The sequence below is a fragment of the Antechinus flavipes genome, chromosome 2, assembly GCF_016432865.1.
Source record: "Antechinus flavipes isolate AdamAnt ecotype Samford, QLD, Australia chromosome 2, AdamAnt_v2, whole genome shotgun sequence".
In the NCBI taxonomy this organism is placed as follows: domain Eukaryota; kingdom Metazoa; phylum Chordata; class Mammalia; order Dasyuromorphia; family Dasyuridae; genus Antechinus; species Antechinus flavipes.
Window position 1 is genome coordinate 510,574,102 of NC_067399.1, and position 288,358 is coordinate 510,862,459.

At 36.4% G+C, this 288,358-nt stretch overlaps 2 protein-coding genes and 1 long non-coding RNA gene across 7 annotated transcripts; 2 read left to right on the forward strand and 1 right to left on the reverse strand.

Annotated features, from left to right (window-relative positions):
* Positions 1-3,646: 3,646 nt before the first annotated feature.
* CAMSAP1 (calmodulin regulated spectrin associated protein 1) lies at positions 3,647-69,583 on the forward strand. 3 transcript variants are annotated; one of them, XM_051980353.1, is made up of 19 exons: positions 3,647-3,883; positions 4,819-4,981; positions 34,508-34,770; positions 35,794-35,955; positions 36,432-36,512; positions 38,452-38,484; positions 42,134-42,275; positions 43,524-43,663; positions 43,767-43,863; positions 45,726-45,903; positions 58,021-58,112; positions 58,872-58,956; positions 59,196-61,650; positions 62,392-62,528; positions 63,007-63,215; positions 63,372-63,474; positions 63,861-63,976; positions 64,643-64,761; positions 67,465-69,583. In XM_051980353.1, exons 2-19 carry the CDS (start codon positions 4,819-4,821, stop codon positions 67,765-67,767), a joined length of 4,878 nt encoding a protein of 1,625 aa, XP_051836313.1. In that variant the 5' UTR covers positions 3,647-3,883; the 3' UTR covers positions 67,768-69,583. The 3 variants fall into 3 exon arrangements, with proteins under 3 accessions (XP_051836313.1, XP_051836311.1, XP_051836312.1); XM_051980351.1 differs by lacking the exon at positions 3,647-3,883 and adding an exon at positions 4,443-4,553; XM_051980352.1 differs by lacking the exon at positions 3,647-3,883 and adding an exon at positions 4,443-4,553 and having other exon boundaries at positions 45,726-45,870.
* A 3,216-nt stretch (positions 69,584-72,799) lies between these two features.
* Positions 72,800-102,033, forward strand: LOC127550996 (uncharacterized). 2 transcript variants are annotated; one of them, XR_007950993.1, is made up of 4 exons: positions 72,800-75,124; positions 80,240-80,421; positions 82,960-83,161; positions 100,533-102,033. It is a non-coding gene; the product is annotated as an uncharacterized LOC127550996 (long non-coding RNA). The 2 variants fall into 2 exon arrangements; XR_007950992.1 differs by lacking the exon at positions 72,800-75,124 and having other exon boundaries at positions 77,597-80,421.
* A 254-nt stretch (positions 102,034-102,287) lies between these two features.
* KCNT1 (potassium sodium-activated channel subfamily T member 1) lies at positions 102,288-233,590 on the reverse strand. 2 transcript variants are annotated; one of them, XM_051980355.1, is made up of 32 exons: positions 233,442-233,590; positions 216,232-216,273; positions 187,337-187,416; positions 177,458-177,557; positions 174,058-174,117; positions 169,311-169,359; positions 167,996-168,055; positions 165,535-165,609; positions 165,333-165,416; positions 162,716-162,810; positions 160,999-161,179; positions 157,402-157,566; positions 156,784-156,920; positions 153,980-154,043; positions 153,740-153,848; positions 152,539-152,647; positions 151,922-152,071; positions 150,504-150,742; positions 145,349-145,565; positions 139,590-139,695; positions 137,441-137,613; positions 134,317-134,388; positions 133,432-133,566; positions 132,394-132,505; positions 131,950-132,051; positions 130,604-130,687; positions 127,420-127,548; positions 126,550-126,570; positions 125,212-125,536; positions 121,441-121,503; positions 113,765-113,849; positions 102,288-107,846 (listed from the first exon to the last, which is right to left on the reverse strand). In XM_051980355.1, the coding sequence occupies exons 1-32, from the start codon at positions 233,579-233,581 to the stop codon at positions 107,726-107,728; spliced, it is 3,684 nt and encodes a 1,227-aa protein (XP_051836315.1). In that variant the 5' UTR covers positions 233,582-233,590; the 3' UTR covers positions 102,288-107,725. The 2 variants fall into 2 exon arrangements, with proteins under 2 accessions (XP_051836315.1, XP_051836316.1); XM_051980356.1 differs by lacking the exon at positions 121,441-121,503.
* Positions 233,591-288,358: the final 54,768 nt, after the last annotated feature.

Genomic DNA, 288,358 nt, shown 5'->3' on the forward strand with positions numbered 1-288,358 from the left:
TGCTTTCTAGTGTTTTTAACAGCAATGGGTGTTGGATTTTGCCAAATGCTTTTGCTGCACCTATTAAAATAATCATATGATTTATTAGTTTGATTAATGATAAAGTCAATTATGCTAAGTTTCCCTAATATTGATCCATCCTTGCGTAAGGAACTCATAATCTAAAGAGATGACAACAAACCTCTATAAACCAGTTATGTCCAAGAGAAAAAAAAGGAAATAATAAACAGGAAAGTCATTAAAATTGAGAAGTTTGGAAAGGCTTTCTGTGAAAAGTAGTCCTTTAATTGGGACTTACCAGAATGTAGGGAAGTCAGTAGGTATAGATGAAGAAGGAGAGCATTCTGGGAATGGAAGACAGCTGGAGAAAATTCTCTGATCAGAGAGACTGCGTGATTTGATCAAGGAACAGCAAAGAGGCCAGGGTCACTTGATTGAAGAATATGAAGACTGGAAAAGAAGGCTAAGCTATAAAGGTCTTTGAATGCCAGAGGATTTTATATTTTATCTTAGAGACAATGGGGAGCTTCATTCAGTAGAAGAGACACAGTTGGGTGTATGATTTAGGAAAACTTTGGTGATCGAATGAATTGGAATAGGGAGAAACTGGCAGTTTATCCATCAGTAGGCTATAACCTATCTAGGTGGAGGTGATGAGGGCCTGTGCTGGTGTGATGGCACAGTAGAGATCTCAATAAGGGCAGTGTTAAAAGAGTTATAAAGGTGAAATTCACAAGCCTTGGCTATAGACTGGAAATAGGGAGTGAGAGATAGTGAGAGATAGTGAGGTGTGGAGGATGACATCTAGATTTTCAGTCTGAGGGACTAGGAGGATAGTGTTATCCTCAATAGTGATAAGGAAATTTGGAGAAGGGGAATGTTTAGGGTGAAACATGAATTCAGCTTTGCACTTGTTGATTTTAAGATATCTATTGTTCTAGTGACCTAGATTTTTTTTTGGGGGGTGGGAAATACTCAAATATAAATCCTCTTACTTTACTACTCTAGTAAATGCTGGTGCTCTAAGCTAATTACAGCCCCCTGACTATCTACTAAAATGTAAATACTTGGGTGGTTCTTTTGAAGTATAATTTTATGTGTGCAGACCCACAGAGAGCTTTGGATCTGCCTAATTATCCTGGGGGAAACTAAATGCATATGAAAAGGAAAGATAAGGGCAACTGCAGTGAATCTCTAAGGAGGAGATTTTGCTAAGTGATTAAAGCAAGGATATAGGTTTAGGAAGTCGTAATGGGAACTCTAGAAGTCATGAGACTTCTCTTCCAGACTTGGTGAATCTGGGGGCCTGAAAGAAAGAATACTAGCTCCTGCAATGGAGAAACGTTATTCTCAAGAGTAAGCTTTCTGTGAGCCTGGAGAGAACTGGGGGAAAAGAACTAGAGTCTGGGAAATTTAGTTAATATAATGTGTGTTCCAGAAAGAACGGAGGCTAGGGATTGTGGATAAGTAGGGTTAAGATGGATAGGATCAAAGATAATAAAAGACAGAATGGAGGGGAGGATAAGAATTTCTAATGTCATTGCAGGTGACTTTGAAAAACAGAAATAAGGAGATAATAAGGACAGAAATTTGCCAACTTCATTTTCCAGTGTCTTATGAATACGAGGTAGACTTTGGTGGTGGGGGAATAAATAGGTATAAGGAGGTCCTAGTCAGGCTCGGGGTAAATAAATGCTGACTGAACATATTCTTAAGATGTGGCATGGAGAATGTATCTTGAATTGGAGTAAGTCCTTCCATATGATAATATATATATAGTGAGGACAATGTTTTTCTTTTTTTCTAAGTATTTTATTTTCCCCAATTACATGTAAATATAGTTTTCAACATTAATTTTTAAAATAACATTTTGAGTTACAATTTTTTTTCTTCCTTTCCTCTCCCCATCTTCCTTCTCCCAAGGCAGCAATCTGATATATGTTATATATGGGCAATACTGTAAACATATTTCCACATTAGTCATGAAGTGAAAGAAGAAACAGAACAAAATGAAAAAGTAAAAAACAAAAACAAAAACAAAAACACCCCAAAAAAACAAAAAAAAAAACAAGAGTGAAAATAGTATGCTTTGATCTGCATTCAGATTTCATAGTTCTTTCTCTGGATGTGGATAAGAGGATTTTTGAAATTGGCTTGGATCACTGTATTGTTGAGAAGAGCTAAATCAATCATAATTCATCACCACCAATGTTCCTATTACTGTGTATAATATTGTTCTGGTTCTGCTTACTCACTCAGTATCAGTTCAATAAGTCCAGATTTTCTGAACTGAGCCGGCTCAGTTCTTATAGCACAACAGTATTCTATTATTACATCCATATGCTACAATTTGTTCTTTCCTCAATTGGTGGTTATTATCTCAATTTCCAATTCTGGAAAATGCTTTCTAAATTGTGAAAAACTAATATTAGCAGGTATTCCTTTTTAAAAAAAATTTCGTTTATGCTGTATGTATTATGTCCTCTATCCTGTACTCTAAATTCCATGACAGGGAACACCCATTAGTCTTACTATGACTATGTATTCTCTGTAGAACCAAGCCTAGCACATTTTAGATAGGAAACAATTAATAAGCATTTAATTGATTTAAAAAAAAAGTCCATCATGCAAGGAATATTTCACTGGTCAATGAGTAATTTTTAAGCAGGGTCTATTGCTGTCATTTCATTGGGATCTAGGCTCTACTGGGCTGATTTAGAATTGGAAGGGATCGTCAAGAGCTGGATAATCATGTAAGAGTCAGATCATTTAATTTCACTGTCTCAGAGTCTTTATGAAATGAGATTGGACTAAATGTGAGGAAAGGCCCCTTCTAGCTCTAAATCTATGATCCTATGACCTACATAAGAGTAGTAGTAGAGTGTAATGGGAAAATAAGTGGACTTGGAGTTGAGATTCTGAATTTGAATCCTAGCCTTTTTTTTTAAATAGGAAATGACTTCTATAGTCCTCAGTTTTCACATCTGTATAATGAGAGACTAGATAATCTCAATTCTATCCAAGTCTCAGATTTTGTGAGACAAGTTTGAGTGTGATGTAAGGAAAAAAAAAAACTTGCCAACAACTAGAACTATCCTAAAGTGCAATCGTTCGGCCTCTGGAAGTAGCAAGTTCCCATCTGAAGATCCTGGTTTTCAGGCAAATGCTGGATGATCACTTCTCAGGTATGTTGTAGAGGGGATTTCCCGCCCCCCCCCCCAGGTATACGTTGAACCAGATGGCTGCTGAGGACCCTTCCAACCAAGAAATTCTGATTCTGTGAAACCATTGGATGGGCTAGGTCAAAAGCACAGTCCTTCTGGGGGAGTCTGCTAAAAGACAAAGGGATAGAGATGGCAAGCTCTTCTAAAGAGATGCAGAGCACTCCCTCTTCCACCTCTCAAAATTATTTCTTTTCCAAGGCTGGCTCCTACATCTATGCCCTTGAGACATATTAATCTCTGAGACTTCTTTTGCCAAGCCCTCTGAAGGGTAAGGACGCTGGTAAAAGAAGCTTGGCTAGCTTAGGCACCTGCAGAAAGGAGAGGGGAGGGGGATGAGGGCGAGGACGACGACGGTTGGAGAGCTCTTGCGCGGTCCGCACGGCGCCTGCGCAACTGTCTAAACGCTTTCCCATTCTCTGTGAGACCGTTGGGGGCGGCCCCGGAGCGGCCGCTCGCGAGCCGCGTGCGCGAGCGCCTCGGCTGCGCGTTCCCCGACCGAGCACTCAGCGCGCGCCCTCCCGCACCCGGTCCTCCCATTTGCCCCAAACGACCGGGCCCCATCGGGCAGTTTATTCTCCGCCCGCCTCTTTCCGACCTCAGCTCTCGACGGCGGCCTCAGGATGAAGCAGCAAAGGCGGCGAAGGCGGCGACTGTGAAAGGTTTGTGAGGAGGCTGAGGGAGGAAGGGCCCCTTAGAGACCCCCGCCCCCGCCCCGGCCCTTCCTAGCCCTCGGCCCGGCCCGGGCTGGGCTCTCCCAGCGCCCCCTGCGGACCGCGTAGTTTTCTCCTCTTCAGCCGCGCCCGCCCTGAGGCGCTTCGGCTCTGGCTGCACGGGTTGCTAGGTAGGCCTCGGCGGCGGGGCAGGCGTGAGGAGCGGCGGCCAGGGCGGGGAGGCTCCCGGCTGTCCGCCCAGTCTGAGGGGAGCCGGCGGCCCCTTGCCCACGGTAGTCCCCGCCTCTCTAGTAGTGCTGGGGCGGGGGCGAGTCCATCACTCCCTCGGTGCTCCCTGCGCCCAGATCCTGGAGCGCCTCTGGGGGCCGACCCCCATCGTGTGGTCCCCCTCCCCCAAAGATGTGCATTTAATTGGGATGCAGAAGGCAAGGGTTTGTTCATTAAAGGGAAAGTGGCAGGTAGAGTGAGCCACTGGCGAGCCCTTTTTGTGTGTTTGTCTCTCCTCCACAGCTCCTCCTCCCACCTTTATCCATGATAGGTTTCCTTGTGTCTGTGCCTTTTACAATGGAGATGGTCCTCGCAAAAATGCAAGGTTCATACAATGGAAATGCAAGGTGGCTGTTCTGCAGAATTTCAAGATGCCGGTATTCAGTACCGGGTTTGTGTTATTTTAGATTACCCCTTACAGTTTTTTTCCTTTTTAATCTTACTTTAAAGCATTTTTTAAAAAATCGTAAAATAATGGCAGTTTTGGGAAAAATTAGAATTTTAGTGGGGCCTATGGCTTTGAACCTAGTGTATTTGAATGAAACGTTAGAGCTGATAGTTTTTTTTTTTGTTTGTTTGTTTTGTTTTTAGGGTAGAGGTGCCTGCTACCTAATTTGATTTTTCTGTCCTTATATTAAAATTCTTTTTGTTTTTAGATGGTGGATGTTGATGTTTCTGCTGGTGGAGATAGCACCAGGAGAAAAATGGAGGCCCTGACAGACAGTGCAGTTGAAATTGTCCCTTCTGAGCTCTATGATTCAGCGAGGGCGAAAATAGCTGCTAATCTACAGTGGATCTGTGCTAAAGCCTATGGAATAGGTATGATAATTTTCCAAAAATTCCTCGTCTTATTTTTTTTTTAATTATGGTTCCTGATCTCTCTCCTGTCTTTTAAAAAATATGAAAATTACTTGTACCTTACAGTCTCAATATCATATTTTTTTTCACATCCCATGAAAAATAAATTATGGGGAATGAAGAAATTTATCAGGGTTTTGCCTGGATGCTAGTCGGTGATCAGTGAATGTACTTGATATGTACTTAGAAACATATCAAAATCTATTTACTCGAACAAGAATGGTCTGGTAAAGGACCTGTCAGTTAATTATCTGCCAGCTTTGAATACTGCCTCTCTTAGTCTGAAAACACTTATTCCTTGTCTAGTGGTTTTGATAGGTGATTTCTGAGACCCTTATACTTGTTTGGTGAGTCTGATGCCCTGAAATTTAAAAATGTGAAACGGTTTTTTGAATAATTGATTGTTTCAAAAATATCATTGCTGCATCTTTTCACTGATAAATTTGTTTCATCCTGAAATACAGAGGGAAGGGAACATTCAATTTGAAGATGTAAATTTAGTAAATATATAGCATTGACAATTACTCTATAAAGAATTTGTAAATGGTACACAGCTTTTCTAAGGCATGTTAAATTAAAAAAGAAACTTTATAATTAAATCTACAATGCACTAACTAGAGGTTTTATCTTAAAATAGTTCTTCATAAAAAAATCTCACATTAAATTATCTCTTCATAATGTCTAACCTTAATTATCCTGAGAAACAAGGCAACTTTGTAATTTTAAGTTTGCTAAACCCTTAATAGATCAATAACTGACTAAAGGTTCTTAGAACGTGGCTGAGCAAATTATTCTTAAATTCAATTGAGACTTTTAATTCAGTATACTTATTCAGAAAGGCAAATGAATAGAGGATGGGGCTTTAAGATTGGATTCAATACCTGTCTTCAACACACAAACTTGTATGATTGTGAACAGATAATCTAATCTATCAGTGCTTTGGGCAACTCAGGACTAGTTGTAGAATTACTCTCCATATTGATGAAAGAAGTTTATACACTGGGAATTTCTCATATTTAAGAAATCATAGGACACCAGCTCCCTTTCCCAAATATAACATTGTTGAGTTTAAGTTTCTCTCTTGAAAAAAGATTTCTGAACAGGCACAAATTAATAGATCCCATATATATAGAATTTTGTGATTCAGTTTCAATCTTTGTTCAGTATTTTTTGGAAAATAAGTTTGCTTTAGTAAAAGTATTTTCTTTTTAATACTAAGAATATAAATGGAATTTCCTTTAAACAAAGTGTAATCTAGTTTTTAAAACTTCATGAATTGGCATTCTGAATGTGACAATATTTCAGCAGTTGGAATTGAGATCTTGTATAATAGTTACAGTTATGTACAGTCATGAGGACATGTTTTGTAAGTTACAGGGATTAAATACATATATGCCCTATTTTGTTTCAAAATTCCTTTATTAGTGTTTTTAAATATTGTTTGTTTTATATCTACTGAAAGTGACTCAGTTTATTAGATTAGAAATGGGGAAAATGGTTTGTTTCCTTTACATTTGTATGTTTATAGTCATATATTTGAAAAGCTAACAACTCTGAAAAGGTCTTGAAAAAACTTCTACCACTCATTTTTCTCCCACTTCCTTCTAAAGAGTGAATTTTAATTTTGATTTCGAATTTGTATCAGCACTTAACATAGGAACTTGTCAGAATTTCAGTAGTGAATAATATGTACATTAATTTCTTAGCTTAATTTGTTTAATTTTATTTTCATCATAAGATATCACTTGATAAACACTTGTTAACCTTCTTTGTAGTAATAAGATAGTCTTAAAACTGACATATTTTTAACTTGCCAAAAGGTAAATATTTTCAACATGGTTACAAAATGAAGGGATGGGATTCATGTAGTAAACACCAAATAAATATTTATTGAATGAATGAGAACTAGAAATCTAAGCCAGAATTGAAGAAGAATGAAGACTTGTTAAATCTTAAGATTGAATTGACATATTTCTAGTAGTATTAATCTGATGTCATTTGGTAGTAGCCTTATTTCCATGTGCATTGTTTTTTCATTCATTTGTACGTATTCAGAAATCTTTTTCAACTATTATACATAAACTCAACAATACTTATATTTGGGAAAGGGAGTTGGTAAATTGAAATTTTTTTTTTTTTACATTTTTAATAAACTGATGAAAAAACTTAGAATGTTAGGGTTCATATTGTTTTCTTGGTTATCATGGTATGTAAGAATACCTCTTGCTAGTAAGTTTAGAGTTTGGTTGAATGAAATTTTTCATAATATCTTATGGATTTCTTTGAAAAGGGGTAGGGTGTGTGTGTGTGTGTGTAGTCTGAAAATAATGCTTTTTTTTTTTTTTTTTTAAGTTCTCTATACCACTTAGATCTGGACTTTTGAATTGGGATTTTTTTTCTTAACCTTAAGAGTTTTTGTGATAATGTTACATGCATATAACAGAGGTTACTTAAATATATTTTTAGAAAATTATTCAGTAGAGATATGAAATCAAACAATATTCTTTAACCTGTTTTATTTGTTGTTTAATTGAAAATATGTTGAAATTCTACAGGAAGAATTTGAAGTACTTTTTATTTTAACAAACTCCTGTGTTGTCATTATTCTTGTATATCATTCTAATAATCAATGCATCTGTCTTTTGTAGTAAATAGGACTACAATGGAACTCTGCCATTTCTAATGCCTTGTATTATTAACTTCTCTAATATGGTTTTTTCATCTAGTTTTTGTTCACTATTAAAGCAATAGGAAAGAGTAGTAGTTGTTGTTTCTTTTTTTACTTTTGTGTTATGCTTGGATTTTTTTCATTTTTTTTCCCTTTTGTTAAGTCTCCTGAGTCTTTTTGTTGACGTTATGCTATGTACATAACAGTGTCCCTAAAGTCTTGGTGTAATTTTAAATTTTAGTACCTTTAATAGTTTTAAATTATTCCAAGACTTATGGATAACTCTGTATTTAAAGGTAACATTGGAGATGTTGAAAATTGTTCCTTTAGGAATTGTTAAAACTCATAAGTTAAATGAGAAAACATTGACATTTATAGGTGGAGGCAAGGAGATAAAATATAATTTATTCTATTGGATTTTTCTCTTATTTAAATTTTGTACTATACATATTTTAATAGTATTATATTTTATGTGTATCTTATGAAATTTAATAACCAAATACCTATTTTTTTCCAAATATGAAAATCAGTGTATTTTCTTCATTTTTACACATGTGGGAAGAGAACCAAAATTAAATGATTTGCTTAAGTTTACAGAACTTGACATTTCTTTCTGGCATTTCATCTCTGTTGAGGTGATTTGAAAGAAAAAAGTCACCTTTTCAGACAGGGATTTTTACCTTGGATTTCAGAGTATCTCTTGTCACCTGAGATTTTCACTTTGGATTTCAGAGTATCTCTTGTCACCTGACTTGAAGTCAGGAAGGCTTGCGTTAAAATTGAGTTTCAAATATTTGCTAGTTGTGTGACTGAGTATTTTACTTCTTTTTGCTTCAGGTTCCTCATCTGTAAAAAGGGGATAATACCTCCCTCCCAGAGTTGTTTTGAGGATCAAATGAGATATTTGTAAAGTGTGTTATACACACAGTACCTGACATATATACGTAGTAGGTCCAGTATAAATGTTATAATACTTTGATATGTATATATCATTATAATTGGTTCCCTTTGTAATCCTATTTTATTTTATACTTAAAAAGAGTATTCTGAGAAGGTATCCATCGCCTTTACCAGACTCCCAAAGTGGTTCATGACACTAAGGTTAAGTATTGGATACACATACATATACATGCAAATGCTAAGAGATCACTCTGAAAGGCAACAGTAGAGTATGAATAAAAAGTTTGTCATAAACACAGCATAATTAGGTTTAGAGATAAAGCTCAGAATGTGAATTTCACAAAATCATGGAATTTGGGAGTTGGAAAGGATCTTAGCAGCTATCTAACCTAACCAACACTTTATTCTGGTAAATCAGGTCTGAAGAAATTACTAGAACTAGCATCACTGAGAATTTGCTTATGGTACAAAGGGATACTTGTTTATATTACTTAGAACTATTTCAAATAATTTAGAAAAAAAAATTAATGGTAGAAAATTCTTTTCTGCATGGCACATAAATTTGTTTTGTGATAAAGCAAAAGGTTTCTGTAAAGTCTCCTAGATTTGACATTTCATAATTCTAAGTTACTTGTATGACAGTGAATGTTTAAAATCTTCGGGGTTATGACTTTTAACCCTGTATAATCTGTTGTGTTTTGACAAATGACTTTCTCTTGCACATCTTTGTAGACTTAGATCAGGGACAGAAAACATATGCTTAGGAAGGAATTTGTAGTTGGTGATAGGTGCAGAAAACATGTTGGAAGGTCTGCAGGCAAGAGGGTTTTTTAATGACTTGAAGTGACTGATCATAGCTTAGGCAGAACAAGGGTTAAGTGTAACCAGAAGGGAGTTATTGGACTAGATGTTTTCAGGATCATGTGAATGGCAAATCTTCAATGAATTCAGGGGAGTCAGGGGTGACTTAAGAAGGTTGTAGCTGTGGAGAATAAGTTCTTTGTTATGATAGGAACATGATTTACTTAGAACATATTTTCTAAAGATTTGCTTGAGATTTAGAAGACAATCTTTATTTAGGAGCCAGATAAAACTTTTTGTTTCTACATTATACTTATTTTGGAAAAAAGACCCCTTCTGCTTCCTTCAGATTCAGGCATCTTTTTTTAACCCGTGTGCCCCATATATAATATAGGGCAATAATGTCTGATTGCTAGGATTCTGAATGTACATTAGGATGTATGCAAATTCTTTCTCCATTTCTGCCATTAAAAGGATGGCATTTTTCATTATTTGTTCTTTGGAATTTTTTAGTGATTGTTGTAGTCATTGTAACAATGTTCTTTTTTGGTTCTTCCCTCTGTATTAGTTCATACAGAGTTTCATGTTTTTCTGAATTCTTCCTATTCATAATCTTTTACTGTATAATATTCTACCAAATTAGTATACTATATTTTTGCTACTTCTCACTCATACTTTGAAGCTATTTGCTACTTCAAAGAGCATTGCTGTGTATATTTTGGTATATATTGAATCTGTTTTGAAATATATGCCCAATGATGCCATTTGCTGTGTCCATGGGATATAGATAATTCTTTTCTTGCATGATTTCAAACTGCCATTAAGAATGGGTGGACCTGTTTATAGTACTACCAGTATATTAGTATTGTGCCTTCCCTTAGCCATTTGTATATTGACTTTAATGAACGATTTAAACTATTTTTTTCTTTTCTAGTTTACAGGGTATGAGGTGAAACCTCAGAAACATGTTAATTTGCATTTCACTTACAATTGGAGAAGTGAGACGTGTTCAAGTGGTGCTTTATATTTTGCAGGTTATTCTTCTAACATCTGTTCATAGCTTTTGACTACTAAATTTTTTGGGAATCAGAGACAGACACATTTTTTAGCTTCTAGGAGAAGAAAATGTAAAGGAATAAAAGAAGTCTATTACCATTGTACATTGGTTCCCCGTTGCAATTTGAGATCCAAATTATAGTCACTGAATATATATATAAAAGATTCTTTGAAAAGACCCCAAAATGTAGCAGAGCACATCTGGCTAAAGCATTACCTAAGTCATATATAGAATTTTGGGAGAAAGTTGCTTCCCTTTGCTTCCTGCCTTATCCATTTATAATGTCTTCTGTGTGGGGCAAAGGTTAGAGCAGGCATAACTGAGAAAATCCAGGTGCCTTTAGGAAGATCTCCATTGGCTTTTTAAGTTAAATGTTGGTTTCTGTTTGTTTAGACTTCTTTTTAATTTGTCACAATGTTAAAATGTGAATGAATGGGCACAAATAAGAAAAACAACATATTTTTGTACGTATGACTTACCCAATTTTTAATTGCATTAAAAATATCATGATACTGTGAGACATGTGACATTTGGGAATTTTTGAGGTCTTAATTAAGAAATTGGAGAAAGACAACAAATACAAGCAGTTGCCAGTTTACAAATGTCCATATGTGTACATGTGGATGTTATTCTCTATTACCTAATAACTGCTTATTTTGTGAAAACTCATGTGGGAAAAATTAGGTGCTTTAGAAAATCTTTTAAACCTAGAAATAGAAGAAGGGAAGATGCTATGAAAAACAGCACTTTTAGGGGGAATTTATAGCATTTAGAACTGGAAGGGATTTTAGAGATAATATAGTCCAGCCCCCCTCATTTTATTGATGAATTCTAACTGGCTCATATAGAATAAGAGATTTGCTAACTTGTTTCTTTTGTGATCTCTCCCCTACCTAAAGATAGTATGTTATGCATCATCTCAATTTTTTATTTCCCTTTGTTAGGATACCTGAAATAGTAATAACTAGAGATGATCTTTTTAAAAAAGTTCCATTGAATTAAATGCATATCAATAGATTATATTATGGTGAGAATGTAGTATTCTCCCTTCAGAATAAATGTCTATAATTCTGTAAAAAAAAGATTAGAATATAATTAAACAATAACCTAGATCATTGTATGTACAAGTTGTAATATGTGCATATATGTATTTACGTATTTGTAATAAAACATTTTAAATTTGTGGTCATTCTGAAAGAAGTTGTTCTGAAGTATATTTTAAAAGCCTTTCATAAAGCAAATAGTTTAAAATTTGATTGTAGGGGAATATTTAACCTACTTGAAACTATTTTCATATTCTTTAGGAGTATATTTAGCTAGAATTAGTAGATTGAATGATTTTAATTATTTAAGGCAAGTGGTAAATATTTGATAATTGTAAAATGCTTGGAATAATTGTGTTTTGAAAAAAAAATACATTTCTTTGTGATTTCCTTTAATTAGACTGTATTTTTCTCTTTGAGAAACCAATGGATAAGGTTACATATCTGTTTAATGCCATTAACATGTGATTAAAATCATTCAGATTTCAAAAGCAGTATTTTATTGTGTTTCCTGTTCATTATATAATAGTAACATATTAATTTTTGACTATAAGGTATATTAGTAGTACATTGGATAACTAATTAATTGTGAATCTTTGCCAACCATGATATCCCAATTTTCAATGGAAGATATCTGTACAGCCATTACTCAGTCTGTGCTCTAGTCCATGTTAGAGGTGTTAGAGATCTTATTGGTAATACTCATTGAATTTGGCATTACTTTTTCATTGTTTCATGCACCAGCTTTGAGGGCATCCGGTCTTTGAGGGAACTCTTAGAACTTTTGGGTTTTAACCCTTGTTGTTAGAAATACACTTTTGTTCTCCTCTGTCACTGACAAGTGTCTGTTAAAGTAGATTTTGGGATGGAGGGATGTGTGTATGTATAAATAAAAATATAAGGCCAGAGTTCTTAGCTGAGGGTTTGGAATGAGACTTGAACTATAGGAGATTTGAGGATGGATAAAAACCTTTAGAAAAGTCATTGTGTGTAAGGGAATAGGTTACAAAGATGTAAAGTGTTGCCTTGCTGTAACAAGGACCCAGTTGTGAATATGTAAACAAGATTTGTAGTGGATATAGGCATCATGGTTTGGTTATTTTTCTCCAGTTTTGTGTAAGTAGCACATGAATTAGGGGGTTGGAGAGAAAGAGAACAAGCCTTTATTATGTGCTTAATGTGTACTAAATAAAGTGCCAAGCATTGTAAAAATATGCCACTTGATCCTTTTAGATCACCCTGTGAAGTGCTGTTATTATCCCCATTTTATAGATGAGAGTGACAGATGTTTAATGATTTGCTCATGGTCATACAGCTAATGAGTATCTGAGTCTCAATTTGAACTGGGGTCTTTTGTGAGAGAGAGAGAGAGAGAGAGAGAGAGAGAGAGAAGGATCAAAAATTGGGAAGAGATTGTAGTTGGTGTGATGGAAGTGCTTTGGGAAAGAACTGAGATAATGACAAATTAATGATCATATAAAAGAATTCCGATTTGCAAAATTGGAAATGGAACACTTATGGATGATGGCAAAATCAAAGGTATGAGGATATATATCTCTGTTTAGCTGAGGAAGAGTAAATGTACAGTAGTCATGGGAATTGAGTAATTTGAGGTTAGGATGTTTGAAGGAGAATCTACATGTATGGAGAGAGACTGTGAGCCAAACTCTGAACTTATTCAAGAAGAAAGGGGGGTAGGGATGGGAAGAGAGTGTCTTGAAACTCACTTTGAGCTTGATTGGGTGATGTAGGATGAATGAACCTCAAAAAAGGAAAAGTTACTGAGTAATTATGATAGATGGAGAACTTGGAAATGGTAGTGGGGAAAAGCAAAAAATATTGCTAATTGTTTTTTATTAGAACTGGGGAATATGAAAGTACTTTCATTTCCATAGACAGTGGCCAGGGTAGTTTTGTCATTAGGATGGCCCCAGTTCATAATAAGTACAAGAATATAAAAGCAGTGAGAAAGGAAAAGGTTTATTTTTAAAATTTGTTACCTTTGGAGCAGGCATTCTAGAAGGCACAGTGGGGGGGGGTAGTTTTGAAATAGGAGGTTGAAGGTGATAGTAGTTAAGGGTGCTGGCAGTGGGGAGATAGAGAACAAGATTTGAATAGTGATAGGGGTTTGCATTTATTGGGATGGGGGAGAGTATCACTAGGGAGTTTGTATTGGGTGGGAATGGAATTATAGGGTGTGAGGCTAATATGTTGTGTATAGCTGAAGAGGTGGAGAGATAATAGATGCAGGTAAAATATCTGATAATCATAACTGAGCAAAACAAATCCACACATACTGTGTTCAAAACCTTAATATCTCAGCTTCTCTCTCAGGAGGATGTTTCTTCATCAGTCCTCTGGAGTTATTGTTGATCAATTGCATTGAAGAAAAATTCTTGTCTTTCCAAATATTCGTTTTGAGTATTTTTATCTTTGTATACACCTGATCCAGAAAGATCTGAGTTCAAATGCAGTCTTAGATATTTAACAAGCTGTATGATCTTGTACAAGTGACTTAACAAGTGACTAAATTTGCATCAGTTTTCTTAATTGTAAAATGGTAATTAATTATAACACTTAATCTCCCAATGTTGTTGGGCGAATTAAATGAGATAGTATTTGTAAAGTACTAGCACAGTGCTTGGTACAAAGTGGGTTAAATGCTTTTTTCCTTCCTTCCTTTCGATTTAAGTAACAATTTTTTCCCAGCCATTTCCGATTAGTGGGAACCTCTTTGAACCCCCTTTGTTTTCTGTTTATTGCTGTGAATTGCAAGTAGTTTTGTGCACATTGATCCTTTTTTTCTTTTCTTTGAGGCTTATTAGTGGTATTGCTGAATCAAAAACATAGTGGTACCTTGATACTCATCTGCTTCACAATGCATTGAATTTGGTATTTGACTCATTTTGATGAAAAAAGAAATTCTTCAGCACTTGAGGCTTGCTCACATTTTTAGCTCTTGTTTGTTTTCTCATTTGAGCAGTAGACATATGAGGATACCTAGGCTCTATCTCCACTGCTGTTTCAGCCATTGGCAGCTTCTATCCAGGGAAGGCAGTAGAATGCAGGATTGTCAAGTTTGGAGACCATGATGCTGAGGTTGTGTGAATTAGTGAGCAGATTGTGGAGCAGTTTCTGCTGGATGAGATGACTGCACTATATAGTTTACTAGTTCTCAAAACAGTAGTACTGGAAGGCGCATGGAATGGCCAGTGTGCTCAGCAGAAGCAGCAGGTGGGAGCCCAGGCAAAGGTGCCAGGACTGCTAGAAGTCTTCAGCACCCAGCAAGGGCCGTAGTCCAGAACTCAGGGCAGTGGAATGCATGGCACCATAGCTTCCACCTACACATCCAGGCACCTTACCCTCCTCCCAGCCTTCAGGAAGCTTGCAAGGAGCTGGGTTCCTTTTACAAAATGAGTTGTTGGGTCAAGAAGGGAAGAGTTCTGCTGGAATGGCTTATTGCTCTGCTGCCCTGACTTTGTCTCTTTGGGGAATTGGGTAGGGAGAGATAGACTGTGAACTGGAAATGTACTCCTTAATGGAGAAAGTTGTTCTGTACTTGTCATTTTTGCTACTTGTGCCTTCTGGAATCAATTAATGTTAAATACTAAGGTACCACTATATGTAGAGTTTAGTGATATTTTGGGCATAATTCCAAATTCCTTTTTTCAGAATGATAGGTAGGACTAGTTCATTTTTTGAAATATTTTATATATTCACTTTTATTTCCTCTTTTTGATACTTACACTTTTCTTTTTATGCTGCATTTCTCCTATTGTTTTTGCTAACATTCCTAGAATAGTTGGTGATAGATAACATTAGAGAAAACCAGGTACCTTTGCTTTACTTTATTGAAAAAACTTCTAGTGTTTGCTCATTGTAAATAATGCTAGATTTGGGTTTTAGATATGGACTTGTTATTATGTAAAAATGGCTCTTCTAACTTTATATTTTTATAGAGTTTCTATAAGTTAATGATTTTTAAAAAGCCTTTTGTATTTATTAAAAATATAATTTGGGTTATTTTTCTTTTTACTGCAGTTATGTTAGTTATTTTCCTGCTAAATCATCCTTTCATACCTGCTATAAATTCATCTTTACCATATGGAATAATTTTTGCTGATTGCTGATGTCTCTTTTTCAAAATTTTATTTATAATTTTTTTCAATTGATATTAATCAATAGCACTGGCTTAGATAATTCTCTATTCTTCTTTGAGAAGTAAATTTTTCTCAAAGAATTTTGGTAGAGTAGTTTTACAATTTTGGGGAATCAGTAGCATAAGTTTAGTTCTTTCAGCATTTAATAAAATTCTGGAGATCTGCTTGGGACCAGGATTTTTTTTTTCCCCTTTGGCAGTTCCTTCACTGGACAGCTAGATATAGTATTATAGATGACATGCTGGGCCTGGAGATAGGAAGATTTCTCTTAATGAATTAAAATATAAGTTTATTGACTTTAGTCTTTTCAGAGAACTAGTTTTTCATGTTATTTAGCAATTGTTGGTCTTTTTCTTTATTTACTTAACATTTATTTTTATTTAAAAAATGTTGAGTAAAATTTTTTCAATATTTTATTTTTCCAAACATGTATAAAAATAATTTTCAACATTCATTTTTGTGAGAACACTGAGTGTAAATTTTTCTTCTTCCCTTCTTTCCCAAAACAGCAGCTAATCTGATAAAAGTGTGCAATTCTTTAAAACATATTTCCATATTTGTTATGTCATGCAAGAAAAATCAGACCAAAAAGGGAAAAGACATGAGAAATAAAAAAACCAAAAAAGTTGAAAATACTTTGCTTTGATTCATATTCAGTCTCCAAAATTCTTTCTCTGAATGCAGATTGTACTTTGCACTCAATTCTTGGAATTGCTTTGAATTCACCTCACTGTTTTGAGAAGAGCCAAGTCATCACAGTTGCATATCACATAATCTTGTTACTGTGAACAATGATGATCTGATTCTTCTTTCTTCTTTTAGCATCAGTTCATGTAAAATCTTTTGAGGTGTTCTTGAAATTAGCCTGCTCATCATTTCTAAACAGTAGTATTCCATTACATTCACATACCACAACTTATTTATCCATTCCCCAATTGATGGACATCCACTCAATTTCCAATTCCTTGCTGCTACAAAAATAGCTGCTACAAACATTTTTGCACATGGGTGACCTTTTCCCTCTTTTAGTGAGACTGTTAGAACAGAACATAAGCCTTTTGGGTATACTTGGGCAAAGTTACAAATTGTTCTCTAGAATGGTTGGATCATTTTACAACTCCACCAACAATGCATTAGTGTCCCCTCCAATATTTATCATCATCTTGTCATCTTAACCAATCTGAGATGTGTGAAGTGGTACTTTATTTGGATTTCTCTAATCAGTAGTAATTTAGAACTTTTTTTCATATGACTAGAAATGGCTTTAATTTCTTCCTCTGAAAATGTTCACATCCTTTGACCATTATCATTTGGGGAATGATTTGTATTCTTATAAACTTGACTTGGCTCTCTACATATTTTAGAAATCAGAACCTTTGGATGTAAAAATTTTTTCCCAATTTTTGGTAGCATTGATTTTTAATTTAATATAATCAAAATTATCTATTTTGCATTTTATGATATTCTCAAGTTCTTCTTTAGCCATAAATTCCTTTCTTCTCCCCAGACCTGAGAGGTAAACTATCCCTTGTTCTTTTAATTTGCTTATAGTGTCATTTTAATTTTATCAGCTTGGCCTACCTATGAGCAATTGATGTTATTCCAGTTGTATAGATCCAATTTTATTCATGTGAAAAAATGTTTTTAAATTTTGTTTATATATATTTTTGGGGGTTGTCTTGGCAGGTAGATTCTCAAATAAATATATTGTCTATAGTTATTTTAAATGGGATTTTACTTTTTAACTCTTATTGCTGGACTTTGTTGGTAACTTATCGAAATGCCAATGATTTATGTTTTCTACAATTTAAAAATATTTTCTCTTTGTGCTTGTTTTGTGATTTTTACTTTATTTTTTATTGCAGGTTCTTGGTTCCCTTGCCTAACATTTTATTCATTTTCTTGAGAACTTTTTCTAGTTTTTGCTTGTTCGTTTTTACTTTTTTCTTTTATCTCACTATTTTATTGGCTTTGGGGGTAGGCTTCTCTTGTTTTTATTTCTTGCCCCCCCCCTTTTTTTTTTTGTTACAGATAGCTTTTCTATCACTATTTGGGCCTTTCCCTAATCAGTGCTTCTAATTTAATCTTAACCAGATTATTGAGACTGGTATTCTTAAGTGATTTCTTCATATTGGAATTTGGATAGGCTAGATTAGATCCCTGCATATTTACTCTGTTCTGTCCTCCCCTTGTCCTCCTCCTAGCTGACCAATTCTTGACATTTCGTTTTCCTCGGTAGGGTGGTAGGGAATGAATGTCAAACTTGGTCACTGCCGGAGGGGACAGGATAGAAGCCACCAGGATCACAAGGTATCAAAATCAAAATGGCATGGCTAGATTTATCACAAGATTGGGACTATTAGGTCTATTTACCTAGCTTTCTGTTATTTCAGAAAGCTTTACATTTTAGGGGCAGAGATTTGTTTTTTATCTTCTCACTGAAATTTTAGTAATATATTTGACCAATTTCTTTTTCTTTGAGATATTGCAGTTGGATGTTAATGCGGATAAGTGCTAACACTCATCTTATTTGAAGCCTTGGTTTCCCTAATTTTTATGAAGAGCTTGTCTTAGTGTGTGCTGTGTAAATGAAGGCTTTCTCTTTTAAATTTGAGTTGGGGCCAGAGAGCCTAGCCCAAGAAGCAGATATAGAAGTCTCTGAAGAATAAAGTGATTAGATGAATTGAGATGTGTTCATATCATCAGATAATTTAATTTTGTTTTGTATCCTTTGTGATTGTTTGCTTCTGACTGACAAATTAAATCTAATTCATTACATTTTTTTCTTCCCCATTCTGGCCCCTCAGAGTGGAGCAGAAAATTTGAAATAAGTTTTTGTAGTACACAGGACAAAGTTGTCCTCAGGTAGATGATTTTATATTTAAGTCTCCTGCCTAGCACATTTCCAGAGTTGTCACTTAAAAGTTTAGCTCAGCCAAGAAAGTTTTCATAAAGAAAACAAAGAAATTTGGAACTTTAAGCAAATATTTATTTTTATTATTATATTTGTTACATATATTATGTATAATGTTATTATTAAGCAAATAGTTATTAATTTAAATATTCGCTGTGACTTAGAGAAAGTGTATTTTGTTTATATTTCTTCCATTATCATGTATGAACCATGTATATGCAGATTTCTAGTTGAATTCCAAGTATAAAAGCTAGAGGAATGCATTTATAATCTTTTGATTATCACTTAAAAAGGAAATTTTTTTTAAAAAGATGGTATATAGGGGAATTTTCTCTCTCTCTTTTCTTTCTTTCTTTTTTTTTTTTTTTTTTTGCTGAGGTGGTTGAGATTAAGTGACTTGTCCAGGGTCACATAGATTGGAAGCATTAAGTATCTGAGACCAGATTTGAACTCAGGTCCTCCTGACTTCAGGGCTGGTGCTCTATCCACTGCACTACTTAGCTGCCCCTATAAGGGAATTCTCATCAGTTACAGGAGGTTGGATGGTCGAATGTTGCAAGAAGTAGGAAAGAAAAATGACCACTGAGTACATTAAGTTAAATAAATGGTCTAAGTTTCTTCCTGTAGAAGGATGAACTGGGCCATTTCAAGAAAGCAGCTTCTAGTGTACGAAGAAATGGTGAAGTGAATCCATGGGTGATAGGTCATCCAATAATGGTCAGAGATGAAGGTAAAAATAGTGGTAGTTGGTGAATAATTCTTTCTGAGGCAGCTTTGCTGTAAGCAAACCTGCTTTAAACAGAGAGGTCTGCTGTTTTCCTATATCTAAATCTATCTAAATTTCTATCTATCTATCTAAAATGAATGGGACTTTTAGGAATTCTCAAATACTGACAGTCATTACCCATTTGGGGTCAATCATTTAGGAACAGATAGGATATTATGAAATCCTGGGCAAAAAACTGAAATGTTGGTACTGACAGTAGTTTAATGCTTCTGTCTAGAGATTATAAAAGAGGGAGGTAGATTCGGGAGTTGAACAGATATGAGAGTTGAAGTTGGATTTTGAATTTCTAGATCATGGATTTAAAATAAGCAAGAGTGATAAGTAAGGGATAAATTACATCTAACCAAATGCATGTAAGATATTTTCTTAGACTATTGCAAAGCCCTATTTGGTAATAGGGCTTTAAATTAAAAAGGTAGGTGAAGGGAGAGAATTATTTTTTGTAACTCTTGATAGGTTTGATATCACAGAGCGTAGCAAATACAATAAAGGAAGAGAAATAACAACAGAAGAGAAGAACAGGAAGGACTGCCTGTAATACAACCCCATTGTATAAATTATGTTAAGAAGAGTGAATTAGAGCTCCTGACCCAGAGGAGCAAAATTAATTTCATAGGTATCATTGAGACTTAATAACATGGCTGTCATGACTGAAAGCTGAATTTAAAGGAGTATATCTTATTAACAAAAGAGAGATATTTATATAGTATAACTATAATTATTTGAGGAAATCTAGTACTCTGAGGGAATGAAATGTAGAAGAGAGAATTTGGGTGAGGATCAACAGAAGTGATACTGTTGTGTGAGTAAATTATATATTACATACATAGAAAGGATTAGATGAGTTTGGAAAAAAGATCTTGAGGCTTATATATAAACATAGTATTGTAGTGTTAAAGGACTTTAGTTTTCTGAGCATCTCTCTGCTGGCAGTTTTTCTCTGTTAAAATCAGAGCAACTGGTAAATTGGTGACTAAGGGGAATTGCTATTCTGGACTTGATGCTTACAAAAATGAGGAACTGGTTGTTGAGGTAAAAATGACAGAAACCTGTGGATTATACAACTTACAATGCAAAAAGAGGAAAGCTAGACATTGTTTGATGTTTATTCATTTTGAGAGAACGTATTTAGAGAATTCAAAGAAAGGATAGGATATAATAGCCTAATATTTTGAAGAGAAAATTGATTTGTGAAGCTCTCAGAAAAAAACAAATCAAAAAAACCAAATCACCAACAGAAATTATTCCAAAGAGAGGGAAAAGAGGCACTGTCTAAAGAGAGGAATGTTCATATTTTAAAAAGACTTATAGAATAAGTGACACTAAGAGCAAATAACTAAAGATAAATAGCGAAAGAATAATATAATCCTGTAAAAATAGTGTCGGTAACACTAAAGCCTAGAATAAGCTGTCTGAGGAATGCTTAGAATGAAAACAAAAAAATTTTTTGAAATTATATTGGAGGCAAGAGAAGGATCCAAGTATAGATGATGATTGCTTCTTGGAGGTGATAATAGACAATGATGAGAAAACTGACTTGCTAAACTCTTATTTTGCTTGTTTTCTCTTCCAAGGAGAATTGTTTTTGAACTGAGAACAGAAAAACAAAAATAGGGAGTGAAAACTTAAAGATAACTAAGAAGACAGAATTTGACTTCCCTCATTGAGTTGTTACCAGGCTTGAGCAGATTATATTACAGAGTACTAAAGAATAAAAATTGTAATTGTTGATGAGATATCTATGATGTAGAAGATCTTGGAAAAAGTAATAGGTTCCACAGACTTGGTGAATGTCCTAATTTTTTAAAAAACAGAAGAATATGAATTCTGCCAACTATAGGATCAGTGAGCTTGACATATTTTAGTACATCATTTTTAAGTTTTATTGATTGTGGCCTAGTAATAAAGTGATGAAAAAGATAGACTAATTGTTTATTAAGTACTTATATACTAGACATTGTGCTAAGCACAATGCAATTAGGATATAATGCAAGAAAATAAACTATAGTTCTTGCCTTGACAGGCTTTACATTTTAATAAGGAAAGGCAACATAAGAGGACCTGGAAGGAGATGGTATAAGTGTAGCTTACTCCCTCTCCTTTATAGAAGCTGAGTTAGCATTTATGTTTAGAATCCTAAGAGAAAGGCACAAGTCATTTCCATAAATTTTTTGATTTCTCACTTGAGAGACTTTATCTGAAACCAATTTTTTACCCCTCCCAAAATTTCTGGGAAGATTAATATCCATATCATTTGGCTAGTAAACTGAATTAATGGTTACTACTTTAACTTTCACATTCTCCTCCCCATAAATGCCAGTTGAGATCTGTCTTCCTAATTATGGCTTCACAGATAAAATCTTAAGATGAACAAGGTCTCTTCACATCATTATCTTTAGGAAATCGAAAGTAAGAAATATTCCATTTCCATATTCTCTAATCTTTACTATTCTCAAAGATCCCAAGAAGTCGATCTAGAAGTTGAAATATCTAATGACACCTTGACTCTCAACCAGTCACTATCCTAGGGACTATCTCTAATATAAAATTGATGTGAAACTTCCTATTCAAAAAGACAATTTCTTCTTATCTTTGTAGTTTCTACACCTTCTGATATTGAAGAACTGCCACAATATCTCTCCACTAGTAGCTAGGTAAACAATGAAGAGACCTTTATACCTGACTGGAGGCATGGACACTTGAGTCTCAGACACAGTTAAAAGTTGTATAAACCAAGCCAAGTCACTCAACTTCTTCAATTTTCCTTTTCTGTCAAATGGAGATAATAAGGTCATTAAGATAATTTGGGTTAATATTTGTAAATGCTAGTTGTTATATATGGGTGTAAATCTGTAGGCTGACAATGGCCCACTTAATTGTAAAGAATATCCTCTGCTAACTTTTATTTATCTAACTTCATGGACTTCTTTTTCTTATCCTTAGGGTGAAAGCTAGGTTACCACATGAATCTATTCTTTACTATTAAATAAAGAAATTGAAATGGGGAAATTGATCTAAACTGTTGATTTTTAAACCCCCTCAAAATCTGGAAGTCCTCATTCGGATTGTTGCAGTGAATAGCCCAAGGACAAGGTATCTAGATATTGTGGATATATGAAGCATTGTCTTGAAATTGGGTGGTCATAGTGAATTAGGTGAGTTTTTATTCAGTCCTCCATCTGTACAATACACTTATCAGGGTGGAGATCAAAAGTTGAATAGATTAACTTTTCTCCCTAGTATTTATTTTAATATTTAACATTTGTGTTACCTTTCTACACTGCAGTCATTGATGCTTTTTATGGGCCTATCAATAGAGATTGTAGCTGCCACCTCCTTGAATTTGTAGGTATTTATCATGTCCATATTATAAACTGTCATCTAAATTGCTTAAGGTCACATAGATATTTATTGGTAATGCCCATTCTAAAATCCATCTCCTTGCACCTTTCAACTTTAGAAATAGTTACATGTTTATGAGGAGTCTAAGATATACTAGCTATCCAGCAATCAGTCAGGTGTTTATTAAATGCTTACAAATGCATTAAAATGTATTAAATTTTCTGTTTAAAGTTCAGGTTTGGTTGATACAAAGTTCTGAAAATCTGCCAAGTTTGTTGAAAATCCATTTTTTTTCAAAATTATAATTTTGCTGGATATGATATTTTTGGCTGCAAGCCTAGTTCTTTTGATTGTTTGTAGATATGATTCCAGGACCTGTGGTCTTTTATTGTTTGTAGTTGCTGATAATTTCTGTATAATTTTAATTGTAACTCCAACATATTTGAATTTTTTTTTGTTGTTGTTTCTAGCAAAATTTTCTCCTTGATCTGGGGATTTCAAAATTTGACAATAAAATTAAAGATCTCTTTGAGGTGGTGATTGTTGGATTTTTTTCTATTTCTACTTTCCCTTCATGTTTTATCACTCCAGGATAATTTTCTAGGATTATTTTTTGCATTATTCGTATCAAGGTTCTCTTTTTGGTCACAACTTTCAGGCAGTCCAATTATTCTCCTCTTGATTTGTTCTTTAGATCGGTCATATCTCATGTTTCACAATCTATTTTCTCATTTTTTAATAATCTATTTTGTTATTTCTTGGTCTCATAGCTTTACTGGCTTTCTTCTCTTGCCCAATTCTAATTTTCTTTTTCTTTTTTTCCCCCTGAAGCAATTGGGGTTAAGTGACTTGCCCAGGGTCACATAGCTAAGAAGTATTAAGTGTGTGAGGTCAAATTTGAGCTCAGATCCTCCTTCAAGGCTGATATTCTATCTACTGCGCCACCTCGCTGCCCCCCAATTCTGATTTTCAAAGAATTATTTTCATCTTTGAGACTCAACTTCCTTTTCTAGTTAGTTGGTTAACTCTTTTTTCATAGTCTTGTTTTTCTTAGATGGTTTTTATTTTTTATTTCTTAAGTTTTTCTTCATCTCATTTGATTTTTAAATTTTTTTTTTTATTCTAGAAATTCTGGGTTACTCTTTGGAGTAGAAGCTTTTTTTTTTTTTTTTTTTTTTTTTTAATGTGCCCTCTGAAGAAACCCCAGTCTTTCCTGTTCCTATAATATGTTAAAATGGTAGGGTTCTTTCTTTGCCAGTTTATTTTTGTTAATGGAGAATTAGTAGTACAAGTATCTCAAATTGTAGGGTAGGGAAATGGTGCTTCAAGCTTCCCTTCAGCGCTCCCCTCTGACCAAGAATCCCAAACCAAGAGCTCCACCTTTCTACAAGGGCCCACAGGCAGCAGCATCCCTTGCCTCACTACTTCTACACTCACAGGGTTCTGGTTCCTTCTTGCCAAGGGCTCCTGCTCTGCAGCACAGCTGGGCCTGTGTTCCCAATCAGTTGAAGTCTTCCAGGACTCAGACCCCTGACTGCATATACAAGTCTAAGAGGTAAAAGTTTATTTGTTTCCTGCTGAGGCCCCAGCTTGCCCAGGGCTCCCCACTTGGAATTTCTGCGGAACTAACCCAGAGGTATTTGCACTTCAGACAGGTCAACCTGGAGTCTGTCTTCAGATTTTCTTGGGTTGGATTACCAACCTACTCTGCCATCTTCTCAGAATCTTCTCCCCATATAAGGCAGTTCTAATAGACTTGGGATGCAAAATATGGTCCATATCCAGAGAGAGTGCTATGGAGATTGAATGTGGACAGAAACCTTGTTGGCTTTTTCTTTCTCGTGGTTTTTTCTCTTTTGGTCTGATTTTTCTTGTACAACATGACAAATATGAAAATATATTTTAAAAGATTGCATGTGTTTAGGATATATCAGAGTGTTTGCTGTCTTGGGGAAAAGGAAGGTAAAGGTAGAAGGGAGAAAAATTTAGGAACACAAGTCTTAACAAAAATGAATGTTGAAAACTATCTTTACATGTATTTGGAAAAATAAAATACTATTTATTTATTAAAGCTTTTTATTGACAAAACATATGCATGGGTAATTTTTCAACATTGACCCTTGCAAAGCCTTCTGTTTCAAATTATTCTCTCGCCTGCTCCCTCCCCTCGAGGGCAGGTAGTCCAATGCATGTTAAATATGTTACAATATATGTTAAATCCAATATATGTATATATATTTATACAGTTATCTTGCTGCACAAGAAAAATTGGGTCAAGAAGGAAGAAGAAAAAACAGGGAAAAAAAACAAAATGCAAGCAAACAACAACAGAAAGAGTGAGAATGCTATGTTGTGGTCCACACTCAGTTCCCACAGTTCTCTCTCTGGGTGTAGATGGCCTCTTCCTCACTGAACAGGTTGGAATTGGTTTGAATCATCTCATTGTTGAAGAGAGCCACATCCATCAGGGTTGATCATTGTATAGTCTTATTGTTGTGTATAATGCTGTCCTGGTTCTGCTCATTTCACTTAGCATTAGTTCATGTAAGTCTCTCCAAGCCTCTCTGAAACCATCCTGCTGGTCGTTTTCTTACAGAACAATTAAATTCCACAACATTTACATAGCATAATTTATTCAGCCATTCTCCAATTGATGGACATCTATTCAGTTTCCAGTTTCTTGCCACTACAAAAGAACTGCCATAAACATTTTTGCACATATGGGTTCCTTTCCTTCCTTTAAGATCTCTTTAGGATAGAAGCCCAGTAGAAACACTGTTGGGTCAAAGGGTGTGCACAGTTTGATAACTCTCTGGGCATAGTTCCAAAATGCTCTCCAGAATGGCTGTATCTGTTCACAATTGCACCAACAATGTATTAGTGTCCCAGTTTTCCTATATCCCTTTGAACATTCGTCATTATCTTTTCCTGTCATCTTAGCCAATTTGACAGATGTTTAATGATATCTCAGAGTTATTTTAATTTTCATTTCTCTGATCAATAGTGATTTGGAGCACCTTTTCATATGATTACAAATACTTCTAATTTCTTCATCTGAAAATTGTCTGTTCATAGCATTTGACCATTTATCAATTGGGGAATGGCTTGAATTTTTTTTTTTTAAATTTTGAGTCAATTATATAGTTTAGAAATGAGGCCTTTATCAGAACTTTTGAATGTAAAAATGTCTCCCAGTTTATTGATTCCCTTTTAATCTTGTCTGCATTAGTTTTGTTTGTACAAAACTTTTTAACTATTTTCAAAATTTTTAACTCTTATCAAAATTATCTATTTTGTGATCAATAATGATCTGTTGTTCTTCTTTGGTCACAAATTTCTTTCTCCTCCACAGATCTGAGAGGTAAACTGTCCTATGTTCTTCTAATTTGTTTATAATATCATTCTTTGGTCACAAATTTCTTTCTCCTCCACAGATCTGAGAGGTAAACTGTCCTATGTTCTTCTAATTTGTTTATAATATCATTCTTTATGTCTAGATCATGAACCCATTTCGACCTTATCTTGGTATACAATACCAAGTTTCTGCCATTTTAGTTTCCAATTTTCCCAGCAATTTTTGTCAATGAGTTATTATCCCAAAAGCTGGAGTCTTTTGGTTTGTCAAATACTAGATTGCGTTAGTCATTGACTATTTTGTTCTGTGGACCTAATCTATTCACTGATCTATTTCTTAGCCAGTACCAAAAGGTTTTGATGATTGCTGCTTTATAATATAGTTTTAGATCTGGGCTGCCACCTTCATTTGCTTTGAAAAATAATTGTTGCCCACTTCCATGTCCTCCACCCTCCATCCTTACTCCCCTCCAAAAAAGGATAAAACAGAGCATTTTACTTATATAAAATTAAAGGTTTTACAGTGGAAGAATCATGCTTATTCATTAATATGACTCTAAAACAAATATTTCAGAGGTACAATAAATTGGGCTCAGAGTCGAGTAGGAAGAGAACAAACTAGATTGGTTTCAAGAAATTGCAGTTTGTTTTTTTTTAACTTCCCATAAAGTAGGAGGCCCTTTTTATTTAACATTTTTACTTTTTTGCAATAAGGTTGTGAGTCATGGAGTGCCAAGGATTCTGAAAGATTAAAAATTTAAAAAAAGACACAGAGAGTACATGATACATGTGTGAGCAGATTATAAAAAGTAACCAATTAAAAAATTTAATAGAAGAATCAGAATAAAAGATGTCATGAAATATTTATGCTAGAAAGAAAAGATGAGTTGGTTCTATAATGATGGATAAAGATGACAGATGGACATCCAAAGTACTCCACGATTACCCTTGTAATGCCAGATGAAATTAAGGAAGTCCTCCAATATGTAATGTCCTTATGGACAAGAGTCATGCAAGATGAGCTATTAGGGACAATTTGCGATTTGTACTTCACAGCAATTGTTTGTACAATTGCACATATAAAATCAGTGGTGGTGCTAGAATAATAAAAGAAATTATCAGAAGAAAAATATTTGAAGCAGACAGCTGTGATAAATAATAATGGTTAAAATGTACAGCATATGAACAATCTTCCAAGGATGACATGTGAATGATTAATTGCCAATAAAAAAAATCTCAAATCCTTGATGAGAAACACAAATTAAAGAAATCCTGAAGTATCACCCCAGCATCCTTCAATTGGCAGATAATTGATATTGGAGTTTCAGTGGAACTGAATTGATTTGACCATTCTAACAATTTGAAACTATGCTAGAAAAGTTGGGTATACACCTTAAGTGAGGTTAATGACAGAGTGAAAACTCATATCTTTAACAAAATAATAACCAAATCTTTTGTAGTTTCACAAAAGAACCTAAGGAATTAGTCCTGTTAGATTTTGACATTCAAGTTACATTCTGGCATAAGTGACATGTTTATTAGCAGCTGGCAAAGTTGTGAATAGCAACACATTAGATGAATTCAGGTAGGGTCTTGAAGTGTGATTTCATTGATGAGGAACTCCCATATTAAGTTCTCTCTACCAAAGGAAGAAACACACACACACACACACCCTACCTCTGAAAGTTAGGAGTTGCCTAGAACGCAATGAAGTAAGATCAGTATGTTTCAGCGGCAGGACTTGGCACCCAAGTTTTTACTTCTCTAAGACTAGACATTTTTCTTTGATACTATGTTATTATGTTAAATAACAGCCAATAAAAAGATCTCAACAGACTTACAGGGTCAGTTCTAATAAGGTTTAACTTAATAAGGATAAATGCAAAAGTTTACATTTTTGTTAAAAAATCAGTTTCATAAATAGAATATGGGAGATTTTTGGCTAACATTCTGAAAATGATCTGGGCTTTTTAATGGATTATAAACTCTATATGAATCAATAGTGTGATACAATAGTCAAAAAGTCTTTTGTGATTTTTAGGCTGCGTTAAGAAAAAAATTTTTTTTCCCAAGATTAGGCATATAATAATGCTGTTTGTATACTCTGTCATGGTCAGATTATATTTGTAATATTATATTGATTCTACATGCCATATCTTGGTAGGCAGGACATTAATAAGCTAGAGGGTTACTAGGAAGAATAGTAGTAGGTGTCAAGAATGTGACATGCAAGAATTAGTTGAAGGAATTGTTGATTTTTTAAATTTGAAGACCAGTGGTACAGGGACAGAGACATATTAAGTAATCTTCGTGAAGCTTTTGAAAAGTTGTCAGGGTTGCAGCATTAAACTTATTTTGCTTGCCTCCTGGTGGTGGATCTAGGAGCAGAGAGAGGTGGATTTAGTTTTGGTATAAAGAAAAACATTTCCATTAGACCTATTTAAGTGGAATGTGCTGCTATAGGATTTGGTGGGTTTCTCTCACCAAAGATTTTTAAATCAATAATCAATATGCCTTGCTAACTATTTGCTATATATACTGTAGAAGGTTTTTTGTTTGTTTGTTTTGGTATATGCAGATTGAACTAAGTGAATTTTGAAGTTGTATATTTGAAGATTTGTGGAGAACTTGAAGAAACACTAGAGTCAAATGATGGTAATGTTTCAAAGCTTAGAAAATAGGCCTCATAGGCTAAAGAAGTAGTTTTAAATTAAAATAAGAGAGACTGAAGATAGAGTGCTTTTGGAATTAGAAAGATCTTGGTTCACATTCTGCTTTTTACACTATAACTATGGGCAACTCATTTTTGGTTTTTTGACAGTTCTTTTATGATTTCCAAGTTCTTGGGTAAGTCACTTAACCCTGTTTTAACCCTGTTTTTTTAATTCCTCATTTGTAAAATGAACTGGAGAAGAAGATAGCAAACTATTCTAGTATTTTTGCCAAGAAAACACTAGATGTAAATCATAGTCAGATATGCTTGAAAAACTGAAACAATAACAACAGCAACATCAAAATTCATAACAATAAAGCTATAAGTGGATTGTGGTCTGTAATAGTGAAGGGGATTTCCTCACAAATGAAATTAGAAGTCCTTGTATAGAAATTGGCAATACATAAAGAAATCAGGGTCAGGTTTATTTTGTCTATGCAAAAAAATGAAGAATTATTTTAATTCCTAAATTTTCCACATTTACTTGTTTATTTCTCTCTCAAAAGGCAATGGTTATTATTTTTAAAAAAATCAATTTTTCAACTCTGATGAGGTCAAAAAGAAATAAGCTTAATTTGCAACTGCATTAGTTTGATTTAAATGAAGAATAGCCTTGGATATTAAGGTTTTTTCAATAGAAATCTCTTGTAAATCTAAATTTTCATTAGCTTGACATAGTGGATGAAATGCTGGATTCTGAAGTTTGAAGATCTGAGTTTGAAAAACTACTTTAGTTTTTTTTTTTTTTAATTATTTTTAGTTCTGAATTCTCTTCTTTGTTATGCTTCTCCTGTACCCACTGAGAAGGCAATAAAAGCAAAATCCTTTGTAAATATGTACAGTCTTGCAATATAAATTTTTACATTAGTCTTCTCCCTCTACTTCCCTCCAAAAAAGACAATAAAATAATGAGAAGATGTTAAGATTCTTAAAAGATGCTAAGTCACTGAAATTGATAGAGACAATAATTATCTAATTTAGCATAGTTCAGTATGATTGATCTGATCCTACAAGGAGATGTTATGGGCCAGAACTTGAAACAAGATACTAAGTGGAATTGAGGAGAGAGTGGTTAAAGTTTAGAATTGATTTAATCCTACAACAAATAATGGTTTCCTAGGGATATAATGATTGATGTATACTTAGTGTACAGCATATAAGCAGGAAGCTCTCAGGGCCAGATGCTGAAGCCCATAGAAGCTCTTAGAGCCTCAGCCAGGGATTCAGTCGAGGAGATTCACAAGCCAGAGAAGGCAGCTTAAGCTCTCAGAACCAAGGAGAGAGATAGTCCTCTATTAAAGCTAACCAGGCCCCAGGAAAAGATATAAGACTTTGAAGGAAACAATAAAGGATTTGGACTTTAACTCCTGGCTGCATTTGGGGTGATTACACTGAACTGAAATGAAGGTTGCTCCTAGAAGCCTCCCAAAAACCTGCTCCCAGAGAACATTATATTTTAGAGAAGAATATTATAAGAAGAAAATGTGTTCTAATTTGCACTTTAAATCCATCAGTTCTCTATTTAGATATGGATAGAATGTTTCATTATGAGTCCTTTGGGATTGTGGTCAGAGATACTAAGTTTTTCAAAGTTTAATATCTATACAATATTACTATTACTGTAGAAAGTGTTCTCTTAATTCTGTACACTTTGTATCAATTGATATAATTCTTCCCAGGTTTTCTGAAACAATCCCCTTCACTATTTCTTAGAGCTCAAAAGTGTTCCATTATGTTCATATAACTTAGCCCCAGTTTATGAGCATCCTTTTATTTTCCAATTCTTTGTCACTGCAAAAAATGCTGCTTTAAATATTTTTGTACAAATGGGTTCTTTTCCTTTTTTATATCCCACTTTGGACACTTAATATCTATATGATGATAGGAAAAAAATACTCAACTATTAACTCAATTTCCTTATCTATAAAATGGGGGCAATCTTCTGATTGTTGTCATTATTGTAATCCTTAAATGCTATGTTATTCATCATTGTTTCATCATCATCATCATCAATGATTTTAAATTTTGATACTTTATATTTGAATGGTAAAAATACTTTTATTCTTTAAGTAATGTTATTAATGATTTATTAAATCCACTTTTTCCCCCCATAAAAACATTACTTCCTAAGGTAGTCAGAATCTCAGTCTTACAAAAATTGAAACCTATTGTTGGAGATAAATACAGTGAAAAAAGATTTCCTCTCTATTGGCTTTTGGTACTGGCTGCACTTAAAATGTTAACACCACTTTTGAGACCACTTGTCTTGTACTGCTGTCTATATAGTTATTCCCTTACTCCTTTGAGGTAATTTTATCATAAAAGGACGACAAAAGCGATGTCAATTTGAAATATAACCCAAATGCTATAAAACATTAAAGATATGTTTATTTAATGTAATAATGTCATGAGTTATAATGTATTTCAGTGAAAGTAAGGCACATCAAAAATATACAGAAATAATGTTGCTAAGTACAATATAGTGTAGCAAAAATTCAGTCTTGGGAAATAGGCAAAGAAAGTTTCTTAAGATTTTACTTTAGTCGGGCAACTAAATGGTGCAGTCAGTAGAGCACTGGTTCTAAAATTCAGTCTTGGGAAATAGGCAAAGAAAGTTTCTTAAGATTTTACTTTAGTTGGGCAGCTAAATGGTGTAGTCAGTAGAGCACTGGTTCTAGAGTCAGGAGGAGCTGAGTTCAAATGTGGCCTCAGACATTTAACTCTTTCTAATTGTGTGACGCTTGGGCACAGCATCAATTTGCTTAGCCCAATTGCCTAACCTTCCCTCCCTCCCAATTTTTTTTTACTTTCGTGTGTAAGATTTCTATTTTTAGATATAATTCCATATTAAATTTGGGTATTGTAACTTTTAATTTTTTTATTGAAACATATATCAACTAAATAGTTATTAATATAGTATGTTTTATTTGAAAGCACCATGTTAGTAATTTTTCAGTCTTAATTTCCTTGTATATAAAATGAATTTCTGTATATTTTCTGTGTATTTTCTATATGAATTTTATATATTTTATATGTGAATTTTTTCTATATGAATTTCTAGGTTTTTTCAGCAACTTTTCCTTTTATGGATTTAGATTTACATTATTTAATGAACATATTTAACAACAATACTTATTGGTTATATAGTCTTAAAATATAATATGTTGTTTAGTAATTTCAACCATGTCTTACTTTTTGTGACCCTATTTGGAGTTTTTCTTGGTGAAGATGCTGGAAAGGTTTGCCATGTCAAAGATTTGAAGTCAGGAAGAAGAATCTACCTGACTCCAGACCCAATAGGCTATCTACACCACTTAGCTGCTCTAAAAATGTACTATGTAGTTTTGTACTTGTGTTGACATTGTGAATTTTTATTTTTGCCTCATGATATATGACTAACACTTGGGATTGCCTGAAACACTTGAATTTTGGGAAAATTTGTTCTAGCTCTTTTCATTTTGTATTTTTGTTATTTTATAAATGTTTCTTGCATACAGCAGATTTTTTTCTTGCTCATTATTTTTACTTTCTTTATATTGAATAATTTAACATATTCACATTAAAGGTTCTAATAATTAGATTTGTTTCTTCCATCTATTCAGTTGTTTCATATAATGGCAAAAGTAAGGTGTCTCCTGTTTATAAAATCATTGGGTAAAATTCCTTGAAAGATGTGACAATAGAGATAATTTTGATAATCAGAGATCGTGAGTACTCTTGATTATTAATACCAAGTGAGATATACAAGAAGATGTATTCTCTGCAAAGATTTTCACCACTGTTTGTGAAGGGAATCTAGTATAAAGACCTAGTCAGATAAGAATTATTCACATATTATTTGTGAAAGACATTGTAATGATTCTGTCAAGTCCTAGAACATTACAGAGCTATATCAGTGAGATTCATAATCATTCAATAACTTTGTCTAAATAATCACACACAAAAAAATCTTAAGTGAAGAATGCTTGAAAAATATTGTCCATGGTAGTATATGTGGGTGGACAAACAACTTGTAGAACTTGTCTTATGTATTTGGACAAACAATGCAAGTGTACAATGAGTTGGGGCCAAAATTGTGTAGTAGAAAAGTGGGAGGCTGGATTGAAGTTGCTAAGCTCTTTGAATAATTTCAAACTTTGCCGTGTTGGAGCCTCTCCTTTTCTCTCCCCCATTTGATTTTCTTATGAGGGAACATGGATTTAGTTTTTGTAATACCTAGTTTTCCCTCTTTTCTATCTAATTCTTTTTTTTTCCCTATCTAATTTTTTTCACAACTCTGCTTTTAATCTTTAGTTGCTTAGAATCTTTTGTTTCTACATGGAGCTCTTTTTCTTCTTTGGCCTTGGCCTCTGTTATGAAATAAAAAATAATAATTTTGCAGCAGAAATATGGTGGTATTGATTTCAATGCTTGGTTTTGTTAACTATATTCATTTATTTTTCTTGTGGTGTTTGAAGTATTTGCTTGTCAGATCCTCACTTTATTTCTTCTTCTTCTTCTTCTTCTTCTTCTTCTTCTTCTTCTTCTTCTTCTTCTTCTTCTTCTTCTTCTTCTTCTTCTTTTTTTTTTTGGAAATAATTACTCAGGTAGATAGATAAATAATAGAGCACTTATTAAGTACTCACTATGTGCCAGGTACTGTGCTAAGCAGCTACTGATTTTGTTCTATGAGTTCTGAACACTCCATATAAATAGCTATTTTTTTTTCCCCATGGAGGGACTTTTTGAAGTTCAATTTTTTCTACTCAGTACATTGATGGTAAATTATTTAATTTGAAAAGTCTACAAACCAATCCTAAAGTAGAGAAAGAGTTAGTGTATCATTATTTTTTTGTTCACACTTAATTGTATACTCAATGTGGCCTCTGAAACTGAGATACAACAAATTTTGGATTGATTTTCTGCTTGTGCTAATTTTAACCTAACGGTTAATGCCAAAAAGAAAAAAAAAAAAAAAAAAAGTGTTCTCCCAGCCAGCACCATACCATCCATACATGGATAACAATTGAAGAAGTTTTGAATACTGTGTGATTAAGTTCACTTATCTTGACAGTATACTTTCTAGGATATCCATTGATGATGAGATTGACAATGCATTTCCAGAGTTAGCTGGCTAAAAAAACTACAGATAAGATGGTAGGGCTCTCTTGGTTGTGGTGATTTGGCCAGTGGGAATGAATTAAGGGGAAAATGTAAGGATAGGTAAAGAATTCTTTGTGGAGGAAATTATGCTGAGAGCCATTTACTTTTCACTATCTTGCTAGTCCTTTTTCTATATTTTTCAGTAATGATATTTAATATAATTTATTTAAAATTTTTAAATTATAATTTATTTTATATATTATATATTTAGATTAAATATTTAATGATTATATATTAATATATTATGTTGTATGATCATTGTATTACAATATAACATATAAAACATAATATACTATAATATAATAATAATTAATATAGATATGTAATATGTTTAATATAAATTTATTTTTAGAGCATTAGTGAAAATAAGCATTAACTTTGTTAGCACTAGTGTTTTTCTCAAAATCCTCTTTGTAAGAAAATCATTTAAAAACCCAATTATATTTTATGCTGTTAGTCACTTAAAATTATAATTATAATTCCATGATTGATTACAGTAATTTAACTGATACTTTTACTTCATTTATTTAAAATGAGCAGATATATGAGATTTTTCTTATTTGTTTATTGTGTACATTTACTTTTTCATTATTTTCCTTGTTTCAGATAACATTCCAGAAGATCTAAAAGACCCATTTTACATAGATCAGTATGAACAGGAGCATATTAAACCACCTGTTATCAAGCTTTTGCTGTCCAGTGAGTTATATTGTCGGGTCTGTAGCCTTATTTTGAAAGGTGACCAGGTAGCAGCTTTAAAGGGACATCAGTCTGTTGTTCAAGCTTTGTCTCGGAAAGGAATTTATGTAATAGAGAGTGATGACACACCAGTGACTGAATCTGACCTCAGTTGTGCACCTATAAAAATGGTGAGTAGTAGCAGGATTTAAAACATTTTTTGAATTTAGGCTATTTTGTGTTTTTAGGGGATAATATTCCCTTGGGCTATGGTGATCTGAATTGAAATGCACTGAATTTTTCTCTTTAATATTTTGATCTCTTAAAACAGGATTGACTTTTACATCGTATACCTGCATTGTGCAGCTGCCTCTGCATATTTTGGCTAAGTGAATAAAAAGTAATTTAGTTAAGTCAGCAGCTCATCAGCAACTTCCAAAATTCAAGTAAAATGTAATGTAAACATTAAATAAGTATTAAATAAGATAATAGAAATTTGGATTTGCACAAAAAAAGTTTTTTTTAGTAAGTTTAAAATTAAAGTTTGGGTATTCTTTTTACATAATGGAAAAACAGCAGTGATTCATTTTAAGCCTTTTTTAATCTTGGTGGTGAATCCTGTGTAAGAAAGTTCAAGAAAGATGTGATTTACTTTAGGCACATTAAGTCAAGCAGGTTTGAGGCAAACATCTTAGAAATGTGTCTTCGTTGACTACCAGTTTGTCAAATGAATGTATTTTTGAAGTATTTTTATTCTAAAGGAAATCATTATACTAATCCAATGTTACTTTCCCTTTGTGTTCAGCAAAAATAATCCTGATTTCTACGACATTGCTGGGCTCCACTTGAATATATGTGTTATATTTTTTTACTTTTGACTATATTGATGATTTTCTTGTCTACAAATTTTGTGGATGATTGCTTGGTCCCTGGTATTTTGTAAACGTGTGGGATATAATTTTAAAAAAGGGTAGCGTGGTCATATACTCGGTATCTTCCACGTGAGCATACCTCCCTTGTTTTTAATAAGCCTGTAGCCTAAAATTTCAAACAAAACAGGATAGAAGAAATATGAGCATAGCATTTTTAAGCAGAAAGATTCAAATTCTTTTGTCAATTCTGAATTTGAGAAAATGCTAGATTGGAGCACCATAAGAGATTTATAGTTTTGAATGAGATTGTGACTATCTATTCTATACATATTTATTTCCTAGAGTTCACATATGGCTATGATTGATGCTTTAATGACGGCCTACACTATAGAAATGATCAGCATTGAAAAAGTAGTTGCCAGTGTCAAACGCTTTTCTACATTCAGTGCCTCAAAAGAACTTCCTTATGATCTGGAGGATGCCATGGTTTTTTGGATTAATAAGGTGAGGACTTTAAAGCCATTTTAATGTCTCTAGGTAATTAGAATGTTTACAGTGAATCGAGAGCCAGTTGTTCAGGTAAATAATGCTTATTTAAAATTAAGAGAACTAGAACTAAATATGTCCTCCCTTATGGGGGAGAGAAAAAAATTTTTTGTCCTGATAACTATACCTTTTAATTATACATATATCTTAGAACTAGTAGCATTAATTGTTGCTTTATAATGTATGAATAGAAATTATTACACTATATTAAAGGACAAAAAAAAATAACTTTTTATCTTTAAAGGAAAATTGTCACTCACTCTTAATGATCCCCTTGATTGTAAAATTGTTCAATAAATAGTACTAGGGTTTAAGAGCTGTGTATTAAGAATAAATGAAATGTTAAATTCTAAATATCTCTAGGTAGGCAAAGATACTGATTATAGCATCTAAAGGCATTTGTATATTATATATTTTCCTTTTCGCTATTTTAGGTAAATCTGAAAATGAGGGAGATAACAGAGAAAGAGGTAAAATTAAAGCAACAGCTATTAGAGAGCCCTGCTCATCAAAAGGTAATAAAAGGCTATATTTAACTTCTGGAAACTTTTTCGTTTGGAATCATTGTCAAACACAATTTAATGCAACCCCAGATGAAAAACCTTTAATCTTTCTGATAGTGGTTACTTGTCTGCTACTATTTGCTTCAGTTCACTAAATATAAGCTGTTGAAATTGCTGAATTCAGGGAAATTCAATAAAGAATTAAGGGTCCTTTACATGCAGTAAACTAGAGGTAAAAAGATAGAAATGATATAAATTCTGTCTTATAGAGCTTTCAAACTTTTGGGGGAAGAGATACATACATAGGTAACTGATAAAAAGGAAGATTGTCGTAAATGGAAAGGCGAGGTCAAATAAATTATGATAAATTAGAGGATGTAGATACCTATTTTAATTGTTTATATGTATGATGAGTGGATATTAGGCAAGCCTTGTGGAGGTTATAGTACCTGAACTGTGGACTTCTAAGAAAGTAAGGAGGGAATATGGGAATGGATGGTTAGAAGGGATAGAAATTTATTGTGGGAGGAAATACATTCCACACAGTACATAGTGGGAGCAAAGGCATGAAGATGGGAAAGGGTAATAAGAGAGCATGGTTTGAAGTAGTAAAAAATAAGGAAGATAGACGGAAGTCAGAAATTTATTGTTGAGTATTTCAGTCATGTCTGACTTTCTCTGACCCTGTAAACCATACTGACCATGAGGTTTTCTTGGCAAAAATACTGGAGTGGCTTGCTATTTTCTTGTCCAGTTTATTAAGGCAAATAGATATTAAGTGATTTGCCCAGGATCACACAGTTGAGTCTGAGGCCGGGTTTGATTTCAAGTCTTCCTGACTCCAGGTTCAGCTCTAGATATCCATTAAACCACCAACCTGCCTCAGTCTGAAATGAAAGGATCCCTAAGTGTTAGATTTAGGAGCTTAGCTTTTAGTGGGGAATCACTTAAAATTTGTGAGTAAAGAAGTGACATGATTAAAGCAGTTAGGAATAAGTAAGATTATGTGATTAACTGTATGGAGGATAAATTAGAAATAGAGGGTGGAATGACCGTTATAGTGATCTTTATTGTACATACTTAGGTCGGAAGAGATAAAAACTTTGATCAGTGATTATAGTGGGAGTATACAGTGGGGCATGGATGGAAGATAATTATGGAGAAAGAATCAACAGAAGTTAATAGGTTAATTGAGGGAATGATGAGGTTACAAGGTTTTACACACCTTGGTCAGAAAGGTAGAACCATAAGGTAAGAGTACTGTGGAAGGTGGGAGGGTGGGGGGGAGGACAAAGAATGAAAATTCAGAATTTTGAGATGACTGAGAGAGAAATGGACATATTTGATGTATCCCATTTCTTTATTAAACATATATGTTTCTGTATCAGGAATTAGGCATGGGTGTGGAGGGAGGAGGTTCAAAGAGTAAGGGAATTCTATTGAACTGAATAATAGTGTATGTGACCCTACCCTTTGTTCCCTCCTCTTCTTTTCCTTATCTGTATATATTGGTTATAATGCACTTCTACACTTTGGTTATTAGAGAATGTAATGTCCTTACTTAAAATGGAAATGTGCCTCAGTTTTTCTTGTATTTAAAAACAGCTCTTCTAGTCTTAAGTTAAAATACTATGCATATTGAAAGACTCAGATAAAAAAATACATCTAGACTGGGCTTTGCCTTTTAAATTTAAAAATTTGCTACGATAAAATAGCAATTATTGGATTTTCAAAGGCTTAAATTATTTTTAACTTTTAGTTTTTAAACTGAAGTTTTCTAATATTGCTTTTAACTCATAATAGTCTTTCAATCAAAAATTTAACAATTTTGTCTTGGTTGTGGTAATATACAAAGTGTGCCTTGCTCCTCTTAAGTGCATTCAAATATCATTACTTGATCTGCTGATATTCCTTTCCTTTCCTACCTTCCTTTCCTTGCCTTCCTGAGCAGTCTCCTTCCAAATGGTATTGGAAATTAGTACCTGTAAGTGAACTACTTTTACACCAGTCACCATACAGATTTCCATGGCTTTTTAAATATAAATTGCTGCTTTTATTAAAAACTATTTAACAGATAAATCTATGAAAATTTATTTACTTGTTCATAATCTGCTTTAGAGTAAAATTTAGCTTCTATAATACGAATGTCTACTGCATAAAATAATTGTGTGAGTTACAAGTTATATTTTGTTTGAGAATGCTGAATTTTATATTTGTTATTTTTTTAGGCTGTTTGTTTTTATGAACACTTTTTCAGTAACACTACAGTAATAGGCTAAATAATCATCTGAAAATTGGAGGGATGCATACCATTAAGCTGTAAATTGAAGAGGCTAAGACAGCAAATTGAAGAATTTTGAATTCTTCTATATGATTTTTTCTGCTTTATAATTTGTTTTCTTTTTTGTCATCTTCCATATTGTTTTCCAATTTGGATTTCATTCACTGGATGTAAATAATAAATTTATCTAGTTACAAAAATGTCATTCTTTTAAAATATTGAGTAGTAAAATAGTCATTGTTAGTTTATAGAGAAGATTTTTTTTCACTTTAGAATTTTGAAATCTTTGATTACGTCCTTCGTCTGTGTTTTATTTAGCTTTACCATCATTTGTCTTTTAAGATTTGATAACTAGGAATTCACCTTTGCCAAGATGCTAGAAATAGCTAGCAATTACTTATGACACTTCTGTGAGAAAATTTATTTGAACAATTATTGAATATACAACATATGTAGAGCAGAGTAGATCTTAAAAAGATGACTTTTTAAGTTCTAGAATATCAGAGTTGGAGGGGATCTCCTATATTAGAAAAACTTTTCTATCCTTTGATGAAGGATATCCTGTTCTATTTTTGCATAGCTTTGATTAAGGAGTTTTTCCTTATGCCATGCCTAAATCTGCTTCTCTGAAACCTCTGCCTATCATTCCTAGTTCTGCCATTTGAGGTCAGACATTACAAATTTAAGCCATCCACATATAGTATCTTTTAGACACTAAACTTCTCTTAACCAAAAGGTGCTTTTGGCTGCTTTATCACACGTTGACTGAGATTGGAATCCAGTAAAAACTGAATCTTTTTTTCAGACAATATGCTATTTAGCCATGCTTCTCCCATTTTGTACTTTGGAATTTGATTTTTGGAACCCAAGTATAAGATTTTACATTTGTCCCTGTTAATTTTATCTTAGATTTGACCCAATGTTCTAGTCTGCTGAAATCTTTTTGGATCCTGACTTGTGCCATCCAGTTTATTATTTTATTAATGTCATATATATATTTGGCAAGCATGCCATCTAAGCTTCTACCTCAGTCATTGATAAAATTTTAAATAGGTAGGAGGACCTCTGAAGATTTGCTTCTAAGTTCAGATTAAGGAATTGATACCTACTACTTTTGGAGTCTGTTCATTCAACCAATCCTGGATCCACTTTGTGGTTTTCCATTTTATACATGACTTTGTTGATGTATATCAACAATATCAAGTAGATGTTGACTACTGTATTTTATAGTAAAAGAGAGTAATATTTTTATATTGAAGAATAATATTTCTATGTTAGGGTTTATGGCCAGAAATATATGGGCAATCCTTTTTCTCCCATATTGATTTTCAGATAAAATCTTTGGCTTTGAGGAGCTTAAAATCTACTTAGGGAACTAATCTCGTATACAAGTAATTATAGTAAAAATAACATTGTAGATGGGGAACACAGATACATGCTATAGGAATTCAGAGGAAGGAAAGACTTATTTCTGCTAAAGTGATCAGATCTCAGAGTTCCCAATATCTGAATTTAAAATGAACATTATAACACCTTATAGCTTGGGGACTGCTTCCTATTCCTTTTACTCAGGAGGTCTAGTATGGGTAACTAATTGCTTTTAAACAATGTAAAACAATGTTTATATTTGTTCCAAATTATTTTAAAATTTGTAAATAGAAATTAAATGCCAATGTATATTTTATATGTTTTACATCATTTACATTAGCAGTAGTATTTATTCTTGCTTGTTGGGGTAATATCTTTCCTATTTTCTTAAATCCTCAGAGCCAAAGATTTGCAAACAGTGAATATATTAGAATTATAGACCTTAAAGAAATAAGATTTCAAATAAAGATTACCTATGAATTGAAAACATGAAGATATACCTATACCTAAGATTTCATTTCATCAGCTAAATAACAATGATGATAATGATAGTTAGTGGTAATTAGGTATGTTTTAAACATTGATTAATGAATTGCTTGCCTTTTTAAAAAGTGGGAAAAGAGGGAGAGTTTAGAACTCATAATTTAAAGAAAGGATGTTAAAAATTGTTTTTGCATGTAATTAGGGAAAAATTATAAAATCTGTAAAAAGCAGAAAAAATTCCTAGCAAAATTTGGTAGGCGTAAATGTTTTATGTTAATTTACAAAAAACCTAGAGGATTAAAAAAAAACATACATTACTATATTATTTATTTATTTAAACAGATTCCTTAAACTACTAACATCATGGGTGATTTAATATTCACATCTTATCCTTTCTTAGAGGATAGCTTTTCAGCTACTTTTGAGTTGCTGCATGAGTTTGTTTAATCACCATCATATATATGTGTCTCATTTTTTTGTGTAAGCCTGATTTGATGCATGCTATTTCATACTACTGCATGTTGTGGACTATGCTCATATAGTATGGTATGATTCACATTACATTATAGTTTCAAATTAGGAAAAGTAAGTTATAATTTGTATTAAAATGCAGATTTGTGGTCCAAAATACATGAAACTTTAGAATATAAATGTTTCTCATAACATTTGTATTGTACTTTTTTGTGTGATTTAGAGCTAATTATGAAAATTTATTTCTTACCAAGTACTATTCTTTTTTTGGTTTCATCTGTACTTTTCTTGAAAATTCATGATTTTTATTGGATAGCTTGAGTTTGCTTGCAATTTGAAGTACAGAAGAAAATTGATTAGGAGAAGCAATATAATTTTAAAATTAGATATTGTTGAATTGTGGGTCACATGAGATTCTAAGTAAAATACTTCTTAGTTTTTAGATTAAACTTAAATAATCAGTACGCTTTTTTCTCCTCACAAATTTAATTTACCTTATATGTCTGTTGTAGTTGGGTTTCAAACAGTTTCTTAGTTGTTGATGTATTGTAACTAACCAAAATTTTCTTTTTAATGCAACTGCATCAAAACTTAAAAATTGTTTTATATAGTAGTCTTCCATGGATTCAATTGTCTGCTCTTTAGTTGTACTTATACTTAATTAAAAAAAACACATTCCATTATGTTTAAAATTCTTTTCATAATATATAGTAATGCTTATATTTGTTGCTAATTCAGGAAAAGAATAGTTTATATTTTATTAGCATTTTTTAATATAAAAGCTTTTTAAAGGAGATAAGGTTTTAAGTAATTTGGACTGAAATGCTGTTTTTACATTTTTTATTTTGTGCACATTTCAATAGCTTTTTAAAAGTTAGCCTCAAGGTTTGGTAGTAGGTCTAGTATTATGGATAATACTAATTGATTTTAAACAATGTAGAAAATGTAAATTGCATAGAAGATTATAACTTTTATAATGTCTTAAAACATCTTCATATGTTGAATCAGATTTTCTTTCTCTTGATCATAGGTTCGATATCGACGAGAACATCTTTCAAGTAGACAATTACCATACTTTCCAGTGCTGGAAGATCTAATGAAAGATGGCAGTGATGGTGCTGCTCTTTTAGCTGTGATACATTATTATTGTCCAGAACAAATGAAATTGGACGGTAAATAAAGAATAATTTTTCCTTAAGCAAATTAAATGCATTAGATCTAGATTTAGTTATATGAGTATTTTGCTTTACTTTTGATTAGCATTTTTGTTGAGTGAAAAGACTATTTTCTGAAAAGATTTGACTGAAGTGCCGAAACTAGAGGCTAGACATGTTTCCCAAAAGGATTAGACTTTTATAAGTCCTTTTATATAGGCTTCCTTTAGTTATTTGGATTTCTTTTAGTCTCTTAATAGAAAAATCAGTGTAGAAACAAAGTTTTGGATAATTTCTAAAAATTTGTTGTCATTTTTTTTAAAAGTAGTATTTCTATTTGAGAAAAAAAACAAGCCATTCAAAAATTCCCATCTTAGAGAGTCTAATGATAATAGTTTACTTTCTATGTAATAGTCCTTTGATTTCTTAAAAATTAAAAATAAAGCAGTTAGAATTAGTATGCTATAAATTTGGTCTGTGTTAAACTAATTTATAATCTTTAAAATCTTAAGCAGCCTTTGAAATGACCTTGTTTTTAACTAAAATAAAATCTCTTTTGATTTGGCATATTTTCTTTCTCACAATTTGTTCATATTGTTATCAAAGTGAATTTTGTTTTTAATGCACTTGGAAGAAGAAAGAAAAGTTGTTTCTGATTTTTATTTTGACATGTAACAATTTTTTTTAGCCATCCTCTTTGTCAACTCTTCCATTGTCATAGATTTTATTCTCTTATGTTCATCTATCTTTAAGAATAATTTTTTAGTCATCATTGAGTATACTTGAAGAGACTAAAGCATTCTTTGCTTTCTCCATTTAAAAAATGCATAAAAAAGAATTGGCATTTATTTAGGAAATGGATATAAGACACTTTAAATTTTATGGACTAATTTCTTTAAAACATTGAAGATGATTAATGGAAAATAAGTTTTCATCTTCATTTTGGAAAATGTTAGTCTTCTCACCAATAATTTTAAATATTATTAACATTAACATTGATATTCTAAATTATCATGTTCCCTATGTGTGCCTTTTCCCCTATCAAGCTGTTTCTAAAAGATAGAATAAAGTTTGGAAGGTGTACTTTGTTTTAGAGAAGTTTTACTGTTACTGTAAAAATTGTTGATAATGTTATAATCTTACTCACATTGCCTCTGTCACTAATATTTTTCACATCATAACTCACTAATAGTTGCATAATTGAAATATATTGTGAAACAGAACTTTTTCTTTGTAATAAATTTCAGTTGTATTTTTACCCATCAGATATATGTTTGAAGGAAGTAACATCAATAGCTGACAGTTTATACAATATTCAACTTCTGAGAGAATTTTCAAATGAATACCTAAACAAATGCTTTTATCTCACCTTAGAAGACATGCTGTATGCTCCTTTAGTACTAAAGGTAAAAATTTAGTACAAAAATATATTAAATACAGTTAGTTATATTAGGAAAGTACTTACTTTTCAAACAAATCACTTGCTTTATTCTTATTTTATTCTTTAAGCCAAATCTTATGGTTTTCATTGCGGAATTGTTCTGGTGGTTTGAGAATGTAAAGCCAGATTTCGTACAACCAAGGGATGTTCAAGAAGTAAAAGATGGTAAGTGATTTAACTTTTGATAAATATAAGAAAAGACTCTAATAGATTACTAACCTTTTTCATCATAGGTCTTTTGGTAAGACTGCTACTTTTTTTTGTGAACCTGTTCCAGGTGAGGTTATTTAAACTTTATTTATTGTTCAAACAAGGCTGTGCCTTGTGATGATTGCTTAAGTCTGTTGTTTTGGAAGTCTTATTTTTTCCCAAAGCATAATCCAAAGTGAAATTACTTTGCCAAAATTTTCACTTTTCTGTAAAATAAATTGATTTGAGCTTTGGTGGGGTTTCCCTTAACCGCCCTCCCCCCCACCTCTTGCCAGCAGGCATTTTGAGTGGTTTCTTTCAGAGTTGCTTTACTGTGACCAGTCACTTCATTTGCTTGATCTTCTATTGCTCTGTCAAAGTTACAATTGGCGTTTGACCAGATACACTGGATTTTTGCCTATCCCACTTGACTTTTCTATAACAATTTGTGTACTCTTATATACCCATGCCACATAAAATGACTTATATTATTTTTTTAAATTTTTTAAAAATTTATTTTATAATAACTTTTTCCATGCCAGGATAATTTTTTACAACATTATCCCTTGCACTCACCTCTGTTCCGATTTTTCCCCTCCCTCCCTCCACCTCCTCCCCTAGATGGCAAGCAGTCCTATATATGTTAAATATGTTGTAGTATATTCTAGATACAATATATGTATGCAGAACTGAACAGTTCTCTTGTTGTACAGGGAGAATTGGATTCAGAAGGTAAAAATAACCCAGGAAGAAAAACAAAAATGCAAATAGTATACATTCATTTCCCAGTGTTCTATCTTTGGGTGTAGCTGCTTCTGTCCATCATTGATCAATTGAAACTGAGTTAGGTCTCTTTGAATGACTTATATTCTTAAGTTAATTTTTGTTTTTCACTATTATCTTTGCTGTTTTTCCTACTGATTTCTCTCAGTGGTCATCACCCAAGGCCTTTCTTTGCCTTTCTTTCTCCTTCCTTTACTTTAATTTTTTTTAAGGGGACTTTGGCTTTTGAATTACCCACTTTACTCAAATCTACAATTTCTAATTGTACCTGTCTTGTTACTTAATCATATAACTGAAGTAGAGAAACATTAAGTTTTTAAGAATCTCTTGCTCAGAGTATAGAGAGCATAGGGTCTGACTGTGCTCTTTAGATTCCTAGATACTGACATCTGTCTTCCTAATGCATCCTAAAGACCTCTGTATATTTGTCCTATCACTTTAGTATTAATATTTTTAATCCTTCCTTCTATCCTGCAGATAAATTCTTTATGGGCCTTTTCTGTTTGTGTCCTTAGTGCTTAGCACAGTACTTGGCAGGTAGTCAGTGTTTTTCAAAATTCATCTATTATTTCACTCATTAGGTGTTGATTAGAGTTTTTTTAAATCTTGAGATTTCCTATTGGACCAAACTTATTTTACATCTGGCAGTAAAAAGCAAATAGAATACTTGATTCTTTGACTTTGGAAAGAAGATTTGGAATGAACTGTAGAATGATTCCTAAAATGTATATATTTACATGAAGATATGTCATATTTTCTACTTTTGACAGAGTTCTAGAGGAATTTGAGTATATGAAATTTAAAAAAAATCAAGATTAAAGTGTGCTAGTCAAGTTTAATTTGTTGTCAGAATTATTCTCTGTTACTCTTCTGCTGTAGAAAGTATTATCTTTATTTTTTATATTAGGTCTTTGTTGCTAAAATTATGTACATAGGTATTCTCTCTTTCAAAGAGAAGATAGATTTAAATCAGAAACATTTTTATGTAGTCCATTTTATTTTATAGTATTTTCTTAATATATTTATTCATTTAAAATAATGTAATATTTCTGCAGCTAAAACAGTTTTGCATCAAAAAAGCAGCCGCCCTCCCATTCCTATTTCCAATGCAACTAAACGAAGTTTCATGTCAAGCCCGGGTACTTCTGGCCAAGTAGATATGCAGTCTCCAGTTCAGCTACCACCAGAAGCTTGCAACAGGTATTACCTGCACCCTGAAGACTCTGACTATCTGTAAGTCTGTCTTTCTGCCCCCAGAATTCACCACTTTATTTTTTTTCTCTTTGAATTTCTGAAATTGTTTTGATGAGATTTAAAAAAATAATTTATTTTTAATTGTATTTGTGTTCCCTATATGAGGGAAAATTATAATAATGACTTAAGTATGAGAGAAATAATCTTGATAAATCTGAGTGAAGGTTTATTTTGTAATACAGGACTTAAAGCATATAAAATATGAATATCACCAGAGTTCAGATTTCTGTGTATCATTCTCTAAAAGTGAATGACTATGGAAAACATTTCAGTGGGTGTGAATGACTATGGAAAACATTTTAAAACTATGTAAAACATAATAACCTAGAGGGCAGGCAGAAAATTCTGGTATTTTAAGTACTGTAGTAGTAAAATAGGAGTGAAGTTGCATTTTAATCTCAGGGGCAATGAAGAAATATATGGATAGTAAGAGACCAAAAATTCTGCATGAAAAGTAGATTATAGAATATTATCAAAGAAATTGATGATTAGAATAAAACATGGGTTGATTGCATAGACTAAGAGAAAACCATGTAGTATCAAGAGAAAAAGAGGAAAGCCCTTAACACATCTCCCCTAGCAGATTTATAGGAAAACATCTGAGTCATCCAGGATGGAAGGCATGGATGAGTTGTAATCTGCATTGTTGACCTTATTAGTAAGATCACAGATGTATTGGATCATTGAAGTACTCCAGAATGAGTGGTTTTGGATTTCAAGAATGCTTATTGCAAACCACCGTTGTCCTATTGCCTGGTGAAATTTTTTCTTCCAAAAATGTTCCATTCTCAGGCTACATAATTTGCATTGCTATCCTTCCTCTTGATTTTTTTTTTTTAAACATTTCCTGGGTATCACTGTAACATTTATGCTGCCAACTGTTGTTCCTTTCTTTCATTGTATGACTAGGCTATCTCCCTTTCTGTCTATAATTTTTTAAAAATAGCTTTTTATTTCCAAAATATATGTAGAGATAGTTTTCAACATTCATCCTTGCAAAACCTTGTGTTCCAATTTTTTTTTTCCTTCACCTCATGCACTCCCCTAGATGGCAAATAATCCAATATATGTTAAACAAGTCCAATTCTTCTGTATATATTTCCACAATTATGCTGCACAAGAAAAATCATCTCAAAAAAGAAAAAAAGAGAAAACAAAAAGCAAGCAAACAACAACAAAAAAGGTGAAAATACTATGTTGTAATCTACACTCAGTCCTCATAGTCTTCCCTCTAGATGCAGATGGCTCTCTCCATCACAAATCTATTGGAATTGGCCTGAATCAACTCATTGTTGAAAAGAGCCAAATCCATCATAGTTGATCATCACATAATTTTGTTGTTGCTGTGTACCATGATCTCTTGATTCTACTTACTTCATTTAGCATCAGTTCATGTAAGTCTCTCCAGGCTCATCATTTTGTATAGAACAATAAAATTCCATTACCTTTATATACCATAATTTATCCAGCCATTCTCTAACTGATGGGCATCTTCACAGTTTCTAGTTCCTTGCCACTACAAAAAGTCTTGCTTATAATTTTTTCTTGTTATCTTTTCTTGTTATCTATTTATTTTCTAATAAATCCTTATTAGTAGGCCTATTTACCACCAAGTTTTGATTCTTTTGAGCTTATGTTCCATGATTAGTAGCCATATAAAATCCTTAAGAAAAAATACTCAGATATTCAGATTCATGAATTCATCATTTTGGATGTTTCTCCAGAAATGTAGGTTGCAACCCGTTTATATCTGATTATCCTTTGTGACTCAATAGACCCACTATGCTTCACTTTTTCCTGATGTCACAAGAATCTTAGTGAAGCACTTGAGCTGTCAGTTTTAACATATGAACAACAGCATTTCTTTTTTATCTTATTTTTCCCTATTAGACCATTGAATGGACTTTTATTTCTGGAAAAACTTTAGGATTATTAAAGAAACTTTTGGTTTGTTGAAAACATAGCGTGCTTTGTGGTTCATATTAATTCTGGATACACCTATTTACATTGTCCCATATACAAATATATAAACTCTATAGGCTGTCCAGATTATTTCATAATCCACAAATAATCCAGATTATTTCATAAATCTTGGAAGTAAACATGAATCTTTTTGGTTGGTCTCATGAGGATCTTAGATGATTTTTTTTGAATATTTTTGAATCTGTTCTTAGAAAGTCTTGCAAATAGAATATTGATGTTAAAAATAAAATTTTTATGTTAAGAAAAATTTAGAATTACTGATATTGTAGAATTCTGCAAATAAAATCATTTATGGTATCTCCCATGTACTGATGGACTAAATTAGTGGATCAACTATCCAGCTGAATATCATAGTTTAGGCATTAGAATGTATACTCATTGTGAGTACCACAATGGATAGAGCACTAGGCCTGGATTCAGAAAGACAAAAATACAAATCTTGTAAGTATAAGTCCAGTCTTAAACACTACTTGTATGATGTTGATCAGGTCATTTAAAGTCACTTAACCTTTGTTTAATTTGTTTTTTCACTTGTAAAAGGGGGATAATGGATACTTCCCAGGGTTGTTGTAAGAATCAAATGAGATAATAATTAAAAACTAAAGCACAGTACCTTCCACATAACAGATACTACATAAATATTGTTATTTTTTTTTTATTACTGTGTGATTTTTGTATCTTCAGCACTCAAAACAATGCTTGGCATATAGTAGCTCTTAATAAAGACTTGTTGATTGATTGCCCTCAAAGCATTCCACATCCTTGTTTTTTCCTGGGTTGATTTCTAGATTTGAGTAAAATAGTCTACTGTGAAATATTAAGATTCTGTGACTGTAAATGTAAATAAGAACTATCCATGAATTCTGGAGCTTGATGAAATTGGTGCAGTGTTATTTGTAATAAACTATCAGAAAACTTCTTTTTATAGGGATTCTTGTTCCATTTTGACTCTTCATTTGATGTTAATCAGCTTATTGAACCTGTTATCATTGTGGTTATAATTATCAGGAATTCTTCTATGATCTTAATGTGTTTGAGAGTCCTTTTTGGAGAAGACTCTTTAAGGATGTGTATTGTTGTAGCAGTCAAATGCTTTTTTGATTCTCATACTTTGAAGTTTTCAATAATAGTTGTTTTAGAAGCAGTTGGTTACTTAAGTACATTAGTTCAACAGTACTGTTGTTGCTGAATCTGACTATTTGTAATGTTCCACATCCATAGGGCATCTCTTTTCTTTCTCTCACTTTTTAGTGTTTCAATTAAATAAGGTAATTCATAACTTAGATTATTTGGGTATAAGATCAGTAAAATTATATAGCACTCAGTTGTATTTTAAAAAATTCTTTCACTTAAATTTCAAGTTATCTCAATTATATTCTCAGTTATATTCATTATTTCTCTTTCAAATAAATTTTTATTGATATCTATTGTTTTTATGTTACCTACATTTCCCAATAAACCCTTCTCTTCCCCCATTGTCAAAAAAACTATCTTTTATAAGAAAGAATAAGAGAAAAAAAAAATCCCTTCAGCAAAACTAAATCACACACCAGAAATGTCTTAATTCATAACCCATAACTGTCTTCCCTTCATTACTATTTTTTTCTACACACTTTTCTTTTCTCTGTGTTGTTATTTTGTCTAGCCCTATAAAATAATTTCCTTGGTAGATTAGGATAATGCTAAATCTGTAAGTTAATGTAAATATTATTTTTACTATTGGCAACAATGACTATCCCTCAAGACTTTTTAAAAGATATAAAATCAGCCCCATAATTTCGTTGTTATGAGGAAACCATATGTGAGAGAACGTCTACTAAGGAAAGCCATACCTTTGTATCTTATTGTTTCAGAGAGTTGCCCATAATACTGAGAAGTTAAGTGACTTGTCCAGGATCACTTAATATGTGTCAAAGATGGGACTTGAACTTGGGTCTTTGTCTTTGAGGCCAGCTCTCTGTCTACGGGTGTCACGTTTTAAGTTTCTTCTTTCTTTATTTGAAGAAAATTTTGTAATTGGCAATTACACGTTTTGGATGTATCTTAGTACATCAATTCTTAGATATATTTTATGAACTTTGCAATTACTTGAAAATATTTTCCTTTCAGTCAGGTTCTCCTAGGTTTCCTTATTGCTATATAATATGTGTGTGTGCGTGTGTGTGTGTGTGTGTGTGTGTGTGTATATGCACACACATATATATGCACACATATATATGTATATAAAATTGCTATATAATGCTCTTAATATAAAAAATTATTTTGTGTCCAACTACTTTACTGAACTTAATTTGTTGAGACTTTATTGGTTTAGTTACTGATTAATTAGTGTTTTCTAAGTAAACCATGTCTTCAGCAAATAAGACTTTCCTCTTGATGTTCATGCCTTTAACTTTTTTCTCTTGTTTTACTATTATATTATTGCTAGCATTTCTAAAACTTGTCAAATAACATTGGGGAAAAGGGGACATTTTTACTCCTATTTTTTATTGGGGAAACTAAATAAAGCTAATGCTTGGTTTTATAGGCCTTTAAAAAGGGCCCACCTCCCTTCTTTTTAGATTTTTAGCACAAATGTATGTTGGACTTTGTTAAAGCCTTTTCCTGTATTCTGTTAATAAAATCTTGTATTTTGGTATTTTAAAAATATGATTAATTTTGATAATTGTTTTCTTAGTGTTTAGCCAGAAAGACAACTTAGGTCTATAGACAGAGTTAACCTTGAAGATAGGAAGATTTTGGGTTTTCAAGTCTTATCTCTGATTCCTCCTGGCTGTGTGGCTTTGAGCAGATCTCTACCTCTCAGTTTCTCTCATTTTTCTAAGACTATGAAGCCCCAGAGGTGTGGCCTGGAAATAATAGAAAGTTTTTTTTTTTCCTTCATGTTTTTATATACTCCTCTCTTTTTCCTCTTCCCAACCTTTTGTATTTCTTTTACTTGTTCATTTTTATCTTTATATCTCCTGACTTAATATCATAGCTGGTAGTGGAAGTTATTTAATAAATGTTTATTGACTGACTAGCTCTTCCTGAGAGTTCCTCAAACTAATGAAATCATGCCTAATCTTTGTTGTTCATTTGTTTCAACTATGTCTGACTCTTTTTGACCCCATTTAGGGTTTTTTGGTTAGATGCTGGATTCTAGTACATGTCTGAAGAGCCAAATTTGAACTTGGGAAGATAAGTCCTCTGACTCCATGCCCAGCACTGTTCACTTTGCCACCTAGTTTCCTATCACAATGTTTAGCCTTCCTTGCAAAGCTTTCATGGTATAAATCTCGCTTAGCCACTTAAACATTTTTTTCTAAAGTCATCTTCCTTCTATACTATATATACCTTGTTTACACCTATTTATTTACATTTTGTCTGTTCCACAATTAGAATGTAAGTTACTTCTGCTTGTTTCCTTCGTAGTGCCTGGCAGCTAGATGGCTCAGAGTATCAGACCTGGAGTCAAAGACTCATCTGCCTGAGTTCAAATTTGACTTTAGCACATAGGCTGCTTTTGTAAAAAGGTGCCTCATGCTGCTGAGAAATATATATATCCATTATGTTCCCATTGAGATTTCTTAATTATTTTAGCCATAGTCTTTTAACAATCTTTTTAGTTATACATTTTTATCTGGTTATTGGTAGCTTAGATTTATTTCTTTGAAAATTATATGTTCACATTTAATTTGACCATTTATTAGCCATTGGGGAATGGTTCTTAAACTTTGTGCCTGAGAGATCTTTATTTGACTTTAACTGCAAAGATTATTCTTAGTTGTTTCCCTTCTAATTTTAACTGTGTTAGGAACAAAATTTTTCCATTTTATGTAATCAGAATTTTCCATTATTGGACTCTGTCATAAGTGCAAGAGTCTCATCATCAAGAAACTTCAACATTAACTTTGGCACTCACACCTCATCAGTATCCTCAGTATCTCTTTCTCTTTCCTTCTATTTGGGGGGGCAGAATCTCCCGGTCCTTCATTTAAAGAGGGATTTCAGACCAGCTATCTTTTCATTTCCCACCCATCCTCACTTCTTTGAAATACATTCTGTCATGTTCCTAGACTCCTTTGGACAAGATTACATCATGTCCATACTAAGAGTTATCCACCTTCCTTCAGGCTTCTCAGTCCCCTAAGCTGTGCGTGTGTGTGTGTGTGTGTGTTGTCTTTCCACATTACATTGTGAGTTCTGTGAAAACAAGGACTATCATTTGGATTTGTATTCCTAGCACTAGCACAGTGCCTGGAACATAGTAGGCACTTAATAAACATTTATTGACTGACTGACCACAGTCTGTCCTCTTCCCAGTAGGCTTTAGGAATTCTTTCATTATTCAATTATGAACTTGATAGGTATATTTTACCTCTTGGCCTTTGTATCTTCCCTCCCTCATTTCCATTCATATGGTCTCCTACTCTACAAGTCCCTCTCACAAAAAAGCATTGATTTACCTACGTAGTCAAAAAGACTTAAATCTTTGGTATATCATTTCAATTCTTTTTTTTTTTTCTCTCTTAATTTTTTTTTTTGTCTCTTACATTTTTTGTTTTTTTGCAAGGCAGTTGGGATTAAGTGACTTGCCCAGGGTCACAGAGCTAGGAAGCATCGTGTCAGGATTTGAACTCAGGTCCTCCTTTCTTCAAGCCTAGTGCTCTCTCCTTTGCACCATTTAATTGTCCCTCTTACATCCTTTTAATCCTTTAGCAGATTTTGCTGTTTCTTTTGCCAAAATAATTATAACATTATTTAATCATGATCTTTATAATTCAAAATTTATTTACTACTATTTACCATTTTTGTCCTATTTTCAAATTAAACTTTAATGACATGACATTCTTTTTTTGTTGTTTCTATGCCTTTTTTCAAGTTTTCTCTACATCTAGCATGCATTCTTTCTTTTTTTTACCTCTTAGAATTCTTAATTTTCTTCACAGTTTTAGCTCCAGTATCCTCCCAAGTGAGGCTTTTACTGATTGCCCCAACTTCTAGTGTCCTTTACTGCCATTACTTTGCATTTATTTTATTTCAGCTATATTTGTGTTCCATGTCCAGGCTATATTTGTGCACAGTGACTCTAGTGGTAGGGTTCAGATTTAATGAGATTGAGATAAACTAGATAAATGGCCCTAAAACTAAATTTAAAAAAATTATTTACTGGTTAATAATAGTAAGACTACACAGACACACTGAAAAAGGATGTATAACATTACAATAGATGACTCTCAAGTTCCCCAGTTACTGGAAGAGGAAGAGACTTTCATTTTTGTTTTTCTGTTCCCATCACAGTGTGTAGCACTTACTCGCATTTAATAAATACTTGTTGATTGATAACCACAACTTTGTAAATCCCAAAGTGCTATATGAATTTTGTCATTAAGTTGTTTTTTTTTTTTTTTAATTTTTTTTTCAGCTGATGCTACAGTTTTTACACTGGATATATGCTAACTATTTGGTAAATATTGGAAACATCTCTTGTATAGAGGTGTCATAATTGCTTACTATAAACTGCATTCCATACAGAACTTCTGAGAGCTGTCCAAATTAAATTAGAATGTAATTGGGAAATGTTAATTTGTCATTTGTAAAGCCAGCTAAAATATTTTTGTTGTTTGACATTACTGATGCAGAGAACTGAATTAGGACTGAGAAACAAGGGTTGAATCTTAGCTACTTAACCAACATTGCAGTATCAAGTCACCTATTCGGTTCACAGTTTCCTTATAGCAAAAGTGGGATTTTGTGTTTTTATTGAATCAGTTGTATAATTGTGAAGATATAATCTGTTGTAGAAGGTTGTTTTTTTTTTTGTCATTTTGTTTTGTTTGTAAAAGTTTGGTGTACTGTTTTCTTATTTTCATCAAGGATACTTGTATATTAATAATTTTTTTAAATGAATTTTACTTGTATTTTGAATCATTCTGTAATTTTTTTCTGTGGTAAGGTCCTTGAGGACAATGATTATTTCACTTTTCTTTGTGATCTCAGTATTAATATATAAAAAGAATTGGTGCTTAATAAAATGATGCTTGATTGATCATTTTATGATCTTGGGGCAGTTAAAAGGATTCTGTCATTTAAATTCTCACTGTATGCCAAGTAACATGCTAGCTTTCCATAACGGAAGGCAAAACCTGGTCCCTCCCCTCAAAGGATTCATAATGTGTTGGGAAGGGGTTTTGTGTGTGTGTGTGTGTGTGTGTGTGTGTGTGTGTGTGTGTATGTATCTGTATCTTAGAAGGAACTAGTATTGGTATTGGGATAAGCTTTATAAGGTGGGATTTTAGCTGAATCTTGAATTGGGTCATGGAAATCATTCAGGCATTGAAAGGTCTATTTGGAAGATGAAGTGTCATATTCAAGTAACAGCAAATAGGTAGTATGGTTGGCTTGAATTAGATCATGGAAATCATTCAGGCAGTGAAAGGAAACAGCAAGTAGGTAATATGGTTGGGTCAAAGAATAAATGGAAGGGAATAAAATTTCTGTCTCTTAACAAGAACTATTGGTTGGTTCATTTTTCTCTATGCTATACTACTTGTTTAATGAATTTTCATTTTTATTCATTCTTTCCAAAACTTTAGTATCCTTTCTATTACTCATATGCTGGACTTTTTTTTTTCCTTCCTCTCTTCCCTCCGGTTACTTATTCTTTTTTTTTTTTTTTTTTTTTGGCTGCGGCAATTGGGGTTAAAGTGACTTGCCCAAGGTCACACAGCTAGGAAGTGTTAAGTATGAGATCAGATTTGAACTCGGATTCTCCCGACTTCAGGGCTGATGCTTCAGTTACATATCTTTTTGCTCCTACCTATTTACTGGTGTACTGATCCTTGAAGATGGATATTAGAACTTGGGCTATCTCTTTGCATTGGAGGATATAGGGATTGCTGAGGTTAGTCCAGGGTAGAGGTCAACTGACTTTGCCCGACACTTCTCCCTTCCAGCTTGTGGTGGTTGTATCATTGGATATGGCACAGTTTGACCTATCTGATCCCTCCTCCTCTTCATGGGAGTGGGCAGAAAGAAGGGCTGCTGTTTCTTGTTGATTTTACTATAGTTGTGAAATATTTTAGGATTCCTAGTCATAGAACTTGTAATTTGCTTGTGCTTTCTTTGATATGCACTTTTTGCTTGGAGTTGTAGAGGAAAGGGATTCTAGAGTTTGTGTGTGTGTGTGTGTGTGTGTGTGTGTGTGTGTGTGTATGTAGGGAGGGAGATGGTGAGAATTCTATTTTGTGGAATTCAATTTTTAATCACATTTAACACATTTCTTTTATTTGAAGTCTTATAGTCAAAGATGCTTATGGAAGGTAACTGTTTTGCTATCCTGTTGATCACCCCTGTAGATCATTTTTATAAAGATTTTGTAGATTTCTATAAACTCCAAAATACTTATAGAAGCACTTTTTGTGATTGTTAAGAATTGGGAACAAAGTAAAATAAGATCCAAATTGTTTGGGGAATATCTAAATAAATTGTGATATGTAAATATTAAAATATTATAATATGCTGTAAAGGAATATAGGGAAAGATCTTTATGAACTGATGCTCAGTGAAGTAAATGGTGCCAAGAAAAGAATATATATAATAACTTTAATAATGTAAATGGAAAGAACAACTATGCACCAAAAAATCAAAAATAAATCAAATGGGACTCAGATGAAAAGACTTGAGAAAAAAATGCCAACTTGCTAAGAGGTGAAAAGTCCAAAGGTGTTACACATTGTACATGCTGTTGGATTTTCTCAATGTATTGATCAGTTGTGCTGGCTTTTTTTTTCTCTTAAAAATACTCTTAAATCTTAAAAATCCTCTTTTAAAAAAACAGGCTCTTAGCTAGGAGATGGACAGAGGATACTTGGTAGATACTCTGATGATCTAAGAAACAAAAGGCATCAATTAAATATTTTTTTGTAAAGATTCTGATAATATAAAGTAGCCTGTGGGCATTAATTGCTGCCTTCTTTCAGTTGGACCCTCTTTCGTTTTCGAAAACTCCTTGAAATCAGAGACTTTCATTTTTGTTTTGTGTCTGTATTGCTTTGCACATTAGCAGATACTTGTTAAAAATAAAGCTTATTTTGAATCTTGAATATTTTGCATACATTACTGTATCACCTCCAGAGGGCTTTGTCCTTATGTGTACTTGATTGAGCCCCTCTCTTCTTAACTTCCCTTTCTCTTTTAATATGTCAAGTTCTGAAGTAGTTTAAATATGTTAATACTGTCATTGGTGAGAATAGATTGCTGTAGAAACAAAAGCATATCTGTTCCATTTTCTGTCAATTGTTAGTTTCCATTCTCTCATGGATTAGTCATTTTCATTTTTTTGTGATATTGGATCTTGCCATATCTTGCAACTTTCCATTTTCTTCTTGAATAGTGCTTTCATACAGTGCAAGTGTTAGACTTCTGAGTCGTCTTTTTTCTTTTTCTTTTTTTGATCTTGACTTTTTAAACTTTTTTCCTGTCTTACACATTTGATATTGTGCTTCACATTGAAATTACTGTTTCAGTTTATATGTTTTATAAGTTGGCATTATCTACATAAAGGTTTCTTTTGCCTACCTTATCATGAATCTTGTTAAGTGTCTCATTAACTAAAGTGATACTTCTTATCTCCTTTGAATACATAATGAAAACAATCCCACTAACTCCTTTACTTTCCAAAAAAGATCTATACATATATGGCAATTATCTGCAATTTTTTTTTCTGATTTCATGTATAAAAATCATGCTGAATTGATGTGGTTCAGATTCTCTAGTAGTATAACAGGTTATTTAGTGACTGGCTGAATAAAAATATATTATTATTATTAGCACCTACTATGTGACAAGCACTGTTCTAAATGCTGAGGATACAAATAATCTGTTTTCAGAGATCTCATAAATTTGTAGACATACTATATAAAAGAAAGTGTTTAGCAGCAAGGTAAATGAAAATGCCAATATGTCCTGAGGGAGCTATAGCATGGTAAATGATAAGGCTCAATTGATCTTTAAATTATATCATTAAATCAAATGACAGTGTGGGAAGGGTGTTGTAGGCAATCCTCTCTGGTCTTAATCTTAGCACAGTATCTGGTAAGTGAAAAGTTCTTAATAAGTGTTTGTTGAATGTAGACAGCAAATGGTAAAGGAAGGAGAAGACCCGTAGGCAGTAATAGGTCAGATAGGCCTAGTGAATCTCCAACTCATCAAAAGCAATAGAATTAGTGATTCCCATTCATTCAGACAGCACAGATTAATTCTGGAAGGCCAGGAGAAAGAAATGAAGGATTTGGGCAATGTTTTCAGATATTCTTAAAACCAATTCTTAGAACACTTTTCTCCCTTATTTTTCTATATCTTTGTTTTTAAAAAGTGGAAAGAATTATTTGCAACAGATTAATATACCTTATGTGTATAGATACAAAACTGCTATAATTATCATGTAGAACTTTATGCTTTAGTTCATCATGTATTATTAAAATGTTAAAAATTGATATTATTATAAAAAATCACTTTTGGAGGGAATGAAAAATTTGGGCAAATATAATTTAAATTTTAGTCAATTCTACTTAAAGAAATCTCTTTAAATAATTAAGATTGGATATATAAAATATCTCCAATTAATACTTGAAATTTAAAACAAAGTTTGGAAGTTGGTACATAGTAGGAATTACCTCTAGATTAATGGTTAGTCCTCTGCAGGCTATATGTTTGTAGGGAAGAGGATGAATGTATTAAGTTTTAAAATAGTTTTAATTTTTATTGGGAAGTAGAGTGGTAGAGAAAATACCTTAATTTTTAACATACTTAAAGATGCTTAACCATCATTAAATTTTAAGACTACTTTTTAAAATGAATATCATTTATTTTGAAAATTTTTGTCTTTTTATTGTTTGAAGTTCTTTTGAACTATTTTGAGTTATTTGAACTATATTTGAGTTATTTTTTTAAACTTGATTAGACTGAAAACCACTTGAGAATAGGGGTCCATGCCTTACTCATATTTGTTTTCCACTTAGTGACAAACACAAGAATTGATATTTCTTGCCATCATTTTCTTCATCTGCTCTTTTAATTTTAAAATAAAAGCAAACAGTAGTGATTATTCTCTCTTTTTTTCCCATTTAGTGGGAAAGGGAGTCCTGCGTTTAGCCCATCTCATCCTTTATTGCCATTGAGACAGAAACAGCAGAAAACAATACAGGGGGAGGACAACCAGGGTAAACTTTGTTTTTTCATCTTTTTCTTCTCATGTATAGTTTTGCTTTGATGTTCTCCATTATGATTAAATTGGACTCACTTTTTGTTGATATATTTTTAGGAAGTACAAATTGTTTACAATCATTATTGATTTTTATAGATGTTTATTACTTTGGTATAAGATTAGCAACTCTTAAAGATGTAAATAGCAAATATCTGACATGGTAGTATTTGGGCAGTTTTCATAAAGTATGATCTCTTAAAGATTAATATTTATATGCTGTGCTAAATAAAGGATTTCTGGGTGTACATATTGCTTAATAATTTTAAGGACTAATTAAAACTTTCATGGGAGGAAGTATGATATAATGGAAAAACTGGAGTCATTATTTTTGGAATCTCTTGTCTTGGTTCTGCCACTAGATTCCTCCATGGCTTTGGACAAACAAATTAATTGTTTTAATATTTTAACTTTTTTGTCTTGGTTTCTTTACCTATTAAAATAAAGGCTGGACTAGGCAGTCTTTCAGCTTATCTTGAGTTTGAAATTTCTGAGAATGTAAATGTATCACAAATTACTGCAGTATTTGAAGCCCATTCTATATGTCTTTTCTTTCTGTGATTTAAAAAAAGGTAAAGCATATTATGTTGTTACAGGTCATTTTTCTTGCTCTGTTGAATTAGATTTATGTTGCCATGTTATGAAGAATTGATAATTTCATTTCAGACATTTCAAATTATGAAACTGTTTAACATTGTACCTTTTTCCCAAATTGTAGATCAACGTCATCGTTCTAATTCATTAACTCGAGTTGATGGACAGCCACGTAGTGCTGTCATTGCATGGCCAGAAAAAAGGCCCAGGTAAATATTTTATCATATAAACTTAAAAAAAAATGTACATAGTTTCTCTTTTGAGAAGGCTTTAAAAATTCCACTTTGACTTGAATTAACTTGAGTTATATCTGTAGACTACTTTCACTTTATGGAAAGCCTAAAATATCCTGTATTCAAAATGAATATTTTAGTCATTTGATTTTCTAAATTGTTATCTGTACACCAAAGCATATTAAAATTTGATTTTTTTTCCTTTCTTATTTTAGGCCTCTATCTCAGCCAACACCATTTGCTCTTCATCATGCTACAAGTAGTGATGTGGATCCTGGTTCTGGTGATAGTATTAGCTTGGCTCGATCAATTAGCAAAGATAGTTTAGCATCCAATATTGTTAACCTTACCCCCCAAAATCAACCTCATACCACATCTATTAAAACTAATGGAAAAAGCTTGCTAAGTAATGTTGATATTGAAGATGAAGATGAAGAACTTGTTGCAATAATTAGAGCAGATGAAATTCCAAGCTGTGGTGATTTAGAATTACAAAGTACATCTTCCAGGGCCTCAAGTTTAATGGCAAGTTCTCGATCTCCTAAAAGACAAGTGGAATCTCTAGAAAGTAAATCTGATAGTTTTTTCTTAGAGCCCTTAATGCCTGCAGTACTTAAACCAGCAAAAGAAAAACAGATTATTAATAAAGAAGATGAATGTGGAGAAGGGAAGCAAAGGAGTTTTTTGTCTAAAAGACTTAGTGAAGGACATCAGCTGTTGGGACGGAAGAAAGTTAATACCAATCATGTTGATCATGATTTGAATAGGACTTTTACTCCAATTCCTAGTTCAGAATTTCCTACAGCTATAGATACTGCTACTACTGATTCAGTAGGATTGGGGCTTCTATCAACAGAAGTTTCATTAGAAACATGCATGTCACTGGCTAGTGGTGGTTTAGATCAATTATCTCAGGAAAAATCTGCTGAAGGCTTTTTTCTTCATGTTTCTAAGGCTGATGAAGATATAGAAGGTAGAATAAATGATAGTAGTGCAAAAATTGCAGATTCACATGGTCTAGAAACAACATGGACTATAATTAGGCAGGATTCTGATTCAGATATCCTAGATCTAGAGGAAGCTGAGCAAGATTTAATTGGAGAGGGCCCCCCTTTAGTCATTACTAAATATGTTGGTGAAGAAGAATCTGCAAAATTACAAGAAGACATGAAGGTGAAGGAGCATGAAGATAAAGATGATGCAAGTGGACGTTCAAGTCCATGCTTAAGCACCATCTCTCAAGCTAGCAGTGTATCTATGGCTAGTGGAAGTGTTAGGATGACTAGTTTTGCAGAACGAAAACTCCAGAGACTTAATAGCTATGAGGCAAAGTCTAGTACAAGTAGTTCCCAGAAAACCACACCTGATGCATCAGAGAGCTGTCCAGCACCACTAACTACTTGGAAGCAAAAGAGAGAGCAGAGTCCTAACAGGCAAAACAAAGATCATGCTAATTTGTTGGCTTCTGAACTGGTTCAGCTGCATATGCAGTTAGAGGAAAAACGCAGAGCAATAGAAGCACAAAAGAAAAAAATGGAGGCATTGTCTGCAAGGCAGCGACTCAAGTTAGGCAAAGCAGCCTTCCTTCATGTAGTTAAAAAGGGAAAGACTGACATTGTTCCACAACCACTTAAACCAGAACACTTTTCAAAAGAATATTCTCACCACAATGGAGAAGAGTTGGATGATGGAATTTCTAAAACTCAAGATTTTCTTGTAAAAGAAGAAGATAAAGAAGATCTCCTTAGTGATTCTCAAGAAATGTCAAAAGTAAAAATTCAGGAAAATGTAGCTTTTGTTCAGCATAAAACAAAAGACACTGCTGCTCTACATGAATTAGAGAAAAATAAGATGCTTTCTGCTGCTCTTTTAGAAGATAATGTTGGGGAAGTTGTAGATATAAATGAATGTGATGTTTCCATTGAAAAGCTAAATGAAACCATTAGTACACTTCAACAAGCTATTTTAAAGATTTCTCAACAGCAAGAACAACTTCTTATGAAATCTCCTACAGTACCAACACCAAGTACTAGAAATAATTCCCAGGACCAGAAGGTAAAGCCATCAATTCATTTTGTTGAGCCCCTCTCTCCAACTGGAATGAATAGTCATCGTAAGCCCCCTCGTCTTGGTCAAGGACGTAGTCCTCGCTCAGCACGACCAGCTGAGCTGAAAGTTGCTAAAGATAAACAGCAAAATTCTTCACGTATTAAAACTCCAACACCAAGTGTAGAAACTGTGCCTCACTTAAGACCTTTTCCTCCTAATAATCATCCCAGAACACCCACAGAAACATATTTGGAAAGTGCCACAAATCATGGAAATGATTCTCAAGAAAAGTTTTTCTTTGATAGTTACAGGCTTCATGATGAGAGTAACCAGAGGACATTTGTTTTGTCTGCTTCCAAAGATGCGAACATTATTTCCGAACAAATGAACAAAGAAGTTTTGAATAATAGTGTAAAAGAAACAGGGCTAACTTCTTCAGATGTCTCAGGAAAAGAAAATGTTCCTGTAGAAGAACCACTAAGGAGTAAGGGTAGTCTCATTGAAGTAGACCTCTCAGACCTGAAAGCACCAGATGAAGAAGGAGAAATGGAAATCCATGATAGCTCTTTAGATTTAATTAGTGAATGTGATCAAAAGCCTGGTGTAGGCTTTTTCTTTAAGGTAGGCACATGATAATATTTTTGCATATTGGTGATGAATAATCTTTTTATCATTTAATGTTTAACCATGAATTTTCTTTGTTGTTCTTCAGAGAAGTCTGTACTAATAGGGTGCTTGTATTTGAAGAATATAGGTGGCTATGGAAATATTTTTAAATCCAATTATTCTCATATTTTTATATTTTTGAAAATGAAAAAAAAATAGAAGTTGGTGAGAGAGTAGGGAATTTCTCCTTATATTTGTAAAATCTCCATTTACATGATGTTTTGAAAATGATTGAGATAATGTAAACTTAATTCTTAGTTTTGTTAAAAGAAAAACATAAATAAAGCATGTTAGAATAATGTTACATCATTATTGAATAAATACAATTTTGGGCTGTAATTTGCTTCTGGGTTAAATCATCAGGTTACCTTGGAAAGTATAACTCAGAAAATTTTGATGATATCTTATTATTGAAACTTAACCAATTTCAGTGACTCACTTGAATTTAAAAACTCAGCTTCTGAATCATGTATAGTGAATGACAGCCTTTTAAACCCCATCGTTTTCATGTCTACTATCAATGTATTTTTTTCCTTCTCTTTGAAGATGAACAGAGTTTTTGGATTAATCAGTACATTTTTCTAGATGCATGTCCAAGTCATTTTCTTTTTTTTCCCTGATGAGTTTAAATATGACTTTTCTTATTTAAATGTTTTATTTCAAATGTTATATCTAATATTAAGTTAAACTTTGCAGGATGAACAAAAAGCTGAAGATGAATTAGCCAAGAAACGAGCTGCTTTCCTTTTAAAACAGCAGCGGAAAGCTGAAGAAGCTCGTGTACGGAAGCAGCAGTTGGAAGCTGAAGTTGAATTGAAAAGAGATGAAGCTCGGTGAGGCATATTTACTTTTGGTCTTTAGTGACAAGATAGATGTGTGTGAAGCATTGTACCATAATATAAAATAACAGAACTAAAGTTATGGCATGGTAATTTTTGGGAGAGGAAAATCTTTTGTTTTCTTAGCTCTATTATTTCTGATGTTTTGGTGTCAGAAAAACAAGTTAGCTACTAAAAAGAGATTGTTTGCTAGTTTATCCCTTCTGAGGTGGAATGGAAGGAAGTAGGAAGAAACAAAAACAATAACAGTTATTTATTAAGTCACATAGTAGGCCCTCAATAAATTCTTGTTTTTATTAAATTTCACTATGAGAAACTTTTATGTTGTGTGAAATAAAGCTTTGTAGTCAGACTTAAGGAAATTGTGAATTTTTTCTAGAAGTCTTTTAAGGACTTTGGTAAGATTCATGTGGGTTTTCTTACTCATCTCTAGCAAATAATTATTTTTGGAAATTGACTTTTTAAATTCTAGACGGAAAGCTGAAGAGGACCGGATAAGAAAAGAAGAGGAAAAAGCTCGACGAGAACTTATTAAACAGGAATATTTGAGGAGAAAACAACAGCAGATTTTAGAAGAACAAGGACTTGGTAAACCAAAATCAAAACCGAAAAAACCACGGCCAAAATCTGTTCATCGGGAAGAGTCATATAGTGATTCAGGAACCAAATGTTCTTCAACCCGTAAGCAGATTTTGCTGTGTAATTTATAATTGTGGGTAGATATATGCAGATGATTACACCTATACAGTATTTATTCACAGATCTTGTAAAGTTACAGATATTTTCGTATAATTTTAAAACTGTTTTATTCTTTTTTTTTCCTCCCTAATTAAATAGCTGATAATTTAAGTAGTGCCCAGTCTGGCTCCAGCCTGTCTTTGGCATCAGCAGCAACAACAGAACCTGAAAGTGTTCATTCTGGTGGCACGCCTTCCCAACGGTAAGAAGGAATTCAGACTACCTCTATGACAATTTATCACTTACTATATACTAGTTTATATTACTCTTTTTCATTTAAGTTTTATCTCAACAAGATTGAGAATACATTGAACTCAAGGATTCTGTCATATAGTTCTCCTTATCTCCTGATCTGACAGTACAATTAACATAGTAAATACTTACTGAGTGCTATGATACTATGTCTTTGAGTTATGTTCAGTAACTCATATGTGATTAATAAGAAAAATAATTAAAAGAGATTTTTAATTTAAATAATGAAGCCTGTAACATCTTAATGAATGAATTGATGTGAAAAGTAACAAAGACTAAAAGGAATGTGAAATTTTTCTTGAAATTTTTCATCTCTTTTTCTTCTTCATTTTTCAGAGTTGAATCCCTGGAATCTTTGCCAATATTAAGCAGAAATCCTAGCAGGAATACAGAAAGAGATTGGGAAAATGCTTCTACAGCATCTTCAATTGCATCTGTGGCAGAATATACAGGTAAAAGCTCAGAATATTTTTAAAATAAATTTCATTAAAGTTTTAATTTATTTTGGACTGCTGATAGCAATTTCAAGTAAATTAAATTTGTCATTTCAGACTCATTGATTGAAAATGATATGATGGTATATATATAAAATTGTTCTTTAACCAGATAAAGTTTTTAAAATGAGTTTCCTAAACCCTGTTCTCTTTCTAATACCTTTTTCATCCCCTATTCTCTTTCCTTATACAGATAATAAAGATGTGAGCTTGTGCTACAATTTTTGTACTTGACTTTCATCTACTTGATTCAAAAATATTTTTGTGACTTACTATTTAATTGTTAATTGTTATAAATAATTATGTGTTAATAGCATATTTTTTTTATCACATCTGTTTTATGACCATTTTTTTTTTGTTTTATTTCATGAGCGTATTTTGTTTCCGGATCTATTATATAATTGACTGTTGTTACTGCTTTAAAAACATTTATGACTTAATTTTAAAAACTTATTTTTAATAGCTGCTGTTCTTGTTTTATACTTGGTTCCCAAATGAAATAATAACTATCTCAACTCTACCCAAAGTTTAATTCTAAGAACTATAGTTTTAAATTTTTTCTCTTGTTGACTTATCTTGCAGTATTTGTTTTTATGTATTTTTTGTTTTGTTATATTTTTCTAGGTCCCAAGCTCTTTAAGGAGCCTAGTAGCAAGTCAAATAAACCAATTATTCATAATGCTATATCCCATTGCTGTCTGGCTGGAAAAGTAAATGAACCACACAAAAATTCAATACTAGAGGCAAGTATTTGTAGCATCATTATTGAGTTTCATATAGTTAAGGGAATGAATAGAAAGTGCTTATCTTTTTTCAATGAGAGTTCTCCCAAATTTCTAAAAATAACTGATATTTATATAGATCTTTTTACTTTAAGTGCTTTATATACATTACATTTAGAACTCACAACAATACTTTGAAGTGTAATTAATTACTATGAGGCATATCAAGCCTGTTTTACAGCTAAAAAGTAGTGTTGAAGTGTGACTTGCTGACAATCATATGTAGCTAGTGTTAGAGGCAGGTTTTGAATCCATATTTATATGACCCCAAATTTAGCACTCTGTCCATTATTTTATGTTACATACCAACCTTTTAAATAAAGAACATAAAAAAATGGAATTTTTTTTTGCAATTAAGCTCAATTAAGCAAAGCATTCTTTTTTTCATTTAAGTTTTATCTCCTCAACAAAGTTGTGAAAATAACTACACTCAAGGATTCCACCACACAGTTAGTTCTCCATAACCTTTGACAGTACTATTAACATAGTAGTAACTTGTTGAGGAGATAAAACTTAAATGAAAAAGAGTAATATAAAGTAATACATAGTAAGTGATAAATTGTGTCCAAAGTAAAGAGATAAGTGTGGGTCATAAATGATCTGAAAGACTTAATGGAAAAGATAGAATTTGAGTTAGAACTTGAACGATTTAGACCAGTGGTTCTCAAACTTTTGTTTTCAGTATCTTTATCCTATTAAAAATTATTGAGGATCTCTCCAAAGAGTTTTTGTTTATCTGGATTATATTTATAGACATTTACTATATTGGAAATAAAAACTATTTTTGAATTTGTAGACCCTCTAAAAGGGTTTCAGAGATCCCCAGAATTCTCTAGACTATGCTTTGAGAACCACTGATTAGACAAACAAAGGTGTAATTGGGGAAAACGAGCAAAACTATAAAGCTGGGATATTTAAGGGATAGTGAAGAGAATTGGATTGAAGCCAGAGTATACAGGCTGGAGAGTAGTGGGAAGTAAAGGTTATATTGGTAAGCTGGGGATGATAATGGAGGAGTTTGAATGCCAAAAGGAATCTGGACTAGAGATGGAAGAGATCTTAAGGATTTTCTATCCTGCATTTTTTAGATGAGAAAATTTAAAGTGACTAAATTTAGAAAATTTAGAGTGATTACATGAATTTCTTGGTCACAGTGGCAGAATAAGTAAAGGACATGATAAAAATTTTATTTTAGCAAAAGATAAATTTCTCTAGGCAGGGAAGGGAGGAGAGAAGAGCCTTTTTCAATAATATAGCAGGAGCAGTAATTAGGACTTGAATGAAGTCATTAGCATTCAGAATTTGGAAGAAAGACTTGTCAGAGAATTTGTGAAAAATGAGTTCTAAATTTTGAGCTAAGGGAAATGGTATTGCCATTGAAGATGATAAAAATTTGGGGCAAGAAATTGGCTCTTCAGGAAAGACTCATGTCCGTTTTTGGACAAGCGTTCTCAATGAGGAAAGGTACTAATAAGGGGGAAAAGCATGGAAATCGATGGTTGTTTCATATCTTCATGCTTTTAGTATTCAGTTTCTAAATACTTGGCACATGTTTTTCAGGAGACTTAAACTTTATTAAAAGAAATTTCTGGTTGTCTTCTAATTCAATTTAAAAATTCATCATGAAAAGACAAATACTTTTGTTTTTATATAATAATTTGCTGTGATAAAAATTAAAAACAGATTTTTAATTAATTAATAATTAATTTAATTTTTAATTAAAAATTAAAAAATTTAAATAGTCATTCCTTTTGTGATGGAAGTAAGTCTTGGTAAAGTATGATTAACCTATTTGAATGTCTTTATGATTTAAACTTGGTCTGTCTTAGCACTGTGTTTACTTGGAGAAAGTTACATTGCAAATGATGAGATTTCTTTCTCTCCTTTGATTTCTCTCCTTGATAGTAACTATGTTACTGCATAATTCCTAGATTAATTTTTCTTTTAAAATTTTCAATAGTATTTTATTTTTTCAAATACATATAAAGATAGTTTTAAATGTTAGTTTTTGTAAGACTTTTGTGTTATAAATTTTTCTTTGTCCTTTCCTTACCTCTCACCTCCCCAAGACAACAAGCAATCTGATATAGGTTAAATATGCATAGTTCTTTTAAATGTATTGCCATATTTGTCATGTTCTTGAAGTCAAACCGTAAGAAAGAAAAGAAAAACAGACCAAAAAAAATATTAAGCTTTGATCCACATTCAGTCTCCATAGCGCTCTCTCTGGGTAAGGATGGCATTTTCTTTTTCAAGTCTCTTGGAATTGCCTTGAATCACTGCCTTTGTTGAGAAGAGCCAAGTCCATCACAGTTGATCACTAGATTTATTTTTTCTGTGCCTCTCTTCAAGATGGTGGATATTGTTTAACTTAAGCTTTGTAAATTCCCAGATTGTGAAAGTACTGTAAATTATAGGTTTGAAATCTCAGCAACCCTAGTAATTAATTTTTTATCAAATAAGATTCATAAATAATTGGCATGCATTTTTAAACTATTTAATCTTGTTCCATTGTCACTTAAAAATAATGATTTGCTTATACATAACCTTTTTTCATCTCTTGTACTTTAACTCCTTTGTGAACCTAGCTAATTCTGTTTCTTTCTATATTTGCTAATAAATCCTGTTGTAAGTTGTTATTTTTGCTGCTTCCTTCCAATTTAGGAATTGGAGAAGTGTGATGCCAACCACTACATTATACTGTTTCGTGATGCTGGATGCCAGTTTAGGGCACTTTATTGCTACTACCCCGATACTGAAGAAATCTACAAGTTAACAGGCACTGGGCCAAAGAGCATCACTAAGAAAATGATTGACAAGCTTTATAAATATAGCTCAGACAGAAAACAGTTTAATTTGATTCCAGCCAAAACCATGTCTGTCAGTGTGGATGCTCTTACCATTCATAACCATTTGTGGCAACCCAAGCGGCCAACAGTGCCAAAGAAGACTCAGACTCGTAAATGACATTGATTTGGGGGACAAATATCTGAGGGGATTGTGCTGAAAGAAGAATATTTACTACTTTTCTTCAATTTGGGTACGAAATGTGCAAAACCATAAAACTTTTTAAAGAGGCTTCTAAAAACAATCAGTCTTCTTCCCCCTCAAAACACACCACACACACTCACACTCTCTCTCTCTCTCTCTCTCTCTCTCTCGTTAAAAAGAATGAAGGAACAATGCCAGTGTTTTTTTTAATGACTCAAATCTGCTGTTATATTTAATGCTAACTACTGAAGCTTTCAAATGAGGGACTGTGCATGTAGCAAGATCTTTAACCAGTGAATTTCCTTTTACTTGAAGTTCTCTATTGGTACAAATTGGAAGTGATTTAATTTGCTTTTCTTGCCTTCCCCTCTTCTGCTATACAGTGGAAGAACTGAGAATTGATTTTGGGTCATGAACTTCTGAATGTGTACAGAAAAAAAATTCTTATTTGAGGACTTTATTTTTCTTTTGAGGAATTGTATGATGTATGATTGTATCTACTGCCAACATTTTATCCCGGTTTTCAGATTTATGGACAAAAAAACTTCCAATTTATGTGGCTCAAAAAAAAATTACTGACAATATTAGTTAACAAAAAGCCCTTGAAAGATTGCAAAATCTGTCTAAAATAACATTTATAGATTTGGAGATGACTATTTCCAGATCACAATCATGAGAACACAAAAAAACCATAGGTGCTATAAATTAGTACTTGCTTAGTAGACAAGGTGAATGAAAACCATTATTATGGATGAGGGTTTGGGTAGTGTTCAAATGATTTGTTTATTAACATGTTTTGGCAAAAGTAGAATATTTTTACTCTAAGCACGTTCCTCATTTAAGATGGTGCACTTAAGATCTAAAGTCCTTTTACTGTTTTTATTGTAATGACATGTAATGATATTTGCTTTGTTCTGTCTTTATTCTGAAAGAGCAGCATACTCTGAATAGAGTATGCGCAATTTTTTTTACTAATATTAATTTAGAGTGATAAAATAATTTTGTTTTGTCTTATTTAAAAATTTTAAAGCAGAAAGTTGCTGTTGTTTCAAAAGTCTGGTTAAATGAAACGGCTTTGGATTCTTTTCATGTTGAAATATTATTAAATCTTTAGTTATGACCCTAAATATCTTTTAGTGTTTTTCCAGCAGATCAAATCATTTGGGGAGTAAACTTGTATTTTGATTTCCTTCTTTATGCACTTACAGTTCCCTCCAGCACTTGTGTTTTCATATGTACATCTAGAGCTTTGTAGTTGAAGCCTATTTAATCCTTAACTGGTTGCTATGGCATCTTGATTTGACACTATTGCCTGAAGGCATTTGTTAGGTTTGCACATGTTTACTTGGAAGTGTTACTTGGATATATGTATATATCTGTCTTGTACTGAAGAGGGCACTATAGAACAGTAGAAAGAAAAAACTTCTAAAATACACAAGTATAATTATTACATAAACCTAAAGACAAAGGTAAGTTGTATAAAGGAGAAAATACGGTACAAAATAAAACACTAGAACTGCAGATTTTATTGCAGTCTTCTCAGCCCCTTGAAGAAAAAGATTGTAGTTTGTTGCATTGTTGTATATATTGTGTTTAGGGATAGCCAGTTTCTTGTACTGTAAATAAATAACTAAAGACTTTATGATTTCTAAAGTGCTAAGTATTAAAGTTATGAGTGAATTTTTCTGTTACCATGCTTTTTGTTCTTCTGCTTTATTTCTCACTGTATGTTTGATATATTATCATATTTATTTTAAGAAAGCACTAAAATATAATAAAAATGATTAAATAATTTGCTTTATTTTAATTTCATTTGTGTGTGAGATTAAGATTCATTTTGGTGAGAACTCATAAACCTTCATGCTTTAAAGATGTACTGTATTCCATAGTCACATTTAATGAAAGGCTACTATTGGGTACTGGAGTGCATTTGTTGGAGCAGTGCTTATTTCTTTTTTAGCTGCTAGTTATGGTTCAAATATATAACAACTTGGCATAAATGCATCAGACAAATACATAGCAACTGGACATATTGTATCAGAAAGCATAAACTTGTTTTCAGTAAATGAAATTTGATTATTTTAAAAGACTCATTGAAGAAATCCTGTCACAAATACTGGAGGCATTGCTTTCTTTTAGTCTTTTACATTTTTTTTATTAACCTTTCCTCCATTTATCTATAATATAACATTAATTATGACCTTTATAATTTCCGATCTTTTATAATTTATATTTCACTTTCTAACTTTTAATAGTATTTGGCTATAACCTGACTTTCAAATTTCTAAACCTTTTAGCTGGCATTTACTTTTAATATACATGAAAATAGGATTAATTTTATTAGAAAATTGGAATATGTATTTCATTTTTTTATGTGAGATTTGAATCCCTTGTAGTGTCAGCAGCCATAAAGTTAACATTCAGCTTACAAAATGGTAGTAATGCCCCATTTATTCTCCAAAATTGTTTTAGCATATAATTTATAAGTTGTGTTATTTTCCTAAGTATATTCCTTATTACATAGTAGGAAACCTGTTCCTTTTCAGTCACTTTGAAAATAACTATAATAAGTCAGTTATGCTATTTCTTAAGATTGCCTTCATGGGTATATCATGTGGCTTCAATATATTGTGCAGATATTTTGTGAGGGGTCCTCCTGGCTCAAAAATTTTAAATTCTGATTTAGGTGCTATCTATTCTAAGAGGACTAGGTGGGGCTATTATGTGAAAACTCTTAATGCATTACAAATGTTGAATTATTTTTAATTGTTTATCTAGCTTTTCTTGAGTTTATCATAGCACACCTGTTCTTTTATTCTGTATGTGTGTAAGACATTACACTGATAAATACTTTGGAAGCTGACTCTTATAAATATTTTTTTCTTTGTCTCAAGGCAAATACATCTAGCCTACATTGGAAATCTTTAAATAATCTAAAGGTTCTTTTTAGATCAGTTAAGCTTTTTCTGGAAATTGTCATTATTTGGAGCAATATGAAAAAATACTTCCCCTTAGTTTAAGTAAAAGTAAGAATCTAATATAAAATCTCTTGTCCTTTACCTTTATTTTGTACCTTGGGATTTCATAAAATTGCACAACAATTTTCTTCATAAGGACTTCAAGGGAAAATAAATAGAAATGTTGCTTGTAAATTTTGAAAAAATAGGAATGTACATCTTTAAAGCTATTTGATTTCACTTTTTCATTTTGTTTATTTTTTTTTAGATCAACTAAAGACCTTAACAGTGGTGTCTCTATCTCTTCTGTTATTTATGTGGTTAAATATATCAGCTATCTTATCTTTTAAAATGAAATATATCTCATATATTCCACATTTCATAAGATACTTTATAAGATATTATTGTGGTAATTTGTTTAGGATAAGTTTCTCATTCAGAATTCAAGAATCCAAACTTTTTTGAGCTCTTCCCATGTAAAAGCATTGTGTTGGATGGTCAAAGAGAAAAAGAGATAAATTAGACATTGTTTCAAATGTGTAACCTCATGAAAAAAGGTAAGATATATACAGCTCAATCTATATTGCAAGCACATATTTATCTCTGATACACAATTAAACAGAAGTATATAAAATTGCAAAGTGCTTTGAGAGTTGAAAGTTTTTTTTTTTTTTTTGGCATCAGGAACTGTTTTGAGAAGTTCGAGTGACATTTGTTCTGGTCTTGAAAGATGGGAAGAATTTCAACAGAATAGATGGGGGGGGTGAGGTGGTGGAAACGACTTGAGCTTAGGTAAATACATGATCAAAGACATAGAAATGACAAAAATATAGGCAAATATCAGGAAAGAGCAGTCTAGTTAGGCTGCGTGGTATGTGAAAGGAGATAGTGGAAAATTGGGTGGGTGCTAGATTGTAGAGGGGCTTAGAAATTTAGACTTAATTTATTAGGTAATGGTGTGACATAAGATTTTGAATGTTACAATCACACCTAGATATTCCTCAGATTGGTTGTATTACATAGAATAGATTTGAAGTGGAATGACTTAAAATGTTATTGCCCTACTCTAGGGTAGATGTGATTATAATGGTGATGGGAAAGTGAAAGGCAAGTTTCTGAAACTATTTGGGAAAATGACATGGTATCCTGCATCTAAAGACTGTGAAATGGGAGAGTGGGGTGGTGCTTGTGATAGAATTATGATGTATGTACTTTAGTAGGTACTAGTAAGAAGGGGGGGAAAAAAAACCGAACAGTTGTAGTTTCAGGTTTATTTTGTAATCATGAAAAGTAAGTTAGTTTTCAGTTGTAGTTCAATTTAACAGCATATTCTAATTTTTACAAATAGCAATTTTGTAGTAACACCAAATGTTAGATTTGGTAATTAGGTAATAAGGTGTATATTAGATAATAAAGTTGGAAGGAACCATAGAGATTATATATTTCTAACTTTTTCATTGTACACATGAGAAAATAGAACCAGAGAGGTTCAGTGATGGTAAGGTTATATAGATAATTAATTTTCAAATTAGGATTCAAATCCAGATCATCTGACTCTTACCCCAGCATTCTATTGTAATACGCAGGGCTGGAGGTTAGTGTACTAAGAAAACTTAAAATGGCACAAAGTTGAAAGAACATTGAGGTATGAACTAGGAAATAGTGTTTTTAGACCCAGTTTTGCTACTGTCAAACTGGTGACTTAGGCAATTTGCTTCGCTTCATTTGTGCAATAAGAGGGAACTAGAATAGATAATCTTGGGGATAATATTCTATGATTTTTGACCTACAGAACCAAACTCTTTTTATTTTGAGACCAAGAAGACTTATCCATCCCATTCTTTGAGAGGAATGAAAGTTTTGATAGCTTTTATTAGTTGAACAAGCTGACCTATTCAAATATTGTTGTCTCTGACCCTTTACTAGGGAACAATATTAGTTTATGCAAATTATAAGCTATCACATAGTTGATTGCATTTTTAGGCCACTGCACTGTTACTACAACAAGGGCATCCAGGTTGGAAAAAACCCATTTAACAGGTTCTGACTTGTTCTTTGGTTAGAAATGATTCTTTATGTTGTCATCTCATCATAGGCAACATTTTCATACAGATTTCATTTTTGCAGTATTGTCTAAGCTCTGCTTCCTTTTTAACAATGGGAAAGTTAATTCACATTGTCTTGAAGGATGAGTAACATTTTGATAATGTTTAATTTTATTTGAAAGAGCTTTTCATGGGTGAAAAGTATCAGTGACATAGTTATGCTGCCCAGATGACCACAGAATAAACTTTTAGATGATCTGCCCAAGATCTTCCAAACTGAATTGATGAATGTTTTGTTCATAAATGTTTACAAATAGCAGTATGTGGCATGTTAGAATATCTATATTCTAATTAAACCTGGGCATGATATTAGAAGGATTTTTTTCATGAGAATGATTTGTCATCAGACTTGATAGTTTTTGTTTTTGGGGGGGGATTTTTTTATTTTACTAGTAATATATGAACTTCTCTTAATCGGTGGACTAATGAAGCTTTCTTGGTTCCAATGTGTGCAAGAAACAAAGTTTTTTTGTTCTTCGATTCCTAGTGGTAAGCTTGAATATCTTCATTCCCTAACCCAATTTGATTTGATTGTTTGATCATATATGTTACCCAGTTTCTCCAACCTAACCACTCTTAATTTGGTAGTTAACAGAATTCACATGATTTGCAGTGGAAAGTCTAAGGAATTTATCAAAGTTGAAATTTTTTTCATAAAAATTATCTTTTTAAGTTTACCAAGTTATTACCCCTCAATTCCTAGCATATAAAAATCCTTAAATAGTATCATATGATACTTGTAATTATTTATGTGTAATGGATTCTGAGGGATTAGATTTATTTTTTTGGTCCCCAAGGGTAAAGCCAGTAGTGATAGAAGTAACAAAAGAGGTACAATTAGGTTTGGTGTCAGAAAAAAACCTCTTAACACTTCAAGCTGTTCAGAATAGCTACCTTAGGGGTAATGGGTTCAGCCTCCTTGGCTGATGGCTTATGCTAATGGCAAAGAATGCTTCATCTATGAGTTGTACTAATTAAATTGGCTATTGAGGTCTCTTCCAACTCTTAAATTCTTTTTATTCTGTGATTCTTTCCTTGGGAAATAAATAGAATAGCATGTTAACTGTGGGAGAAAATAAAAGATTGTGACCATAGAATCACACAAAATTGTTGGATTTGAAAGTCACCTTAGAAGTCATCTAGTCCAGTTTCATTTTAGAAAGGGGAAATGTGAAATGGTTTGTCTATAATTTATGCTGTAGTTAGTCTACAGTTAGAGCTATAATTTGTGATAGCCAGAAACCATAAACCAGGTACCCCGATTCTCTTAGCATTTTTATCACAATTTTTTTTTAGTATTAATATTTGCATTTTAAGGAAGAGACTTACTCAAATTATTTTCCTTCTTCATGCTTTGATTTTCAAGTAGCATAAGTACAGTAAAACCTAGATCACTCAGAAGCAAAGTAATTAATTAGAAACATTAAGTTTTAGAGATTTTTCCTCCTTCCATTTGACTTTAAAGTCAGAAAGTCAGCAGGCCATCAGTGATTAAAAATCAGCATCCAACAGAAACAACAAACTTCGTTGATGCCAGTTGCTTAATATTTGAAAGAATATACATTGTAATTCAGAATACCACTGAGACAGTAAAGGACTTTCATAGAAATGTTTTTTTAAATATCATGTTTAACTTCACCAGTAAGTTTGTGAAAGTTTTCACTGACGTTTGAATGATTGTTTTAGATCCACATTTAGCCCCAGAAAAATCCATATTAACACTTTGTTGCTTTGTTTTTGCTTTACAGATTTTCCAGAAAGTCTGACTTCATTCTTTTTGTTTTAACGAAAGTCACAGTGATCAATTCAACTGTGTTCAAAAGTCCCAATTTAAGCTCTGTCACTAGTCTAGCCATAGCCAATAGTGGGATTATAAGGATTGAACCTGGAGCCTTTTCTGCTTTTCAGAATCTCAGCAAACTCAGTTTATATTACAATAATCTGACAACTGTATTAGCTTCCTGGTTTTCCAATCCAGGGCAACTTGGAAAATTTAACAGTATCACTCAACAGCATCAAGGAGGTAGGACCATATATGTTATCCTATTTCTCCAACCTAACCACTCTTAATTTGGCAAATAACAGAATCCATATGATGGCAGTGGAAAGTCTAAGGAATTTATCAAAGTTGAAGTTTTTAGATCTATCTGGAAACAATTTTTGTCTTGAAAAGAGATCTCTTCAGTGGCTTCAGGTCCCCATCTATAAAACTGGGTCATAACCCATGGGATTGTTCATGTGAACTTCAAGATTTTGGAGCCTTTCTTCAAGGTAACTTTGAGAAGGATCTATACTATTAGTAGTGACTAGTGACAATTCCATTTAAGGTATATTTACCTTAATATTTTACCTTAATTATTACCTAATAATTTACCTTAATGAAAAAAATTACCTAATAATTTACCTTTATAAAAGTGTTTCTGAATTGATATGCATTAATCAAATCATTTAGAATACACTTGAGGATGAAGCATTTCTTAGGTTCTTCATATGAAGCTAAATTTTCTTACTGGCTTTGATTTAAAAAAAAGTTTATATACATATTTGGGTTTTTTATGTACTTATTAGGATTTGAATTACCTAAATCTTCTAAGATGTGACTACAGCATATCTTCCATATAATAGGACTTGAATGTTGGTTTGAATTTAATATTGAAATCATAAGACACTGATATGTAAAAAAGCTTAATGTGTTACATAATAACTTGAAATTGTGGTTTAAATCATATTTAAGTGTTTTTGTGATGAGGGGAGGAAAGAAAGAAAAATGAATGTGTTCTTTTCTGTGATCTCTTGGTATGCAAAATGTTATTAGCATTGCTACTTTTACACCAGTTTTGATGAAGGTTAAATTGTCTCCCTTGTAAAGAATACATATTTCATTTGATAGCTGATAATATTTGATTCAGCATTATTAGTTGTCAAAAGAATAGAGTTCTAGCCTTGACCATGAAAAATAAGTAGTCTAAATGTCACTTGGATAGGAAAATACAATTAACAAAGTGAATTTATGGGAAGGTCTGGTCCTAGAGAGATTTGTCCTTTGTATTTATTACATTTCAACTTTTTTTTTTTTTTTGGTCCATCCAAGTACCAATTACATTCAGATTAAGAGTTGAAAATTCAGAAGTATCAGTTAAAATGTCTCTACTGTTAAGTAAAATTAATTAGTTGGAAAGAAATCTTAGGCTTTTTGCAACTAGCAACCAGTGACAAACATTTTGCATGTATTTTAAGCTTTCTGGGTCTCAATTTCTTCATCTCTAAAAGGAGGTACTAGATGGTTTCTAACCTCAATTTTAGCTTTGAGATTTATATTTTTAGATCAAAGGAACAGCTTATTTATATTTCAAAATCACAAATTTCAGAATTGGAAGGGATTTTAGTGGCCATATAATACTAGCGAGAGTTAAAAAGGAATTCATACTTGTGAATTCAAAATACAAACTCACTTGAAGAATTCCATCGAGAGATGCTTTCTCAAGATAACTTTTTTTACTTTTATTTTACTTTAAAAATTTTTTTTACTTTTATTTTAGATGGTTATAATTCTTATGAAAATTTTCCTGATATGAAATCTAGATTTGTTTGTTTGCAATTTTGGTCCTCTGAGGCCAGCAGACATGTCCAGTCTTGCATGATAATCCTTCAAACATTCAGATTTCTGACCTCCTCATGTCAGTCTTCTGGATAAAAACCTTCCATTCTTTGAACAAATCTTTGGCAGGAACTTGAGGGTTAATATTCTGGTTGCTCTGTAGATAATATTCAGCTTATTAATGTCCTTTCTAAAATGTGGTACCCAGAATTGAACACAATAGTGCAGTTGTGATTTCATCAAGGTAGAATCCAACAGTCCATCATTCTCTTTTTCCTATAAGCCATGCTTTATATAATGCAATCCAAGGTCACATTAGCATTTTTTGGGGGGGAAGGGGGTAATCACTTTTATTGAATCACATTGTTTTCCACCAGAACTCATATCTCAGGTTACTACCTAATTATGTTTCTTCCTCTTGAACTTAAATTTTTTGAACTCAAATATAAGACTTTGCAACTTTGCTAAGTACATTTCATCTTGACAGCTTCAGCATAATATTCTAGCTTAGCTTTTGGACATCTTTTTAGATCCTGGCTGTCATCTAGTGTGTTAACTGACCCAGATTTGTGTTTTCTGCAGATTTTGTGAGCATCTATACATTTAAGTCACTCATAAAAAAAATGTGTGGCAAAGATCTCTAGAGCACTTCAGTGGACTGCAGTAGAGATATGACATGGAATCCTTCATAGAGTGATTCTTTTGAAATCAGGCTGTTCAATCAGATGCAAATCCATCAAATTGCATTACCATTTTGCTCTTTTTCTAGCTTTTCCACAAGAATAACATCTGATACTTAAACACTTTATTTAAATTTATTTATTTATTTATTTAAAATTTTATAATAATAGTTGATTAAAATTTTTTGTAGCTTGTATGTTCCACGTCTATCAATTTATTAGCCTTATTAAAAAGATTAGTCTGGTAAGACTTTTCATTGTAAATAAAATTTTTATACCTTTTTTACATAATTTTCAGATTTACCACCAAATAAGTGTTTATGTATATATATTTCTGTAGTCACTTTAATAATGACTACTTCCAGCTTTTAAAAAAGTTTAATAATTTGATTAAACATAGTTTATATAGAAATATTCTCTGTACTAGTTTATATCTGTTTTTAAAAATAAATTTCTAATTTTTTTACATAATTTGTGAAAGTATCTTTGTTACCTTACAAACCATTTCTTATGAAAAAAAAGCCTCAACAAAAACTAAAATATTGATTGAATTTGACATTATATTCATGTTCTACAATCTTTTCCACACCTTTCTTCTTCTTTTATTCCCCTTGATCTGCAAAGAAGAGAAGGAATTTTTCACATCTCTTCTTTAGGGGTGAGATTTGCATGACTTCTTATTGTTGAAGCCTTGATCACTACTTTCTTTTCTAGGTGTCCACTACTCTATTTCCTTATTATATTCATTAGAGTTTTTATTTCAGTGTCCATTGTAGTGTATAGATGTAATGTAGTATAGTGTGTAGATGTAGTGCATAGATGGGTTCTTGAAAACCATACTGATAGAACACAAACCAGTAGGTGGACCAATCAAGCCAGAGGGATATTTATTTTGGGCCAGGAAGAGATGGTATCTGCTATTGAAGAACCATTCTGACTAAATTTGGAAAGTCTTTTGGGACACTAGCTACTTTCAAAGATGTTTTTCAGTTAACGTGGTAGTAAAGCAAAGATTTGACATAGTTCCATGATATTTGATATAATTCTAGAAATGCTAGCAATAAGATAAAGAAATTAAAGGCACACAGTCATATGCAAAAAGGAAACATAACTATTCTTATTTGCTGTTGTCATGATAATGTGTTTAGAAAATAAAAATCAGCTTAGAAACTAACTGAGAAAATTAAAAAAGCCTTAGCAAAATACTGTGTTATAAAATGAACTACAAAAATCAATAGCATTCTATTTGGCCATATTTTGGCCAGGAAAGAATAATTCAAAGGCAAATCTCATTCTATATAACTAGAAAATGCATAAAGTTTTTAGAAATCAACCTATCAAAGCACATGGAGTAGTTTATAAGAACCATCACCACACTCCTATTTGGTACTGGTTAAAAAAAAACCAGTAGGTTAATATAAAGAATTTTGAATTTGTTAATCCAGTGTTCTATAAAACCCAAAATATAAATTACCTATGAAAGAATTCTTTATTTGGCAAGAGTTCTTTGGAAAAATTAGAAAGCCTTTATTTGACCAAAACTACAGGGAAAACTGGAAAGCAGTTTGGTAGGAATTATATTTAATTCAAAGCCTTTAAAAATTATCAAAGTAAACTAAAAATGGACTTGAGTATTAAAAGATCAAAGAGGAAAATGAGATTAGGTACTTTTTATAGTTTTGGTAAGAGGGTGTCATTTTTAACCAGACAAGGAATAGAGATATTTGCAAAAGTAAATAAGGTAATTTTATATGACATTAACAAGAATTTTTAAAATTTCTCCAAGATATTTAGACAATAAAGATATTTAAAACATTCTCCAAAGCATAAATGGTCAAATAAGAACAAACATTTCTCAAAATATTGTAGACTATTGACAACTATGTGCAAGAATGCTCCAATTTGCTACTAATAAAATAAATATAAATCATAATATAGTTTTGAGATTTCACCTCACATGCAGCAAATTGGCACAGATGGCAAAACTCATTGCATTTATGCAGAAACATTGACAGTGGTGCTTGGTACTAGTAAAGAACTAGAAACAAAGTAGATGCTTATCACTTGGAAAATGGATAAAACATGAATGCAATGAAATGTTACTGTATATTATAATATGATTTATATTATTAATGCAGAGAAGCATGGGGGACTTAGTTGAAATGATGCAAAATACAGTAAGTAGAACAAGGAAAATGGGATACATAATGACTATAACAACGTAAATGAAAGAAAAATAACAAAAATGAATGCTCTGAAATTATAATGATCAAGCTTGGCCGCAAGAAGATATAAGGTACCCATTCTTGTCTAAAGTCAAGGACTCTCACTGGGAAGCACTACATATCATATTGGTTTTTTATTAAGTTTTGTTTGAACTGTTTTCCCTCCCTTTTTAATTATTTGATGAGAAAGATGACTCTCTGGGAAGGGAAAAGGGAAGGTATGTATTGGTAAAGATAATTGATGTAGGAACAAAATATTTCAAAAAAAAACTAAAAAATCTCTCAGATTATTTACATTGTAGAAGGATTGTAATCTTGGTTAGCATAGGGTGTGTTCAGTGAAATCGTGGTCTTTGAAGTAGTTTGATAATATTCTTAGTACATATTCCCAGGTAGAGAGATTATTGTGTTTAAAGAGTAAAACTATTTTATAATTTATAATGAGAAAAAGTTTTAACGATTAGGAATGGTCTTTGGAATAAAAAACAATAAAGATCTTTTAAAAATAAAAGAACATAGAAAAGAAGTGGGGCCTTGCTTCTTTGAACAAATAGAAGAGTTTCATCCATGTTTCACTATTTGAGTTGATGCTTCATTAATTAAGGTTTAAAAAGAGTCATCTTCTAGGTGAATGTCTGCTTCCTCTCCTTGGTATATTTCAATAGTGATTGGAATTTGGAAAAGGATTGAGTAACATTTAGATTATGTATCCTTATATGTATTCCATAAGAGAATTGTAAGCTTTAGTTTTTCTGTCATTGAGGTTGTAGGTTCAACTTTTAACCAATAGTAGACTAGACATACATGCCTTAATTTTGATTTTGTGTGATTATATTAAATTTGCCTTTGTATGATTATGGTAAATTTGCTATTTTTTCCCCAGAGCTTCTCAATGCTTCCTTGTTAGAGAAGATGCTTCATCTGTAATTTGCCACAATCCAGTAACCTTAAAGGGATTTCCTGTGTGGAACATCTCAGACTTTGGTTGTCAGCCTACCTTCTTGCCAGAATCTCTGGGAAATATACTAGATAAAATAATGATCCCAGTAATTTTAGTCTGTGTAGGTAAGTTATAATTACACTACCTGCATCCTCCTTAGACTTGCTTCAGGGATACAACCAGTTTAGTCTACTATAGATGAATTTGGTTCTAGTGTATTAAATAAAGTTGTAGTATAGATGAATAAGACCTTTCAGAAAATGAGCTTGATCTAAACAATATTACTACTTCATGTAGGATCATAATTAGAATTAATTTCTAATTAATAATATTATTGATTAGTATAGAATCATAGAAGCTCAGAATTGAAAAGGACTTTAGATCATCTAGTTTAATGTTTTATGTGTTCAGAAATTTTCTTTACAAATGATGGAGTCAAGCTTCCACTTGAAGACTTTTTTCTTCCTTAAGGCTAGTTTGTAGTCTATATTCACCTACAATATCAATTGTTTCCCACTTCTCATTGATCCTTATTCAAATGGTTTCCATTAATTTTTTTATCCCTTGTTTGTACATTTTTATGGACTATATATTTTTTTCCTTTTGAATAAAGTGTTTGCATATTCCAGTCATAATTATATCCTATTCTTATTGAGTCCTATGAGACCTAGTTTTCATTTTTGTGTTTAAAATATCTATTTTGTCTTATCTATTATCTGTACTTTTGTATATAGCTAAAGCCACTAATAATAGTGGCTTTCAAACACACTTTTATATAGCACTAATTTGTATATACAAAACAAAAAAGACTTCCGTTAGAATGTACACTACTAAAAATCAGGAAACTTTTTTTTTTTTTTTTGCTTTAAATTTTAACTACATAGCACAGTATCTGGCTTGTAGTAAGCACTTGGTGATTGCAATTACCTTATGACATTTATACCTATAAATTACCTTGATAGATACTAAGATATAAGTTGGGTCAAATAATGCCAGCCAACCTTAAATCTGGAACTTAACAATTTGATGAACTAAATATTTTTATGTATCTGAAGTAAAACAACTATTTGAATGATTTTCTTATCTGTCAGACTTTACTCCCCATCAGAATTTACTGGGTGTATTGAAAGAGAGCTATTATCTATGTACACATACATATATGTATATATATATATATATATAGTCATATGTACAGTCTGTGTATACACACATAAATACAGATTATTTCAATTTCAGTTGTGTCCGACTGTGCATGACTGCATTTGGGGTTTTCTTGGCAAAGCTACTGCAGTAGTTTATCATTTCCTTTTTGTAGCTCATTTTTTTTACAGAGAGGAAACTGGGGCAAAAGTGTTAAGTGACTTGCCCAAAGTCACATAGTTTGTGACTTTGTGGCCAGTTTTGAAGCCAGATCTTCCTGATTTTAAGCCTGGTGCTCAACTCACTGTGCTACCTGGTTGCCTACACATAACAAATACACACAAACGTATATATTATACACACACATCAATCTGTCTGTGGCCGTGCATATAAACATTTATATTATGATATGCAAAGACTTCTCCTTCTCTCTCTCTCTCTTTCTGTGTGTGTGTGTGTGTGTGTGTGTGTGTGTGTGTGTGTATATATGTGTATATATGTATATATACATACATATATATACACATATAAACAAGCTACTGAAATGCACAAGTTTGTGTAAGGGAGTTAATGAACAGGTTATGGAAAATTTAGGCAACATAGGTATATAGAAAATATGCTTTAATAACTTGTTCTTCTATGTGTATAGACTAAAAATTTCTTAGCTGTTTTAATCTTGTAGTATTTAGTAGTGAGTTTTTGCTGAAATAATACTGTGCTGAGAGATTAAAAGGCCTTAGATACTTGTCCCGCACTGCTCCTAAAGCTCTTAAAGTCACCTAAAGATGACATCAGACATAGCCTGATTTAAAGCAGAGGTGTCAAAACATACTACATGGGCTCCAAGGAATCCCAGGATAACTGGAACCTGATTAAAATGAAATTGGGAAATATTTAACAAAATAAATAAAAGATATAGTAGAATATAGAAAATGTTACTATATGGTTTTTTAAGCAGATATGTTTCTGCAGGCATCCTACTCTTAAGATTTAGTGACACTGATTGGACTTAGAGGTAGGGCACACAGGTTCACATTTCTTCTCTAGTACTTAGGTACTACCTAATCTTTCTCGGTCTAAGTGTCCTCATTTGTAAAGAAGAGTTACTCTCTACTAGAGTTATTATTGTAAAATGGATGTGAAAAAATATTTTGCTAAGTTAAAAAGCATTCTGTGTTTGTGTGATCAATATCAGTATTACTAACTTGATTTCAATCATGTCTGACTCTTTGTGACCTCATTTGGGGTTTTCTTGACAGATACTGGAGGGATTTACCATTTCCTTTACTAGCTCATTTTTACAGATGAAGAAACTAAGGCAAATAGGGTTATGTTTCCCAAGGTTACACAACTAGTGAGTGTCTGAGGCCATTTGTACTCGGGTCTTTTTTGACTGTATGCCCAGTGTTCTGTCCATTGTGACACCTGGCTGCCTGAGCCTTACTAATACAGTACGTTAATTATGATTTCTAGAAATAGCCTTAAAAATAATTCAGAACCTTTTCTGGTTAATGTCTTGACAGTGTTATTTGTGCTCCTGTGGCTGCTTCTAATGCTTTGGAAGGTGAAACACAACAGAGTACAAGGGCAGCCAGGTGAAGGATTTGTCACTATCTTAAGAGAATGCATTAAACCCTGGGAGAGCAGAGGACTCCGTAATGGGGGAAGACAAGTCACCATGAACGGAATGACTTCCCAGAGTATAACAGCTGGACAGAATTCAAGGTCAGCCTTGGCAGGTTTGTCAAGCTCAGAACACTTAGCAGGAAATTTGGGGCTCTCTGAACAGACTGGGCCAACCCTACAGTTAGAGCTCACTAGTGTGGAATCAGATTCTCTTAGGAGCTTTTATCAGCACAATGAGAAGCTCAGTGCCCCAGGCTTTTAAGCCAGTGTGGAATTGTCACAGGGTCTGCATACATTAGAAATGATGAACATAGATTGGAAGGGTGCTTGGGGTGAAAACTCGAAGGACCTGGAATATTTCACTGTATCCATAAAGAAGTCATGTTGCCCTACTGAGCCCCATGGAACTGTGCAAAGTAAAACTTCCAAACTTTTCCCTTTGAAGAGGAACCAGACGTGGCCATAGGAAGGTAAAATATGGGTCAAAGAACAAAGCCATAGTACAGACATTCCCTCAAGCTCTGTTATGGACTCTAAGGATGAACCTAAGAATGCTGAAATACATGAGGACCTAGGAGAGAATCCTAAGCCTCTTAAGAGAATTTCCAAACCAAGAATCACTTGGAAGTTGGCCCAACTGGGTGGAAACCAGAGAACAACAGAGTTTACCCACAGGCAGGGGAATGTGGGATGGGAAGGAGCCTCAGAGCCCACTTTGTCTCTAAGAGACATCTGGTGTCTCTTCACTGGAAAAAACTCAGTCCTTTGGTAAGAGTCATGACCTCAGTTGTGACCTCCTGCATGAAGTGGTAGAGAACCATAGTAGATGGAGTCTTGAGCACTGGAGGCAGACTCATCAACCAAGAAGAATTGGTGGGTCATTGAAGGGTCAACACATTCCTACACCTCCTTCCTCTGTTAAGGTAGATTAGGGAAATCTCAGCCACTAAGTTAATGCAGTGTGTGTGTGTGTGTGTGTGTGTGTGTGTGTGTGTGTGTGTGTGTGTGTGTGTGTGTGTTTTTCTCCAGGATTGAATTGGGCTCTTTGATATAGAGGATGAACTTTCCTAGAGCTGACTCTTCTCTCCGTTTTCTAATTTTTGAATTCAACATAGGTCCAAATACCCCAGCATATGAGATTAAGCTCTTTGCTTGGGTTATTGTCTCTGAATTTAAACCCATTTACATTGCACATAATAAATACTGTCGACTTGACTAACTCCGTAAGTCTTTAGCTTTTTGGCCAAGTTATTTTGTTTTATCTATAGTAGCTCTAGTAGTAATTGTAAAGGGTGAAAGTGGTGTTCAAGGATATTTAAAGTGTATTCTTAAATTATTACAGAGATCTAGTCACTAAGAAGTAGGTTCAGATACTAGGTTTTGTTGTGAAAATAGATACTATGTATAAAGTTCTTAAAGTTTCATGTAATATATTTAGAAATTTTCTATATAAGAATATTTGAATCAAGACAGCTTGAAGCTTTAAGTGCTGTTTACAAATTCATTCTAAAAGAAATGTCTATTAGCAATAACTGATAACTTGATGAACTTCTGGAAGCTAGTCAGCTTTCTGAGAGGGATTCTTGCATTGATTTTGGAGATTGGATTAGGTGACTACTTAGGATCCTTTCAGAATTAAGGAATCTCTGTGTAAGTATACAACTAATTTTTTTTTTCTGATTTTGGAAAAATTGTCAGAATCTTGATATTTCTATTATTAGGGTTGTTTTAGGGCAGGAGATATATCTTCTATGCCTATAGGCATGGCTGGGAAAAGGGAAAAAGTTCACTTCCACTGAACTTAAGAACTGCAGAATATATATATATATATATATCAGGATTCCTGGAGGTTTCTGTCAAGCTTTAGTGTTGTTATTTTTTTTAATGGTTTAGTAGATTTTTTTGTTGGACCTTATTAATTAGTAATTAATTAGTAATGCTATCTTTAACATGGATGACTGAATCAAAGGCCATATCTGATGGTCAATATATGAATGTTCTGTGGCACACTCAAGCACTTAAATCAATAAAGGCTGTAATTTTTTTTAACAATAACCATTTTGCATCTTAGGATAAACAGTAAGTTACTATTCTAATGCTGATATGTTTTATATGTGCTTAGTTCTGTTTCTCATATATAATGTTAATTTTAGGTGTATTTATACTGTACTATACATTTATTTATATTATATTCCAGCATTTACTTAAATAAATAAGCACACTTAGGAAGAATATCTTTCTTCCAGTTTCCTTTGGCTTTTACTATTGTTTACTATTACTAAAATACCAGAATTCCCTTCCCCCTTCCCAAAAATGTTAATTTTCTTGGCAGGATTGAAAGAAGAGTTTTATTTCAGGATGAATAATATCAACATGTTGATTCATTGTTTTTATCCATTGACTCATTAGGAATGACAGTTTTTGTGGGTTCTCAGGAATTGAAGTTAAAAGGTTATTTTTATACCAAAGCTATGTTATAGTAGTGAGTTATTTTTATAAGTGAATTCTTCATTCTTACTCTTTACCTTGAGAACACATTTATTTAGTAACATGATCACTCACTGACAGATGCCAGTATTTTATTTTGAAAGTTCTCTTCAGTTCTAATATGAATTTTATTTCAGAGATACAACAGTATTTATTACTAGAAACAATACTAAAATTAAAAATGTAGTTAATGTATATATAAATTATAGGTATACAAATTTAAATACACTGTGCTCTTTTTGTGTATTTGTTAAAACCTTGCCAGCACAAAAAGCAGCAGATTGATTATTTCCTAGTCCTTATAGTTACTTCAGTATCTTATCTAAGACTAGGATTAAAGGTGTGTCTGAATGAGGATAGAGAAAAGGAGACTGAGGAGTAGTTGGAGTAAGATCCTGAAAAGATAGTTTGAAGGAAAAGACAATGATGAACAGTGTCAGAGGGTGTAGAGAGTAAAGAATAAGGACTGAGAAAATGTCATTAGATATGGAAAGAGTAGTTTTGATTGAATAATTAGGGAAGCCAGACTCCGGAGAACAGCAAAAAAAGTGGAGGCACCTATTCTAGACAGCTGTTTTAAGGACTTCACCCACAAAGGAGATGAAAGAGATTATGGGAAGATAATTACATAGAAGTATGAATCAAGCAGGTTTTTTTTTTATAATGCTACCAAAAGTCATGGGCATTTTTATAGGTAGTAGATAGGAAAAGATAGTAAACATTAGTGAGAGAACAGGGATGAGAGAAGGGGACATTTCCTTGGCAATGAGAAGGTTTATCTCTCCTCATGAGACAGGGAGAAAGGAGGAGATTTTATGGGAGAAGGAAGTTAAGTAATTATAGATGAGGAACAGGGGAAAGGAGCTAGTTCTCCCTAAATGGGCTTAATTTTTTTAGTAAAATAAGAGTAAAGTAGAATCATCTGTACAAGATATTTGACAAGTAGTAATTTCCTTGAAAGCTTTCAATGAGGTTGTAAATCTACTACCTCCTCAAGTAGCCCATTCCATTTTGGGGTAGTTTTAGTTGTTTTATTCTGACATTAAGCCTAAATTTACCTCTTTGGAACATCTGTCTATTGCTGCTAGTTCTATCTTTGGGCCAAGAAGAACAACAGTCATATTCAGTCATCTTTCTGAGTTACAGTTCATTCAACCAATCTTCCTCATGGCATCTCTTTTCTGTGCACTGGTCTTCATGTGGAGCCCATGTCTTATCAAAAATTAATATCTTCTCTAGCATTTACCACTATATTGTGCACATAGCAAGTGTTTAGTAAATCTTTGTGGTATTAAAAATTAGCCTTAATAAAATAATTTTACCAAATTCTTTCCTGAAATCTAAGTAACCTATGTATATATCAATGTTATTAACAAGGGCCATAGATTGTGAAGCAGCAATAGGTAAATTAGGACTGTCTGGGGAATTTAATAAGCATTTTTTCTGGCCTGAAAAAACAAAACAAAATAAAAAAACATTGAAGGATGAGTCCTGGGGGCACATAAGCTGTCAAGCTTGAAAATGGAATTTTCATTCCTGCTCCTGGTTTGTGAAGGAACCAGTTGGAGAGAAGCAAGAGGGAAAGTGGGAAGTGAAGTTTGCAACAAAACTGTACAGGAAAATTTCCTAGAAGTGGAGAAGGGAAGACAAATGGAAAGTGATTATAATATAAAGAGTCCAAGGAACAGTACAAAAGGGGGAACTAAGGGATTCCACTCCCTGGAAAGTCAAGATAATCCAGGGTATTTAGATTAAATGAATAGTATAAGAGAGAAAGCAATTGGGAAAAGCAATGTTCTTGGAAAGTAGTATCATATAGAGAGGTCTAAGGAAGTTAAAAGAGGAGAAGTAGGAATATAGAGCTATCAAAAGAAAAGGGAGAAATTTTTGGGAAAATAACATCACAGAGATATCCAAACTGGGAAAGAAGAGAGATGGAGCCGCAGGAGATACGTGGTAAAAAGTATTTTGAGTGGAGCTGGCCCCAGCAGTGACTATACATTAAACCCATTTAGTAGTGGTCCTTCCAATCCAGAGCCTTTTTTCTTACACTATGAATAGGCTATTGGGCCTATATAGGGACCATATAAAGGAAAATTTCGCTTGTGTTGAGGAATCTACTCCCTTCTACAACTCTTTTCACATAGATAACTGAAATACATCTTTCTACTCCACGTGGTGATAGTAATAATTAAGCCCTCTAAAGTTTGTAAAGTACTTTTTCATCTCATTTGAACCTTACAATTCTACGAGATAAGTATATAATTATTATCCCTGCTTTACAAATGAGGTAACTGAAACTGAGAAAAGTTATTTTCGCTGGGTTATAAATGCCTCAGTCAGGGTTCAAACTCAAATACTCCTTTTCCTCAAAGTCAAGCCACCTACTGGGGGCTTGTTTGCATTTCCTTTTCCTTTGCCCTCAATTCTCTCCCTCTTTCCTTCCCTCCCCATTTGCCAAGGCCTCATGACTTCAGCATTTCAAGTCACCATATAGTACCAGATTTTACTTCTAGGTTAAAGAGGGGACTCTTAAGAATATGCTTTGAGACATAAATATATGTTGAATAAGTGATGTTTGATAATGATCATAAATGATAGTTTCAAGTGTGTCTTATCTGTCTATGACATGTCATAGAATTATAGAATTTAAAGCTAGGAAAGAACATCAGAGATCTAGTATAAGAATAATGAGATCAAAGCTGACAAAATTCTAATAAACTGGATTGAGTGGAGTCTAGCATTAATTAGACTCAAATTAAAAAATTGTAAGGAAGAGGTCTTCAGAACTATTTGGTACTGGTTAAAAAACTAGTGGAACAAATTAGATAAACAAGATTTGGAGTATTCCACAAAAACCAAAGATACTGTTATACTAAGGACTTTCTGTTTCACAAACACTATTGGGAAAACTGGAAAACATTTTGCCAAATGAGGTTTAGACTTAACATCTTACAACATTTTTATTCCACAGTATAACCATATATTCCAATTGCTTCAAGGCCTAAACATAGATGTCATAACCATAAATAAAATAGAAGGGGACACCTTTTTGTATTTTTGTACAGTGGAGAGAGGGAAATTTTAACAAGAGTTAGAGGTCATGCTAGATAAAATTATAATTACAACAAAAAATTTTTTTGCAGGCAAAAAGCAAGGCAGAATTAGATGAGAAATAGTTGAGACACAATAGGAAGAGAAGGCTTTTTTTGCAGCATGGGAATTTTGAACTAATATCTCAGGTCTTTGCTACATGCAGCCTACCTTTTTAAGAATACCAGAGGCAAAATAAGCTTTAACAAAAACTCACTAGAGAAGAAATGAGCTGAGTGACTTTCACTATCTCTATTTTAGACTACCAGCACTCAGGTAGAAAAAAATCAGGAGAAAAAAAGCAACCAAGAAGAAATGGGAAGATGGTTATAAACAAGGTAAAGATTCCATATAAGAACAAGGTCAAGATAATACTCAAGTGGAAGTGGAAGTCAACCCCACCTTCTGCCTCCCAAACTAAATATAAAAAATAACTGAAAATATGGGATGGTTCATATGGAGGCAAGAGATCCATGACCAATGAATCTGGTGATGCTGAAGCTTGGAATTTCACCACCTACGAGGCAAAAGATAGCTCGTTCTCTGCTTTAGATGATGCTAATATACCAGGGGAGAGGAACTATAAGAGTTGGTACCCAAAGCCAACAAGCAGATGCCACTCTTGTGAACAAAGTCAAGGAGAGGCTCTGGAAAAATCTTGCTAATTGTTAGCAGGTACTGATGAAACTGAGGATGATGTGGTCCTGGGGAAACATGTCAATCTTTAGATAAAGAAGGCTCTTCCTTTATGAGGGTTTCCTTCAAGTGCTGGTAGTCTAAAATAGAGATAGTGAAAGTCACTCAGCTCATTTCTTCTCTAGTGAGTTTTTGTTAAAGCTTATTTTGCCTCTGGTATTCTTAAAAAGGTAGGCTGCATGTAGCAAAGAACTGAGATATTAGTTCAAAATTCCCATACTGCAAAAAAAGCCTTCTCTTCCTATTGTGTCTCAACTATTTCTCATTGGTTTATTGGTTCACAGTAAACATTTCTAACATTCTTTCAGAGAAAGAAAATACAGAGTAATATATTTTACTGAAAGTGACCACATAGAAGTTAGTCTCCAAACTAAGATACTGATTATACTGGCCCATTATTATCTTCCCATCCCATGCCCAATTAGTAGATGTTTGTAAGCAATTTTAAACATCGATGTTTTAAATGTTATTGGGGATGAGTTGTCTTATTTAGTTATTATTCCAAACTCAGATATGGGAGGTCAGAAAGATGGGTTTGTGATCTGCTTTTAGCTGCATGATGTGATGAGTGTACCAAATATCCTTTGGCCTTTGCTGGAAATAAGCCAGTGGGCAGATGACAGAATCACAAGTTGGAGAGCTTATGCTAATGGAGTGTTTGCTGTAGGGTGTGTGAGATGGTGAGGGTCTGACTCTGAAGACCCTGCTCTAAGCTGCGCTAGTTCTCTCTGTACCTCCTCTTAGGGGCACAAAGCCTAGACAAGATGAGCAGCAGTGTCCCAAGCTCCTCACAGAAGAATTATGGAAGGGGCACAAATCCAGGCTATTCTCCATTCTGAGCTGCCTCAACTCATCTATTTCAGGGAAAAGTGGGTTGTTTAATTATAGACTCTCTACAATAAGCAATCTTTGAGAAAAGAAATTCAGAGCAACCCATTTCTGAAGTCCAGATCTGAGCATTCTTTCCAACCTCCACTACTGTCCTATCTTGGACTGGGGTGGAAACAAGACCTGGACTGAACTGATCAAAGGACTCTAATGCCCTCACATAGAAGTCAGAAACATTTTAGAAAGAAATAACCATCAATGTGAAATTGTGAGCATAACACAAATTCATTTCAGGTTTTCTTTTTTAAAAAATCCAATAATATGAATATTTTTATATACGAAGAACAGAAAAATTGCTTTGTATATGAACCTGTAAATCTCTATTACGCATTTTAAATACATTTCAACATGGTAACAAGTATCCTGCTTTTTCAGTGTTGTCTCCTGAACTTAAAAAAAAAAAAAGTTTAATTGATGTTCTTTCTTTGCTTTTTGCATCATTATTATACAATTGCATTTCTTGTCCTCTTGTCCTTACTCTCTTTCCCTCATCCCCATTAAAAACCCTCTCTTATAATTAATAAATAGAATAAAATCCAAATCTACCCATGATCATGTCTGGAAATGCATGTCTCATTTTTCCTTTAGTCTAATTTACTCTTTGCTCAGAGGTGGAATGAATGCTTTATCAGTCATCTGAAGTAGTCGCTGGTCATTGCATTGATCAGAATAATTAAATCTTTTAAAGTTATTTTCCTTTACAATGTTTTCAATTGTAAATTAAGGACTTTGCTTCCTATTAAGATGGACAGCTTAAAGCCATCAATGCATTATTATTTAAATAAACTTTTCCACTGGGAGCTAAGATGGTGGAATAAGACAGGAAATCACTTGAACTCTCCCAAAATCATTTTCACACTAAACAAAATGAATTCTGGAATGGCAGAATCAACAAAAAGGTGGAATGAAAACATTTTTCTGCCTAACACAGCTTGCAAGGTTGGAAGGAGAGGTCTGTTTCACTTGAATAAAAGGGGAATGCAGGTTAGGGAAGGCAGTGTCTGGGCAAGTTGGCAGCAGGCCACACCAACAAGCTATTGGGAGGCCCTAAGCCCCAGATCAGGTCTATGATGGAAGCCCCTTGACCATGATGCAGCAAGTGAACTACCAGGCCCCCTGAATCCCCAGCATAGCACCAGGCAAGTGGTGAGGGCTCATAGTCCCCCTTTCACCTGAGGAGCAGAGCTCAACTTTAAAAGGCTCAAAATAAATTAGGGAGAAAAATGAATAAACAGAAAAAGAACTAGACTAGAGAAAGTTAATCTTTGGTGACTAGAAAGATTAAAAAACAAATTCATTGTCAAAATGTCTACATGCAAAGCCTCAAAAGAAAAAGATGAATTGGTCTCAGAATTAAGAATTCCTGGAAGAGGAAGGAAACATAAAAAAGTGAAAAAAGACACAAAAAATTTGCTGAAGAAAAACTTTAGAATTGACCAAATGGAAAAGGATATAAAAAAATATTGGACATGTGGAATCTAATGATTCTGTGAGAAATGAATCAAGAAAAAAAAAATCCCTAAAAAAACAACTAACTTGGAAAATAGATCTAGGACTTCAATACATTTTTTTCTTTAAAAAAAATACAAAATAAAGGAGAAAATTAGAAAAGTAAAAAAAAAAAAAAAAAAGCAAAACATTGTCATGTGCTTAGCATATCAGGAAGGATTCAAAATATGTAATTTCCATTTCAAGAACACATAATAGAAGAAATTACATTGACACTGTCCATCTTCGCTTCCTTGTAGGTGGTTATTTTGATTGCTGTGGTATACGTTTTACGTTATTTTCCCCCTTTCGTTCCTTCCATTTTCCCCAAGTAGCTACAGTTAAGCACAGATATATTTCTGTATATATACATATATTTGCATATATGTATATACACATACACACCTATGCACATCTCTCTCTCTCTATATATATATATACCTACATGTATATACAAATTTACATATACATTTACATATGTAGGCATGCATCTAAAACAGTATTAATATGGCTGACACATAATGTAGATTTTTGTCTTTAAATTTTTAATTTTGTCTAATTTCAAAAAAACAAAACAAAACAAAAACAAATTCTACTCCTGATCCTTATTATAGTGCTCATGTATAACTCTTTACTATCCCTGCTAATTATTCTACTGTAATTCTATTTCTTAATTAGTCTTGCTATTACTTAACCTCTTCTCACCAATAGATCCTCCTTTATCTTCTCCTCCCATCTTTTCCCCCTCTCTTTACTTTATTCCCATTAAGATCCACATCTTAGGCCATTCCCCTTAATCTAAACACCCTTCTATATGCTACTTTATCTTATTCCCCCAATTTCTTTGTAGATTTTGGAAGGTTAATTATACCCTTCATGTTATGTATTGTTTGTTCCCTATTTAAATAATTCTTAATGTGAGTAGGTTTTTAGAAGCCATCCTTCCTCTATGATGCATCTGTGTTGGTTTTTCCTCTGCACCTCATATGTATAGCATAATTACTATTTTTATCTCTTCCTAGACAGTTTTACTTTAGAATCATATCATCCTTAGCTTTGCCCCAGTCTTTCTTTTTGAACTACCCAATTATTGATGTCATTATTAAACACACGGTTGACATTTCCATGTGAAAAACAAAAACAACTTGCTCATGTTGAGTCCCTTGAAATTAATCTTTGATGTTGGCTCTTACATATTAAATTTTTTATTAAGTTCAGATTTGGTTGAAATGAGGTCCTGAAAATCTGTGAGCTTGTTAGATGTCCATTTTTTGTTCATTATTTTGGTTAATTTTGCTGGATATATTTTTGGCTGCAATCCTACTTCTTTTGATTGCTGATATATATTATTCCAGGGTTCCCAGCATATTTGAATTGTTTTTGCTGTTGTTTCTTATAGACCTTTCTCTTTGATCTGAGAATTTTGAAATAATATTCCTATGTATTTTCCTTGTAAGATGTCTGAGGTAACGATTGGTGAATTTATTCTATTTCTACCTTTCCCTCTTGTTCTGTCATTCCAAGACAATTTTCCTTTTCTTTCCTTTTATTTTTATTAAAGCTTTTTATTTTCAAAACATATGCACAGATAATTTTTCAACATTGATCCTTGCATAGCCTTGTGTTCCAAAATTTCCCCACCTTGATTATTTCTTGTATTATTGGGTCATGGTTCTTTTTTGGGGCCACAGCTTTAGTTAGTCTTATGTTTTCTTTTCTTGTATAGAATGTTATACATTCTCTTTCGTTTTTTTCATTTCTTTATATTTTGTTTATTTCTTGGTCTCTTATAGCTTCACTGGCTTCCCCTTGGCCAATTCCGATTTTCAAAGAATTATTTTCTTCTTTAAGATTTAGTATCTCCTTTCTAGTTGGTTAATATCCCCCACCTCCCATTAACCTTGTTTTTATTAGTTTTTTTTTAAGTATTTCTTCAATCTCATTTGATTTTTGAAATCTTTTTTGAGTTCTTTTATAAATTCTGAGAGTGGCCTTTGAGGTAGAAGAGGCTTTTTTTTTTTTTTTTTTTTTTTAAATTTCACTGTCCTCCTCTGAAGATGGATCTCAGTTTTCCCTATGCCCATAGTAAGTTTCTGTGGTTGGGTTCTTCTTTTCCTGTTCACTTTTTTTTATGAGAGCTTTTAGTGTAAGCATCTCTAATCTTGGGGTGGTGGGTGGAATGATACCTCTGGCAGTTCTCCACTCTGACCTGGAATCCCAAACCCAAAACTCCACATTCCTCCAAGTATCCACGTCAGCAGCGTCCCTGCCCAATTGCTTCTGCATTCACTGGATGTGCTGGTTCTTTCTTGCCTAGGGCTGGATCCTTATAGCACAACTGGGCCTGGCATTTCTAATCAGCAGAGATTCCTTTCCTCAGTTTTCACAGACTCAGACCTCCAACTCCCTATCCTGTCGTGAGAGGTGAAAGTTCCTGAATTCTGAGGCTTATCTCTGAATCCAGCTAGCCCTAGGGTTCCCAGTTTTCTGTTCTTTCTGTGGAGATAGCCTTGGAGCTGTTTGTACTTCACACTAGTTAAACCTTAATCCTGGGGTTGGTCTTCTCAGGTTGTTCCAGGAGGACCTCTGTTCTGCCCCAAGACTTTGTTTTTATTGGTCTATGTTTACTTAGGGTACAATTCTGTTTTGTTTGTGGGAGAAATCTGGAGAGCTTGATATTTTCTGATTTATTCTGCTATTTTCCCAGAATCCTCATATTTCAAGAAATAATCAAGGAAAACTGCCTTGATAGTCTAGAACCAAAGGGTAAAAATAGACATTGAAAGAATCCGCTGATCACCACCTGAAAGAGATTCCAAAATGAAAACTCCCAGGAACATTATAGCCAAATTCCAGAACATTCAGGTCAAGGAGAAAATACTACAACCAAGCAGAAAGAAACAATTCAAATATCATGGAGCCACAGTTAGGAGTATACAGAATTTAGCAGCTTCTCCATTAAAGGATTGGAAAGCTTAGAATGTGATATTCTGAAAAGCAAAGTTAGCTAGATTAGAACCAAAAAATTGCCTATCAGGCAAAAAAGAGTATTTAAAAAATTTTATTTTTATTTTTTTTATAATAAATTTTTATTGACAGAACCCATGCCAGGGTAATTTTTTACAACATTATCCCTTGCACTCATTTCTGTTCCGATTTTTCCCCTCTCTCCCTTCCCCCCCTCCCCCAGATGGCAAGCAGTCCTATATATGTTAAATATGTCGCAGTATATACTAGATACAATATATGTTTGTAGAATCGAACAGTTCTCTTGTTGCACAGGAAGAATTGGATTCAGAAAGTATAAATAACCCAGGAAGAAAAACAAAGATGCAAACAGTTTGCATTCATTTCCCAGTGTTCTTTCTTTGGGTGTAGCTGCTTCTGTCCATCCTTGATCAATTGAAACTGAATTAGATCTCTTTATCGAAGAGATCCACTTCCATCAGAATACATCTTCATACAGTATCATTGTTGAAGTATATAATGATCTCCTGGTTCTGCTCATTTCACTCAGCACCAGTTCATGTAAGTCTCACCAAGCCTCTCTGTATTCATCCTGCTGGTCATTCCTTACAGAACAATAATATTCCATAACGTTCATATACCACAATTTACCCAGCCATTCTCCAATTGATAAGCATCCATTCAAAAAATGAGTATTTCTTAAGGGGAAAATGGTGATTCAGTGAAGTAGAGAACTTTCAAACAATTCCAACAAAGAGGCCAGAGCTGAGCAAGATATTTGGTTTTTAAATACAAGACTCAGGAGAAACATAAAAAAGGGTAAATAGGAAAGAAAACAATAGGGATTCAAAAAATTGTTTACATTCCTACTTGGGAAGAGGAAATGTAATTCTTAAGAACTATCAATAAGGTGGTCAGAGTATACAGTGTGAGTATGAGATGACTTTGATGGGATGATATAAAGGAGTGAAGAGCATTACACTGGGGACGGAGGGAAGCGGTTGAATGAAGTAAATTATCTCCCATGAAGAGCCACAAAAAACCTATTACAGTGGACGGAAAGATAAGGTGGGAGTGGGGTGGGATATTGGTGATAGGTATTGCTTGAACCTTACTCTCATAGGAATTAATTCAAAAAGGAATAATATAGACAGGATATAGTAATCTATCTTAGCTAGAGGGAAGTAGGAGGAGAGGAGTTTTTAAACAAAAGGGGAAAGACTGACAAAAGGGAGGGCAGATTGGGGGAGGTGGTGATCAGAATTGGTGAAAAGAGAAAACATGAGAGAAAGGAGGAAAAAGGGACAGACCAGGAAAAATAGGATGGAGGGAAATACATAATGTAAATGGGATAAACTGATAAAACGAAAGTGGATAATTGGATTAAAAATTCTACAATATATGTGAAGTACACTTGAAGCAAAGAGACACAAAGAATAAAGGTAAGGGTCTAGAGGAGAATCTCATGCTTTAGTTATAACAAAAAAGCAGGCATAGAAATTATGATCTTGGACTAAGAAAAAGCAAAAATCTAATAAAAGGAAAAACTAAAAGGTACCCTAGACAATATCAATATCAATATTAAACATGAGTTAAGTGAAGTCTAATATTAAAAAAAAAACCATTTGTCCAATACTATATAAACTATTTGAAAAAACAGGCAAAGGAGCCCTATCAAATTTTACAATAGAAACATAGTGTGGATATAGGAAGAGCTAAACAGAGAAAACTCTAGACCAGTATGCATAGTATACTATCTATACTATGTTTAGTATAACATCCAAATTCTTGAAGTTAAATGAGTTACAGAGAGAGACAGTAAAATTATACTAGTGGGGTAAACTTTCCACTCTTAGAACCAGATAAATTTAACCGCAAAAATAAACAAGGTTAAGGAGGTGAAGGTTTTAGAAAAGTTAGATATAAAAGACCTCTGGAGAAAATTATATACACTTTTTTTCTCCGCAGTATATGGCACAAAAATTCATGTATTAGAGAATAAAAATCTCAAGTCTAATGTAGAAAGGCAGACATATCCCCTTTTCAGATCATACTACAATAAAGTTACATTCAATAATGAGCAGTGGAAAAATAGGTTAAAAATTGATTGGAAACTAATATTAGTGAGTCAAAGAACAAATCATAGAAACAATTTCATTGAAGAGAATGACAGTGAGTCAGCATATCAAAATTTATGCGATGCTTCCATTACGGTACTTAGGGGAAATTTTACATTTCTAATTCGCAATAAAATAAGGAAAGAGCAGATCAATGAATTAGGCATGCAACTAAAAAAAAAAAACTAGAAAAAGAATGAATTAAAAACTCTTAAGCACCAAATTAGAAATCCTGAAAGCCAAAGGAGAGTGTAGAAAAATCAAAAGCAAGAAAATTATTGAATAAAAGAGCTGGTTTCATGGAAACCTCTCTCACCTTAAAATAGACAAATTTGGTTAATTTGATTTAAAAAAATTACCAGTATAAAAAATTAAAAGGGTAAATTCACACCAATGAAGAGGAAATTAAAGCAATTAGGAACTATTTTGCCCAATTGCCAATCTCTCAATGTGAAATTGATGGATATTTACAAAAATATAAACTGCCAAGATTAATAGAAAAGGAAATAGAATACTTAACCCCATTTTGGGAAAAAAAATTAAGTCATCAATGAACTCTCAAGAAAAAATCCATAGGGCCAGATGGATTCACAAGTGAATTCTATCAAACATTTAATTCTGATGTCATATAAACTATTTGGGAAAGCAGGAGAAGAATTCTATCAAATTCATTTTATAAGACAAATAAGATGCCAACAGCTGAAATAGAAAAAGAAAATTATAGGCCAATTTCTATAATGAATATTGATGCAAAAATATTGAACAAAATACTGGCAAGGAGATTACAACAATATATCACAAGAATTATACACTGTGACCAGGTGGGATTTATACCAGAAATGCAGGGCTGGTTCAATATTAGGATAACTCAACAAAATTGACCATATCAAAAAAACCTAACAAAAATCATAATTATCTATACAGATTAAAAAACTTTTGATTAAACACAACACATTCCTATTAAATAAGAGAACACAGGAATAAATAGAATTTTTCTCAAAATAACTATCTAAAGCTATCAGCAAACATTAGCTGTAGTGGAAATAAGCTAGAAGGCTTTCTAATAAAATCTGAGGTGAAGCAAGAATGCCTAAAATCACTTATTCAGTATTGTACTAGGAATATCAGCTATAGCAATAAAAACAAATTAGGATAGGGAATGAGAAAAAACTTATCATTCTTTGCAGATGTGGTGTACTTAGAGAATTGTAAAGAATCTGTTATAATTAACTTCAGTAAAGTTGCATATAAAATAAACCTACACCATCATTTCTATGTTACCAATAAACCCTAGTGATAAATTCTATATAAAATACTTGGAAGTCTACCTGCCAAGAAAATCCCATGAACTATAATAAACACAAAACACTTCACACAAATACAAATCTAAAAAATTGAAAAATCAATTGCTTGTGGGTAGTCCAAGCCAAATAAAAATGACAATGCTAACTAAATTTACTTATTCAATGCTATTACAATTAAAACTACAAAAACAGAAAAGATAATCTGAAAGAGCAGAAAGCCAAGAATATCAAGGGAATTAAGAAGAAAAATTCTGAAGAAATATGACTCAGTCATATAAGATCTCAAACTAAATTACAAAATACTAATCAAAACTATCTGGTGAAACAGATTAGGCACACAAGACATAGTAGTAAATGACCATAGTAATCCAATATTTGATTAAAAAAAAAACCCAGATTCTGGGAAAAGAATTCACTAGTTGACAAAAACTACTTAGAAAACTGGAAAATAGTATTACAGAAACTAGATATAGACCAAATTTTACACTACATACCAAAAAAGTCAAAATGGGTACGTGATTTTAATATAAAGCAAGTTAGGAGAGCATGGAGTAGTTTACCTGACAGATCTATGGAGAAGGGAAGAATTTGTGACCAAATAAGAGATAGCAAATATTACAAGACATAAAATATCTAATTTTGAGTAGATTAAAAACTTTTTTTTGCAGAAACAAAATCAACGTAACCAAGATTAGAAGAAAATTAGAAAAATGGGAAACATTTTTAATAGCAAGTGTCTCTGATAAAGGCCTCACTTCTCAAATATATAGAGAATTAAGTCTAATTTATAGGAATACACATTCTCCAATTGATAAATGGTCAGAGGATATGAACATACAATTTTCAGATGAATTCAAAACTACAGTCATGGGAAAAAATGTGCTAAATCACTATTGATTAGAGAAATGCAAATTAAAACAACTCTGAGATACCACCTCACATCTAAAATAAAATAAAAATCAGTCAATTATATTGGCTAAAATGACAGAAGAAAATTGTAAATACTAGAGGGAAATGTGGGAAAATCGAGGCATTGTACTATTGGTGTAATTAGGAACAATTTACAATTATGTCCAAAGGGCAATCAAACTGTGCATACCCTTTGATCCAGCAGTACCACTACTGAAAGAGATTTTTAAAAAGTGGGAAAAGGACCTATTTGTACAAAAACATTTAGAGTTGCTCTTTTTTTTTTTTTTTTTTTTTTTTTTTTTTTTTTTTTTTTGGTGATAAAGAATTGAAAATTGAAGGGATGTCCATCAATTGAGGAATGGCTACACAAATTGTGGTATATGAATGTAAAGGAATACTCATGCTATAGGAAGTGATCAGCAGGCGGATTTCAGAAAAATTTGAAAGATGTGAAAGGATGCAAAGTGAGCAGAACCAATAGAACATTATACACAGTAACAGCAATATTGTACAAAGATTAACTATGAATGGCTTAACTATTCTCACAATATAATGATCCAAGACAACTCCAAAGGACTTGTAATGAAAAATGTTATCACCATCTAGAAAAAGAAGTGATGAAGTCTGAAGGCAGATCAAAGCATTCTATTTTTTACTTTATTTTTTCATGGCTTTTTTCCTTTTCCAACATGACTAATATGGAAATATGTTTTACATGATTGGATTTATACAACCTATATCAAATTACTTACATCTCAGGGAAGTTAGTGTTGCGAGAAGGAGGAAGAAAATTTAAAACTCAAAATTTTTAAATGAATGTAAAAATTGTCTTTACAGGTAATTGAAAAAAATAAAATGTTATATAAAAATAAACTCTTGGCTAAACTCATACAGTTTAAGGATTGCTTCCCAAGCTGCATATTTTCATTTGAATATCAACCAACAAGCATGTATTAAATAATTATTCTGTATCAGGCAGTAGGGAGTCAAAAACAAAAATTTCTTTAAGCAAGAAATTTGATGAAAAATCATCTTGAAAATAGTTTTTGATAACACTTTTAAAATGTGTGATACTTATTTTCCATGGATCCAATGAAAAACACAGTCCTCTTTCAATTTCAGTCTCTCCAGTCTGGGTAATTTGGTCATGATTGAGTTAATAACATCTTACATTTTAGCCCTTTAATATTTACACAGCACTCTCCCTAGTGTGCCAAGTAGAACATATACTATTTCTATTTTATAAGTAAGAAAACTGAGACTCAAAGGTTAAATGACTTGCCCAAGATCACAAGGCTAGTAAATATCAAAGTAGACCTTGGGTCTAGATCCTTTAACTCCAGGTCCAGTGCTTTCCCTATCATATTAGGCCTCTGCTTTGAAATAAAATTTGCTGAGTGGTGTATTGGATAGAATAAGAAAAAGATTTGACTGTATCCCAAAGAGATTATGAAGAAAGGAAAAGGACCCACATGTACAAAAATGTTTATAACAATCCCTTTTTTTTTTTTTTTGTAGTGTCAAGGAACTGGAAACTGAGTGGATGCCTATTAGTTGGAGAATGGCTGAATAACTTATGGTATATTAATGTTATGGAATATTACTGTTCTTTAAGAGATGACCAGCAGGATGATTTCAGAGAGGCTTACATGAACTGATGCTAAGTGAAGTGAGTAGAATCAAAGGAACACAGTATAGCAACAAGATTATGTGCTGATCAACTGTGATAAACTTGGCTCTTTTCAACAATAAGTGATTCAGGGCAATTCCGATAGACTTGTGATGGAGAGAGCCATCTGCATCCTGAAAGAGAACTGTGGGAACTGAGTGTGAATCATAACATAGTATTTTCACCTTTGTTGTTGTTGTTCACTTGCTTGTTTTTCTCATTTTTTTTCCTTTTTGATCTGATTTTTTCTTGTGCAATATGACAAATGTGGAAATATGTTTAGGAGAAGGGGGAATTGGGGAGGGAGGGAGACAAATATGAAATACAAAGTTTTGCAAAGGTAAATGTTGAAAATTGTCTTTGCATGTAGTTTGAAAAATAAAAAGCTATTATTTAAAAAAAAAAGATGTGGGTTCAAGCCTCCTTTTTAATACATACTGGCCATAGAACCCTCAACAAGATCATTTAATCTCTCCTTGTCCCAGGAACTCTCCAACACCAAATTACAAGATAGTTGAAGATCTTTATAATAAAGATTTCTTCTAAGGGAGAAAGGGAACTTATACCAGTAAAATCACAGATCCAGACCAAAAAAAAAAAGATTTCAGGGATACAATTTCATCAAATCAAGTATTCAAGCCTTTTAGCAGTAAAAAGAGAAGAGAGACCTCATGTAGATTTTCTATCATTTCTAGTATGTGATCCATGATTCCCCTATAATACAACAGTTTCTATTTTGTACAATTCTGTGGACAGGATTTTGCATAGAACAATCAACATGTTCATCATTAACAAGTCTGCTCTCTTCAATAAAACATTGCCTTTATTTTGTAAAGGATGCTTCAATGGATAGAGTATTGGGCCTGAAGTCAGAAAGACTCATCTCCCTGGATTAAAATTTGGCCTTCGTCACTTACTAGCTGTGTGATGCTGAGCAAGTCACTTAACCCAATTTACCCTAGTTTCCTCATCTATAAACATAATCTGGAGAAGAAAATGACAAACCATTCCAGTATCTTTGCCAAGAAAACCCCAAATGGGTTCATGAAGAGTCAGACACGACTGAAAAAATGACTCAACAATGAATTTTCTTTGTACCAACTCAACCTCTATAAATCTTAATTTCCTCATATGTAAAAAAGAAGTTGTATTAGACAGTCACCAAGGAAGGTCCCTTTCAGATCTAAATCAATAAGCCGTGTTAAACAGTACCTCAGTTTATAATTTTTGTCTTAAAGGAACACAATTTTCTTAACGATATCCTATGATTCATAGTTTCCCAATCACTCCAATATTCTGAGATTTTTTTACTATATGGAGAAAATGAATATGTTAGAACTCAGACTACACTTCAAATCCTGACTTTCTCCCCCAAAAGGCTTATGTCCCGTGTCTGATGTGTGATCCTTGGCTCCCTACTTTGACCTCTGCGCACACACACACACACACACACACACACACACACACCCCTCCACATACACATACACTCATCCGTACACACAACACACAAACACATCCGCTCTATACACGTACATATCCGCGCAGGTATGACACACACAGAGCATTCTCCCAAGGCAACAATGGTGAAAGGAGGCACAGAAGGCTGTCGTCTTAGGTTGTGCTGCATGCAGCTTTATTGGCCTTGTTGGCTTGCTCCATTCCAGGGTGCAAATCCTCATGGGCTTTTCCTATAGCATCTTTTGGCTGAACCTTTCTTTGAGATTCCTCCCAGCGTGGCAGAGTTTGTTAGATGATAACTCAGGATGTATTCTGAGGGCGCTGCTCCAGTTATGGTCACGGTTGCGGGAGAATGAAATGACTCGGTTGTCTTGAGCCACTGCAGTCTCTCCTTGCCTACTCTCCTACTTTTTTCCCCTTGTACCTTTCAAGTGAAATTATGTATGATCTGGTTCCAATCCAGTCTTTACTTTTTTGTTTTCCTTTAATAGCTCCAAGCTGACTCCCCTAACCCCACCCTACAACGAACCCCCCATCTGCAGGAAGAAGGCCAACAATGTGACCGTTTGGACATTGCTTTATGTGGTCTTCCTCTCTGACATCCCTTCCTCCTGGCTGGCAGAATGAATTCAGCTTTTAAAAATGAACAAATTTAATAACAAAAACTTACATCAGTTCAGCTTCTTGATCAGATGCTGCTTCCTTGGAAACAAAGGGAATGGGGAAGGAAAGGGATTCATTTCCTTCTTTGTGTGAGCGAGGGAGAGTGTGGTTCAGGAGACTGTAAGATTTAGAGGTAATATACCTCAATGATCATCAAGCCAGACACTTCTTACTCTACTGATGAGGAAACTAAGACCCAGAGGAATTATAATTCTGGGTTTGGAGAAGAATAGGTTCTGAAAATAAACTCACAAGTGTATCCTTGGCAGTAATTTCAGGCACTTGATAATGGCACCTCTCCAGTGATCTGAAAATGTAAGATGTTCTTTGTAAGAACAGTTTCCCAAGGGGTCTGATGGGATGACACTGAGTGGCACTAAAAGACAGATCTGCTCACTCTTGGAAGTGGCACTGCGCAGGAATTAAGCCATCCATCCATTTACTTTTCATGTGGGATGCTCCCTGGGGAAATCCAGGCACTCTTGAGAAACTCCAGTGGCTGGGCTTTCAGGGAGTGGCCTTTCTTTAGCTTTATACCTGCTCTAAAACAATTTGAGGTATGAACGTGCCTTTAAAAAGAATTCCAGTTTAGTCTGTGTGCAGAGTGACCCATGGCTTCCCACAAATCATCATATTAACTTTGAGATGGGAAGAGCTCTTCCCACATTTGGAGGGAAGGAAATAAGCTGGTTGCCTCCATCTTAAAGAAGATACTCTATTTCACACAAAGGGTCTTTTTTCAAGTGTGTGTTTGTCAGAGAGATTGGGAGAGCAGAATTAACCCTACTTACTGGAGAAAAATGAACCCTCATCATCCCTTTTCTGAAGAAGGAATGAGGGAAAGGAAGGCATTGAGAAAAAGAGGACTTAGCACATGTTGGTGAATATGAGTCAAGAATCTTTTGCTCTCTAGATTCTGCCTACAGGTGGGTGATTTGGTATGGGGAAGATCTGGAAATGCCTAAGAGAAATAACACACAAGTGACATAATGCAGAGAAAATAGACTTAAAATTTGTGAATTATTCCAGGAGACCAAAGAGCAGTCCTTCCCAACAAACTATTAAAAAAAGAAAGTCATCATCTTAAAGGTCCCCAGAATTTCAGACACAGTACGGTGCTCCAATAGGAATATCCTACTGCAGCCAGGCTCGTCTCTGTCTCTAGGCCCTTCTTCATGTCTTTCTCTATTCTCCCCATCCTCTGAATCATACACATCTTTCTAAAGCCCAGCTGGAAGAAGCTCTTCCTCCTTTTCACTCATCAAATATTATGCATCTTTCAAAGATCCAGGGTAAGTTTACCTTTGGGAAGCTTTTCTCCTATGGCTTCAGCTTCCCCTTTTAAAATCCTCTGCACTCAGTCTGAACTCCTTCTTTGGGCCTGATTCTAAACTTCTTGGTTTTGGTTTTTTATTTCTCATGAACATGTTTCTTGTTGTTCTATGCCTATGCATGTCCCTGATTCAAGTCATGTCTTTGGCTATAGGACTGGCGAATTACTACTTCTTAATACTCTTTAATAGCTCTTTAAGATTTTTTTAGTTTCAGGGAAGATGGTGATTTATGTTGGTAGAAGAATGCCCTTATCTAGGAGTTCCAGACCCTAAATAGCTTTCTGTCTTATGCTTCTGCTTCCTCGTGGTGCTTGGAATTATGGTTCTTAGCAGCTAAGAGATTGTTGATTTGAGTCAAAGTATATGGAAGAATAAAAAATGCTAAAAGAAAGGACCATTAGTAAAGGCCTCAGGGTGGAGACGCTTCTGTACCCTCCCACATGAACCTAGTCAAATTCAACTGAATCTACTTTTCTCCAGATTGTTAACTGTCACTACAGTACTGTCCCACCCTTCAGAGTGTATAAGAGATTAATTGGCCACAGAGGTGATAATAGAAATGAAAATATCCCTTATTTTGAATAAGAACACGGAAAATTGGCAATTATGATAGAGAGGAGCCAGTCTTAACTTTAGGTTCTTTGGTTAGTATTTAGAGACATCTATAGTCCAGAAAAGCAGCTACTCATAAATATGATCATTTCCTTACAAATTGGAGTCTGAATTTCTGCCTAGAGGCTCCCCTCTTGAGGACTCCTGATACAGGAGGCCCCACTTAGCAGCAAAGTTTATCAACTTTTGATATATATATATCAATATGTATAAAATAGATACTTTTTATTTTTAAAAATTTGCAGGATCAGAGTTAGAACTAGGCAGCAGTGGAGAACTGGAGGAGAGGAAATTCACAAGAGACAGCCATAGCCACCCTGAACAAGTTTGAGGGACCTAGAAGTGTATTTCATCATGACCTGACCCAAGTTACTAGGCTTCCAACTGGCCTGGTGAGTTTGTGAGCAATGTCTTCATATGTCTTCATGAGATTGCTCCTCCAGCCACCACCGCAGACTCAAAAGAATACATCCTGAAACATCACTCAGGGAAATGACCTTGACCCAGGCTAGGCCAAACAACAGCACTAGTACAATTTCTTCTCACCAAAAAAGAGCAAACAGTCCTGTCTTTGGAATTAGGGTTGAGGTACCATGAGAAATAGGATCAAGAAAGTCTAGGAATGTGAGTCTCTGAGGAATGCTTGTGATCAGCTCTCCAAGAATTACCTTGTTCCAGGACTAAAATTTCACTTGGAAGAACTGGAATGTAGTTTAACACAAGTAGGTTAAAAGTACACATCAGTATAAAGGAAGGGATCCAACACTAACCTACCTTATAACCAGCAACATGTTTAATAAAACATTTATTCCCTGGATGCCTCTCAGGAATTCTTCATGATGAATAGAATTCCAGTTCTCTCATGTTTAAATGGAAAGTTTTCTCAATAGTCTGAAATCATCAAGCAACTCTGGGATAGAAATTGTGCTTTAAATAATTTCCCCCTATTTTTCTTTCTTTTAATATAATTTAGTCATCTCACCTATTCTTCTGTCTTCTGCCATCCTAAGAAATACCCAAGACATTAAAAATTTAGTGTGTTTAACAGTCAAACAAAATACATAACTTTGGTTTCTTTCCTCATGAAATGATGTTGACCCAACTAACTAACCTTGAATGTCAGTCATCAATGTGTTCTAGAATCTGAGGACTAGATGACCCGTAAGAGGTTAGTTCCTTCTTGCTATTTGTCTCATGTCTCTAGAAGGCTAATACTTAGCATTTTACCCTGTTTCCCATATTGAAAATATATACAATTGGCTACAACATGCCAGTTCTCAACGCAGAGCTGTCAAAAGTATAATAAATTCCTAGGCCTGCTGAGTCAAATTCCTTCCAGAAAAAGGGAGGATTTTATTCTCCATCTTGGTATACTAGGGACATCTCCCCAGTACCATGAGATCCCTTTCACAGAGACCTACATCATCTTCCTTTTAATCCACTTAAAAGGGTTTTGCATTTTCTCCAAAAATACATGTGCCAGGGCCACTAACTTTGCTGGTTTGATATAAGATGGAAGCAGATTTGGGAGGGGGCCACTGACAAGACTAGGGAAGCAGAGGTCAGGGAGAAAAAAAAGAGAGAAATGTAGTGACAAAAGAGCAATGAGATGCTTTGGTAGGACCTCACGAGAAGTGTTCAAGTGGTGGCTGGATGAGATTGGCTGGGACGGTAGGAGACGGGATTCTTGTTCAGGTTTGTACAGGACTACTCAGTCTGTCAAGTGTCTATCCACTCTGATATTCTGTGAGTGGGAGAAGAGGATTTTGACATGACTCCCTAATTAGGTTGTGTACTTCCTGAGGGCGGAAAACATGTCTTACTCATCTCGACATTCGGCATAGGACCTTGTGCCAAGTAAGTGCTCATTAAGGACCGACTGAGTGAATCAGTTAAAAAGAGGAAAGAGAAGAGACGGGCCTTCTGGGACTTCAGTGATATTACCCTAAGGTTGGATGAGCAATTCCTGTCCCACATGCAGTGGGAAGCTAGAGGAGTCACAGGTGAGTTATTGGCCATAAATTTAGAGAATTAGGAGAGGATGATAAGACTCCAATTCCGCTTCCCTTAGGTCTTAAAAATCCTGTAACTTAACCACTGGTTTCCCGATCTTCTTCCCAAGTAATTCTTAGAGTTTTCTGTGAATGCCCCTTGATATATTCTGCAGTGTCAAGGCTTCTGAACTGAGCAGCCCACCTCACCTATTGCACCTAACTAGGTTGTTGGATTTTTTTTAGCCTGCTGTGACTTTATTTTGAGGTTTTCCTTTCCTATATTTTTAGGAGACACTCAATGTTTCCTCTAGCCAATGTCAATTAGAACTATACTCCAAGGTGCTTGTTCTTTAATATCTGACTCTCTTCTCTCCTCCCTCCCCCCCAAGCCTCTCAACTCTCATTTTCTTATGCCAGAGACAGGTAGTATATCAGTACAATGGGAATGGTTCCAGGTCCACAAGACCAATTTCTTCCCACCTGATATAACCTCCCTCTTTCTCTCTCCCTGAGGTTTGCCATATGCATAGTTCTTTAGTTGATTCTTTGATCAAACTGTGCTCTATATATTTTGCTGTCTTCAGGCTATCATTCTGAGGCACATCCTTCCATCCCAGCCAGGCTGGTTTCACTAGTTGCGGTACACATGTGTAGAGATACATATATTATATATGTTTAAAAATTAAAAAAGGTTAAAAACAATAACTTCAACAGCTCCTGGCTGTTCCAGGCAGGTGAGGTCTCACCCTGTAGTTTTGAAGGTGAGGAACTTCCTTTCTGAGGGGTTCCCCCATGATGGCTACAGTATGGTTTTTTCCTCCACGGAGGTTAACTCTGGAGTCATCAGCCAGGCAAGCAGCTCAGCACTCCATAGATTGGAAATTCCATCCTTTGCCTGTTTCTTCTGCCTCCAGAAAGTCAAACCAAAGGCAAAACCGGATGATGGGAAGTTCCATGCATTTGTGATAGCCAATGTAGACCTCAGAGCTGTGTCTCATCTCGTGTCTCAGGATGGCATGGGTCCAATTTATTACTGCAACTGCTTTTCCGACTGTGTGTTTCATTGGTTACATGGGCTAAGGGATCTGATCGAATTAAATATCTAGAAAGGAAAGAGGCAAAAAAAAGAGACAATTATCCACTTTCTACCTATGGTGATAATAATGTTCTTTTCTCATCTTTCATTGAAGTTTGCAAGTATTTAAATGCCTCAAGGAAACCCAGTTCATGCTGTTTCCATTTTTCCTATTCTTCTAGGCCAAACTTAAATAACTTCCCCCAACTACTCCAGCTTAACAAAGACTTCCAACTTCTCTGAACTTCTGCAGTTTTCAGAGTAGATATCATAGAGTGTGGTTCATGATTAAACATTATCTTCTCGTGTTATTCCTAATTGTTTTTCATGCTCTGTCTCCCAATCTAGAATGAGGTCCTTGAAGGCAGGGTATCATCTATTCCTTTATTTCTCCCCCACCGTGCCTCCCATAGTGATGTACCCATTCACTGGAAGTGCTCAACACATCTTTGATCTCTCCCTCAAATTTTCCTAAAGGCCTTTGTCTCAATGGGGGTCCTTTGCTTTTAGCTCATTCCTTTTTATTATGCTTTTTTGTGTGAGTTCTTCCACATATGGAGAATGAGAATGGAGACACACTCTCATTCCAGACTAGAAGATTCCCAAGGCTGGGTCCTATGTCATTTTAATTTTTGTTTGTATCTATCTATCTGTCTGTTTATTTATTTTATTTTTATTTTTGACTATAGTGCCTTGCATATAGTAGGCTCTTAAATGTCTGCTGAATTAAATTGAATAGAATCAACCACTCCATTCACTGTCTTATCTGAATGCAAAACTTGTTTTCCCCAACATCACCACATTCTTGGAATCCTTTGTAAAGTTATTTCTGTGGGCTGGAAGGAGTTACCTTTTATATTCTACGTTTTTATTCTATGATTTCTTGTTAGAACTAATCTTTCTTAGATGTTTATGCCATTTGCGAATATCTCCCTTTCCCATCCTTATTGATGTTACCTCCTCACCTCTAGGACACTCATACTTTTCTCATTGACTGTGGTACTTGGCTCCTAGATTTGCTGTCTCCTGAGATAATCTTCAATTATTTCAAGTTTCAAATCCTTCCCCTTTGACCTTACATTTTCTCAAGCTTTTCAGTTTCAATGACTTTTATTTTTCATTTTACTTTAGCCACTCACTGATATGGCCATATCTCATACTTGATCACTATTGAGAACTGATTTAGCTCCAAGATCTTAATCTACCCATCATTTATTAATTCCACACTGACTTATGTTTTATGTTTTCCCTCTGACAATGTAATATGGTATAAAAATGACCTTGAGTTCTCAAAACAAAAATTTTAAATCTTTATCAATGCCTTGTGTTTTCTATATGATGGTCATTTTCTGAGATTTCCCCTTTCCCAACTGAATTCTCCCCTGTAATTAAAAAAACAACAGTTAAGCAAAACTGATACATAATAAGCTTTTGATATTAATAGCCTTTGCAATACTTTGCACATGTGATCCTCTACCTCTCTTGACAATGAGTTTTTGAAGGCTACATGAAAGAAAAATTTTGTCAGGTCCTTCCAAATGGAGGTGTTTTGAGAATGGGCCCAGGTATAGACTGTGAACATATATAAAAATATCTATGTATATGTGTATGTGTATGTTTGTATATATGTATATATACGTATATGTATATGTTTGTCTATATGTACATATGTGTATGTTTGTCTATATATACATATGTATATTGTATGTTTGTATATATGTGTATGTCTGTATATATGAATAGATGTATATGAATGTTTGTATATATATGTGTGTGTATGTATGTATGTATGCACATATATAAATCTACGCGTGTTTGTCTATATGTATATACATGTATTTTGTATCTACGTATATAAGTATGTTTGTCTATATGTATATATACATATATGTGTGTATATATAAACATATACATATATATGTATGCTTGTGTGTATGTTTATATATATATATATATGTATATATGTATATAAGTGTATGTTTGTGTGTGTGTGTATGTTTATATATAGGTATATAAGCATATGTTTGTATATAGGTATCAGTGTATGTTTGTGTATATGTGTGTGTGTATGTTTGTATATATGTATATCAGTGTATGTTTGTATATATGTATATAAGTATATGTTTGTATATAGGTAAAAGTGTATGATATATGTGTATGTGTGTATATATGTGTGTTTGTCTATATGTATAGAAGTGTATGTTTGTATATATTTATAAGTATATGTTTGCATATATGTATATAAGTATGTTTGTCTATATGTATATACACGTGTATGTGTGTATATGCATGTATGTGTATGTTTATATATGTATATAAATGTTGGTATATATGTATATAAGTATGCTTGTCTATGTGTACATGTACACATATGTGTGTACACACATATGTATGTTTGTGTGTATATATGTCTGTGTATGTATGTTTGTATATATGTATATAAGTGTATGTTTGTATGTGTGTGTGTGTGTATGTTTGTATATAGGTATATAAGTGTATGTTGGTATATAGGTATCAGTGTATGTTTGTGTGTGTGTGTGTATGTATATCAGTGTATGTTTGTATATATGTATATAAGTATATGTTTGTATATATGTAAAAGTGTATGATATATATGTGTATGTGTGTATATATGTGTGTGTTTGTCTATATGTATAGAAGTGTATGTTTGTATATATTTATAAGTATATGTTTGCATATATGTATATAAGTATGTTTGTCTATATGTATGTATACGTGTATGTGTGTATATGCATGTATGTGTATGTTTATATATGTGGATGTTTGTATATATGTATATAAGTATGTCTATATGTACATATACATGTGTATATATACACAAATACACACATATATGTATGTTTGTGTGTGTATATATGTCTGTGTATGTATGTTTGTATATATGTATATAAGTGTATGTTTGTGTGTGTGTGTATGTTTGTATATAGGTATATAAGTGTATGTTTGTATATAGGTATCAGTGTATGTTTGTGTGTGTGTGTGTATGTATATGTATGTTTGTATATATGTATATCAGTGTATGTTTGTATATGTGTGTGTGTGTTTGTATATATGTATATAAGTGTATGTTTGTCTATATATAAGTGTATGTTTGTCTATATGTATATAAGTGTATGTTTGTCTATATGTATAATTGTATGTTTGTCTATATGTATATAAGTGTATGTTTGTATGTGTGTATATATATGTGTATGTGTGTGTGTATATATATGTATGTATGTTTGTTATATGTATATAAGTGTATGTTTGTATATATGTGTATAAGTGTGTGCTTGTATATATGTATGTAAGTATGTTTGTCTATATGTATATATACATATGTGTGTATGTTTGTATATATGTATGTTTGTATATATATGTATATGTTTGTATAGATGTATATAAGTATGTTTGTCTATATGTATATATTCGTGTGTGTGTGTGTGTGTGTGTATATATGTGTGTGTGTGTGTGTGTATGTTTGTATATATGTATATAAGTAAGTTTGTCTATATGCATGTATACATATGTGTGTATATGTGTATGTGTATGTTTGTGTGTGTGTGTATATATATATGTATGTGTGTGTATGTTTGTCTATATGTATATAAGTGTATGTTAGTATATATGTATATAAGTAAGTTTGTCTATATGCATGTATACATATGTGTGTATATGTGTATGTGTATGTTTGTGTGTGTGTATATATATGTATGTGTGTGTATGTTTGTCTATATGTATATATGTATATAAGTGTATGTTAGTATATATGTATATAAGTAAGTTTGTCTATATGTATGTATACATATGTGTGTGTATATGTGTACGTGTATGTTTGTGTATATATATGTGTGTGTGTGTATGTTTGTCTATATGTATATATGTATATAAGTGTATGTTTGTATATATGTATATAAGTGTATGTTTGTGTATTTATGTGTGTGTGTATGTTTGTATATATGTATATGGTATGTTTGTATATATATGTATATGTATATATTTGTATATATGTGTTTGTGTATGTTTGTATATATGTATATGGTATGTTTGTATGTGTGTGTATATATACATATATACATATATATGTATATATACACACACATACATATATATCAGTGTATGTTTGTATATATGTATATGGTATGTTAGTGTGTGTGTATATATATATATATATATATATATATATATATATATATATATATATATATTATATATATATATATATATGTTTGTATGTGTGTGTGTGTATATATATATGTATGTATGTATATTTGTATATATGTATATAAGTGTATCTTTGTATATATGTGTTTGTGTATGTTTGTATATATGTATGTGTGTGTGTATGTGTGTGTGTGTGTGTTTGTCTATATGTATAAATGTATATAAGTGTATGTTTGTATATATGTATATAAGTGTATGTTTGTGTATTTATGTGTGTGTGTATGTTTGTATATATGTATATGGTATGTTTGTATATATATGTATATGTATATATTTGTATATATGTGTTTGTGTATGTTTGTATATATGTATATGGTATGTTTGTATATATATGTATATATTTGTATATATGTGTTTGTGTATGTTTGTATATATGTATGTGTGTGTGTATGTGTGTGTGTATGTTTGTCTATATGTATAAATGTATATAAGTGTATGTTTGTATATATGTATATAAGTGTATGTTTGTGTATTTATGTGTGTGTGTATGTTTGTATATATGTATATGGTATGTTTGTATATATATGTATATATTTGTATATATGTGTTTGTGTATGTTTGTATATATGTATGTGTGTGTATGTGTGTGTGTGTATGTTTGTCTATATGTATAAATGTATATAAGTGTATGTTTGTATATATGTATATAAGTGTATGTTTGTGTATTTATGTGTGTGTGTATGTTTGTATATATGTATATGGTATGTTTGTATATATATGTATATGTATATACTTGTATATATGTGTTTGTGTATGTTTGTATATATGTATATGGTATGTTTGTATATATATGTATATATTTGTATATATGTGTTTGTGTATGTTTGTATATATGTATATGGTATGCTTGTATGTGTGTGTATGTATATATATATGTATGTATGTATATATATTTGTATATATGTATATGAGTGTATCTTTGTATATATGTGTTTGTGTATGTTTGTATATATGTATGTGTGTGTGTATGTGTGTGTGTGTGTGTGTGTGTGTGTGCATACACATATACACATGCATATAGTCCAAGAATCAGCTTATCCAAGTTTGGGGAGGGGCTCCTAGATGGCACAGTGGACGGAACACTGGGCCTGGAGTTTGAGGAACCAGAGATCCAGTCTCAGATACTAGCCATATGGCCTTGGACAAGCCACTTAACTCTGTTTGCCTCAGTCTCTTCATCTGTGAAATAAGCCAAAGAAGGAAATGGAGAACCATTCTGGTATCTTTACCAAGAAAGCCCCAAATGGGCTGGGCACAAGTGAAAATACCTAAACAACAACAGAAGTTCGGAGAAGCTCATCATTAGAAGGTTGTCACAAAGTGGGTGCTTTGGGAGCACTATCTCAATTTGTTAAATGAGGAAGGCACAGAGGGAAGCACATACAGCCTGCACCGGTGGGGTGAGTGATATCGCACATGCTGTCAATCATGAAGACTGTATCCTTACTAGCCTGAAAGTCTCTCAAAAGGCAGGGTTTGTGCCTGTATCTTAGTATTTACCACAGGGCCAAATAAGGGCTCTTGCACCTACGAGGAGCTCTGCCTGTTGATGTAATTCTGTGTCCATAATGTCACTGTAGGAACTTGTTCTGGGAACACAAATTCCTCTTCTGATTTGGGAGAATGGGTTACAACAAGACAATAGGTGACTACTGCCCTTTCCTCCTCCCTCCTCCCCCAGCCCCATCTTTCTCCTCTCAGGAGGAGTCTGTCACACTCACACAATGTCATTCAGTTCCAGCCTCGTGTCTGGTGGAGGGTTGATGAGGACATAGGACAGTGTATTCTGATGGTCATTCATCTCATCTGAAAAGGGAATAGAACCAACAGCGTCATTCTTCTGTTCTGGGAGCTGCTGCTTGGCTACGTTAGCCTTTATTTCCTTCTTTTATTTTTATAAACATGATGGCAGAGAACCTGCACAAAAGTCCTCTGAGGTCTCATCCTAATGCAAAGGTGGCCCTGTGTGCTGGAAGATTATGCCAGTGGAGTCAGTGTGCTGACTGTTTCTACAGCTCTGAGAAGGCTTCAGGTGCAGGTCTGTGCCAGCTGTTTAAGGACCAGCCTCATTATAAGTGGAAGGGCTCATCGACAGTGGGTTGAGCATCCCTTAGGGGATGGTTGTTTTTTCTTTTTCTTGGCCATAATGATACATGATAAAAAATACAAAATGGCTCAAATTGGAAGAAGAATGCATATTGCCATATTATAACAGGAGAGAGTTAGATGAGTAGCCCTTTGTATTAGTCTATGGATAATGACATGGATAAAGTAAATAGCAGGAAATGAGGCTGGATCACTTGGGAAAATATGTAGCACTTTCAATTTGTATCTTGCCATAAAAGTACAGAGTTCTAGTGATAAAATTCTCTCAGGGATGTTCTATTGCTGAAATAATAGGACATCATGCTCAGAAGAATCAAAATCTCAGGTGACCCAAAGAGCAGTGGAAAGATCCGTGGTTAAGAATGAATTGGGTGTTGCTTATTACTTGTAATGACTGTAAAATACATCATCAATGATGTGCATGATTGGAAAACAAGATGAGTTTGTCACATAGTAAGAGCCAGGGAATGGGCCAGACAGTTTGAATGTGCTCTGACATCCAGGAAATTCGAATGGTCACAGAGGAAGGTCTTCAATACATCGGATGGATCCCCTCAAAGATTTATAGAAGGACATGGACAAGAATTGCACAAGATGAGTAGGTATGGAAGGGCTGCTGTTTGCATCAGTGATGGAATATTTATATTGGCTCCATTGAAGAATGAAGCATTTATGACAGAGGGAATCTTTGGAAGTGCCATGAAGATTTCTAGGATCCTTAAATTCCATATTTGTTTCCATATATCTGTGTTCTCTTCATTCAGTCTTCCAAGTTTTAAGCTGGAGTCTGTCCTCCTTCATGGAACTTTCTCTGACTACCCTAGACCAGCACAGTTACTCTTTTCTCTGGACTTCTGTAATACTTACTATTTCTACAACTCATTAGGTACCTTACCAAATGAGATATTGATAAAGTGCTTAGTGTAATGCTTGGCACAAAATAAGTGCTTCATAAATGCTTATTCCTTTCTTCTCTCCCTACCTTGGCACAGGTGACTAATGTTAGTTCTTCCATTGTTTAGTTTTCCATATGTACAAGTTTTGTTCTCCCCCACCAGAAGTATGCTCCTCAAAGGCAAGAGGCTGTTACTTCTTTGCATCTATCTCATTACCTAGCTCAAGGTTGAGCTCAGGAAATGATTATAGAATAAATTCATTCTTGTCTGGAAGGTGAAGAGGACTGGGAGCCAATTTGTCATGAATGGAAGGGGCAAAAATTTTAAAAATCACAGCTTCTATTCCCTTCTCTCCACCTACTCTATGCCCTGTCCCCTCATCCTACCCTATTGGAACCCAGGAATCCCTTGCTGGCCACAAAGCTACTTCTCCCAGTAATGGCCCATTTAGGCAATACCTCAGAGGGCTCAGTTTCTTCCTTTTTCTATGTGACAGATGTTTGAAGGCGATGCTTACGCATATCTGAAGGCTTTTTCCGGGGTAAGCATTTGTAATCTCCCCCATTATTTATTCTGTTATTTAACACGCTTGTAAGAAAGAGTCAGTGGCAGAGCAACAGGTTAAATGCTTCAATAATTTGATCCAATTTGTGTCAATACTTTCTCCAATATGGAGTCACAGCCCATCTACAGTCTTCACATTCTGTGTGATTCTTGTCCATGCTTTCTCACAGATCCTCTAAGGAAGATTTACTCAGTGCCCTGGAGACATTTCCCTAGGTCTTCAGGGATGGCACAATAAGGTTTAATGTTATCCCTTGCTCTCACTATGTGACTAGTTCACCTCTTGTTCTTACCATAGATATCTTTGTGATGTCAAATATATGCTTCAAGTAAAGAAAAACTTTCTAACAGAACTATCTGAAAATGAAATTGGACGTGAACTCTTGCTACTATTGGAGAGAGTCCTACTGCTAATTTTTGACAGAAAAAATGCCTGGCAAAATTTGATAACAATGTAGGCACAAAGTATAGGATAACCCCTGCCCCAAGAGGCACTCATTCGCTTACCAGCTATGAGCAACCTTAGTTCTTTTACCCAAAGATCTTATATTCTTCATGTCTATAGTCAGAATCTTACCTTGCCCTTGAGAAAACAATCACATCAGCATTTACGTCAGTGGTAAAAGAAAAACTATATCCAATAAAAGAAAGAAAACAAAAAACAAACAAACAAAAAAAACAAACTTGGCCAAGTCAAATGAAATAACCAAAATTTAGATTTTCCCCTTTTAATGACGATTTTGTTTCTTCAAAATGGCAATTCAGAGGTTGAATAAAGCCTAGGATTCTCATAATGCAGCAGCTAGACAGAATGTTTCCAGATAAAAGGAAGTGATCTAGTCAGAGTTTTTACTTAATGAGTGAGCAAGATGTTCTTCCAGGACATATGGAAGAGTAGAAAGACCCAGATTCTAGTCCTAGCCAACAATATAAACTGAAGCATGTTTCCTCATCTCTCTGCATTTTCATCCTCTGCCTACCTCAGATGGCTATTGTTAGGGGTGGCTATGAAAAGGTTTTTAAAAATGTAAAACATTTTATAACTTGCAAAGTTTTATAAACATACAAAGTTGATATAATTAAAACCATGCTTGTATTTTTTTTCCTATTTCTTCCTAACCCATTGGAAAAAATTAATCTTCTCCACTGGGTCACTTATTTTAAGCCACCAATACAACCACCAATGTGGATACAACTGACCTCAAAAGCAGAACGCCTGAATTGTGGGGGAGAGAAACGTGGATGTTGCAGGTGGCTTGTGCCATCTTTCAGCTATGAGTAGAAAAGCAACCAGCTGGGGTATATATGTCAGCAGGTCATGGAGATGGAGAAACCACACCACATGGAGAAATGCATCAACATGGCTGTTCAAATACTTGAGACAATTCTGGGCAGGGTGCATCAAGTACAGGATGAATGGATGGCTGAATGGAGAGGTGAGACCAGGTGGGAGTAGGGAAGGACAGAACATCTTCCCTTTCTGCAAGGCTTATTAGTAGGAACCCTAGTATCCAGCACAGGGTGGCAGAAAAGAAGGGCATCAGACTACAAACTGCTCTCCTCCACCTAACCTGCGATGGCTTTTAAGCTTAGAAATGAAAAAAATTGGCAATCAGCATTTGGATTAGGTTCTTTTAAATAAAATTTAAAAGTGTAATTGAATTTAGTAAATCTTTGCTAAATATCTTTAGTATACCTAGCAATTTGCAAGTAAAATCTGGCAATACCCAGTAATCTTATTTCTCATCATCTTCCCTTGCACTACTTTTTCCTTTTGTCTTTTAAAAATCTCTTTTTTCAGGTCCATTTTCCAGAATGTTTTTATTTGTCTACTTGGACCCATGATCCATTAAAAGAGATAGCATAAAGGAATGACACAGACCTGTAAAAGCTCATCTCCCTATGCAGAAGAAGGCATGTTTCCTGTGGGTAAACTAAAATCAGCCCTGATTTCTGATACTTGATGACACAAGGAGTGGGGTTTTGGTGTGTTAGGAAATTGAGTGGAAATGGACTGGGAGGATCAGAACTCTGTTTTTTGTTTAATTACCTCTCTAATGATTAAGCAACATCTCATTCATAAAACTATGGTACTAAATTCACTTCCCCTTGAATATACTTTATATATTCTCAATGCCTTTGCTTATGGAAGCAGTTCTCAAAAGTTCAAGGACTCCTGGAAATTGCTAAGACTATATTAAGGGGTCCTCAAAGTTGAAACTATTTTCATAATAACATTAAAATGTACTATTCTAAGTACTTTCCCCTGTTCCATCTATCTTAATCAAACCACATATTGTAACAGAATGAATGCAAAAGCAAACAGGAGATACTCTCTTCTACTATGGCAGACACTAGAGATTTGCAAAAATGTGTAAAATAAGGCCATTCTCCTCACCATTTTTTGTTTTGATTTTCCAAAAGAGTTATTTTTCATATTAATATTTTATATTAACATGTAATGGATTGTTGTGATTTTAAATGACTTGATAACTATTTCAAAATTTGTCATTTAAAATTTCTCCCATGTACACAATAGCTCTTTGGCATCCTCAATAATTTTTAAGAGTGTAAAATCTTGAGATCAAAAAATTTGAGAACCCATTGTCTTATGGGATAATTTCCCTTTTTCTTATTCCTGTCTGAACTTAACCCATTCCTCAAAGCCCAGACCAAACTCCAGACCATTGGGCAGTCTGTCCTGAATTCTCTAATCTACTGACTCTTCCTTTCTTGAACTCCCAAAATACTATGTTTATTCCAGTCTTTGGATACAGATTACACTGATTTCTCTTTTTATGTGTATATGCCTTATTTCTAAGGACTGAACTTTGAGCTTTGAAGTCAGGGACCATATCTTATCCATTTTTGTCTTCCCCAAAAGGTCAAATGCAGTATAGAAGCATTAATAAATATTTGCTATACTCATTTTATGGTGTACTTATCTCACTCTCCTTTCCTATTAATATGTGAATGTCTCCTATGAAATCAGATTATAAGATCATTGAGAGCAGGCTCTTTATTGTATTTATCTTTTTTTATGCCTAGCGTTAGACCCAGAGCCTTGTCTACAATGGACATTTAACCAAATTTTATAAGACTGAAATATATAATTGAATCTGTTACTTGGTATTAATAATCTGTGGGATATCTCCAGTGAATTCTCTGGGGGGACAATAACAAGTACATGATACAAAATCAAGTTTCCCTCAAGGCATGACCATAATTCCTGGCTTGTCCATAAGAACATCATGGAGCTGGAGGTGAGGCTGCCCATCAGCACTGCCAGTATTCCTGCCCAGAGCCTTACAGTAAGGAAGGAAGATGGGGAAAGGGGAGCAGAGAATCAGGATGAGGGACAGAAGGACTTGCTCCATCTTAGTCATCCTCAGGGTGCAGCCAGTGGCAGGGTGGGGAGGGCTGGGGAGTGGGCACTGAGGGCTTCATGGAGAAGCCACGCTGTCCAATGGCACCATGCACCACATACAAGCATTCACCCATGCACTGTACTGCCACTGTCCTGGGGCTGCTGGGCCTGAGGACACCAGTCACACCGTTCCCAGAGCAGACTAATCGTTGAGAAGCCAGACCCAAAAGGAGGGACTCCTGGACCACGGGAATCGGGGTCCTCAAACCAAGGGCTTTCAGAAGTTGGCTTGAAAGGGAAACAGATGAACAAGCAAATCTCAGCTTTGGCCAGCACCATCCAGGAAGTAGCAGTATATTACAAAGCATGGGCCTTCCATGAGAATCATTCCTGGAACCCAATTTTCAGAGGGAGGTGAAGGGCATAAAAGAAAAAGCACACGATCGTAAGAAAATGCCAACTTTTCCCATCCACTGCGTTCTAGCCAGGGCCATAAATCTCCCATTCAATTCCCTTAAACTGTAAGAGATTAGAGTGGTCATCCTGATTTCCCCAGCTTAGAGGCCTAATATATGTCCCCAGAACCTTGCTGCCTTTCGATGAAAGGCAGCAGTTCTTAACTTGGAGTCCATGACTTTATTTTAAAAAAATATTTCAATAAATTTATTTCAATATAATTAGTTTCATTTGCAATCCTATATATTTCATTTTATGCATTAAAAAACGCTATTTTGAAAATGGGTCCATAGGTTTTACCAGATTGCCAGAAGGGTCCAGGATATATATATATTTAAAAAAAAAAGATTTAGAACCCCCCTGGTTTATAATATTTCTAATCACTACTGGGCAGTGGATTTTCCTTCAGTTCTCGGAGAAATGCTTATTCCAGCCAGCTACTTCTGGGCAAGTCTGAAGCCCAAGTCCTTTCTTCTTGGGGGGGTGAGTCAAGAATGTGGTGGTTTCCAGCAGGTCTTTGTTTTACTAACAAAAGAAGGTAATGACTGCTGGTGGAAGGGCTCTCATTGAGAAGACTCTCCCCTTGAGTAACCCCAAATAGAAGGACTAGTCCCTGAAAATGAGTAGAACTCTTTCAACTCTTGGCTCCTTCTAAATCTAATGTTGCTCTTGTTTAAGAGATGCTAGAATTAATGGAGACTTTTGATTAGAATTCCAAATTCAACATTAATGAGTTACATCTAACAAGGAAGGGTTCTTAACCTGGAATAAGTGAACGTAAAAATATTTTTTGGTAGCTGCATTTAAATATATTTGGTTTTCTTTGTAATCCTATGTATTCCATGCATTTAAAAACATTATTCTATGAAGTATATTCTCTGCTAGGTTTCACCAGACTGTCGGAGGGGTCTAGGACACCCCTCCCCCAAAAGGGAAGATCCCCAATGGAGAATAGAAAGCTCAACCAACTCAGATATGAATTTGATACATGGCACAATTCTGGAGGAGGCTGGGCTGAAATTTCCCTGCTACTAACTATGGCAAATTTGTGCAAATGAATGAATAGTAAAAAATAATACAGGATGTTGATTTTAGGTAATGATAATAATAATTTATATTGTTATGGCGCTTTTAGATAACCTTTTCTCATAACAACCTTTGATGATGGTAATATAAGTATTACCATTTTATAGATAGAAATTATCATATGGATGAAGATTATTATTTTATAATAATCAGAGAGGTATGAACAGACTCGCCCTTGTTCACTTAGCAGCTGTCAAGTGTGAGGGCTGAGACTGGAACCCAGGCTCCTAACTCCTAACTTCCGGTGTTCTTCTTTCTACCAGACTCTCACTCCCAAACCAATAATTGATACACAAATTGATAATTGATTATAAAAAGTCCACTGTGGACCTCTTTTGAGCATCATTCTTCAAAGAGACTTTGCTACATTGATTTGTCTTCCCCCGTCTGGTGTAGCAGGAGGGCACGCCCCTCACGCCGTAGGAGAATCACTGAGCGGGGCTGGAGGGTCATTAACCCCACGGACCGCAGCGCTGACGTCTGCAATGTTTTATTTTATTATTTTTTTAGAGTCATCCTTGGGAAGGGATCCCTTTAAGAGAGTGTGGCTTAGGGGAAAACCAAACGACCCTGGAACGAGAGTCAGAACATCGGGATTCCAGCTCTGGCTTTGAACTAGCTGTGAGATCCTGAGCAAGTCGCTTTTCTCGCTAGTTCCCTTAACTGTCAGACATGGATAGCAGTCCCTGCCTTTCGGGGCTCTGAGCAGCATCCGCCTCGGTCTTTCCTCGAATAACAAGGTTTCCTTTCAGGGGGCCCTGAGCTCGGGGTCCCAGGAGCCTCCGCCTCGCCTGCGGCAGCCCGACCCCAGCGGGGGGAGGGGCGGCTGGGGAGGCGCGGGTCAGTGGAGGGAGCTGGCATGTTCCTATCATGCTTGTGTGCTCTGAGTCAGGCTCGACTCCGGGCGGGGGGGCAGAATTACCTTGCAAATATCCAAGGTTTACACGATTCATCACATCACTGGCTGTTAAATTTGCTACATCCTCTACAGAACACACAGAAAGAGGTACAGACATAAACAGAGAGAGAGAGAGAGAGATCAGCAAGCGGCGATTGGGCGAGAATCGGAGAGGGAGGCTCCGCAGCTCGGGCCAGCGCAGAGAGGGCGGAGGGAGAGGGAAAAGGGACAGGAAGGAAGGAGGGACCGGCGCGCTCGCCCACGATGCTGCCCCAGCGGCCCGAGAACGAGGACGCGGCTGGGAGAGGAGAGCCCCTGAGCAAAAGATTCCAGCCGCGCTAACACGCTGGCTGCAAGGAGGGCGTCCCGGCACTTCTCGAACTTTCCTAAAGTCCTGTATCATTCAAGACCTCCGGGCTCGGGGCGGCTTGCACTGGGACGGGACCCAATGGGGCGCCCGGGCTGCGGAGCTGGCCTGTGGTGACCAAGGTCCCAGCCAGTGCTCCCTCGGGCTTTCTCCTGTCCCTCATTACATTTCACCCCCAGGTCTCTTGGGAAAAGATCCGGTGAACTAATTCACACTAAATGTATGAGTGACTGACAATAGCTCAATCGCATTACCTTTTTCCAGAGGCAGCATTTAACGGTAGAAGTATCTTAAATACTGGGGGCACTGTTGTGCAAAGGTTAAAGGGCTGGAGTTGGAGTCAGGCTGATCTTGGATTCAAGTGCTGCTTCTGACTCTTAACTAGCTGCATGACCATGGGCTTGATTTACTCTTTCTAGGCCTTAGTTTGCTCATGTGTAAAATGGGTTGGAGTAGATGGCCTTTGAGGTATGCGTTGGGTTTAGTTTATTTTTTTTTATTTTGAGGAGATATTGAGGGGTGTTGGCTCTGAGAATATGAGTTCCATGAACATGCATGGGGGGTGGGGAGAGAGAGAGAGAGAGAGAGAGAGAGAGAGAGAGAGAGGAGGGAGGAAGGGAGGGGGGAGGGGAAGAGGGTGGGAGGAAAGGAGTCAGGAAGACCACCGTTCCAAGTTGTCCTCAGATACTAGCTGTGTGACCCTGTAAAATGGGGATAATAACATCTCCCTCCCAGGGTTATTGTGAGGATCCAATGAGATATTTGTAAAGTGCTTAGCACAGTGCCTGGTGCACAGTAGAAATTTAATAATTCCTTATTCCCTTCCCCTTCCTTTTTCTTTTTCTACCCCTCATAATACCTATGTAGAGAGAGGGGAGGAAAGGAGGGAGGGAAGGAGGAAAAGAAGAAGGGAAGGAGGGAGAGAGATTATAATTTAGGAGTGGGGAAAAGGTTCTGGCTTTGTGGGTTAGATTCTTTCTTCCTCCTCTACAACTTTCCCATCCTCACTCAAAGGTGACTAAGATTTGTTTTTCAACCTTCTTACTTTGAATTGGCTTTGGAGGTAGCAATGATTTCAGTATTCAGTATTCATAGTATGTCCTGTAATACAGTATCAGAGGATGGGGACTCATATTTAATGACCACACATGCACACACACACACACACACACACACACATACACACACACTCACACATTCGCAAAGTGACCATTTTCATTATTTGCCATTGGTAGAAGAGGAAACAGAAAAGTAATTAAACCATAATATCATTTCTAGTTACCTTTGAAAGACAGCATAGTGCAGAGGAAAGAGTGGATTAGCAATCAGAGGATTTAGATTCAAATCCTGTCTATTCTATCTACTACAGAAGCAGCTAATGTTACTACAATGAAGAGAATGTTCAGTTGGGAGAGGGGAAGATCTAAGTTCCAAGTTGTCCTCAGATACTAGCTATGTGACCCTGTATAATGGGAATAATAATATCTCCCTCCCAGAGTTGTTATGAGGATCAAATGAGATAGTATTTGTAAAGTGCTTAGCACAGTGCCTGGTACACAGTTGAAATTTAATAAATGCTTATTCCCTTCCCCTCCCTTTCTCTTTTTCTACCCCTCACAATACCTATGTGACCTATGACAAATCACCTCATGTCACAGTTTTCTCATTTATAAAATCAGGTCTTTTAAATTTATATTCTCCATAATCTCTTCCATTTCTACATCCTAAGGTCTTATAGTCCCATAAATGGGTCTTTGTATTTTAATGTGTGCATGTATGATACTTGGGAGAAACCAAACCATTTAAAATAAATGTTGAAGCCATACTGTGAAAACCTGCCTTGAAAAAAGCTAGAAAGCAGTCTTCTTTTCTCATTCTAACCATCTGGATCTTACTCATCCCTCCTCCTTATTTCATGAGTCAGACATCACCTCTAGGGTAGTGGAGTGAGTTCTAGGCTTGAAGTCATAAAGACCTGAGTTCAAATTTGATCTCAGACATTCACCACCTTGTAGGACTCTGGGGACAGGTCACTTACTTTCTCTTTGTCTCAATTTCCCTATCTTTAAAATGGGGATAATAGAAACATCTGCCTTGCAGGGTTGTTTCAAGGATCAAATAAGATATTATTTGTGGAGTAATTAGCTCAGTACCTGGCTCATAGTAGATGCTAAATGAATATTAGCTATTACTACATGATGGTCAGCAGAGCTAATCTTGGCCTTTCTCTTTCTATACTTGTTACTGCACGGTCCCTGAGTTGGGGCTAGCAAACGTTCTGGCTTTTAAAGTGTCTCGTTGGATCTCGAGTCCACATGGGCTAAGAGGAAGTGGCGTCCTGCCACATACTTGCTAGTAGAATTATGCTCATCATGAGGAACTGACCATGAGGTTTTCTGAGGATAATGCAGAGACAACTATGGTTTTTTAAAACCAAAAAGCCACACCACAGAAAAAGGGAGAGAGAGAAGAGCCGGAGGAGCGCATGCTTCTGCTACCCCACTCCCACTTCTGAGAGGAGGGCTCCTGCCCCTGAGAATCTTGGTTAAAGGCTACAGAGACGAAGATCAGACACACACACGCTTGAAACGAAAGGCAGGAGCTGGCCCTTGAGGTGCGCTCCGGCCCTTCAGATTGCCAACCTGATCCCACCCAGCCTAGTGGAGCTCATCTCCCCCTTTTCCCCAGCTCACACCCTTCACTTTGGTCTCTGCTTTGTCCCCACATCACAGTTCCGCGCTCTCTGGGAGAGAGCAGAGGGTGATGTCGGACCGGACCGGGAGCCAGGAGATTGTTTCCTTCTCCTGGATCTGCCACTAACTTACTCTTTGACCTTAGGCAAATCTTGTCCCTTCTCTGGACCTCAGTTTCATCATCTGTTAAATGAGGAGGGCAGCTTAGAAGATCTCTAAGGTGAGCAGCTGTGGAAACACATAAATAGCAGGATGTGTGTCTTTAAAAAGAAAAAAAAAAAGGCAAGAAAATCAAGGACTAAGGGCTTCAGTGCAACTTAGCGGTGAACTCCAGGCCAAACTCAGGATGGATTCCTGGCTGGACGCTGTGCACCCTGGGACTTAGACTTGCAGTGGGAACTCCAAGGCTCACATCCCAGCACAGATCACCCGCTCCCACCTCCTCCTCCCCCACCCCCCCACCCCCGCCCAGAAACATACCCTCATATGGGAAGGGAGGGGAAGGAGGCACTGGGGGGGCCGCATCTCTAGCACAGCTGTGGAAAAACGTTCCTGGGTTAAGAGCACACGTGTGCTAAGTCACAGATACGCGCCTCCTTCCCAACTGGTGTCAAACTGGAAGGAGCATGGGGACCGGGACGCCCCGGGCTCTGCCCAGGTCCTGCAGCCGCGCCTGCGCCTCAGGCCGGGGGTGACCGAATTCGGGGAGAAGGTCCTCTCCCGCCCGCCACTTACCGTAGCCCGTGGTGGGGAGCCCGAGATGTTTCATTCGGTTTTTGACGAGCTCCGACAGCTCCTGGCGCTCGGAGCGCCGATAGAGGCTCAGGCGCTGCTGGTTGATCCACTCGGCGGTCTTGCTGGTGTTCTTGTGGCCCTTGCGGCTGAGCCGGCGGGCCCACTGCATGCTCTTGCGCCGCAGGAGGGGGTGATCGGACTGGTCGCTGGTGCAGGAGTTGCGGTGAGGGCGGTGGTGGCTGGTTCCGCTCCCGGACCTACTACTCCAGTGGTCCTTGACATCCTTGGTGTCTTCACAGTCCTCCACGTTAACGGAGATTTGGGACTGGGCAAACCAACGAAAATGGGCAAGGTGAGGGGGGGGGGGCAGCAGGACCAAATGGGAAAAAACACGGGTTCTCGTCCCAGCTCTGGCCCTAAGCTGCTTCTTCCTAGTGACCCTAATCCTTGAACAAGGAGGCGGGGCCAGATCGTTTTTACATTTAATATTTAATTTTTATTTTTTATATTTAATATACTTATATTATTATTTCACTAATCAATCAGCTAACTCATTTATTTATCCTTTGCAGCTCTAATAGTCTACTTTCTATGTTCTGAGTATGGGCTGACTTTCAGACTATCCTTGGTGTTGGAGGACTAGTTGAGCTAACCCTGGAGACAGGGTATTGAATATTTTGACAATAGTAATTCTCCCAAATCTGTACCAATAGGGAGGTGGAGGGTCTACCTACATGAAGAAATCACAGATGTTTGAATTACGGATAGCAGATCCTTACGCAGAGGTGGATAACTAGGGAAACATCCCCTGGTACGTAACACTTAATATCTGGCCATATACTGCTAGGTAAATACATTCATTTCAATACATTACTGTAAACTACCCCCTAAGAAATTGTTTTCATTTGTTCTTTGTCTTCACCTGTCGCCCCAACTACACCATAGGCAGAGACGCTGCCTTCTCTTATTGCCCTCACAGCGCCCCTAACTGGGGCTGTGGGGAGCGCAGTATGTACTTGAATGGACTTGGAATGACTGTGGAGTTTTATTCTTTCATCGCAGTCAGAAATTGCAGTAAGGAAGTAGAAGAGAATTAAAAAGAAGCGAACACCTCCTTTTGGCCACACTACTTCTTGTAGCAAATCTCTTAAGATTCTCTCCCTGCTGCCCTAGCTTTTGTTGGAGCCAAAGGATCTGTGCCAAAGCATAGCATCTTTATATCAGTTCATGCAAACTGGGACTTTATGGTTCAGGCAGGATTTTCTATAATGATTGTGAGATACCAAATTGGCTTTTTTAAAATATTCAGTTAACATTTGAAGGGCAAATATTACTCACCTGGGCTCTGAGGTCATGAGGCTGTACAAAAGAAAATTACATGCAGTTTGGGTTAATTCAGAATGTATCACCAGTCTTCCAGACTCTTCTTGCCCCCCGGCTAGGCCCTAAGTCTTAGGCCAAGGTCCACAAGAGAGCAGGAGCTCATATCCTCTGAAGTGAACACTATAGAAAATCCTTAGAATCAGATGCTCTGATTTCTCTGATGATTATACCAGCTGGCAACACAGGGCTTTAAAACCAGACTCTCAGTGCAAACCCATTGCACACTGAAGTTGATCCAGGATCTCAAGAGATCAACTTGGCATCCTCCAACAGGAATGCCTTTTCACCTGCTGTGTTAAGCCACATTTCTCAGCTGTTTCACTGTGTAACACCAAGGGGACACTGGCTCCTGATGTAGCAAATTAGCATCTAAATACTACATCCACAGCAGGATGGCACACCAGGGACTTAAAAAGAACAACAACAACAGATTGGTAAATTAAAAGAAAAGAAGCCAAAGGATAAAAGAGTAGAGCTGGCAAATGCAGAAATGCTGTGGCCTTGTAGTTCCCAACGGTCATAGAAGGAGTTATGAACCAGGAAGCAAGGACTTAAATTGGATCCTTGGATTCGCTACTAACTTCTTAGATTTTGCTGGGCAAGTTCCTTCTATAGCCTAAGCCGCAGCTCAACCATATGTTAAATAAATGAGTTGGATTAGATGATCTCTGAGGTTATTTCCAGCTTTGATATGCAATAAGAACTAAACTGAATTTCTCAGCTGTGAAATTCCCAGCAGTGCTGATGGGGAGACTCCTCCCTCTGGGATATTAGGAGAGTGAGTCATCTGAGTTGGCAAATTCTGGGGTTGGTTCCACTCCCTACCTCTGATGTGGAAAACATGTGAGACTCTGTCCTGTAGATGCCGATGGGGATTTCAGCACTGGATGAGCAGAGCTTCTGAAAGAGGCGCCCGTAGGTCCGGATCCACAGATCATCATCTGTGATCTTCATCTGGGGCAAGAAAAAGCCTTTTAGGAAGAAACTGGGCACTAAGATTGATAAACGTTTGAGAAACTCTTTAAAACCACGAACAATGTACACATTTTTGACTGTTTCTCAAAGTCCTTATTTAATTTGCACACTACACTTTTTATGAGCCTAGCCTAGATTATTTAAGATAATCTTATGCCTTTCTCTCTATACATTTACTTACATTATTCCCTAGGCCTAGATTGCCACTATCTTCAAATCCAATCTCTCATTCACTACTCAGGCCAAATTCTATTCTAATCCAAACACTGGTTAAATACCTCAGACAAGCAAGGTACCATGCTGGGTTATGAGGATGACAGATACAGTCAAGATCTTACTGTTAAAGAGATCTTTAAAAAATTCTTTCTAATTATTTATTTTTTAATTAAAAATAGGAGCTTATATTTTAATTGAACAAAAGGTGCATACACAAATGATTGAATTACAAGGAAGAGATCCAGGTAAAGTGCTATGAAATTTGAGGGATGGGGAGAGATTACTTTAATTTGAGCCAAGGCTTTTTAGGAAAGGCAAAGTGATGGCATGAGTTAGATTTTGAAGAAAGGGAAGGACTTCAAAAATGGAGATTTGAGAGGTGCATTGTGGGGGTGGTAAATGGGGAAAGTCATCCATTGTAGGTATGTCAAGTCATATGAAAATGGCATGGGAACAGCACAATAGAGAAGAGAATGTATGATTTATTTTGGCTGCAATGTAGAGTGACTGGAAGAAGAGTAGTTTGAAATAAACTGGATTTAGTATTTGTGGTTTATTTCATAGGCAATGGAGACCCAGTGAAGATTTTTAAGGAAAGCAGTGGCAGAATTATAGGAGGACTTTTTGGGCAGCAGTATGAAGATACTAAGAAGGGATAAGAAGGTGGCTGCTGAGATCTCTGCCAACTCTCATACTCTGGGATTCTTTGATGCTCCCATAACAATACTCCATAGTTGGGGACTTGAACTAGAATGGCTACTGTAGGTAGGGAAGGCTATCAGATGATGAAGTGCTTTCTTTTTTTTTTTTTTTTTTGCATAAAAGTAAATAAAAGCTTAATGTAAGCTTCTTTTAAAATAGCCTTTTCTTTTCAAAATATATGCAAAGATAATTTTCTTTTTTTTTTAAAACAAAAATTTTTAATAGGCATATGTTAAAAATTAAGATAATACAAAATTGTTAATAGGCATACATTAAAATTAAAATATAACATATAACACAAAGATTGTTAATAGGCACATATTAAAATTAACACATAATATATAACATAAAAGTGTTAATAGGCACATATTAAAATAAACATATATAACACAAAGGTTGCTAATAGGCATATTAATAAGGGCATTTTGGGTGGCACAGTGGCTAGAAGGCTGGTCCTGGCATCAGGAAAACTTCTCTCTGGTTGTTGCTCAGTTGTGACAGCCTTGCCCAGCCCTTGTTGTCCCCATTTGGCCTTTTCTTGGCAGAGATCTGATGAAGTTATTTCTAAAGTAGAAATGTCTTAACAACTATTTTGAATCTCAAACTCAACAATACTAAAACTCAACTCATTATCTGCATTCCTTCTTTCCCCATTCTGGGATTTTTCTCCCAACTTTCCTATTTCTGTTGATAACACAATCAATTTCTAGTCACTTTGGTTTGATATCTTGGAGTTCTCCTGTACCTAATTAGTTGCTGAATCCTGTTGATCCATTTTTCATGTCTATCACATCTATTCCTTCCTTTACACTCTAGTTCAGGCTCTAACCACCTGTAATTTAGACTATTAAAATAGCTTCCCGTTTGGTCTTCTGGCCTCAAGACTCTCTTTTCTCCAAACCATCCTTTACGCAGCTGCTAAAGTAAAATTCTAAGACACAGGCCTGACCATATCTATTTCCAGATTAATTAAAGAACTTTCAATAATTCCCTTATTGTGTTTAGGCTAAGAGACAAACTATTTAGTTTGGCATTCAAAACTCTCCATAATCTGGCTCCAGCTTACCTTTCTAGTCTCATTTAAAATTATTCTTCTCTAGCCATTCTGGATTGTTAGTTTCTCCCCAATGTTATCCTAGGCTTTCTTACTTCTGTGTATTTGTTAAGACAACCTTCTATATCTAGAATTTGCATACTCCTTGTCTTTGTCTTTCAAAGATTTTTCTTCCTTCAAAGTTTAGGTCAGATATCCATTTCTTCCATGATACCTAATGCTTTCCCCCCAATAACTAAAAACATCCTCTCCTTCCTCAATTTTTCCTATAGAACTATGTATGACATCTTTTTTGACCTACCTTGTATTGTACTTCTTTGGATTCAAGTCTTCTTCCCCTACCCCTAACCAGAGTAGATTGTAAGTTCCTTGAGAACAAAGACTGTGACATTTAAAAAATTTTTGTATCAAGGATGTTCAAATAGTAGTGCATAATTAAAAGTACAATAATTCAGTGAAATGGGAGAGATCATAAATCTGGAATAAGGGTTTATGAATTTGTTTTAAAATATTTTAAAACTGTAGTTCAATATAATTGTTTTCTTTTGTAGTTCTGTGTGTTTTATTTTACACATTCAAAAATATTATTCTGAGATGGGGTCTTTAGGCTTCATCAAGTTTCCAAGGCACAAAAATGATCAAGAACCCATGATCTAGAATTGGAACAGATTTAGAGACTATGTTGTCTCCTAGCTCAACCCCGCATTTTACAGATGAGACTGATGTCCAGTTGATTTGCCCATCATCATACAGGTAGTAAATGAAACGTATGGGATTTGAACCTAGGTTCTTTGACCCTAAATCTAATGAATGCACTTGCCATTATACTTCCATACTGTCTCTGAGAGTCAAAGATGATGTCAATGTAAAGAGTCCGAATGACTAGGAGAATGGAAGCATCATCATTAGACACAGAGGTTAGCAGTTCGGAGAAGGGCAGATTTTAGTAGTGGAGGAGACAATGAGGCTGGTTTTAGACCTCTTGAATTTGAAGCATTGGTCCACGACCTCTAAGTAGAATATCCAGAAAATCATTGAAATATGGAAGAAACCTTTACTTACGGCACAGAGGTATCCTGATCCTGGGGTTGTGTCAAGACCCAGTAATAACCTCGTAATTGAGATCATGTAGTCCTTCACAAATGACTGGGAGGAAATGAGAAAAGGATAGATAGAGAGCAAGAATGTAATAAACTGGCACAAATAGCTATGCCTATGGATCCAATTCCAATCAAGCACATGTATCATGATTGTCATCCATAGAGCCCACTCACAAACTGTTGCATATGTGAATACACACACCCACACCCACACCCATAGAAATGATAATGGTCTGAGCTTGGGCCCCAGAGAAGAATTGAGAAAATGTGCTTCTGCCTTTTTGCAGAAATGAAGCCTTTGTAAGTAGAATACTGGATATACTGTCAGATATGCTATGTTGGTTGGTTTTTTATACTGCTTCCTTCCCTGTTCCTTTTAACATTTTTTTGGTTACAATAGATGATTTATGAGGTTGGGGGGAAGGGTACATTTGAAAATGAATGTGATGTAAGGAGAGAAGATATCAATACTTTTTTTTTAGAGAACATACATAGGGCACACACATAGAATTCCTCCCCACCCAGACAAATCCCCACAAGGCATTACATATACTCCTACTTTCCCTTTATTCCTCTATTGATTATCTGTGGCTGCCCAGACCACATGGGACAGCAGGGTCATGAAGAACTGCCACTAAGGGGAGTCTTTTCTCTTTTACTTTTTCTTGAGTCCTCTCTTGACCTGGGACCAGATGTTACGGGGAGGCAAGTTGGAAAAAACACAGATGTTCACACCACTTGGATGAGCTGGGAATGACCAACTACTGGCCTTTCAGAGAGGTAGAGTACAACTAGGCTTTGCCATCTGCCCTTCCTCTACTTCCTAAAGTCTTTCAAGACTTACCCTGAATTCCAAGGCCTAGCTGACTTGTTTTTTAGGTCTTTCTTCTAACCTACAGTTGAATTCTTTTATATGGATCATTTCCCCCCTTAGTGTAGGCATCGTCTAGTTTTATCTATTTGCATCCTTGGTGCTAAGTACAGTCCTTGGCACACAGTAAAAACTTAATAAATTTCATTCAAGCCTTTTCATTCATTTCATTTCATTCATTCACTCCTATATTAAGACATATAGCACTATCACATTTGGATACACACACATTTATTCCCCACTGGACACACATACTCACAAACTATTATATGCATGGACAGACACACAGACCTTCTGCACTGTGTCCCTCCTTTCCCCCAAATTATACATAACACACTAAATGCATAAACACACAGAATTCCTCTCTTATCCAGGGGAAGCACTTTGAGGTATCCACTTACTTAAGGTGCAGATCTCTCCAGTGCCTTACAACCCACCTGATAGAGCAAGGTATCCAACATACTAATGCTGAAAACTCTGCCTGCTGCAAATGGGAGGCGGAACATGAAGGCCAGATTAGAACCATTCTCTCTCTCCCTCTGTAGGAAAGAACACAACATAAAGCTTAAGGCATCACTGAGAGGGAAAGAACCAGAAAATCAAAAGGGTAGGATCCCCATGAAACATCACAGTTTGGTCACACCAAACAGACATCAAACACTTGATGGCAATAATTAAACTGTTCTTTAAACTTTTCCTATACTCATCCAAATATCTTCCAAAAGACCTAATTTCTATGTCTTGATAATCTCATTTTGCCTTTCTTTAAGTTTTTCTCTAGCTTCTAAGAGGTCACTAAAAGCAACTGGGTGTAGAACAACTTAGGTTCTTCACAGAATCTTGAAGTTAAAACTCAGGGGTCTGGCCAGCACAAACCCTACCTTTTCCAGTTTGGAGAGGGCCAATGAATAGCTGTCTTTGGCCCGGAACTGCATGAACCTCATGTTTGAAGGGTGGGTCAACTCAGTTATGATGCTGAGACTTGGGAACAACCTGGGGAGAAAAAAGAAAGAAAGATAAGAAGGGAGAATAACTGTTGGGAAAGAGAGTTGTCAAGGCCTGGGGATAAGGGGAAGGTTTTCCCAGTATAGTTTTCCCAGGTGCTCCAGAAAGGAAGAGTAGCAAAAAAAGTAGGAGTAGAAACTTAGGTTTATAGAATTTTAGAATTGGAAGGGTATTAGTATGATATTCTAATTTTTCATGTTTTCAAATGAAGGGAGACCCACAAAGGGAAATTAACTTATCTAATGTTTTATGTTCCTCTTAAAATGTGGCATGTGACCTTGAAAATAAGATCTCAGTTTAGACAAGATTGGTCTCTGAAATTCCTTGCAACTCAACATTCTATAAAATCTTGCATAATCCAGTCAGGACAGAGGACAATAGAAAGAACATGACCTCAGAGTCATGAGGTGTTGGTATGAAGTCTGGCTTTGTTAGGGTACTGTCTGTAGGACTTTGGGAAAGTCAGTTTTTACCATTTATAAATTATGGTAAATTGGTTGAACTAGATCAGAGGGGTCAAACACAAGGCTCACAGGCCAGACATGGCCCATAATATTCTTAAGTATGGCCCAAACCAAATGAAAATATAATTGGGTGATATGTAACATAATAAAGTTATAATAAAACATAGCTAATCTTAATATGTGATTTCCCAAGTCTACTAGTGGCTTACAGGGATCCTTTTGTATAGTTTTATGGCTGCCATTTTTGTCTGAGACAGATGATCTCTGTGATTCCTTCTAGCTTATCAATGTAGCCTTGGACATTTTCTTCTACTGGGTCCTAGGGACACAGCTGGATTCATCAGACTAGCCAGTTGTCATGGGAACAGAGCACTGCAGGAATGAGATCTTTGCAAGTTTCTAAGACTCAATGGCTTGGGAGCAGAGAGGTGACATCTCGCCCAGACTCACCGGAACATGGTCTGCACATTTACAATGGTCTTGGCGTCTGCCATGTAATCCTCCTCGGCACTCATGGTGCTCTCTTTGTCCACGACCACTAGGTTGTCAGCATATATGATCCCACACTGTAGGAGGCTATCCAGGCTAGGAGAGGCCCAAAAGAGGAGAACGTTGGAGAAATGAGGCCAGAAAGCCTGAGCCCCCGAGAAAACTAGACTGCAAGGGGGTTGAGAAGAGACACTGAAGGACATGAGGAGGCTAGGAAGCTCGAGGAGAGTCTAAGGGGCTGTGGAATGGGCAGGGGCTGACCAGAGAGTTCAGGGGAGAAATCCACCACACGCCAACATATCATGGCGCAGAACTTGGGAGAAGGCGCCTTTCAGACTCCTCGGAAAACTGTGGAGCCTGGGAATTTAGATACCACCCCCTTTTCTTTCCCTTCCATGGGAGATGTTCCCACATGGTTATAGGAAGTTTGAATATGATCTACATTTCCTCTCAGACTTCTAGAGGGAAGTAAGAATGAGGGAGTTTGGGTTGGAATTGCTTCCTTTTTCCTTCAATCTAGCACAAGTCTCAACATTAACCCATTAGCATCTGATTGACTTACATATAGAAGAAAAGTCAAGGGAATAAAAAGAGGAAAATTGAAAACAGAAGAAGCAGAGAAGATGGGACATGATAAAAAAAAAAAGGAGAGAGAGGAGAGAGAGGAGAGGGAAGAAAAGGAAGGCAACAAGGGAGGAGTTCAATCCGATAATTCTTGGTTATTTCTAAAGTAATCTGGTGTGGGTCTAGAGAGGGCAGAGTGGCTCACTCCCACTCCCTAATATCAGGTCCCTTCTCTTCTGTCTACCTTTCATGATACAATTTGATCCTTGAACTGACTCTTACTTGTCAACGGAGCCTTCCATATAGTAGACCATAGGAAAACAGCAGATGGCTTCAAGGAAGTGGTGATCTGGCCTATGGGGGGACACAAACATCAAAGGTGAAGGAAAAGATAACCTCAAAATCCTAAAGCTAGGCCTGGTAGAGTCATTGGCCCCCAGATTTCCCTGGCCCTGGACAGCTTTATTCAGTGTATAACTTTGGTTCATCTGGGCTTAAGTGGAACCAGGGAGAGAAGAAGGTTTTGGTAGTCAATATCTAAAGAGAATGGACTGTTCCTAGAACTTTCCCTTCTGTCTTGTCCCTATATATACCTCTTTTGGGCATGAGCTGCCATAATTAAGTATAATCTATTGTTATCCCATTGGGTCACTCAGACTCAGAAAATTATATTCTAGGGATATGCAAATTCAATTTTGAAGGGTGACCAAGATTCCTTAGGATTAACTTTCTGCTTGGAAAAGAAAGAAAAAAGGCAAAGTATAGTTGTGGAGAAAGTACTGGCTTTAACTATAGAATTGTAGAATTTCTGAGTTAAATAAGATTATCTAGTTAATCAGAGGTCAAATAGCTCATTCCCAAGCCACATTTCAGACAGGTGTTCATGTAGCCTTTACTTAAACACGTCTTTTGAAGTTTAAAAGGTAGAGGTGGGGTGACGCAACCATTGTTATCCAAAGCAGTTCATTTTACTTTTGGACAGTTCTAATATTAGGATGTTTTTCTTTACACAAAGACTAAATCTGTATCTTGGCAATGTTTAGTTTCTAGATCTGCCTTCTGGAACCATGTAATTCTTTTCCACATACTTCAAACATTCAAAGACCAGTGACTAGTTCTGTTTCAAGTCCTCTCTCCTTCAAGCAAAGCATTCTAATTCTTCAGATGATCTTTGTATGGTATGGTTTTTAGTTCTGGTCACATTCCTTTGAATGGATTCTAGTTTCCTAAAATATGGCATCCAGAATTGAAAGCAACATTCAACATGTGATTAGAAATTGGACAGAAGCCCTTATTTTAGATATCAAACTTCTCAATGTGGTCCACATTAGCACTGTTTAGTGTTTTTATTGTTTGCTCTCATATCATACCATTGACTGAAATGAGTTTGTAATCCAGTATAATGCTGTTTTTTCTTTTTTTTTTAAAGAAGATTGGCTCTCATGATATACCTCTTGTACTTATAAAGTTGATCTTTTGAACCTTAGTGTAAATTTTTGCATTTGCCTTATGGAATTTTACCCAATTAGATTGAAATCTTTTTGGATCCAGACTTTGTCATATCATATATTTGGTATTTTCCCCAGCTTTGCATCACCTGCATATTTAATAAACCTGCCATCAATGCCTTCTCTTTGCTATTTATAATAATGTTAAGCAATAAATCGTTAAGGACAGATCCCTGAGGCACTACACTAGAAGTCTCCTTTCTACTTGTCATAGAGCCATTAAAGGTTATTTTTCGGGTTCAACTATCCATCCTATTGAGAATATACCTAACTGGACTCATCTTTTCCTCTGTTGAACATAAGATAATAGCACAAGAGACTTTGTTGAATATAGTTAAATGACTTCCATATTTTCTCCTGATTTCCCAGGGAAATAACTGCGATTACAAAGGAAATCAGTTTAGCCTATTTTAAAATAAATTTCTTGGTATCTTTTGTTTGGACATCATAACAATTTCTGTACATATCCTCCTTCATCAGGATCCCCTCTTTCCTTGTGAGCATTCCATTGTAACAAGGACAAATAGTAAAACCAAATAACATACAACAACTGTACTGGATAGCATTTGCTTGCTGAAGTCATTCTGGTTTTCAGTAATTAACTTCTCCTTCCAAATGCTCATAAACTTTACCTTTAATAATATGTTCTCAAATGTGACTAAGAATTAAAGTCAAACCCACTTGCTTAGAGTATGTGGACCTTGAATGCCTCAGTGTCAGCCAGAAGGGAGGTCTCTATCTCTTTACTTACTATGGGTTTCAGCTTCCCATTGACTATTTTTGCTCTAAGGCCACGATCATTCTCTTTGGCAGGACAATAGAAGCAAACTAGAAAGATGGAGTAGTTTTATTTTCTCTCTTATGTGATTATCATTTTCTTATCTACCCTCAGCAGCAGTCCTGCCCCCTTTTGGAACTTCCCTCCTCTCCCACAATGTAGAGAGGCATTGTTGCAGAGTGGATAGAGAGGTGACCTCAAGAAAAGGAAGACTTGGGTGTCACACTGGTGACCCAGGCAAGTCACTTAAACTCTTAAAATTCTAGGCAAGTCTCTAAGACCAAAACTTGCAGAGAAAGGACTGACCTGCTTTGACAGGAGTTTCTTTAGCTGAGAGTTTCCTCTGTCAATGAGATTTTAGGTCTAGTCTGAATCTCTGTGATTCACGGCTGTCTCAGCTCATCTGAGCTCTAGCACTCCTGACACCCTATTTTTAGTGTCCTAATGTTTTATATTTATCTCCTATAATAGCTTTGTTGAACATCTAGGTGAATAGGCTTTATTTCAACTTTTTTTGACTGTTCCCTAGACTAACAGCCTTTTCATCCCTAAACGAACAATTTCTAGGCCTATTAAAGAAAACTTTAATCTATTGCTTGGACATAGAAATGACCCCTAATTAGACTATCTAGTTAGCCAACAACTCTATTCCTTAGGTTTAAGAAGATCTGGAATGGCCCAATCCATACCCATTCCACCTCTAGAAACCCAATCCAGAGTTTATGCTCTATTGATGAAAGGGTCATATATAATCCCATTATAATTTTGTCAGAAATTTTTTTCTATGATTGTTGAAGAATGATTAGGATTTCAAAGTCAGAAAAAGGGAGAGGAGAAGTCAAGTTTAAGCTGTGTTGAGGGGATGAGAGTGTAGGATAGGTCCAGGGAATGAGAGATAATCTTTTTCAATGACAAAATGTTTAAGCTCTGCAGACATGGGTGAAGGTTTAACTCATATTCCCGGGTCATTCAGTTCTACCTGGGGCAGAAAATGATCTTAAACAAATGAACCCAACTCAATTTATGTCTTAGTTAAAGCCAGAAAAGCCCTGCCAATATTAGTGGGCTCTTTTCTTTTTTAGTTTGTTACACAAATGGAACAGCTTGTCAGTGTACTTACTTGTTGTCCAGAAGCAAAACTATGGGATTTAGCTCCTTCCTAGATCTATAATATGCCCGGAGTGGAACAATGAAGTTATACAGCCCATTTCCAGCAGTCTCTGCAGAAACTATGATCAATTTGTTCTTAAAGCCATAGGCTTTAGCATCTTCATAACTGTTGTGCTTGCAGCCCTGGATGAAGATAAGAGCCAGAAAGCAGACCTTGTCAGCCAGTATTAAGGCTCCATGTGGAAGAAACATGCAGAGGACAGATAGAGTCAATATGCTGGCTGTTGCCCTGCACAAAAATAGCACCCTGAGAACTAATAGATAGACAGTCACTATTCTATTTATAATTGATGTGGTGATAGCATCTGGAGAACATTCAGGGTTGATCAAAGTTTCATTTACTTTTCTATTTTGGAATGCTATGAACAGAGCCAGACCTTTGTCTATTATTGTCCATTTGGAGAAAAATGTCAACCTTTGCATTAATGTTGGCTATGTAAAAAGATGAAGGAGTGTAGTGTAGTGTGTGTGTGTGTGTGTGTGTGTGTGTGTGTGTGTTATTGTAGAGCAGAAACCATTCTGTTGAAAGAAACAAAATATATGGGCTGGGATATGAGAATGAATTTGCTTGGAGAAGAGAAGGCTCAGAGGTGATGGTAACTGTCATCAAGTAGTTGAAGAATTGTCCAGTGGAAGAAGGTTTAGCCTGGTTCCTTTTGATTCCAGTGGGCAGAAACAGAGGCAGTGGGTGGAAACTGTTGAGAGATGCATTGAAGCTTGATGTCAGGAAGGAAAACTTTCTATCGATGGGCTGCCTCGAGTTCCCCTCCTTGGGGGAACGTACTTGGAAGTCTTTAAGCAAGGCTGGCTATGTCAGGAATGTTAGAGGGGGGATTCCTTTCATGTAGATTCTTTTCATTGGCTGGTGAGCCCCTTCATTAGATTGTAAGCTTTTTGAGGGGAAAGACTGCCTTTTGCCTCATTTGTATCTTCAGAGTTTAGCACAGTAATTGAAACTGAATAAATGCCTATTGACTAACTGAATGACCTTTCCAACTTTCAAATTCTGGAATTCTATATAAAAATGACAGCAATATTGACCCACACATGTTCTTTAGCGCCTGAAAGTTTGCACAGTTCCTTATGTACATTACTTTAGTATTTCAATATCTCTGTTTTTGTCAGTGTGGACATTTCTTCACTGACACAGATCACAAGCCCTCTACAACTTAGTACATGTTGACTGACTGTCAACTAACATTTTGTGGTCAACCTGGGTATGAGCTCCTCTAATTTAGCAAGATTGGTTCTTGGATGGCATCTCTATATTGGACTCATGCTCAAAATCTTCCAGGTTTGGTTGCATCTGCCAAACTTTGTGCTGCCCTGGCATGGAATCTTTGAGGGGCCCCTGCCGTGCCATGATGGGACACTGGAGCAGGACTCTAGGGGAGGTTACATACATTATCTCATACACATGAGCCTTTATACTTGACTTTGGACTATGTACCCAAATAATGTACATATGTGACACCCTGGGAATTCATGACGCTCAGGCAAGCAAACAATTTGAAGACCCATTCTGAAAACCTATTGTAGAAGGCATTCTAGATTATGTTCACAATTCTTCCTGGCAATTGCTTTTTTGTTATTTATTTATTTAACTTTTGCTGAGGCAATTGGGGCTAAGTGACTTGTCCAGGGTAACACAGCCAGGAAGTGCTAAGTGTCTGAGGTCGGATTGGAACTCAGGCCCTGTTCTATCCACTGCGCCACCCAACTGCCCCTGGCTGTTGCTTTTACAACAAGGACGACAGCCTCACCTCTTAGCACAGAGAATAGCACAATATAGGGGGCTGACTCCACAGGGCTGGGCAGCTAACTGAATGCATGTCCCCGGGGGCAGTAAAATGAAGACTAACAGCTCAGTCCTGCCTTGTTAAATCCACAAGGCTCCAGCCAATATTAGAGGGTCACACCCTTTAGCTTCTTACATGAAGGCAACAAACATATTGAGGTGTGATCCAGCCTTTGTGGGCTTAGGGAGTAACGTTTGGCTTACGTGCTGAGTGGCCATTATTAGAGCTATCAAATGGCGTCAGTGGGTGATAGCGTTAGGTCCTCTTGACCCTAAGGAACCTTACCTGACGCACTCTTACCTTATCTAATCTCAGGCAGCAGAAAGGGGCTTTCACAGGGAGCAGATGGCACAGAGTAGGAGAGCTTCCGATATATGGTGAGTTGGGAGGGTAGCCCTTCACATACCTGGAACAGAGGAAGTCTGCTTTTAGGTATCAAACAAACTTCTTGTTCTAGTGCATCATTCAGAGGCTGAGTAACAACCAGCCTCTGGCCAGCCAGACCTGGCTGGTTAGAAATTCTTTAGTCCAGTCCTTTCCATCTTCTTAGACCTGATTCCCATCCCGGAACTCCTGGATTCAGCCACATGGCTCTGCCCACGTTACCTTCCATTTCCATTCTGTTGCTATGACTGGTTATTTGCTATGGCTGACATACCTCCCCTCCTCATCTTCATCTCTTGGAATTTTCAAGACTTAGTTCAAGTACTACTTTCTACCTTTTCTGATTCCTTCCACCTGATAAGATGTGTTCTTTCAAAATTATTTTATATGTTGTACAAATATCTCTCCCTCTAGAGTGTAAGCTCCCTTAGGCTTGGGCCTGGCCATGTTTAGCCCAAGAAATATGCTTATTTCACGTCTGTATTCATATTCCCCAGTGCCTAGCATAATATCAGTCATATAACATTTACTAAATGCCTTTTGATTAGTTGATTAATATGACATCGTCCCTGCTCTCTAGAAGAATTGGTTCTACTCTGATAGATTTGGCTCTCTCAATAATGCAGGAGGCAATTCCAATAGACTTGGGATAGAAAATGCTATCCGTATCTAAAAAGAGTAATGTGGATTCTGAATGCGAATTGAAACGATATTTTTTGTTTGTTTGCTTTTTTTCTTGTAGTTTTTTCCTTTTTTAGTCTGATTTTTCTTGTACAACATGATGAATATGGAAATATGTTTAAAAGGACTGCACATATTTAACCTATTATAGATTGCTTGCTGTCTTGGGGAGAGGGGAAGCAATAGAGGTAGGGAGAAAAATTTGGAACACAAAATCTTACAAAATGAATGTTAAAAACTACTTTTATATGTATTTGGAAAAATAAAATACTACTGAGGAAAAAACAATTGGTCCTAATAGATTCAGAGATATTTAGAATTTGAGAATCAGAAGAGACTTCAGAAATCATTTAATGTAGTTTAGAAGACCATGATGTATAAAAATGAAAGAATGTTACAAAGCAATAAAGACTATATAAGAGTAAGACTAATTTTTTCAAACACTGAGTTACACAACCTCCATAAGCCTCCATTCCCCCATTATAAATTTAGGGAGTTAGAGGGAGATTCCTCCCAGCCTTAAGACTCCTTTTTTATAAGTCATACAGAGATTCTGAGAAGGTCAGAGACCATTGTGGAACGAGGAGGTACAGAGGGAAGTAGAGAAGACAGGGCATTCCAGGAGGGAAGGTGAGATCTCATATGGTGTCTCTGTGATGGAAGAGGGACAAGCAGGTCTGGCTGTGGTGGAAGGCATATGCTGGAAGTGGCAGAAAATAGGGCCTCCAGGGGCCCATGCCCAGAAGCTGACCGGCCGGGCAAGAATGGAAAAGGACTTGGCTCACTTTGCTTATCTAAAACAAGACTGTGGGTCCAAGCAGCCACAAGAGGGCATCCCAACATCACTGCACAGCTTTGGTTCCTGAGCGGTGCTGGGAAAATCAGAGTTGGTTTTTGGCTTTTTTTTTTTTTTTTTGGTGGAATACTAAGTTATGATGCAAAGAGGAGGGAGAAGAAGGAGCAGAATTCTCCACCTTTCTGGTATCTGACTCAGTCTAGTAGGAACAGGGGGACTTTCCCATTTTTTCTATGATTGGGAGCTGGCTGGAAGACTAAAAGGGAATGGATGGAGGGCTTTAGAAATTCTCTAGTCCAGGGCAGATTTGAGAGAACTCAAGAGAAGCCCCTGAAGGTAGGAACCTTATTTCTCCCACAGCACCAATGGGCAGCAGTGAAGACTGACGAACACACCAAAAAATGGATTCTTGTGTATCCATCTGGCTAAACTCTTTCTTCCTTCTGACTGTAGCTCCCATGCCCTACCTTTTGTGAATCTGGTCTTGGCTCCTCAAGCCTGCACTGACTTCTCAGTTTTTTGAAATCTAACAGTACCCCTTTGTCTCAGTTACTCTTGCCTGTTATGTCACGGTTCTGGGACTGTCTAGATGGAGGTTAAGTCATTGTCTCTCCTGGGCCTCAGCTTGTTTTTCTGTCAAATGAGGAGATTGAACTAGATGGCCTTCTCATTTTTATCACCATAGCAATAGCAATGACTCATATTTTTGTTGTACTTCAAGGTTTATAAAATGCTTTCATTTCAGAAATCTTGCAAAATCAGCATTACAAGTAATATCATGCCCATTTTAATGATGGAGAGTGACAAAATGGCTTGTCCAAAGTCACATAGCTCTGAGATGCCCTCGTTCCATTTTCTGACTCTAAATTGAGAACTCTTTCTACTGTGCCAAACTTCTATTTGACAAGGAATTCTTTGTGGGCAGGAATGATATCTTTTGTCTTCCTAAGTAATGGGCACATATCAGGTACTCCATAAATGCTTGTTAATAAAATTAGAATGAGTATAACAAAAGTGAGACTTTATAATCTCTATAAATAGCCCCAAATAATCTTTCCTAAGGGCAGGTCTTCCTGGAGGATTTTCAGTTTCTCCTTGTTGCATCCAGGATAAAATGTAAACTCTTCATTTTGGTATTGAAAGCTTGTTACCATCTAGCATTAGCTTATCTCTTTCAGACTTATTTTACATTACTGTACTTCCTACACTCTGTTCCAGACAAATATGGGATTTGCCGTTCCCCTAAACTTGACACATCATCTCTCACTTCTGTTTCTTTGTATAGGCCACCGGATCCCTGGAAACACTTCTTCCTCATTTCCATCTTTTAGAAAGCTTCGCTTTCTTTAAGGCTCAATTCAAATGTGATGGAAAAAAAGCTTAATAGTCACCAATAATATTTCAACTAAGGACAGTTACTTTACCAGCAGGGAAAAATAAGAATAAATTCATGAATAAAGATCCCTAATACAATTCTGTTGTCAAGGCTACTCATGTATTTGTTTTAAGCAGGAACACCCATGGTGTGCCCATGAGTGAATGAAAATGTGTTTGAATTTCTTACATCTTGCATTTTCCAGCGGGAACCCTGTCTCAGCCAACACTTTCCTTTTGCTGACTTGTAATCAAAACACAGAGTTTTACTTATACTAACAAATAATAATTCTTCTTCATAAAGAGAAGTGTAAACATAGCCTTCTCCTCCTTCCCTCCCCCCCATCATGAATTTGCTCTTTTCCTTCCTATGAACATTAACTAGTGCTCTGTCATTATGCTTTGTCATTAGCAAAATGGATGCATATTTGGAGAACTCTCAAATATATTTTATTTTCCAGCAGGAATACAGGAGAGAGAAGGGGGGGGAGAGGGAGGGAGACAGAGAGACAGCAGATGCTTCTTGTTGTTTCATTGTTTCAGTCCTCTCTTTTTGATTTCATTGGGGTTTTCTTGCAGAAATTCTGGAGTAGTTCGCCATTTCCTTCTCCAATTCATTTTTTAGATGAGGAAACTGACAAACAGAATTAAGGGACTTGCCCAGGGTCACACTGCTGGTAAATGTTTGAGATTGGATGTGAACTCAGGCCTTACTGGTTCCAGGCGCAGTGCTCTAGCAATGGATCCTAGTATAAGAAAAACTGGGATTGAATCATGGCTCTGATACTTCCTGCCTGCCTTGAGAAAAGCAATTCCTCTCTTATGCCTCAGTTTCCACACCTTTAAAACAAAAGGGATGGATCAGTTGGTTCCCAAGGTCCCCCTCTGCTGATTCTAAATAGCGAGTCATTTCTTCTACAGCACTGGGCAAGGGTGCAAGCTTTGGAATCAATGGATCTGAATTTGAGTCTTGGCTCTGCTATTTGCCCTTACACTTGGCAAGTCATTTGATTCCTTCAGTTCCCATTTTTATGTTTCCATAAGATCAGCATTTCTGAGATATTTGAGAAATATTAAACCTTATACAGATTTAAGAGAGTATGATTATTATTTATCTTAAAGGGAGAACAACATAACAGGTACAAAATGTTCCTGCTTATACAGCTAATGAAAGGATGATGACCAGTAACCTAGAAAAAATTAATATAGAGTGAGGACCATGTAGCCAATGTGTAGAACAGACAAATGAAATAAATATATGTGTGGCCCACGATTACTCCCCAATGCAGCAGAGCCAGAGTAAAATGCAGTTGGGAAATATTTAACAAAATAAAAATACATTAGAACATGGATAATGTTTACTTGTGGTTTTCCAAGTCAATATGTGGCCCACAGGGATCCTTCTGAATAGTTTAGTGGCCCTGTTTCTGTTTGAGTTTGATAGCATTAGTGTAGAGGATAGAGGGCCAGCATTGAAGCCAGGAAGATCTTATTGATCCCACTTCTGATAAAGACTGGCTGTGAATCCTGGACAAGTCATTGGCCAATTTGAGGCAACTCTCTAAGACTGTGACTTATAGGGAAAATTTTGCCTTGCAATGGTAGAGGGGATTTCTTCATTCAGGGATTTCCTAGTCCCTCCTATAATCATTTGTCTAACTCATTGGCAATTGTCTTAGAAGAAACAAAGACTGACATTATTCTTTAGAATTCTAGATAATCTAGAAGAGCCACTTTTATTAGATAATAAGCAGCAATTTAGAGCATTAGCGCCCTACTTAGGACTTATCTACAACAGTAATCATTCATTCATTCATTCTGATGTCTCTTATTGCATGGGAAAAAACACTGAATTTGGAATCAAGAGACCTTGGGTTCAGTCCTGCCCCTGTTACTCATTGACTGTATGACTTTAGGCAAATCATTTCTCCTCTCTGGCCTTCAGTTTCATCTTTGGCAAAATGAGAGAGTTAGAATAGGTGATCCCCAAAGTTTCTTCCAGGGCAGCTAGGTGCTGCCATACTGTATAGAGCTCCAGGACTAGAATCAGGAAGACTCTTCCAGCTGCAGACACTTCCTAGGTGTATGACCCTGGATGAGTCACTTACCCCTGCTTGCCTCAATTTCCTCTTCTGTAAAATGAGCTGGAGAAGGCAATGACAAACTATTCCAGTATCTTTGCCCAGAAAAACCCAAATGGTCATAAGGAGTTGGACTTAACTGAAATGACTGAACAACAACAAAGTCTCTTCCATCTTTAAATTCTATGTGCTGTTTTTACACATTTGTTAAAACCATTTAATCACTCCCTTTCCATTGCTGCCCTAGGAATGAACTTTTTTTTTCCTCCATGATAAACTGCAACACAGCTGAAACCTGACTTGCAGTCAGCCTCATAAAAATCTTAAATGCCTCTTCTGTGGATCAGACATTTTATGTTTTTCCCGATTTCTCATCTCAGTTCTCCCCCACCTCCCCCAATTTTAAATTTATATTGCTCACAATTGTCTCTCTTCCTCGCCTACAGTTTCTATGTCTCCAAGACACTTTAAAAAAAAGATACTTAGTGTCTCTTAAATAAGTTCAAGATTAATTCGTAGGAAAAAAATCCATAATTAACAATTAACCCATTTTTCTTCTTTATTCCCTGCTGGGGAATGAGTGGGACTTTCATCAATGGCTGTGTGTTTACAGAACCAACAGCAGAGGCAGCTCAATTAATGACATGACAGAGCTTAATGGAGAGTCTAGCTAATTACAGGGAGGTCTTCAGAGATAAGAGGAAACCTCAGCGGGTGGCCCCTGGGCTAAATGCCACACTTACTCTACCACCGTGAGTCCCTCGTCGTCAGACGGTGTCATCTCGTCCTCCGACTGGTCACTGAGGAGGTCACAGGGGAGGAGGGAAGAGGTGTCCGCTAGCTCCAGGACTGGGGCGATGCTGGGCCTGCGGCTGCTGGACCCGTTTTCTGTGGGCAGTGTGAGTTTGCTGTTGTTTGTGGGTCGGCAATCAGTGCTCTGCAAATCCATGGCTACTGTACCTGGAAAGAAGTAGAATAAACTAACTCATTGGCCACCAAGTGTCGCAGTAGGGCTTTCCTTGTTCATTCCCATTCCCTTGTCCTGTCCATCAACATTCCCGGATTAATTTACACAGATCCTGTTCTCTGGGGGACATTTCAAGGATCCCAACTACTTCCCTCTTTCTAGATTTCATTTACTCAATAAAAAGACCTACTTCCTGGCCACATACCGGTTACGAGTTGAATTTTAATGAAGATCTGGGTATTTCTCAGAAAAAGAAGAGTTTTCTCCTTTTAACTATAATTTCCTGAATTATCACTGTAATATTCTTGGCTGTCCAGAATTGGACTTGTTTTAGACCCCAGGAAAGGAGACTGAACTATTAAAATACCCAAAGGACCTCATTACAAATTATTTGTCACATACTATTGTGGTGAGATATAGAGGGGAATTGAGATACCCATTATATGTATATGGTGAGATATAAAGTTGGGGGGGTGATATGGGACACCCATAGATTCAATGAGGGCAATTGTTCTATAGTTCATTATTAAATCTATATTATTATCTTTTCTTTCCTTCAACCTGTAGACCCATCTTGGTCAAATAGGCAGATGCTACCTAAGAGTTGCCCCTTAGCCTTTTCTCAGTAGCCTACTGGCAACAATGAATTTATCTAGTTCTCCAGCAAGAATTTTCCCTTGGGGTTATAGATCCAGAGTCACTTACATTCTGGCAATTCATCTCTTCCCAATATGTTTATGAAGGTGAGATCAGGTGACAATAAACATAACCTTTCTGGGTGAGCCTCAGTGTTTGCAATCATGAACGATGCCCTTAAATGAATTGAATTCCTTTCTAGAGCTACGTCTTGTAGTTTGAGAATTGGCATCCTGGGATAGAAGAGGTGGGCATAGAAGGGAAGAACCACAAGTCACAAGCTGTTGCCTTGCTGCTGGCAGGAAGGGCATCATTGTGGACTTCCTACGAGCCTCAGGTCTTTAGCCTGCTGGTGGAAACACCACCTGCTGCCTCTCTAAGTTCTTGCCTGCCCCCCTAGCATGAGAAGGAGGGGAGATACCGCAGGTCCTGGGTTGACTCTTCCAATTCACTTTATCCAAAGAATGATTTGTACTCTATTCAACTAGCCTGAGAGCCAGCTTCTCGGCAGTCAGTCTCCAGGCTGTGTCCATTCAGATCAGAAAGCAGCTGGTTTGGTGCTTCTGGCCAGCATTGTCATGGAAGAGTCTGTCACTCTGCCTGACCACTTCTGTTTCTTGGAAGTCAATTTAGGAAGCTCCCTGATGGGAGTATAATTGTGTATAATGTGCACCTAATTTGGGTAGAACATGGGCAGCTGCTCCCCTCCTGCCTCTGTTCCATGGTCTGATGGCTCCAGGCCATATTGACAAGCACATAAAGTGTTGGAGGGAATGATGTGGTAAGATACCAAGCATGGGTCTAGGTTTGGACCAAGAGGCACTTGGAATCCATCTAATGTCAAGACATTCTTTTCCTCAATGTTCTTTCAGATACTAAAAACGGAGAGGGAGGTGAAACCCATCTTGTGGCCTCTGGGCTCTACCCTCCCAGCTTCAGTCCTTCCTGAAACCACCAGACTAATCTCTGCCTTGCAAGGTATTACCTGGTTATTACCTGGTTACTCCCCTACAAAAAGGCCTTAGTGGACTTTTCATTCTCTGTAGGAGAACCTGGGTGATGTAGTAGGAAGAACATTGGACTGGGAAGAGAGGGATCTGTTTTCTTCTATCAGTTTTGGCACTGACTGGAGCAAATCGCTTTTCATTTCTAGGTTGTAGTTTCCCCATTTGTAAAATGGTTTCTCATAGCCCTTTCAGCTCTTTCTGTAATATCATGAACTGCTTGGAAATAGTTTGGTTTGTAAGGGAGTGGGCAATGAAGCTAATGGTTACAATGTTTTTTTGTATGAGTTATAGCATTCAGTAATCTTTAGCCCTTCACCATTGTCATGGAAGGGCAAGAACTGGCTGGCATTCTCCTCATTGGTGCTGATGGTGTTCTCTGTTCTATTATTTAAGAACTTTATGATCAAGGGAAGTAATTTCTCCTCCAAGTCCCAGTTTCTTTTTCACATGGGGTGTGTTGTGTGTGTGTGTGCGTGTGTGCACTCATGTACATATGTGCAAACATGGGACAATCTCTAGGGTCCTTTAAGTTCTCACATTTTATGATTCTATTTTGATGAATGTGAAGAACCATTTGGTTTGAAGTTGACAATAAACAAAACAAACTCAATCTATGCCCCTCCATTTTTTCCTCCCTAAAAATTATTGATATTTTTTCTCTTTTGAACAGATTCCACTTCATGTATTTACAGATTTACTTATTGTCAAAACCAAACTCTCCTGGAAGCTTCAACATTGTTCTTGCTATGCATGAAATGATTGCTATGGCTACAGGTGAAGAACTATTAAGATCTAAACAGCAATGTATAAGCCACTCCAAAATCCTGATACTAGAACTAAGAATAATTCCTCATAGCAACTGCTCTCTGGAGCATGAGTGCTCTTTCCATGCACTCAGTTCTTTTTTCTCCTAGGGATGCAACTTCATGACTTTAAAGAGGTTTTCTCTATACTTCTTGTGGTGGGCCACAACAAGCTTCAAAGGCTATGGTTTTCTCTGACTGGCTCCCTGAACTGAGATGGCTGACTGCTTACAGGAAGTCGATGTAGTCTATCTGGGTTGATTCAGACACTGTCTACTCCAAGTTAGAAAGAGAAGTTTGACTCTTGCTCCAAGTAACAGTACCAAGAAAGTACTAACACTGAACAAAGTCATTCAGTCTCTGTCAGCTTCACATGGCTCATTTGTGAGATGGGGATAAAAATAGCACTTCTCACATTGGGAGAATCAAACCCTAGAGGACTATATAAATGTTAGCTATAATTATCATTAGTAGTAGTAAAATCCCCCTCCTCCTCCATGATGCAGATCAGATTGTGACTTCTCTCCTGCTTACAAGGACTTTAGAAATTAATATGACCAGAAAACTTCATCATTATGTGACCAGTGTGATCTAAACTTAACCAGGCAAAGCCTTAGATGACAGCCACATAAATCTTATCATTAGACCCCTATATGAAGTCTTTCCAGGTTGGTATAGCCTCTCAGAATGAATTCCCATAGAACAGAGAGTCACTTGCATGCTATGCTATAACATCACAATAGGACTTTTGTGAAAATCCCAGAGCAAAAATGACACCAGTAGTGAACATTCATAGTAATTTAAAGTCACTAAAGCACTCTATTCATAATAGTTCTGCAGAGCAACTACACCAAATGTTACTATCACTCCCATTTTAAAGATGAGAAAATTGAGGCTTAGAGAAATGAGAAGTGACTTTCCTGTGTTTACACATCTCTGAAATGTCAGGGCCAGGCTTGAGGCTTCCACACTCCAAGTCCGGTGTTCTTCCACTAGATAAAATCAATAGTGAGCCTATAATAGACTATACTGGACCTCTGCTGGCCAGGACAGAGGCTACCAAAGCATGATCTGGGACATTCTCAATCCTGCCTTAACTTTGCTGCCATTCCAGGATTTAACTCAACTCATTTGGAGCCTCCTAATACTCATAGCCTGAGAAAATCCCTCTAAGTTTTTCTCCTTATAGATTGAAGTAGAACAGAATGTGGTCTTCAACATCTAGTTCCAATATTCAAGCTTTCCTACTTGCTCCAGTTCTGGAAATTAGGATTTGGAGAATGAGACAAATTTTCTTCTCTGATTAAAGACTCCTAGCAACACTAAGCTTAGAGAAACTATAGAGGTCTTTAGAGAAGACCTTGGGTGCAAGTATTTTACCTTCTTTTAAGATGAGAAAACTGAAACTAAGGAAGTTACTTATTCAAACTCACATGATGTGACTGGTCAAGCCAGTCCTAGAACCAATTCTCCCAATTTCCAATCACTTCAGTGCCCCTACTGTTCTTTAAATGTTCATTTTTCCCCCTTCCAACCTGCATCTCAGCAAACTTTATTCCTCTCTCCTTGCATGATCTTTCCTAGATCTTGAGATCACAATAATTGTCCTCCTTTGTTTGTCTCTCCTTATCATGGCAGCTAGATACCTGTAGCTATGTGGGAGTGGACGTCTAGGAATCAGGAGAAGGAAAGCAGTTGTTCCTCCTTTTGAGGAACTGGATGGCACCTGGGGACTCATGGAAATAAAGAGAAGAAACTGAAATTGAATTCAGCTTGTTCAACTCTCTGTAAAAGTGTAAAATTGATTAATTATATTTTTGATGTCCTTTCATTTTACTTTATCTCTCTTCTTTCTCCAAGAACCTGCTCAGGGTTTCTGACTATTGTCTGCTCTCTTCAGCAAGATCTCCTGCTCCAGTGCCTCCCTCCTGCTCTTCATTCATCTATTAAAAGTTACATATTATTGGTTTCCTCTTGAATAAAGCTGCACTTAGATAGAAATAATCTTTTTCCTCATTCATGCCAGTAGATGTTAACAGCTCATTAATGATAACAATAATGCCTATCTAGTGTTTTCCTCATAGCAACCTTGTGATGTTAAGTAGTACAATAATTGTTGTCAATTTTATAAACAACAAAATAGGAAGGGATTTGCCCAGGCTAATAGATAGTAGAGCTAAAATCTGACTCCAAGTACAGATTTTTTCCATTGCAATAAGCTATAACAATGGCCTTCATTAGTCAAAGTCAGTTTGTGGGAGTTTAACATTTTTTAACAAGAAACTTTTTTTGTATTTTAACAAGAAACTGTCTGACTCAAGCCAAAGGAATCAGTCCTTACTGGTGAAGTTTTAGACCCTGGAAGACTGGGCAGGAGAGCAATTTGGGAGCTCACTAGTCAGGGCCTCGCCTCCTGTGGGCGACCTCCTGTTTTGCCTAACCTGGGGTCAGTTCTGCCCTTCTGGGCGAGACGGGCCCCCCTCACCCATGGAAGCAATGATGCTGTGGACCGGCAGCCGGGAGGGCCCGTCGTAGAGGCCTCTCCCCGAGAAGCCCTGCCTCTTCTGCTTCTCTTCCTGCTTGAAGATGAAGGCTGAGTTCTCCTCCTTGGTGATGTTGATATAGAAGCAGGTGTCTGAGGCAGCCATGATGTGCCGGGGGCCTGGGTTAAGCAAGATGCTTTTATTCTCCTCCCGCTTCAGCCCGATCAGGCACACGCCGTATCTAGGGCAGACACAATAGCAAGGCAGTCAAGGCCAGCCTCATAAAGGGGGTGCTTGCTTCCCGTCCCCCGCCGCAGGGCTCAGAAGGCAACCTGAAAACCCCATCTCTCGCACTCACTCTCCTAATGGAGGGACAGACAAAAAACCCCAGGGAGCTTTTCTTTCTTTCTGAGAGTCTCACTTAAAGGAAAACAGTTCTTTTCTTTAAGCTACATGCCCTTGAGTCACTGATGATTTTTCTAGTCAAGGTTTAAGGACTGGATTTCCCAGATAATAAGAGAAATAATAGCAAAGCAATGATAATGACAAGAGCAAGAAGAGCATCCTCCAAGTGATTTAAGGTTTGTAAATGTCAGTATGGGATTCAGTCTTGGGTACCCAGACTATTCACTGAAGGCTCTTCTCCTGATGGTAGAAGTGCATTGGGGTTTGGGAAGATATCATGTAGAGCACAGCAAACTTGGGCCAGTGGTCAGGAGATCAAATTTCTGATCTTGGCTCCATATGACTTTGGGTAAAGCCATTTCCTTTCTCTGGACTTCAGTTTCCTCCTGGGAAAATCAGATTGGAAAAGAAGGCCCTTTCGGTGCCTTCCATTTCTGACATTCTAAGATTCTAAGATCCAATATATAATCTTGGAAAAAAAACAAAAACCCAGCACATTATATTTGGTGTCAGGGACCTGAGTTTTATTCCTGGCTCTGCTGCTCACTATTTGTCTGTTCTTGAACATTTCCTCCCTTATAAAGCAAAATCGTTGCACTAGATGACTACATTTTTTTCATCTGTGACCTGATGATTTCATGGGCTGGACTTTGCTCCCCCTTCTCTTTCCCACTTCTTGGGGAAATGGAGAAGAATGAATAAGAAAAAAAGCAAGAATGAGGGAGAGGAGAGGGTATTTAGCCTAAGAAACAAGGTAAATATCCTTCCTTCTCCTAACACAGAGAGAGAGAGAGAGAGAGAGAGAGAGAGAGAGAGAGAGAGAGAGAGAGAGAGAGAGAGAGAGAGGAGAGAGAGAAAGAGAGAGAGAGAGAGAGGACAGAGAGAGAGAGAGAGAAAGACCTATGAAACTCCTTGCAAGCACTGCCCCCTCCTCAACCCCATGGAGGTGGTGGCTACTTCCACTTAGTCCCTTACTTACCCCCCAACCCCCAGGGGACCCTGCCTCTCCTCTCACTTTTTGTGGGCGTGGAAGGCTGCATAGGTGAAGCTCTTGCCTTCATACTCCATGAAGAACTTGCTGTCTCCCATTCGGATATGATAAACTTCATTCCCTGAGCATCGGCCGTACATCCGCTGCCACTGCTCCGGTGAATCCTGACCTTCCCTAGGGACAAAGCCAGAGACCAGGCCTGTCCATTAAAGCTGGTCAAGGTGCTTAGGACTGGAGGGGGGCGCAAGGGGGAGGGACATATAAAGCCCACAATAGATGGGAGGTAGGAATAGAGTACATTCTACCTTAGCAGAAACCCACACCTCTAGGGATGGTCTTTCTCATCAATGGCATGATTTGAAGGGCATTGACAAAGCCTACATATTTACAAAGATCTCTCTAGTCTCATTGCCTCATTTCCACCATTGGAAGATCATTCTATCTGCCAAGTCAGATTGAAGAGGTCTCATCTGCCAGTCCCCCAAACTTCAGATAACTGACCAGAAACAGTCACAGTGCTCTTGGCATTAGCTCCGGTCCTTTTGATGAAAGTTACAGTCTTTGAGAATAGCCCTGCAAACACCCTTCTTGCAGAAAACTCCTTGATTAAAGTTGAGCTGGAGGCAAACCTGGATACTCACTGTCCCCGGGATGTATGGACCAGCAGGGTGATGAGGGTGGAGGTGGCTGGGCAGATGCAATTTAAGGCCAGCATGGCATATTTACACTCTTCTTCACATACCACGTGGTCTGTGTCAAAGAGGGGAAATGGTCAGCAGAAAAAGCCTTGCCCCACCACTGGGAGTGACTTCTCATCCACACACCACATTTCAGACTTTCAGAGCAAGGCAAGTTCTTATACATACTCTTGTTCACTGTCCCACCCACTACAATAAATCCTTCTTGGATGGGCTGCTATCTAGCTATCTCTCTCTAGAGTCTACAGATGGCTATATCTATTAGTATATTAGACAAAAGGTTATCTGACATATTTCCAGGGAAAAGAAGATGTCCATATTCCAGGAGGCAAACAGGAGGCAGAATTCTTCCATTATATCTTCTTTCTTATAGTATTTTGCTTCTCTCACTGTCCCCTCCACACCTCATACTCAATTTCTTTCCTCTCGTAAAGATAACACAGCCCTTCCAGCTCTGACGTTTTATGCTCTGGGATTTCAGGATGCTTTAGTTGTATGGCTCTAGCAATCTAAGATGACAACCACTAGCTTGCTCTGTTATCTCTCTGCCATCTGACTTGGGCTCCCTTAGTAGTGTGCACATGACTAAATATATAGATTTGTATACCTATAATTATTTAATCTTTGTTCTGTTCCCCAAAATGCTAGTCACCAAAGGACCAAAATATCTATACAAAATACTGTCTCATAACTGGTAATTGCAGGGCATGGAGCCCCAAGTCTAATGTAGAGACCCTAACACAATCAAAGCTATCATTTCTAGAGTACTTTCAGGGGGTGCAAAGTGCTTTACTCACAGCAGCCGTGGATGAGAGGGAGTGCAAGTACTTTAACCCTATTTTACTGATGGGATATCTAAATGCTATCATCATCACTATCATCATCTTCATCATCAATATTTATGGCATGGAGGTTACCTGGGTTCTGCTAGACACTAATGGTCTAGGACATTCATAATGACACATAGGACACATAGTGATGCATATGTTGGTGCATAACTGTTTGCATTTTGTCTCCACCATTAGATGGTAAACTTCTTGAGGGTATTTTATCTGTTCTCCAATGTTTACCAAATGCCTAGCACAGATGCTTAATGAATATTTAACTGAAACATTCAATCTTTCAACTAGAAACCAAAACTTACCAGCAAATTTGACATGAAACTTATTCTCTGGCTTCAAAATCTGAACATAGAGAGGGCAATTGGGAGCAAAATCTTTCACTGCCCAGGCTCTCAGGATGGTCTGGTGGTCCTAGGGGAGAGGATGCTGTTTAGCTTTCCAACCACCTGTGTCCCCTCCTAGAGAGCCCATCCAGCCCAGCCCAGCCCAGCCCTACCCCCCAGGAGGCTTTGTGAATGCCATCATGGAAAGGAGGTGCTTACCGCGGCTGTTCGGTCCACTTCATTCCTACTGCTGAGGATGAAGCAGGCCTCCCCATTGTCCATCCTGGAGAAAAATGAATCATCTATTAGCTTTCAATCCATGGCACCTTGAGTCAGCAGACGGCCCCTGAACAGCTACCTCGTATGCAGCCCTTTAATGGGTCAGTGGGATAACAAGGAGAAGACATACTACTTTCCTTCAAGAGGCTAATAGCCTGGTTGGAGAAATGGAGTTCATACATGTAAAACAATGATAAAATGAGACAAAAGAGAATGTAATGTAGTTAGATTGTAAGCACATTACAGATGGAAGAAAGCTGCCTGTGAGCTACAGCAAATTCAGAATGTAGCATGTCTGGCTACAAAAGACCTTAGATACCATTTAGTCCAACTTCCTCATTCTGTGGGGGAAAATTAAGGCCTAGAGACTTACCCCTCTTTAGGGGTAACTTGCCTAAAGCCATGCAGTTAGTTAATGGCAGAAATGGGCCTATAGAATCACAGAATCTCAGAGTCTTTGGGGACGGGAGGGACCTCATCTAATCCAGCCCATACTGAAAACTCTTCTCTATAATATTCCCAAAGAGTCATTATCCATTCCCAAAACCCTTGATTCCGAAATCTATGGCTCTCTTTCCATTGCACTACACACACAGCCTTCAGGATTTAGGGGCTTGAATTAGAAATGTGTCAAGACAGCCATTCTGTTGCAGTATGGGAAGAATGAAATATTGGGGTAGGCTAAGTGACCTTATTTAGTAGGGAGGGAAAACTTCTCAGAGAGGTAAGATGAAAATCTTGATGAAAATAATTAATTTTAGAACTGCTAATTGCCAGCCACATGCCTGTTGGCTATGCTAACTAAGAGCATGAATCTTTAATATGCCGACTTTCTCTCCTTCAAGAACAATGACACTAGTCAGAAGTAGGGGGGACCTTTTTCTGAGCCTCCATTTCATTTTAAGGTAATCATTCAAATATGTTACAAATGCAGAACATCCTTTTTTTTCCTATTTCCCCATGTTTTTATTGCCTTAATTCCAGCCAATATACATACTTTGTGTCCTAGAACCAAATGTCTGGATTTGCATGGAACTGGTACAGTATTAGGGAATTTTCAACAATCCTGCATTCAGACAATTTCCACCTATCTTGCAACAATCCAATGATCCCAGTTTGACTCATTTTGCTCTAGCTAGGATTTCCTCTGAAAATATTTAGCTTATGTTTGGTTTTTGTAGAGCTAAAAAAGAAAGAAAGAATCCCTTTGCCCTCATTCAAGTATCTAAACTAAGAACACATCAAATATAGTCAGGCTTTATTTTACATGGCAGAAAATATAAAATTCAAAGAACTAGTACCTGAGCCAAGTCCACTAATAGTTAAAAAAAACTCCACAGTTTCCCTCTCTAGGGGTCTTTGCCTTTGTGAGGGGCCTAGACAATATTTTAGACTTATCCTAGTAACCTAGAGATTGAATAGTTTGAATTCAAGGACAATGGTACTAACCCACACCACTAAGCTCTTGGGAGGGAGAACTGTTGTTTAGTCATTCCCAACACTTTGGGTCACCTCCTTTTGGGGTTTTCTTGGAAAATATCCTAGAGTAGTTTGTAATTTTCGTCTCTAACTCATATTACAGATGAGGAAACTGAGACAGACAGGGTTAAGTGACTTGCCCAGAATCACCCAGTTCCTAAATGTCTGAAGCCAGATTTGGACTCATGAGGATGCTCTAGGTCCAGCACTATCCATTGGGCCACCTGGTTGTCTTCATGAGGGTAAGTAGGTACAATGAATTGTTTGCATTCTCATCCAGTTCACCTGGTGATTAAAACATTTGTGAGATAGTTGAGTAGGGTCTGGCTTAGTCTATGACTCTAGATTAGTCATAGATTAGTCTGTCCCTAGAATTAGGGGGCCAGTCTGTGGTTATAACTGGGAGGTTACTATGGCTGAAGTCCAGGTTCAGTGGGTGGCCATGGCCAGTTGGCAATCTGTGGCTGACCCCCAAAAAGAAAACTTCTGATGTAGTTCTCATTGATTGACCCACCCATTAAATTCTCATCAGAAGCCAGAAATACAGTCTGTTTATGTTTAATTTTAATTTTCCTCAGTCTACTTTATGTATCTCACTCAGGTGGCCACAGCAGATTTCATTTATGAATTATTCACATCTTCTAAAGAAGGATCCTCCTATGACAAATGTGCTTTGCAGAGTGGAATTACAATGAGAGCAATCATGGTCATGACTAACAATGCATTTTTGGTGTCCAATAGAACCTGTGTGGGAAAGGGCACTTATATATAGTAAATTAAGACCTTTGTGTGTACCTAGGAAATGCCAAGGACTATAAGAGAAAATCAGTTATAGGTTACCTATTGTGGACTTACCATAGGGAATTTTTGGGTTTCTTTTGACTTCTCTCTTGTCCCCCAGCAGGTCATATGCCTTAGCCTTCTTGTTAGTGATTAAGGAATTTATATTATTTTTTATACATTCTTATCATTAGAAAGAAAAAATGCTTCCAAAACACAATAGAATATTTATCAAGGCCAAAAAAAATGCTATCTTTGGGATTATCTATACTGTTATTCCCTTTTGCTAGCACAGATCATCAAAAGTTAATTGTATTTGGCCTTCAATAGTTAAAAAAGCCCTAAATTAAACTCATTTAAGTATAGACTTTTTCTTTTTTTTCCTGACAATAATGATAGTTTTGGAGGGTAGGAGGAAGCAAATGTCTACTTGCCCCCACTCCAAGAAACTCCCCTTCTTCCCATTGACCTGCTTCTATACTCACTTGGCTCTCATGAGATCTTGATCCTTTAGAGCTGAACCCTGGAGATAGATCACCCTCTGAGACCACAGAGGAATCTGCAGAACCCGACGCACCTGAATGTCCATTTCCGTTGGGCAAAGGATCACCACATAATAGTCCTAAAACAGGAAATCCATCTGTGTCCCTCATTCGTGCATAGAGAACAAGATATAAATAAGAGCAAGACTTCATAATCTTAGCGAGCTTTTGAAAAGGCACAATTTTAGCATCATTAATTTAATGCTGGAACGCAGCCCCCAACCCCTCGTTTTTAACAGTTGAAAAAACTAGGGCCACAGGGTAGGGCTCTCATCCAGGATCAGGCATTTGACTCTCACATCAGTCCTCCACCTTAGGTTAAGTAAGTGGGAGAATCATGGAATGGCTTTCACTGAGCAGTTACAGAAGTGGAGGCCCTAACAGAAGTCATGGAGTCTCAGAATCTTAGACCTGGAGGGAGGCAGGAGAGAGAGCAGATGTGTTCTCATCCTGAGCCTGCGAGACCCTGGGATTGTGTCTTCCAGTCTCCTAGAGTAAAATGAATGCTGTCTCTAATCCTGCCCAGGACACAGAAAAAGCCTGGCCAAAGCCCGCCATTACCTGGAGGCGAGGGTGAGCGTAGAACTCGTTCAGGAAATCCATGAGGAGGTCAATCTTGAGAGAGCTGACGCAAAGGACGACATGTTTCTCTGTCTGGGCTCGGTGGCGGCTGTAATTACCCCCAGACTTTTGTCGCTCCATCCAGAGGTAAACAAGTTCCTCAAACTACAAGGAAATGAAGTGGTCTGAGTGCCAGAAGGAATATTTTTTTAAATTTAATTTTATTTAATAATAACTTTGTATTGACAGAATCCATGCCAGGGCAATTTTTTACAACATTATCCCTTGCACTCGCTTAAGTTTCGTTTTTTCCCCTCCCTCCCTCCACCCCCCCCCAAGATGGCAAGCAGTCCTATATATGTTAAATATGTTGCAGTATATCCTAGATATAATACATATTTGCAGAACCAAACAGTTCTCCTGTTGCACAGGGAGAATTGGATTCAGAAGGTAAAAATAACTCGGGAAGAAAATCAAAAATGCAAATAGTTCACATTCGTTTCCCAGTGTTCCTTCTTTGGGTGTAGCTGTTTCTGTCCATCATTTATCCATTGAAACTCAGGTCTCTTTGTCATAGAAATCCACTTCCATCAGAATACATCCTCATACAATATTGTTGTCGAAGTGTATAATGATCTCCGTGCCAGAAGGAATATTAATGCTTTATGAACAAGGCTTCAATGGGAAGGTTAGAACTTGGATTGGGCCTTGGAGAGTGACAGAATTTAGTAGATAGAGAACAAGGAGGAAAGGTTTTTATGGGAAAGAATGGACTTTTTTTCTTTTTATCTTTTAATTCTCCTTGCCAAGAACAGTGTGTGGTGTACAGTAGATACCAAATAATTGCTTGTTGAACTGAATTTGGTATTACTCTTACCTCCACACAATTCTCAAATCTATTCTTTTTTTCACTTATATAACCACTGTCCTAATTGAGGTCCTTATTGTTTCATAACTGAATTATTGCAATAATCTCCTAATTGGTCTTTTTGCTTGCAGGCTCTCCCCTCTCTAATCCATACTCCACATAGTAGCCAAATTAATATTTTTAAGATATAGGTCACTAGTCTGCTTAAAAACTGTCAGTGGTTTCCTATTATAAACTTTTCATTCAGACCATTAAGGCCTCTTTCTTTGGCTCCCTCCAGTCTTTCCTAACTTACTTTTTGTTATCCATTTTCATAAATTCTGTCTTCCATCCATACCAGCTGTTTCTCAGACCTGGCACTTCTCTTCCCATCTCATGCCTGAGCTCCAGCTTATCCCCTGCCCTCAAGGAGCAGACATGTACATTTTACTTTTGTTTTTGTAACATTGCCTAAATCGGGTCTCTGCACATAGTTGGGTGCTTATTTAACTGAACTGAATTGAATCGAGGGAAGAACAGTGTGAGGACAAGTGCTAGAGGAAGAATAAATAGAACACATATGAAAGACAGTAAGAAGAACTATGGGGCTTTTAATTTTCATTTGTCATAATTAGGCACCTAAAATACACAATATACTTTTAAAAAAGGGAGAAGGAGTAAAAATTCAAATGGATGACAATTTGTTGGAGAAATTATAGAAGGGACTTTGGGCCAATTATTGGTTGGATTAAGTGATTGTGAGTTCCTTTCCAACTCCAAGATTCTGTTATGATGTGAATATAATATGCTGAGATAATAGTTTTACTTAGGGAAAGCTTTGGCTGAAGTCTAAGTCTAAAGGAGGGCTGTTATATACATCACATTTATGCAGTCAGAAGACATTGTAGGGCAGTCAGTCAATCATCAAAAATTTATTAAGCACCTACTAGGTGCCAGAGATTGTGCTGAATGCTAGAATACAAAGAAAGGCAAAAGACAGTTCCTACTCTCAAGGAGCTCATGGTGCAATGGAGAAGAAAACATGGAAATGATTATATACAGACAGTTTATATATAGGCTATATTGAAGATAATCAAGAGATAAAAGATGCTAGAATTGAGGGAGATGGAAAAAGACTTCCTATAAAAGTTGGGATTTTAGCTAGAAATTGGAGGAAATCAGGGAAGTCAGAGGAGGGCAAGATAGGTATTACTTCCCCCATTTTAAGCATAAGAAAAGCAAGGTTGAGAAACGTAAGGGGATCCAAACAGTAAATGACTGAGCCAGGATGAAAAGCCAAGCCTCCTGAATGATCCAGTGCAGTACCACAGAATGTTAGTTAGAAGAGACCTTATAGATCATCTAGTCCAAAGCCCTCTTTGTGCAGAAGGAGAAATCGAGGGACAGAGACTTGACCTGTTTTGCCTAAGGTCACATAACTAGCAAGTGATAGAGCTGAGACTCCATCTATTTCAGTCTTTCTGGTCCTACAATTTATCATGATGTCTGGGACTTCATAATACTTGTTGATTGACTGATGGAGTGTGACTCCTGGTCTAGAGTCTTTCTGATAAACAAAGTGTGTTTAGTAGACATTCTAACCTCATCATATTCAAAACTGAACTGATTGTTCTTCTCCAAGCCCTCTTCCTAACTCTCCTATGGCTCTGAGGCACCATCCTCCCAGTCACCAGGCTGGTTCCCCCCATTGATTCTGTTGCCATGTCCAGTCCATTCCGCCTTCAGGGCCTCTCTCATACACACCCCCTTCTCTGTGATGCTGCCACCAGCTTGCTGCATGTCTTCCTCATCTCATTTTTGGACAGTTGCAATTGCCTCGCTGCCTCGGCCCTCTCTGCACTCCATCTTCTACTCAGTCTTCAAACTGATTCCTCCAAAAGCAGACATCTGTTACCCTTCCTCTCAACTTCCTATTCAACAAACTCTCATAGCTCCTTATTACCTCCAGGATCAAATATAAAAGCCATCTGTTTGGCTTTTAACCTTCATAACCTGGCCCCCTTCTTACCATTACAGTCTTCTTACACTTTGCTCTTCTTGTACTTTGCAATCCAGTGACACTGGTCAACTTGTTCCTCCTCGTACAAGACACTCCATCTCTCAAATCCGAGCATGTTCAGGGGCTGTCCCTCATGCCAGGAATTTTCTTCTTTTTCAGTTCTGTCTTCTAGTTTCACTGGCTTCCTTCACATCCCAGCTAAAATCCCATCTTCCAAAATAAATCTATCACAATTCCCCTCAATAACAGTATTTTTTCTTTATTGATTTTCTTTAATTTATCCTTTATAAAATTTGTATCTAGTTGCTCCCCCATTTTGTTTCCCTTGAGAGAATTCCCTGTGAATCCTTGAGAGAAGGGCTTGTTTTTTTAATCTTTATTTGTGTTCCCAAAGCTTGGTACTGTATCTGGTATATTTTTTGTTCTGTTGTTCTTTCCTTCTTCAGTAGTTTCCAATTCTTTGTGATCCCATTTGGGATTTTCTTGGCAAAGATACTAAAATGAAATACCATTTCCTTTTCCTGTTCATTCTACAGAGGAAATGGAGGCAAACAGGAGTAAGTGACTTGCTCAGGGTCACCCAGCTAGTATCTAAAGCCAGATTTGAACTTGGAATGTGAGTCTTCTGACTTGGGCTCAGCACTCTAGCTGTTCCATTCTAGCAAGTGTTTAATAAATACTTGTTGACTAGTAAACATATGAATATGTCCCTTTTGGGTAGGGAACTTACCTGGAGTGGAAGGACAACTAAGGCCACACAGATCATAATGACCACCAGCAGCTGAGATGGCCAGATTTTGGGGGTTACATCTCCATAGCCCACAGTGGAGAAAGTGACAATGCAGAAATAAAAAGACTTGAGGAGAGAGAGATTATCCCCGGCTCTCTCCAGGTGCTGAATACCACAGGTCCTGTAAAGATTAAGTGGAGGATGAAAATAGTCTTAGCCACTCTGAACAAGTTCCTGCCTACCCTCTGGGTACCAGAAAATAGAGATCACAGCATTTAGAGCTGGCTAGAAGTCATGTAGTGGAGCTACCTGTTTTAACAGATGAAGAAACTAAATTCCTGAGGTATTAGGTGACTTGTCCAAGGCCACACCAGTAGTGAGCATAGTCTAAACAAAGGAAACCTTGGAAAAATATACCAGTTCACACTAATTTTGGAGGTATGTGGTTACCAGAGGTCAGAAGAACAGAGTTTGGTGCTTTTCAGAAACTTTAAAGATCAGAATCTTTTATGATTAGCAATATACAGTTCATATACACGGTGGAAATTAAAGTGTTTTTCCAGATGCTTGAAAAGGATTTCTTGGTTATTATTGTCAAACAAACCAAATCTGTTTAAGAGAGTTATGCATCTATCTCTTTACAGCTAAAAGATGCAATAAAAATTGAGATTAGTAATGGACTAGTCTGAACTGGGTTTGAAAACAGAAAAGGCTTGGAGAAAGTGATTAAAGCAAGACTATGGACACAGAGCATGAGTTTTCATCATGACTTTATTATCTCAGAAACCCTGAGCATGAAACTTCCTCCCAGTTACATGCCCCAAACTGGGCCTCAGTTTTTGTATCCATGAAATAGTAATGGGTTAGACTTAAACTTAAATTCTGGGTCATGATCCCATGTAGGGTTGCATAACTGAATGCTGGGCTTGCAAAATTTGGCAGCAGTAAAAAATATCAAATATTTTGCTAAGATTTAATTCTTTATGTAAAAAATAAACAAGCACATCCAGTTTACAAATTTGCTTTTGTCTTTAATAAATGGTAAATTTATATGTATATCAAAGAATTGTTTTAAAATAAATTTCCTTATGATCTATTATCAGTAAATGTTTGATTTGTATATCTACTTTATATCCTTATACACATAGGGTCATGTAAAAATTTCTCTGGCAAAAAGGGGTCATGAATGGAAAAATTATAAGAAGTCCTGAACCAGATAATCTCTAGGATCCAATCCATCTCTATAATCTCTAATTGCTGTGATCCTCTTGCTTATGTTAAACACAATAAGAAAGATTCATAGTCTGTGAATAAAAGAAAACAATGGTATTGTGAAAGGCTGGATATACGCTCTAAATTTCTTGCCATTATCCTCTTCTGCCTCTCTTAATTTTACAGATGAGGAAACATCCCAGAGAGGCCAAGTGATTTGCCTGCAGTAAATCTATCAAGTAGCAGAATTCTAGATCTCCTCCAAATATCTAAAAGTGATCTTTTATGTATCAGAGCCCAATTTCAACAGCTTGGGAATTTCCTTCCTTCTCCTTGCCTTGCCCTCTCTACTGCCTTACCCTACTTCAATCTAATACTTTGCCCTTGATAAACAGAAGAAGTTTTAATTAGATAGAAGTCTGGCACAAGTCACAAGCCTGCAGGTGAGTAATAGGATGCTGCAGGGCTGCAATCACCCAACAGTCAAAGCTCAGAAAATACTTACCCAGTAAAAAGGAGGCACAAGAGGGTGCAGAAGAGGATCAGAACTTGGTTAAACATGGCAGACTGAGTCCTTAGGATGGCCCTGTGGAAGTCGTTCTGTGGAGAGACAGGGTTACCATAAGGAGGCAGAAAAAAGGAACCGGTTTAGCTCAGTCTGGATTAACTTGCAGTTATTGTGTACAGTGTGCTTAGTACACAGCCAGAACTGTGGGTAAGATAGGAGAGAAAAGAGAACTCTGTCCATGAGAGTCACTCTTTGCTTGAATGGGTGACAAGCCGCTTAGACAATGAGATAAATTAAGTGCTGGACTGATCTAACCTAATTAGGGACCCCAAAGCACAGGACAGGCAGCAAGAGCTGGGGACCACAAGGAATGTTAAAAGGCCTGAGTATTTTAGGATGACTTCACAGAAGAGGATACCCTTGAATTGGACCCTAAATTGGATTTATGATAAGGCAAGGGCATTACAGATAGGATGGTACCCTCTAACCCATACACATGCAGGATCACATAGCTACAGGTATAGGTACAATTTTCTAAGATACACATGACCATAACCAATACAAAGAAAGAGCTACAAATGGGATCTCAGAGGCTCGCATTCAAACACACAAATTTGGATTAAAACAACTGGCTATTTTGAAAACAAATGTTTAATAATAATTGGCTAGGGCTACAAACCAATTAGTAGCAAGTTGACTGACTGCATTCAACTATTTGTTTTAAAAATAACCAGCTATTTGAATGGATTCAATTAGTCATTTTAAAATACCCAGTTGCTCTGTTGAATTTGGATTTACAGACTGCTAGAGCTGGAAGGGACCTTAGGGATCATCTGTTGTTTATGAAACAAATTGTTTGATTGAATTCACTTTCCTCACCCACAAACCAGTCAGGAGAGCAGACAGAGCCTCTGTTTCTATGGTTTAAAACAGCAATTAGACTCCACATCTTTCCCATGGCCTCTGGGGGAGGAAGAAAGAGGAGCAGCAAAATTGCTTTTGTAGGTTGGGAGTCCATACCTTGGGGTTTCATTTCTTAGTTATGCCTATGATTTGAAATGAGGCCTCAAACTAATCAGTTAGCTTGCTCAAAGGAGACAATGATGTAAAATGTTTTATAAACTGTAAACAAATACTGGGAGTTGTTGTTTAATTACTTAACTTAGAGTCATATCATATCAGTGTTGAAAGGAAGCTCAGAGTTCATTTAGCTTACCCACCAACACAGTAAAAGAATATTCTCTGTGTAGCCCCCTTAAACATATCCAATGTTTGGATAAACATATCCAAACAATCCAATAAACAAATCCAATGGATTAAACATAATCCAATAGAGAGATCACTAAGAAATAAGTAACATATCTCATTTCTGTATAAATCAATTTTTTAGAAAGTTCTTACAGAGAACAGATTTCTGTCTCTCTATAATTCTTACTGACTGATCCTACCTTTTCCCTCTGGATGCAAGTAGGAAAAGCTTATGATAGCCTTTTAAAGACTCTAAGTGAATTATCATGCTCCTCCAAATTCTTCTAATCTCCAGTTTAAAGGTACACAGCTTCAATCATTGATTCTCCTTTGATAAAGTTTTGAGTCCTTGCCACCTTGATGATCCCCTTTTAGAATTAATTTTCCTTATAAAATGCTTGCAGAATTAAACACAGAATATGATTAAGGCAAAGGAAAGCAGTACTGTGACTTCCTTTTTTTCTGGACCTAGTTATCAATCAACCAATAAGCATTTTTTAAGTGCTTACAATGAGTCAGGCTAAAAGCTAGAAAATGGCAGAAATGAAATAGCCCCTGTTTTCAGAGAATTTTCAATATATTGGGGCAGGGGGAGAAATATATACATAAATAAATATGTGCAAAATACAATATGAATTTTTTGGTGGAAAAGGTACTAGCAACTGGGGAAATCTATGTTCAAGCACATAGATTTGAAGGAAACAAAAATTCCAAAAGGTAGAAGTTAGGGGGAACGGCATTTTGGATATGTGAGAACTGGATTCAGGAAGAACTGAGATTTATCATTTTTGTTCCTTCCTGCCAGTCCCATCCAACCGAGAAATCTCTGAATTCTGAACTCTATTTCAAAAGTGCATAGCATTGCCTTGTTGACTGCAAATCGCTAACATATAGCAGAATGAGCCTCTCTAAATGGATTGACTTTTATAATTCCCCTGAGAGGCAATGCAGTGTTTTAGCTTAAAGGCCTTTCCTGCCAACTCTCATTGGATTAATGTAAAGTAAGACCCAACAAAGGGTTTGATTATATGTTGAATAGTCATTTTAGTCAAAGTAAGATCTGGTGCAAATAAGCTACATTGTACATAGCTGAGACTTCTTGACTCTTCCCAAAGATATTTTTGGGGGAGAAAAAAAAAGTAACTCTCTCTGTTTCTGTGTCTGTCTGTCTGTCTGTCTGTCTCTGTCTGTCTCTATCTGTCTCTGTCTCTATCTCTCTTTCTCTCTCTTTCTTTCACACACACACACACACACACACACACACACACACACACACACATCTATGCTAATGGTAGAAAGGAGACAGATGGGCCACCAGATTTGCTATAACCCAAACCCACAATTTATTTAGTCTCTGGTTACTTACAATCATGTTCTCCAAAGCATACTTGGCTAGCCAGCAGTTCAGAAAAACTGGGATGAACAAATTCCGCAGGGGAGGCCAGAAAATCTAAGAAACAGTAGACAGCAGCATTTGGGATGAAGCTCTCTGGGGAAATTCCCCAGAAGATGGACACCCAGATCAGAAATCCCTCCTTTATAGAACAGATGATCCAATGCTTATTTACCGTGATGATAAATGGTACTGTGTTGATCATTTCCAAGATGAAAGAAACTCGGAAGATCTGTTCCCAAATGTTTCCCTGTGGAGTCAAACAGTAAAATAGATTAAAAAAAATTCCAGAGAGGGAGTGAAGGAATGATGAAGAGGGGAAAAGTAGGGAGTAAAGCATGGGAAACTGACACTGAGAGGGATGGTAAAAGGAAAGCAGTTGGAGCAGTCTGGAAACCAGAGTGGGACATCAGAAAAGGAGAAGAAAAGAGAAGATAGGAATAAAAGAAGGAAAAAAAGTGGAGAGATGTGAGGAGAAATATGGAGAAGAAATGGAGACAGAGAAAGGCAATAGAGAAACAAAGGAAGGGGAAGAAAGGAAGAGAGACATGAAGATAAGAAAGGGGAAGGATAGAAGGGAGAGAGGGAAGCAGAACTGGTGGGAGAAAGAAGATAAAAGATCTGTTGAAGGGATAAACGAGAGAGAGAGAGAGCAAACCATAAAGAGAGGAAGATAGGAAGGGGAAGAGGAGAGGAAGAAAAGGGAGAGAAACACTGAAGGGAGGAGAAATAAGGGATGAGAGAAACAGAGAAAATGGAAGGAAGGGGGAGAACAGTAGACACTACAAGCTCTTCCTGTAAAAGAATTTCCAAATACTTGAAGAAATTACTATTTAACACATATAATTATTTTTTCTCTTTTAAAATTTTATCTTAATAGTATATTATTTTTCTACTTACATGGAAAGATGACTTTTAACATTCATTTTTGTAAGATTTTGAGTCCCCAATTTTTTTTCTTCTCTTTCCCTCCCTTCCTTTTCCCCTGCCCAAGTTAGCAAGTTATATGATATGAGATGTACGTTAACACATATAATTGTATTGACATAGTCATTATAGAGATGGTAGAACTAGTTAAACCAAATCATATTGCATTTTTTTTTACTGCTTCTCTTCTCCTGACACCTAATACATTATTATCATCCCAAAGGAAAAGAATGGAGTAGCTTTCTACAATTTTCTCTCAGGTTCAGTCTTATCATTGGTGACCATCTTGGTAGGGATAAAAGAAGAAGAGCCATGTTCCTCTCTGCTACATATTTTGTTTTGAATTAGGTTTCTAACTGTCGATTGTCAACCCTAGAGCTGATTTCTGGTTCCGAATAAGTAGATTATCATCAGCCTTGCCCAAAGCTCCCTGGCTCCCACTTCTATGTGAGAGAAGATGCATTTGTACATAGTCAGGAACCAGGATGGTGATTGCCCTGAATCCCCAAGCTCACCTTAGGGACAGTCTAATGACAGGGAGAAAGGCCAGCTTCTCCTGGTTCACAGCCAGGAGTCTGGAATGATAGAATAAAAGATCCCAGAATCTTCTCAAAAACCATGAGCATAGGGCAACCATTTGGGAAACAGCAACTCAGATACTCCTGTTCATAGATTAAACTGTACCTTGGTTCATGTCTTCTTTAAAAGGGAAGAAAGACAGAAAGGAGTAGAAAAGAAGAGAAGAAAGGAAAGAGAAAGAATTCAAGGGGAAGGAAAGAAAAAAACAGGAGGAGGAAGAGAGGAAGGCAAAAAGAAAAAGGAGGGAGGGAATAAAGAGAGATGGGAAAAGGGAAAAAAGATAATTGGATAGAAATACTGTTTATCCTAAACCATCCTACTCTAGGCCTTCTCTTAGGTAGAACATTTTGCTTTATAAATAAACACAGGAAAATAAAGGGAGTCTAGCTTATGCTATTTCAAAATATCTTCTGTTGAAAGTATCAGGAAATGAATCTGTGTATATCTTCTCCCACCAAACCTTGAGGTGTAAACAGGAGCAGCAACTCTAAGGAGAGCTCAGGGTTTTCAGAAATCTGACTTTAAAAAGGTGACATTTGAGGCTGAGTGCAGCCTGGGGAATCAGAATACTAGAAATAACCAAATCATCTTAATTATGAACATCATCTTCCCTCCCAAAGATAGAAAAAAAATCAAGACAATGAAATGGGGTGCAAAGAAACTGGAGCTCTAAGAACACAAAATGTTAAAAGGTAAAAACAAAAATAAAGGAAGCAGGGAAGTAAACAGAGCACTGCCTATTCTTTCAGTTGTTGAAACCTGAATTCAAGTTCTTCCTCAATGTAGCTATGTGACCATGGACAAGGGACTTTATTTCATCTGTAAAATGAGGGAGTTGCTTTTGATGGCCTCTAAGGCTTCTTCCAGTTTTAAAACTTACAGGAAATTTAACATTTACTATATAAGCATTAATTATTATTATTAAGTACAAAGTTCCTTTCAGCTGTTCCCATATGATCAGGAGATCCTATGTTCTTTGTCTAAGGACATTTCTTCTCTGTTTGCTGGACAACATTCCTATTTTCCTTCTAAGAAAGAAAAAAAGAAAGACAAGGGAGGAAAGAACATAAACAAATAGTATTATATTATTCTTCTCTTCTCTAGACTTCCAAGATCAGGAATGAGCTTACCTTGTAACTGAGATAGATGAGGAGCATTGTCTCAAGAAAACTTATTAATGCTACAATGACCTAAAAAAGAACAAAGGGTAGACATTGAACCTCTTGAATTTTTCTCTTGATGAGAAAAACTGGTGGAACCAAAACCTTTCTCCAGCCAAAACTTGGAAGAAGGGGGACAGGGCTTGGGAAAGGAAAGAATATAGACCACAAGATATAAGGATAGTTTTTGACTCAGAAATCCTCAAAAAAGGAGGCAATGAGACAATAGAAATGATCCCAGACCAAATTCTAAAGTTGGTGAAGATTCTCTTTGTTGCTCTGCTTTTTACCCTTTTGAGTCCTTTCTGAGGTTCTTGAACATCTTGCTTGTAGGACCCAGCACAAATTTAACTAGGGTTATTACCTCCAAAGGTTTAAGGTATCATTCTTTTCAAGAATGTTTGCACTTTAATTCCATTCCATTCAATAAGCATTTATTAACCACTGGGCAATATGCTAGGCTGTGTGTGTGTGTGTGTGTGTGTGTGTGTGTGTGTGTGTGTATGTATAGGATGGGTATTCATAAAAACAAAACAAAACAGTCCCTGCCCTCTGGAAACTTATAGTCTATTGGTGAGAAACAACAAGTACAAATATAATTATAAATATAAAATATATTCAAAGTATAGGGGAAGGAAGGAGGGCATACAGTATGAGGGAGTTCCAAACAATACAATGGCACTGCTGAGAAAGAATGGAGTAGAAATATTAAAGGGATAGGGTATTAGGAGGAATTCCTAAGAAGAAGTAGGCAGGGAAAGGAGCTTCTGCCCAGCCATCCTATAACTAAGATCCATAGAAAATTTGACAGTCATACTCTTCATAGTAGCAAAGGAAATATTGATTAAATGAAAGGTGGAGGGGAGGGATACAGAAGAAAGTGGTATGTGACAGAGCCAGTGCTCATGCCTAATGAAAAAGGAAGGCACTGTTGGAGCCCTAAGGCCAGGCTAATTATAGAAAGGTTAATAGGAGACACTAGAGTTTGAAAGAACTTCTTGTGTGACAGATGAAGTTATAATTTTTGAATTTTAGGCACTGTGAAAATCATCAGCAGATATTTGGAGTTTGGGGATGGGTTTTCCTGTTACCTCCTAAAATTAATCATTACTATAATAGCAAACACTTTTTGAACATCCACACAGAAATAGGATGCCATTAAAATCAACACTTGTTTGTCTGGATAGTCTTCAACTTGGCAAGTTCAGAGAACTTATTTAGAGGGACTTTCTGAAATCTTAGGCAAAGAACCTCTGCAGAAAATTTCTGAATTATAATCACTTACCTGAAGTGCCCAGAGAGTCATTTTCCTCTCTACCCACAAGATAGGAGCCCTGGAGAAAGAAAAAAAATGAAAAAACAACTATAAGACAGATAAAAACCCCAGATATTATCCGACCTTTCTTGCAATCACAAACATCAGTTGTTGATCATTTGCCATAGACAGGCAGTTAAGTCAAGTCCAAGGGTCTTGGGAGTACTGGTACCCCAGGATTGCTGGTTCTGCTTTTAGTCCAGCCCTACCAGACACCTTCCTGGGAAGCAATCCTCGTGGAGATATGGCTTGGCACCTGTTTTTGCAGTTATTAGAACCCCGGCTCCCAAAGACCCAGAGAATACAGCTCTGATGAGTAAAATCTGTTTAACTGTCAAATAGTTCAACATCAGAAATGTGATTATTTTTGGAAAATGACATTAAAGAAAATTCTTTACCATCACTTTGTCAATATACTAAGGACCATAAGACCTTTCCATCTGACTAGCAGCTGAAATTTCATTTATGTATTATCTCCCTCATTAGAATGAAGCTCTTTGAGAACAGCGATGTCTTATATTTTTATTTGTATCCTCAGTGTTTTGCACATCTAAGCACTACAACAAATGCTTTTTCATTCGTTCATTTTGTATTCAACAAACATTTATTAAACACCTATTATGTACAAGTTTCCAGAATCATTATCTCTGTGGTCTGCCACACCCTAGCAAGAATCATCAATTAAGATTTCATAGTTTCAAAGTATATTTTCATTCTTCATGGCAGATTATCTTTGCACTATCCAGGAAGAAAGAGTTTTCCAAGATCATTATTGAAGACATTGGGCCAAGCTTTCCAGAAGAGGATTTTGCTTAACACACTGGAAAGCTTCCTAAAATTTCCTAACTGACCAAAAATTGGGATGAGCTCGCTGAGAGAGTAGTAAGTTCTTTGCTCATGTTGAGGGAATTCTGATAGAATGCAAACTCATTCAGTCAGAAATGGTTTTTACTTTTGTCTCTGTATTTTCAGAACCTTGCATATGGTGGGTACTTAATAAATGCTTGTTGGATTGATTCCAATTTCTTGTCAGGAATGATGGGCTGGACCAGATCATCTTTGAGGCTTGTCTAGTTCTGAGATTCTATGTTCTTGGCTTGTCTTGGGATTCCTTCCTGTCCTTGCAGGGCACTATGGTAAGGAGCTTTTCTGTGTTGGTAACCTTGCATAACCTCAGAAAGACAGGCAAGTAACAATGGAGGGCAATTTGGTGTTTCCTCGAGGGACAGCTGACAAGGAAGGAAGGTCTAATAACTGAGATCTATGCGACCTGAGCTGGGTCATGGATGACAGTATAGAAGCTAAAGCAAGCCCAACTTAAAAACAAAACAAAACAAACTTCTCACAAGGCCTGTAGCCAGCAAAATAGAGCAGGTGTTTAGATAGGCAGACTAGCCTTGAACATTTTAAAATCTCTAACCTCTTGGCAGATAATTGCCTTCCTCATTTTTCCAATAAAGTGGGTTGTCAGAGAAAGCTGGCTTTCAGGAATACTCTGTGCAGTGATTGAAAGGCTGCATTATGCCAGAGAACAAGTGGTTTCTTGAGGAGAAATGGAAAAACTGAGTGATTAAATTGAATAGTTTCCAAATTATGATATCCTTTCATTTAATTTCTGGGCACCTTTTCTCCTTCTTCTAAAAGTACTATGTTAGAGAATTTAAAAATACATACATAGAGAGCATGCTGGTTGAAATATAATCCTTGAGCATGTAGGTGATAATTCATTAATAGGATCCTAGGACTATAGAAGTAAAAGCTGAGGAGGACTTCCGAGTCTAACTAGTGCAACCCCCTCATTTTATATGTAGTGGTAATTATTAACAACTAGTCAGATTTGAACTAAGGTCTTTCTTACTTCAGGCTCATTACTCTCTACATTGAGCTGCCCACTTCTTAACATATCCCTCCCAATAAGTCTCCCCTTGTAACAAAGACTAAAAAAGAAAAACAGAAAGATAGACAGGAATAGAGGAGAGACAGAAGAAAGAAGAAGAAAAGAAAGAAGAAACAAAAAGAAAAAAAGAAGAAAGAAGGAACAGGAAGAGGAGGAGGAGGAAAAGGAAGAAGAGAAAGAGAAAGAAAAAGAGAAGAAAGGAGAGTACAAAATAGTTCAGCAAAATTTTTTACTCATTGATATGTCTGATAACATGTGCCATCTTCCACATCTAGGTGATGATTTGCCCAGTAGCAGTATGTTGAGTGGCAAGAGCTTCATGGTGACAGAATATGGATTCAAACCCCTATCTTTATCATTTCTTCTCAGTGTGATCTTAGACAGATATCTTATACTCTATGGATTTCCATTTCTTCATCTATGACATGAAAAAGCCAAGGCCTTTTCAGCTCTAAATCAGTTATTCAATGGCCATGGTGATGGAGACATTTGTCTTGTGGCTTCTAAGTTGATTAGGCAGAAATGACAGAAGAGGCAGGTTGTGATACTAAGGTAAACTGAGGAATGGACATGACTAAGGGAGAGAGAGAAATAATGTGGATGTGGAGGAATAAGCTCTTGTTGGTCCTACTCTTGTTTGTGAATTTGGAGGGCTTGGCTCTCGGCTACTCAATTCTCCATGGGAGAAGCCTCCAGCTTGGAATGCTTTGGTTTCTCTCCTATAAGAAGAAGGTTTGAGCCAGTTGAATAGTCTTTCTTTTTTCTCCCTCAGTTCTGCAACTAACCATGATAGTATATTTTATTTATGTAATATTTTCCCCCAATAACATCCAAGACACATTTTTTTTTAACATTTAAAAATTTTTTTTAAAGTTCTAAGTTCTCTTTCTTATCCCTTATCTCCCTTATCATGGATTAAAAAACCATGTGAAGTATGTACCTACTTTAAAAAAATCAGCATTTAGAAATTACAGACTAGAAAACATTAACATTTGCATGTATAAATAAGGTTAGAAAAAAGAACTTTTTATGAAACCTTAAATCAATTAATATAACTTATTTCATAAACTAAGTACATATGATTTTCTATGTTAAATTTCACGTTAACACCAGCATTGCCTTGCTTCTCTGATCTACTTCTAAACTTTTTTCTAATCTTTTCTGTGCATTTTACAAAATGTTTAGATGATGCTCTTTTCTTCTTGTTTTTTTCCTATCACTTCCTCCCACTTGGCCACAGTTCTCTCCTTGACTCCTGGCACAGTTTTCTTTTGTAACAAATAAGTGTAATTAAGTAGAACACATTCATGTTTTATTGATGGAGTTTAAAAATGTATGTCTGATGCTTCACCTCTAATTCATTGTCTCTCTGCTAAGAGGTGGGGAGGCAGGCTTTATGCTTTAGAGCCGTAATTGGCCAACCCACTGATCCATGTGTACCCAGCTCTTCTCTAAGTTCTGCTTTGCTAACAAATTTGGGTCTTGAAGGTACTGAAGTCAAAGCATCAGCATCCAGGGAATGGCAGTTCCAGAGGAATCATTTCTTAGTGATTCCAAGAATACTTCCAAAGACACACCCCCTTATATGTATAGTTATTTACTCACATATTCTGCCCACTTGTTTCTGAGATGAAATTTTCTCCTTATGAAACTCATCCTGATTGCAGTGATCTAATTAGTAGCTTCCTGAATCTCTGAAGTTTTGGTAAGAGCAGGCAGGCAGATGGGAACTATTTTCAAGTAGAGCCATTTATTTTTTTAAAACTGGAAATTAACCAAGGTACTTATACTTCATCTAATCTCACCAAGCTTTCAGAGGGTCTGATGTAAGATGGGACTGCTGGTTCAGCTATGTGTTCTTCCAGAGAGGAAATCACTCTCTGGGTTACAACATTTCCAAGGGCCCAAGGAATAAAATCCCTGCATAATTTTCATTCCTATGTTTTGGTGGTAAAAGATCTTGATGGAAAAAAGGAGAAAAAACATTAATAGTAAGATAGCATAAGATAAATTAATTATTCTATTAGAGTTTGGCTTTGATATGTTGTGTTCCAGAGCTGATAATGGATTTCCAAATGCTATTATGGAAAGGTAAAGGCTCTTTCTATTGAGGTGAAAAGGGTTCAAGTACGAGGCTGCCAACAGATTGTACATCATGAAGGCCAACCTATTTAAGGTTAGGCGAGACAATCAATCAGTCAACAATCATTTGTAGAACATCAGGTACCGGTGGATATTAAGACAAAAGATGAACTAGTTCCTGTTCTAAAAGTGTTTACATTTATTAGTAAGAATCAGACTTTCCCACAACACTCTCCTACTCTTCCTCTTTTCCCCTTTACCTCCCCCCAAAGGCAACACTGGAATAACATCTGCTAAGGCACAGAGGGATATGATCTATGTCAGTGAGAGAACCTAAACTGAAAAGGAAAATCACAAATATTTGAATATGAATTAATTGCTTGCTTGATTAATTTATTCATTTATTGTGAATTCTAAAAAATTTATTTTACATTTTTTTTCAATTAACAAGCATTTCTTTTTCTTCTTTCTTACCTTTCTCCATTGGAAAAACCAAACAAAACCAAACTTGTAACAAACATGTATAGTCAAGCAAAATAAACTGGCACATTCATTCATTCATTTATTTAGGAGAATTTCACATTCTTCATCAAGAGAGTTGGTGATAATTAGGGAATCAGTTGAAGTTTGGGCAAATTTCTCTAATACACAAGATCATTGCTTGACACCATCTATCTCTTTTCTTCGAGGGTGGGCTGTGGGATGGGGTTGTTCTTTCAAGACTAATCATCCACTTACCAATTGATCTCCGATGATGACTGGTTGAATACTGTATAGTTTTGCTTGGGGCAGCCCCAGCTATGGGAAGCCATGGAAGACAAAGGAGAGACAGACCATTACAAGGAAAGAAACAAAATCAAAATCATTTGTTGAGAGTATTTAGGAGGTAAAAAAATTCTGTCCTGAAGAATGCAAAGAAATATTAAAAAAAACTTAGATGAAGTAAAGAAATTTATGCAGAGTCCAAAACATTCAAGAAAGTGATATAAGAGTCACAGAGAACAGGCTGCTGGAATTAGAGTCAGAAAACCTTGAATTCAAATCTTGCCTCAGACACTTATTGAGTAAGTCACAAACTCTCCAGCCTCAGTTTCTTTGACTGTAAAATGATGATAATAGCACCAACCTCATAGGGTTGTTTTGGGTATCAAAGCAGATAATATATGTAAAGTGATTCATTTATGACAAAGCTCTTTATAAGCACTAACTATATTAATTATTTCATAAAAATAAAAAGCCATGAAAAAATATGCAAACTCAGAAAAAAAGCTATCATGAAGAGATGCAAAAAGATTACTTAATATTTACACATAGATCAATAACAAATTTAATTATTCTGAGTTTGTGATTTCATTTTTTGTTTTTTATTGCTTTTGTTGATGGTAATTAAATTTATAATAAAATGATTTTAAACCTAAAATATTTGTGTTTAACTAATATTGGAATCCCATGATTATTAAAATCTTTCATGATGAATGTATGATCATTAGATTAAATTACATTAGATTAAAATATTTTTAAAAATCTGGAAGGGAACCCAGAGATCATTATTTTATTGATGAGGAAACTGAGCTTCAGAAAGAAAAAGAAGTTGGCCTAAGGTCATACATCGGGTTAGTAGCTGAGATAGACTCAAATTTTGTTACCCTAACTCCTATTCCATTACATCAGTACCTTTGATGAAATATGAAAGTATGTCATAGATACTTGCTTAGGAGTCAGAGGATCTGAGTTCAAATCCCCCCTCTTTTGCTTATTACCTTTGTGGTTTTGGTTAAGTCAGCTTTCTTGGACCTCAGTTTCCCCACCTGTAAGATGAAGGGACTTGACTCAATAGCCTCTGAGGTCCCTAGATCTAGAGTTATGATGAGAGATCCTGTTACTCATTTTCCCCCCTGGGCTATGATTTTTGCTTCCCTCTTTTCCCAACCTCTACCATCTTCTCCTTCAAGAAGATTTCTAGCCCCAAGCCCATGGGCTTCCAGCCAGATGAAAGCACTTGAAGGAGAGGGGGAGCTATCAAGCCATATTTATTAAGCACCTGTGATACTGCTGGGCTTTCCACGGGTGCTGTGAAGAGAAAGACAAAAACAAAACAATACCTAGCCTCAAGCAGCTTTCATTTTATTCAGGGAGACAAAATAATTCATTAAATAAAACAAAATTAGATATCAAATATAAACAAAGCGAAGACAAGGTAATTTTCTGCATCAAGCGGCTGGGTTTGGAGAGAGGCTCATAAAAGGTCTCACTTGGGAGGCTGTGCTGCAGCTGAGCTCAGAAGGAGCCAAGCTGGCAGAGATGGGGAGGGAAGGTGAAGCAGGTGATAGAGGAGCCACAGCACTTTTTGTGGCTGTGGTACCCAGCCCTTCCAGGGGCAGGCTGAGAGCAGACCCTCACTAGAAGCAATTCTTTCCTCTCCTCTTTCCCCCAAGGAATTTTTGGAAGAAGGCAATTCAAAACACTGTTCTAAAAATACAGAGTAAGGGACTGGGCATGTGATTTAACTAGTAGAGGGAAATTTCTACTAATGCAGGTACTGCATCTTACAGTCTTAGACAGGGATTATACTCAGAGCATTGATTTACCCAAAATCACACAGGCAATATGTGCAAGAGATGGGACTCAAACCCAGGTCTTCCTCTTCCAGACCAGTTCTCTATCTACTATCGCCTCCTATCTCTCCTAAAAGAAATACAATCAATATAAATCAAACCTTACTTTTCTAGAGCGGTTTGAATTTTTCAAAGCTCTGGCAACACACATTAATTTATCCTTGCAAAATTCTTTGAGGGGAAGTACAAATAGATATTAGTATGCCCATTTTTGCTGATGAGAACACTGCATCCAAAAAGGTCAAGTGGCTTACCCAAGTTCGTATGTCAAATAAATTGCTGAGTTGGGACTAGAACGGGCACTTCTGTGCAGCTTTGGGAGATGATACAGTGTTCCTCCCACTTCCATCCTCAAATCTAATCCTTGGGGGAATCACTGTCAGCAGCTGTATCTGCAAAAATACACTGTCTGAGAGCATCTGCAGGAAGGGGATGAGTGTTGCTGCCGAGATAGAGCACCTGAGACATGAGGCTGAAGTCTGACTATTGAAGAAAGACTGAGGCCATTGCCTTTCTAAGATCAGAGGTGAGGGAGAGAATGGGAGGGAAAAAAACAACTGGTAAAGTCAGTAAAGTCGCAGGGTCCTTGGAAGTCACCAGCCCAACCACAAACCACTCAGACCGTCTGAATAGATACACACACACACACACGTATATAACATATGCATGCATAGAAACATGTATGCACATAAATATGTATAAATACATATAATGTAATTGATGAGTTGGGATTGGAACTGATATACACACATATACACAGAGTATATATATATATATGTATACATATATATATATAAAACACATACATATATACATATTTGTTTTCAATTATGTTTTATGTAAACATATATGTATATTTATCTACCTACCTATTCATAAACATACAGATGTGTATATATAATATACCTGTGTATATATTAATTTCAATCTCAAATCATCAATTACATTGATATATACATATATGTATATCTATCTGCATATCTATCCACATAAATACATTACATATATGGATACATATATATACATATACATATATCAGTTCCAATCCCTATTCATCCATCATCTTCATATATAATAATCATCTATCTGCCTATGATCTATTGATCTATGGATCTATCTACCTGCCTCATACACTAGTGTACCTCCCTAGCAAACCATTATTAGAGGCTCAGTTTTGATGTCACACAGAGCTTGCTGGACCAAGAGTCAGGAAAAGTTGGATTTGTTGCCCCTCAGATTAATTGTAATTAATATAACTGTTTGAGTGATTAGTTTCATTTCTTTGGACCTTTATTTGTTCATCTGTAAAATGAGAGACTTGGAGCTGATGACCTCAAAGGATCCTTCTCCTCTATATTTATAACCCTATGATCACAGACTAGAAGATCCCCCTGAGGGCATCCATAATACATCCTCATCACAAAAGAACAGATTCCACTGCAAACTTGGGAATTTCCAGAATGGATCCTTATTACTAAAAAGAAGATCTCTTACAGACTAAGATGGTTGCCTTGACAACTCACCATCCAATCCCCTGGACTGGGTCATCGAACAGGACTCGGACAATGTATAGGAGACAGGTGAACAGCTTTAGAGAAAAGTTGAACAACCTGATCCTCAGGCCTGCAAGAGGAAAAAAACATATTAGGAAGGAAGGAAAGTGTTATCAGCTGACATACATGTGCATGTTTAGCCCAAGGCTCCAGGTTCTATCCCCAGTTCTGATTCTCTGGGACTAACAATGACTTCAGTGGGAGCAAATTCACTTTAAACACTTTCTCTTTAGGGCAGCCAAATATCACAGTGGGTAGAGTTCTAGACTGGGAGTCAGGAAGATCTGAGTCCAAATTCTTCCTCAGACTGTCCTAGCTGGGTGACCCAAAGCTATGTATGCATCTGTATCCATATATATATTTCTGTGTACAGGTAGGTAGATATACATATATATGAATCCTTGACCTTGCTGTAATCTCACCTACAAAATAAAGGTATTGGACTTGAGGACCTCTGAGGTCCTTTCTAGCTCTTAAATCTTGTAAATCTCAGGCCCACAAAGATGATAGATCCCTGGAAGGACCTAGGAGTGTTTTAGCATGTCCCCAGCTTATCTTCTTTCGGCTTGTATTTCTCCTTTGCAGAATAGGGACAAAATGATAGCACTTGACTTCTAGAGTTGTTAATGAGGATCAAATGAGATTATATATATGTAAAAGTGCTTTGCAAACCTTAAAGTGCTATGGAACTACTAGCTAATATTATTATCTTTTTTTTCCTAGCCTGCTTATCTTCCTGGGTCTGATATAGGATGCAGATGATTCCCAAGCATTTTTGACATGTCCTATTCTCTCCCTCCAGAGCCTTATTTGTCACTGGCTCTGCTGAAGATTAGCTATCAATGTCTAAGCAGAGGGAGGCAGGATGCTTGGGATGTGCTGGCAGAGGTCCTACTTTTACTGGCTTTTGTTTTGATCCCCTAAGGCAGAAAATTTGAGGAATATGATAGAAATGACATTAGACTATTCTGAGAAGAGTTATTCTCATTTTTAGCATCCTTTAACCATTTTTTCTTCTTTCATTTTGAATTTAATTTGTTGTTGGTCATTTCAATCATGTCTTATACTCTATGACCCCATTTGGTTTTTTTCTTGGCAAAGAAATTGAACTGGTTTACCATTTCTTTCGTCAGCTTATTTTAAGATGAGGAATTGAAACAAACAGGGTTAGGTAACTTGCCCAGAGTTAGTAGGTTTCTGAGGCCAGATTTGAACTCAGGAAAAAGAGTCTTCCTGCCTCCAGACTCAACATTCTATCTACTGTATTACCTAGATGCCCTATGTGAATTTAATAAGCACCCACAAAGACAAACACTTCAATATACAAGTGAAAGGGAATTATATGTGAGATTGTGATCTCTTATTAGATGCAATTTGTTTTCTTTAAAAATATATGTTTTTGTACACAGCAACAAAAAGATTATGTGATGATCAATTGTTATAAACATGGCTCTTTTCAACAATGAGGTGATTCAGGCCAATTCTAATAGACTTGTGGTAGAGAGAGCCATCTGCACCCAGAAAGAGGATCATGAGGACTGAGTGTGGAACATAACATAGTATTTTCACCTTTTTTTGTTATTATGATTGTTTGCTTGCTTGTTTTTTTCTTTCTCTTTTTTCCCCCTTTTAATCTGATTTTTATTGTGTGGCATAATAAATGTGGAAATATATTTAGAAGAATTGTACATGTTTAACCTAGATTGGATTACTTGCTGTCTAGGGGAGGGAGAAAAATTTGGAACACAAGGTTTTGCAAGGGAGAATGTTAAAACTATATTTGCATATATTTTGAAAAATGAAAAGCTATTTTAAAAAAAGAATAGAGCAGTAAGGAAAGGCAAAAAAAAGGTGTATGTAAATTTAGCCTTGTACCCTTAGGCTATGGTGCCCCATTTTACACAGTTGACTGTGTCCCCTTCTGAACCTCCTTCTGGTCAAAGAGTCCAGAAATGCCAGTGTAAAGAACATCCTAACAAATAAAGTTGCCATGAAATAATCTGGATTGCCACTTAAGGGAGTGAGCCTCCTCTCAATAAGAATATTTAAGCAGAGGCTGGATGACCCTGAGAAGGATGCTACAGAATTCATGGAAGCTTGAGTGACTGGCCCTGTGGTCTGCCCTGGTTCTAGAATTCTGCAATTAGTTAAAGAAAGGCTGGGCAGTTTTTTGTCAGGCCTCCAGCTTTTTTAGTGCAGCCTCTGACTAGTCCCTGAAAGCTCTAGGGAGCAGCCTTGGCTTTTGACTTGAAACAAAGATTTCCAACAAACTACAAGACTTCATCTGTTCACTGGGAAAACCACTGGCTTTGCCTTTATTGAGAATTAGAAGAGAACTTTCTTCCTAAGAGCCTTCTTCTCTCTCTCATCCCACGACACATACACATACTTAACATAAATTTTTCTTTCTTCCTTCTGAAAAGTATAGAAGGGTTACTGGAAACAGCTTCTTCCTTGAACAGCTTCAGGAGGAGATGGAGGTGACAGTGTGGACTTGGATGCTAAATTTTAATGAACTGCAGAAGAATATAATCTGGGAGTTAGGAAGCCTTGGATTTGAATCCCTGGGTGGCCCTGATCAAGTTAAATCATCTTCCTAACTTGTAAAGTGAAGGAATTGAACTCAATGTCCCTATGGTCCTATGAATCTCAAACTGACAGACCATGGTAGGTCCCTGGAGGGAGCTGGGAGTGTTTGTCCATGTTCTTGAATTTAAGTGAGGGTCAAATGGCCTCATGCATCCTTGGGATCAGGGTAACTGAACAGAGAGAAAGACATCTTTTGGCCACAAGAGCACATCCCTGGTCTGCACCAAAATGACTCTCAGCATCTCCCTTAGGGGATAGCAACTTGGCCCCACGTGGAAACATCTGATGAGTTTGGGTATCTAAGAAATAATCTATTCAAAAACTACAGCAATAGAGTTTCAGAACTATAGAACTGAAGGGGACCTTAAAACATATCAATATGATGTCAGAACTAAAAAGTTATTCGATTTATCCTTTTATTTTTCAGAAAGGGATATTGGTGATTTAAAATATCAATATCTATTTTAGAAACTTGATCAAGGTGACCAAACCAGTCACAAAGCCAGGACATAAACTCCTTTCTCCTAAGAATCAAGGCAAGCTGGTTCAGTGGAAAGATCACTGAATCTGGAATCTAGCGGTCTGGATGCCAGTCTTAGTTCTGCCATTGACCTACTACTAGCATCTGTCATTGTGTGCAGCATCCCTGACAAGATTATCCAACTTCTGCTTGAATACTTCTAGGAACAGGGAGCTTTCTTCCCTCAGAAGGAAGCTCAGTTCGTTTTGTAAAGGCTCTGTTAGGAAGTTGTTCCTGATATGAACCTGTCAGAGGAAAAACTAGAGCTAGATCCCAGTTCCACAATATTCCTCTTTTTTTTTTTTTTGACTTAGAAAAAAACCATTAAAAGTGATGGGACTTGTGTTAGATAATTTTGGGTATTAAGCCTCACTCTACTCAGGCATTATGTGTCATTCAGCAGAAGCAGTGACAGATGTCTCTAGAGTAGAAAAGACCTAGTACATTGCAAAGCATATAACAAAGATTTAATAAATATTTATTGATTGATTTATGGGCAAGATTCTACACTTCAATCCAAAGAATCACAGATAATACCTGTGTGATCTTGGACAAGATAATTCATTTCTGTGGGCCATGATTTCTTCACCTGTAAAATGAAGGTATTGGACTAGATAGCTTTTATAAAGTTTTTTCCAAATCTAAATCTCTAATCATGTGATTTCAGAGTTGAAAGGGATCTCAGAAATCATCTGATTCAACTCCTACCTGAGCAAGAATTACAAAATGCTTTAAAAATCTTATCTCACTAAACCAAATCAGTTCCAATAGAGCAATAATGAATTGAACCAGCTATACCCAGAGAAAGAACCCTGGGAGATGACTATGAACCACTACATAGAATTCCCAATCCCTCTATTTTTTGTCTGCCTGCATTTTTTGTTTCCTTCACAGGGTAATTGTACACTATTTCAAAGTCAGATTCTTCTTGTGCAGTAAAATAACTGTTTGGACATGTATACATATATTGTATTTAACTTATACTTTAACATATTTAACATGTATTGGTCAACCTGTCATCAGGGGAGGGGGTGGAGAGAAGGAGGAGAAAAGCTGGAACAAAAGGTTCCAATTGTCAATGCTGAAAAATTACCCGTGCATATAACTTATAAATAAAAAGCTAAAAAAAAAAAAAAAAGAAAAGAAAAAAAACATCTCACTCTGGGAGTGAGGACTTCCACGTTATAGATGAGGAGACTAAGGCAAAAAGTGGTTAAGTAACTTGCCAGAGTCACACAGCTAGGAAGTGTCTAAGGCTGCATATTCCTGACTCCAGGTTCAAGGCTCTACCCAGCCAGGCTCTTGGCTTTAAAACACAGGTGTTTGGTGGTCATCGAACCTTTGCTTACAAACATCCACCGAGGGGGAATCTGATATGTCCCCAAGAAGCGTCTTCCACTTTTTGAGCGCTCTAATTAATTTTCCTTATGCCTAATCCAAAGTTGTTGCTCAGCAACTTCTATGCATTGCTCCATTTTTCCTCTGAAGCCAATTTAAACAGGTCTGAGCCTTCTCCCTCATTGGAATGGGACACCGAAAATCTGCAGACATTACTACGCCCCATGAAGTGTTCTCCTTCGACCAGTTCTCATGTGGCATGAGCCTGGTGTTCTTCACTACCCTTATTATCCCCCTCTGCGCGCTGTTCAGTTTAGCTTAAAATGTGAGACCCAGAGCTCGGCACAGCTCTCCAGAGGTGGTGCTCCCGAGAAGAAAGCACGGCACCGGTCCTGGGACCCTGTGTCTCTGATTTCCTTACCCATAAGATGAGAGTATTATATGGGAGGATCTCCAGTCTCTTCAAACTTTAAATGCTACAATACTTGGCCCAAATGCCTATGATTTTACCCTTAACTGCTTAAAAAGCAGGTGTTAGGATTACACTGAAAAAATTCCGGAGGTGCAACAATGAAACATTCTACCCACCTTTGGACAGAGTTCATGGATTCAGTAAATATGAGTCATAGATCATTTTGAACATGGCCAATGAGGAAATTTGTTTTGTCTATCTATATTTCTTAAAAGGATCTTCCCCCTTTCCTGCCTCCCTTCCTCCTTCCTTCTTTCTTTCTTTCCTTCCTTCCTTCCCTTCTTCCTTTTCTTTCTTCCCTTCTTCCTTCTTTCCTCCTTCCTTCCTTCCTTCCCTTCTTCCTTTTCTTTCTTCCCTTCTTCCTTCTTTCCTCCTTCCCTCCCTCCCTCCCTCCTTCCTTCCTTCCTTCCTTCCTTCCTTCCTTCCTTCCTTCCTTCCTTCCTTCTTACCTTCCTTCTTTCTTCCCTTCCTACCTTCCTTCTTTCCTTCTTCCTTCTTTCCTTTCTTCCCTTCTTTTTTCTTTCCTCCCTCCCTTTTCCTTCTCTTCTTTCCTCATTCCTTCTCTCCCTCTTTTCCTCCTCCTTCCCTTTTTCCCCCTTCCTCTTCCCCTTTCCTCCATCCCTTTCTCTCTCCTTCCTGTCTCTGACTCTCTGTCTCTCCCTCTCTCTGTTTCTGTCTGTCTGTCAGTTGGTCTGTCTGTCTCTGTCTCTGTCTTTTTCCCTCTCCCTGTCTCTTTCTTTCTCCCTGTTTGTCTCTTTCTCCCTCTCTCTCCTTTTCTTTCTTCCTCTCTCCCTTTTTCTGTCTGTCACTCTCTCTCTCACTGTCTCTCTCTCTCTCTCTCTCTCTCTTTCTCTCTCTCTCTCTCTCTCTCTCTCTTTCTCTCTCTCTCTCTCTTCTCTCCTCTCTCTCTCTCTCTCTCTCTCTCTCTCTTCTCTTCTCTCTCTCTCTCTCTCTCTCTCCTCTCTCTCTCTCTCTCTCTCTCTCTCTCTTCTCTCTCTCTCTCTCTCTCTCTCTCTCTCTCTCTCTCTCTCTTCTCTCCTCTCTCTCTCTTCTCTCTCTCTCTCTCTCTCTCTCTCTCTCTCTCTCTCTCTCTCTCTCTCTCTCTCTCTCTCTCTCTCTCTCTTTCTCTCTCTCTCAGCATTTTGATTAGCCAATAGCAACCAGCAGAGGGCAGAATGGTTTCATTTGTTGTTTATAAAAAGCCTTTTGAATATTTGAATATTGAGAAATTTCATTAGCAACAACAAAGACAAGTCATGTTTAAAAAGTATCTACATTGTGCTTTGTCAATATTCCATAAACCCTTATCGTTGTTGATGTAATGGTTAATTAAGGCTATGGAACACTCATTAAAAGACATAGCTTATGCATCTTAATTACAACAATGTACTATTAATTAGTTATATGGATCACCCAGTAATGAGGCTTTTTAGTGTTGGAACAAACATTAAGGGCTGATCAATCATGTTCACAACATGGTTTTGGCTCCTGGAAATGCTGTGTAATACTGCAGGGGTAAGAGTGAAGGCAGATGCCTTTCCATGGGATCCTTTGTTCCTTGCACAGCATAGAACCACAAATCCTCCAATAAGACTTTGGAAAACCTTCATTTAATTTGTCCAAGTCATGGTCATTCTGCAAACACTTAGGTGAAGCTAAGAGGTGGGTTCCTCCACTGTGTTGATGTATCATTTACTCTCTTTGGACTTTGCTTTTGTTACATGCATGGGAATGACTAGGTAAACCTCAGTTTCATCTTTTCTATATGTGATATTTCATTGTTTTGGTGTTTAGACATCGATCCACTAAAAGCATATGTAGTTGGGTGTCTCCTTGAACAGCTGATTTTGATTTTCCTTGACATAATGACAATTTCATTCATTTAGGAGAAAGTCTACCTAATTTGCTTGTACTTTAAGGGAAACAACTATGTGCAAAGTCCTAGAGTGAAATGGCTGAACCAAGTCAATGGGAACAGTTTTCAGTAATAGTGATTCCTGCCCAGCACTGCCAGGATGGGGGCTCAGAGCCATGTCCCTGCCGGGAGGAAAGGGCCACACTTAGACATTCACATTAAGTCGACTTGCATCCTCTGGACCAAGAGTAGTCGTGAGACAGAGGGCTGGAGTCAGGGCTTAGTGCCCGAATGGGGGTTAGAGCCCAGTGGGTGGCTGGGCATTTGGGCTCAGACTGTGGCCAGCCCAGTGTAAGGCGTTGGTTCTCAATTCAATCCAACAAGTATTTACTAATTTCCAATTAAAAGTTAAACAGGTTGGTAGTTGGTGTTAGAAAAACAAAAATGAATTAATCCCATCTTCAATGAGTTTACAAACTCTTGGGATGGGGCACAATTTCTACACAAAGAAATAAATACAAAGTAAGACCAAGTAACTTTAAGGAGAGAAGGCTATTAATAGGGAGGATTGTACTTTAAGAGAAGCTAAGGATTCTCTGTGGAAATAAAGGATTACAAGCATGGAAAAGTCACTTGTGCAGAGTGACAAAGGTGAGAGGTGTACAAGGGAAGGCCATGCTGACTGTGATGGAGAGTACAGAGATTAGAATGAAATTAGACTGGAAAGATTTCTGGCAATTGACTTGTAGGGGACTTTGTCTGATGATTCTCTATTTTAGCTCCTAAAGACACAATAGATAGCCATGGGATGTGTGTGTGTGTGTGTGTGTGTGTGTGTGTGTGTGTGTGTGTGTGTGTGTGTGTGTTTGGGGGGGGGAGAGAGAAAGGGAAAAAAGAGAAGGGGGAAAGAAGGAGAGAGAGAGAGAGAGACTGACAGAAAGAGAAAGAGGAGGAGATAGAGACACAGATAGAGGTAGATAGAAAAGAGAGAGAGAAAGAGACAGAGAGGAGAGAGAGAGAGAGAGAGAGAGAGAGAGACAGAGAGAGACAGAGACAGAGAGGAGAGAGAGAGAAAAGAGAGAGAGAGAGAGAGAGAGAGAGAGAGAGAGAGAGAGAGACAGAAAGAGACAGAGACAGAGAGGAGAGAGAGAGAGAGAGAGAGAGAGAGAGAGAGAGAGAGAGAGAAAGAGAAAAGAGAGACAAAGAGAAAAGAGAGAGAGAGAGAGAGAGAGAGAGAGAGAGAGAGAGAGAGAAAAGAGAGACAGAGAGAAGAGAGAGAGAGAGAGAGAGAGAGAGAGAGAGAGAAAAGAGAGACAGAGAGAAGAGAGAGAGAGAGAGAGAGAGAGAGAGAGAAAAGAGAGAGAGAGAGAGAGAGGAGAGAGAGAGAGAGAGAGAGAGAGAGAGAGAGAGAGAGAGAGAGAGAGAGAGAGAGAGAGAGAGTCAACTTTATATTTATATTTTAGGAATCTCAATCTGGCAAACAAATGGAACATTGGTTGGAGAAGGAAAACACACAGACAGGAAGACCAGTTAAGAAGGTATCAGAATAGTTGAGGCATGTATTTGGAACTAAAGGGATATCTGTGAGAAATGTTGGGATTGACAAGACTTGAAACTCCAGTTGGACATAGTGGTAGTAGCAGAGAGAAAGGTCAAGGATGAATTCAAGATTGAGAGCCTGGGTTTCTGGAAGGATAGTGCTGCTCACAACTGTAATAAGGAAGTTAATAAGAGGAATGAGGTGGGGTTTTTGGGGGAGAGAGGTAGATGCCCAGCAAATACTAATATGATAATGTGGGGCTGGAGTTCAGAAGAAAAGTTGAGGCTCTAGATATATAGATTAGGAAATCTACATAGTTTATTATTGAATATGTAGGAGTGGATATCACCAAAGGAGGATGCCCACATTTAGCAGATTATAGTGATCTAGCCAAAAAGACTGAAAAGGAAAGGTCAGATAGGCAGGAGAACCAAGAGGAAGCTGGAAAACCACAAAAGGATAACATTTTCAGAAGGAGGGATGATTATCAGTATCAAAAGTTGCAAAGAGGTCAGGGAATGTACAAGTAAGAAAAGTGCATTGACTTTATAGTTGAAAACATTGGCGATCTGTGATTTGGTTTCTTTGCTTCTGGTCTTTCATTTCTTAAACTCTTGCCCTGCACAATTATCAAAGTAATCTTCCTAATGTCTTATAATTTATAAATTTATAATTTGTGAATATTTAATTTCCTAATTATCTTCCTATGTGACCATATCATTTGACTTTACTCAAAAATCTTTTTTAGCTCCTTCTTGTCTCTAGGCTAAAATATAAATTCAATTAGGTATTTAAAATCTTTCAAAATCTGGTTTTAGCCCTTTTTTTCCAGATGAATTTCTCATTACTCCTTTTCACACACTCTATATTCCAGCCAAGGTAGTCTAATCATTTCTAAAACACAACATTGTTTCACCTCTGACACTTGTACTTGGAATGCACTTACTCTTCATCTCCATGCCTTAGAATCATTGGCTTCCTTTAAAGTTTAACTCATCAGTATCACTTCCCTCAGGAAGCCTTTCCTGATCTATCTGGTTAACTTTCTCTTCCTTCTCAAATTACCTTAAATGCACTTACTAATTTATTTCCATATTGTATATACCAGCAAAATATAAGCTCTTTGAGAGTAGGGGTCTATTTTTCATTTTTGTTTTGGGGTAACTATCACCTAGTACAGCATCTTGCATCTAGTAGGCAGCTATAGTTTGTGGAATTGTTTAAATCTATTTCTTTTCCATTCTCTCCACTTTTTTCCCCACCAATCTTTTTTTCTCCCTTCTTTCTCCTCTCACCTTTCCTTTTTCTACTTTTTTTCTTATCTAGAGAATTAGGTGAATGCAGATATGCATTAATATCTTTCAATGGGTAAAGGTGGGTTGTAGCTGTTTGTGATGGTGGTGTGTGGGTGTCTGTGTTGGTAGAGTCACCATTATCATTCCTTAATTCCTCCCCTTTCTCTTCATTCAGAGTTTGTATTTCCAGATACTCCAACTGGCCCCCACAATCCCTATCCATGCTAGCCCATCACTTACTGGATCTTTGGTTTTTTATGAAGAACAGCTTGAGTCTCTCTTTGAAGGTGTTCTCATTGACATAGAACTCTACTTGTACCCTGCAGGAAAAAGAATAAAAAACAAGAGAAAGAGAGGTAGGTTTTAAGACAAGTTTGTAACTTGGGCTTCATTGTCCTTATTTAGAAAATGAGGAGGGATAGATGGACTCTATGATTTCTTATGGCTCCTTCTGACTCTGTCATTTTATATCCTAGAAATTTAGTAAATATCCTCATGGGAGAAATGATAATAGTCAGCTAAAGCCTGTTTATTTTCAAACCATGGTCCCATTTTCCCAGGATATTAGATAAACAAATCTTAGAGGAAACAAACAAAAACATACCAGATTAATCTATCTCTACAATATCTTCCCTATCCCCAGGTTCTTGAAACAAGAGAATCCATTAAATGATCACTCTAAGGTTACACTAAATGGCAACTTTTCTCTAAGGGGAGAATATTCACTATTGACCTATATATTATTTGGGATGGGGTGAGATTGACTGTGGGAGTAGAGATGTGTGTGTGTGTGTGAGAGAGAGAGAGCGAGAGAGAGAGACAGAGAGACAGAGACGCAGAGAGTTAGACAAAGAGAGACAGAGACACACAGACAGAGACACAGAGAAAGAGAGAAACAGACAAAGAGACAGAGATGGAGACAGAGACAGACAAACAGAGAGATAGACACACATAAACACAGAGAGTGAGAGAGACAAACAGAAACAGAGACAGACAGAGATGGAGAAAGAGGCGGGGGGAGGGAGGGAAGGAGGAACAGTGAGAGGGAGAGAGAGAGAGACAGGGAAGATATTTTGGCCTGGAAAAAGGCTCAGTCTGCTTTAAAGGGAAACATAAAAGACTGTCCTGACATCTAAAACTTCTTGAGCTATCTGCCTGCCATTCTGCACTCAATCTTGTAAGCAGATATAAGAAGTTAATTGAAAAAAGGCACTCTACCTTGTAAAAAAGAGATGGGAAATGCCTCAGAGAAGTCACTATCAATACAGGATTGGCATCCTCTGCACCAGCTGCTCTTTGCTCCCTAGTCCAGCCTAACTTTGAAGGGCCAGTGGCCAAAATATGAAATCCTCATGGGTCTCCCTTATCCTTCAGACATAATTGGGAACACTAATTGATATTGAAGTGAATGCCATCTCACTTATCCTTAATAATGACTAACCCTGGCAGCTCACCCTCTGCCTCAACTTAATTTTTAAAAAGTGTTTGAAAAATTAATTTGTCCCTAAAGCACATTTAATGTAAACTAAGTCCTATAGACAGAAATTTATTGTCCAACAATTCAGCTGGGGCTTCCACAGCAGCTGGGTCTTTTAAATCAGCAAGGAGAAATTAGAGGCTAAAGGGCTACGAAATCTGTCATTTCAAAATTTAACTTAATGAGTACTTATTGAGTACCTGTGTGTGCCTATCTCTATACATATGATACTATGAGGAAGGCAAGTGAAGCAGAAAATACAGTGCCTTTCCTGAGGGAATTCATAGTCTCCTTTGGGAGAAAGGTTTCCTAATTATGAAGCAATTAGGAGATAGAGCAAGATAAAAATCAATTCTAATGCTCTGCCAAAATCCCACCCAATCACTTAGTCCCTGATCCCAGGATGTACAAGTTAGGAGAGGCTTATCCGACTTCCCTGGGGCTCCTCAGTCCCTCTCTTATCTCCCCTATCAGATTTCTCTAAACAGCTGTTCTAACCCTTTCCACTCTGCTTAAGTACCCAACTGCATTGCTAGCCTCTTTACTTTACCAGATGACCTCATCTTTTTACTTCACTGTGAAAGCTGAGCTCCTTCATCTTCCTTCCTTCAAACTCTTCTGTACCTTCATCTTCCCATAGAAAGGAAAAAGAAAGCAGAATTCAAAGGATGGAAACCTTTAGTAATGGAAAGACCTTGGTCCACCTAGTCCAGCCTCATTTGATAGATGAGAAAACTGAGAACCAGAAAAAGGATGTTATTTGTTCAAGGTTACTCAAGGGACAATTAATAAAGATAGGATTCAAACCCAGATCCTGTGACTTCAAATTCTTTTTTTCAGAGCTGATCCTTTGAACTTTGTTCTCAATACTGTATTGTCTTGTCTCTTTCAAGATCTTACTATGTAAATCTTCCATCTCTTAAATCTTTAATTTATTCATCTTCATTGCCCCCTTTCTCTTAGCCTATTTTAAGAACCAGTGATACAAGAGTTAAGAAGGTGATGATTAGTGGTCAAAGGCTGCAGAGTAACGGAGGAGGATGAAAATTAAGAAAAAAACTTTGGGGGCAGCTAGATGGTTTAATGGATAGAGTGAGAGTCCTGAAGTCAGGAAGACATAGTTCAAATCTGGCCTCAGACACTTAACATTTCCTGGCTGTCTGACCCTGGGCAAGTCACTTCACTCCAATTGCCTCAGGAAAAAAAAAAGGAAAAAAAGAAAAGAAAAACAACTTTGGATTTGAAGATAAGCAGATCACTAGGTACCTTTGAGATAGCAGTACCACTAGTGTGTCAGGTTGTTGTCTAAATTATATTCTTAGATCTCCCTTATGCAAAAATCCTTCAATGTTCCTTGGAATCTTCTGCTCTTTTAAATTCTTCTTTGTTTTCTTTCTTCTACCAAAGTTTCATTGCCTCACCACCCTTTTTAATTTAGAAAGCAACTTGCCACACCAATGGAAATGCTGTCTCAAAGGTGCCTAATGATCTGCTTGTCTTCAGATCCAAATTTCTTCTTAATATTCATTCTCCTCCATTGTTTTACAGCCTTTTACTAGTAACCATCACCTTCTTGGTTCTTGTGACATGGTTCCTACTTCCTGATCCACTCATTCCATCTTCTTTGCAAGCTCCATTTCTTCTTCCTTTTCCATATAAAGGCCCTTTCTATTCCTTCTCTATACAACTCTATTTAGATGACTTCTAGATTCATATTTCAAGCCCTAATTTCTAGACTTCCACTTCCAAATACTGATTGGTATCTTCACCTGGACAACCAACTGGCATCTTAAATTAAGCTCAAGATGTTCAATACCAAAGCTATCATTTGTCTCCCTAGAACTGTTTTAACCAACTTTCCCGTTTTTGTCAATGCTTCCTCCCTCCTGTATCTTCTCTCCCTCAGAGGCTAGGCCCATTAGTGGTGTCCATAATACTTGTTTATTCTACTATCAAAATATCACTGGCATTCAGTATTTTTCATTCTACTTTGGTACAGGTATATAATCACCAAAGATATATTCTTAAAGATTCACCACTTTCATTGTGTTATCTTAACCCTGTTCTCTAGAATCTAATTAAGAGTAATTTCCCCAGCCTAGCATTCAAGCCCCTCCATTCTTAAAGTTCAGCTTATTTTTCTAGACTTAGCTTCCATCCTCCATTAGATGTATACAATCTTACCAACAAGTCCCAGCAGCAAAAGATAGAAAGAGAAATTCCATTTAAAATAACTATAGCAGACAATGTAAAATACCTGAGAGTCTACCAAGTATTATATGAACACAATTACTAAATGTTCTTCACAAGAATAAAGAGAGATTTTAGCATTTGGAGAAATATTAATTGCTCACAGGTAGGTTGAGAGAATATAATAAAAATGATAATCCTACTGAAATTAATTTAGTTATTTAGTTGCCATGCCAATTAAACTACCAGAAATTATTTCACAGAGCTAGAAAATAATAAGAAAAGATCAAGAACATCAAGGGAATGTATGAAAAAAATGTGAAGGAAGGTGGCATAACTACCAAGTTTTAAACTATATTACAAAAAGAGTAAAAATATATCTGGTACTAATTAGGAAATAGAAGAATAGATCAGTAGAACAAATTAGGTACACAATATATAGTAGAAAATGACCACAGCAATCTAGGGGATATAGAAAAATAGGTATACTAATGCATTGTTGATAGAGTTGTGAACTGCTCCAATCTTTTATGTTCAGAGGTATACAAAACTACATACTCTTTGACTCAGCAATAGCACTACTAAATCTATAAGAAATGACAAGTAAGATGATTTTAGAAAAACCTGGAAAGACTTACATCAACTGACAGAGAGTGAAGTGAACAGAACCAGAAGAACATTGTACACAGTAATAGGAGTAGTATGCAATGATCCACTCTGAATGACTTAATTCTTCTCAGTAACACAGTGATCCAACACAATCCAAGGACTCATGATGAAAAATGCTATCCACCTCCAGAAAAAGAAATGATGACATCTGAATACAGACCTAAGTTTCCTCATTTGTAAAATGAAAGAGTTGATTTTATGGCCTTTACTAACCCTTTTAGCTTTAAATCTGTGATCCTATGATTCCTTGACCTGAAATGAATGATATTATCCCACTCCCTTAGTTCTGTTAAAATTCTACTTATTCTTCAAAACACAATTTAAATATCATTCCTCTTGAAAGTCTTTTTTAATTTCCATCATCTGGATGCAACCTCTCCCTTCTTTGGCTCCCATAGCACTTTGCAAGTCTCTTGTAAATTCTCATCACATCCTGCCTTGTACTATAGACATTTGTGGACATATCTTACCACCCCAATATCATCCACTATAAGCTGCAACTTTTCCAAGCAAAGGGTGTTTTTCTTCTTTTCCTGTCACCCTCAGGCTCTTGCAGAGGAATTTAATTACAGGAATTATTTATTGAGTATTTATATCCCTTCTGAGCTCTTGTGAACCACACAATTAATAGCTTATTATATATTTCCATTCGTTCATTCATTCACTAATTTATTCATTCATCTATCTATTTAAAAATTGGGACTCCCTGTCTTGTCCAAATTGAAAGTTCAGGGGGTTAGTTACAGCCCAATCTGTCTACTGATCAGTGCAGATCTGGATTTGTTGACTCCTTTTGTCAATTGAGTGGCTACCATGAGCCTCCATGCTTGAATTAGTTCAGATTGGCCCAGATTAATTTAGTTCACATTGCAGCTCAGAACTCCCGAGCCCAAGAGATTCCTCAGCCTCAGCTTCTGGGATAGCTAGGATTACAAGTGTGTGCCATTTTGCCCAGCTATTATCCTATTCCTGAGTACTTTTCATTAATAATAAGAACTAACATTAATATATTGCTTTGACTTAAAGAACTTTGGATTAATTTTAATTAATTCATTATAATAATTTCATTCATAATAATAGCTAATGTTTATATAACATATAAAGTTTTTTTTAAAAAGTACTCTGTATTATTTCATTATTCATTATAACACCGATTGTTTCATCCCTAAGTTGGTTCCTCAAGCTGCTTGAGGGAAGGGAACACTACTCTTTGCTTCTTTCTTCCACAGCCTTGTGCACTGACATATTTAATATGGTCAGTGTTATTCATCTACTGGTATTGCTTTTGCTACTTCATCGAAGTGAAATATGGAAATCTGTCCTTTCATCTAATTCTCAGTTTGGGACTTAAAGGAGATTTTAATTTTTTTTTTTTTAAACAATGAGTTGCTCATCAGAGAGCTTTAATCAGAGATTATTTACCTCTAGCTCTTTAGCAAAATTGAGAATCTAAAGTCTTAGGAGAAAGCAGCCAATGTGCTAGAATAAATAGCTGTCCGGCAGGATTTGCATTCTAAAAGAGCACTTTGGAGAAGGTAAAATTTATTCTAAAGGGATGGTGGAATTTCAGGTAGTGAAATATATTTGTTGCTCCATTAACAGCTCCGGGGCAATTTCCTTCTGAAGGAGTAACAATACTTTATGCCAGTCTTTCTCTCTATCCACACTCCTGACCTCCTTTTTGGTGACTTCCATGTACTCAAAGACTCTGCCTCCCAGTTTGCCAACCTCCTCATCTTGCATATTTGACACTTTCACTCTACTTCAGATATTTACAGGTGTGGAAATAATTTAGAGCTTATTATCGTCCATAGTTGTGCTGCCTTCATGATTCCACACCCTGAAATTCTCTCTCTCCATCTCTCTCCCTGCTTTCTTCCCTCCTTCCCCACCTCTTTCTCTGACATTCTGCCTCTGTCTCTTTGTCTTTCTGTCATTTTGTCTCTTTCTGTCACTCTGCCTCTGTCTCTATCACTGTTTCTGTCACTCTGTCTCTATCTCTGTGTCACTGTCTCTTTGTCTCTGTCTCTCTGTCACTATGCCTCTGTCTCTGTCACTCTGTCTCTCTCTATACTCTGTTTCTGTCACTCTACCTCTAACACTCTGTCTCTCTGTCACTGTCTCTATCACTCTCTGTCTCTCTGTCACTGTCTCTATCTCTCTGTCACTCTGCCTCTGTCTCTCTGTCACTCTCTGTTTCTTCCAACTTCAACTTATCTATTATCTTCACTGTGACCCCGTATTCCTCCATCCCCCCTAATTCACTTAGTTTATCCTTCCTGCTTTGGCCTCCTTTTCCTTCCCTTAGACGTTTGTCTTGATGGCTGATCAGTCCCAGCATTCACTAATAAAACCCGAATCCTCTGGCCCATATTGTCAGACACGACTTGTCACATACACAGATTATGCCCACCATCCACCGTCTCCATTCCTTTTACATGCTCTCGGAAAGAAATCACATAATGGCGCCCACTGGGTTAACTATAAAATTGCTATTGAAGCTAAACTAGGTCTTTGCTGCTGCTTGGCCATGCTTCAATTCCTCCTTAATTGTCTCTCTGCCACATTTTCTGCTTTGGCTATTCCAAACTTTCTCATCTTTTCTTAAACCTCCCCTACCATGTCCTTCTCCCTCCTTCTCAGCAAAGAACTTCACCTTCTATTTTATTAAGAAAATAGGAGTCATTTATCTCAAGTTCACCCATCTTCCCTATCCCATACTTAAAAACCCCACTTTAACACCCTCTATTCTCACCTTCTTTAATCCAGTTTTTGATGAACTCATGTTTTTCATCAATGCAAAACTTACCCCTTACCTTCTCCAGGAGCTTGACATCTTCTTTTACTCCCATTCAATAACTCCTTATCTGTTCTCTTCTTTCCTCTTACCTCTACAAATCACTTAAGCCCAGTATATTATTTAAAAGCAAAAAGGAACAATCACGAAATTTTACATGACTCTGACCTCTTCTCAAATTATCACCCTATATCTCTTTCTCCATTCTCTATCAAACTTATAGAAAGATTGTCCATACTTAACATCTCCATTTATTCACTTTTCACATTCTTTTAAGATCCTTGTAATCTGGTTTATGTTTTCTTCTCTCTGCTCATAGAGCCCTACCCTAGTTGTGGCTGTTATCACCTGTCTCCTGGAATAGTGCAATAGTCTTCTTAATGAAAATCATTCTTCTTTCTAATCCATTCTCTACTCAGAATGATTTTTCTAAGGATGTCTTACAATATCATCTCACTCTCCATTAATATAAGGACCAAATGTTTTTTAAAATTATTTTCAATTTATCATTTCAAAATTTTTAAACTTAATTTATTATTTATTTTTAATTTATATTTTTGTGTAAGTTTTATGATTAGTACTGTAGTTAATGCAATTTATAAATAAGTTAATATATACATATATAGGATATCCCCAAAAGTATTATTTATATGAGTAGATGCTCAAAAGTTTGGAGATCACCATCCTAATAGAATAGAAACCCCTTGACAAGGCAGAGATTGTTGCATTTTTGTAATTGTATCTCCAGCATCCAGCACAAAGCAGTCACTTAATAAATGTTTTTGAATTGAGGTGAACAAGAGAAAGTTAAAAAGAAGAAGGGCAATATATTAAAAAATGAAAACCAAAAGAAAGCAATAGCTTATGAGCTTAAGTGACAAAGGCAAGGGAGAGAACAAAAATAGGAGGAAGAGAGAAGAAAATTGAAAAGAAGGGAAAGGAAAAAAAAAAACAAAGGGAGGAAAGTAAAGAGAGAGAAAAGGGGAAATGTGAAGGGGAAAAGAAAGAGGCAATAAGGAGAGCTGAAAGGGGAGGCAGAGAAGTAGAAGAGGAAATGGAAGATAACAAGGGAGGAGACCTGACAGAGCAGAGAGAGAGATGAGAGGCTGAGAACAATGCCTCTGTTGCTAGGATATTTTCTGACCAATCAAGTCAAGTCCTCCCTTCACTATATGCCTCCTCCCCTTCCCCCCATGCTCTCAGGAATAGTAAAGTATCAAGAATGGTCTTATTGTCAAGGTTTTTCCAGAGTCTGTCCTTCACCTCCATGATAGAATGCTCCTAGGGAAAACAATCTCCTTTAGTGAAAGGGTGAGGAACTGAATGAATTAGTTAAGGATTGTCCATAAGTAGCCAGATTTCTAGAGGAAATGTTCAGGAAAAAAACAAACAAACAAAAAAAAAAAATTATCCTTTTTCATAAACTTCTCTGTAAGTTAAGATTTGGGCTATTTCTAGTAGTGAGGAAAGACTCTGGAGAGGCATCCATATTCTCTAGCATCCTGATCCTTGTGACCAATAACAATTATGAGAAAGCGATATAGAATGAAGGTTTAGTTGAGTCTAAAATCAAAGCTCTTTCTGTGGCTATATTTAAGGATCAAAGCTGTGGCCACAATTAATTATTACGACAGCCATTTACATGGCATTTTAAGATATGCAAGAGGATTTATACATTATTATCTAACTTATAAGAGGCAGGTTGGTATAGGGGATAAATAAGGAACCAGAAAGTTTTGGAATCACTTTCTGTCTTTGACAAATATGAGCTATGTGATTCTGGGTAAATTTCCTAACCTCTCAGTTCTCTTGAGACTGTAAATTGCAGAAAATCACTAACTTGTAATGGTGGAGGGAATTTTCTTCTCTGGGAATTCTCTGTATCAATGAAATCATTTCTATCATCTTATTCAGGACCATAGGTTTAGAGTGGAAAGAACCTTAAAGACCAAAATGAAGCTCAGACCAGTTGTTATGTGTCTAAACACACAATAAGTGTCAGACAGGGATTCAAATCCAAATCTCTCTTATTTGTTTCTCCTAACTCCATGAGAGTCCATGCATTTTTTTACCATCTTGTACAGAGACTTATGCTATGACCTGCAGAAAATGTAAAATTTATTTAAGTGTCTATTTGGGTAAAAAGTTACAGTCTAATAGAAAGACATCACAAAAATAGATACCCATAAAATATACAACATTACGTGACAAGCATGTTAGAATTGCAAAAACAAAATGCTGTTCATTTTAACAAACATTTACTAAGCATTTACTACATGCCATAATAATAATAGTAATAACAATAATAGATATTTCTAGAGAGCTTTGAGGTTTGCAAAATGATTTATATATAAAAAGCATCCCAAAGTCTTAATGAAGTTTTAGGTTGTTACAGCTTATTTAAGCTTTCCTTAAGCATAGCACAAAGACTTTGAGATAGTCTGTATCATCTCATTTGAATCACAACATGGTCTTGTACAGTAATCATTATAGAGATAATCGTCTTTCCATTTTAGAGATAAGGATTCTCAGGCTCAGAAACATTAAATGATGTACCCATAATCACATAGTAGTAAGGATCAGAAAGAAGATTCGAGTTCAGGTTTTCTGGACCAAAAATCTCTCACTTTGTGCTTTGTTCCAGGCACCTAAAAATGTAAAAAAAATAACATAATTCTTCCCCTCAAAGAGTTTAAAATATACTAGGTATACTGGGAATTTTGTGGAGTAGGATATGACAAATACACAAATGAATTTCTTACAGCTTAATGTTTGAAATCTTATTAACGGTTTTTATTTTATTGTTTGCTAATGGTTATTTCTTCTCCCCAGGACCCTATTTTTTCATGTGCAAAATTAGGGTTTGGTCTGGATGATCTGTATATTACATTTTAATATAGCAATGCCTTCTGGCACTGGCACAGCTTGCATTGGCAATTGTGGGTAGGGTCAGAGTGCTACATTAGGAAAGATATTGAAAAACTTGAGTGTGCCCAAAGGAGGGTGAGAAGGATACTGCAATATCTCAATATCAACTCATGTGAAAATTGGTTGAAAGAACTAGGTGATTTCCTCTGGAGAAGACTTGGGGTGGAGGCAATTTAGGGAGAGTGGGCAAAAGATAGCTATTATTATGTATATGAAAACCTTTCACATGAAAACAGGATTATATTTATTCTACAGGGCCTTAAAGACCAAAACTTGAAGTAAATAAGTAAGGGGTTTGAAGATACAGATACAGACCTGATGCCAGGAAATTAGAGCCATCCCAAAGTGGAATGTGCCTGATTTAAACTTAAAAGGCTACACCATAAGCAAATTAAGAGAACAAGGAATAGTTTATCTGTAAACTAATTTTTTTTTGGTAAAGAAACATAGTTTGTCAAAACTATGGAGAAGGAAAGATTTTATGACCAAATATGAGATAAAAATAATTTTGATTATATTAATCTAAAAAGCTTTTCCACAAACAAAACCAATGCAATCAAGATTAAAAGGAAAGCAGAAATCTGGGAAATAATTTTTACAGCACGTGTCTCTAATAAAGGCTTCATTTCTCAAACATATAGAGAACTGGGACAAATTTATACTACTATCAGTTATTCCCCAATTGACAAATGGTCAAAGGATATGAGTAGGCAGTTTTGAAATGAAGAAGTCAAAACCATCTATAGTCAAGTACAAAATTTTTGAAATTACTATTGATTAGAGATATGCAATTAAAATAACTCTGAGATACTACCTCATACCTATTAGATTGGCTAAGATGATAGAAAAAGATAATAATAATTATTGGAGGGGCTTTGGGAAAACTGGGACCTGAATGTACTGTTGGTGGAATTGTAAGCTAATCCAACCATTTTTGGAGAGCACTTTGGAACTATGCTCAAATATTGTGTGATCAGCTATGAGAGACTTGGCTCTTCTCAGCAATACAGTGATCCAAGATAATTCCAATAGATTTGTGATGGGAAATGCCATCCACATTCAGAGAAAGAACTAGAGTGACTGAATATACAGATCAAAGCATAGTATTTTCAGTTTTTTTTCTTTTGGGGGGTTTTTCCTTTTTGTTCTTATTTTTCTTTCAAAACATGACTAATATGGAAATATGTTAAAATGATTACAATGTATAACCTATATCAGATTGTTTGCTGTATTGGGGAGGAAAGCAAGGATAGGAAAAAATTTTTTGAATTCAAAATCTTACAAAAATGAATGTTGAAAATTATCTTCACATGTAATTGAAAAAAAATCCTATTAAGTGTATGTGAAATAAAATCACCTTTAATTAAAAACAATTCCTCCAAATTGCATATCCTTTGATCCTGTAATACTACTACTACTAGAGCTGTATTCCAAAGAGATCATAAAAAAAGGAAAAAGACTCACATGTACAAAAATATTTATAGGAGTTCTTTTTTGGGGGAATAAGAATTGAAAATTAAGGGAATGACCATCAATTGTGGAATGATTGAACAAGTTGTGGTATATGATTGTAATGGAATACTATTGTGCTATAAGAAATGATGAGCAGGCAAATTTAAGAAAAACCTAAAAGACTAACATGAACTGATGCTGAGTGATATGAATAGAACCAGGAGAACATTGTATTCAGTAACAGTAACATTATAGATGATGAACTATGATTGATTTAACTCTTCTTTGTAATACAATGATCTAAGTTGGATAGAAAATATTATCCACAACCAGAGGAAGAACTGATGAAGTCTGACTGCAGATCAAAGCATGATATTTTCACTTTGGATTTTTTTCATATTTTTTCCCTTTTGTTCTGGTTCTTCTTTTACAATGTTTCTCACTATGGAAATACGTTTTACATGATTGCATATGTGTAACTTGTATCAGATTGCTTGCCATCTTGGGGAGTTAGGAGGGAGGAAGAAAAATTTCCCCAAAAATAAATATTGAAAATTGTCTTTACATGATATTGGAAAAAATAAAATACCATTTAAAAAAAGATTAATTAAAAAAAAAAAACAACAAAGTAGAATGGATCCCCTTACAAGGAATTCCCCTTCACTGGAAAGCTTTGAGCAAATGCTGGATTACCACTTGTTAGAGATATTGTTGTACTTTAATTGGTTTTGAAAGTCCCTTATGGTTCTGAGTTAAGGTCACTTCCTGCACAAGGATGCTTCAATTCCATTTGTATCAACCTAGTTCTACCATATTAAGCTGTTTTCTCTTATCTCTACCATAATACTTGACACAAATCTGGCATAGAAGGGGGTTCCATAATCAATCAATTAATCAATGATCACAAAACACTTAAGAACCATTACATACCAGGAACTGTCAGGCACTTGGGATATTAAAGACAAAAATAAAAACCCTTTATCCTGTGGGAGAGACAATATGTCTACATCATATAAGCATACAGAATATATATATAAGGTGAAAATACAAGGTAATTTCAGGAGAAAGTGTTATCAGTTTTGGGTATGTATGTGGGAGTGGGAATCGGGAAAGTCCATGTGTGGGAGGTAGAACTTAAAGTATACTTTGAAGGAAGCTGGGATTTGTAGAAGTAGAGGTAAAGTGGGAGTACATTACAGGCATGGGGGATGGTTTGGGAAAAGGCACAGAGATGGAATAGAATGAATATAAGGAACATTCAGAAGACCATTTTGACTTGCTGTCTATTATCTGACTCACCCCAGGTTAAATAAATGATTTTTTTTAGGGAGAGAATCTTTTCAGGAGCTCTTCCTCAAGAAAAAGGAGGAATATTCAAATTCTTTAACTATCTATCACACAAAAACTATATGGGTCCAATGTCACTCCTGACCAGAAAAAACTTCTTTCATTTTCTTCTAGAACAATAAGAGACAAAGACTCCTTCAAGTCTTGAAATTTGAGAGAAATGATTCATGAAAGGAATCGGAATAGTGAAGTGTGACCAACATAGCTTCATCCAAAGGTAGATGCCAGAGCCTTCAATGTCAGAGAAATTAATGATACTTCCTTCACCCACTTTTAATATTTCATGAATTGTGGCTGCCCACGAGGCCACCACAGAAAAATGGATTTTTTTGAAACCTGCCTTGCTTGAAGTGTGCTTAATACAAATAGTATGATTCAGCCAAAAGAATCATTTAGGGAAGGGATGTGAGAGAGGGAATGAGTTTTTCTCAGATAACTTGAATTTATCAAGGGACTTCTGTGTGGAGAGTACAAAATTAATGTGCCAGAGGTAATAACAAATGAGTTTCCAATTTTGCTTTCATTATTAAATTGCTTAATGAAGCAAATTACTTCCTCTTCTTGTGCCTCAGTTTTTCTATGTGTAAAATTAAAAGTGTGGGCCAGATGGTCTTTAAGGTGTCTTTAGCTCTGACAGTCAACATTCTAGAAACACTTCCTTTGTCCTCCTTCCCAAACCTTTCTTTTGTTATTAAGTATTTTTTTAAGTTAACGAGCTTCCCCTTTGACTAAAACATCACATGGGAAGATCAGATTATTTTATCTTATTATAAATTAGTAACTCTAGGAGTGGTAAGTGGTCTGGGGTTCTTGCTACCTCACACAAGGATTTAATGTTAGAGTCAGGTCTAGAATCCAAAAATTCTGATTCTTAGTCCAGAAAAGTAGTGTATCATGGAGCAGAAAGAGCACAGAATTGGAAGTCAAAAGGGATGAGTTCTAGTCTTGGATCTGCTATTAAGATCTTTTAGAACCTTTGATAAATTACTCCCTTTTGGAATCTCAGTTTCTTCCTCTGTAAAAGGAACGAATTGGATTTCACTGGATGATTTTGAGGCTCTTTCTACCATGAAGATTCTAGGCTTCTAACCATAAACAAGACTTTGATTAATTTGATAATTGATACCAACTTGCTTTTAGTTTGCTTTGCACAGAATTTTGCTGATTCCACTTCCTCAGTATTTCCCAGATTGAAGCATCTCAGCATTTCAGAGTTAGAAAAGATCTCAATGACCATAAAACAATTCCCAGAGCACAATACATCTAATAAGTGCCAAATTATTTCTGATTGTTAGGAAGTGCCCTCGCCTCAACTCCCATCTTTAACAGTTTTGCTTTTTTCTTGTCTAGACTATTGTAATAACAACCACATAGGTCTTCCTGTATTGTCTATTTTTCTTCTCATTCTTCTTCCCTACCACTACTCAAGTAATCTTTTAAACAACATTCTTCTCCAAAACTTTCACTGGCTTCCCATTGTCTACTGAATAAAATACAAACTTTTAAGCTTGGAATTCAAGAATCTTCACAATCTTGGTCCTTGTGATTGTGATAGGAAGTGTATCTACCCATCAGGAACTTTGCTTCCCCAAAACATTAGTTTATTCTTCTTCTTTGTTCTGATCCTTCCCTTTCCCATCATTATGCCTTCATTGCATCTTCCATGCCCAGAATGTGATCTTGTTATTCCTTTTGTAATCTGTTGAAATCCTTTCTGTTCCTGAAGGCTAAACTCAGGTTCCACCCTCTACAGGATGCACTGTTTCTTCTCATCCGTTCTCCCTATCTCAAATAAAAGTGATTTTTCTTCTTAAAATAATTCATAATTATTTTCTTTCAACTTTTCTTATGTAAAATCTTTTTCTATTGTAGTTACTATGTATATATCTTCTAAATTCGACCACCAACATCTTGGAAGCAGATCCTGTTCCCTCTTTGTATCCTCACAAATTGGCTTAATGCCTTATGCTACTAGGTATTTAATATTTGTTGAGCAAATGAATAAATCAGGACATAAGGACATGACTATATACCAATAACTGTGAATTTTCACATATCCTTTCACAAGAGGAAACCCCCTGTAATAGGCAAATAGTTATCAAGAGAAAAGAAGTCCCACAGACAGAAGATGGGCAAGAGATTGATAGGAATTAAGTTCAAGGCAATGGCTATCTATCCCAGCCAAGTAGTTCTCATCTCTCAAGTTTCCCTTGGGAACTTAAAGGTTATGGGTTCAAATTCTGGGAGAGATCATGCTGGAAGAGGTTTAATTCCCACAGCACCCAGGTCAATTTCTTTGTGTCGTAGGGCACCAGCCTGTCAGTGAGAAAATATAAACCTTGGACCACTGCCAGGTAGTTGTGGCCAATTCGAGGAAATATCTGCAAGGATTATCCAGGGACAGGCTGATAGGATTGGGTATTTAAAGTGACTGGGCATGGAGCTCATATGAAGTAAAGGTCATTCTGGGACCTGAGAGCTGGGTTTGAACCCTGATTATGTAACATTGTGGGTGCACTTTATTTCTCTTGGTCTTTCTTTCTTCATACATAAAATGAAGGGATTTCTGCGAACTATTCTGGCTTTTATCTATAATCTTAGCACATATTCAAAGGTTAGATTATGCATAACAGATTCTGAATGTGAGAGCCTGAAGAGTTTATCTCTAGCACCATCTCTTTAACAGGACACCTATCATCCTCTTCCAGTCCCTGGCTGACCCCCTGTAAGCTGCCTTTTGACATTCTTCCTGGCCACCCAGAGCTAGCCCCTGCCCCTATCTCTGCCCCATCCCTTCCTCCCACATGTACCTTCCTCACCCCGTGTTCCATCCTTCAGGGTCCAATTGACAAACCGAGGCATTTTAACAGGAATGTTCTGGAGATAATAGTTCCAGGGATTTTTTTTGGGGGGGGAGGGAGTCTCTCCCCAAAAAGAGTTTCATTGTGGGAGCACTGAGTCAGACAGGAAGAATGGTCAAGTGGCAGTACTTCAGAGGAGATATTTTTGAGAAAACAGTCCTTCCTTTTATCTTAAACCATATTAGAAACTTCACATATAGCACAATTTGGTGACAGAGAAACACTTCCTGTTCCTCTCAGAATTGGAAAGGACTTTAGAAGATGTCTAATCTAACCTAAGCAAATGTCGTTTTAAAACATCACACCATCCACACCCAGAGAAGGAACTGATTGTGTCTGAATTCAGATGGAAGCATTCTCTCCTTCTCCCTCCCCCTCTCTTTCCCTCCCTCTTTTAACTTAATTTTTCTTGAAGGTTTTTATTTTCATTAGAGTGGGAGATCCATATTTCTCAACCTTTTGCATAATTTCACATGTGGTTTCTTAATTATGGATGGGGATAAGGAAGAGAACCTAGAACTTAAAATTAAAAAAAAATTATAAAAAAAATCTTTGGTTTTGAATGTAACTAGGGCAAATGAATGAGTGACTGAATGAATGTGTGTGGAATACAGAGATTGGTGAAGAACTTACAGAAATGTGTGAATTCTTTTTCTGTATTTTATTTTCATTATTTCTTTGTTTCCCCTATTACCTGTACAATATGTACAGGCCCATATTTACTTGAGCCTTAGCCAACTTTAAACATATTTACTTAACCTGAGCTGATGACATTTATCAGTATTTAACATTTATTGATATTTCATCTATAAGCTTGACCACTATCTGCTTAATTATCTGAAGCTTGAAGGCCTGATTTTCTGTTTCCTAGAAATCAGGTGATTTCAGGGAAACATAACTCTTCCATTACAATCTCTCCAAATAGCAACAACTAATTAGGTGCCTCTCCCTCCCCTTCTCAATGTTCTCTTACTTATGATGTAATCTCTTGTATAAAAGCTGTACATCTCTACTACTTCTTTAGCCCTCCTACTGCAAGCTTTCTCTTTCCCTTATCTTGTAATGGGATGGCTCATCCTCTGGAGGTTTAATAAACAACCTTTCTGCTTTCTACTTTGAGTGATCTCTGAGTATTCATTTTGGGTAAGGGTCTTCTACATCCCACACAAATGAATAAATAAATAAAACCCAGCACATCTAGTGATGGATAATTCACTACTTCCTAAGGCAGGCCATTCCACTTTCAGATAATTCTAATTATTTGGAAGTTTGTCTTTTTGTTGAGTTGAAATCTATCTTTCTGTAACTTTTACTTGTTTCTACTAATTTTGCTTGTTGGGACTAAGTAGAACAATAATATTCTAAATCCTTTTTTTCCATGTAATAGGCCTTCAGATTCTTAAAGAAATTGGTCATGTTCCTGGTAAGTCTCTCCTCCATGATAATCGTCTCTGACTTCTTCAACTGATCATCACATATTACATTCTTCAACGTATCAACCAATAAGCATTTTAAAAGTACGCAGTGTGTGTTAGAAAGGTTCTGGGGATTCACCAAAGTGAGACAGTCCTTGCTTTCAGGGAGCACCAAGCCATTCACTATCCTCTGTCCCTTTCTCCTCACCCCTAGATATGCTCCAGCTTGTTCTTTGGCTTCCTACAATATGGAGTCCGTCACTGCATATCCTAGGTATGCTCTTTCCAGGGAAGAGTAGGGTAGGATTTGGTGAGTTTTTTGGGCTGCTGCCTCATGATGCTGCTTGTGCTGAACTTGCAGCCCACTGAACTCCTTGGCATTTTTCATTTGAACTCTTACTTAGCTTCACTAAGCCTTTCACAGTTCCTACCCTGGCCACTGTCTAGCTCCCATCTCCCTCCTCGGCTTAGGCTGAAAAATCAGTAGCTGCTGATTGATTCTAGGGAGACAGGGACGCCTTGTGTTTGTGAGGTATCACCGTGCCCATCAATCAATCTAAGTGCCAACTGGCAGGGCTGGGATGGAGATGGCTTCTTGGCATTTTTGGCACTGCCCCCAGGGCTGCAGATAGTGTACAAAGGAAGCGAGGGACACACAGCCAGCAACAAACTTCCAAACATGGCCGGACACAAGCAGCAACCAGACAATCAGCAGCTTCCAGCCCTGAGCAGATCCTGCATTCCTTATTTCAGAGGACACCAGTCACAACACTTACATGGGTAAATGTGATATCCAAAATCCCTTCTCTCCAGCAGGCTTTGGAGGCCTTATCCCAGCTCCCAAAGGAGAAAGGATCCTTCAGAAACTCTTTCCTTTTCCACTCTGGGTTGGGAGTGGGAAAGGCAAAAAAGTTGAGAAGGTCTCCAGGTTTAAGTTACCAATCAGATGGTGCGGGAGGTCTCAAGTGGCAGGGTGAGCTATTTTGAAAAGAACTCAGGAAGCTCTGTGCTGGGAATAGTTTTCAACGATGGCTGCTTTTCATGGGGCAGTTACATATCAGAAGACAAGACAGAGCAATTTGGGGAAAAGAGATTCTGATTGGGAGACAGGAGGCTGGGCCCTCCGCTGACTTCTGCTATTCATTAACTGAGTGAATCTAGGAAAGTGCCGTACCTGGGATTCAATTTCCTCTCTATGTAACAGTAGAAGTCAAAGTCATAGGAGTTCATGACATTTCTAAGGAAAAGAATGTAGGTAAGAAGCATCAAAAGACAGATTTTTTTCAGGGCAACTTAAGTTTTGGAGATAAGAGAAGGAAGAGAAAATGGTGCAGAGGGAGGAATAACCAAGTAGTAAAATGAAGAGAATATAGTATTTTTGAAGCCAAGGGAAAAGAGTTTCAAGAAAGGGATGTCAGATACTTTTTTTGTTTTGTTTTTTGTTGAGACAATTGGGATTAAGTGACTTGCCCAGAGTCACACAGCTAGGAAGTGTTAAGTGTCTGAGGTCAAATTTGAACTCAGGTCCTCCTGACTTCAGGGCTGGTGCCCTGTCCACTGTCTCAGGGATGTTAGGTACTTTATAATGGTTGGGTGAGTTGAGGAATGTGAAAAGGTTATTAATATCACTAGAATATAAGCTCCTTGAGGACAGGAGTTATTTTTGCTTTATTTTTGCATATTTAGTGCTTTGCATTGAGCCACAGCACAAAGTAGGTGCTTAATAAAGATGTGGATTGATTGGATTTGGAGATTTGGAGATCACACCAGGAATGTAAAGTTGTAATGGGACATTCAGGTTGAGATGGCCTATAGACAATTGAAGCTGTAGGTCAGTGCTGTCAATATACATTTGGAAGTTATCTGAATAGATGTGGTAGTTAAAATTGTGGAAATGTATGAAGTCACCAAAGGAGATAAAAAAAAAGAAGATAAGGCTGAAGAAAAAGCCTTGATAAACATTACATTTAGGAGACAAGAGAAGGAAGATGGCCAGAAAGAAGGGAAGCTTAGAGCTACTAAGCATTTTGCAAATGAGAAAATGTTCTTTGCTTCACTTCTTTGACTTAATACTATACTAGATCTCATCCTAATGGTCTGAGTGCTGTTAAGACTCACTCTTAGTGAGAAGAAAGTACAATTTAGTTTTTTCTTGGTACTCCCTAAGTTTATGAGTGTGCTGATATTTCCTTTTCGCATAAAAGGAATTTCTCCATTCAAGGAAATAACTATGCTCTGGGTTTTGTGGTTCTTGCCCTTCCACTTGAGAGAAAGTAGAATCAATATCTCTCAACATCACCGGTTTTAATTATGGAAGTTCCCAGGACCTTGTGTTCTAGGAAGTGCTTCCTTACTTGGCCTTTTCTCACAAGATTCTGAGATAGTAAGGAAGGTTAAGCTGAGCTCTGCCTTCTCCCAAATATGCCCTGTCCTGCACTGACCACCTGCAGTGATACTCTTTATTCTAATCAGGTCTGACATTCTCATTAGAATTATTCTTGACAACAGAGTTCGAATGTTATCTTGTGAAGAAAAAATAATTATAAAATAGTGCCCCAGTTTTTCTATGCTACTTTTACTCTCTACTGCCCCTCTGCCCCTTAAGAATAGCTATTTAGGGATTAAAAAAAAATAGCTTTTAATTTTTAAAATCTATGTAAAGATAGTGTTCAACATTCACCTTTGCAAAACCCTGTGTTCTGAGTTTTTCTCCCTCCCTTTCCCTCTCCCCTCTCCCTTAGACAGCAAGTAATCCAAGATATGCTAAATATTGGGCTTTAAGAACAGTGATACATTTACCTAAACCTAAACATTAGTCTGTAGTCAGCTCCTTTCTATCACTTATCTCACAAGTACATTCTGATTGCTTTCTGTGCATCAAGTTCTATACTACCTGTATTTCCAGTCATTTGTCTATAAAATTGAAAGATTAACAGTTAGCAAGAGTGATCCTGGCTTTTCCCAAACTAGATCTTATGATTCCAGAGTCAGGGACCCAGACTCAAAAGAATGGGACCCTGATATCAAATGCAGCAGATTCAGCTATTTTTTTTTCCTGTTCTGGGGAAAATTCTCATTGCCAAAGACTATGAATTGAAATGTCAACAGAATTCTGAGAACAACATTTCTTTTTCTAATTTAAGTCTATTTCCTCTTCCTTTTGAGGAATTTGGAGACCCAGTCTTTTCCTTGAATTTAGATAGCATATTTACTGAGTGTATGACAGAAGTGTCCAGGGAGTGAGGGTGTATTAATGACTAAACTCTCATATAGTTGGGCTTCCCAAACTTTCCCCCCTCATAACCCCTTTTTGCCTGAGAAATATTTACTTGATCCCATCTCAAATCTGAGCTGAGATGTTTCTGGCAGAGTTTATGCAGTGCAAAGTACACATGTGTATTCAGAACCAAGGCTGTAGTGAAGTTATACAATGCAACATGAGTGAGCGCCGACAGAAACACCTCAGATTCATTATATATTTGATTTTGAATTAATTTTTGTTTGTTGTGTTCAGAAACCTTTCACTATTGCCAAATTTTTTTTATAACCCTTATATTCAGTTACATGACCCTGATGTAAATTGTGTCCCCTTTAATCTTTGTGGGGGCCTGTGATGCCTTAGGATCAGCCAGAGTCAGAATCAGCAAAAGTCCTTGGTCTTTAGGGGGAGAAGTAAAAGAGATGGGCAAAACTCCTCATCACAACCTCCTCTCTCATCCTCCTCCAAAGTGACTCTGGCTTGTCTTATTCCATCCCCTAATCCTTCCCACAATTCTACACCAAAAGACTGAGCCAGCACAGAATAGTGGGAAGGACCATTTTCCAAGCATATGCTAATAGAGTATTGTCCAATAGGTAATTAGCCTTAAGTGCTCTGTTGTCTGATTCCAGTGCACCTATTCAAAGTTTTAGCTCTTTACTGGGGCCCTGCTGTGTGCCCCTTTTTGGGGTGGGGTGGGAAAGGAACCTTGGGGAAGGTGCTCCTGACTCTCAAACCCTCCTGGTCTCTGGGCGGGGCACACCCTTCCCAGACAACTCCCATATAAGTAATCTCATTCAATTGGAAATCTCAGCCTGGGGCATAGTCACTCAAACTGCTCCCCAGCTCCAGGCTAAGACTAACCCACCCATCTTTGCCAAAGGCTTTTCTGGACTTAGCCCACCAATGAAGATATTTTCTTCTCAGTGTAAATCATCTTTGCTAATTCCTAACAGGAGTTTGCTTACTAAGAAAGCTGTTTTCTTAGCGTAAATAAATCCATTCTTTGCCACAAACGTTGCATCTGTATTTATTGGGTTTGTGAATTCTTTCACAAAACCTACCACTGGCCAAATGGTACCCCATTGCTATTAGGGGATCTCTTACCCTCAATTCTCACATCTCATCAATCCCATATGATTTTGGGATTCCCCAGTTTAAGAAATTTTGCCATATATTAGTAAAATGGTGATGAAACTACCCAGTGAAGGCCCAGTCTTCCCATTATATTAGAAAACTACTTTACACTTTGAAAAACAATTTCTCATCCATTATCTCATCAATAGCTCTATGCAGTAGATGGTTTTACCTGATACCCTGAAGCTATTGATGCTATTAGCAAGTCAAACTTACTTAGGGAGACAATTTTCACTAATCATTCTGGATATCTAGAAAGTGAGATTTCTTCCTCTTCTTGCTGCTCCAAACTCCATAAAACACCACTGATTCTCTAATTCATCAAGAAACTCTGGATTGAGTTAATTCTAGAAATTCCTTCAGAAAGAAAATTTAGTTGACTTGACACTTTTCTCATTAATACCACATTCTCTACACTCCCAATTATTTTCCATTTGTACTTCAATCAAGCACTAATCTTTTAATCAATTATACTACTGATTTTTTTTTTTTTAACTCATCTGTATTCTATTTGGAACAAAGAGGTCATGTAATCCCCAGCTTCTTAAACTGTGGTTCACTACCCTATATGGGACTTCTTTGATTTGTATATCTATTTTATATACCAATAAACCTGAAATCACATAAAATTTTCTTGGGTGAAAAGCCATCATAAATGGGAGAAGTTTGAGAAGTCCTGGTCTAATGCAATCTCCACATTCAATAAATGAAAAAACTGAAGTTCATGGAGATGATATAATTATCTAAAAGGGACACAGGCAATAAATATCAGTAACATTTAAACATAGGACCTTCAATTCTAAATCTAGAATTCCATGCTGCATCCATGTGCCAATGGTGTTCAAGGGACTGGGTAGAATGAAGGAAATGAAGTTGCCCCTGCCCTCAAGGAACTTACATCTTATTAGAGGGAAAATGACCTGTACAAAGATAGATAAGGAAATGTAAAATATATGCAAAGTAAATATGGAATACTTCTTTTTTTTTTCTTTGCTGAGGAAATTGGGATTAAGTGACTTGCCCAGAGTCACACAACTAAAAAGTGTTAAGTGTCTGAGACCAGATTTGAACCCAGGTCCTCTTGACTTCAGGGCTGGTGCTCTATCTACTGCACCACCTAGTTGCCCCCAAATGCTTCATTTTTATCAAAATATTGAGGAAGAGGCCAGGATGCTCAAGATGTTGATCAAGTGGAGATAGAGAAGGAGGCATTTTTCTGCTCCAATCCATCCTTCATTCAGCTGCCAAAATGATTTGCCTAAAATGTAGGTTTGACAGGTCACCCTCACTCAACCCACCTACTCTAAACTTTTGTCATTCACTATCATTTCCAGGATTGAAAATAAAAACCTCTGTTTGGTATTCAAAAACTTTCATAATCCTGCCTTCTCCAGAAAACATTTCCCAATCCTTCTTAATTCTAAAGCATTCCATCTTTTATTATTTCTTATTTATTTTCTATATGCTTTGTTTATACATAATTTGTTCGCTTATGGTCTCTTCTTTCTAAAAAGCTGTGAGCTCCTTGAGGTCAGGAATTGTTTGTTTGTTTGTTTGTTTGTCTGTTTGTTCCTCCCTTTAAAAATTTCTAATGTTTAGCACAAAGCTTGGTACATAGTAGGAAATTAATAAAGACACTTTGACTGACATTCTAAAAATCTTCATCTTCCAATTACCAACCAGTATTTCCCAATCGTGAGATTGGACTTTGAGCAGTTTCTGTCCCATCTTGTTGTCTCCTAAAATCTCAGTGTGTAACTTATTATCATATGATTTTAAAATGAAGCATGAACTTTTTTGGAATACAAAGTCATTGGTGTTCAGAAACTAAGCCTGAGGAAGAGATAGAGTAAAAATTCTGTAAACCAAATCACTCTTTGAAGCTCCTGATAGTCCCTCAATGATCCCAGACAGAGAAGCACTTTTAGCTATTTGGGTATCCCTGGAGAGATTTATAGAACTTGTATAGAACAAAACACAAAATCATCTCTTATAACAAATTTAGTGAGAAGAAGGGTGGGAAGAGACAACAGGTAATCACCTCATACTTTCTAGGGACACTTCAAGGCTTCCTTAATTTGGTAGCTTCCTATTTTGATTAATTACTCTTGCTAGTTAGGTATTTAATTCAGTGTTTTCTGTGCTAGTGAAGAGCTGCCAGGTGCTTCCAAATTTTAGATCTGTGAAACAAAACCTAGGCAGCTTCAAGCTGATCCTGTGGCCTTTGAACATGATATCGGTCAGTGTCTGGGGACTGGGTTAAAAAAATTATCTGGAAAAGGTTTCTAAGGGAGATTTAGATATCTTCCTTAACTCATTAATGAGACTAATAGGTAATTAATATGAGGAACTCTAATTTGGTAACCACACTGAGACAAGTCATTTAGTTTGTTTGAACCTGAGTATCTCTTTGTAAATTGGGGAGAAGTTGATATGGAGAGCTTCCCAGACCTCCATTATATCTATGATCCTGGTGTAGGAAAGAGAGATTAATCAGACTACTAAGGGTTAATAGTAGATCTGTTGTCTCTTCTGTTGTTGCTGTGCTTACCAAGCAATTTTCTCAACTCTAATTTGGTCTCCTGCTCCCCAGGAGGGAGGGCCCTGTACAGAGGATAAGTTCTGATTTTCCTGCCAGATATATCTCTCCTGGTAAATTAATAAAACTGGCGTCTGGTTTAGAAATGAGTTGCTTGTGAGTTTCATTAGGGTGAATTACTTCCCTACGGTCTGATCAAGTTTCTGATCCTGCAGAGCTGAAGTCCAGCTTCCTAGCTGGAGGTATCCATCCAGAAGTATACCCAGTGAAGTCTGGCATCCTGCTCACAGGTTTTCCCTCTCCTTCAATTGAAAGAACAGGTGCCAGGGCCAACCAATGTCAGTATCACAGGATGATGCCCTAAGAGTATCACAGAAACTGCTGGCCCCAACCAGGAGTTCAGAAGTCAAGCCCTTGAGAACCTGTGGTGTTACAGAGAGCGAATCTCTTAATTCGTGGAAGCCAAGGCAGTGATTATCAAGAGTTTGGAGAGCTCCTGTGACATTCTTGTTTCCTGTTTGGCTGCTCTTTTCCTTCCTGAAACTAACTTGGGGAAGCCCCAACTTGCAACTTGAAGGTCAATTAGAATGAAAGAACTCTGTGCAGTTTACCTTCCAACCAGGGCATGAAGTTACTATTGTTCAGTAGCCCTTCCTCTACCCAAAGTGAGGAATTTCAGAACCCAGAACCTGGAGGACCTCAAAACACCTGTAATCACCTCTATTTCCTCAGTTAGGCCCTGATGGAAGCAAAACCTTATATTGGGAAATAGTATGCATAGAGTAATGGATCTGGAGTCAGACGACCTGAGTTTAAATCCCACTTATGTTTAACAAAGGCATGACTCTATAGAACCAAGACAACATTGTACCCAGTAACAATAAGTTATGTGATGGTCAACTCTGATGGACTTGGCTCTTTTCAACAATGTGGTGATTTAAGGCAATTCTAATAGACTTGGAATGGAAAATGCTGTTCACATTCAGAAAGAGAACTGTGGAGACTGAATATGGATCAAAACATAGTCTTTTCATCTTTTTTGTTTGTTTTTTCTTTCTTGTGCCTTTTCCCCCTTTAATCTGATTTTTCTTGTGCAACATGACAAACATGGAAAGATGTTTAGAAGAATTGCACATGTTTAATCTATATCAGACTGCTAGCTATCTTGGGGAGGGGGCAAAAAGTAAAGAGGAAGTTTGGAATATAAGGTTTTGTAAAGGTGAATGTTGAAAACTATCATTGCATGTATTTGGAAAAATAAAATACTGTTGCAAAAAATACCTTTGTGAATGTGAAGTAAAAAACAAACAAAAAATAAATGTGTAGCTAGTCAAATCTCTGGATCTCTCTGAGTCTCGGGCTGTCATTTGTAAAATGAGGGGGTTGGACTAGATGGTCTCTGAGATCCTTTCTATCAGCCAAAGTCTGAAGTTGGGAGTGGTCTTGTTGCTAAACCCCAAATTTAAAAGTTAGAAGGGAACCTCATGATTGCCCTCTCCTTTTATAGAAGGGAAAACAGACCTGGTGAGGTCTAGGACTTGCCCAAGGGCTGTGCCAGGATTTGAAACACCTTATTTTATTATCTAGCTACAAGGACTGTTCCAAGCCGTTTCTTCTCTTTTCTCACCACTAATCCCCAACCAGTCCCCACACTTAGAGCAGTCAATCCAGGTTCTTACTTTGCAGAGAAATTTGAGGCTGTGCAACATGAGTTTTCTCAGCTTCCTTCCTTTGTTCAATAAGCCTTTTTAGCGTCATCACTCCTTTCTCGTCTTCCTCTGTATTTTCTTGTGTCTTTAATCTCATTCTCTCTTACATCCTCTAACATCTGACTTTAATAGCTATCCTGTCTCTTATGTATCTTCAGTCTCTTCCCTGAGACTGATTCTTTACTCTCTGCTAGGAAAAAAAAAATCCTCAAACAAAGCAAATAAATAACACTCAGGCTTCTACAATTAATAAAAAAGTTTTCTCTTGTATACTCAGTTACTATTCTAGTAACTTCCTCTCCTTCATTGAGACTTTCTTATTCTCTTATTTTCTTAGTTCTGACTTTCTACACAAACCAAGTGTCCATTCTCTCTGGTCAGATGCTGCTGGTGTGAACAAAGATTTAATTGGCAAAGCCAATGGCCTCATCATCCTAGTTTACCCTTTCCTACTGAATACTTTCTCTTCTTTCAGCCTCAGAGACACTACTCTCCTGTTCTTGATCATTTCTATTTTTTATCACTACTGGCTCCTCATCTTTTTGCCAGTCATTTTAAGTCATTTGGTTCTCTTTCCTCTTTGCCTATATTCATCCCTTTGTAATCTCATTAACTATCATACTTTCAACTAAAACCTCTATTTAGATGAATCAGGAATTTATAACTTTAGTTCTCTTCTGAGCTCCATATCCACATCATCAGGTGCCTACTGTATCTGGACCATTGTATCTGCAATTTCCACTGGCTCAATGTCAGTAACTCAACTCAAACTCAGCATTCCAAACTAAGTTCATAATGCTTCCCCTTAAACCTGTTTCTCCAGCTAGGTCACTCAGCTGATCAAATGATGCACTTGAAGTCAGGAGGACCTGAGTTCAAATCTAGACTCTCATTATGAGATCCTGGACAAGTTACTTCTCAGTTTTCTCATCTGTAAAATGGGAATAACAATAGCAGCTACCTCTCAGAGCTGATGTGAGGATCAAATCAGATAATAATTATAAAGTACTTAGTACAGTTTTTTGGAACATATTAAGTACTATATAAATGTAAAATATTACTATTATGAGGATCAAATGAGAAAATAATTAAAAAGTGCTGAGTGCAGTGCCTGGCACATAGTAGATGCTATAGAACGGTTAGCTGCTGCTGCTGCTCCTCTTCTTCTTCTTCCTGCTCCTCTTCCTTCTTTTTCTTTTTTGGTTTCTTCACTATTTTTATATCTGGTACCACAATTTCCCAAGTTTCCCATACTTATAATTTCAGGCTTAGCTTTAACTATCCCCTCTCATTTATTTTTCATATCCTATTATTTGCCAGGTCATGTTTATTCCATCTCTAAAACACTTGTTGTATCAATATCCTCTGCTATATCCTCATTTCCTTACTACCACTCTATTTTAAATCTTTATTGCTGATCATCTGGGCTATTGCAATAACTTTCTCATAGTCACCTCCACTCTCTCTCTTCTCCAAAATAATCTTTATTCTGCTGCCAGAATAAACTCTGTTATGCATAAATCTGGGTTTATGTCACTATTTTGCTCACAAATCTTCATGACTCCCTTTTATTGCTTAGTAATGTTCAAATTCCTTTATCTGTCATTTAAGGCACAACCAGATATCATCTAATTTTTAGAGGTTTATATCATATTTTTCTCTTTCCTATCTTCCTCCTCTTCCTTCTTCCCTCCCCCTACAACTTTCATGGAAAAAAGCTTTTCATTGGTTTCTCTTGCGTAAACACCTTTGCTCAAGCTGGTACCTTTGCCTGGAATGTCTTCTTTCCCCTCTTTTTTCACTGTTAGTCAATAGGCATTTATTAAATACCTACTATGTTTCAGACATCATGCTAAGCATTGTGGCTACAAAGGAAGGCAAAAACAGTCCATGTCCTTGAGGAGTTCACAGTTTAATGATGGAAACAACATGTAAACAACTATGTACTAACAGCTAAATAAAGGACTAATTTAGCAAAAATCAACAGAGGGAAGACAGAAGTACTAAGAGGGACTTTTGTTAAACTCCTACCCATTCACATTTGAACTAAAAGCATACTTTTTTCCCAGGATGCCTTTCCAATCCATTGTCTTTCCCCTTCTAATCAGCTGTTCCCCTTTAGCCTTATATAACTTTTGTTTTATATCCCTCTAGTGTACTTAGTAAGTCACATTGTATTTCATAGCCATGTTGGCATTTTATGCTCCTACTAGATTATAAGATGTTTGAAGGCAGCCTTATCTAAACTTGACAGCCATGTCAGTGTCATCATGGTACTCATCATGTGATCAACATTTGCTACTTGTGTATTTGAACCATATAATTGGCTTTGTGTGAGGTTGCTCTCGTACAAGTGACTGTGTGACTTCATATTCAGAAAACTTGGATTATTCTTACATGTTACTGAAAGATCACAGGAAAGGCTCACTGGAATATTGATTTATAACTGGATGGGAGCTCAGAGACCATTTAGTCTAGCCCTCTGATTATGCAGATAAGAAATCAAGGCCCAGGGGAGTTATGATGTGCCCAAAATCATTCAGGTAATACACTCCAGAGGCAGGATTTTAACTCATATCTTTTGGCTCTAGAGCCAGTTTCTTCTGCATAATAATGAATTATAGCTGTGAAGATGAAGCATGAGAACAGCCCACGGAAACCTTGTGCATGGACATGTAGAAAGCATTGAGGCAGAAAAGGATTGGTGGATATACAGCCCTAACTGTGAGGGGAACATGAGAGTAAACTAGGAAATGGGCAGTCCACACTGGTTTGACTTTGGTTGAATCCAACAAGACTCTCAGGTCAACACAATGGCTCTGTAGACTTCAGTTTGGTAGTCAGTCTAATACTTTCTTTTCCCATACTTTTCTTTGGAGCCTCCCAAACTCTAAGCTAGCTAAGAACAAAATCTAGGGCTAATCTAGCTAATAATCTCTAAAGCCTTTCCCCCTTCCCACCACAGCCACAGATCTATGGAATTCAGGTTTATGCGCTAGTGCATAAGACCTTGGAGATGATTAAAGAAGTTAAGGCAAAAAGTTAAAAACTTTGTCTTCATAGAGTGATAGTATCATGTGATTGGTAGTCTTTACTTAACTCACTTCTCCAGGGTAGACCTCAAGGCTCTTTTCTCTTCCTCTTCTTATCTTCGGAGAGAAGAGGACACAGATATTGAGTAAGATTTTTGAACTACTTCACCTGGGGCAGAAGGATATGATAAAGTTCTCTAAAGCTAGTCATGGATCCTATAAAATGCACACTGTAGCCCTCTCATTGGGCTGGTTCCAGTAACCAGAGAGCAGCACTCTTTCAATTTTCACGTTTCAAGGGAAGTATTTGAGAGGGGACTTACTGTGATAGAGAAGAATCCAGACTGAAATCTTCCACATGTACCCTAAAGACAGAGTAAACACATCAAAACAGAAGACATAGACACATCTACCAGCTTCTCTGATAGAGAGAGACTGCTGGGAAAGTCGGACAAAAAGGTGTGAAATTACAGAAATGAGAAACGAACACAAATTCACAAAACCCCCTACCCTACATTGGTTAATGCCAAAGAGCCAGTTGCTGCCATTTCCAGTTGCTAGAGGGACACTCTCTTGAACCCAGTCCTAAATTTGCCTGTGTGGGGACTTTTAGGACAAGTCTTGGAAATGGGGTTAAGGTGTTCATATTTTGGGGGTTAAAATTGGATAAATCTGACCTCTCAATCTATGCTTTGAAACTCAATGAAAAAACAAAGTCCATCCCTACCTCATACATTACAAGATAGTATATACACTTATTTTTCTCTCCTCTTCTTATCCCACCAACCATGATATCCACCCATGAGGCATCTGAGCTAGAGGGAACTACTCTACAGTAGCTAGAGTCAGTTTGAGGAAGTTCACAGTTAAGGGAGCCGAGGTATCCTGAGTGGCCTGCAGCAGAGATCTTTAATCCTAGGGGAGCTTCATGAAGATTCTAGGAAAGAATACACTTCTAAGTCCCAGCATGAGTATTGAATAGCCTTAGCTACATGTATTCTCTTATCATCATTGGACTCTATGTATGAATCCACTCTGTGTGTGTGTCAGTGGAGAATTAATATTTTTTTAATTTAATTTTCTTTTTGGAAAGGCATTTGTGGCTAAGTGACTTGTCCAGGCTCACACAGCTAGGAGGTGTTAAGTGTCTGGTTGTTGTCCTTCATTTTTGAAGAGGACCAAAATGACATCCCCTTGTTAGAGGCAAATGTGTCAGACTGGATGATCAGACCAATGTGAGCACAGAATAATCTGCACAGGTTCGGACACAAAGAGTCCCTGTGAACACTTGGGGGCTTCTTTAATTTTGCACCTCTTGTGTTTCCTTTGGGCTAATCCAATGCTGCTTTGCTCACAGAGCATAGCACTTCTTTGGTGAGGGCACGCCATACTGGGCGGTCCTGTGCCAGTGTCTCCTGGGGCCATACAATTGATTCTAAAGAGCATCCTTGCATTGCTTTTTCTGACCACCTTGTCAATGTTTTTTTTTTTTTTTTTTTTTTTTGGCAAGCGTGCATTTAGCATTCAAACAATGTGACCAGCCCAACTGAGATATGCTCTCTGCAGTAGAACTGGAACGCTTGGTCATTTAGTTGCGGAAGGGACCTCAGTATCTGGTATCTCATCCTGCTGGGTGATCTTCAGAATCTTCCTTCAATTCAAACGGAAGCACTTCAGTTTCCTGGCCTGGTGCTGGGATATGGTCCAGGTTTCACAGGCGTAGGACAATGAGCTCTGCAGGTTGGGAGTCAGCCTAATCCCTCTCCTCTCCCAAGCTTTCCTTCAAACCCTCCCAAACCCTGAGCTAGTTCTGGCAAGGTGTGTGTCAATCTCATTAACAATGAGGTTATCCTGGAAAAGGTTCTGCCAAGATAAGAGAACTCATCCAGACATTCAAAACTTCACCTGCTGTAACTGACGGTTCCATGCGTGGAGGGTGTGGTGCTGGCTGATGGAGGACCTGCTTTCTCAGGGTTAATTGTTAGGCTGAAATCAGCATAAGCAGCAGAGAACTGACCACACTTTGTTGCTTCTCAGCTTTGGAGGTTGCACTGAGCACATAATTATCTACAAACAAAAAATTATGCAACAACACCCCCTGCACTTTAGTTTTGGGCTGCAGCCTTTTCAAGTTGAAGAATTTACCATCAGTGCAATAGCTGACTGTGATTCCATGTTTGTCCTCTTTGAGGGTGTTTGACAACATGGTATGATAAATGTCTGAGGTCATATTTGATTTCAGGTCCTCCTGACTCCAGGGCCAGTGCTCTATCCACTGTGCTATCTAGTTGCCCCTAGCAGGAGAATTTATAGGGAGCATAGTTTGAAGCTCTATATCTAAGATATATTTTGTCATCTTAGTTAATACTGCTGTTGAGAGGTAATTCTATTTATTTTCTGACTGCTGATGGGAAAAACACTGGTTGGGACTCATAACTTATTTTAGTAGGCATAGACAACTGAAAGGTACACATAGAACCTGAAGGAGGCACTCCTCTGTACATCCAAAAACCAAATTTGTATGTTCAAGTTGGAAGGAGTAGCTCACAGGGTAAGAGCACATACAGTGGAGGTCTCGGCTATCATGTATATTAAACAACTGGGCCATAGTTAGCTTAGTCATCAATCACTCATGGTAAGTGAAAAGAATTCTAGATTTCTGAATCATGGATTTGACTCTAGCCCTGCTACATACTTACCTAGATAAGTCACTTCCCCACTTCGGATCTCAGTATAAAATGAATTGGTAGAATTAGATACTTTTAAAATCCCTTCTAGTTCTAAATCCTACAATCCTATGAAATTACGGGCTCTATGACTAAAGAAAAGGATGATTGTAAACTCCTTGAAGAAAGGCACTGTCTTTTGCCATTTTTTGTATCCGCAGCACTTAGTAGGAGCTGACACACTGGGAGCCTAAAAAAAGTTTTGTTTTTTTTTTTAAATGAATGAGAGGAAACTTTATGAAGTCTTGGTCTCATTCTTTTTGGGACTAACTCCCCAATCATAAACTCCCCTGTCAGGATTATCACTACAGGAGTGCAGAATCCACCTTAGAATTTACCTAATTAAACTCTCTCAATTTACGAAAGAAGATCCTGAAGAACAGAGAGAAATCATTTTTCCTTCATCATATAATTAGCTGCTGGAAGATACAGGACCATAAATAAAGCCTTCTGACTCTTTTAGGGAAGAGTAGAGTATAATAGAACAGTGTTCTTAAATTTTTTCCAATTGTGACCCTGAGAAATTTTTTTTTTTGCCTGAGAAATTTTACATGACCCTGGTTCTATAGGTATATAAAGTAGGTATACAAATTAAACATTTATTAGGATAACCAGAATTTCGTGATTCCCCACATTAAGCTATGAGATCCTATAATGGAATCACCAACTACAGTTTAAGAAATTAGGCAATAGAGTACTGCACTGATTGGGTAGGAGCCAATTAATGTGAGTTCAAGATCTGAGACTTCTGTGTGACCTTGAGTATGTCCTCTCAAGATGATCAAAGAATTAAGAGAATTACAGAATGTTGGAGCTGGAAGATAATTTAGAGAATATCTAGTCTAACTTCATTTTACAAAGAAAGAAACTGAGGTTTAATGAAGTGAAATAACTGTTAAGCCAGGACTTCAAACTAGATCTCTGAAAATCAAATGCAGTGAGACTTCAACAGTCTCATTTTCTCTACCTACAAAGTAAAGAGATTAGCTTATAAAGTATTTGAGGTCTTTCCTTACTTCTGCTATGATCCTATTATTAAGGCTCTGTCATAATTTAATGCCAACTAAATAGATATAGAGACAAAAAGGGACAGAAAGGGAATTTAAGACAAATTCACACCAGTCTCTTACACTTTTCTCTATTTCTTACCCTAGATAGCAATCACTAAAACCTTATGACATCCTCAAAAGGCAAAGAACATTCCATTATCTTCATCAGTCTGGATTTAGGCAGGAGAATGGCCTGAGGCATTGATGAAAGATCTTTATCAGCAAGGATCAAAACAAGATTTTTGTTGTGCCTTCTCAGGTTTTCAACCTATACAATGAACAGAATAATCCATGCCTCCAAACTCTTAGCCAACTGAGGTTTTACTCTAAGTTTTACTATTGTCTTATGTGTATAACTTGTTAAAGTCACTTTCAGCTTCCAAAAACATTTGTTAAGTATCTACTATCTGGAAGGCACCATTCTAGGTGCTGAGGTTATAAAGACAAAAATAATGAAGCATTCCTTTCCTTCAAAGAACTGATAGAATAATTAGTAATAATAATAGAACCAATAACCACTTTTTATATGGCACTTTAAGGTATGCAAAATGCTTAACAAATATCATCTCATATTATCCTCATAACAACTCTGCAGCAATAATGCCATCCAGTTCTACAGATGAGGAAACTGAGACAGTTACTTCCTGGGCCCATAGCCCAGTAAGAGTTTGTGTCTGGATTTGAATAGTAACAGATAGGGCTGGAGTCATGCAAAACTTGAAAAAGGTGACAGTTGAGTTGTGGTCAGAGGAAGAAAAAGATTGTGAGAGGTAGAGGAAAGCAGGGAGTGTATTAAAAGCGTGGAGGAGAGTTTGAAGGAAAGATATGGAATACTGAGTTCAGGAAATAGCAATTCAATTTTCTTGAAATATAGCATGTGGAGAGCAATTTAAAACAAGCTAGAAAGGTATGTTGAAGCTACGTTTTAAAAGACCTTCAGGGTTACACCGTGTAGTTTGTATTTTATTCTAGTGGCAATAGGGAGTCACTGAAGATGTTTGAGCACTGAAATGTAATAGACTGACTTGTTCCTTGAGAAGATTATTTTGAAAGCATTGTGAAGGATAGATTGAAGATGGGAGAGGGTGGAAGCCAGGAGATTAATGAAGAAGCTAGAAAAAACAGCTCAAGATGGGAGGAAGAGCTAAACTAGGTGGGGACTGTGTGAGTAGAGAGGAAAATGAGATACCAAAGATTTTTGGAGACAGATTTTGAAGACACCCTTAACTCTTCTCTCTCCCACCACATATCCAATTAATTACTGTCTTGTTATAGAAATGCAGTGTGTGTAATACAAAGAGTCCTGAAGTCACCAGACCAGAGTTACCACTATAACCTCTGTGACCTTAAGCAAAGGTTTGAACCATATTTCCTCATTTGCAAAATGGAAAAGTGGAATTAGGTGAGTTAAGGGTGACTAAAACTACAGGGAACATGGGGATGTCTTGAAGGAAATAGGGAAATTTAGAAGAGACACAGTTTTAGTGGAGGAGATGATGAGTTCTGTTGTGGACATATGGCATTTGAAATATCAGTGGGACATTAAAGTGAAAATATCCAGTAGGTATTTTGTAGGGGAGATATGAACTTTAGGAAAGAGATTGGTGCAGATATATAGATTTGTGAGTCATCTTTATATATATGTGAGTCCAGGAACTAGTAAGTTTACCAAGGGACACTGTGGAAAGAGAGAAGAAGAACAGACAGAGTCCCTAAGACAGAGTCCTAGGGGTTATGTTTTCAGGAGATGGCACAGAACTTAGCAAAGGAGAATGAAAATCAGGACAGATGGGTAGAGAAGCAGGACTGAGAATAACGGGGCTGAGGCACCAGACTCTCTAGAGATAATATCCAGGAGGAAGAGTAGTTGATAACACTGAATGATATGGAAAGATTAAGAATAATGCAAATTGAGAAAAGGCTACTGGACTTTACAGGGAAGAGAACAAATAATTTTTGAGAGAACAGCAGTATTAGTTGGAAGCCAAGTCTCAAAGGGTAGAAAAATGATGAGGGACTAAAAAAGTGGAGGCTGTGAGTGAGATGTTTGACAAGACATTTATTGGTTCTTGACAACAGCTTTGAGTGATGAGAAAGTGAGGTCCAAGAGGAGTGAAGGGACTGTGTTATTTCCACACTCCATTCCACTTTTGACATGCAATTATCCCTGTCTCTCTCCATATTTACTAAAAAGCTAAATAACTGGTGGATAAGCCAACTTCATTGTTCTGACAGATTGTTCTGGGCTTACATGAAGAGTGGTCAAGCTTGGGGGCTTCTCAAAAATGTTTCTCTTTGACTCATTTTGCTCCCATACAAATTTCCTAGAGATTTCAGAATATAATGTTGAGGTGTTGGGTAAAAGGGTCACAGCTCCCATGAATGCCAACAATATTGGACATATACAGGACAGTCTATTTCACTCTACAAAAAAAGTATTTATATGGTGCTATATGTGCCAGGAAATGTGCTAATCTATTTTTACAAATATTATTTCATATTAATATTATATATAATTATATATAAGATAACATAATCATACATAATTAATAATATCAAAATAATAGTAATATAATATTATTTCATTAAGAATTCTCAACTTATTAACAATGCAGAAAAATGCAAAACATATAGGATCCAGTGATTATCAAGATACCCTCATTCTCTCCACCAGGGAGTTCCATTTCCCCTTTCAGTCTTCCAGCTGATAGTTCTGTCTTGAGAGTTTACATTACTCTTGAAATGGAAGGGGGTCCTCTTATTTCTGTGATTTATGTTAAAGTTGGAGACAATATTATGTCTCTACAAAAGCTAAAACCATTATCCCATGAGGCTCTGTTCTGAGTCGTGAAGGTAACCAGTAGGTAGTAACTAGTCCCTCCCCAGCTCTCTCTCTCTCCCTCTGCCAAACCCAGCAGGGTTTCCAGCTTCATAGTCATGCTTCCTGGGTTCCTGCCTACATGAGTGGGTGAAGCTTAGCATCAGACACTGATTTAGTCAGTGTCACACAGGGAAAGACTAGGAAATCCCGAGTTAGCTTGTACGGGAGACACTTGTGCCCTTTAGTAACAGAGGCTTTTCTGTACAAGTGGAAGAGCATAGGACCCCTAAAATAACAGATTCAGAGCCAGAAGGGACCTCAAAGACCACGTGGCCAGTCTCTTCCATCTTATACATGAGGCAGTCCAGAAATTAAGGGTCTCAGCCAGGGTCACACAGATAGGAAGGGACAGACACAGGGTATGGTCTCCTAACTCCAAACCCAGAGCTCTTTCCAATATTTTATGCAGTCTTTACCTTAGACACGATGGCCTTTAAACCTGAATAGTTGCCCTATGTCTTTCTGCCTTTCTCCTGGTTCAGTTGTGAACTGACATATCTGCCCCAGAGTTCTTGTGCCTGGGACTCAGCCTTGAGCTTGAGCTTGACCGCTGTTATGGTAGGGATCCTCACTAGTTCTGGTCCATCCCTCCCCCGGATCTGCTCCTGAACTTTCCAGGTCAGCTTTGTGGTCCTCCTGCTATGGGCTCTGGGACTTATGGACGGGGAACTGCCCTTGTTCTGCCTCCTGGCTTCCATGCAAGACTTTGGGATCCAACTAAGACACTGATTTTCACTGCTTTAGAGTGAGGAGATGCAGAGGGACAAAGGTCACCCCCTCTGCAGGGTGAGATCTGCTTGAGAGGGTCTTTTCTCTTGCTTCCTCTAGCACCAAATTGCTGTATTTATCCCTCTTCTCCCCTCACATACGCAAAGAAAGGAAACAGACCATTAAAGTTAAGATTAACATTTTAGAAGAACTGAATTCAACCATTTATACTCTTGATAGCCAGAGGATTCTCTTTCTGATCAAACATTAGTAGAGAATGTAGCCTATTGTGACCCATCCCAACTTTCTACGGTTATCCCTTGTGATCAATTGTCCACAGTTGTGAGTTTCCTAGCTGAGGTCAGAGCCTGTTTCCTCATGCATAAAAGGAAGAGGAGACTGGACTAGATCAGTGTTTCTAAAACAAATTGAGTCACAGAATACTTTTAGCAAGAAAAATACCCTGGTTGTTCAATCATTTCTAACTCTTCATGATTCCATTTGAAGTTTTCTTTGACAAAGATACTGGAGTGGTTTGCCATTTCTTTCTCCAGCTCATGTTACATATGAGGAAACTGAGGCAGAGTTAAGTGACTTGTTCAGCTGTCCAAGATTGGATTTGAACTCAAGCCTAGTACTCTATTTATCATCTAATTGCTCTGAAAAATATATTGGTGGAACCTATAAATGCTAGTCATTGTGAGTGGTCTGAAAAAATAATAAATAAAGCATGGTAGCTAAATTTTAGGTCAGGAAAGAAGTCAGCTCTGTTTGCGTTCTGAAAGCCTGTTTGTTGTGCATAAAAAAGTATTTTTTGAAAAACTGATTGGTTAGAGGGTTGGTTTGTTTGATTATGCTTATGGGTTATAAGGAACTTTCTTCTTTCCAGTGGTAAGGGTAGGAGAGAGAGAAATTAGGTTTCTATTAATTAAAAAGAACAATTAAAAACAGGGAGGTTGAGGCTGCTACAGAGGTGGAATGTCACACATACTTTCAAATGAGGTCACTGTATTGTTAATTTTGTTTTGTTATTTTACTTTGTTATTCTTGTTGAGTGCAGTAATCTGTAAATGTCTGTAATATAAAAAGAATACCTCCATAAAAGTTAAGTAAGTTATGTGGGATGATACTTTTCATAGAATGTGATTTCACAGATTCACAGGATAATCACACTAGGCAAACCACTAGGATTATTTAGAGGTAGCTTGGGAAATAGAAGCCTAGATATCTTTAAATTGCGATCTTGTTTTGATTTTTTTGTCCCTTTCCAATTCTACTCACTCTTCCCTTGTGACTACCCTTTACATATCTGATCACTGCGATGACAATTTTTCCTTTTTTGAAGTCTTCTTCACTCCAACAGCTTGAATGAGCTGTTGACATGTATTTGATTAAATGTGAAATTCATTTAACCTCAAAAGGAAATGTTCTCTCTCGGGAAAAGCGGTTTTGCACCATGAGAATTGAAACCACACAAATAGAAGATAAATGTTAGGGTTTCAAACTCACACAACATCTTAACTTATTGTGCCCTCTTTGTACTTAATGTAGATAATATAGATGAAAATGATTTCTGATCAAGATTTGAAGTAGAGGAGAGTAAGAAATTTGCAACAGAAAGTACAAAAGATTTAAGAGAGGAGGGCTTGAGTCTGGAGATCTGGATTTGAATGTGACCCTTCCAGTTTATAGGATCACAAGTAATCACTTAACCCAAGGGTACACTAGCAAATGTTTAATCATCAACTCCTGGAGGAGAGGAAGGTATATATAACCTACTTTTAAGTTTAATCTTCACTATTAACTTTTATCTATCACTTTCCTAAGTTCAAACAATCAGCAAAACAATAATTCAAATTCTGATTTGTAGTATTTGCCAGTTTTTGAAGTGTTAATGCTCATGCTAGAGAAAGTTAGTGGCACAGTGGATAGAGAGCTTCAGGTCTGGAATCAGGAAGACCTGAGTTCGAATGCAGCCTCAGACATTTACTAGCTGTGTGATCCTGGGCACATCACTTAATCCCATTGTGAAGAGGGGATATAATATATGCACAATTTACCTCTTAGGGTTGCGGGATTGACCCTGTAAACCCTCAAATGGTTAGAAAAAAAGTGAATTATGTTTGCTGAGAAAGACAAATTCATATGAAGACTTTTTTGAAGTCCAAAAAACATTTCTCTCCCATGCTTTTGTATTTGACTCAAGCCTTTTTCCTCCAGAAAATGTCTTTGGTTAATTAGCACCATGTATAAATTCAATGTAGCAACTACATTCTAGCAACTAAATACCAAATTTATAGCTTTCAATTCCTGGTGCAACTTTAACTTAGAATGTCCACACTGGAATTAGTGTCAGAGAGTATCTAATCCCTTCAGGTTGTTGATGAGAAATGAAATAATTTGTCTCTAGAGGCAGAGTCATTGGTGGTAAGCCAAGGATTACAGACCATAGATGGAGAAGTGGACAGGTCCTTAGTGTTTGTCTTGTCCAGCACTCTCATTTTTGAGATGAAGTAATTGACTTTGAGAAAAGTTAAGTGATTTGCCTGAGCTCACACAAGTAGAAAGTGTCTTTCTGAAATATCAGAACTAGAACCAATATACTCAAGAACCCAGATCTAACTTTCTTTTCACTATACCCCAAAGCTTCTGGATCTAAACTCCAGGATTCTGCCGTTGTGGTTCAAGGTTCTTCCCATTGTGCCAAGCTGTCCTTCCTTGTCTCATAGCTATGGGATTCTATGATGTAGAGAAAGAGGACCGTCATATCTTATGTAAAAATTGCCTTACTTTTTATCCTTAGAGATGAAAGGAAAAAAGTAAATAAAATATAATCTCAGGTACTGGGCACACAAGTTATCTCAGGAATGTGTATAGATTAATATGCAGAATTGTGCCTCAGGGAATCAAACCAAGTGAGAACAGCCCAGAATCCTAAAATAAGAAGTTTCAGAGGAAACAAATAATAAAGAGTTAAATGACTTCTCTCCTCTGCTATGGATGAATGACTCCAGCCTGCAACCCAACTGTTCATATCTTCTAAAAGCCTCCAGCCCCCATTAACCTCTTGCCATATCCAACTTTGAGAATACAACTTTCAAAGTACACAGAGAATGAATTTGAGACAAAGTGCTTGGGGGTTCTGTAAACACTGCCTAGATCTTCTCTCACTCAGCTCTCTCTTCCTTCACTGGACTAATGAATGGGTCAAGTATTATAGTTGTAGGAATATGGAACAGAAAAGGCATTTTCTGAGTGAGAAAAAAATCCCAGCTCCTTCCAGTCCATATTCGAACAACTGTCTAGAACAAAAACTTGTTTGCAATCCAGTTTTAACGAAGGTCTTGAACTCTGTGGCCCTCAGTCCTGTTCATCCTTCCAAACTGGATTCTATCTGTACCAACTCTATATGCTACCTTTAATTGTCTCTCTTGTTACAATGTGAAGTAACAGGTCTTGAAATTATTTATGATCCCTACTGTGAAAAGTCATAGAACTTAGTTTCTCCATTTATAGATTGATTGAGCCAAGTTCACAGGATCATAGATTTAGAGTTGCAAAGGACTTACGAGATCATCTTATCTTATCTCTATGACTTTAAATATGACGGAACTGAGACTCAGAGATATGATGTGACTATCTAAATAGGAGAAAGGTTAATACCTTTATTCTGCTTAATAGCGGAAAAACTGGGATGTCAACCTAGATCCTCTGGCTCCAAATTTGGCACTTCATGGTCTTTAGCTCTGTCTAATTTTGTGATTCAATAAGATGAGTAACACTAATATTCTTTACCTAGCATAAATTAGGACTTGTTTTAAGGGGATGAGCAAGGAACTACCTCTTGGGACTACAGTGGGAAGATACGCTATATGATAATAACCCCTCACATTTGTATCTATCTATCTATCTATCATCTATCTATATTTTATGTCTATATATTTTTAACATATATGTTTTGAGATAGATGAACACTGAGGTCACCTCCAACTTTAACATTCTGTGCTTCTGAGATATACATGAACAAATCTAATCTGAACAATTGTATGATATAGTAGGGTAGATATTAACATCCTCATTTTATAGATGTGGAAACTACAGCCATGAACCATATGATCTGCCCACATTCACAATGTGATTCTGCATCAGATCCAAGACTAGACTCTAAAGGACCTTGTGCTCTTTCCATGGCATTGTACTCAGCCTATTGGTCTGATAATAACATTAAATCCCGAGGTTTAGATGGAGACTTAGACCTTTTATGGCATATCAACATATGTTCTTTTACTTGATCCTCACAATAGCTCTGAGGGGGAGGTGGGCAGATTATCCTTATCTTCACTTGACAGATGAGTAAACTGAGGCTCCAAGAAATCATTTGTCCAGTCACCCAGCTAGTTAGTGGCAGAGCTGGTTCTTGGACTCAGGTGTCCAGTTTTCTATTGATGTCTCTTTCCATCATGACTGAGAAAACTACCCTCTCTCTTTTAGAAAGATTATTAACCGTCACACAGGAAGCCACATTGAAGAGCTGCCTTCTTACTTGACACTCACCAGATGGCTAGTGCTATCTTTTCCAGGGCCAGTCCAATTGAATGCAGAACAGGCAGCAATTTACATGTGGTCAATAAAAGGGGGGGGGGGGAGAGATGGTCTCAAAGGTTCTAGTGGCCTCAAGTATCTTCCTCCATTAGTCTCCCGTGGGTCTACCACTTTTTTTCTTTCTAAAACATGACCTTTTTGAATTTTCACAATAAGTTTCACTATGAATTAGGCAGCAAAAGAAAGAGAGAATTGTTTATCTCAGTTTGGTTGGGGAAAGAAGATTTGCACAAGAAGATTAGCTCCCTCTCTCTTGGAAGCTCCTTGAAGTCAGAGTCTATGTCTTATCTCATTTCAAAGCTTTGTAATTATAATAGCAACTCACATTTATATAGTTTTTAAAGATTTGCAAAACAATTTACAAATTTCTCATTTGTAGAATCTAGCAAGGTGCCATTTACACATTGGAGTTTAATAAATGTTAGAATTAATTAAATAGAAAACAATAGTAGACTTTTATGAGTTAGTGTGTGTCTGGTGAGAAAGTCAATGTAGTGAGGCTTGAATTTTTGTTCAGGCTCTGCCATATAAAACAGACTATGCATTCTTGAACAAATTATTTTTTCTTCTTTGAATCTTGATTTCTCTACATGTAAAAGGAGGACAATAGACTACAGAATCTCTAAAATTCTTCTAGCTCTAACATTCTGTGAACCTCAACTGTGTAAGTTCAGAGGAGAAAAGGATTATTGTAGGTTGTAGGATAGTCAGGAAGGGCTTCATAAGAGTTGAATCTAGGGGAATAGCACATCTATCTAAATGCTATTGTTAAAATCATTGACCTTTGAGACTGATAATTTCATCATGTATTGCTCTGTCTCTGAACTCAATGCCCAAACACTAGAGGGGGTCATACATTATATTCTAATGAAGACTTCACAGAATTCAGATATTTTGGGTTTTGTAGCAGCTTACAAGAAGAGAAAAATGCTCCAGAATGCATAGTTTTAGGCAGCATCTAGTCATGAGAAGTTCTCCTCTCTACCTGAAGAAGTTCAGTGTAGGTCACCTGTGAAGCTGAGCTTGAGATCTGCCCTGCTTGCTAAGGCCATTTGGAACTTAGATAGCAGGGTTGAAGCAGCTGCTTACACAGAAGGCACTCACAATGCTGGGAATCCAGTCTTTCATCTCCACAATTATCCCCACATATAAGTGAGGCATTTGGGTGGGACACAAGCTTGCTGTTTTCACCCAGGCTGCCTCCTTTTCTAAGGACAGATGGAATTTATCTTTATTCTTGCTTAGATGGTTTCCTGATCAGGCCTCCCTATCTTGATTCTTCCTGCCCTCCCCCATGCTTTCAGATTCTGCTTCTTAAACTTTATCACAACACTTCCCTTGGCCAAGAACCTTCAATGACTTGCTCATTGCATCATTTACATTATTAGTCTGCCATTTAATTACTGTCACTCCCCCACATAACCTCTCTATATATCCAATCTCAACTCACCTGTTCCCTCTAACAAATGTCCTCAATTCCAGACAAGCTGGTTTCCTGCTCACCCACTCCCACCCCATTCTTATACTAAGCTCATTCCTATCTTCACATATTTGTTCATCTATTCTGTTAGCATGAAATGACCCCCTGCTTTCTAATAAAAATTTTAAAAATAATTTTTTCCAATAAATTCTAATAAATCCTTCCCATCTGTTATGGCCCAGCTCTAACTCCACATTCTCTATAAAACCCTCCTGGACTATTCTCACCCTAAATGATGTAGAATTGGAACCAACTTAATCCTTGAAAATACAGTCTCAACTTACTTTTACTCAACAAACATTATACTACTATATGTAAGGCAATATACTAAGTATTGGAGATACAAATATGAGAAATAACTTCCTCCCCACACTCATGGGATTTATAATCTAAAAAATTTTTAATATGTCATTCAAATGCAAAATATTCCTGTTTTCTAACTTAATAAAAACTTCTATAGTGCTAGGGACTTTTTTCTTTTTAAATTCTCCCTATCTATAGAGGTAGCATGACTAGGAGATAAACTGCAGGTCTTGAAGTTGGGAACCATGTTCAAAACCAACTTCTGATATTTACTAGCTGGGTGATCTTGGGCAAGTCACTTAATGCCTATTTTCCTTTGGCATTTCCCCTATGATTTTTCTACTGAGTCATGGATTCAGTCATGGACTTATTGTTATCAGTGTTAGTGGGAGGATTTTCTATACTAAGAGTTGACATACTGAATTAATTAAGATATCTTTTGCATATTCTCAAAGCTACACTAAAATTCTTCCATTGTAGCATGTAGGTGATCCTGGGTTTACCATAGCTATATTACTGTGGTAGTCCAAGCTGATCAAGAGGAGGAGGTTTGATTATAGGACTGGCCACTGACTGAACATGTCATCAGAGGAACTTTTATAAGACAAAAATACAGAAACATTCATCACCAGAAGGATGATCACCAGAGAGTGTTTTTGCCTATAGCAACTAACTGTTGTGTTGTCAAATATCTTTGATAAAGAACATAAGAATATTATGATAAGAACATGATATCCAAGATATTGAAAGAAGTAACAAAAATATGTAAAACCAAGAGCCATTACCACACTGACCACATGCATTGTGGTCACTGAACATAACTCACTGAACTTCTATCAAAACTGCATCGGTAGAGGGAGTATCCACATTTATGGAACACAGACACAGATCCTAGGCAATTAATCTCTGCCCACCTCAGTTTTTCCATCTGTAAAAAGTGGGATAACAATATCACCAACTTTCCAAGGTTGTTCTGAGGATCAAATGAGATTACAAAGCATATTGCAACTTTAAAGTACTATATAAATGGTAATTATTATCATTATTCATTGAAAGAGAAAACAACCACTACCCTTATAGAATTCAAAGTTTTCTTAGGGATATAAGACTCTTACTTTGTGACACTATCCCATTTGGAAATATTGGGGATCTAGCAGAAGGATATTCTTCCTCAGTTTTATATGCCATTAGAACTATTCTTGTGACTTCTTAATAAGAAAACATGAAGAGGCACTCAAATCAAGGATTAGATGGAAAGCTATGGGAATTAAGGAAGCAGACTAAAGAATAATCAAGAAATGATTTCTTGGAGAGATGAGATTGGTGCCAATATGGCAAGTTCTCCTTTTAGCCCTAAATCCTCCTTTCTCTATCATTGCACTGGGGAGAAATCCTTGGGACCTTCAAAAATGACCCTGGAAGTGGTGGGTATAGTGGAGAAGGAATAAGAATTTATGTAGCACTTGTTATGTGCCAGGCTCTGTGTGAAGCTCTTTTCAAGCATTATCTCATCTCTGCAGAAGTATAACCACAGGAAGTGAAATACTCCATTTCTATGGCACTTAAAGATTTAATAAGTGATTTCTTCACAACCCTATAAGAGAAACGATGAGTTGGCTAGAAAAGTAATAGCACCAGGATTCGAACCTAAGTTTCCTGGCAGGCCACTGCCTGTTCCACCTTGTCATGCTGCAGGCAATTTGATTTCAATTCTTTGGAAGTCTTTTAGTCTCTATACGGTAACCTGAGAAGCCCATTCCATTCATGAAGCGGCATTTAAAGAATGAAATCCAAGAATCTGGGTAGGGGTAGAATGTTTGAGAAGGAAATGCTGCCTTTGCTACTGCCCATCCACTGTGTGATCCCGGCAATTACTTAACCTCATCTGTTACTTCATCTGCCCCCAAAGAGCACAATTTCTTGTGAGGCTTCTCTCTGGGCAGCTGTGAGAGTCAGATGATCTCTCCACCACTTTGAGAAGTGGTAGAGAGCCCTGTTGTAAGACAGAGGAACATTAGGATCATGTAGGTTGGGAAAGGGAGGCCAGCAGGACACTCTGGGTTGCTACACTACCCTCAGTGATACCATCTGTTTTGGGCACAAATCGGCTTCCTGGCCGCTGTGGGAGAAGCAGTAATGACTCTCCACCCCTCGCTCCAACCTCCAGAGCTGTGAAAGGTCATTGGCCTCCTCCCTGAGTGGGACTTGGACCAGTCTTTGCATCCGGAGATGGTCCAGTGCCCATCCATCTTCCTGAAGTGTCTGTGATGGTGGCCCAGCAGGAGAGGTAGAGCACAGGAGACTCCGTGGCTATCTAAGGGAGCCAGTAAGGTGTCTAGAAGGGCACCGAGGGAGGAGAACCAGGAGATCTAGCTTCCAGTACCCATCTATTATGTAATTTTGAGCAATTCCTATTGCTTCACAGCCTCAGTTTGCTCATCTGAAAAATGGTAATGAATCCTTGATTTGCCTACTATCCTCAGAAGGGTTGCCATGAGAAAATAGATTCGAAAGTGCTTTATAGACTGCAAAAACATCTTATAAATTATAAAATGATACAAATGTATCTCCCAAGCCATTGTGTCTTCTAGTAATATGCTGGCTATGAAGGAGTTTAGGAATTCCAAAAGGATTCCGGAGAGGCAGGGGGCTGTCACTGTCTGCCAGGGAAAAGTATCCCCTGCAAATCTGACCTGATAGGCTGAGCTTTTCATGTAGATTGTTCTACTCCCTTGGCAGCTACTCTCCTTTTCCCTAACATCCTCAATCTGTCACATGTGCTCAGTGTTAGCTAGGGGCTCCAATTCAGCCTTGAATCACTCCTCTTCTGCTCTGGGCTATATCCTCCCCTCTAGAGTAAGGCACTTATTGCCTCCCAAGCAATGCAATGTAGTGAAAGTCCACTTCCCTTCTCTGAATCTCAGTTCCTTCCTCTGTAAAATCAGCACAACCATTCCTGCATTGCCTTTCTCCCAGCACTAAGGGCAGGATCAAAGCACATTATGGATGTGAGTGAAAGCATACAAAGAAAAAAATTGGGATTATAGTTGAAAGGTGTCTAGGAATTGCTTCAAGGGATCTGGTAAAGACGTGGTCTGTAAAAAGCGACCCAAAGAGAGAGAGAAAAGGCTAGTACACCCTCCTCCCCACCTGCATACAACCCTCTTTAAGTCTTCCTGGAAGGCAAAGAAGAGTTAAATCTCCTCCCCCCACCCCCCATCTCCATTGCAATTGCCTGGCATCCTCCATGCAAAAGCTTCTTCCCACGGTGACTAATTTGCATGGGATGGGCTAGTACCAGCCCCCAAAGCCCCATGCTCCTCTGGTACTGGAATAGAGGGGGTGAGGGGGTGAGGGGGTGGGTGGGTGGGTGGGAGGGAAACTGGAGCCCAAGAAGTGGGAAGGAGGATGGCCCTAACAGGCCCCCCTATCCCAGGGCAACGGAAAGTGTATTTCCTGCAGTTCCCACTGCACCTGCCCAAGGCACCTCCTTTCCCCCTCTCCTAGATGCTTCCTTCAGGTGGGACACTGATTTTATCTAAGGCAATGATGAAATGGCATGGCCCCTTCCAGAGGGTCTCCTCAGAGACTGGCTCTGTCCAATCTTTCCCTCACACTGGCTTAGAGCATCCTCCGACAAACCGGACCCTACAGCACCTGGCTCTTAGGCTGCACCATGTAGGATTTCCATCCCCCTCGGCCTCTACCAGAGACGACCCCCTTTTCCCCTCCCACCCGCCGTGCTTTGTGGCCTCCCTCAGTCCAGGTGCCCACTCAGAGATACCTCTGGCCGATGTCGCTGCCCTGGGAGCCCATCCTGTGGGCTGGCAGCAGGGGGCTGACCCCGTAGGGTTCTTCTCCCGGGGTGGTTGCCTGGCCAGCTTTGCTCTCTGACGGGGAATTCTTCAGCTTCGATCGCGCCATCCTGCTTGGCTCTTTCGTCCCTCCCCAACTCTCCTGCGGAGGGAGGGGCACTGCTGCGCGTAGCTCAGGGCTGCTGGTGCATACCATCCTGTGCCTGGCTCCCCTCCCTTCATTCTGCCAGGCAATGGAACAGCCCTGTCTGTCCCGGGTGGAGGGCTCCTTCCAGAAGGGAAGGAGGGATGGAGGGAAAATCCAAAGATGCGCTATGATGAATATGAAACGGCAGAGTATCTTCCCTTGAAGCATCCCTCTTTTCGTGGAAATCAGACTCTGCTTTTTCCAGGGCTGTCCTTAGATGACTCCATGGTGAATATTTTTCTCCTCTAATGCACAATTAAGGATAGGATCACAGCGTCAAAGGACTTTAGATCTAGAAGATACCTGGGAAATCATCTAGTCCACTGGCTTCATTTTACAGATAAGGAAGCTGAGGCCCAGAGCAGTAATTTCTTTGTTCAAGATCATAGAGATGGTAGAGAATGCTGGTGTTTATGCAGTCTTAGAATCCAACCCCCTGTATGTGTGATTCCCCCATCCCAGATGTAATTCAGGGTAAGAATCCAAGACTCCTGAAATCAAGTAATATGAATTCAGATTTCAAGTCATAAAGTTACAGACTGCCAGACTTAGACAGGATACCAAGGATCATGTATTCCAATCTCCTCACTTTACAAACAGGGAAACTGATTCCTAGAAAGCTGAGGTTCTGTGTCCTATATCTTATATAGTTGGTTAAATGAAGAGTTGAGATAAAAACTCAAATCCCTGAGATTAGAAAGTTTTTTCTCTTAAACTAAATTTTATTAAGGATCTAAGACTGTACAATATCTTTAAGTCATGTCTCCAAGAGCATGAAAGGTCTATAATAAACCATTGATACTCTTTCATCTAGATTCCCTTTTCATGAACATCATTTGTAGGTGAAAAAGGCTGAGTGGAAGTATGGCCAGAAATAAGTGAGGGCAATTGCTATGACTGATTTTTCATGAATAATGGGCACTAAGAAAAAAAAAAGAAAAATGAATGACAATATCTTTCTTTATAATTCATCTTTAGTTTCACACTTGCTTCTCCTCTAATTTTGCTTTTCTGTTCTTTTTTCCCCACATCCCTGGAAACGTTAGACACACCTTCATTGATGATGAATGTTAACAGAACCCCAGCTGAATAAAGGTTTGGGACTCTTTCAGTATGACTCAGCTCCAGGGTCTGTGATCAGAGAACAGCTTCTCTTTAACCTAGGGGATAGAATTACTCCATCCATTGGGCAGTATTTATTCACATTTCCCCAGAAAATGGTCCATCAAAGTACTACTCTTACATATTAGCAATTACTACAAGCAGAATCTTCTATAGTCGTCTCTTCTAGTCCCTTTTCTTGTCAGTCACTTGCCAACATGAATTTATTTATATAATTCATTCATTAAAAAGAAACTATATTTAGTGCAGTAGTTGGCATTTAATAGGTACCTAATAAAGATTTGTTGTTTGACCTGATTAATTTTACAAACATGTATTAAGATACATGTTGAGATGCCATACTAGATGTTGAGAGCCATAAAGTTTAGTAATGATGTGGAGCTTATATTTATAGTTTAGTAGGAGGAATACTGCAAAAAGACAAATAAGTATAATACCCAATATAACAAGATAGGTGTATTCCACGTATATCAGAGAGGCAGGTACCTAACAGTGCAAAGGAAAAGAGCATAATCAATGGGGGAATAGGGCATCTGGGGACTGACTATTAATGGGGTAGGTGGCAATCTAGTACAAAAGTGCTGAAGTGGACAGAGCACCAGACCTGAAGAAAGGAATACAAGTTCAAATCTCAGACTTGCTGTGAGAACAAAATGTGATGCTATTTGTAATGAGCTTTGCAAATTTTAAAGCTCATAAATACTGTTGATACATGACTGATGGCCATAACCAATGAGAGACAAAGCATCAAGATATATAGGATAGTTGACATTTAAGTGGGGTTTTAAAAGATTAATTCATGTGTCCATCTATTCAATACTTATGAAACAAAGAAACAAAGAAGAATCAGATCTTAAGACAGTGATTACAGTCTAACAGAGTGTGTAAAACATGCAGATAGATAATATTCAAAGCAGATAACGTACAAAGCAGAAAGTGACAAGCACATGAGAGTGTATTAGGAATATGTGTAGAAAAGTAGTTGATATTGGCTGGGAAGATCAGGGAAGACTTCCTGGAAATAAAAGACTCAGGATTTCAAGTGTAGGTGAAACTTGGATGGTTGGAGAGGCATTCTGGCTACAGAAGTAGAAAAGGATAAGAATGTAGTTGGAGAAGAAATTACACATGGCTCTAGCAAAAAGAAAATGTTGAGGTAGGATATAAGGCTAGATGGGTAGGTGGTAGCTAGGCTAAAACCTGGTCAAGGTTTTAAGGAGACAAGTTTTTACAGCATCCTATCTAATTATTAGCAGAGAATGGCATTTAATATAATGCCCTGCCAAAGCTGTGAAAAACCTAAGAGCTTGAGGACTTGTTCAGGTAAATGAGTTTTCAGAGAAGCTCAGGGTTTTATAGGAAAGCTTTTGTGTTCTCATTCTTATGCTAGAAATCTTCTGGAATAGTCCTATTCCTTCTCTAATCTCACTTAGTAGGGAGATCACACTACTCAAATTATTCTCTGTAAAATGAAGATCTCACAGGGGATTAGGATTCTGAATGGAAGTGATCATTGGCTAAGGATGGAAGGGAGGAGAATGGATTTGTGGGAGATGGGCATAAGTTGGCACAGACCCTAGGATTTCCCATATGGTAGAATGAACATTGCACTGGGAGTAAGAGAACCAAGATCAAGTACCAGCTATATGGGATTGAGAAATCATTCAACATCCCTTAGTTTCAGCTTCCTCACCTGTAAGATGATAGAGTTGGGAATTTTTAACAAATTGGGAAATATTTAACAAAATAAATAAAATATAATAAATATAGATGATATCACATTTTAAAACTAAGTCAATATGTGTCCCACAGGGATCTTTATGTATAGGTTAATGGCCCCATTTCTATTTGAGTTTGATGTCACTGGTCTGGACTAGGTAAAGGACACTTGGAATTGTTTTATATATTTATATCTATACCCACATTTATATATACATATATATACATATATGTATACATATATGTACACATAATCTATATCTATATACATAGAAACATGTGTGAATGCATATATTTTAATAATTATTGAAATAAAATTGATTTATTTGGTATGTATTTTATTTTATACATTTAATATATTATTCTTAAAGGAGTCCATAGATTTCACTAGTCTGTTTGAGGGTCCATAACACAAAAAAGGTTAATATCTGTTTTCAATAATCTAGGGCTTCTTCCATTTCTGACCTTCTATGATAATGTGATGTGTGTGTATGTGCATGTGCTCACTAGATAAACTCCTGCTGTCAACTAATTTCTTCTGTTTTAACTTTCTTTTTTATGAAGAGGGTTCTCAGGAAAAAAATAAAATCCCTTTTCCCAATCCTAATACCCCTTGGGATAGTAGAGAGAGCTCTAGAGCTGGGATAAGGAATTCAAATCCTGTCTTAGATACCTACTAATTGTGTGATTCTGGGCAAATCACTTAAATCTATTTGGCTTCAGATTCTCAGCTGTAAAAATGTTGTGAGAATCAAATGAGTGCCCAACACATAATTCACTTAATAAATGCTTATTTAAGCTGAATTTAAATTTTGTTCCAGACACTTACTAGCTGTGTGATCTTGGGCAAATCACTTGACTTCTGTCTGGTCTCAGTTTCCTCAGCTGTAAAAATGGATAATCACAGCACCTACCTCCCAGAATTTTGTGAGAAACAAATGAGTGCCTGGTACATAGTAAGCTTTTAAATACTTATATTTCTCCTTTGGGCTGGCCAAGATCCTGGAGACCATACTTCGACTTATCCTGCAACTCCCAGAGGTGGCTTTGTCTCAGGACAGGCACTGACTTGGTCCTAGGTATTAATTTATCCAATATTTTTGGCAAAAAAAATTGCCCAAGTCCATGGCTGCAGGAAGTCTTGAAATCGATGAGTATTGGAACAGCATATGACTGGGCTATGGCATATCTCTGTAAGACCTGGCCCAGTGCCCATTGCTTCCCCTTTTCCTGAGAGAGGGATGTTTCATAGCCAGTCAGCTGCTTCTGATACTTTCCTGAAGCAAACCGCTCCCCAGCTCAATGAAGGCCCGACGAATGCCGGGGGAATTCTCTGCCACGGCCACGGCCACCACTTCCTCACTGTCTCCCTATTCTCTACGTGGCGATTTATAGTAATGATAACAACCACTGCTCTCACAATAACAACTCACTTCTCTGTGGCAGTGCAAGGGATGCAGAAGGCTTGGTATATTTTTTCTCTCTGGGGCCTCACAGCACTTCTGCTAGGTAAGCGTTGCAGGTATGGCAGCCTCACTGATGGGCACACTGAGGCTCAGAAAGGACCTGGTTTGCCCAGGATCCCACAGCTAGCAGGGTTAGAAGCAGGGATTTGTACTCAGACAGCCCTGACTCTCCTTGCTGCGCTAACTATACACAATACTGGCTTAGTTTCTATGAAGAGCAGGGGTCCCCAAAGGTCATTTCAAAGCAAAGGTCTTTTTAAGGTAAGAGAAGTAGATTTGGTTTGAGTCATCCATCTCCTCAGATGACTGACTCTTCTGTAAGCCTAATTCCCTGCTTAGAGCTGAGGGTGAGTCCCAGGGCAAAGCGTCGGAGCTGCTTTCCAAGGCAGCATGGTCTAGTTGGGAAGACCAGAAAGAGGCAGAAGAAGATGGTGGAAAAGGGGATAGGAGCAAATAAGAAAAAAAACAGCTCATTTGGGGCTGAGGTGCTCAGGGAAAGGCTTCATGGTCATTGAAGAAAGGTCAGGATTCAGAAAAGTGGAGAGGAGATATGATACAGGGAGTGTGGTAGGTAATAGGGTGTCTGGAAAATAGTGAGGACATCTATCCACCACAACCTTAGCGCCTTTTAAAGAGGAAGTATGTCCTAGAGTAAAGAGAAATGGGTCCAATAGTTAATAGACAGAGCTCTGGACCTGGAGTCAGAACGACCTGCCTCAGACATGTAATAGTTGTGAGACCCTGATTGCCTCATTTTCCTCATTTGTAAAACAAAGGGCTTGGACTTGGTGATATCTAACATCCTTTCCAGCGCTAGGTCTGTAATCTGCTCACAGCATAATATTTGGCACATAGCAGCTTTTTCATTCATTTGCCCATTTGACTTTACAATTACTGCCCTTAAGCAGAATCTCTGACTCAAGATCTCATGTTCTTTTCCCAAATGCTTTATGGTGAGAGACTGTTTATTTGTAGTCACATATATATTTATATTTATAAACATTTAAACAGTTTATACTTCTATCTACTTTTATCTTCAATTTTGTTGTCAAAAACCAAATCCCTATTTGCACACAGAAATACTTGTAGCTCTGTAGAGATATGCCCCCTTCTTGCCTATCTTTTTCAATCTCACTCTTGGACTATTATAATTTAGCCTGCTGTTTGGTCTCTCTACCTCAAGTATCTCCCCTTCCTGTTCATCCTCCATTTAGCTGTCAAATTAATCTTCCTAAAGAGAAGATCTGATCATCATTCTCCCTCATTCAGTTAAATTGGTTAACTCCTTATCATTTCCTGGATCAAGCAGAAAATCCTCAGTCTGGCAATCAAAATCCTTCTTTTGCAATTTTCTTACATCTTTCTTTTTGTTATGTATCCTGTGATCCAGTGACATCTACCTCCTTGCTGTTCCATGCAGAAGACGTTCCTACAAATTCTGATCTTCTTACTGAGTGGTTCACATTCCTGGAAAACTCTCCTTCCTCCTCCTCAGCTCCTGGCTTCATTTTATTGTTGCTGTTGAGTTGTTTTAATCATGTCCAATCAACTTTTCCTTGACCTCAGTTGGGGTTTTCTTGGCAGATACTGGAGTGGTTTTTGCCATTTACTTCTCCAACTCATTTTACAGATGAGAAAACTGAAATAAATAGGGTAAAGTGCTTTGCCCAGAGTCACACAGCTAGTAAGGGTCTGAGACTTGATTTAAGCTCAGGAAGGTGGGTCTCCCTGACTCTAGGCACTCTATCTACGATGCTATGTGGCTGCCCTCTGGCTTTTTTAGGTTTCCCATCTTCCATAGCAAGCCTTTCTAAATCCCCCTAAATGCTAGTGCCTTCTCTCCTTTCATGCTGTTTCCCCTAGTAGACTGGAATTTTGCTATCCTGAGCAAAAGAATCAATGGATTTAGACTCTAAAAATTCTCAGAATCAGTGATTCTTTTGCTCTGGTTAATAGCAAAATTCTACTAGCTACATATCCTGACATACCACTTACTTGTCTGGGCCATAGATTCCTCAATTGTAATATGTGTAAGGAGAGGGACTAAGGTCCCTTTTAGGGCTAAATCTATGACTGAGGATACTAAGTATATATGGATTTCATCCATTCCCTAACAACTACATGTAAAAAGTATCTCTGATCTTACATAACCTGAAACTACTGCCTTTTCTTGTCTGTTTTTTTCCCTTAATTCTTTAAGATTTTTTTGGTAATTACTATTGCTACCTTTCCTCCCATTTATTCTATTTTCTCTCTCCTTTCACTCTTCCTTTTCTCAAATGTTTTTTACTACTGACTATTCCTTCCCCCAATATGCTCTCTCTTCTATTTCTCTCCCCTATTTCCATATCCCATTTCCCTCCTACTTTCCTGCAGCGTAAGATATATTTCTTTACTCATATTGATTGTGTATGTTATTTCATAAGGATTAATTCAAGATCCTTCTCTTCCATGCATTGTTTTCTGCCCTGTCCTGGACACACTGATCTCTTTTCTCTGATTTCCTAGAATAAGTCTAAGCCAAATAATCACATCCTTGATTTTGTCTTCATTATGCTCTGATTATATCAAGATTGCATGTCATATCATACAGACTGAGAACTATAGGAGCATTAACCTTATGTTTTCTTCTTCTTTTGTTTTCCTCTACCCCTTCCCTTCAATTCTCCCCAAGCACTGGGTACAGGATAGGAATATAATAAGTACTGATTGGAATCTGAGCTCACTAGGAGGAAATCCAAGCTTCTCCTTATAAGTCCCAAGTGATAAAATAAAGAATGCAGTTCATAATAAAGGGACAGGATTCTTGTTGCCAAACAGAACATTAAGGGAAAATTAGTGATTGAGGGAATTAGACTGCTTTCCGAAGAATGCCTCTTATTAAGAGAAGGTAATTCCTGTACTGGCCCTTTGAAATAGATCTTTGCTTGGGACTCTTTACACATGGTGTCAGTCCTGCAAATAAGTCATATTACTACTATTCTTAATAATATAATAAGTATAAAATGGAAAGGAGCATGATATAATGAATAGCAAGCTGACCTCAGAGCCAGCAAGATCTGGATTCAAGTTTTGCCTTGGCTATATGGTTGTATGACTGTGGATATGTCAATGTCCCAATGCCTCAGAATTAGAAATAGAGTATGTTGATCTACTAAAGATAGATTTTGTAGGTCTCCCTACTTAGTAGGGTATGAAGAAGTTGGAAGATATAGACTCTGAAATAAAAATATTTTATTTGTCCAGGTGAGCTTAGTAGATAGAATTTGTAAGAGTTTTTATGACTAGTACATGTAAAATAAAAAAAAAAAATTAGCCTCTTCTAAGTAGCTGTCTCTAACCTCTCTTCCCCTCTTCCTTGGACAGAAATCAGCATCCATTGTTTTAAATTTCCATAATATTTTGTTTGAATGTTTCTCTTTCATATGTTTTCCATCTTCTGCCCTGCAGCACGTGAGATAGTGTGAGATAATAGCTAACAAGTTGTCCTTGAAGACAGGAAGACCTGAATACAAGTTCTACCTTTATACCCTACTGACTGGGCGACTGCCACTTCACTTCTGAGTGTGTCACATACCATAAAACTACAAATCAGAAGGCTCAGACTCCATCGAAATCATAGGTGTCAATGAAACTATAGAAAAACAAATTTGCTTTGTAGTTCTGTAGTGTAGATACCAATTAACACAGGTTTAGAACTAGAAGGGACATTGTAGGACATCTAGTGTGACTCATTTATTTTACAGATGAGGAAACCGAGGTCCAGATTATGTGAATTACCCCAAATCACATAGGTAATAGATAAACACCAGAATTTGTACTAAAATAGACTGCAAGTTCTTTGAGAACAGATATAGGGCCTTGCTAATCTTTATCTCTACCTAGCACTTAGCACAGGCCCTATACACAGTAAGCTAATACAAAAAAAAAAAAAATTAATCGAATTGATGAAAAAAAAGACAAAGAAGAAATCACATAGATATTCATAAATAGATGAACAATGAACTTGTGTCAGTTCGGTTCAGCAGAATAAACGGATTTACAATCAACATTTTGAACAAGATTAAATCAGCATTCTTTTGTCAAGGGCACTGGTGAATTCTAGCTCCTACTTTGCTCAAGTCAGGTTGTCTTCCATTGGCATCTCAATTGTTAAAATTAGAGTGAATCATAGTTAACTTTGTTTCAAGAATTTTGTTCATTTCTTTAGTTATAATTGGAGATGAAAATTGAGTCCAAAAGCAGGGCTGGGGAAATCAGAGCATTTGGGCTCAAATTTCACTTCTGTGACTTATTCTCTGTATACTTCTCTCTAGACCTCAGGCTTCCCATCTATAAAATCAGAGAAACAGAATAGAATTTTTCTGTTTCCTTCCATTTCTAAAATTTTGATTCTTGGCATGCATACTTTGTAAGATGGATTAGTTTCCCACTCTGACAATTGGGAAAGTTTGAAAGTCCGAAGTATTAGTTTATTAGGAAGCAGGATAACCACTATTTCATAGTTCCAATCATTTATTTAAGATTCCAGTCTTCTCACCCAACCCCCAATCTCTTCTCTACCATTAGCTTCCTTCTTATTAGTGGTTTGGAATAAAAGAGTCATTGGATATCCTCAAATTTCTCCTGAGCTGGAATCTGCCTTTTCTTAGTGCCAGCCTGCTTTCTTTGGGTTAGGAATTGTGATTTCCTTAGGTTACAAAACATTAATCGTCTTGGCTCAGAAACTGCAGTTTGGGCTAAAGATAAAGAAACTGTGTGGGAGGAATGATCGTGAGACTCGAAAATTGGGGGGGGGGGGAATGAAGTAGAAATAATGCCCAGCTGTTGTACTGACCCTGTCACCACCCACCATGCTCTCAGGCTGGTGGCACATCAGGTGATTTGAGTAGAGAAAGTTGCTTCCAGGCAATGTCTTGTCAGCAATTTCAAGAAATAGAAAGCCCTGGGTTAGGATTTTAAATATAATTCTTTCTCTTCCTTTTCTCTCCTAATACCAGGAGATCAGTATGCATTGTGACAGTTCTTTCCCTATGCTAAAATGCTGTCTCTGAGAAAAATGTGAAGGCATTTGATATTTCAAAAACAAGCATTGAGCTTCCAATACCAGTATGAATATGGTGGAGAGTGTTGGATTTGGGTTAGAGGTCGTGAGTTTAAATTTTGATTATCTTTGGGTGACCTCAAGTCACTTAAACTTCCTTAAACCTACAAAATGAAGGGGGTTATACTAGGTGGCCTCTAGGATCCCTTTCATCCCATATAATTACATGATCCCGAAGGTTCCTTTCACATCAAGGGCCTATGACTTCACCAGCACTCAGTCCAGGGGCCTTCTAATAAATAGGAGCCTGTGGGTAGGCTTCCTATCTATAGAGACGAGTGAAGACACATATCTTTGGGAAAGTAATTCTAGCCATAAATTGTAATTTTTCTCTTACCAGGAGGCAGACTAGTAAACTACTACTTGACCAGTATGGCTTTGGCCCTTGTTACTATCTGCTTGAACTAATGTTGTGATCTGGTGCTGCAAACTCTAAGGTGACCTTAGATAGATCCGTGGGGCTTCAATTTTCTCATCTGTAAAACAAAGGAGTTGGATGAGACAAGCCCATTTTCAGCATTAAAAACTATGATCCTATGATGTTAACAAGTCTTTCCACTTCCAATCTTCTTACCAATCCATCCTAAGTGTAACTAGCATGCTTTTTTTTTTCTTGGCCTATGGCAGATCTCTATATCGATCTGATCCTGCCTTTCTGCTTATAAGCTTCAAGTTATTCCAATTTGCCCATCAAATAAAGTTAAAAGTCTTTTCCCTAGCATTCATCATTTGGTGATATTTTATCCTTTTAATTTTATCTCATAGGTAATCAACAAACATTTATTGTATTTACTTGTGTTTTATTATCAGGCTACGTTAAAAAAAAACCCACACTACTTGTGTTTCCCCATATATAAATCATGATGGTGATGATGAGAAATATTTCCATAGCACTTAAGAGTTTCCAAAGTGTTTACATAGGTTATCTCACTGATTCTCACAAAGACTTGGTTATGTAGGTGCTACTATTATCTCTGTTTTACAGGAAATTGGATCTAGGAGAGATGAAATATTTTTCCCCGAGGGTTATCATCTGGCTAATAAGTATTTGGGGATTTGAAAACAAATCCTCTTGTTGCTAAGTTCAGCATTCAACCCACCATATCACGCTGCCTTCCAGGGTTGAACATTTAAAAGTTTTTTTTTAAATATCTTCCAACATTTAAGGTAGATGGAGAAAGGGGAGGGTTCCATAAAGCATTGGGGTCTAGATGTAAAGATCTTAGGAAAGAGGCAGTGGAAGTCTGTACAACAAGAAGCCAACAGGAAAGATTGAAAGCAAATTCTGATCCTATTAGAAGAGTTGCTACTTTATTATAAATAGTGATCTTGGATATCTGAGAGAACAAGAAGATACAAGAGAATATGAATTATAGCAGCATGTATACACATAGCTAACTGGTTGGGCCAAATTAGGAGATAATAATGCATGAAAAGATCAGAGGTACTGAAAAGGGCTAGAATTTTGGGGTCTTGAGGTGAATGGAATGGTAGTGCCTGAGATTGAGATTACTTTATACAATGAGCACTTCTACCGCAGCAGTATTCTAAGTGGGGCAGAAAGGATCATAGCATGAGAAAGAAATGTAGGACATGGGCTACCTGTTCTTTAGGTGGATAGTCATGATGGATATTTTAGGATGCGCAGGAAAATTGATGAAAGGTAAGTAAATCATAGGTTCTGGGAGGTTAGGATTCAGAAAATTGAGCTACCACAGACTTTGGAAGAGGACTTCATACTATACATTCTGGGGGAGTGGAATCACTCCTGTATGTTCAGATGTCTGTCATTTGTAATGGAAAAGTGGGAGCAAACTTGGATTGCCTTAATCATCAGACTCTCTCTCTCCCTTTCCCTCCCTTCCTTCTTTTCTCCTCTTCCTCTTTCTCCTCCTCCTCCTGTTTCTTCTTCTTCTTCTTCTTTCTCTCTCTCTTTCTCTGTAGGTAAGTGAAGGTACTGTTGATACTTTTAGTGAGTGGAAGAAAAATGCTCATGAAATTCTAGCAGAACCAAAAAAAAATAGGGGAAAAAGGACAAAGCATATGAATTGGGAATTCATTGATCCTTTCAATGTCATTTTTTGGGAATTTCTTTGGGGATCATAAAGTTTCAGATGACTATCTTCTTCTACTTGACCAGTACAGGGTAATATTTCATATCTTAAATTGATTGTCATATGGGGCTTCATGGGTCTGATAAATTTGTGCATGAGTTTCTAAGTATGTGTGAAATATTTTTGTTTATTGAGGAAATCAGGGCGATCTGAACCCTGCTTCTACAAGGAAGGATGTTTTGATAAGTGTTATCATGTTTTGGGGTATTGGGATGGTGCAGTGGAGGACTTGGAATCAGGAAGACTCATCAGTTCAAATATGGCCTCAGACACTCACTAACTATGTGATCCTGAGTAAGTCATTTAATCCTATTTACCTCAGTTTCCTTATTTATAAAATAAACTGGAGGAGGAAATGACAAACTATTCTATTATCTTTGCCAGGTAAACCTGGGATCATGAAGACTTGGACACAATGAAAAAACAACTCAACAATAACAAAAATGACTTTATAGGATATTTGGACTAAAGAATTATCACTCGAATCAATGAAAATCTGCAAGTAGTTATTGGAAACCACCAGTTTCTTTCCCAATGAAGATTCATAGAAGCTTCTGGAGTAAAAGATATTCTTGCAGTAAGACCTTGAAAGAATAGAATGATAAGATAATTTCAGAAGATGGTTCTATACTAGGTTTTACTAATTTGTATGGATGGTTCCATACTAGGAATATATAATCTGAAATGAGACAGAGATGATACATGGATAATTGAGTGATAAGAAGACCCTGAGTGGAAAAAGTTGGATTCTATGGATAGCCCACATGCATTTTTGAAGAAAAAACAAATAGCTCCAAGAAAATGATGTTATCCTGCTGTCACTTGGGCATGTCTCCTTTTTTAAGTTGAGGAAAAAGGGCCTACCAATACAATATTGATCATGAATGCAACTTATCTAAATTTCTGCAGGTCACATAAAACTATCGGTCATTTCCCAGGATCTTGTAAAGTTGTTAAATCTTTTTCATGATAAGAGTTCATCCAATTCAATAGCATTGGTCATATATCAGCTATGAATAGGGGCTTATCTGCTAAGGGTTTGGAATGGAAAACTTACTCATGTATCACAACTGAAAGGAGAGATATGTGGAGAAGTTGGATAATCAAGTCTTTTTTTCTCATATAACTACTTTAGTCTAGGTATTTGGATTGTAGTCAGGGACTATAAGTGAAGAATGAGCCACTCTGTGCTAGGATAAGGCAATCCTGAACTATTGTGATTTTTGTGGTTTGGAGTGAAGACACTTGGATTAGGGGTTGCATGCCGATGTCACTGTTTCCTTTTGGGGAGATTGTCTATATTGCAGGAGAAATAACTATAATCCTGGATTTGCTATAAGCTAGGAGAAAAATTATTATGTCCCTGGATACTGGGGCATCCCAGGGACTTTCACAGCAAGTAGTTGGGAGGTTGCCTGCTGCTTATGTAAGCAATACTTTCAATGAAATCAATGACATCATCAGTTATTAGAGTAAATAAAAAGTGGGGGAGTATTAAAGTGTTAACAAGGATGGCAAGGACAGGGATTCCTTCCTTCACGGGAGAAGGTAATTTTTTGCTCCTACAAAAAGGGGACGAACAGAAATGGAGCACCTGTAGCTTGTACACAGGAAATATGATCTCCCAGGGCCACTGAAGTGGTTCTCAGAAGATAAAGGGAACAAAAATTCAACCACAAAGTCTGAGATAACCAAAACATGCATGCTTTTGGAGGGATGATGGATAAAGACAATGCAGAGATTCACTCTTCAGATCCTTCTGAATAACAGCTGCTACTTAACTATTATGGACTGAAATGAAAGCTTATGAGCAATGACAAAATTGTAAACAACTATTATGGGATAGGGGCCAGGAGTTAGAAGGACTGCAGGGAACAGGAGATCCACTCTGTGCTATGTTGAGACTGATGTAACAGTCATAGAAGGAAGTCCCTGAGCTCTGCTGAGCAAAGGGGATGTAAGGGATCAGGGATCCCCAGGGGTGCAAGCTTAGGATGATTTGGATCCCTATGCTACCCCAGGAATCCTATAACAACCGAAGAAGATGTCCTTGGAGCTAAAAAAAAACTAAGCAAATTAGCAGATGACAAATAGCTGGGAAGGACAGCCAACTCAATGGACAACACAGTCAGCATCCATGAAACTTAAGAGGCTGGAATCATGAAGCCAGTCTAATAAGGTGAAATGTACTAGAGACAAATATAATGTCTTACATTCAAGTTCCCAAAATTGACTGCACAAGGATAGAATGGGGGAGGTGTGGCTAGAACAGTTTGTGTGAATTTTATTTTTTAATGTTTTTGGTGAACCACAAGCTCAATATGAGTCAACGATGTTAATGAATATAGAAGCCAAAAAAAGCTCCCTCAGCCCCAAACCTGCCACACTGCTGTTTCCTGGCCATCTTCACAAATGCTTCAGCAAGTATAATCTCCCCATTCCCTTTTCACTTATCTCTCCAACAGTCAAATAAATGCTTTTGCTCTTGGAAAGGATCTATCAATTGATTGTTCTGTGCTTATCATTCCTGTGACTTCTCTATGTACATATAATATATCTCTTCACCTACCACTCATATATACCTACCTCTGTGTGTGTGTGTATGTGTGTGTGTGTGTATGTATATGTATATTTATGTGTATATTTCTACATGTCCTTCCTCTATTATAAGCTTCTTGAGGGCAAGAACTGTCTTGCTTTTATATCTGTATCTATATATTCCTAGGGCCTAGCACAATAATTTTTTTCATTAATTCCAAAATGAGAATCAGAATCTTTTGAAATCCTTACCTATACTGGAAAGTGATAATATAGTGGGACTATATCTCCTGATTACTATAAGGATACCTGTAAGGCAAGAGGGATGCTTTTAGAAAGACACAGGGTGAAAAGTTACTGTCCCTCTTGGGTACTTCCTACAGATTCTATATGTGTTGGATAGATTAGTAAACCAGTGAGAAGTTACCAAGTCCTTTGAAGAAATTAAACTGACTTTCCAAGACCTGGGGGTTACCTCATTTTAGAAGCAGGCAAAAGGGAAATCCTTCCATGTGAAATTCTGTGCAGGAGGGAGCTTCCTCTGTGTGTGTGTGTGTGTGTGTGTGTGTGTGTGTGTGTGTGTGTGTTTGAAACTGCCACAAATAACTAATAGCACATTTAGATAGTAGTCTTGATTTTTTTAAACTTTGTTTACTCTTCTACCCCTTCCAAATTTATTAGGGATCCTGTATCTGGAGCTATATATCTGGACTACTTCATCAGAGAAGAGACAGTTGATATCTAGTTTGATATAGGACTTGGAGAAAGACCTCATCCAAGATTAAAAAAACCAATTTATGGGAGGCTGATTGGGAAGCCCGGGCTACAGTGTGAAATACTGCCAAGTGTCAGAAGATTGAAAATGCTTAGCTAGCTAATGTCTTCAATTTCACCAAAGTATTATCAGTCAGTGATCAGTCATCAGTCATGCAAGAGGTTGTTTAGCATAGTACAGGAATACATAGTGCTTAAAATTTGGTTATTGGCTTGGTAAGGATAAGAAAGCTGGAACTTATTTTTCTTTACTAAGAAGAAACAAAAGTGGATAGAGACTTTGTGTCAAGAAAATCAGAGTTCAAATCTAGTCTCTAACACTTATTAGCTGAGTGACTCTGGGCAAGTTTCTTAATTTCCATTTCCTCAGTTTCTTCATTTATAAAATGAGGATAATAATAGCATCTACCTCCCAAGTTGTTACAAGGATCAAATGAAATAATATTTATAAAATGCTTAGCACAGCTCCTGTCACATAATAACTACTTTGTAAAGGCTAGCTATTATTATTATTATTATTAATTAGGCACTTCCGTAGATACTACTTTTGAAAAGCAAAAGAAAAATCCTGTTGTAACTATAACTATTTGAATTATGTTAACTTAAAAGATTCCGAATTGGTCTGAGGAAGTTTTACCTTAAAAACCTATTGTATTAGTTATGTTCTCCTTTCTCTTGTTTGGAGAACTAATTTTGTAATTGTTATTGTATTGGAAACTTTGTAGAGAACTATATGCTCTGTAGATACAGAATGATAGATCATCTGTCCACAGCAAAACAGTATAAGGCAGCTGCTACCTAGTTGGGCTCACTTGATGCTGATATAAAGAAGATGACAGTTAATCAGAAACATAATATTTGTGTAGACAGTTAATGTCTTGCAATAAGTATAAGAAGTAGAACTTATATCTTGTGGAACTATATTTACTTCTTTCTATTTGCTCGTGATTCTGTTTTGATCTTGGTTCCCTTTATTGGAGCAAACACTTGTACTTCAATATGATTGAGTAATCATAAAATCAAATTAGTGTTAGAAATTATTGCTGATGAATCAGAATCCTGCCAAAAGGGGGAGATTATCAATAAGCTATTTATGGGAGTGTTTGCGAATCACATTCTTGAAGCCATAGCAGTGACTCTGAGCAGCAAATCTCTATATGCTGATTTCGTCTCAGATGTACGTAATAGAGAAGCAGTGGGAAGGACTGAAGGTAGGCCTCATGAAGTAGGTAGCTGGATTTTTCTTAAGATCTCAGTATTTTCTTCCCTTGGAAAGAGAGCCTCCATCTTCTTGACTATGGAGCCTATTTACTGTGCTGTTGTTGTTCAGTCCTGCGACTCCATGAACCACAGCAGGCCCTTACCTCCACTGTCCCCCTAAATCTGTCCATGCTTATGTCATTGTTTCCATTGTGATATCTATTTATCCCATCCTCTGCTGTCCTTGTAATCTCCTGTCTGCTACTCTTCTTGAATAATATGAAGACATACTAGATAAACTAAAAATTCTGGACCCAGGATTCTAGGATCCAAACAGGAGTAAGGAAGACTAGACTCAGAAAAACAAACAAATAAACAAAGTAGTTTACAACCCCCGGATCCAAACCTGTCATAATCAGTATCAGAAAATCTTGTTAAATAACTGACTTCCTTTCTGACAGCTAATTTAATAGTGAGAATTAAACCACATCTGGAGAACGGTATTTAATTCTGGGTGCGTTTTAAGGTATGCCAAGTACTTGACATATGTTGTCTCATTTGATCCTCACAACAATCTAGGGAAGTAGGTGCTATTATTATCCCCATATTACAGATGAGGAAACTAATGGAGAGTGAGAGGTTAATGAACTGCTTAGAGTTATAGACAAATAGGGGTATAAGAAAAGATTCAAACTCATGCTTTTCTGAAGCCAAATCCAGCACTCTATCCACTATACTAATGTGGAGAGCATCTAGAGGAAGATAGCCAAGAAAGGAAAGAACTCTATGTTCATACCAGATGAGAATCAGTTGAAGGAACATCCCAACTCTGATGCTTACTAGCTGTGTGACTTTATAACTTAACCTATATATAACTGAGGGATCTCAGTTTCCTCATCTGTAAAATGAGAGGTTTGGACTAGATAACCTTAAAGGTCTCTTTCATATTGAGTTTTGTGATTTATTAGTTGGGTGAATGCTTAGCTTGAAAAAGAGAAGACTTAGGTGGGCCATTCAAGTATCTGTAGGACTGTCAAATGGGCAAAGGATTAGACATATTCTACTTAGTCCCACAGAGAAGAACACAGAACAATAGATGAAATATATAAAGATACAAACAGGTTTGATATAAGGGAAACCTTTCTCTCAGCTGATGTCATCCACAAATGGAATGAGTTGCTTTGAGAAGTAATGGGTTCCTCTTCACTGGAGGTCACTATGCAAAGGTTGGATGGATATTTGTGGGATATATTGTAAAAAGGAATTCTTTTGGAGTTATAGACTAGTTTAAAGGGTTACTTGAAGTCCCTTTCCAACTCTAAAATTCTGTGATTCTATGAGAGGGGATAAGTCAGATAAGGAAGGAATGAAGAACATTGAGACAATGATTCATCTAATATTCTTGCCCCTCTCCTCAAACCATCATTAATTCTCATTGGTAAGACTGCCAATTTTAATCAGATACTGACCTGCCACGTGCTGTTTTCTGGTCATCTTCAAACCATGACATTACAAACGTATTTCCCCAGCTCCTTTTTATCTGTAATCTCCAATAATTAAACCATTTTATTTTTGGAAAGGATGTATCAATTAATTGTTCTATGATTTTATTTACCATCCTTGTGGCACCTCTCTCCAGCTACCACTCTTTATCTATCTTCTATCTATCTTCATACAGATATGTATATATACACACACACACCTATATATATATATACACACACACATATATTTTATGTAGCATTCCTCTAATAATTTAGCACAAAATAAAAATTTAATAAATTCCTTTTTTTATTCATTCACACCAAATGAGAGTCAGAATCTGTTAACATACATTTGAAATCCTCACATATTTTGGGGGTAAAAAACACAGCAAGACTAGCCAGTATGAGCCTAGGCTAAGGACTGGTAAATACAAGGCTATTCATAAGACAAGGAGGTGCTTTTGAAAAGGTACAGGATGATAGTCACTGCCCAAACCAGAAATTTCCTACAAATTGTGAATATGTTTATATAGATTAGTAGATCAGGGAGAAATCACCAAGTCCAATCATGATAAAGAGAATAGTGACTTTCCAAGACTTAGGGGCTACCCCATTTCAGTGACAAACAGAAGGGAAATTTCTTCCATATAAAATTCTGTACAGGAGGGCACTTTAATGTGTGTGTGTGTGTGTGTGTGTGTGTGTGTGTGTGTTTGTGTGTGAAACTGTCACAGATGATTAATAGGACATCTGGGTAGTAATCCTGATTTTTTTATTTTATTTTGCCTATTTCCCTTCTTTCTACCCCTTCCAAATCCAACAAGGGTCCTGTATTTGGGGCTATATATTTGGGTTATTTCATCAGAGATAGCTGATACTTAATTTGATATAAGACTTGAAGAAAGGTCACACCAAAGATTAAGAAAACCAATTTGTGGTAAACTGATTGGGAAGCCCAGGCTACACTGTGAAATATTGCCAACTGTCAGAAAATTGAAGCTGCTTAGTCAGTTGATGGCTTCATGGCTGCTTCAATTTCATCAAACTATTCTCAGCCAATATCATGAGTCATATAAGAGAAGAGAGGATTTCCTAGACGATCTGAATTTAGTTGGGAGAATATTAAGTCTGTTTTGGCAACATTTTTCTAAATGGCATGGGACAAAACTAGAACTTCCTTGTTTTTATGGAAATAATAAATCCTCCAAAAGCCAGCAGAGATCTGAACTATAGATGGAGGAAGTAAAGGAATGGATAGCCATAATGATGGGCAGCAAGGTCTCAAAAGATTGAGCTAAGAATTTGGCAGAAATGCCTCCCTCAGAGGACTGGAACTCAGTGACATATCGCCTATGTATACCTTTTGGAGTCTATCTATGCATTGCAAAAATACCTGATATACCATGGTTCTCTTACCTCTATTTTCTAGGATCTGGAAGTCTGATTTTGAGTACAGTTTGCAGGTCATCCTGAATGTTAAAAGTGATTTGAATTCCTGAAGGTATGGACTGAACTACAGGCATCCCTATATTGGAGTTTAAGTGTGGTTACCACACTTGTACCCCTGCCCACTGGCTTGATGTGAGTTGTGTCCTAGCATTCTTGATGGGTTATCACTCCAACCCCATGATATTTGGAAGTGTGTGTTTTTCCACAAGGGATCACATGAAAGAAGAATAGCCCCTAACACAAGAAGATAAGGGTTGGATACCCGAGTAACAATATTATCTATTAGAGTCTCCTGACTAGAAAGCCACATAATTTGTCATTAATCTCATATATTTTTGGGCAGAATTTCCATTTATCTTGTCAACCCAGAAAGGGTTGACATTCTGGGTTTTAGTTGACTTTTTTCTGATGATGTGGTTCTACTGTGAGCATCCTTTCTCCCTAAATAGCACTACCACTTGCCTTGAAACAATGGTGGGATACTTTTCCTAGATGTGCCCCAAACCAGAAAACAAAAGGTGATAACTGGATTGGATGACAGCTTTGAACCACTTTCTTTACAAAAACCTTTCTTACTTGTCAAAGATTACCAATGTTGCAGACATATTTTTATGTCTTTGTTTTAGATTGTGTCAATAATTCCTATGTTAACATGGTTTTATGTTTGTTGGATGTGGGCTTTTAGGAGGACCAAAGAGTGTATTTGGAAGGGGCCTCTGGGATGGGCTAATGCAGAATAATTGGTGTTTTCTAAAGGGCTCAGAGGTTGCTTAATCTAGATTAATTGATTTGAAACAAATGGTCCCCGTTCTTTTTTGCCCCACCCCCCACTAGAGCGCCAACTTTGTCTTCACTTGTAGTTCTGGCACAGCTAGGTTTTTGGTGCTATCCTTTATATCTGGTGTCTTTCAGATACCCAAATGAATAGCAGAGAAATTGAACGGGTTAGTGAAATTGACTGGCACTATATCCTTTTTTGTGTGTGCAGCACTGTTGATTTGGATGTTATTGCTAACCCCTATGGTTAGATTGTAGGAGTATGGGACTATGTTCTTGTTCCTTAAGATCAAGAACTAATAAACCTTACAATGGAGGTGATAGTCTTCCTTCCTGTGGCCTGCTCAGAGCATATCTAGAACATCTTGTTTAGTTATGGATGTCACATTTTAGGAAGGGCATTAATAAAATATAGCCTAACTGCAGATCAAACACTAGGAGACTGGAGACAATGCCCAGCAAGACTCAGTTGAAGGAACTGGTTTAGCTTGGAGAAGAGAAAGCTTAAATGTAAAATAGGTATATTTTAGTACCTCTGACAACTGACAACAAGATTGTTGTGAGGATAAAATAAAATATTAATTGTAAAACTTTTTGTAAACTCTAAAGTTCTATAGAAATGCTGTTATTTATTTTGCGTGACATCAGAAGACAGAACTAGTAGAAATGAATGAAAATTTCAGAGGTAGATATTTGGCTCAGAATAAGAAAAAATTTTATAATTTAATTGAACCTAATTTAATAACTAGCAAGAGCTTTCTCAAGGTAAAACTGATGGCCTTTGGCCATAATAGCTTCTTTATTCCTAGAAGTCTTCAAACCAAGACTGGGTGATCATTTATCAGTCAGATACAGTAAGACTAAAACCTCTTCCAACTGAGATTCTGTATCTTAATAAGAACTGAATCTGGATAGAGAAATAGCAAAGATATAGAATGGGGTCTAAAGGAAAACAAGGATGGGGGCAGGGTATTGACCAGTGACCTAATGTTAAGAAATAGGAATTTGATTCTGATTTTTCCTTGTATCTATTTTTGAATGGAACACAAACACTCAATTCAATTTGTTCTGGCAACTTTACAAGAATGTAAAATGTGTCCTTTTCCCCCCCTGAATCTTTGTTGACAATTCGGGCAGCCTTTGATTTATGAACAATTAATTTTGAATAGATTCACTCATAGAAACAAGGATTCCTCCTTCTCTTTCTCTTTGCATTTATTGTGGGGATTCTAGTGTTATAGAGTTTACTCTGCCATGGTTTCCCCTCCTGGCCTTGCTCTTATTAGGACCTTCTTTTGCTAATGCTATGTGAGAATAAAATGAGATATCTCTTGTAATATCTTACTTGTAAATGCTATATAGGCCTGATTTCTCTCTCACTTCACTCTCTTACTTCTTTATAGACCATTAGTACTATTTTAACTCCACAGGGAAAAATCTATCCCAAATGCCAAACAATTCTATTTCATAACTTCCATTGATCTGTTATCTCATTAATTTTGATACTACTTCTTTTTTTTTTATTATAGCTTTTTATTTACAAGTTCTATGCATGGGTTATTTTACAGCATTGACAACTGCCAAGCCTTTTGTTCCAATTTTTCCCCTCCTTTCCCCATCCCCTCCCCCAGATGGCAGGTTGACCAATACATGTTAAATATGTTAAAGTATAAATTAAATACAATATAAGTATACATGTCCAAACAGTTATTTTGCTGTACCAAAAGAATCGGACTTTGAAATAGTGATACTCCTTCTTAACAAACAATATCCCTGCTTTATTTTAGATATTATTATTAATATTATTAAATAATATTAAATGCCAGAATTAAGGTTGCTAGGAGAAATATCAACAATCTCAAATATGCAGATAAAACTACTCTAATGGCAGAAAGTGAAGTCTCTTGAGGGGTAAAAGAGAAGGGTATAAAATCTGGCTTGAAGTTTAACAGAAAAAAACACGAAAATCATGGCAACTAGTCCCATCACTTCCTGGTAAAAAAGAGAGAGAAGAAATAGGAGCAGCATCATATTTTATATTCTTGGACTCAAAGATCACTGCAGATGACAACTGTAGCCATGAAATTAAAAGATAGAAGAAAAGGCATACCAAATCTAGACAGCATATTAAAAAGCAGAGCTATCACTTTGCTGATAAAGGGTCATATAATCAAGGCTATAGTTTTTCCAGTAGTAATGTATAGTTGTGAGAATTGGGTTATAAAGTAAAGCTGAGTACTTCAGAATCAACTATTTTAAGTTGTGAAGTTGAAGCAAGACTTTTGAAAGTTCCTTGGATAGTAGGGAGATAAAATCAGTCAATACATAAAGAAATTAAATCATACTATTCATTGGAAGGTCAAAAATGGATGCTGAAGCTTAAATACTTTAAATACACATAATGAAAAGACAAGACTCACTGGAAAAGACCCCGATATTCGGGAAGATTGAAGGCAAAGGGAGATAGACACATTGGAGGATGAGATGGATAGATAATCATGGTAGCAACAAACATGATGTTGGAGAGACTTTGGGTGAAAGTAGAAGACAGAATCTCCGGGAATGCTATGATCTTGGGGACATTAAGAGTTGGACATGACTGAACAAGTGAAAAATAACAATGAACAACATTCATAAATTGCTTTGTAAACTTTAAATCACTAAATAGTGCTAGCTATTATTACTATTATTGGGTATTTCCTACATTATCTCTTTTCCATAAGTTGGCAGTATGTTGCAGCCTTATCATGCCAGCTATGTTTTTCCTGGCTAAATGGGTCTGAATAATAAAAGAGTCTGGTCTCAGACTTTGCTCACCTGACACCTTGATTCAACATTATTCCAAGACTTACGATTATTAATCATTTAAAAAAGATGCATCATGTGGAATCAGCCTATATAAATTGCTGGAATCCAGATAATAAGTTTTTTTGGCCTAAGGAAGATATAATAAATGTAATAGTACTGGAAAGTGAAGGGAAGTAGAAGTCTTCCAAGAATGAAGAATATTCCATAGATAGCTAGATTCAGATACCTGAGAATTTCTCATGTAATCCTAAACCATTGCCTTATAGTTTGCATTTGCTTGTACATTTGTGTGGTCTGTCATATTGATATGAGTGTGTACATTAATCTTCAAGCCCCTTGATAGCAGTATCCAGGCCCTTTGGTATTGTCCCCTTAAACTTCCCTAGTACCCTGTGATGGTTGGAGACCTTTGTAGTCTGGTGGGGGTAAGTAGTTGAGGAGGTGATGAGCAGAGGATTTGGGTCAGTTTGTTTTAATACAGGACTGATTTCTTGGAGAAGGTACTTTTTGGGTAGGAGCTTGAAGAAAACAAAAAAAGTTATTCTATTAGGTTCAGCTTCATTGGAAATGAACTTTTCAATAAAGTATTTATTGAGCACCTTAGTATTCAGTATATAGAGTAAGGGATACAGATAAAAATATGTCATCTACACTTCCCAGAAGATGTGTGTGTGTGTGTGTGTGTATATATACACACATGTATATATATATATATAGATATATATATATATGTATATAGATAGATAGATAGATATACCTCAGGGGCAATAAAAGAAAACCTATAAGGATAAAACTTTCATAGTCCACAAATATGCAGCTGTATTCCTATTATAAATAAATTATATTTGTAGAATCTATAAAATCCAAAGATACAACTGGGCCATTTTATTCATAACCAGTGTTACTCCTTTTCTGTGTCTAAGATGAAGGACATCGTTTAAGTAGCATTCTTCTCTCCATGGATGTAGATAAGGAGGAACTTTCAATCTTGAATATAATCCAAGCTCCTGTTTGTAAAGTCCTAGCATCTAATTAGATCCCCAATAATCAATTAGGAGTCAATTAAACTCTCTGCCATAAATCTGGAAGCTTAGGGAAGGAAACCACTTAGGAATTATAAGTTCAGGCTAAGTGAAGGATAGAGACAACTCTCAGCAAAACATCAATTCCGAGTCTTCTTATTATCTTTCCTTCCTCCCTCAGAACTCTAGTGCATCCATTAGAATGGACACCTTACAAAGAAGAGTTTTTATAGCAAATTTATATTTCTGTAAAAGCACTGTGTTGATTTGGTTACATGAGGAAAACCAGCATAACAAGTGTTTTCTCTGGTCTGTGTACTATAACTGGAACATTTTATATTTGACTGTGAATGGTTTTCATTTGTGAGGAATGGAGAAGTTATCTGTTTATAATTCCTTTGCCCTGATAGCTAAGAAGAGCAGTGATTTCTGTTGCTGGAATGTGAAGAAAAATTTGCTAGTTTCACTCTGCTGTGTATTCTTATTAAATGAAACTTTTAAGGGATTTACAGGGACACTTGTAATGATAGGGGCATGATGAGATATTGAAAGGCATTTTTCTTGCACAACTCAATTGAATTAAAAGACTGGCAGATTAGCCTCCTCCCCCCCAAAAAGGAGTTTAAATAACAGATTTGATACCAAAGGATTTCTCTTTTTGGTTAGTTGGGTCCCTGGCTACATGGGTCTGAATAATAAAAGAGTTGAAATAGCATGTGGGAATAGAATCTAAAAGAAATAAAACACTCTGAGTATGGGGAAAGGGCCTAATAACAGCTTCAATTCATTGGAAATCCAGAAGATAGAAACAAGAAAACCTAGGGAAAAGTTGCTCAGCACATAGCTACTTAATGTAAAGAACAAATAAGTAAAAAATTGGACCAAACATTGGAAAAAGTAATTCATAGTCTAGTGACTTCACTATAGTACTATAGTACTATAGTATAGTTGGAATAATATTGACAACTCTTCAGGGAAGTAAGCAAAAGACCTGGAGGCTAGCAATCATTCCAGCAGGGAAGCCACTGTAATATCTATCATATTGTCCTTTGTGCCTTCTCTAATATGTGCCATTCTAATCACATGTGGGAGACACACACACACACACACACACACATATGTGTGTGTGTGTGTGTATTTTTGTTTGTTTCATATATTTATGCACTATAGATAGATACAGAGATATAGATATTTGGATATGGGTAACTAGGTGATGCAGTGGATAAAGTACCAGGACAGGAATTATGAAGACTCCTCTTCCTGAGTTCAAATCTGGTCCCAAATACTAACTAGTTTTCAAGAAGATTTTATACTAATGGGGGAACAAAGAAGGAAGCAAACATTTAGTGAGCTCCCACTATGTGGCATAGTCCTAAACGGTTTATCAATGTTATCTCATTTGATCTTCACAGCAACCCTAGGGTGTAGATGCTATTAATAATCCCATTTTGACAGCTGAAGAAACTAAGGCAAAATACTTGCCTGTGGTCGCACAATTAAAAGGCATCTGAGGCTGATGTAGATAAAAAGTAGCATTAGAGGGAAAAGCACTAATTGTTCAGGGAACCAAGAAAGGCCTCCAAAAGAAGGGATTTCTTGAACTGAATTTTAAAGGAAACTAGGAATTTCTTAGGAACCACTTTAAGTAAAGAGAATATTCAGCACTGAGGGACATCCAATGCAAAGACAAGAAGATGGGAGATGGAGAATCATGAGTGAGGAATAAGTATTCCAGTATGACTGGAAAATAGTGTGAATGGAAGAAGATAACATGTAGGAAAATTAGAAAAGTAGGAAGGGATCATATTGAAAAGAGCTTTGAACTTATATGTGATCTGAGAGGTAAAAAGTATCCATTTGAGTTTATTAATTAATGTGATTTTAAGTCATAGCTTGTACTTAAGGAAATCATTATGGGTTTCTAAACATGCTGATGCATGCTTATAATCCCAAGGGTTACCTGGAATGCTAAGGCTGGTAGCTCTCTAGAGCTCAAAAGGTCTGAAGTGTAGTGGGCTAAAATAATTTGAGGTGACACTAAGCCAAGCATATATAAATTGTACTCCCAGGAGATAAAGGCCAGTAGGTTGCTCAAGTTGGGACTAACCTGACCAACTCATAAATGCAGTAGATCAAAATTTCTATGTCAATCAGAAGTAATATTGGCTTGTGAGTAGCCTCTGTACTCCTAGCTCAGGAAAACAGGGGAGGCCTAATTTTTAAAAAATCACTTTGGCCACTTTGTGGAGGATGAACTGGATAAAGGAGGAGGGAAATCAATTAGGAGGTTATTGGTCCAGGTGAGAAGTGATGAGGGTCTGAAGGATTGTGGTTATGTCAGAGAGAGATGTAGAGATAGAAATGACAAATTTTGGCAAGTACTTGGACTTGTGGAATGAATGAGAAAGAAAAGTCAAGAAGGACACCAATATTGTGAATGGCTGGAAGGATAGTGGGGACTTCAATAATAGAGACAATTCAGGAAGAGAAACTGGCTTTTGGAGAAAAGATAATGAGTTCTTTTTTGGACAAGTTGAGTTTGGGATGGTTTTGGAATATCCAGCTGATATCATAGGATTAGAGTTCAGAAAATCTAGGAGACTAGTCATTCAGTCAACAAGGATTTACTAGGCACTTAATATGTACCCAGCATATTACTAAGTACTGAGGATGCATATGAAGACTATAATAGTCCCTGCCCTCCAGAAGCATGCATTCTAATAGAGGAAATAACATGTAAATGCTAAGGCACATACAAGATATATGGAAGAAAGGTTGAAGGTAATTTGAAAGAGAAAGGCACAAACAGCTGGGGGAATGCATAAGGCCTCTTTTAGAAGGAGGAACTTGAGCTATGTATGTCTTGAAGGAAATTGGTGAAACCAAAAGATGGAGGTAAGAAAGCTGAGCCTTCCAGGCAGAGGAGACAGCCAACTAAAAAAGTTTATACTTGATCCTGGAGGTAATATGGAACTCCTGAGTTAACTGAGGAAGAGATAATAGGGTTGGGGCGGGGGGAGCAGGGTAAGGAATGGGATACAACCCAGACGTATCATTTAGAAGAATCACCTTGGTAGCTGAGTGGAGGATGTATTGGAATGGGGAAGAATCTGAGGCAGGAGGATCAGTTAGAAGGCTTTTGCAGTTGTGATTCTGTGAGTGGGAAGAAGGGGATGTATATGAGAGATGTTGTGAAGGTAGAAACCACAATATTAGGCAATATGATTGGATATGTGGAATGAGCAGGGGTGAGGAGCTGAGGATGATACCTGAGTTCTGAGCCTAGATGACTCAGAGGATGATAGTGTCCTTAATATTAGTAAGAGAAACACTTGGAAAAGGGGAGAGTTTTGAAGGAAAGATAGACAATTCTATTTGGATATGTTAAATTTGAGATCCAATTTGAGATGTCCTAGAAGTCATATGCCTAGAAATGATGAGTGAATCCATGGAAGCTGATGAAATCAGCAAATGAGAACATATATAGAGAGTCTGGAGCAGAGCCTTGGGGTACACCCACAGTAATAGGCATGGCACCGATGTAGATCCATTAAATGAGACTGAATGCTCAGAGAAATAAGAGAAGCAAGAAAGAGCCGTAACATGAAACAGATCGTAACCAGGAGACTGTATATGACATTGTTAAATTGTTAGAGATGGTTGGATGAGAATTAAGAAAGACCATTTTGCAAGCCAATGATCACTGGCAACTTTGGAGAGAGCAGTTTTCATTGACTGAATAGGTTGAACGATTACAGAAGGTTAAGGATTTGGAGTTCATGGTATGGTTGAAATAAGATTAGGAGTAGTGAAATATGATTGAACAGAGAAATTTTGTGCCTGAAGGTGGAAGTGGAATAATTTTGGGTGACTGCAATATCAAGTGACCACTCCTATATGTAACTAAAGTGGAGTCAAGCAGTAAATAATTTGAGTTGGTTGATTAAAGAATAGAAAAGCTAAGGCATCTGAGGGTATATCAAAGTATGTTAGTTTGAGGTCAGAAGTTGGAGTCGAGAAGTAAACTGATCCAGACACTGAATTCATTGAGAAAGAAGAGAAAATTTCTGGAAGGTCAATAGATAATAGCTAATAAGATCTGATTTGTTGAATAAATTTGGATAAAAATCTCATAGCATGACAGGTTTCTGAGTGATAGTAGTAGAGAATTAGTGGCAATTGTAGAGTAAGGAGTATTCCAGCTTCATTATGCCCTGTGTGTGTGTGTGTGTGTGTGTGTGTGTGTGTATGAGGGGGTTATGAGAGAAAGTACAACCAGTTTTCTTAAGGACAGCCAAAGATGAAGTGTCACCCAAAGAGAGCCAAGTATCCCTGGGTACCAGAAAATGGAAAGAACATGAGAGGAAGAGGTCTCAATTGAAAGGAAGTTTGTTAACTACACAATGGGAGTTCCAGAGATTACAGTGGAAGGGGAAAGTAGATCTGGAATGGGACATTGATGGAATTGGGTTGATGTGGATGGGAATGAGGAAGCAGCAGAATTAATTCTTCTGTGATTGAGAGGTCAGTATGAAAGGGCTGGAGCAAACAGAATTGATATTAAGTAGTAGAAAATGAGATTAGGCAGAATATCAGTTAATAGGAGGAAATCTGCTGAGGAAGGTAGATGTTAGAAGACTCAAAATCTCAGTGTGATCCTCAAGGTTTCCATGTGGCTCTCAATTTTCCAGGGGAAGGAGTTTGATGGTATAGAGCAGATATTGATCCTGGACATCCAGAAGCTTACTCCTCGACAAGGTACAAGTTGTCTATATTTTTAAATAAATTTAGTAGCTGGAAGGAATCTTAGATATATTCTAGTCTAACTCCCTTAGTTTACCTAAAGAGGTTAAAGGTCTTGCTCAAGGTCATGGAGCTGTTAAATGGCAGGAGTCAGGAAGGTGAGTTCCACTTCTAGTTCTATTACTTCTTTTGTGACTTTGACAAGTCATTCTTTTCTCTGATCTTGGTTTCATCATCTAAGACAGGGCTTCTTAAATTTTTTCAAGTTGAGACTCCTTTTTTCCTGAGAAATTTTTACTTGACCCGAGATATATAGATATATAAAATAGACATATTGATTTATAATAAATTTATGATAATAAATTATAAATAATAATATATCAGTATCAATAAATTATGATAATAAATAGATTTTTAAAATTATTTTGAAACAATTATTTGGTGTACACATAATTTTTACACTTATTGAAGATGAAAGCAAATTTATATACTAATGAGATGAATGTGCTTTTTTCTTTTTACATAAAGAATTAAATCTAGGTGGAAAATTTTTTTACCATTGCCAAATTTTTTGTGATCCTCACATTTAGTTATTCAACTGGATCATAACTCACAGTTTAAGAAGCTTTAATTAAGAAGTACAGTTGTTGGGTTAGATAATTTCTGAGATATTTTTCCAACTAGAAATCTGATGATCTATCATTCCCAGCAATGCATCTATTTCAACACATAAAAGCATGGGTGGTACATATCTGCACTACTGCCTGAGACTCTTTGATTATTTGAACTCCAGAGTTTCTCAGCTGTACTATGCAAAACAGACCAAGTGACCCTGCCAATAAGTCCAATACTTATATGATGAGCCTCCAGGATAAGAAGTTTACCAGGATCCCTAAGGAGGGGATAATTGGTCCAAGCTAGAAATGAGGCAGGCCAAAACTCCTATGACAATCAAGAGAGGAATCAGGACTGAGAGTGGCAGATGTACTTTCAGATTGGTATATAAGGAAACCTAGTGTCAATCACTTAACAGCTTTATGGCATTTGTTATAAATCTTTCTTCCTCATATCTTGGCTACAAGAAGGAAATGCCAATAATTTCCATTACTGATGGAACTCTCACTGATTTCTGATGTGAATAATATAAAATAATTCTAAAAATGTATAACAAGGCCACTTGCTGGCCAAACCTGCTGCTCCAATGTAATTTTCCATTGCTCTTATACATGAATTAAAAGCTTTAGCCCAATTACAATCTCTTCAGTGAACCTGAATAACACTGTAGGCTAGTTTCCACCTTAGCTTCTTTCTTCATATGTTTCTCCAGAAACTCTCTAGAGTAAGCATGTCTCACCCTTCTGTGAAACCTTTCCTGATTATTCCAACTTATAGACACTGGAATGGCACTTAGTATCTGTTCTATTTTATTTTATTTTGAGTTTCACATACTTCCTATTATTGACTATCTTTTTATATATGAGTAGAAAGAGCCCATTAATTACAGTCTAGAGCAAAGCTTCCTAAACTGTGAATCTTGATTCTATATGGGGCCATGTGAAGTCATGAGAAATTTGTCAACTATGAAAGATTTCTGAATGCAATGACCAAAAATTAATTCAAAATCAAATATATAATGAATCTGAGGGATTTCTGGCAGTGCTTGCTTGTGTTGCATCATATAACTTCACTGCAGCCTTAGTTCTGAACACACAACACACTGTGTGTGTACAAATGCTTCCAGAAATACCTCAGCTCAGATTCAAGATGAGGTCATGTAAAAATTTCTCAGATGAGAAGGGGTCATAAGGAGAAAAAGCTTAATAAGTTATGGTCCAGAAGATTGGATTTAAAGTTAGTTACTGAATTTCTTTTATGCTATTTGTTAGCTGTGTGAATGGGCAAGTCAATTCATTTTCTGGTTCTCAATTTCCCTCTCTATAAAATGAGGAGGGGGGAGTCAAATTAAATGAGCCGTAACGTCCCTGCCAGCTCTAATTAGCACAGTTCCTGGAATATGTTGTACATTTGTTTCAGTCATATTTGGCTCTTGGTGACCCATTTGGGGTTTTCTTTGCAAAGGATACTGGAGTAGCTTGCCACTTCCTTCTTACTTTATAGATGATGAAACTGAGGCAAACAGAGTTAAATGTGTTTGAGTCTAGATTTGAACTCAGGAAGTTAAGTCTTCCTGACTCCTGGCCTGTCTACTATGCCATCTACCTCTGCCCTGCCTGGCATATAATAGGTGCTTAATAAATGTCTGTTGATTGATTAATTCTGTGTGTCTTGCCTCCCCAACTAGACTCTGAGTTCTCTGAAGGAAGGAACTTCTCTTCTCTTTGGTATTGATGGGATGATTGACTTCTAAAAGCTAATTTGCCAGGCCAGGTTCTGGTTCCTTTTCCTCCCTCCCAAAGGAGCATGAGGTAAATGTCTTATCTCTTCACCCTCAAACTCCTCACTCTCACAGATCAGTCTCATACATTGAATATTATATGGCTAATAAGAATTGTAAATAGATTATTTCCTTCCATTTCTTCATGGATTTTATATGCATCCTTGAAACTATAAAATGGGACTTCCAGGGGCGGAGCCAAGATGGCGGAGAAGGCACACATGACTCTAAGCTCCTCTCATTCCCCTCATAACCAACTATTTAATTCAGCCTCAAAAATAGCTCTTCACTGTTTAAATTCATAAAGATTAGAAGCACTACAACTTACCAGCCAAAGTCAATCTGGAAGATCACCAGGAAAGATTTGTCCTCAGGGGCCAGGAACAGACTAGCACAGGAAGCGAGAGGCTAGAGTCCTGAGCAGACCAGGGGCGGGCATGATCTCTGTGGCTAGAGAAGTTATAGAGACGACTCTGCTATAGGCTGACTGCTCTGCCTTGACTACAAAGCAGTAAACTGGCGGAGAAGTTAAAGCCTAAAACAGAGGGTCCTCTAAAAAACGCCAGAACCTAACGAGATCTGGCTGTAACCCCTCAAACCCGGAAGTGATTCAGGCAGACTTTACCGCAGCCCTGCGGCCACATCCCCCAGTTCGGGGTTTTGGCGAGGGCAGTTACTAATCTGCACGGCAGGGGGCCACAGCCTGGGCAGCCTCTAATCGGCAGTGTGGGGGGCTCGGCCTGGGGCAATAGAACCTCCCCAGCAGACTGTGCTTTGGGGCAGACACTTCCGGTCCCAGCAAATCTATTCACTGCTCAACTGCTAACACCCACAGCCCCAGGGTAGGCTTTGGCTTGGGGTAGTAAAACTCTCACTGCTCAGTGTCTAGCCCTAGGGCAGTCATTATCTCACACAGCTGGGATTCTTTGCAGGGCACTTTCCCAGCTCGGCCCTGCAGGTCTGAGTTACTCCCGGGTGGGGAACTCTTTCCCAGAGCACTCCAGTACCTCGCTGCTTTTTGTAGCCCGCGGGCAGGACAGCTACCAGTTCATACACCTTTCACTGCTCTGCCGAGGAAGCTTGTAACCTCCTGGCTCTGAAGGCAAACCTTACAGTCTTTAACAAAATGAGTAAAAAATTCAAAAGAACGATTGATAGTTTCTATACAGAAAGAGAACAGCTTTTCAACCCTGAAGAAACTAATAGCAGACAGTCTCCAGACAATTGTTGGTCTCCAATACAAAAGGCTCTCCTAGAAGAGACTATTAAAAACCTTAAAAGAGAACTAGAAGAAAAATGGGGAAAGGAAAAAGAAGCTATGCAAGAGAGTACAGAAAAGGCATATAACTCACTAAAAGAAAAATTTGATAAAGTGGAAAAAGAAAACAAATTCCTGAAATGTGAATTGGAAAAGGTAAAAAACTCCCAAGAAGTGCAGGAAAACAGAATTTGTGAATTGGAAAAAGAAAATAACTCACTAAAAAAAAAAAAATTAGTGAAATGGAAAAAAATTCCATAGAGCAAAACAACTCAATTGGACATATACAAAAAGAAGTAAAAAAAAGCTAATGAAGAAAATAACTCACTAAAAATCAGAACTGAACAAATAGAAATGACTGATTCATTGAGACATCAAGAATCAGTCAAGCAAAACCAAAAAAATGAAAGATTGGGAAAAAATGTCAAATATTTACTTGGAAAATAGATCTAGGAGAGATAACCTGAGCATCATTGGACTATCCGAAAATTATGATGAAAAAAAGAGCCTAGATACTATTTTACAGGAAATCATCAAAGAGAACTGCCCAGAAGTAATAGAACCAGAAGGTAAAATAGGTGTTGAAAGAATTCATCGAACACCTTCTGAAAAGGGCCCTAAAATAAAGATTCCGAGGAATATTGTGGCCAAACTTCAGAATTTTCAGACTAAAGAAAAAATTTTACAAGCAGCCAGGAAAAAACAGTTCAAATATCGAGGTGCCACAATAGAGTCATGCAAGATCTGGCTGTCTCAACATTAAAGGATCGAAGGGCCTGGAATCAGATATTCTGAAAGGCAAAAGAGCTTGGAATGCAGCCAAGAATAAACTACCCACCTAAGCTGAGTATTTTTTTCCATGGAAGAAGATGGACATTTAATGAAATAGAGGAATTCCATTTGTTTCTAAGGAAAAAACCAGACTTAAACAAAAAATTTGATCTCCAACAACAGGACTCAAGAGAAGTAGAAAAAGGTAAAAGGAACTCTTGAGAACTGTATTTCTGTTGTGGATATACATAAAAACCATATGTATAATTTGATTTTACTGATATAACATAAAAAAGGGAAGTAGAAATGGAAAGGGCATAGTATCAGAAAAAGGGAAAAGGGGAGATAAAAAGAGGGAAACTACATGCAACGATGAGGCAAAGGAAACTTATCATATCTGAGGGAACTTAGAGAGGGGAGGAACATTGTGTGAATCCTACTCTCATCAGAGTTGGCTCAAAGAGGAAATAATTGACATATTTGTTTTACAGAAAATCTTCTCTCACTTCATTAAAAAGTGGGGGAGGAAAAGGGAAAAGGAAAAAGAGTAATAAAGGAAGGGTGCAAGAAAGGGAAAGGGATTCAAAGGGAGGAGGAAGGGATACTAAAGAGGGAGAGCTGCGTGACGCAAGTGGGACCAATAAGTTTAATACTAGGGAAGAAGGGAAGGAGGGCAAGAAAAAGAAAAGTATAATCTGGGGATATTAGGATGGCAGGAAATACAGAATTAATAATTTTAACTGTAAATATGAATGGGATGAACTCTCCCATAAAGAGGAGCCGGATAGCAGACTGGATCAAAAATCAGAACCCTACAATATGTTGTTTACAGGAAACACATTTAAAACAGGGAAATACATACAGAGTAAAGGTAAAAGGCTGGAGCAGAATCTATTATGCTTCAGGTGAAGTAAAAAAAGCAGGGGTAGCCATCCTTATCTCAGATCAAGCAAAAGCAAAAATTGATCTAATTAAACAAAATAAGGAAGGAAACTATATCTTGCTAAAGGGTACTATAGACAATGAAGCAATATCAGTATTAAACATATGTGCACCAAGTTGTATAGCATCTAACTTCCTAAAGGAGAAGTTAAGAGAATTGCAAGAAGAAATAGACAGCAAAACTATAATAGTGGGAGATCTCAATCTTGCACTCTCAGATTTAGATAAATCAAATCACAGAACAAATAAGAAAGAAATTAAAGAGATAAATAGAATATTAGAAAAATTAGGTATGATAGATCTCTGGAGAAAACTGAATGGTGACAGAAAGGAGTATACTTTCTTCTCAGCAGTTCATGGAACCTACACAAAAATTGATCATATATTAGGACATAAAGACCTCAAAATTAAATGCAGGAAGGCATAAATAGTAAATGCTTTCTTTTCAGATCACAATGCAATAAAAACTACATTCAATAAAAAATTAGGTATAAATAGACCAAAAAGTAATTGGAAACTAAACAATCTCATCTTAAAGAATGATTGGGTGAAACAGCAAATTATAGACACAATTATTAATTTCACTCAAGATAATGACAATGGTGAGACATCAGACCAAAATTTATGGGATGCAGCCAAAGCAGCAACAAAGGGAAATTTTATATCCTTAGAGGCTTACTTGAATAAAATAGAGAACGAGAAGATCAATGAATGGGGCCTGTAACTTAAAAAGCTAGAAAAAGACCAAATTAAAAACCCCCAATCAATTACTAAACTTGAAATTCTAAAATTAAAAGGAGAAATTAATAATATAGAAAGTAAAAAAACTATTGAACTAATAAAAAAAACGAAGAGTTGGTTTTATGAAAAAACCAATAAAATTGATAAGCCTTTGGTAAATCTGATTAGAAAAAGGAGAGAAGAAAATCAAATTAGTAGTCTTAAAAATGAAGGGAGAACTTTCCACCAATGAAGAGGAAATTAAAGAAATAATAAGGGGTTACTTTGCCCAACTTTATGCCAATAAATTTTATAACCTAAGCAAAATGGATGATTACCTCCAAAAATATAAGCTTCCCAGATTATCAGAGGAGGAAGTAAATTGCTTAAATAGTCCCATTTCAAAAAAAGAAATAAAACAAGCTATTAATCAACTCCCTAAAAAAAAAAAATTCCCAGGACCAGATGGATTTACATGTGAATTCTACCAAACATTCAAAGAACAATTAGCCCCATGCTTTATAAACTATTTGAAAAAATAGGGAATGAAGGAGTCCTATCAAATTCCTTTTATGACACAGACATGGTACTGATACCTAAACCAGGTAGGTTAAAAACAGAGAAAGAAAATTATAGACCAATCTCCCTAATGAATATTGATGCTAAAATCTTAAATAAGATATTAGCAAAAAGACTACAGAAAATCATGCCCAGGATAATACACCATGATCAAGTAGGATTTATACCAGGAATGCAGGGCTGGTTCAATATTAGGAAAACTATCAGTATAATTGGCCATATTAATAATCAAATTAACAAAAACCATATGATCATCTCAATAGATGCAGAAAAAGCAGTTGATAAAATCCAACATCCATTCCTATTAAAAACTCTTGAGAGTATAGGAATAAATGGATTTTTCCTTAAAATAATCAATAGCATCTATTTAAAACCAGCAGTAAGCATCATATATAACGGGGACAAACTGCAACCATTCCCAATGAGATCAGGAGTGAAACAAGGTTGCCCACTATCACCTTTACTATTTAATATTGTATTAGAAATGCTAGCTTTGGCAATAAGAGTTGAGAAAGAGATTAAAGGAATAAGAATAGGCACTGAGGAAACCAAATTATCACTCTTTGCTGATGATATGATGGTATACTTAGAGAACCCCAGAGATTCTAATAAAAACTTATTAGAAACAATCCACATCTTTAGCAAAGTTGCAGGATACAAAATAAACCCACATAAGTCATCAGCATTCTTATATATCACTAACAAAACCCAACAGTTAGAGTTACAAAGAGAAATTCCATTTAAAGTAACTACTGATTGTTTAAAATATTTAGGAATCTATCTGCCAAGGGAAAATCAGAAACTTTATGAGCAAAACTACAAAACACTTTCCATACAAATTAAGTCTGATCTAACCAACTGGAAAAATATTAAATGCTCTTGGATTGGGTGAGCAAATATAATAAAGATGACAATACTACCTAAACTAATCTATTTATTTAGCGCTATACCAATCAGACTCCCAAAAAACTATTTTGATGACCTAGAAAAAATAACAACAAAGTTCATATAGAAAAACAAAAGGTCAAGAATTTCAAGGGAATTAATGAAAAAAAATCAAATGAAGGTGGCCTCGCTGTACCAGATCTAAAATTATATTATAAAGCAGCGGTTACTAAAACCATCTGGCATTGGCTAAGAAATAGACTAGTTGATCAATGGAATAGGTTAGGTTCAAAGGACAAAACAGCCAATAACTTTAATAATCTAGTATTTGACAAACTCAAAGACCCCACTTTTTGGGATAAGAATGCATTATTTGACAAAAATTGCTGGGAAAATTAGAAATTAGTATGGCAGAAACAAGGCATTGACCCACACTTAACACTGTACACCAAGATAAGGTCAAAATGGGTTCATGACCTAGGCATAAAGAATGAGATTATAAATAAATTGGAAGAGCATAGGATAGTTTACCTCTCAGACCTATGGAAGAGGAAGGAATTTATGACCAAAGAAGAACTAGAGATCACTATTGACCACAAACTAGAAAATTTTGATTATATCAAATTGAAAAGTTTTTGTACAAACAAAACTAATGCAGACAAGATTAGAAGGGAAACAATAAACTGGGAAAACATTTTTATGGTTAAAGGTTCTGATAAAGGCCTCATTTCCAAAATATATAGAGAATTGACTCTAATTTATAAGAAATCAAGCTATTCTCCAATTGATAAATGGTCAAAGGACATGAACAGACAATTCTCAGATGAAGAAATTAAAACTATTTAGAGCCACATGAAAATATGCTCCAAGTCATTATTAATCAGAGAAATGCAAATTAAGACAACTCTGAGATACCATTACACACCTGTCAGATTGGCTAGAATGACAGGGAAAGATAATGTGGAATATTGGAGGGGATGTGGAACAACAGGGACACTGATATATTGTTGGTGGAATTGTGAACACATCCAGCCATTCTGGGGAGTAATTTGGAACTATGCTCAAAAAGTTATCAAACTGTGCATACCCTTTGATCCAGCAGTGTTTCTACTGGGCTTATACCCCAAAGAGATACTCAAGAAGGGAAAGGGACCTGCATGTGCCAAAATGTTTGTGGCAGCCCTGTTTGTAGTGGCTAGAAGCTGGAAAATGAATGGATGCCCATCAATTGGAGAATGGTTGAGTAAATTGTGGTATATGAATGTTATGGAATATTATTGTTCTGTAAGGAATGATCAGCAGGATGAATACAGAGAGGACTGAAGAGACTTACATGAACTGATGCTAAGTGAAATGAGCAGAACCAGGAGATCATTATATACCTCAACAATGATACTGTATAAGGATGTATTCTGGTGGAAGTGGATCTCTTCGATAAAGAGATCTAATTCAGTTTCAATTGATCAAGGATGGACAGAAGCAGCTACACCCAAAGAAAGAACACTGGGAAATGAATGTAAACTGCTTGCATTTTTGTTTTTCTTCCCGGGTTATTTCTATCTTCTGAATCCAATTCTCCCTGTGCAACAAGAAAACTGTTTGGTTCTGCACACATATATTGTATCTAGGATATACTGTAATCTATTTAACATGTATAGGACTGCTTGCCATCTAGGGGAGGGAGGGAGGGGAAAAAATTGGAACAGAAGTGAGTGCAAGGGATAATGTTGTAAAAAAATTACCCTGGCATGGGTTCTGTCAATAAAAAGTTATTTAAAAAAAAGAGACTATAAAATGGATCATAATAGATTGAAAAGTATCCTAATAAAAACATCAATGAAACACTTAGCCCATCACTCTAAGGCAGCCATAGGAACATTTAACATTTTTCAATAAAATGAAGGTAGAGGACTGATAGACATTTCTAGAGGATACAATAGATAGGTCCAAACCCTATAGAAAAATTTGTTCAATTAAGCGGTATAAGTTGTGATGGTGCACAATAAGTTGTGTAGAGTGCCAAACTTGGAGTACCAGATCCTTCTTACCTGTATGACTCTGGCCAAATCACTTAACTTCTTTCTGTCTCAGTTTCTTCAAATAGGAATATCACCTACCCCTGATGGTTGTGAGAGTCAAATGAGATTAGTAACATGTTTAGCATAGAACCTAACATATAGTAGGCACTAAAATAAATGTATGTTTCCCACCTTCCTTCCTTCACAAGCATATCATTATGGATGGCAAATAATTTAATTATTGATTGGACATTTAGAAGTTCCAATTAGATGGGTAGATAGATTTACCAGAAGCTTGATATCTTTTAAAAGTAAACATATGACAAATCTTTATGCTGCAAACACAAAACACTACATATTAAAAACTCTACTAGAACTGGAGTGTCATTGTAAGCATGATAGTTATCCATAACCATTTGGATAAAATATTAACTAACAACATTTAAAAACAAGATCTAAAAAAATAGATTTTGATATGGAATTCTCATAACTTATAACCTACATGGGAATGAAAAGCTTTCAAATAAAGCAACCTGGTGGAAAAAGTTAGAACCATATGTTAAGAGGATAGGTCCCCTGTTGTAGTACTGTCTGGTACTGGGCTGTCCTGAAACTGCTTTGAGGATATCTATCATAGTGAAATTTTCATCTCAGTATTCTTGAGTTAGTTATAAACACTGGCCATTTTAACCCCTTGGGCAGTTGCCTGCAGAATGTTAAATATAAAGGAATAATTGTCAAATAGTGACTTGTCCTCAGGTTGTTTTTAAATGAGCATGATTATGAGAGAAAAAAAAACAGATAAGAACTTGTATTTATGTAGCTTTTTAAGGTAGGCAAGGACAATTCTGAAAGAATTGAAGTGATTTAGTCCATGATCACATAATTTACATTAGAGAAGTTTTTTTCTCTTATAATCGTGCTCATTTAGAAACAGTCTCTGCTCTACATAACATGATTCGGCTACTGTCCTGTCCCTAGAAAGACTCAGCCTTTCACTTTGGCCATCTGTTGGGATTGGCACGAAGCCAGAAAACAGTGCCAGGTAGGCTGAGGCAAGCGTGATGTGACCTGTGTGCAGCATCTGGGAATAAAGAGCATAAACTGCTTTTTTATGCTCAGCAGATGCCACCTGTGTCTACACTATCGTGTAACTTGAAGGGATCAAGAAAAAAAGAGGAAACATACCCCTCCCCCTTCCTCTTTAATTCCTTTTCCTGCCACACACACATATTTCTAAGCTAGCTTGGTAGATCAGTGATGTTGCAGCCAAACATATGGAGCACTTGCTTCTGCCTAGGAAATTTAGAAAATATTCTAGTATTTATATGTGCTTTGAACAAACACATAGTAAGCTCCATTCACACAATACGGAGTCAATTTTTGGATTATATAATTTATTGGTAGAAGGGATTTTAGGGATTATGTAGTCCAACTCCCTCATTTCACAAAGGAGAGAAGAGAGGAAGATTATGAGTTGGCCTAAGATCACAGAGGTCATAAACATCAGAATTTGGATTTGAATCTAGGACTTCTGATTCAGAGGATGTTAGGGCCAAGTATCATTAGAAACTATGAGGTTCTAGCTCCCACTCTATTTGAATAGCATTTTATTTTTTCCTCAGTTATACGTCAAGAAACTTCTTAACATTTATTTTTATAGGATTTTGAGTTCCCACATTTTCTCCTTTTGTCTCCTCTCTTCTGAAGATGGTAGACAATTTGATGTAGTTTATACATGTACTATCATATAAAACACATTTCTATATGTCATAGTTGTGAAGGAAGAAACATATTAAAAGGGGAAAAATATGAGAAAGAATGAATGAGTGAAAAAAATGCTATCTCTATTGTGAGTCTATCTTTATCGGGTTATGCATAGCATTTTCCTTAGTGAGTCCTTTGTACTTGTCTTAGATTAGTGTGTTGCTGAGAAGAGCTGAGTCAATCATAGTTGATCATCACACAGAATTGCTGATAATGTGTACAATGTTTTCCTGGTTCTGTTCATTTCATTTTGCATCAGTTCATACAAGTCTTTCCAGGTTTTTCTGAAATCTGCCTGTTCATCATTACTTATTACACAATAGTATTCCATTACATTCATATAGCACAGCTTGTTCAGCCACTCTCCAATAGTTGAGCATCCCTTCAATTTCTAATATTTTGCCACTACCTCTCACTCTAAATAGGAATCTTCTCCATAATATCCAGGTAGTCACCTAGATCCTCCTTTTACATGTCCATTGACAGTAAGATCATTCCTTTTCAGAAAGTTACTTTGATTGTTGAAGTGCTCATTATTAATTATTAGGAAGCCCTTTTTTGTTATAGCTTTTTATTTACAAGATATATACATGGGTAATTTTTCAGCACTGACAACTGCAAAGCCTTTTGTTCCAATTTTTCTCCTCCTTTCCCCCCATCCCCTCCCCCAGATGGCAGGTTGACCAATATATGTAAAATATATTAAACTATAAGTTAAATACTATGTATATACATGTCCAAACAGTTATTTTGCTGTAAAAAAGAATAGGACTTGGAAATAGTGTACAATTAACCTGTGAAGGAAATCAAAAATGCAGGTAGACAAAAATAGAGGGATTGGGAATTCTATGTAATGGTTCATAGTCATCTCCCAGAGTTATTTCTCTGGGTGAAGCTGGTTCAATTCATTACTGCTCTATTGGAATTGATTTGGTTTATCACATTGTTGAAGAGGGCCACGTCCATCAGAATTGATCATCATACAGTATTGTTGTTGAAGTATGTAATGATCTCCTGGTCCTGCTCACTTCACTTAGCAACAGTTCATGTAAGTCTCTCCAGGCCTTTCTGAAATCATCCTGCTGGTCATTTCTTATAGAACAATAATATTCCATAATATTCATATACCACAACTTATTCAGCCATTCTCCAATTGATGGGCATCCACTCTGCAGGAAGCCCTTCTTTATCCTGCAGAATCAGCAGAAGGGACATTAGTCTTGAGCAAACACCTCACCTTTATAAGCCTCAGTTTCTTCTCAGAAATAGGGAGGTTGGGCTGGATTGGGGTGAGAAAATCAGTTTGAGTACTGGCTTTGCCACTGACTCTGTATATCTGGCTAAGTCACTCTAGCTTTGTGCATCTGTGCATCTCAGTTTCCTTATATGTAAGATGAGAATAAAAATACCTATTGCCTTTGGAACTTTGGGGAGAAAGTATTTATAAATACTGAAGTGGGAGATAAGTATTAGTTATTATATCTGAACCACCTCTTCCACTCTATTCTCAGTTCCTTTCAGCAAAAAAAAAAAAAACAAAAAACAAAAAACAAATCTAAAAACCAATTACTAAGGCAGTTAAGTAAAATGTACAGACACAGTGACTGTGTCTGACAGTGTTTGGAACATTCAACATCCATAGCTCACCCCACTCCACTCCTCAATTTTTTATTGAAAGGATTGAGGTGCATTTCATTATCTATTTTCTAGGACCAAAATTAGTCATGGAGATTACTCAGAATTCAGCTTTCTTTTATTGTATTTTTCTTTTACGTTATTGTAGATATATATGGTTCTACTGGACCTACTCAGTTTACTCTATCAGTTCATTCAACTCTTTACATTTTCCTGTTAATTTTTCATATTCATTGTTATGGCACAATAATATCCCATTATATTTATATCCCAAAATTTGTTTGGCCATTTCCTAATGTTGGGCATTTACTTTGCTTTGAGTATTTTCTTTGCCAAAAAAAGAATATTTTGGCATATATGGGACTTTTCCTTTTGACTTTGATATCTATGGGGCATATGTTTAGTTGTAGGATCACTGAGTCAATAAACATTTTATAACTTTTTCCACTTAATTCAAAATTGTTTTCCAGAATGATTGGGCCAGTTTCAACCATATTGTATCAATGTGTTTATCTTCCCACTATCCCTGCCCTCCTTCCCAATCTTGAGTATTTGATTTTTGTCTTCCTTGTCAATTTAATATTATTCTTATTTTATGGATAAGAAAACTAAGGCTCATAATGATTAATCAGTGATTCTACATAGTGATGAAGATGACATATCACAAGACCAACCAATGACACTGTAGCATTCCATTGGCCCTATCCTTTGATTTAGCTAAATAGTGCTGGAAAATAGATCATGAGATTGTTGAAAGAAATTTTTTGAGGAAGGAAGGAAAAAATGAGGAGAAAGTATCTTGGAGAAAGGAAATATCAGCTCTTAAAAATGAAATCAAGTCAGGATGTTTGTGCAAGTTGTAATTATTTTAATGATGCTTAGTAACAACAACCAATTATATTTATGTAGCTCAGAAACATTTTCAAGTCTCGCTGTGTAAATATTCAGGGTGAGTTATCAGCAATTCTAGCCACACAATATTTTCTTAATATTACCTACTATTTTGGTTAATTCTGCCTCCAGCATGATCCAAGCTCTTAGTACTCTCGAATGCTAACAGTCCCCGAGGAAGAAGAGCATTGGGCCCCTTATCCATCAATTCTATTATGGACTTCCAGTCCATAAGAGATCTAGAGTTACAAATGAGATTTAGAGCGACAAATGTCTGATTTCCTTATCAATTAAATTGTAGATCTGGTAAAAAAAAAATTAAACAGACATAGAAAAAATGTTGTATATAGTGACATAGTTAATAGTGATAATCTGCCTGATCTGGCCCCTCTCCCTCCCTTCCCCCCCCCAAAAAAAAAGCTTCAAGCATCATTCAGTAGAACTGTGTACTATGCAGTTCTCCTCTAATTCAATCTCCATCTCAATTCAATTCTCCATCACAAGGAATAGGAACATATATGTATGTGTTTATATATTATATATATAATTATATAATAATATATTATATTATATATATGTATATATATATATAGAGAGAGAGAGAGAGACACACACACACACAGAGAGACAGAGACAGAGAGAGAAAGAGAGAGATTCACTAATTTTTAGTTCTCTTTATGATTCTAGGTATTTTATTAAATTCATTTAAAAGCATTGATTTGCAAAGAGTTCCTAAGCTCTACCAGATTGACAAAAGAATCCATATCACAGAAATGATCTCCATATTAGGGATATAAAAACAATATCTTCTCCCTCCCCAACCCCCCCCCCCCAATTGCTTTCAAAGAGCTTATGGTCTAGAGGAGTTATATTGTTGATTATTTTCACTTGCATCTGACTCTTTGCGACTCCATTTAGGGTTTTCTTAGAAGAGATACTAGACTGGCTTGCCAATTTTTTCTCCAGCTCACTTTATAGATGAGGAAACTGAGGTAAAGTTAAGTGACTTTGCCTCAGGTCACACAGCTCCTAAAAGTCTGAGGCCAGTTCTGAACTCAGGAATAGGAATTCCCCTGACTTCAGAGTCAGGGTTCTGCATGCTATGGCATCATCTAGGTGTCCTAGGTGCCCCAGGTGTGCTATATTTCCTGGGGGATGCATGTACAAAGACAGGTATAATAGAAAGCATAGAGTGAAGAGGAGAAGGGAAGGAAGGGCCAGAGAAGCAGCTCTTAGGAAACTGAGATGGGAGATAAATATTAAGAGTTGTAGATATTAGGGAAGTCTCGTAGAGAAAATGACAACAATTCAAACTTAAGAAAAGATGGCTTCAGAAATGTGAAGTTAAGGAGTTAATATTAAGTTAATATGAAGTTCATATTAATATGAAGTTAACACAGGAATAGGAATTGACTTATTATTAGAATTTTTTTTATTTTTTCTGGTTATACATGTATATACATTTTAAAAAATATATTATTATTAGGATTCAAGAAAAGAGATGAATGATAAAAGGCAGCCAGTGGCACAATGGCTAAAATTCTGACTTTGGAGTCAGGAAGACCTGAATTCAAATCCTGTCTCAGACATTTACTAACTGTGTGAACTTGAGCAAATCACTTTTGACTTTGGTTTCTTCAAGTGTAAAATGAGAGAGTAGAAGCTGGTGCTGGCTTCTAAAGTTCTTGGGACCTTATGATGCACTGACAGTGGAGTTCAGGGAATTAGGAGGTTAAGGAATTTATATCCTAACTTAGAGGCAAAGGGGAACTATGGAAGCCTCAAAGTAGGAAGTCGGGGTAAAGTTGTGCTTCAGGAAGATGATTTAGCAGATAAATGAAGAGTAGTCTACAGAGGGGCAGAGATGATAAGCACAGAGAAGAGTTGGGAGGTTGGAACACTAAGCCCAGTGGAAAGCTGATGAAGCTCTGCTCCAGGATGGTGGCTTTATGAGTCAAGTTATGGGGATAGATGCTAGAGAGGGAGAATCAACAGAACTTGAAAATATTTTATTAAAAATTGGGGATGAGATAAGAAGGAAAATCATAACAAATCCAAAGTTATAAACCAGAGTGATTAAGAAGGTGGGTATTCTTTTTTTTAAGTTTTTTATTTTCAAAATACATAGATTTCAACATTTACCCTTAAAAATCTTGTGTTCCAATTTTTTCTCTCTCCTTCTCTTCACCTCCTCCCCTAGAGAGCAAGTAATCCAATATATGTTAAACATGCGCAATTCTTCTATACATATTTCCACATTAATCATGCTGCACAAGAAAAATCAGATCAAAAAGGGAAAAATGAGAAAGAAAACAAAAAGCAAGCAAACAACAACAAAAAAGTTGAAAATACTATGTTGTGATCCACACTCAGTCCCTACATTCCTCTCTCTGAGTGCAGATGGCTCTCTTCATCACAAGTCCGTTGGAATTGGCCTGAATTAATCAGATGATATTATTCTTAACATAATTAGGGAAATTTAAATAGGGAAATGATTTAGGGGGAGATGATATGTTTAATTTTAGACATTCTGGGTTCAAGATTTATCAATAAATTAATAAGTATTATCTCTCTTCAATATATAAGGCACTGTACTAGATAAAAAAAATCTGTTTTCAAAAAGCTTATATTCTATCAAGAGAAATGATTTATTTGTAAGTGTATCAAGGAGTACCAAATATGTACAAAATAAGTACAAATTAATTTTGATGTATGCAGGAGGCACTAGTAGCTAAGAAGATCGAGAAAGATCTTAGATAGAAAATGGTAAATTTGAAAGGAAGCTAGGGATTCTAGGATTTTATGGAAGGGAAAAAAGGGAGTAAATTTTACTAATGGGAGGCAGATCAAAAAGAAAAGAAAGAAATTTGAATTAGATAAACTAATTAGTAAGTATCAGAAGGGACAAAAGCCCAAGATTTCTGATTTTAGAACTGTGTCTTCTTTCAATATCCATGCTGGCTATGAACTTGTAAGACAGCAGTTTCAAATGAGTTGTTGGGTGGAGGACAGATTACAGGGACCTAACTGAGGAATGGATGGATGATGAGGAAGTGAAGGCAATGAATGTAAACTAGTCTTTCCAGGAAGTTACCATTGAAAAGGAGGAAAGATCTACTATGACAACTCTTTAAGCATACGTATTGTGTCCTTTTTCATCTCTTTATCTCCATGGACCAGCATAGTATCTTTCACAGAGAATTGTTGTTATTCAGTCATTTCAGTTGTGTACCACTTTTGGAGTGACCCCTTTTGGAGTTTGTTTTTTGTAATTTTTTTTTTTTTTTTTTTTTTTTTTTTTTTGGCAAAGATATTGTTTTGGTTTGTCATTTCCTTTTCCGGCTCATTTTACAGATGAAAAAGCTGAAGCAAGGCAAAATGACTTGACCAGGGTCACCCTGATAGCAATTGTCTTCCTGACTCAGGTCTTCCTAACTCCAAGTATGGTGCTCTATCCATTGCATCAAATAGTTGTCCCTTCTTAGAGAATACTGGTTTAATAATTTTCTTTTCATGGAAATGAATGTGGAGCAAATGTTTGGCAACATTCAAATAAAATTATTTCATAGGTTTGACTATGATATTGAAGTCAGCTTTCATTTATCTAGGGGTTTATATCAATCAACATAATTCAGTTCACTGTAAATGAGAAGGTTCACATTATTTCTAGTAACAGTTTAAAAAATACAAATTTATCACTTCAATATTTCGTAGTGTTTTTTATAAAACAGTCCTACTCTTGGCCCCATTGGGGTATGGAAATTCACCTGGGTTCTCTAAGACTATATTAGTAGAGACCAAGCACTGGCAGGTTCTCCCATGCAAGAGAGGCTTTCATTATAATCCTAGAAATAGTTTAATTTGATTTTATGAAGGCCTATCTAGCCAAGTACAAAGAGGCTTCTCACTAGTGGACTGGTCATTTGTTATTAAATTATTTAGTTTTGGCAACCCATGAAAAAAAGACACAGATAAAAACCCTCATTCTTACTGGTTTTGCTGCACAAGTAAGACATTGTGGTAGAGAAGGGAATGGGATAGAGGATAATTAACATCACATAGTTTTATATAGTGCATTTCTAAATGTGCAATCCTTATTCAGTGATCTGATGAGTGGACATGCTACTGGAGGAAACCTAATTCTTAAATTTCTTGTCGAGTCCAACCACGGATTATTACAACAAAGATCAAAATTATTTAAAGAAAAAATAAAAATAAGAAAAAGCAAAAGCACACCATTTGAAAAATCTCCAATAAGAGCAAATTAAACAGCTATTGGTAACAAAAAATGAAATATGGGTGGAAGAAAGGACAGGAACTGATGTGAATTTCTTATAAAAGTTTAATTAATACAAATTGCAATTATGAAGTGACAAAGAACCTGAAAAGTACCTTACTTAGCAACTATTATTGACTTACTAAAAAGTCATGTTTGTTTAGAATATAAAATTGTTTCATAAAACGATGAAAAATGAGGGATAGTAAAACTAATTTAGAAAAAGCTTGGTGAAGGACCCAACTAAGCAATTCTCCTGTGGCCATTTAAGAATGAAACTGAGACAGCAAAAAGCTGTGGATAGCAAAATCTTAGCAGTAGAGTCACCAGTCTGCCTATTGTGCAGAATATAACATGCAATTGGATGGACAATATATAGAACGTATCTATTGTATAGATCTTGAACAGACACTGAAAAAAAGACGAGTTGGATCAAGAATTAAATAAATGGAGGAGAGTAGGCTGGATTACTTCTATAAAATGAAGAAGTTCCTTTGGTGACCCTGGACTTTTCCCTGAAATAAAGATCTATTTGAAAAATACTATTATTCTACCATTATTGTTATATGATTACAAGATATGGAAAATTATAGCCTCTAAAGAATTAAAAAGCTATAGGGCACTGCAGAGGCACATGGTAACTCTGAATAGATTTTAGTACATTGAAAAGGAACTATAAAGAAGAACCAAAATAAAAAATGACATCAAAGAAATGTGAGATGGGAAAAGGAAATGATATTGAAATATAATCAAGAGAGGAATTACTTTTAGCAAGCCCACATGCTATACTGTTCTTCTCATGATGTTAAGAGAAAAGAGAGAAGACTTCCAGCACTTTGGGTAGACAAATCTTATTGTAGAACATGGAAAAGAATCATATGATGGTCAGGTATAGATAGGCTGTGATCATCAATGCTGGAGGAAATATCTATTATCAGCGAGCTCATGGTTCCATTTGAATATTTTAATTAAATTAAAGTTAAATTAGAAACTGAGACTGCATCCTGAGATCAATTCCTATTTGTTTCAAGGATGCCATATCTTCCTGACCACTTGGGTTTGTTACTTTAGACTCACTGGCAATCCTTCCATTCTTCCCCTCCTCAATATTAAGAGTATCAAATCTTTTTGAGTCTTCCTCTACAATATTTCTAACATCTCTCTTTCTGTCTAATGAACACTATCCTACTTCAGGCTTTTTTCACTTCTCATCTAGTTTAACAAGTGCAATAGCCTCCTAATTAGTCTCCTTCACTCTCATCTCTCTATCTCCATCTTGCCACATGGCTGTCAAACTGTTAATCCTGAAGTGCAGTTCTGACCATTTCATTCCTCTGCTCAAAAAGCTTCAGTTTTTTTTTATTCCTATTACCTCTAGGATAAAATGCATAATTCCTTTCCTGGCAATCAAAACCTTTTATAATTGGCTTTAAAAAAAAAAAAAAAAAACAACATCTCTTTCCTTAATACACTATATTCCAAACAAGCTAATCTAAAGGGTATTCCAAAGTCTTTGTGCAGCTTAGAGTCATATTAAAACATTTGGAGTACTCTGTGCTTCCTATTTCCTGTACAGGATATTCTGCCTTCTATCTTAGTACCTTTGCCCAGTTTGGTCCTCATGTCTTAAATGCTTTCCTTCCTTAACTCTTGTTTTCGAATTCTGATATCTTTCATTCAAGACTTAGCTCAAAAGCCACCTCCTACAATGAAGCTTTTCCTGAGTTCTACTCTCTCCCTCTGCTCTTTTTTACTTTGCATATATCTAATATATTATATTTACTTATCTGAAGACATTTTTATTTCCCTCAGTAAAATGTAAGCTCCTTGATAAAAGTTGTTTGGATTATGTTTTGCCTTTGTATTGGAATATAGAAGTTTTTGTTGAATAGTATTTCTAATCTTGTCCCAGAGGAATGTAGAGAGAATCATTTATATAAGTCACAATTATTCAATTCTACAATAAGATAAACATAGAGAAAAAATAATAATTGTTTTCTAGTCACACACTAACTCTAGCCACTGTTTGGGCTCTGATCCTGGACACAGCCATGGCTCTGTGCCTCAGTGCCTTCTCTTTATCTTATTCAGCCATCTCACAAATGCTGTTGATCACAAGGGGACAGGATGGGTATCCAGTGAGAGTACTGATTGCTCATAATGTCTATTTCTCAATTTTCTGGAGATACAGCTTAAGATCAAATTCTACTGATACTGAGTTAGGAGTATTCAAAATGACTAATAAATGGCAGCAGGACAATAAAATTGTCTGGAACCAAGATAAGAGACAATTTCCCTAATGTGGTCTAGAGTACCACATTGTTCTTCCATTCTCCTTTCTGATTGGAAATGATAAAATTATTAAATGATAAATTTTTTCTATTGGCTCAGTTTGGTTTATGAATGTTTTTTATGTTGTTACCTGGTGCAGAAATTTGTTCTGTCTCTGTGCTCAAAAACAAATAAAAAAGGTTCAAGAACTTGATCTTCTGGAAGATGATACTTAGGAATGAATGTGATACAATATTCATTTCAGTAAAGTCATCTACCTGTTCCTTTTCTTTAAGAAAAACCAGTGGCCAAACCTATGTGTATCATAGGCAAGGACCTGTCTGTCATCAGTTAATATGCCCAGAGCAGTTATTATATATGTATATTATTATGTTTTCATTTCTTCTCACCAGATCACTCTTTTGTTTTGAGAATGAAGTTCTGTCTCCATTGAAATCATTAGCATACATGAATGAATGATTCTGTTTGAATTTCTATTAGTATATTCAAATTTGCAGAAAGATTCTCCTGGAGAAAAGCTTCATTTAGTCTAGTGTTTTAAATCAAACTGCCTGTTTGCCTTAATTTTATATTTATTTTTATATACATTTATATTTCTACAATTTGATTACACATTCATATAAAGACAGTAATAGTTACATAAGAGAAAAGAATTGGGGAGGAATTGCAAAGCAATATTCAAGTTCCTGGAAGGTTGGGATATCTTTTCAGTTTGCAACTTTATTTTACAGATGGAGAAACTGATGCTCAGAGATTAAATATTACTTGCTCAAGGTCACCAAGGAAGATGGCAGTAGAGTTAGGATTAGAACCTGGGTTTCTTGATTCTCAGGCTGGTCCTCTTTCTCTGTATCACAGAGATAGGAATATCTATTTGCAAACAAATTGGAATTAGATATTTTGCAATGACTTCCTAATTCTTGCTCTAGGACTCTTGACTGTAGCTAAGATTTGTAATCCCTGGTTTATGATATGTCCAGCTGTTTCTTCTTGCCAATTTACCCCACCCCCATCCCATTGCCTGATAATAAGTCAAACAGTTATGCTTTTGCCAGGTGCCCTGGGGTGAGTTCTTTCTTGGAGATGACAGAGGGTACCCAGCAGGAATACAAGTGAAGGATAGGCCAAAAAGAGATTCATCTGATATAAACAACCCATCTCTGCTCAATCTGGGTAGGCGGTCCCCTTTCCCAAAATCTCTAGGTTGTTGCTTTTCTTTTTGATATTTCTGGCAGCCTCTGGGGTACCCCCCACTAACCTCTTCTCCACAAGTAGTTGTTTGAAAAAATATTTTGCTTCACTTCAACTCTTGAGGGTAAAAGTACTTGGTATTGGCAAGCTAATCTTTTATCTATTTTCAACAGATTAAAAAAGTTGGGAAATGTCAGAAAAAATTTCTTCCCATTGAAGAGGATGTTTTTGACCCTCTGTTAATCTTGACTTTGGTATTTTGGGGTTCAAATATATTTATCTCCTATAATTTTTTAAGGAAGCTTCTCCATCATAGATTCATTTTTTCCTCCTAATCTTCTAATTGTGATTCTTAAAATTTTAAATTGAGGACTCTGAGCTCTGTCTTATATCTAATTCCTAATTTCTTGTTTCTTTTTAGAACTATTATGCAATTTGTAATTGATTTTTACTCACTGGGGATTCCATAAGATTCTATGTTCCATTAGGCATTATTTCACTTTCTTTTGTATTATAATTATGTTTATATTCTCTTTGATGTTTTATTCATTCTCTTTTTTTGATTTTCAGACCCTTTTTGTTGATTTATATTTTATCTCCTGGGCTTTTATTAAGACCTTTTCTCTTGACATCCTTGGTATTTCAGCATCCTCTGCCCCTTTTTGACATGACACTTTGACTCACCACTTGCTTCCTCTCTTTTTACTAGTAGGTAGACTTTAGAAGCTGGGCTGCAAAATTTCCTGAGCCTTATTGTGTTGGATGATAAAGAGTTTTCTGGCTTGGTTCCTGCCCTGAATAACCTTTAGGGTAACAGGTCTGACCCAAAAGCTTTTTAGTCCCTTTTCTTTAAGGCTGTGTCATTAGAGCCATGGATGCTAGCTCCCTGACCATACTTCTTCTGTTCTCCTTTCCTTTGTGTGGCTCAGAGGAATTAGCATCTGCAATTTTGTGTGGGACTGGAATATGGGAACATTACTGCAGGGTCACTGTGGTGTTGAGAGGGTTCTTGTCCTGAGGTCAGTCCTGAGTAAATCTTTGGGTTTCCTTATATTCTTGCCACTGCTCCATAGAGGGTGGGTTCTGAATGAATGCCCTAAGTATTAGAGTTCTCTAATAAGCAATCATTAAAAGGGAGGAGGATTCTGGGATTCCTCTACAAGTGGGACAAATTTGTGCCTCAGGGAGAATATAGAATTAGTGAAAAATCAAGAAGTCTTGGGGCAGAACAGGGGTCCTCTTGGTACATCCTGAAAAGATCTGAAGAAAGACCTCAGGCTAAAGATTAACCCATGTGTAGCGCAAACATCTTTGAGCTAGCTCCACAGAAACTTCAAGTAGGAAGCCCTAGGGCTTACTGGAGCCTCAGCAGCAACTACAGAGACTTTAACCTCCTGGACAGCTTGAATAATTGGGGTCTGAGTCTGGAAAAGCCCAGGGAGCCTCAGCTGATCAGGAACATCAAGTCTAGCTATGCTACATTACTGTGGCACTGGGCAAGAAGGAACTCAAACTGGGTGTATACATAGTGAGTGGGGCCGAGACTCTGTTGGCAGCAGCACTTGCTGGAGGGCAGAGCTCTTGGTTTGGGGTTCCAGGTTAGAAGGAAGAACGGAAGTGAAGCTAAAAGCACCATTGCACTTCTCCATCATTAGAGGTGTTTACATCAATAACTTTTATTCAAAAATGAATTAGCAAAGAAGAAAGAACTCTACCATAAGAAACTTACTTGTGGGAACAGGAAAGGTTGGGTTCATCTTCAGAGAAGAGCACTGAAATAAAAAAAGCTTCTACCCCAAAGAGTAATGTGAGATTTTACCAGAGAGATTTTATAGAACTCAAAAAAACATTAAAATCAAATGAGAAACATGGAAGAAAAGCTAAAAAAAAATCCAAGAAAAACAAAAAGATTATGAAAAAAAAGTTAACCAACTAGAAAAGTAGATACAGAGACTCAAAGATGAAAATAACTTTAAAAATTAAAATTAGGCAAGGGAAGCCAGTGAAGCTATGAGAAACCAAGAAATAGCAAAACAAATGATAAGGAATGAAAAAATAGAACAGAATGTGAAACATCTTATAAGGAAAACAACAGATTTGGAGAAGAGATCAAGAAGATAAAATATAAGAATAATTGGACTGCCTGAAAGTTGTGACCAAAAACAAGAACTCTGACACAATAATGCAAGAAATAATCCAAGAAAATTGTCCGGGAATGATAGTAAACAAGGGGAAAGTAGAAATAGAAAAAATCCATTATTCACTACCTCAACAAGATTTTTTGTGGAAAATGTAGGAATATTGTTACCAAATTTTGAAACCCCTAGATCAAAAAGAAACATTTGGCAAGAAACAAGAAAAAAAAACAATTCAAATATTCTGGAGCTACAATTAGAATGCACAGGACTTAGCAGCTATAATAAAAGATCACAGGTCCTGGAATCACATCTACAACAATCAAAAGAACTGGATCTGTGGCCAAAAATGGCATATCCAGCAAAATTATCTATACTATTGAATGAGAAAAAAATGGACATTGAATGAACTTAGAAATTTTCAGGACTTTCTATTAATCAAACCCAAACTTAATGGAAAATTTAGTCTATAAGAGCCAATATCAAAGATCAGTTTCAAAGAACTCAACATGAATAAGTTATTTATGTTTTTTGTACATGGGAAATGTATATCATATGTTTATTATTGACATCAACAATAGGGTAGCACAAAAGAAAGATTGGGCAGAGTTAAGATAAAAAGAGCAATCATGTTATGCAAATGAGGTACAGAGGAAGAATAGACACAGAGGCATTAAAGGGGGGAAGAGGGCTCAGAGTTCTGAAAACCTCCTCACATGGAGAATAGATTAAATAGGAACACTACATATATGCCACGAAGAGTACAGCACACTCCAAAATCTATAAAGAAATAGGAGGAATTGGGGCAGCTAGTTGGTGCAGTGGATAGAGTACCAGCCCTGAAGTCAGGAGAACCTGAGTTCAAATCTGGTCTCAGACATTTAACACTGCCTAGCTGTGTGACCCTGGGCAAGTCACTTAACCTTAATTGCCTCAGGAAAAAAATAAAAGAAAATTAAGAAATAGGGGGAATTGATGGGTAGACACCTGGAAGTAAAGGGTGAGTGAAGGAGACAAGGGTGGGATCCATGAGTGGGGGGAGGTTATATAATTACAGGGCAAATTAAGGAATAGAAAAGAGTCAGCAAGGATAAGAAAGATATGTGTGTGTATATTTGTGTGTGGGGGGCAGGAAGTGTGTATATGTACGTGTATGTATATATCTACATATGTATACATAACTCTATCTTTTCTTAATTATAGCCTGCTTGGGGAGGAGAGGAGGTTGAAAGGGAAAAAAAGAATAAAGTTAAAAAAGTGAGCAGCAAAGAACAATAGAACAATTTACAAGAAAGTAAAAAAAAGATTGACCCTCGTGAATATAATTTCATATATATATATAAACACACTCTCTTGAACTGGTATTTGTTGTTATATATTTTGAATACTCCTGATATTCTGCTGGGCTCATGATAATGTTCTTTTTTGTTTTGTTTTATTTAGTTTTGTATTTGTTTTCTGTTTTTCTTTTTTCTCATTCTGTTTTTTAAAATAGAATAAATTTAAAATAAATAAACAAATAAATTAAGACTTTAGGAAGTTGCAAAAAAAAAAAAAGACTTTAACCATTGGTAGAGGGTTCTTTTCTTTCTTTTTTTTACTTTTTTGGGAGGATTTGGTTGAAATTGATCTACATATACAAGTTTCTGATCCATCATAAACAGAACATGTATTTATACAAGCTATTCTTTTACCAATGGGATAAGCTTTACTAAGTTTTCTCATTTAAACCTTTTTTCTTCCCTCCATTTAATAATATTTTATTTTTTCCAATTATGTAAAGAGAGTTTTCAACATTCATTTATAAGATTTTGAGTTTCAATTATTTTCCTCCTTTTCTCTTTCCCTCCCCCAAGATGGCAAGCAATCTGATATAGGTTATACATGTATAATCATATTAAACATATTTCCACATTAGATATGTTATGAAAGAAAACTAAGAACAAAAGGGAAAAATCATGAGAAAGAAAAAAAAAAACAAAAAAGTGAAAATAGTATACTTTGATCTGCATTCCAAGACCATGGTTCTTTCTCTAGATAGCACTTTCCATCATGAGCCTTTTGAAATTGTTTTGGATCATTGCATTGCTAACAAAAGCTGAGACTATCAAAGCTGATCATTGCACAATGTGTACAATGCTTTCCTGGTTCTGCTCATTTCATTCAGTATCAGTTCATGTAAGTCTTTCCAGGTTTTTCTGAAATCTGCCTGCTCATCATTTCTTACAGAACAATAATATTCCATTACATTCATATACCACAATTTGCTTAGGTAATTCCCAATTGATAGGTGTCCCCTCAATTCCAATTCTTTGCCACCACAAAAAGAGCTTCTACAAACATTTTTGTACATGTGGGTTCTTTTCACTTTTTTTATGCTCTCTTTGCAATACAGATCTAGTACTAGTTTGCTGGATCAAAGGGCAGGAACAGTCTTATAGCCCTTTGAATATAATTCCAAATTGTTTTCCAGAATGATTGGGTCACTTCACAGTTCCATCAAAAATATATTAGTGTTCCAATCTTCCCACATTCTTTCCAACATTTATCATTTTCCTTTTCTGTCATATTAGCCAATTAGGTGTGAGGTAATATCTCAGAGTTGTTTTAATTTGCATTTTTCT

Bases quoted from the DNA above. Each gene is read 5' to 3' on its own strand.
- KCNT1 (XM_051980355.1), bottom strand. From the start codon at position 233,581: ATGGCGCGATCGAAGCTGAAGAATTCCCCGTCAGAGAGCAAAGCTGGC. The intron at 168,056-169,310 runs GTAAGTGATTAT...GTTCTTTTTTAG, and splicing joins TGACTCTCTGGGCACTTCAG to GTCATTGTAGCATTAATAAG. The intron at 152,648-153,739 runs GTAAGTTTTGGT...TCTTTGACACAG, and splicing joins GTTTCATGTCAAATTTGCTG to ACCACGTGGTATGTGAAGAA.
- CAMSAP1 (XM_051980351.1), top strand. From the start codon at position 4,497: ATGGAAATGCAAGGTGGCTGTTCTGCAGAATTTCAAGATGCCGGTATT. The intron at 43,664-43,766 runs GTAAAAATTTAG...TTATTCTTTAAG, and splicing joins ATGCTCCTTTAGTACTAAAG to CCAAATCTTATGGTTTTCAT. The intron at 61,651-62,391 runs GTAGGCACATGA...TAAACTTTGCAG, and splicing joins GTGTAGGCTTTTTCTTTAAG to GATGAACAAAAAGCTGAAGA.